A 208,314-nucleotide genomic window follows, 5' to 3' on the forward strand; every position below is an offset into this window, starting at 1 on the left:
TAAAATTTCATTTCGTAAAAACAAATCACATGTGGTGTTTTTAATTTCAAGTTGAAAAATGTTTTTTGTAATTGAAAACAGTGCTAACTCACGATTTGAAATAAAAAAGTTTTATTCTCAGTACACGAATATAGATACAACGATTTATGCAAAAAAATATGGGCTTGAAATTTTTTATTTAATTCAGTCGTTTGAATATCGTGGTCAACAATTATTCAATATTCAATAAAGAAGGAAAACAGTGATTTACCTTTGAATAAATAGAATGGTAAAAAAATGGAATGGAAAAAAAAAATAAAAAAAAATCCCAATTTCTGAAAATAACAAAAAAAATTGAATCATTCTAGAAATATTTTTCAATTTGAATGTGTAGCATTTTTCATTACTTTTTGAAATCGTTCTTGGGGTGCTTGCGAAAGTTCGAAAATAAAATAGTGTCGTACGAGACATTCACCACTATCTTAAAATCAGAGGAAACTTTTCTTTGAAATTTTTCGCTAGTGAAATCATTACACAAAATAGTATAGTTCATTTCTTCATTCCGTCAAATTTGTTGGTAAAAAGTGCTTCGAGAAGAGTGTTGCAGTTCTAGTATGTGGAAGCGGAGCTTCTGCTGGAAACGTTCTATCAATTTCTTTAAAAAATGTTAGTTACATAAATACGAACACTCCGAAAACAAGTTATTAAGGAATACGATATGAGATGAATTAAATTGATTAGATTAACCTCAATAGAAATATTGACGCTATAACTCAACCCTCTAGTTTCTTGCAAACTAGACACCCATGCAATCTGAAAGGGACACCCTTCCCTTCATGAAATAATGACGGAGGGGCCGTTTTGTGTTGCAGCGTTGCCAAGCGTAATTTAATTCTTCAATGTGGTTACTAATGACAAAGTTCAGTGAGACTGCGAGTTTACTGAACATGTTGATTATTTCTGTGATAAAAGCAAAAGTTTGATGCTCAGAATAACAAAAGACAATAGAGAGGCCTTTTCCATCCTTACATTGATGGCAGCATAACTTTGTTTGTTTACGGCAAGTAAATTGACCATAAAACAGTGGCAGTCGGTTCAGTTGATAACCGAAGGGATATTATATATTTATAAAATAAATCATTTCAGGTGAAAATGTATTCTGTTCAAATAGTTCCTACAGGAAATCTGATTTATTATTAATGAATATGGAAATGGGGCCAGATTTTCTACCACCTACTAAATTTTTATTTATGTATGGCTTCATAATAAATAATAATCTAGTAGGTGGTAGAAAAACTGGCTTCTTTTCCATAATCATTAATAAATAATAAATCAAATTTTCTGTAGTAACTATTTGAACAGAATACGTTTTCATCTGAAATGATTTATTTAATAAATATATAATATCCCTCCAATTATCAACTAAACCAACCGCCATTTTTTTATGGGCCAACTTACTTCATTTATTTCACTATTACAAAAAATTTCTTTATTTTGGCGAAGAAAACCTCATGATTGTGCAAACACACAATTTTTGGTACTTATACGAATGACAATATTTTGCTACTAACAGCAAAAAGAAACATTGCGCTGGAATTTGAACCCTTGAAACCCGTGATCATCATGTCGTACTTGTCACTTGACACCACTGAGCTATTTGGTATTATATTTTATTGATTGATTCGGCCGTTACTTGATGAAGATCCATAGTTATTTGACTTGACAATTAGTAGAATGAACAACAAACATGATTTTTCAATTCATCACAAACCGTCCTATACGGATATTACTATATACATTACGATTCTACCTATCTATATCAACACAAAGTAGCAGCTCATAATCACATTTTAGTCGATATTCGTCTTTCAATAGATAATTTCAATAAAAAACCTAATATTATCAAGCAAAGTAGCAGCTTATAATTGCATGATTCACAGATTAGTCAATGTTTCTCTTTCAATAGATAATTTCAAAAAAGAATATGTGTGATTGATCACTTGTTTACCTTATGGTAATTCACTGGAAAATTTTATTTATACGACCGGTTTCCGGTTTCATCCCATTATCAAGTATAAAACTGAAATCTGAATTTTGAAACATCGATTTCATAGAATTTTCAAGTATGCTGCATGGACAGGTATTTGAGAGACACGATGCCAATTTAAAATACCATCCTGAAAATTCTAGGGGTTGTTAAACTCATAAATTCAAGAGAGGAGACCTGCATAAATCAAGTTGCCCTAAACGAGCAATATGAAAAAAGAAATAAAACGAACAATATGCAAAGAACCTATAAATAATTATTAATCAAATAAAAAGATTAAACTTCAATCTTCCTCTTGAAGATGATCACTTGGTGATCGAAACACGGGTCGAAGTGTTAAAATAACGATTGGTTGTTGGGAAAATCTCGAGTGAAATTGAAAAAAATTCAACAATCAATGTATTACTTTCCACATTTGTAGGCGTCCTTCAATATAAATAGTTAGGCATAAAGCTTTGCACTGAAAAAAATCTATTGCGGTGCCTTATGCTCGTACAGTTTTATTTCTATTTTGTTTTTTTATGACTCGCTAGATTTCATTTCAAAATGAATGAAAAATCAATGAACAAATGATAAAAATGTGTTGAATGAATCATTGTTATCTGATGAATAAGTAAATGGTCGTCAAAATTAATTTTGTGAGGTTCAAAAACATTACCAACTCTACTAAAACTCAACGAGATTTTCGAATTTGCTATTGATCAATAATATGTTTCAATGTCAATTTCAATCGAATCCATTATCGAAGAAATCTGGCATGGAACATTTGGCAACATAGCGTCTTCACTCCTCACGTTTTCGAGATTGATTAGAACTTCAAAACATTCAGTTCACCACGTGCGTTCAAAATGAAACTTATTTCGAAGTCAACTCCGACGGCGAAAAGTAAAGTTGAATGAGTGAATTACTTACTTGCATTTCTGTGAAAATATATTATCTTCCTAGTTCGTGAAACTTAAAAGAAACGTCGTTCATCTAAAACATTGTAACATAAAATAATTATCAAGTATGTATTATTTCAGTGACAGATTTGAAAAAAAGTAAATCGCATGTTAGGTACCATTAATGTTGAAGTTGAATTTTTTTTTCAATTTATGAGCATCGCAAAACCATCCCGAGTCACCTTAATTTGAGTGAAAAAAATGTTTTATAAGGTTTATGAATTCTATTTTCAGCATAAATAAGTTTCTATTGTTCATGAAATAATCACAAATTTTTGCGTTTCATGTTTCTAAATTTTTTTAAACTTTGAGCCGAGATAAACTTGAGGTGGTCCTTATCTTTAAACGCGATCATCAATAATAAATAAAAACAATCTAACTATTTTACTGATAAATTTCAGAAATGAGATATTCCAGTCATCAACACGAATGAATTTAATATGTTTTATATTTCCAGGTTCCTAAAATCAAATACGTTGATTGGAACTGTATTTAGCTTCTGAGATTTATTTGATATAAAGTTTTTAAAATTCGAAGTTGTTCCAGTATCATATTCTTCAGTAATTGAACTTTTCGAAAATGAAATATTACTTATCTAGAAATCGCACATTGAAAAGTAAAACTTCATTAATCCACAACCTTGCACAAGTATGAGCGTTTGAGAGTTGTCATTCGAAGGGGATTGACAGTTGGTTATCAGATTTTTCAAAAGCTGGGTTGTGATAATAACTGAAGTAATATAAATAATAATATTGACTGATTTGTGATGGAATTGTCCGATACTTTTTTTTCAAAGACAAAACACAAGCACCACAGGAAAATCCTCAAGGCACCTGTGCGAAAGTAGCGATTCATATTGGATTTGAATCGCTGGAGATTGAATCCATTTGGAAAAATGTTCTCAGGAAGTTTATTTCACATAAACGCAGTTCTCCAGATGAAAAAGTTCTTAAACAGTGAATCAGGCGGATGGCTCTTTTCTGAATAGAATCCAACAGCTTCAGGATCTGCTTAGGGGCGGAGCTCCACACATGAGAACAATACTCCAAAGAAGATCTGATCTGAGCTTCATAAAGCATCAAAAGTTGTTGAGGTGTGTACAATTTTCTGGTTCAGAACAGTGTTCCAAGCTTTTGAGAAGCAGCCCTTGCAATTCCAGCGACATGATTGTGCAAAAACATATTGGTGTCCATTTTAACCCCCAACAAACTTATCTAGGCAGAAAGCGGAATTGTCTGTCCTGACATTTATCGGAGAAAACCGATGACTGGGTATTCATGGCATTGAATTGAACCTGGTTACTTACACTCCAATTCGAAATCACTTCTAGATCCTCATTAAGATATGCAAACTCCTGCTGCCTGTGAAGATGTGCATCCAAAATGGAATGACGAGACAAATGTGTTGTGGTCAGCAAAGTAATATATTGGTATATATTGATAATTGATAATTTTATTGTGAAATTTTGCAGTTTTCAAAACCATTGTTACTGACAGAGTTGTTACATACCTAAAGAAGCTTTCGTAGTATGTTGAGGTTTTATAAACTGTTCAGTCAATATTTCTCTAGGAGTTTTACATGAATACATTCATTAATCCCATAATGAATAACAAATACCACTATATTCAAATACTTTAGTGCTATTCAATATAAACAGAAACAAAAGGAAAGGAATGATATATACTGAAAATAAAAACTAATTCAGTGGAAAAAGTGCACTTGTCTATGTCATCAACTATGATTTTTGTTTCATTTTCGCAAAACAGATGTCATTTTCAAATTAATTACTGAGATTGGTACTGCATTGAAAAATTTCGTTGCCGATGTTCATTTTATTTTGTTATTAGATTAGAATAGATTATCGGGGAGCTATCCCATGATCTGATTCACTGCGACCTTTTCAGATCTATTGTGATGCTCCTTGGTTGTTAGAGCTCATTGCCCAGCTTGATCTCTTTGGTGAGACTCCATAGCCTTGTTACTGACCCCTCATATCTTGCTCATATGTTTCCTGAGCCGGCTATGCCCCGTTTGTAGACCCATCACTACCTTTACAACCTTATGGTTGTGGTTATGAACTATTTTGCCTGCCTCATTCCTGGGAGCTTATTCCACCAATCTATCGTTCCGTTTTTCATCCATGAATTTATGGATGTCTTCATACATGGATGTCATAGCTTTAGATGCGCCTTCACGGATTGGAACATCGGCCTCCTTATTGCCCTTGTGACCCTCATATCCGGGTACCCAAGCTAGAGTGACCCTATTTTGAGTACTTAGCTCCTTGAGTGCGCTTCCCACCAGTCTTGAAAAGACTTGAAATGAGCTGAGCGCTTTAATTGACGCCTGGCAATTTCGTTGCCGATATCCATTTTATTCTTTTAACAAGAACAAAATCTTCTGTATGTCTTATAGAATGAAAGTGAATATTTCACAATAGTGACAGTTCATTTTTCGAAAAAAGTAAATTTCGATGAAATCAAAACGATAATATTAGGTTGCTTCAAAAGTTTTGTCCGTTTTGTCCGTTTTTATGAGTCAACTTTGAATTGTAATCAGGTCCGTCTTTAACTTATTGGAGGTCCTGGGCATAATAGGATAATGGGGCCCTATGACTTTGACAGAACACTATTTTGCTAGAATAGACAAAGAAAGTAGATAAACAAGGTTAAATATTTATTTTTATCAACAATCACATGAAATGAATGCATAAATGTAATAGATATAGTCCACAAAAGTAACTTTTTTAGCATTTACAGGTTAGTGCTTAAACATCTATGTTATTTGAAGAGGAACTCTTTGCTTTTTAGCACATCAGATTCTATCGACATCAGCGACAAACTGGTTAATCTCTCTTGAACCACTGTACTTCTCAATTCATTTTCAATTCTTTTCAATTTAGAGAAGGAGCGTTCCCCGCTGCAGTTTTACCATCATGCTTAGAAAGATCAATGCGATTTATATATTCGGAAATGCGTCTTCAATTTTGTTTTATTTCGAAAGTTGATATATTTTCAATATACAATCTTCATTTTCACTGTCAACAATTTTCAAGTATTCTGTTGAATGCAAACATTTTATTTCTAACCCTTTCTCATTAGCATCTTCATGATAAAATTCAGCAAATTCTTCGTGACTTTGTCTCAACTCTTCAGAATTCAAAGTTTTCAAGCGAAAAAGTAAATCAAAACGTTTACTGATATCCTTATACGAATTTAATCGCTATTTTAAATGAACGCTGAGGGTATCAATTATGGAAGGAAAGGTTTCTATTTTAAATATCTCTCTTCCATTCTTCTGCGAGAACTTCTGCGGTTTGTTCTTTGAGATAGGTCCTTGTAGTCAGATTCCGGGTTTCTTTCTTTGGCAGACGAAGGGCTTCGTCTCTAGTTTCTCGTGCCTGTTCTGTATCTTTGGCGATGCATATCAAAGCTTCTTCAACTTGTTCATTACCTTCATGCAAGGCGGTTATTGCATCTGCTCTGGCTGACCATCTGGTTTGTGAAAGACTTTTAACAACTATTTTTGAACCTAAATGTTCTGTCAATATGTTCCATGGACGAGTAGAGCCTGAAAAAATGTTGTACATTTTCTGAACCATTTCAAAATCCTTTGTTGCCTCCGATACACACCCAGCAGCATGTACACCTACTAATTCAAACTTGGAGCTTTATACTCTCTCTCTTCGTTCGCTGAATTTAAATGGAGCAAGTCACACTGATGAGTATACTACTGATGATTTTTCTTTAAAATGTGTATGTGCTTAGTATACTATTATATATTTGAATTTATCTCAGCATTCTGAAGTCGGAAAGCCTAATTTTTGGGCGAGAGTAGAATAGCTTCGCGCATGTAAAAGCTAGTAAGTTGGTATTGCAGTCAGTGATTTCGGTTCGATTTCTTCGAATTATATAAGTTTTTCGGTATCTAATAAATATTGGTTTTCGTTTGGTGATCTGTCAGGAACTAGGGATTTTGTATTTGATCTAAGGGGGGCCCCTATCGATCGTGGGGTCCTGGGCATTTGCCCAAAGTGCCCACTGGGAAAGTGGGGTCTGATTGTAATATCTCAGTTATTACTTCAATTTAATCGAAATAAGCGTAATTTGAATCGGTGCATATTTGACAACGGAACACACGTTGATTAATTCGGACAGCATAAAAATAGAATACTTGGGACTCGATGTAGTTGACTAAGGCCGTTTTTGCTTGGTCTTGTTTGGCGAAGGGTCTACCGGTGAGAAAGTTATCGAAGTGTTTGAAAAGATGATAGTCGGTTGGCGACAGATCTGGCCAGATCTGGTGAGGCAGATCTTCGACGCTCAATTCATTTAATTTTCGGACGTTGTGAAACGTACGGATGGGGATGTCGTGGAACAGGATCGGACCTCGTCTGTTGACCAGTGTCGGGTGCTGCTGACCCAATTTTCGGTACATTTCTTCGATTTCCTCACAAAATGAGTCTGCTGTGGTGGTTTGGTCCGGTTGCAGATAGTTAAGACAAATCACACAAGTCGCTTACCATCATATAGAAGCCTAATATTTTTTTGGTGGGGTTTTGCCTTTGGAAAGTGCCTGGGCGGCTCATTGGTGTCTTGAACGTCTTCTGTTGTCGTAGAGGATACACTTTTCATGACACGTGATGATCTGATCCAATAAAGGATCGTTTTGGTTGCGCAAAAGCAAAGAAGAACAGACCTCCAAACGTGACACTTTCTGTCGATCGTTCAAATCATAGCGCACCAACTTTTTGAGCTTTCTAACCTTTCGAATACGTTTTGAACCATCAAAAACCGCATGGGAGCTGACGCCCAGTTCTTCCACAATCCCACGCATCGTTTGTGATGGTCACTCGGTCAGTCTTCACTAAGGTCCTCAAATCTTCGTCCTAGATTACTGTAGGTCGATAACTACGGGACTCATCTTCGATGGTGAAATCTCCGGAACGAAATTTCGCAAACCAACGTCGAAAAGTGCATTCATTAGCACTATCATTGTTTGTTTGAAGGTGGTTGACAATGTTTCATGATGAATTTCATTACTTCGGACTTCAATTGTCTAATATGATATAATATGAGTTGAAATATCTGCAAGAACAAATAAAAATGAGAATTCAAACAGAATAGCTTAGAATAAGGATTATATTAAGCAAAAAACCTGAAATGAAAATTACAATGAAATAAAAATAAGCAAGAAATAAGCCAAGTAACTTGGCTTCAAATCTCTTAATTTTAATTGTTGAATTCTCGTTTTTTTTGCTAATTTTTATTTCATTTCAATTTTGATTTCAGGGTTTTTTGCCTTATGTAATTCCCATTTTCAGCTATTCTGTTTGGATTTTTAATTTCATTTGTTTTTGCAAAGAAAGTCATATTATATAATATTAGACAATGGAAGTTCGGAGTAATGAAATTCAGCACTATCATTGTCAAATGCCTGGTAAACTTTCCATTCTGTTTTGACAGCGCTTTGGCTCAATTCGATTTCGTAAAGAAAAACTGGTCGGAAATCGCTTAACGACATCATGTAATGAAAACCTGAAAAATGGCAAAAAATTAAAATTTGACAAAAAAGCATCAATGTATGGACTACAAAATTCTCTATCGATCAGTATATAACAAGATACAGTAGATTAAATAATTATTGTATGAAGCTATAAAAACACAAACCATCAAAACGGACAAAACTTTCGAAACATCTTAATAACACAAGCAAAGTTATTTTAGCAACTTTGATATTGCATACATGTTTGTTTTTTATTCGGTAACCAGCTATTGCACCCCTATGAACACAGCTTAATTTTCATGCACTCGTTGGCACGTGTTACTTCACATACACAGGTATGAGGATGCACCTAATCTGGATTTGCATTCATCTGAATAAATATTTCATATTATTCAAACCATTCTAGTCACTATAGGAACCTAATAAATATTGCTCTTACTGTCATTGTGAAGCAGCGACATGAATCATTACAAAGTTTTTAATTTTTTAGAGAGTAATCAATGAATCACTACTGATCATTTTGATTGTGAGTATTGATTTTATGTTTCTTCACTTTCTAATTCGTAGTGCTCTGAAAAATTTCCGATTCAGGATCCGAAGCCATTTTACGAGAATGTGCATTTATATTTTGTTCAAAAATAGTCTGTAGTATTAAGGAAAATGAAATGTTCGTAATAATGTTCGACAAATTTTCGTAAAACATTAAGTTCTTTCATTGTTCATTTCTTCAGTTTGAAGATTTAGTCTGTCCTTCCATGTCCTACCAATTGATTAACTCAGTCTGAAAGGACATATAGTATTTTCGTAATAGAATTAAATTTCAAAATGTATAAGAATTCGGGTGTAATACGAAGTATATCAACGAGAAAAATATCCATATTCTTTCAAGGAGAATATTCACTTGAATGTGATTATATATGTACCTTTAGAGTAAAAAGATAAAAAGAATATTGAACAATTTCAATACTAACTCATTTGTACACCATTAGATCCTAAGACCTGTAATTACACTTGCTCCATGGACCATTGAATATTCCAGAGTCAGAAAGTACGAGCCGAGTTTTATCAAACAAATCGCTGTCAGTAACGGTTACAATATAGATATTATTGACTCCATTCTTGCCAAGAAACTATGAAAACAAACCATTCAACAGGTCTATTCCACTTCAAGGAATAAAGTCATAGGACTAACTCTGGCGAACCCACCAATATCCTCGCTCGTTTTTTTTTTGGAAAAGAAAGACTTGGACGTGTCAAATAATAATTTAGCAAATTTATCAAAAACAATGGAAACCATACTTTAGTGTTGAAAAGAGGAGCAGTATATAATTTTATTTCTGGTTCTTGCCCAAAACTTCATATTGCCCAAACAGAATGAATTTTTTATAACATAATTAAAAATCATAGGAGTGGTTTCTTGAATGTAAATAGCAATTTCACATCCGTGAACCATATTTTGGCACGATTCCAGAATTCTAAAAATTTACTGAATGACCAAATTGTTGAATATGTTTTCTAATGTGGAAAGTTGACTTGGATATCACACCAATAGGTGGTTCCACTTATGTCACGCTTGCGTTCACGTAGTTATTTTTATCAAGTAGTTCTCTTGGTTATTCACATTCTTCAATGACCCGTTTGTCCTTCTGGCAAATATCAGTTCAAAGGGTAAGAGAGCCAAGGGTAAGAAAGCCAGGCTCCACCCTGTTCGAAATCAAGATGACGTGCAAGATGTCACATTCTTCAAACGAGGACCGCCTGCTGAAACAGCTGTCTACCGGTAGCTCTTAAATTGAAATCAATTTGGGAATGATCAGAATAGTACCAATTTGCAATGCGACGTTTGCTTCATTGGAATTCATCATTAACTTTTTTTTTAAACAAAACACAAGCACTACAGGAAAATCCTTAAAGCGTTCTCAGAGCGGTGCCTGTGCGAAAGTAGCGATTCACATTGGATTTGAATCGCTGGAGATTAAATACATTTGGAATAACGTTCTTAGGAATTTTATTCCATATGAACGCAGTTCTTCAGATGAAAGAGTTCTTAAACAGTGAAGTTCGAGGTGTACTGAACTGATCCAAAACGATGAGCAGCCAGTGCGTCGCGTATTTCTGATATGTACCGCTCTTGGTGGAATCAAATGTGCCAAGTTACTTGAACACCTCCTGTGAAATTATCTATAGAAAAGAGACAAATCTCCAACCTTTCTTCGATGTTCCAGGCTATCAAGGCTACACGTGATGGCTGCAACTTCAGGGTATGTTTGGGGGCGCTCCATACATGAAAACAATACTCCAAAGAAGGTCGGATCTGAACTGTATAAAGCATCAAAAAAGTATACAGGGTGTAACATGAGTACATTAAAATATTTAACGTACTCATGTTACGTATTCCTAAGACAATTTTTAGGAAAAAAGTCTATTTGAACTTGAGTCCAAAAATGCTTTGTTTCGGAGATACGGGGTGTTGAACTTGAATTTTTCTGTTCGCTTTTTGAAAAATATTCTTGCAAAAAATAAGTTATCCGCACGAAATTTGGTACCCGGGGTTTTTTTGATGTGGGAAATCATAATTTTGTAATAATTTTCATGTAACATCTAGAGGGCGCTGCGTACGTTGTCATTATTTATTTCAAATTGCCCTAACTTTTTTGACAGTAAACTTTTGGTACTTTTCATGAAAAAACCTGATTTCAACACCTTTCCCAAGTAAAAAAGGTACACCTCCTTAATAACGCTGGAGGTGACTTTCGAGATATTTACAATTTTCTATATCGATGCATATTACTTAGCTCCTAGGGCGCTAAGTGAAGTTGCTGAGAACATTACAAAAAATAAGTATGTGGTGGATTTCGTCAAAATAAACAATTTTTTTCTATAAAATGTTTAAAACGAAGAATGATTCGTTTTCGAAATACAGATTGTTGAAATTTTTCAAAACATGGTAGGTTTTTATCATACGTTTTTTGCAATTATAGTTATTTTCATCAAACTTTATACGCAGTATACGTATAGACTTCTTCTGAAATGAGCATTAGCAAACTGCTTATTCAATACAAATTAAGAAAATTTGTCAGGTTTAATTATTCAATTAGAAAGTGCTACATTCCGGAGTTTGTAAAAAAAAACAATTCGGAGAAGTACCATGTTATTTATTAGGAAAATAAACATATAAAAATTGAACGAAACAACTATTACAACAACTGTTCAAAGTGACGACCCCCAACAGTAATACAAGCTTCTGATCTCCTCATCAAAGTCCAGTGACCTCGGAGACCAATGCTCAGTGCCTCCTTTTCTTATCCATCGTTGTGAATATACCACGTCTAAAAAATTTCTTGCTATCACACTTAAATGAGCAGGAGCTCCATCGTGCATAAACCAAGAGTGATTTCGAAGACCAATGAGAACAGCTTCCATAAGTTGGGAAAGCTCGTTTACCAAAAAATGTAGGCAAGCATCTCCATTCCAACGTAAGGGGAAAAATAGGGCCCAATTAAATAATCCCCAATTATGCCTACCCATACGTTAAAAGGGAATCTGTCTTGGAAATGAGTTTGCGTTATCGCATGTGGGTTATCTTCCGCCCAGATGTAGTTGTTAGGGAAGTTCATGATACCATTTCTTGAAACATTAGCCTCATCTGTGAAGAGGATTTTCGATAAAATTTGCGGATGTTGTTCGACTTCTCTTTGAACCCATTGAGCAAATTCGATACGTGGTTGGAAAACACGTAGCGTAAGTGCCTGGATACGCTGAATATGGATATAATTGCTGTTCCTTCAAAATTCAGTAAACTGTCATGTGACTCACACTTAAAGTTTGACAAATTTTTCTTATATTTATCTCTGAATGTTCACTTATTTCTTCAAGAACCACCTCCTCCAATTCTACAGTTCTTGTTGTCCGTGGCCGTCCTACTGCAGAATTAGTTTCAAAGCTTCCAGATTAGGAAAGTCGTTGGAAAAGATTCGCAAATGTCGCTGCACAAGGAGTCACGCGTTGGGGATACCTTTCCTGATAGATGCGTCTGGCCTCGCTTGAATTTCCGTCAGCCAAACCGTATGCAAAAACCATATCAGCCATTTCAGCATTCGTAAAGTCGGGGATGGTACCAAAAATAACTTTATAAACTCCGAACTGTGAATTTGTCAATTAATAGTTAAGAATGTGACAGCAAACTTCTATTTCTATAAACAAAGTTAGGGCAATTTGAAATAAATAATGACAGCGTACGCAGCGCCCTCTAGATACCATATAAAAATGAATACGAAATTATGATTTCCCACGTCAAAAAAAACCCGGGTACCGAATTTCGTGCAATCAACTTATTTTTTGCAAGAGTTATTTTCAAAAAGAGAACTTCGAGAACTTCGAAACGACACAAGTCCACCCTGTATAGATGTGTATAGTTTTCTGGTTCTCAAGCTTTTGAGAAGCAGCCTTTGCAATTTCGGTGACATGATTGTGCCAAGACAAATGGGTGTCCATTTCAACCCCCAACAAACTTATCGAAGCACAAAGCGAAATAGTCTGACCTGACATTCATTATATCCGGTTCGGGGACATTTATCTTCTTGGAGTAAACCGATGCCTGGGTTTTTGTAGCATTGAATCGAACCTGGTTAATTTCACCCCAATTCAAAATCACTTCTAGATCCTCATTAAGATATGCAACCTCCTGCTGCCGGTGAATATGTGCCTCCGTAGCCGATGTCGTGAAATCCAAACGGAATGACGAGACAAGTGTGCTGTCGTCAGCAAAGCAATATATTGGATACTCGGTTTTTTCCCCATACGTTGTTGATAAACAATAAATAGGAGGTTGGAGACAATATGGATCACTGGGGAACACCACCTTTGATGGTTAAAGTATTTGAGAGATATCCATCGACGGCAGGGAACTTTCTTTCAGGAAGCTGAAGCGCTATACACAGAAATGATCTGACAAGTCATAGCATCGAAGTTTGGCCGGCAAACCCTCATACACCCAAATAAACCCAAATATAAGGACCTGTATTGTAATGTATAGCTGAAATAAAAAAAAAAGTTGATGATAAAATCCAATGAACAAATCTCCACATTGCAAATTAGTTTATATCAGATTATGATCTTTCTAGTTCATCAAAATAGAAAACTTTTGTCTAATTCAACTAAACTTGTAGGTCTTACCGTTTCCAGGATCGGCTAAAAAACGGCCTTCATAAGCTAACTTGATTAGCGAAGACTCACTTGTCAAGATGGTGTTGTAAATATTTTCCAGGATATTCCCTGCAGTTGTAAAGTAAATGTGTCCTTTGAAGAACTACAGATCAATTTGTTTAATATCAACTTTCATTTCTTGAGGTTATTTCATTTATAATTTGTGTAAATTTTTGAAATTGTTACATTCTATTGGTTTTGATTGTTGAAGTTGTCAACATGTTTCCAGGGAAAGAATATCCGGACATGGCTTAGTTCTGAAAATGTGCTTCGTAAGACCGTAAGCAGTATTCTCTGTTATTTTAGAACACCATGGCAGAAAATTCCAGCGCAGACAACCTGAACAATCAGGAAACAGAGATGGATCTCCTTTCTACGAACATTAAGTACCCGAGGTTCCAGGTCAATAAAGTTGAAAGTGACGACGATCTGGACTTGGATGTTCAGTTACGGATAAGGGTTGATGCAGATGGACAAACAGATGATGAGAATAATATTCACTCTGTCACTGATAGGACAAGGTTGAACAGCGATGTCAAAAGCTTCAGGTGAGTTTCCTTCAAATAATGTCAGTTGTTGATACTTAGTCAGGAGTTTCGATTGGAGTTTTTCAAAAGTACACACACACTAATAATTTCTCTTGTATAAATATAGATAATATACATTCTAGGTATAAATAATGTAAATAGTGTCCATGTGAGCTAATGAGTGGTATTCATCCTATGATAAAAAATATGAGAAAGTAAAAAAGAACGAGTTTGAAGGCATATTTAGAGACTTGCTTTTTAATTTCTACGATTGATATTCAACTTCCTGGAAATTAAATTGGAAAATTCTCGAGGTTAAACCCCTATTTGGAGTAGTAGGTTGAATCATCTTCAGAATATTGAGTAGGAAAAGGGATTAACGTCATTGAGAGGGTTTTCAAGTCTCTTGCCCCAATTCATTAATTTGGCCAACATTTTCGACTACAATTGTAATAGAATCAGGTAGCTTCCAATTTGATGTGATGTATTCTCTCAAAGTGGTAGTTTTCCTATCAACTGATCTACATTACATCGTCCTAACGATCATTCAATTAACTTATTGCAGGCACCTGACAAGAGAAGTCCTACCCAGGCTCGACAACTACAGGAATATAATGTCGTTACAAGCAGCAAACAGACCGACCTTGGATGAATTACGTAACTCAACACTCCCTACAAAGGTAAATTAATCGAACAATTCAATTTTCTCTTGTTTACCTAATGATTGGAAAATTTGCGATGACATGAGATAATTTAACTCATTCGTGACATTATAATAATAATAATAATATGTTTATTTGTCAATTGTTCACATGCTAATTTACATCGATTATATTATATATAATATACAAATAAACACAAATAAACACCAACACAGAACATCGCGAAAACAGAGCTTGTATGCGATGAAACTGCCAAAATTTTGAGACGTAATTTTATAAATACATTGAATGCTGCATTTTGTAATGTTATCCTGATTGGTGCTGAAGAGGCAATAAGACAAGTGTCTTATTCCGAAACATCGGATGTACACCATTGAGGATAACAGTGTTCCATATAAGTGAAATTTCACCTCTTTCATATTAAATAATTTAAAAATGGATTTTGAAAATAATATTCAGAAAACCAGTAACCTACCCATCAGATGACCTTTACAAGCTTGGCAATATCTTAGATGTAAAACAAATTTCATTCGACATTAGCCGTTTACCAGAAAAAACCGGAGCAAAATATTTCTAGATTACTCCTACTCCACTAGGTTGAGAAAATTTACCATTTTGGTTCCACATGTGACTAAAACTATAGTCCAGACGTCTAGCATGTTTCTTGGGCCAAAGATATATAACGATCTGCCAATTGAATTGAAATGGGTTGGCTGTCCTTGTTCATCTTTCATTGCCTGAACCACTGTGCATGCTGTTTTCGGCGAGTGCATTGGCTTGGAATGTGGGGGTTGAGCAAACCGGCCATTGGATGCCTGCTTCCACATAGCCCCGCTGGATACGGGGATGATAGAATCACTTGTGGTTCTCTTATTCCCTAACTGAAGGGCATACCATCGATAGCTCGATCCTAAGGTGTGTGTATCCGCGCCGTGAGGATGACTGACACTGAATCTATCAGCTGTCTCTACAAAACCTTCGAGATACCGGGCGCCCTCTCGTCGTAGCATTGTTTTGTCACGGTAATGTTGGGCTCTGCCGTGATTGACATTCTTTTCCTAGCCGTGGGTCTTTTACGAACAGAGTTAACTTAAAAAATATTTCTGACGCTGAGTCTATAGAAGAGATAGATGTCGAGCTTACGACTCCAACTGACCTCCCTGTAAACTTAGATCAGAAACGAGTCTACAGAGGAGATGGACGTCGAGTTTACGACTCCAACCGATCTCCCTGTAAACTTAATTTAGGAGCGAGGCTACAGAGGAGATGGATGTCGAGTTTATGACTCCAACGGACCTCCCTGTAAATGTAGTTCAGGAGCGGGTCTACAGAGGAGATGGATGTCGAGTTTATGACTCCAACTGACCTCCCTGTAAATTTAATTTAGGAGCGAGGCTACAGAGGAGATGGATGTCGAGTTTACGACTCCAACTGATCTCCCTGTAAATTTCGTTCAGGAGCGAGTCTACAACGGAGATGGATGTTGAGTTTACGACTCCAACTGACCTCCCTGTAAATTTAGTTCAGGAGCGAGTCTACAGAGGAGATGGATGTAGAGTTTACGACTCCAACTGACCTCCCTGTAAACTAAGTTCAGGAGCCAGAGCTACGGCGTACGCAGAATCTGTCTCAGGTGGGGGAACAAACCCCCATGAGCAGGTTAGCAAACGTTTGCGCTCAAGTGATGATTCACCAAAACCAGAGGCGAAAGAGCCCTGCACGGCTGAATCTGGGGCATCATCAGGTGTGGCTGACGTGCAAAAACCCTCTTATGGGAAGGTTGTCGTGGGTATCAAAGTGGGAATCTTGCAACTTGACTATCCAACTACCTCATTAACAGAGCATATACTTTGTGCCTGCCCCGCTGGGGATCGAATCAGGTCTTTAGAGTTCGGCAGAGCTGTAATCTCATCATCTGACCTGAAAGACCACTCACCATACAAACTAATCGTCTTCGTTGAGAAGCTGGGTTTATTTGGCCGAGTGTGAATAGGTGTGAGCCACAATACTGGGGGCAATCAAAGTCACAGAACAGGATCAACTAATTAGTTTCGACGTGGAAAGCCAACGTGCCTGTCGAAGAAGCACTTCAAATCATGCAGAGGAAGCTATCGGAAGATGGGGACCTGAAAGATAGAACAAACTTGCCGATAGAAGTAATCATTGAATTATTAGGATGTTGTCTACGAAACTGCTACTTCCAACTAAAGGACGAATTCTTTACGCAAGATGAGGGACTGATAATGGGATCGTCACTTTCACCGGTTATAGCCAACATATATATGGAGTGGTTTGAAACTCTGATCATTGAAGAAGCCCACAAGAAGCCCCGAGTCTGGTTGAGATACGTTGACGACACCTTCATAATATGGAACAAAGAAAATTCAGAACTAGACATCTTCCTGAAGCACATCAACAACGTAAGTCCTTCCATCACTTTCACAATCGAGAAATCCACAACGAATTGCCATTCTTAGACGTATTGGTGAAGAGGACCGACATTAAATGGGAAACGTCTCTATCGAAAACCCACTCACACGAGACAGTATCTGAACCAGGAATCCAACCACTATCAATCGACTAAGAGTGGAACCATCAAGACTGTAGTAGACCGTGCTTTCGGGCCCTAAAATACAAAGGAAGGTTTCGAAAATAAACTTAATTTCAACGAAATGGTTATTCCAAAGTGATGGTGGAACAGACTTTGGCTAGAAGACTGCAGGATCCTAACAATAAAGATAAGCCGCTACAACCAATACTTGTACTTCCCTACATCAGAGGATTGTCGGAAAGGATAAGAAGAATTGGGTCCAAGTATAAAATCAGAACCTGCTTCAGATCTGGGAACACTATCCGTAGCAGCCTCACGCAAACCAGGCAACCAAACACGGATTGCGATTCCAAGAATTGTATTTGCCGGATACCTTGCGAGTGCGGAGAATCATACATCGGTGAAACTAAGAGGCCATTGAAAGTTCGCATTGCCGAGGACAACAAACACACACAACGAGGAGAAACCAGCAAATCAGGAATAGCAGAGCATGTTTGGACTCATCAACGTAACATCAAGTGGGCTCAAGCTGAAATCATCCACAAGGATAACTTCGGGTGATAACTGAAGACGATTGTGGATACTAACAATCGAAACGTCATGAAATAACTTGGATTGGAATCTTTTTATTTTCATTTCTTGTGATTTATCTATTTTTAATTTTCATCTCGTATTACTAGCTCAATTTTTTAATTTTTTTATTGTTGCTTGTATTTTATTTCATTGTCATTTCAGTTTTTTTGCTGAGTATTATTGTTTTTTTCAGCTAATCTTTTCAATTTCTTATAGATTCTTTCAGGAATTTCAAATCAATTATATCATATTAGACAATGGAAGTCCAAACCAAAGAAATGCACAACGAAACATTATCAACCACCTTCAAACAAATGATAGACCTGACCGATAATTGATGAAAATTCATTGAAACATATTCAAAAACACACTTTAGTGTGACATTTGCACTTGAAAGTTTACAAAAACACGACACGTGTTTCGCTATACAATGGAATCTTCGGGCGTGCTGCGGTATTGCAAACTATCAAGTTTAAATGTCACATTGAAGTGTGTTTTTTGAATACGATAGATCCACTGATCAGTATATTCTCAGATTATATAAATTCGAATTTTCCAACCAAAAAAGTCACAAAGCTGTACAAATGAGCTAATGGCATATTAACCAACGAGAATCAACCAAGAATAAATCAACAGTTGACGAAAATAAGTAAAATACTATATTGATGTTCATAAGCGTTATATAAAAATTATGTTATTGTGGGACTAATTGAAGGGAACGTTCTAATTGGTATTGAGGTAATGAGCAGTAGGTGTATCATGGTTCAAGTGTTAGAAAAACAAAAATTTATTGATGATATACAATCATTAACCTACGACCTATGTGTGAGTGAAGAAGCCCCGTGAAATTGGCATTCCTCGTGTGTTAGTCTTAATAACCTATGAATCATTCATTGGATTACTAGAAATTGAATTGTACAGGGTGTTGTAGCGGAAAAAGCTAATAAATTTCGAGAATGTCTTTCAACTAACTTCTGATTATCCAAAAAAATAATATACCTATTCCTTTGATCATTTCTAAAGGAGATACCCTACTTTTGCCATATTTTTACCTTTATTGCTTTTCATAATTTACGCATCTGATGGGTGGAAATTTCTAAAATTATTATTTGAAGTTCATTTTTGTCATTAACGGTTCATGTTCAAAATACAACTGAACCAGTAACTCATTATTATCTATTTTTCGAAATTCCATTTCACAAATATTGTTTTAATTGTATTTTTTCGTGTATGAAAAAAAATGTTGCGAAAATTTCTACAATTGTAAACATTTTTGTTACAAATTATATCACATATAGGGGCGACTTCAATTTGTAATATTATGTACTACAACATTGTGTACATATTTTTTTAGTAAATTATTCCATCATTCGATATATTTTGTTTTGAAAACTTTCATAACCTCGTGTTACCAGTAACTCTCAATAGTAACAGTTTTTTATTAAAATCTGTAGCGATTTTTCAAATAATATTGTACTAGATCTTGCTTGAATTTTTCACAGAATCACATAAAATTTGTCAAAATATTCAAAGCATTATGGTGTTAAAAAATTCTATAACTTTCATCACGTTTTTTGTCAAATTGTTCCAATCAACACCAAACCATCAGTCAAAAATGTATACGGCACTTAGTAATAATTTACTGCAATTGTGCTAATGATTACCTACAATAAATTGTAGCGAAAACTCAAATAAATTATATGCAATGATTAATGAATGGAAACCTATCTACCACTTTTTGGAACAGGATGTTTTAATTATCACTAAACATTGTTTAAAAAAGTACAACATATTTGTGGAGGAAAATAATACAGGAAGTATCGATTCAACTTCATTTATCAGTAAACCAAAAAATGTTTCTGATATCTACTTCTTGTTCAATTCTCATTTATAAAATATAACAAAAATTGAATTCAAAAAGTTGAATGTAACATCAACATATCTTGATGAAGTGATTTGTCAAAAAAGTTAAGAAATGGTAAAGGATTTCAAAATTCAAAATACAAATCATTGATGTATTTTTTATTTTGGATAAAAAATTTGAAAGATGACAAACGACGTGAAACCAAACAAAAATAATAATATTGAAAATGTCTATCTTGTATAGGTTGGTAGTACAATTTTCTAGGATCAAACTATAGATTTTTCTCATTTCAAGATTTTTCTATTAGGTAAAAACTTCAAGAATAATTATTTCTTGTATTGCCAGTCCGGAAATTTTACCAAAACAAAACATTGACATTCTAATAATAAATTATTTGAATCCTTGAATAAATATAATTAGACCAAAGTGTACCCCAAGCGGCTTTGGGCTTTCCTTTATTATTAACATAATGTGTATAATGAACTTCTGGGTTTTCGTATGGAAAAATATCATAAATTTCTTGTGCCAATGTTTTAAATCTCTCGCAGGATATTCTGAAAATTAATTAAAAATCGGTGAAGAAAGTGATATAAAATGTTATGATTATATACTTATGAAGTTAGCGAGAAAACTTTCAAAATAAAAAATTTCAAAACTAATAATATCATAATTTTTTCATATTTTTGTTACAAATTAGTTGGAATGGAAAAGAACTCCCTTTGCTAAATTATTTTTTTACAATGAAATTGTGGCTTACCTTTTATTTTTGTCATCTGTCAATTCGTTCTTAATTATTAAGGATGCTATCTCATTTCTTAAAAATACACGTCCTAGTTTATGAGTAGTCATTATTAATTTACCCTCCTCAGTGGTATCCAAAAGCCTTTTTATAGTCTAAAATTTGAGAAAGAAATATATTTTCATGTAAACCATAATACGCAACATATTTCAAAAGGTACATAAATCTGATATTCTCCCGAAGAATATGCATAGAATATACCAGAATAAAAATGAAAATCGAGGAAAAACCATTACCAAATTAAGAGTTATCCCTGCTGGAGCAATACCCAATATATGGTAACGCCACGGTAGCTTTTTTGCTGTAAGGTCTCACGTGTACAGGTTCCTCGATATCCTCAGGATTGTATTCTTCCAAAGTGGTAGTAGTAGTGTCACTTCCCTGAAAGATTATTACTCTCAGTTATTTATGAAAATCTCCCTAGAGTTCCAATCTGCCTATGCTTTTCCGTCACTAAAATCCTTCTACTACTATTCGAATATTTACGCCAATAATGACTAAGTGAAAAAAATGTTTTGGCTTTTTACTTCTCCATATTCATACAAAACATTATGAGAAAAGAAGGAAACAATCAATTTCAAAAAATTAATTCTGTACAAAGATGTGTAGATCTTGCAGAAGAGTAACTTTCAGACACAAACTGGAAGGAGAGCCCTCTCAAAACAGTTACATGAAAGAAAAATACTTTCGAAACAAATACTTTCATATGAATACTGAATTATACAAAAAAAACTTTTCTCTGTTCAGTTTGTATTCCAAATATTCTTTATGGAATTGAATCAGATATCATTCACAGGATTGCTACTTGCTACAAAATATAGTAAATGAAAGAAGTAAAATTTCACTTACATGGAATACTGTCATCCTCACTGGTGGACATCCAATGTTTCGGCATAAGACACTTGCCTTGTTGTCTTTTCAGCACCAAATCTGGATAACATTATAAAAAAAGCAGTCAACTCATTCATGGAATTACAACTTTATGTGACGAATAAGTTCAATTCACTCATGTCCTCATGACAGAAAGTAATGACATTCATTCGCTTATTTCATTAAATCCCAGCCATAGGAATCTTGTTGAAATTGAAAGGGGTATATTTTTAGAGGAGATTAATTTTTAGAAAAGAAAGGCTTTGACTTTTTACTTCTTTATCTTTGTACAAAAAAATGTGGAAATATTCCAAAGAAAGGAAGGAAGCAATCAAATCCTGAAAATGGATAATAATAACAATAATCGGCTTTATTCATCGAATGATTACAAATAACACAAAATGAACATTCGATGAAATGCAAAGTTGTTCAGCTTGTGCTGTTTTTCAACTTAACCTCGCAGTAACATAAAAATCATAAACTTATGAAATGATAATATAAAAATATATTGATTTTTTTCGTTATGATGAAATATTCAACTATTTTTTGTTAGGCGAAATGCAATACAAGTTTTTGATGAGTGAGTCAAATCTAATGAGATATATTTTTATGCAAAATGTGTTCTCATATTGTGTATCCGAGGAAATATTTCATTTCATCTTGTTTTTTGTGTGTTCATATTTACGTTTTTCAGGCCAAATTACCTGTCAGTCAATCATCAGATGCCAAATCTGGTGGACAGCTGAAATTCGGGTGGATACAGGGGGTTTTGATAAGATGTCTCCTAAACATTTGGGGTGTAATGCTCTTTTTACGATTATCCTGGGTGGTAGCACAAGCAGGAATAGGTGAGTGAAAATAAAAGTTCCAAAATAAAATTATTTTCAATACCGACAATACCAGATTGAAAAAGTTAAAAAATATGCATTCCTTACAATTTTTTTGAGAAAGTTTCAACAAAAATCGGAATGGAATTTCATCAAAATTTAAAGAAAATCAAAATGGATCTCTATAAAATGTCGACTTCGACAAAAATCATGCAATACTCATAATAAATAATAAAAAAAATTATTAATACGTTTCTCTGCACTTCAGACGTTATTGCTGAAATCTTTGAAGAAACTAGAAAAATAGTTGAAAAAAAAGATTTGAAATCCCTACAAACATTGAATCTTTTTATCTTCCACAAATAAACAAATTGTAGTTTGATATGATGTAGTCGAAAGAAAATCAGTTTTTGATAAATGCCGTATTGTTTTCAATAGAGCATAACAATTTAGTTTTTGCCTTAGTGGATTCACCATTGTGAAAATGTCTGAATTTGATATGACTGTTTTCAAAAAATATTTAGAAACGTATTACGTACATAGAAATAGGGCCTTTGCTAGTATTTGGTTTCAAAATTATCTGTCAGAAGGAAAGCAAATTACTTGTATCGGAAAGAAAACTCATTCCACTTAAGACTGCTCATCAGCGTCTTTTCATGGACCGTTACTTTTTCTTATATATGTAAATTACTTTTTGGTTTAGATTTGAAAGAAGTATTGAAAATGTTTGACGATGACATATCCAATAAATAGAGAAAATAATAGACCAGAAATCAAAAATAGTATACTGAGAGATCTAGAAATTTATCTTTATTGAAATGTCATAGATATTCATTGAATTTCGAAAAATCGTATATGTTCGTTTCTAAAAATAAAGTAGATGAAATATCATCTAGATCTCTGGAAGTTTTTTATTGTTAGTATATTAATAGACGAATAGAAAGTCAAAAATGTTTTTCCTATTTCACTAGTTCGGGATTTGAAATCTCTGAAACAACTAAAAAAGTTTAGTTGTAGTTTATTTCACTATTATATCATTTCAGGTTTATTTTGCTTAATATAATTGTTATTTTCAGCTATTCATTTTTAATTCTTCTTTTTTAGTTGTTTCAGGGATTTCAAATCATTTTATATAGTAGACAATGGAAGTCCGAACTAGTGAAATTCATCATGAAACATTGTCAATGTTTCATGTTTTTCATATACTGAAATAAATTGAATATCTGAGAATACAATAAAGTTTGAGACATAATTTCATTGTACACACGAAATCTTTGCAAATCCATTTGCTCGGTTGAAAATATTTATTTTCAGTTTTCACCTTCCGAATTGATAGTCTTGAATATGATTATTCAATTCGGTATTCAACCAATTTTTAAAAAGCCAATGATCACTGGATCATATAAGAATAATATAATATAATATAATGAGTTACCTAATACATGAGAACTATAGCTGTCGTTGAAAGAAATAACAAATCTCTACATATAGTATAAAATTGTTCACTGAATCTGAAATATATAGCAATTTCGAAATTATTTTCTGATATATTTAAAAAAATTAGTACTTTAACTTTCAACCCTTTCGTTAGGAAGGAGCCAAAGAGTTTTTTATGAACATCACTTCAGCCTGTATTATTAGGACCAGAAAGTAAACTCAAACACTCAAACACACAATTGATAGCGAATATACAATAGAAATGGCTTCAAATTGTATTTCATCCCTTAGATTTGTTTTTAGGAAAATATGATCTTCAGGGAAAAATTGATGGTCTGAATAATAATGTACAGTTGCATCGTATTCTCACAATACATATAAAACCAATTTTTCATATTTGATAGGACAGTCTATTTTATTGATACTGACTACAACTGCTGTGACATCTATAACTGCTTTATCCATGTCCGCCATAAGCACAAATGGGGTGATAAAAGGAGGTGAGTACAGAATAAATATATTATAATGGTACTGTGTATAATGTATTTGAAAAAACTAACCCGAAACTCACCAACGTCCACTTCGGGACATTGACCCTTAAAAGTCGATACTTGTGCAAACTGAAAATTAACTTAACGATCTAATGCATGCGCGATACCCAGCACGAAACAAATGTGTTTAAAATCTGTTTTTCCGTTAACCAGCTGTCGCACCCCTACGAACGATAACCCTCAGAAGTCGAAACTTGTGCGAGCTAAGGACTAACGAGGTCTTACCTTTTAACGTGTGATTCCTAACATGAATCCTAACATGAATCATTTTTACTTTTCATCATGTTCGAGGCGTTGAAAAGCTTAGGTGGGTTTGGTTGTGGTACCTTTTTCAGAGGAATATCCCAACACAGACAGAATTTACTGACTGAGTAGTACGGTACACAAAATGAGACATAAATGCAAGCAAGTGAAAGAATGCAGCCATAGCTCATTCAATGTACTGTAGGTAGGATGTAGGTATGCCATTAACGTTTGCCTAGCTGCTAGCTTCGGCAGAAGGCCAATTTATAGATACCGGATGCAAATGGTAGAACAAATATTGCTCAGTTTTCTTAAAACTTCAACTGCTGATTTTTGTATATTTTATGTTCCATAGAATATTGTCAAAAATCCAAAATGGACCAACACAAACGAAGGATTTGTGATAAAACTTGAGGTTTGCCTAGTGGCCTAGGCTTCACAGAAAACGGCCCATGTGAAGCTCTCTGGCTTACAGAGACAGGTTAGTGGAGCCATCAGTACCAGATCGCCAGCGGCCATGGAGATCCTTCTAGATCTACCTCCTCTCTACATTTTTCTGGAGAGAGAGGCTAGATGGACTGCATATAGACTTGAGCACATTACCAATTGCACAAATCAATTTAATGGTGCAACATACTGTTGGTTGACACTGGAAGTCACAGCATTCTGTAAATAACGTTTGACTTTATGTCTCCAATGGCGATAATTACGGAAACTCATCCGGCAGAGTGCGCTGAGTGTTTGTCACATTGGTCATTAGCTGTCAAAGTTTCCACCGTTATTTATTGATTTATTTGAAAGTTTCTTATTCAAATTGCTTGCAATTCAAGATGTATTCTACATGTCGTATCGCTCAGTTGAAGGAGGAGTTGCAAAGGAGAGGTTCAACCTTAGGAGGAAAGAAAGCTGATCTAGTGGAAAGGTTCATAATTCTGCATATTTGAAGAACTCTCTCATTATAAAGACAGTTTTTTGCATTCAATTTGCTCCCAAGAAATATATTAATGAAAAAAAACCACATATTTTTTTTTCTTTCTCTAATAATCAATGAACATTATTCTAACCTCAAAAACATGCAAGTTTTAAGGTTCAATTTTGTTTTCAGATTAGAGGCTTATGATAGACATTTTAATTTCGAGAATATCCCTCAAGAGAGACCTGTATAATAAAGAACAGATTTTTTGTTCATTACAAATTCATCATTGGAAAATAATCTGAATAAAGTTGGTGTTTGTGTGGACTGGCTGATTAGGTGGCTTTCCTTATCAGGATTATCATGTCGACTCTTGATAAAAATGTAGTTCTACTCGACGACATCAAACCCGCTCGTCCACCATTATTTGAAATGAATAATTATCAAAGCAGAAATAATAATGATAACGTTAATTCAACAACATTTATAACAGGAATAATACAAAGTATGCTAAAATGAAGTCGTAAACAAAAAGTACAGTACCTATATGGAAGTTTAAGTCACAATTGTGATAGCAGATATTTTTTCAAAAGAAATATCAAGTTCTGTAGATTCGTGGTGTTTTTAAACTAACAAGCTACTCTACTATGAAATATCGAATTCATTCCATATTTTGTATGTACATAATACGTGTGGAATAATCACGTTTCGTGTTGATCAGTTATCTGAATCTCATGAAACTCAACATTCGAATGTTTCAAATTCTTCTTCACAGCTAAACTGTTGAGGAGTTTCACTGATAATTATAATTTTATGGGAGAAATTCTTTAACACGAATCTAAATTTAGCTGAAAAAACGCACATCGGAAAAAATATTTACTATACTAATAAAAAGCAAACGAATGAACTACAAAAACGGCTGCACATGATCAGGTGAAAAATATCCAGGGAATAATATTTCTTTCACAGATGTTGACAAAAAAACCTTTTAGAAAGTTTTGATAAAAAATGAGAAACTGGAATGCGATTTTGTTTTGTTGAGTGGTGCGTTGTCATATGACTATCATTGTATTGTCAATATTCTATAGGATATTTTGAATTTTTTTGATATGGCCGAACAGTTTACATTCAATGAATATGCAGATATGCATGTATTTTATGGACGAGCATTTTGTAATGCTGCAGAAGCTCGTCGTCTGTATTCCGAGCATTTTCCCAATCGAACGTGTCGATCGTGTCGATCGCAGCTTGAGGGAGACAGGTATGTAATAATTGATAATTAATTTGAGCACGTTGTTTTATTTCAATATTATTGTAGGTACAGTTTTGCCAAAACGAGGTGGTGAGGGTGCTCCTAGGACTGTACGTACCGTTGTATTGGAGGAAAATATTTTGGAAGCCGTCGCTGATGATCCTTCAATGAGCATCAGAAATCTATCAGAACAGTTCCATACATCCAAGTCCACTATTCATAGAATAATTAGGGAACAACTGCTCCACCCATTTCACATCCAGAAGGTACATGCCATGACACCTCAAGATTTTCCAGCACGACTGGAATATGCCAATTGGTTCTTGGATAGGCAAAGAGAGGATATGACTTTTATTAATCGAGTTTTATTCACTGATGAAGCAGGTTTCAGTAGAGATGGAGTTATCAACTCTCATAATCTCCATATATGGGCTGAAGAAAATCCCCGTGGGATATTGCAAACCAAACACCAACGGAAATTCAACGTGAATGTTTGGGCTGGTATCATAGGAAACCATCTTATAGGACCATTCGTTTTACAGGACCGATTGAATGGAGAACGTTATTTGGAGTTCATTCAGAACGATTTGAATGGACTTTTGGAACATGTTCCATTGCAAACCCGAAGAGATATGTGGTTTATGCATGATGGCGCTCCTCCTCATTTTAGTTTGATTGTGCGTGACCATCTGAACCATATTTTCCACAATAGATGGATTGGTAGAGGTGGGCCATATTCATGGCCATCGCGGTCTCCGGATTTAAATCCATTGGATTTCTTTCTGTGGTGGCATCTAAAAAGCCTTGTTTACGCTACACCTATTCACACAAGAGATGCATTGTTGTATAGAATAACATTAAATTGTGAAGCCATACGAAACGACCCTGGAATGCTATTTCAAGTACAGAGAGGGTGTCTTCGCAGACTAAGAAAATGTATAGAGAGAGAAGGTGGTCATATCGAGCAATTTCTGTAGCGGTTTTTTCATTTCTGTTTGCTCTTGAGTTTCGTTAGTTAAACGAATAATGGTAGACATCTCAGGATAAATGTTGTTGAATTAACGTTATCATTATTATTTCTGCTTTGATAATTATTCATTTCAAATAATGGTGGACGAGCGGGTTTGATGTCGTCGAGTGAAACTACATTTTTATCAAGACTCGTTGCTCCGATCGACTTTCCACACGAGTACTTTTATTCATAAAATTGTCCAAGTAACCTTAATTTGTTGAAAAATATTGAAAAATATCTATCATTTCGAAGTTTTGGGGTGTGGACCATCGGGGGTAGTCCGTTCCTGACTTTGTAGCAAAACAACTGACTCCTGCATGGAAGCTCATCGAAGGAATTCCTTTGTTTAGTCAATTACCAAAATTTGGATGATTTTGAATATTCACTTGAAAAGTTATCAAAGAAAAACATTTTTCATTTTGTAACTTCGAGGGCCCGTTACTTGGTAACGAAGGATTTTAGGAAAAAAAGTTATATGAAGTACTGGTGATATTTTGACCCCATCTATACATTCCCGAGAGAAAAAGAGGAAGTCCAGGGACACCGTGTATAAGCACAGAAGGGCTATCAGGCCGGTTTTTTTAGCCGATCTCATTATTGCTATTTCGGTTAGACCTACAGTCGGTTGAATTGGAAAAAAATGCATTCTTTGGGAAACTACAATAATCTTTTTACAGATCGAGGATATCAGTGGGTGTTTTTGAAATATTCGCCAAAAACTAGAACTGTCGAATATTGTTCTTTGGCTCTACAGCCTCAATTTCGGGTGGTTCTAGGTTCTGGAAGTATTATTGGATTTCAATTTGAGTTATATATGGTGTACGTTATTCTCTTCCTATTAAGTTGAAATCCTTACTTTGCGAGGCCTTGGTTTTTATCTAATTTCAATAATGCGAACTCTGTTTATGGACCAAATTTAATCAACCAATTCAAACAAAAAATTCAGAAGGTAAAAAAATTCTTGCCGTCGGTTAATATATGAAATAAGGAGGCGAGAAAGAATTTCCAACAAGATTTCAACATTCTGGAAACCTCTTTCGTAAAATCTTTCTTACCAGAAGACACCCCTATCTTCACCAGAATAAAACATTCCGCACTGACGTTCATAATGTCAACATTAGACATCGAGGAATATTGTCCCCACCCCCATTCAGAACCGAACTTTAGTTACCAGATTTGCAAAATTTATAATTTCATTTCACCAAATTTCAAAACAGGAAGTATCCAAACTTTCGAAACCCAACTTAAAAACCTTTTGTTCAAGACTTATCAGTAGGTTTTCATTCATGAGGAAATAATAGAAACGTTACTATTATTATTATTATTAAAAAAAAAGAGAAACTTTCGGTACTGTTTCAAATCTGCTATAATCTGATATAAAGAAATGTTCAAGGTGACGTTTTGTTCATTAGATTTCATCATCAACCGGAACTATTTTTCAGGTGGGACATATTACATGATATCTCGGAGCCTTGGCCCAGAATTCGGAGGTTCCATTGGTTTGATATTTTCCTTGGCCAATGCGGTGGCCTGTGCCATGTACATCGTGGGCTTTTGCGAATCCCTGCAGGACTTACTGGAACTTCACAATTTGTCCATTATTGACGGTAAAGTTCATGACGTACGCATCATAGGAACAATTACTCTTATCGTACTCACTGTTATTGTGATAGTAGGATTGGAATGGGAAGCTAAGGTAATCATTTGTTTCAGTTTATGACTGAAAATATTGTGTAGGTACTATTTTTTATTAAAAAAAAATCTTATCTTCCGAAATGAATTGGGTGAGATTTTCCCATTTCATTTTTTGAATTGTTATACAATGTCTTCATGAGTTGGCACCGGGTGGACAACTTTTTTATTAATAATTTTAAAAAAAGTTATTCTCCATGAAACCTGAAATACAACTATCGGTTAAACAATTTTTCCAGTAGTGTACAAGGATTGTCAAAAATGTGAAATTGGTCAAGAGTATATCGAAAATTGTTGAAAAAAGTTGAATTAAAATACAAGTAAAAATATGCAATTACACTAATTAACAATAAATAGCAGATTTGGTTATTTTTATCGATTAGATTAGATTATTAGTGAGCTAGCCCATGGCCTGATTCACTACGACCTTTTCGGATCTATTGTGATGCTCCTTGGTTGTTAGAGCTCATTGTCTAGCTTGATGTCTTGATGAGACTCCATAGCCTTGACATTGACCCCTTCATATAGCTGGCAGCCTCTGGTTTCTCTTCCCCGCATCTTGCGTGTCTCAGCCTTGCTATCGCTTCGCATTCACAGAGCACATGCAGTGCGGTTTCTTCCTCTTCTTGACAGAACCTGCATTGGGTTTCTTCTGTCAGAGCTATGTTGATTGTATGTTTGCTGAACCAGCTATGCCCCGTTAGTAGACCCACCACTACCCTTACAGCATTATGGTTGTGGTTTAGCAGGTCTTCCGTGAATCTGGGCGATGGTTTCTTCATGCACTTTTTTGCCTGCCTCATTCCTGGGAGCTTATTCCACCAATCTATCGATTCGGCTTGCATCCATGAATGTATGGATGTGTTTATACATGCTTTAACTACCCCGCAGAAGGGTACTGGGTCGGTCATAGCCTGGGATGCGCCTTCACGGGCTTCAACTGCCTTCTTTTTGCCCTTGTGACCCTCATGTCCGGGCACCCAAGCTAGAGTGACTCTACTTTGGGTTCCAAGCTCCTTGAGTGCGCTGCGACAGCTTCCCACCAATTTCCCTAGTTCGGACTTCCATTGTCTATTATATAAAATGATTTGAAATCCCTGAAACAAGTAAAAAAGAATAATTAAAAAAGAATAGTTGAAAATAACAATTATATTAAGCAACAATAAACCTGAAATGAAATGATAGTAAAATAACCTACAAGTAAAAATATAATAATTGAATAAATAAAAATTAAAGGAATGCAAAAAGAAAATACAGACCGAAAACAGGACAACTATGAAGCCACCAACGTCATCAACATGAGTTCCCGCCCGCTCACGGGAATAGAGGAATCCTTGTTGAGGAAAGGCCTGAATTTTGCCATTACGCCAACATCTGTGCCCACTTTGGAGATAATTACTGCAGTGGAATCCACCAGTTCCCTTATTGACCAGACCGAGGCAGAAGAGTTCAGATGGAAAATTAGAGAACAGTTGGATCGAGAACCAGTTCCAACATCTAACATCAGCAAGGAAGAACGTAGAGCTCTGAACGGCCTACGTAGAGACAACACCATTAAGATCCTACCTGCAGATAAAGGAAACGCTACTGTGGTAATGGATACCGTTCTCTACGAACAGAAAATCGAAGAGGTTCTGCAGAAGGGACGATACACAAAGATCGTACGGGACCCAACTGCATCAATCGAAAGGAAGTTGTACCAGATTTTGAAAAAACACCAAGTCTATTTTTCGGACAAGGAAAGATCATGTAATAAGTTGGATTTATTATATTTTTAGTTGAATTTTAGATACCAAAACACATGTGTTTTCGTATGAAAAGGGAACCTTATCATCTTTCAGAAATAACCTTAAGGCCAACAGAACCAAGCCATTTAAAGAAAAAAAGTCGTTAAAATTAACTACTAAGAAATTCGATATTTTGTAACATTCAACCCCATAATTCATTTCATTATCTTTCGTTAAGGGTCGAAAATATGTCATCCAGCCTGTATACCCCATTTAGAATAAAAGTCAGAAAACACTCAAACGTATAATAAATATCGCAATTTATTTTATGAGCCCTAAATTTAACGACAAGATAAAATGAAGCCACCCAAGTGGCTAATCTACATATGTTTTATTCGAGACAGCAAAGAAAATATCCAAAAATGACCCTTGCAGTGACATCTATATATCAGTAGTAGACTCACGACATTAGAAATGTCGGGAACTAGACGTGAATTCTTGAGGACTTATTCGCCGGACCATGAGGTGGCGAAAAGAGTACCAGTCTTAGAAACAATTTCAAACTTTCTGATTGGTTAGAATTTTCTGAGATAACATTACTTACATCCCTTAACATAGTTAAGGTGGTGAGGTTTTTTTGAAAAGATTTAAGTCAGTGGTGCGCGGAGATTTGGTGAATCCAGTTGAATTTCCTACGGTAGCTGGAAATTTTGAGTGAATTGAAATATTGAGATATTTCAAGTCACTGTTTAGAGAAGTGACACTAATTGGGTTTTGGTAGTATTCGCGGGTTTATTCAATTTAGTGATTTAGAGATTTTTCCGAGTTTCTGTTAAGAGTTTTTGGGGAAATAGTGGCTTTCGTTGGAGTTTTCAGGGGAGTCCGTCTACGATAATTTTGGTGAGCGTATTTTAAACAATTCTGATATATAGTGTAGATGTTATTGCATGCTTATGTGGACTATATTTTCGACTTGGCACCTAGAGTATTAATGAACATTTACCATAATAATATAGCTACGAATCGGGTTCCCTTTTCATTTTATTAGATTATTATAGGTCATAGTAATTTCCTACGTTATACAGAGAGGAGCGATTAAGTGGGTCTCTTGATAACTTCTCAGAGTTGTATTTTAATTGGTATAAGTGAAGTTACCTCAATTTTCAAAGGAATACTCCTGTCAGTTTGTTCATGGTTATAATTATTTATTTCTTTCTCTTTTATATAGTGTAAATAACGTTCAGTATTAATTTTTGTTCATTTAATTTTATTCTATTGTTAATCCGATTATTCTGCCAACTTTACTCATCAATAAAGTTGGTTTGTGAAAACTTTGCTAATATTATTTCATTTCCTCAAACCCCTAATAGACCACGCATTTAAGCCGTGGCCGAATCCAGCCTCTGAGGATATAATTGGTGGCATAACCAAGCCATTTCTCCACGAAGATTTGAAGGTAGGAAAAAGTCAACTGTTGACCAAGTTGCCTACTAATTCTCAATCCGTGTGATCAGGACGGATTTCAAACTTTTTCTGATCTGGTGGCAGCAACTCTTACGCTACCAAACTAAATTAAGAAAATAAATACCTTCGGCTGAACGATCCCATATACAGGGGGGTGAATATTTCTGGTGCGAGTAAATACTGAGATGATTATTATATATTCATAGTAGTACTTATATAGGGATCGCCAATTCAGACCAGACGGTCATTTACTACAGTGGTGGCAGCGGTGGGATATTATTTTATTTGAAGGGGATTATTTTATTTGAGGGAGTGAAAGAAAAAGATCGGTAGGATTAACTCTATCAGAAAGATATATTATTTTATTTGAATGGTAGATTTTATTTGAGAGGGTGAAAGAAGGAGGTCCAGAAAGAAAAAATAATAATATTTTGCGTTAATTTTTTTTTGGTTGATAAGATACAGTAGAAGTCAGTTAGGTTTATCAACATAGAAAAGGGAACCCTACAAATAACCCGACTTGTGCCTATACATATATATTTTACTCGAAGTTTGGCAAGGAGTCCAAAAAATATATAGTTTCTAGTTCGATACTCATTCCGATTATCGAAATGAATAATAAAGAAGGTGTATCAGGGGTTACACCCACGCCAACACCTGTTAGAGTGGCAACCCACTATTCGCTAGGTATGATCGCGGCAACTTTAGATGATTTTTCAGGAAAAGAGGTTGTAAGGTATTTTGAGAAATTACAGTTGCGTGCAAGACTGGATAATTGGTCGGAGGACGAAACCCTTCAGTTATTTAAATTCAAGCTTGTTGGTGACGCCTATAATTATTTTAAATCGGATGCGCAGTTGGACACGTTAAATTTTACTGATCTTAAGAATAAATTCATAAAAAAATTCACCCCATTCCAATTACCAGGCGAAAATCAGTGGAATTTAAGTAAATGTTTTCAACGACATGACGAAGATGTGTCGTCATTTTGTACTAGGTTAAGAATTTTAGGGTCTGCCTTACTAAAGGAAGATTTAGCAGGAGCTGACGCTGGCGAGGAAGCTGGGATAAAAAGGAAAAATCGAGAACTTATCCTGAATCAATTCAAGGTGGGGCTGCGAAAGGACCTTATGAAAGAAACTGGCGTTTTATTGTTGAGTGAGAAAAATTTGGATTTGGAGAAGGCTGAGGAGTTAGTTAAGTTACAGGAAACAACCCTTATGATGGTCCAAGGAAGATGTGCGAACTTGAAAATTTCGGCAGTAGATAAGCAGGGCGAGTGCCAGGCTTGTGGTGGAAATTCTGAACATTGGTCTAGGGAATTGAGGGTCGATACCACGGATAACAATAGAGATGAATATAGAGGCTCCAGAGATTATAGGAACAAAAATAATCCACTTCTAGGAAAGAATTGTTATTCATGCGGAAAACCAGGTCATTTCTCCAGAGACTGTCGCAGAGTTCAACCCGAAAACAGTAATGGATGTTATGTGTGCCAACAAGCAGATCATTGGGCAAGGGATTGTCCAAGAAACAATCAGAATAGGGGTCGATCAGATTTTCGTAGGTCTTATAGGGGAGCTAGGTTTGCAGAATTTCAACCACGTACATGGAAGCCGGTCAGAAACGTAGTTGGATACAATAGAGATGGAAAACCAAATGCGGAAGCTGAGAACAGCAGAGAGGCAAAGCAGAATACGGGAGCCATACCTAGACAAGCATCACAGTCGACTTCTTTTTCAGGGCCACGACTGGAAGATGGGGACAATGTCAATTTAAACTTCTGAGGCTGAATTCCCCCTGCCAGGATGGAGGCCATCGACAAACAAGAAGGCAGAATCAAATATATAATACAGGGAAATTGGGAAATTCGGGTGTACAAAATCATAATAAAAGGGAAAGTAAACGGGTTATGGTAATACCGGAGGTAAATTCAGGAGATATACCGGATATACCCCATATTATAAGAGTGAGTGTGAATGGAGTATTGAGTTATTGTTTAGTAGATACAGGAGCAGCGGTAACGCTTATTCAAAAAAAGCGAGTGCTGGAGAATGAAGTAGATGTGAGAGGAGCGGATAAATATCAGTTGACCAGTGTCACAGGACATCCTTTGCGGACGTGGGGTACTACGAGTATGACAATAGGACCTGAGGATGGAGATGTTAACACAAGATGTACCGCAATTGTTTGTGAGGATGAAACATTGGGAACGGTTCAAGCCTTATTGGGAAGGGATTTCCTATATGCCAATCGAGCACGTATCTCCTACGAGCAAGTACCATCAGTCGCCATGTGGGGAAAGGTCATCCCATTTCTGCACAAAAAGGACATGGACGGAAATATTGGATGTCAATTACCATCAAGGATAGGACAAATCACCAGGAGAAGAAACGACAAAAATCTAATAGGCAGTGCACAAAACAAAAGTAATGGAAGAAGCATAGACGCAACGCACATGGAAACCGCATCTTTTCAGCACCGGGGATCAGAGAATAACTGGGCTGGTTGGCTTCAAAAAGTGAAAATCTTCTTCGATAGTTACAGAAGACAAGTCCAGCGGACAGATCGATGGGAGACAAATAGACATCAACAAATATCAGAAAATTTTGAAAGAAGAGGAAACAACAAGCAAGGCGATGCAGAGGAGACTGAAGCGATAACCGAGGTACCTTTAGCGGTACAAGTTATCACAACAGAAGAGGCAGCAGCCGAGACAAGGAAGAATACGACGGACACAGAAGATGACGAAAATAAAACTGAAGGCATCATCAGAATCAACGATGCTGGCAGAATTTTTCCTCAGGAATTAGAAAATGAAATCGTCAGAGTACCAGAGTTATCCAAACTTAGAGAAAGTGTCGGTACTTCCAAGACAGATTCAGGAGTGCGTCCATCGCACGCGAAACAGAGTAAGTCTGATATCAGTCCAGACGAAAATCAGACATCAGATGAGCCAGTATCAGAATCGGACCTGGTAGCAATGGAGGATCTGGTAATTTCCCCAAGGACAGAGGCGTATATACGAGGAAGCCTGAAAGTACCTGTAGAAGGTGATATCCTAGTTTGTGAGCCCTTCGAAATAGGAAATCCTCAAGCACACGTAGCCCGTACTGTTGTAAGGAATGAAAAAGAAATCCCAGTGAAAATCATAAACTTATCGTGGAAAGAGGTTATTCTGAAGAGAGGACAGAAACTTAGAGAGCTATTGTGGGTGAGGAATCACCTCAAATTAACACCTCTAATAGCAATGTTTGTAAACTGGATTTTTCAAACGATGATTGGATGAGAAATGGATTTGACCTACATCATTTGGATGAAATGAACAAAGAAGAGCTATTTAAGTTAATTCGAAAATACAAGCATCTGTTTCGTGATGAAGATGAAGAGTTGACTAGTACGACAAAGGTAAAGCATAGCTTGACTTTGGTACCAGGCGCACAGCCCATTTGTAAAGCTCCATACCGCATACCTTATCGTCAACGAGAAGTACTCGAAGGGGAAATAAAAAGATTATTGGACTTGAAAGTTATAAGACCATCATGTAGTCCGTGGTCTGCACCCGTAGTACTGGTAACAAAACGCCTGCCTAATGGAGAAGAGAAAGTGAGAATGTGCATCGACTACCGAGGACTCAATAACGTAACCAAGAAGGAATACTATCCCCTTCCTAACATATCGGATTTGATTCAAGGACACAAAGCAGGTACAAACATGCTCTTCTCGGTTATTGATGTAGCCGAAGCCTATCATCAGATAGACATGGACGAGCAGGCGATACCGTTGACAGGATTCAGTACGTTTCAAGGTCACTACGAGTATATGAAAATGCCATTCGGTCTTGTGAATGCGCCTTCGACCTTCCAGAGGTTTATGAACATGACACTCACAGGGTTGACTCCAGAGACATGTATGGTCTATTTGGATGATATCATCATTTTCAATACTGAGGGTGGAAAAGACCACATTGAAAAAATTGAAAGGGTTTTCGAAAGATTGAGCGAGGCTAATGTGAAGCTGAAACCAAAGAAATGTAATTTCATGTCAGAGAAAGTGAAATATTTGGGCCATGTCCTTTCCCAGGAGGGTATATTACCCGACCCGGAGACCATAGAGACAATTGCCAACTTTCCACTACCAAAGAATATCAGGGGAGTGAGGTCCTTTTTGGGAATAGTAAATTGGTACCGCCGATTCATACCCAATATTACGGAAATATCTGCACCATTGGTCAATTTGACGAAAAAGAACGTCAAATTTGAAATTACAGAAGAAGTGCTAGAAGCCATAAGGAAACTGAAGAATGTGTTGAAGTCAGATTCGATTTTGATTTTTCCTGACTTCGAGCAACCGTTTATTTTGGCGACCGATGCGTCAGGACTAGGTGTGGGAGCAGTGTTGAGCCAACTACGAGATGGGTATGAAAGACCCATTGCCTATGCGAGCCGTAAGTTGAAGAAGGCAGAATTGAACTACACTACGACAGAAAAGGAGTTACTTGGAGTTATGTATGGAATACAAACTTTCCGTTGTTATGTATACGGGAAGAAATTCTCGGTAATCACCGACCACCGACCGTTGAAATGGTTGCTGACTCTGAAAGACCCGAGTTCGAGGTTGACTAGATGGGCACTAACCTTGGCGGAGTACGATTTTGAAATTATCCATCGACCCGGAAAACTTCACGGAAATGCCGATGCTCTTAGTCGAATGTATAATGAAGAGGAAAACTTCATAGACGTGAAGTACGTGGAATTCGAAGAGTATAGGAAGAAACACAAGATACCACGGTTCCAGAACCTGACGTATCGGAAAGAAGATTTGTTCACTTCACCAGAAAATTGGGCGTTAGCTCACTGCGTGTCGAAGGATCTAGCTATGGGAGCGGGGCTCGCCAAGATTTTCAAGGAGAGATATGGAGGCGTGGAGTCCCTGAAAGGACAAGGAAAAGGTGTAGGGGAAGTAGCGACGTTAGCGCTTCCGGAAAGGAACATTTATTACCTGGTCACGGAGAGTGCCTACTATGAGAAACCCACCTACCACACATTATGGGAGTGTCTTAAAGAACTCCGAGAATGTTGCGAAAGAAACCAGGATAAATTTCTGGCCATACCTAAGCTGGGATGTGGTTTGGACGGACTGGAATGGGAAAAAGTGGTGGAAATGATTGAATTCATTTGGTACGGATCTGACATGGAAATCAGAGTGTACGACGACAGGGGCACTATAGACAAACCTATCTGGATTGTAGAAGAAAATATAGTTATAGAACCAGTTTGGGATCGAGAAACTGTGGAGAGGGCACAAAGTCGTGATAAATTTTGCCAATCCGTGATAGCCCAACTGAAAGATGCAGAGGAAGGAAAACAAGAATTCTATACAGATAAAGACGGAATACTGTATAGAATTGAAGAAGATGGAGAAGAAAAGCTAGTAGTCCCCAAGGAAATGATGAAGAAGGTACTTGAAGATTTTCATAATATGCCTATGGCCGGACATCAGGGGCAACAAAAACGTTGTGGAGTATCAAGAGGAGATTTTATTGGCCTAATATGCGGGCGGTAATATCAAATTACGTGGCAGCTTGCGAATCTTGTAATAAGCGAAAAACTTCACCACATCATAGAAAGGCACCTCTTCAAAAGTTCACGACGGCTTATGAACCCTGGGAACTGACGTCTATGGACATAGTGGGACCCTTAGTGACATCTTGGGATGGAAATCGCTACCTATTAACGTTCCAAGATTATTTTACGAAGTACGTGGAAGCTATTCCCCTTCCAGACCAAAAGGCGGACACAATCGCACGAGCCTTCGTGGAACACATCGTGTACCGACATGGAGCGCCTAGGATGCTCTTAACTGACAAAGGAGCAAATTTTACGTCTGGCCTATTTAAGGCTGTATGTCAAATGTTGGATATCAAGAAGATCCAAACTTCGAGCTACGCACCAACATCGAATGGTCAAATTGAACGGATGCACCGAGTGTTGAAAGATATGCTATCACATTATATAGCAGATAATCAACGCGACTGGGACACATGGATTCCGGTGGTACTGATGGCTTACCGCGGGAACGTTCATATTTCCACCGGATACACCCCGTTCTTCCTTCTGCATGGACGTGAGCAAGTGTTGCCTGTGGAAGACTTCATTCGACCGCAGCGAATCAGATACGACTGTGCAGAAAACTACGCTTCGGAGCTAGCTGCCAGACTGAAAGAAGTGTACTCGCGAGTATTGAAAACATCGGAAAAGGCCAAAGAAGAAAGAGCAAAGCATTACAACAAAAAAACGAGGGAGAGGACGTATGAGCTCGGAGATCAAGTGTATCTCTTGCGAATGCACGTTAAGCCCGGTATATCAAAGAAACTCGTGAAGCCCTGGATAGGGCCATACAAGGTTGTAGAGATAATAGGTCCAATGACCTATCGAGTGAAGAAGGTTGGTGGAACAGACGAACAGGTAGTACACGTGAATCGGCTGAAGTCATACTCAACCTATACTGTCGAAGGGGATGATTCCGAGGAAAATAATAATAGCGACTATGAAGAGGAGAGGATGAATAGCTCTGGGAGGACGTCTAAGAATGGACGTAAAGAAGAGGAAAACGAGAAAAAAATCACAATTCTCCCCCAGTGGATAGAATTCGAAGGTCACTCGGAAGAAGCAGTGACTGAGGAGGAAGATGTTGATGTAGAGGAAGGTATAGAGGAACCCCAACCCTTAAGGAGATCCGCTCGGATTCGGAGAGAACCAGATCGACTGAACCTGTAAGAGAATGTAACTGAGTGAATGAGAACTGGATGATGGAGAGTGAAATTAATGAGTGAGATGAATGTATGATACGAGTAGATGAACGATTAGGGGTGGGCAGGAAAGAAACTATAATGATGAGAATGCATTTGAGCAAATCAGAGGAGTGCCGTTACTTGAAGAGCCCGGGGTAAACTCTCTTCAAGCTAAGTTATTGATGTGTTCGTCGAACTAGTGTCTATCTTTGACCCGGATTGACATTAGATGACGTATCAAGTGAATTTTGTTTTCACTTCCTTTTAGTTTATTGTATAGTTTATTGTAGTCTCAACTTTTCTTAATGAATGTAATGATTTTTATTTTACCATATTATAAACAATCGATGGTTTAATCTAAATTGGAGCGTCTATACACCCTTCGTCAATCCCTGGCAATGAGATGGAAAAAGGCAGCACGATCTCGATTTTCCTAATGATTGCTATCTTGCTGGTCAGGCATTATTTTGTATCGGTAATCAGGATGATCGCGTACGGTTGCAGGGATGAGAGAGTGAACATTTCGACTGTATCTCTCAGAGACGTTAGTGTCCAGAACGAGAATCCGCGTACTTGAGCGACTTCAGATTGATGCATCACCGTGAGATGCATAGTCAGACTTATTTGGTGGAAAAAGGACTGTCGAGTTATGTAGACAGTTACGGAACGTTGAAACTATACCTGTTGGTATCCTGTTAGTTATTGAACAAATAACCTTGAATTGTTCAATCAGCGCCACATTAATAATATTGGGATCAGTGGATAGTACCTGCACCTGCGAAGGAACAACCTACCATGAAAATGGACGAACCTGGAAGAATATGGCTTTCTTAGTCGACGTGAGGATCCGAGCGAGAGACTAATTGGCGGTTATTATACATTTCGAGTTGCGAAGTACCTACTCTATAGGCGATACCCTGACCTGGTGTGTAATTCAACTGGAGCGTTCCAGAGAAGCCCAACCAGATAAACCGACGACGTCATTGCCAATCATCGCAGAACCCCAGCAGACTGCCCATCATACCACTGGCGGTTACCCTGTTTTGCCCCAGACACACTGGACTGTGAACAAAGACATTAACGAAGCAGCTTGAGTGACTGACCAAAAGACTTTTCAATCAGTGCGGTACAAAGTTGTAGGACGAACTTAGGATCTGTGTAGATTGAATTCAATCTGAGTTCAATCTATTCGAATCGTATCTAGAATAATGTGCCGTTGACCAATAAAGAGTAGCATATCATATGGAAGTTATTGAGATGGAAATTCACCAAGGCGTAAAAGACTACAGTGAATCGTGAGTGAATATGGCCTCTGTTGTGATGTGATAACGCGAACTGTAGTATACAAGGAGATACGTTCACTCCTATTTCAATGACTTTTTTTTGTAAAATTTGGAATATTTCGTTAGGGAACCCCTAATCATAGCATGCGAGACAACCCCACTGAAAGTCGCGTAACTTGAGGTGATACCTATTCTGTTTTCATATTTGAATTCGACATGAGGTGGCGTTGTTGCATTTGTCAGTAAGCATGAAGCGAGAAAAGTTATGGCAATTAAGCCAAAACTTTTTCAAAAGGGGGAGTATTGTAATAAGTTGGATTTATTATATTTTTAGTTGAATTTTAGATACCAAAACACATGTGTTTTCGTATGAAAAGGGAACCTTATCATCTTTCAGAAATAACCTTAAGGCCAACAGAACCAAGCCATTTAAAGAAAAAAAGTCGTTAAAATTAACTACTAAGAAATTCGATATTTTGTAACATTCAACCCCATAATTCATTTCATTATCTTTCGTTAAGGGTCGAAAATATGTCATCCAGCCTGTATACCCCATTTAGAATAAAAGTCAGAAAACACTCAAACGTATAATAAATATCGCAATTTATTTTATGAGCCCTAAATTTAACGACAAGATAAAATGAAGCCACCCAAGTGGCTAATCTACATATGTTTTATTCGAGACAGCAAAGAAAATATCCAAAAATGACCCTTGCAGTGACATCTATATATCAGTAGTAGACTCACGACATTAGAAATGTCGGGAACTAGACGTGAATTCTTGAGGACTTATTCGCCGGACCATGAGGTGGCGAAAAGAGTACCAGTCTTAGAAACAATTTCAAACTTTCTGATTGGTTAGAATTTTCTGAGATAACATTACTTACATCCCTTAACATAGTTAAGGTGGTGAGGTTTTTTTGAAAAGATTTAAGTCAGTGGTGCGCGGAGATTTGGTGAATCCAGTTGAATTTCCTACGGTAGCTGGAAATTTTGAGTGAATTGAAATATTGAGATATTTCAAGTCACTGTTTAGAGAAGTGACACTAATTGGGTTTTGGTAGTATTCGCGGGTTTATTCAATTTAGTGATTTAGAGATTTTTCCGAGTTTCTGTTAAGAGTTTTTGGGGAAATAGTGGCTTTCGTTGGAGTTTTCAGGGGAGTCCGTCTACGATAATTTTGGTGAGCGTATTTTAAACAATTCTGATATATAGTGTAGATGTTATTGCATGCTTATGTGGACTATATTTTCGACTTGGCACCTAGAGTATTAATGAACATTTACCATAATAATATAGCTACGAATCGGGTTCCCTTTTCATTTTATTAGATTATTATAGGTCATAGTAATTTCCTACGTTATACAGAGAGGAGCGATTAAGTGGGTCTCTTGATAACTTCTCAGAGTTGTATTTTAATTGGTATAAGTGAAGTTACCTCAATTTTCAAAGGAATACTCCTGTCAGTTTGTTCATGGTTATAATTATTTATTTCTTTCTCTTTTATATAGTGTAAATAACGTTCAGTATTAATTTTTGTTCATTTAATTTTATTCTATTGTTAATCCGATTATTCTGCCAACTTTACTCATCAATAAAGTTGGTTTGTGAAAACTTTGCTAATATTATTTCATTTCCTCAAACCCCTAATAGACCACGCATTTAAGCCGTGGCCGAATCCAGCCTCTGAGGATATAATTGGTGGCATAACCAAGCCATTTCTCCACGAAGATTTGAAGGTAGGAAAAAGTCAACTGTTGACCAAGTTGCCTACTAATTCTCAATCCGTGTGATCAGGACGGATTTCAAACTTTTTCTGATCTGGTGGCAGCAACTCTTACGCTACCAAACTAAATTAAGAAAATAAATACCTTCGGCTGAACGATCCCATATACAGGGGGGTGAATATTTCTGGTGCGAGTAAATACTGAGATGATTATTATATATTCATAGTAGTACTTATATAGGGATCGCCAATTCAGACCAGACGGTCATTTACTACAATCATGCCTAACACCGCACCACAGTAAGCCCCCTCACTTGTATGGTCTACCCAAAATCCACAAGAAGGACGTTCCGCTTAGACCGATCATCAGCTCCAGAGATTCGGCTACTCAAAACTTGTCTAGATTTTTACTTCCCTTAATACAACCATTACAAGGGAAAACATCGTCTTTTGTGAAGAATTCAAGACATTTTGTCGAACTACTAGGGTCAATTGAAGTCACACAGGAAAATCAACTAATTAGTTTCGACGTGGAAAGCCTTTACACCAACGTTCCGGTCGAAGAAGCACTCCAAATCATACAGAGGAAGCTATCCGAAGACGGGAACCTGAAAGAGAGAACGAATCTACCTATAGAAGTAATTATGGAATTACTAGGATGCTGTGTACGAAACTGTTATTTCCAACTGAAGGACGAATTCTTTACACAAGATGAGGGACTGCCAATGGGATCGCCACTTTCACCAGTCATAGCCAACATATATATGGAGTGGTTTGAAACTCTGGCCATTGAAGAAGCCCACAAGAAACCTCGAGTCTGGTTGAGATATGTTGACGACACCTTCATAATATGGAACCATGGGAATACTGAACTAGACGCCTTTCTGAAACACATCAACAGCGTGAGACCTTCCATCACTTTCACAATGGAGAAGGAAATCCACAATGAATTGCCATTCTTAGACGTTTTGGTGAAGAGGACCGACACTAAGTGGGAAACATCTGTATACCGAAAACCCACTCATACGGGACAGTATCTGAACCACGAATCCAACCACCATCAATCGACAAAAAGAGGAATCATCAAGACTCTATTAGACCGTGCTTTTGGGCTTTGTAATACAAAGGAAGGTCTCGAGAAGGAACTAGACATCATCAAAAGTGATCTTCAGCGGAATGGATACTCCAAAGAGATGGTAGAAAAGACTTTGGCCAAAAGACAGCAGGAGCCTCGCAAGGAAGAGAAGCCGTCACAACCAGTGCTTTCACTTCCCTACATCAGAGGATTATCGGAGAGGATAAGAAGAATTGGTTCCAAGTACAACATTAGAACCTGTTTTAGATCCGGTAACACTATCCGTAGCAGCCTCACGAAAACCAGGCCCCCAAACGCGGACTGCGATTCCAAGAATTGCATTTACCGGATACCCTGTGAGTGCGGAAAATCCTATATTGGTGAAACTAAGAGGCCATTGGATATTCGCATTGCCGAGCACAAGAAGCACACACAGCGAGGAGAAACCAGCAAATCAGGAATAGCAGACCATGTTTGGACCCATCAACACAACATCGAGTGGTCCCAAACTGAGATCTTGCACAGAGAGGAACATTGGTTCAGGAGAAAATTTAAGGAAGCCGCATACATGTTGTCCAACAACGTATTCAGCCAGGCCAGCGTAGATATACGAAACATATGGAAACCCATCATCAAACGAGAAATGACCAACTCCCGCCAAATCGGTCATCTCTCACGGAATCAGTGAAGCGGAAAATGGAAAGTAGAGAAAGTGAAAGTATTTCAACGACCTATAAAATAGTCATCTCTCGGAGGAATCAGTCCAGTCATCACCCGAAGACGATTGTAGATACCAACAATCGAAACGTCGTGAACTAACGTGACTTGGAATCTCTACACTTTTTTATTTTTATTATTTTCTTTTTGCATTCCTTTAATTTTTATTTATTCAATTATTATATTTTTACTTGTAGGTTATTTTACTATCATTTCATTTCAGGTTTATTGTTGCTTAATATAATTGTTATTTTCAACTATTCTTTTTTTTAATTATTCTTTTTTACTTGTTTCAGGGATTTCAAATCATTTTATATAATAGACAATGGAAGTCCGAACTAGTGAAATTCATCACGAAACATTGTCAATCACCTTCAAACAAAAGCTTCCCACCAGTCTTGAGAAGACTTGAGATGAGCTGAGCGCCTTAATTGCCACCTGGCTGTCAGAGATAATGGCAATGGTTTTATTTGTGACCTTCTGCCTGATTATTTCTCCGATACAGATGGCCGCTACTTCTGCCTGGAACACAGTTGCAGTATGTCCAAGGCTGCGTGTGATTCTCGTCTTTGCTCTGCCTCCGTATATACCAGCTACCACTTCTTGGATCTTCGAGCCATTTGTATACCAAGTTTCTTTCGCTTTTACCAGTGGGCCGTTTTTCGAGTCCTCTCTACTTGGTATGATGATTTCGAAAGTTTTTTGAAAGTTGTACTGCGGAACTGTGTTATCCACGGGGATTCCTAGTATTGGATCTGCCTTCGGTTTATTGTACAGGTATTCTTCACCGTGAGACTGACTGATTGGGGTTCGCCCCTGCATTAGCCTGTGTGTCACCACTCGAGCTTCTCTTTGTATGTAGATGTGCAATGGTGGAAGTCCGAGAAGGACCTCAAGTGCTGCAGTTGGGGTCGTTCTCATGGCTCCTGCGACACTTAGGCACGCCAGCCTTTGTAGGCCTCGCCGTACCCGATTACCTTGTTCTTGTCCACCAAGTCACTACACCGTATGTTACCGAGGGTCTCACTACTCTTGTGTATAACCAGAGTGTTAGTTTTGGGTTCAACCCCCAGTTTTTCCCGCACATTCTTCTGCAGATTCCCAGGGCCATCCTGGCCTTATGTGCTGTTTTTTGGATGTGGAGGTTCCACGTGAGCCTGTGATCGAAAGTCACACCTAAGTATTTGACTTCTGTGGCGAAAGGGATATCCACTTCATTGAGTATTGGTTGTTTTAGTTCTCTACCGCCATTTTCCTAGTGAACACAATAGTGGTTTTTTGGGCATTCACTGAGAGGTTCTCATCCTCGCACTATATGCCGACGATGTTCGAGGATGTTTGCATGCGTTCCGAGATGACGCCTGCAAATTTTCTTTTTGTGACTATCACCAGATCGTCAGCATATCCCAGGCAATATATGCCTTCTTCAGATAGCTTTCTGAGGAGATCGTCTACTAGAGTTACCCATAGCACAGCGATAATACGCCTCCTTGGAAGCATCCCATTCTCTGCTCTTCCCTGTATGCTAGCCTCTCCTAGAGTGGTGTATATTATCCTTCATTCTAGGCTGGTTTTTATCCATCGATACACAACAGCTTATTTTTATCGATACTTCTACTTTATATTTTAATTTTGTTAATTTCAATAATAAAAACTGATCTTTTGAGATTAATTAAGCATGACATTTTTTTCTTTCTCTAATACAATTTGTTTTACAATTAAAGTTGAATTTTTGCTGTTATTATAGAGGGATATTTCAAAAATGAAAAACAAATTAACCTATTTACTGTTGATTTTTTGTGAAATCTCGTGTACGATTGGAAGAATTCGATAACTGATAATACATTTAGGGTTTTAGTTTTGCAGATCATATGAGAACTATATGTTTTTACTGAAATTGATAATACGGAGTTTTCTATCTGATTCAAACTTACTGTGAAATACTGTATATACTTTTTTATGGTTAGCTTCGGTTTTCTAACGTATTTGTGTGGAGAATTCGAAAAATATCAACCAAAGAATTCAACATTGTTTTCCATCCAATGAAAACATTTTTTCCCATTTTCTTTTTTTTTTTCACCGTCACAGAGATTCCACAAGGATCCTACTTATACCCTTTGTTGTTCCTTATCTCCAACAGCAATATTAAGATGTGTTTCAGATTGTCGAATTTATCTTAACTTATATACAGATGATTTAAAAATATTTTTTAGAAACCACTCAAGATTATCAAAACTTTTCTCGGTTCTCTGAATATTTTCAACATAATGGAATATCCTCGAACTTGGAAAAATTCTTATTGATAACTTCTTCAAACAATCAATAATTGTTTGATGTCAACTGTGATTTGTCGAAGAAATCAATTTCAATACCCAGGAGTGATATGTGACAAAGAGCTAATCTTTGATTGTCATTGGGAATACATCATTGAACGTTAGATTTTATCAACAACAGTTGCCCTTCTCGTCATGAAGTGCAGTTTACTTCACCTACATATACGCATGTTGAGATTCGCTAGTGTTACATGGAATCCACGTTTTAACCTTTATAAAATATCACTATAATGTTCAGAAAACATCCTCTGCATTGGGGTAAACGGAGTATATAACTTAGAAAATATCAATTGGGAGAGAGAACCATTCACTCTTGAAAAATATCAACTGAGGTTGTCCAGATTAGGCGATAGTTTCAGAAAATTTAAAATTTTAAAAATGGATCTGTATTTAAACTACTCATACACTCAAAGACCAAAATATTGTATATTTTATTTCAAGCATTGATTTCATGTTTATTTCTATTTGTCTCAATCTTTGCGCACTTTTCATTACTAACTGGTATATGCTGCTGAAGTATTTAACGTAGATTGATGGCCAAATAATCCATATATTGAAACTTTATAAGACACTTGTAGAGGAAGTAATAGAATAGACTAGTTTTGATGATAATATTTAATCAGAACAAGCAACAATGACGACAAAATGAAAGTTCTTTGAGGCAAGATAATAACAGTTCAGTACTCAATGTTTCCTCTCCTAGCTCTAACGATGGCCTGCATTCTCCTGAGCATACTCCGTAAAAGGTCTTTGATGATGTCTTGTGGAATTCGATTCCATTTTTCCTGTGCAGCTATTCTTAATTCTTCAATTGAGTTTGGAGCTGGATTTCGTACTCGTATATGTCTTTTTTAGGATGTCCCGGAGATGTTCTATGGGATTCTCGTCGGGACTGTTTGGTGGCCACTCCGTTGCCTCAAGTTTAACAACTTCAAGATACTGGGCGACTGTTCTTGCAGCATGTGCACGAAATTGTCGTGAAATATGCTCTTCAAGGATGTTACGTATGTCCCAGTCAGCATTCACTCTCAAATTCACCTCTATAAGCTCGATGGGGCTCTCCCAACTAATGCCACCCCACAACATAATGGAACCAACACCAAAGCTAACGTTATGTACAAGATTACATTCTGCCAAACGTTATTCAGATCTTCTGTATACTCGACCAGGTCCATCTGGCTTCCATGTTCATTCCAGTTGACATGGGTTATGGCAGATTGTAACCGTCTAGATTTGTGACGTGTGGAAGCCTAGAAACTCTGGCAGGACGTTTTGGATTTAAACCAACTTCTTTGAGTCTTCTTATTACTGTTTTGACACTTATCTTTTCTTATGCTCAGTAAATCATTTCCGAGATGCGGAGCTGTAAGCGTGCGATTTCGCAAATATTGAGTTTTCTAATATTCATCATATCTTGGCGTTGTACATCTCTTACGTCCTCAGCCAGGCCGCCCCAGTCACAATACGAGAAACATTCCATTGATGGATATGCAATCTCCGCGCAATATCTTCTTGTCTACATCCATCAGTGACTAAAGTAACATTCTGACAACGACAACAACAATAAACATTAATAGTGGCAAAGGCACACCATTCAAGATTTGTACTTTGGCCTTTGAACATTCATCAATAAAAATAAATAATGTGTTGAGGAAAGAGAATTTAACATGAAAAAAATCTTGAAACAAACTATGCGATATTTTTGTCTGGAAGTGTATATCTATATCTTATTTATATCTTCATAATCGTACTTGGAAATCCATTCTCAAATTCTGTAAATGAATTAATAAATGAATTTCAGGCGCAAATAGGTTTACTCGTTATCCTGCTGGTGGCAATTCTCGATTTTTTCATTGGAAGCTTTATAGGACCAAGAAGTGACGAAGCTAAATCCAAAGGGTTTTTGGGATACAATGGTAAGAAATTATAATTTTCAAAAACATAATCGAATTGAAGTATTCTATTTCAGCAACATTAGCGCGAATCAATTTTTTCCCTGACTACAGATTTTCAGAAGGTGTCGAACACGGTTTTTTCAGTGTCTTTGCTATATTTTTTCCTGCGGCTACAGGTATATTGGCAGGTGCTAATATTTCTGGGGATCTGAAGGTAGGTCTAATATTCTAGAATATTCAAATTAGAGTATTAGGTTTCAGTGAATTCATTACACGCCATGCAACTGCTGTTAATCAAGGATACAATGGAATTCTAACTTTATGATATCGCTAGAAAAAAAATCCAATAGTTCCAACCAAACAAAAATATTCAACATATCAAAAGACTTAGGTACTTATGGGAAAACATAACAATATTCTCCCTTTTATCATGCTTTCACACGGAAGGTAAAACAATGGTACAACATACACGCTCAAGTTTTTTTTTGTTCAGGGACTATAGTTGATTTTTCAAATGGGGGATCTAAAACAACTTTGACATAATATTGGTCCGAAAAATATCTTTATAGTAGATGCAAAAATTGTATTAGGTAAAATAAGAAGAGGTATTTGCCACTCACGTTGCTAATAAAAATAAGTTCACTGTTAGTGTCATAAGTCAGTTTCTTAGTAATGATTACAGACTTTAAAGGAGCTAGTAATACTTCAAATTGAAAGGATTATATTTTTGGTGTGACTAATTTTTAGGAAAGAAAGTTTTTGGCCTCCTACTACTCCACCTTGATCCAAAAAAATGTGGGAATCCTCCAAAAAAGGAAGGAAATAATTTATTTTAAAACGAGTAACTTTATGCATAGATGTGTAGATCATGCAAAGATCATGCAAAGAACACAACTTGAAAGAAAAAGCCCTCCTGTAACAGCTACTTTCATGTAAACATTGAATTACACGAAAGAAAAATTCTTTCGAAACAAATACTTTTATATGAACACTGCATTATACAGAAAATACTTTTCTCTACCAAGTTTGTTTTCCAAACATTCATTATGAAATAAAATCAGGTACCATGCACAGGATTTCTACACAATATACTGAATGAAAGGTAAAAACATTCACTTACATGGAACATTGTTATCCTCACTGGTGGACATGGATGTTACGCCGTAAGGCAATGATGCTGCTGACTCCCTTGCAAAGGAGGGTGCTGCAAGCAGCTTCATCGGACCTGAACCTGTCATTGACATCGCTTTAGGATTTGCCAAACAAAGACTGAACACTTGTATGGCAAGAAGATTTATGGACTTCTGGCAGGATCTTCCAGGTTTGGCTCACTCCAAGGCGTTTATTCACCCTTCGAAGCTTGATTCCAAATAGTTGTTGGACTACAGTAGGGATGAACTACGATATCTAATAGGCCTTCTTAGGCCTAATCTAACCTAATGCATGAAAGTGTTGCGATATAAAATTTCACTTACACGGAATACTATCATCATGAAGGACTTCGAAGTTTCGGAAAGAGACAACTGACTTGTTGCCCCATCAGCGCCAATCTAGACAACATCACCAGATGAATCGCCCAATGAGTTCATAACAATTTGTCATAAATGAGTAGAATCTATTCGTCACGATGATAGTTGTTAGTAATAATAACAATTTATTCTCCATTTGACAACTGACAATTATATATGGTTCGTTTAGAAAGGAACACTAAAAGCATAATAAAAATAGCCAAACACTAGGACTTAACAAACAAACAAATAAACTGAGCAAGAGAACCAGTTTCGGAACAATCCATCTATGGTCACCAGAAATTCTTTTGAATGTTTTTTGAAACTGTAAATTTTTTTTGAAACCTTTTATATTTTCCAGTAGTACATGAATTATAATATAATTGTGTAACTCGAAAATAACCAATGACGGTAACGTTAAAATCCTTTGATTCCTAAAGTGATAACTGCAAGATAACCTTTTTAATATGCCAGCTGAAATACGAATACTTTGTTTTTGGGCAATGAAAACACTTGACAATCTAACGCCTATCTTATTCATTCCCAGCCATAGCATTCTTGGAAGGGGGCATATTTCTTTCCCAAAAACTAATTCCTTCTGGAAATACACTTCCTTTCAATTTGATCAATAAATTCCTACTCTTCACGAATGATAATTCAGTGTCCAGTTCTCTCTAATTTTCGAAATACATATAACATGATACAAAATGACTAATAACATTTTTTCTAGGATCCACAATTATCTATACCAAAAGGGACACTTCTGTCGATTCTTATAACTACCCTTTCGTACATACTAATGGCGATAGTTCTAGGATCTACAGTGTCAAGAGACGCTACTGGGGACGTGAGAGACTACATTAACGCCAGCTGGCCATATTGCCCACCTAACGTTTGCCATTTCGGTCTCCATAACAACTTCCAGGTGAGAAAAATTCAATAGATCGGTATGAAGAATGAATATAGGATAAAGAAAAAAACGTTTGTCTAATTTCTACTGGGTTTTTGTTGCGACTGATTCTCAAGTAACTGATTTACTTGTTAGTCACTTGAGATTGGTCTAACAAACTTAAACCAGTCGTAACAAATGATAAACTTCGTAAAAATTAGACAAAAGTTATTTTCTTTTTCCTATTGTTACGTTTTTCCCCGTGGGTTTACCAATAATTGACTACACTGAACAATAATCAAACTAAACTTTATTTCACTTTAAATACAACAAACACTTGAACTAAAACTTCAATTATTATTCAAATGTCTAGATCGCTCCACGTACCGCACTGTAACTTTGACTTGACTGACTCGACGGGCGAGTGGATGGCGCTCATATTTGGCAATCGAAGGCGCTGGAACATTCCTCGGAATACCATCGAATTCGGTGAAACATTCGCCGAGAATTCCATCGATTCGGCGCGAACAGCCCTGAAATGTCGGTCGAACTGAGCGCGCTCTTCGCCACGTCACATTTGGTTAATGGCTACCAGTGGCGGCCGGCGTTATTTTCTTTAGAGCACGATTTACAACACTATATTCAATATGAATTTCTACAAAATAAATAGGCCATCAATCGAACAAAATAAAAAATAAAGAAAGGTTGGAATATGTGCTTGATAAAGAAATTTTCCAATAACAGTATCTCTAGACTTTCATATACTGAAAAGTTCATAGGCTATCACAGATATGGCACTATAAGTATTGAAACAATATGATTTTAAGTGAACCCTAATCTTCAAAGGACATGTGTACAAATTTCACAGCTGTCAGATTATTAGTTTACGGGATAGAACATTATGAGTGAAGCAACTTTTGTTAGTTTGATGAAAATGAATGAAGAGGAATCAAAGTAACCTGTTGGACATATCGTGCATGAATATTTGGGTATGCGGAAGCTCTGTTCAAAGTGGGTACCGCGCGAGCTCACAATGGACCAAAAACAACAAATAATTGAAGACTTGAAGCTGTTTTACTATAAAAATCCCAAATTTAGGTGCATCTTACTAACACCAGTACTAACTATTTTACTACTTTATAGTTTCAGATCTATAATACAGGGTGTTGATTAAGTATGTACCATAAATTAAACAGACGATTCTTCAGGTAATTTTAAGACAAAATGTTCATATAAACATGGGTCCGCAAATCCTTCGTGTGGCAGATTTTCAGAGCCCAGCAGCTATATCCCTATCACAAGCAACGTGTGCAAGCTCTATTACCCAGAGATTTGCCTGTAATTGGTTACGCGGTAAAATAAGAAGAAATCAAGGTTTCCTAAGTCGAATATTGTTTACAGATGAAGCTTGTTTTTCTCGCAATTCAATTATTAACTTCCACAACAATTACATTTGGGCCGAAAACAATCCACAAGCCCTGATAGAAAAATATTTTTAAGAACAGATTTCTTTCAATATTTGGGTTTGAATTGTCGGTGACCATCTCATTGGGCCTCACTTCCTTCCACCTAGACTTAATGGCGAAGAATACCGAAGGTTTTCAGAATTTGTTTTACCTGGACTTTTAGAAGAAATTCCAGTCATGGAAAGATTCCGTATGTGGTACATGCACGATGGTGCTCCACCACACGTTAGTGTAGTGGCACGGCAATTTTTGGATGAAAATTATCATAACCGCTGGATTGGGAGAGCAGGCTCACACCCATGACCACCTCGCTCGCCCGGAATGAATCCCTTAGATTATTTTCTCTAGGGACACCTTAAAGCGTTGATATACAAAACTGCTATTCAAAGTGGAGAAGATTTACGGAATAAATGCATTAATTCATGTGATATAATAAAAAATACGCCAGCTATTTTCAAAAGAGTGCGAAATTCAATGACGCGGTGGCTACATGGTTGTTTCGAAACCGAAGGAGGCCATTTCCAACACTCAATTTAGTACAATTCGTTAGTCTAGATGTTAATGTTATATAATATTTGTTGTTATTGTTATATAATTAGTAATGAGAAATGGTAAAAATAGTAATTTCCAAAATAAACATTTAATTCCACATATTATTCCTTGTGAGGTCCAGGGATATGCAATTAGGTCGACTTTTTTTTCTTAAAAACTAAGCAAGATACGAAAAAAATTCAAGAGACAAAAACGTTGCATTTCTAATTGATCAATCCAAAGAAATAATAAAAATTGCACGAAAGTCAGTGGCGTACATTTTTAAGTCAAAAATATTCGTTCAAATCCCGCTCGAGACGCCACTGGACTTGATAAATTGAATCACGTTCGGGCTAAATTAGCTCCTCAATGTTATAAATACCATTGCCAAATTTCAACAAAATTAGGTGAAGGATATTTAGGATATTTACGAATAACTTTTTTTTATTTTTATTTCAACATCCTGTATCTTGAGAACGAAGGATTTACGGACTGTGTGTTACACTGGTGTTAGTAAGATGCACCTACGGAAAGACATAGTGGTTGAAAGTAGACATGAACGTATTTCTTATTCACATTGGTTGTTAAATATTTGGTAATAGTTTGATAACCAACGATGAAACGAGCGACCGGTATTAACATACTTAGCCAGATGTAAAGACGTACTTGTTCAGTAAAAGCGGGAGCAAGGAGAATCATACCAATAGCTGCATTGGAGACGCTCCAGGTGGAAGTGAATGCAGTCATTCAATGTCGAAGGATTATTAATTTTAAACCGCAACGAATGAGTGCATCAATATTCTTAAAGACACCCAGCCAGGCCACACTCATGGCACCGGTAGATCTAAGAGTGAATTGACTTTATAATACGTGCTACTATACTCGTACTCAGTTATCACCAAATCAAAGGTCGATGAGGAACATACACGAGCAAATTTTTTATAAAGGAACTGGCCAAAATAGAGCGATATAGCGTAGATCCTAACTGACAGCCATGAACATTCTTATTTCGTGTGATTAATAAATGATAAATATCATCAAGTCTAGAAGAATATTATGAACATCCAACAAAACACCTGTGGAACCTCATACAAGCAATGAAATTGTTTAAATGGGTGTCATGAATGAGGAAAAAACCACGCAGGTCTTTGTCATCGACAGTGGTTTCTAACAAGCTACCCGAAAAGAGTATATTTTCATTTAACATTCCTGATTTTTTGTTCAATATACAGGCAGTATTCATGATAAGTGTTACTGACAATTTCAAAAATACCTGATTTGTTCAAACGCAGTAATTAATCAATTAGTGAGTGATATAAATGAATTCAGTAATTTTCTTCCAATGTTTAATTTATTTTAAAACCTTTTTGTTTTAGGGGAGTGAAAATATAAGAATAGCCAATAATGACTCTAGTCATATTGGCATTTAGTATTTTATTCGATTCCATGACAGGGATTTTTTTAATACGAATTGTTCAAGGTCGTTGAACTGGTGTCTTGGATAGGACCAATAATCTACGCAGGTTGCTTTGCTGCAGCATTATCTTCAGCTTTAGCATCATTAGTATCTGCTCCTAAAGTTTTCCAAGCCCTTTGCAAAGACAAGCTCTACCCGAAGATCGAATGGTTTGCGAAGGGATATGGAAACAACAACGAACCTTTGAGAGGATATGTTCTTACCTTCGTTATTGCTACAGTCTTCATTCTGATTGGTGAGTGGATCAGTAATATCGAGACTTCAGACGAATTTCGTAATATCTGCTTCAGAAGAGTTTGTTTTTTCGTAAGGAATTATTGGCCTTGAAAACCTATACTCGTTTATGATATGCATATGGTCAATCTGAATAAAAATTTTATTTATGTTTCTATCGGCCATTTTTAGGTAAGTAACTCAGCCAATCGAAAAAAAAAAATGTAATGTAGAACTTTATATAGGTGTTGAATGGGCAAATTACTGATAATCATAATATTTTTCATTGTGACAGTAACTTATCGACGTGAAGTTAATCTGCCCTCCCTACACTTGTATAAAGTTCTCCACTTTCATTTTTTTAGATTGTGGAAGGTGTGAATACCCAAAAACGGTCGATAAAACTATGTTTTCTTTCATAAAAATAACGAGCAGACAAAATTAAGTCACTCCAATTGTCTTCGGTAATTCATCATATACTTTACCACCTACTAATGTTACTCAAATGTAAATACATATTTCTATAATAGTGTGTACAAAATTCTCAAAAAAATGACTATATTTTTCTTATTGACTCGGACGTTACTTGATGAAATCTATAGTAATTTCCTAAACAACATCTTGATCTTCAAAAAGTTTATTTTCAAAAATATCACATGTTTCGCTGTCACAGTAGCTTTTTCGTAGTAAATACTAAAAACTAATTCTTCTCTCTAATCACCAGTGAAAATTACCTTCTCAGGTACATATACTCAATCATAATCACCTAGAGTAAAGAGAATATGCTGTAGGTAATTATTACCTAGAGCATATACATATGCAAATCGTTTCCGGTGTACTTTGGGAAAAAGTTATTATATATGGAGGCGATAGAAATTCAAAAGCACAGAAATAATTTTCACCAAAAGGAACAGGGAATCAACATTGATCAAATATAGCTACCTACACTCAATTGCTCCCGAATTGGATTATCTAATTCAACCAATAGAAACCAATAGGAAATAGTTAAAAGACCTTCCATTAACAACGCGAAATCAAACATTTTCAACTTTCATTGTAGATGTCAACGACAAAATCATCAGAATAATGAAGAGGCCAAAAAATGAAGTTGCTCTTTAAAATCGGGGTGCTTATAGTGTGACCACTTCAACCAACAATGTATCTTCCTTAGGCCAAGAGCCCAAAAAAGCTCAAAAATGAAAATAATTGTACTATTGAAGTTGTACAAACACCTGGTGGGGTAGTTAAACCTTCACATAGCACATGACATGGATTTTTAGTTAGTGATCACTAATAGTTAATGTTGCTTTCTTCATTCATTTCATCATATTTATTTAGTTTTTATTACACTTTCAAACTTTTGCTTTATTCACAGGTGAACTGAATCTGATCGCGCCGTTAATTTCCAACTTCTTCCTAGCAGCATATACGTTGATCAACTTTTCAACGTTCCATGCTTCTTTAGCAAAACCAGTAGGCTGGAGGCCGACTTTTAAGGTAAATTATTTTGAAACTAAAGACACAAATGTGAGTTCATTAATTTATTTTTCAGTACTACAATATGTGGTTGAGTCTGCTTGGATCCATATTATGCGTTTTGGTGATGTTCTTGATTTCTTGGTTGACCGCTTTATTAACACTCGCAGTAGAATTAGCTCTTTATCTCATAGTTTCATATAGAAAGCCAGGTAAGACAAAAATTGGAATAATCACCTTTATCAAGAGAAAAACAGCACTCTAAAGAGAGCACTCTGAAAAATTTATATGGCTGGTTAACGAGTATTTTATACAGAAATGAGTCCTGTCGCACTAATTTCAAAACTATGGTTCAACGACATCAACTGTATTGAACCTTTAAACTGACAAATTCCGACTTCACATTAATCAGTCAACTCATAAAGAATAGGTTAGATGTATACATAGTTACTGCTTGATTTTTCTAAGTACCTACTTACTTTTTCAGGTCAAGGTAGCACTTACCTTTTCCTAACACCACTCTCCAAGTTAGTTGGTCTCTGATAAATAACTCAGTTTTTTAAGTTATTTTCATTATAACAAACAAATTTTCTGGCATAGAGATCGAATTGGTTCAGGTCCTCTGAGGAAGACTAGGATACCAAGTTGAGTAATGAACTACCATATACAACTTGCCAAATGTAGGAAGAGCTTTCTGAATTCCGTTATGATCCCGCCCATTAAATGTGCATTCATTAGAAGACTATGAGAGCGAGAGAGAGATAATTTTCTCTTCCTAGATTTGACAAGCAGTACTTATTGTTTAGCTTGAAATGAACTATTTCTTCTCCGGAATTTGCCACATCTGACTTTTCTAACATTTATCTTCGCTTCCATTCGAGAAGATAATTGTCATTAGTGGTGTTCATGATCTAGTTTTAGATCAGAGATGTAGTAAGACATCTTGATACATCTGAAAATTGATTTATCAATAGGACACCCTTTTGATTCCAGGGTGTCTTCTGCTTATTCGAATGTAGGTGCTCAAGCATACTCTACACTTGTTCTCTTGGTAGGATCAACTGCCATACGTATGATGACATTTGTCTTTTACATTCGTGATATCCAGAACCCACAGTATTCAGCAGTAATTGTTGAAGAAACCTGCTGATTTCTATAAGGAATCATTCTGTTCACGATTGAAGTTAACGTCTTATAATTATGGAGTAAAATATATACGGTTTTTCAGATGTAAATTGGGGATCTACCACTCAAGCACAAATTTACAAGAATGCCTTACAGGCTGCTCACCAACTGAACGCAATTGAAGAACACGTGAAAAATTATAGACCGCAGATATTAGTGTTATCTGGAATGCCTAGTGCTAGACCAGCATTGGTAGATTTTGCTCATCTGCTAACAAAAAATTTGTCGATGTTGGTTTGTGGACATATAAATATAGTAAGTATATTTTATTTTGGCTTTTTACTGTCTGTTCAAAGTAATCCCCTTCAAAGTAATCCTCGTAAGATATAATATACTAGTGCCAGCGTTTTTTACAATCCTCGAAGCAGTTCTGATATGTACTTTTTGATATGTCCTTGAGCTTCTCAGCGATTCGGTTTTTATCTCCTTAATCGTCGCTAAACGCCATCCTTCCATGGATCTCTTCAATCTTGGGAACAGAAAAAAATCGCAGGGAGCCAAATCTGGTGAATACGGTTGCTGAGGCATGATTGCAGTGTTGTTTCCACCAAAAATTTACGAACAAGCAATGACGAGTGAACAGGAAGAAGTCACAGGAATCTGGTAAATACGGTGATAAAAAAGTCATGATTTGTTTTTCCACAATACCGGACGTTTTCTTCGTATTGCTTCTTGCAAGCAAGTTGATACTCCTTACTGACCCTACGACCATTAGGCAAGAACTCCTGATGCACTACGCAACGGTAATAGGAGAAAACAGTGAGCAAAACCTTGACACTTGATTGAACTTGGCGTGCTTTTTTCGATCTTAGCACTCTTAGCTTCGATAGCAAAAATCGCCAAACACCCAAAACACTTTTAACTTTCTCGGGACCTCAGCTTTTCTTAAGAACGGTTCAAGATGTCGACAATTTCTGGAGACCTTGGGGTTTTTATTAAATCGTTGAAAATTACCGATATTTCGAAAACATAATGATCAATGAACATCATCACTATTTTTGCAGATATTCTATATGGGGCAAAAGTAGCCATGTCTATCAAAATATTTCAAGAGTACATATAACTTGTAGAGGACTTTATTTGAAATGTATATCTTTGTATACAAAGGCTTAACAGCGAAATCCATTCTTATAATAGCCGAGGTGACAACAAATTTCGTGAATATTTCTCTCAGAGTCAATGTTACCCATAAAGCTTCTACTTGGTGCAAAAACATCGTTTTATAACCTATTCCTTGGAAAAGGCATTCATATATTTGTCCGTTGCGTACATACAATAATACAGGTTATTTTATTCGAGCCGTTGTCATATATTTTATTGCGTAGTCACTTCCCACCATTCTTTAATGATTTTTCCTATAAAGGACTAAAATATAGTAACCGAGGAGGCCACTCCACCTTTCATAGTGAACTGAAACGTTTATCTTTTCTACATCTGCATAACAACACACCGCCCATCATCGAGGGAGCTAAACTCCCAAAAAAAAAACGACTAGGACGTCGCAAAAAAAAGTTATCACAGCACCGGCAGTTGAATGGGTTATCAAGTCTTTTCAGCCCTTCAAATTTCCCGGAGAGGATGGTATATTTCCAGCTCTTCTTCAAAACGGACTGGAAATAATTTTACCTATTCTCACAAAATTGCATAGAGCTAGTCTGGCGTGGAACTATATACCACCCAGTTGGTTGGCAGCAAGGGTGGTATATATACCTAAAGTGGGCCGGAGAGACTCACACCCCAAATCGATACGACCAATCAGCCTTACATCCTTCCTGCTGGAAGCACTTGAGAGGATACTGGACGGACATATCAGGAGCGTAGCATTATATGCATCCCCCCTGAATAACCACCAGTATGCTTATCCAACCGGCAAATCGACAGCTTCAGCATTAAACAACCTCGTTGAGAAAATCTCCTAATCCCTTGACAACAAGGAAATTGCGGTGGCTGTATTTCTTGATATTGAAGGAGCATTTGACAATGCACTACCTAAATCTATAGGATTGTCTCTGGCTAGGAAGGGTATAGAATCGACCATAACTGGCTGGATCTATGCCATGCTAGTAAACAGAACTGCAACTACGAAACTTCAAGGCGAGGTTGTCAAGTTCAGAGTCACCAGGGGCTGCCCTCAAGGTGGAGTACCATCTCCCCTTCTGTGGTCGCTCCTGGTGGATAGTCTGCTTGATGCCCTCGACAAAAGAAAAGTTGATCTGCAAGCTTATGCAGATGACCTTGTTATCCTGGATAGGTCCACATCAGGAAGGGTAGCTTGTACTATCCTCCAAAGCACGTTGTTCACAGTTGGTGCCTGAGGGAGCAGATGTCTGTCAACCCTAGCAAAACTGTGTTATTCCCTTTCACCAAGAGAAGAAAATTAGACGATCTAATGCCACTTTCCCTCAATGGTGTGGTCATTCCATTTGGAACGGAGGTAAAATATCTTGGGATTATCCTTGATAAAAGACTCACCTGGAACGCTCACTTGGAGAAAGTTTTACACAAAGCCAGGCTGTCTCTATGGACATGTCGAAGGATTTATGGTAAAAATTGGGGTTTAGGTCCCAAACAAATCCATTGGATTTGTATGATGATTGTCAGACCAATGATCACTTACGGTGCAATTGCTTGGTGGCCGAAGGTGTTACAGAAAACGGCCCAAGCGAAGCTTGGCTAACTATTAGTAATGCCATCAGTACCAAACCGTCAGCGGCCATGGAGATCCTTCTAGATCTACCTCCTCTCCAAATTTTTCTGGCAAGAGAGGCTAGATGAACTGCATACAGACTTGTGCACATTGCTAATTGCAGAAATCAATTCAATGCAGAGTGCAACAGACTGTTGGTTAACATTGGAAGTCACAGCATTCTGGAAATGACCTCTGACTTTATGCCTCCAACTGTCAACTGCCTTATAAAATACTATTTCCGAGTAGAGAGGACTGGATCCTCCGGGAGAAGGAAATATTAGGAGCAGATGGTTCACAGATGGATTAAAAACACCTTCCGGTTCTGGTGCAGGTGTTTTCAGTCGCAGACCCAGGAAAGAGTTATCTACCTGCCTAGGAACTTATGCGACTGTATTTCAAGCGGAAATTTACGCTATTGAATTGTGTGCGGAGAGATTGGATAAATCCAACCTCACTCACAAGTCAATAAAAATATTCTCGGACAGCCAAGCGGTGTTGGAAGCTCTTGGCTCCTACCGAGCATCGTCTAAATTGGTAGCACAAACTGCCAAAAACGACTCTCCGCGATAGAAAGACTTAACAGATTGTCTCTGGTATGGATTCCTGGCTATACTGGCCTGGAAGGCAATGAAGCTGCTTACTCTCTTGCAAAGTAGGGTGCTGCAAGCGGCTTCATTGCAACAGAACCTGTCATTGGCATCGCTTTGGGCGTTGCCAAACAAACACTGAACACCTGGATGGCAAGAAGATTTATGGACTTCTGGCAGAATCTTTCAGGATTGGCTCACTCCAAGGCGTTTATTCATCTTTCGAAGTTTGTTTCCAAACAGTTGTTGGACTACAGTAGGGATGAACTACGATGTCTAACAGGCCTTCTTACAGGACATTATCATTTGAATCATCATATGCAGAGACTTGGACTGTCGGAAGACAGTGTGTGTCGCCTCTGTTTAGAAAATGAGGAAATAGCACATCACATACTTTGTGCCTGCCCCGCTGGAGACCGAATCAGGTTTTTAGAGTTCGGCAGAGCCGTACTCTTACCTGAAAGACCACTCACCATACAAACTAATCGGCTTCGTTGAGAAGCTGGGTTTATTTGGCCGAGTGTGAATAGGTGTGAGCCACAATAAACCCTTGTGGGTTGCGGTTGAGGGTCGAATAGACCCACTCACTTTAGACCTACCTACCTACATCTGTATAACAGTCATCAACTTTTGGCGGTTCTCAAATTTCGATATATTGTGATTCTCATAATACACTATATAATTATGATGTGAATATAATAGTGATTTCATTCGATGTCATTTACAGACGGGAAGAGTTCTTTGGCAGATTTGTTCTTTCACTCTGATTTTATGAATTTTCCTTGGTACCTATATCCTGATAGTTACTCTTTTTTTATTTCGGTCGGTTTATGTGTGGGGTGAGGTTTGAAAAGATTTGCTACTTCTCCAACATGAGCCCAAAATCAACTATATTTCCAGAGTCACCTTCCTCAGAGAGAGAGGAACGTTCTAAACTATAAAGCCAACAGCTGGTTGAAGGCCCATAAACTGAAGGCTTTTTACGCTCAGGTTGATGGATTGAGCTTCGCAGAGGGCTGCAAATCACTTCTGAAAGCTTGCGGAATCGGTAAACTCAAACCTAACATACTTCTCATGGGATACAAAGCAGATTGGCAGACTTGCACGAGGGATAATCTCAATCAGTACTTCGAAGTGTTACAGTGAGTGAACGAAATTAAATTGAACTTCGATTTCATTTTATTACAAATATTTCAGCACAGCATTTGATTTGCACATGGCTGCGGGCATCATCAGAATACAGAAAGGTTTCGACTGCAGTGTAGTTATAGAAGAGGAAACGAGTAATTTCAAGAATAGCCCGAAATACATGACAAGGAATAGGTCATACAGCCAAATGTCACAAGGTTTGTAATGTAGAGGCCGTTTTTTTTAGCTGATACCACTATTGCTATCTCGAAAACGACATATCCTACAAGGACGGTTAAATGGAATAACAGTTGCCTTTTTAGGAATGCAACATAATGGCATTATCCAATGGATAAAATAACCGACCGTTTCTGAGATATTTGCAAAATACTGAAAATGCCACATTTTATTTTTTTTTGCTCTACCTCCTCCATTTTCAATAATACCAAAAAATGACAAAGGAATTTTTTTGCTTCATTTCATGTTTTTCATAATATGATGCAGCCCATTTTTCAAAGAGACATTTTGTTCATTGAAATCCCTCAAATCCCTCAAATACATATGTATTTCTCGACTATTCTTCCAAAAAACAACTTTGTCAAAATACCATCATTCAACTTTTTTTCAATGAGAAATCAAATTTCTAAATGTCTTTGCATCACATTAAAAAAGAAACAGTTGCGAAAGAGAATTTTACGAAATATTTAAGAAATCGTAGAAAATGAACATCATAACGGAATGCCTCACGTTACATTTTTTTCAACTTACCGTCTCATGCAATATCGCATCAAATATTTAAATTGTCTTCCATCATTTCTTTAACGAATACTTGCTCTAGAAATAGTGTGCTTGTGGTAGTTCTCTAACATCACTGGAGTGATAGCCATGCATGCTATCCTGATTTCAATTCCTCAATTTTTAAAATTTCGTTCTGAATACTTTATCTTTCATGAAGCCCCACAAACAAATCTAGAAGAGAAAGGTCCGGTGAACATGGTGGCCAATTAATAAGACCATTATTTCCATTCCATCTTCTTGGCATAGTTGCATTGAAGAAATCTCTGCACATTCTGCAAATACTCATATTTTCTTATTAGGCTGAGTGGCATATCTTTTAGAAACTCAAGTAGAGTCCCTGATAAGAAGTCCAAGTATAATTCTCCCGGTCAAAATTTAAAAAAGTGAGGGCCAATAATTTTATTATCAAGAACACCAAGCCTTACGTTAACACCATATATCTCTTGAAAATTGGTAATTCTATGTAAATATTAATCTTCTTGTCGCCAGTGATAATGTTTATTCTGTTATTGGTAAATCTACTTTCATCACACCAGAATAATTTTTTGGAAATTCAATTATTTTGGCGAAATTTTCTAATGAGCCATCTACAAAAAACTTTTCTCCTGTTGAAGTCCATTACACATAAATGATGGACTTTCCTGAACCGATAAGACTGGAATTTATTTTTCTTTAAAATTTTCCGTACAGGCAAAGTGGATATGGCCGAATTATGAGCAATCTCTATCAGGGATACCTTCTTGTTCTCAATTTTTTTACTTTCCACAAATTCTTAATCAAATGAATGTCCAGTTCATCATTATTGTGAAACTTTTTTGAACTCACCTAAAACGCCGATTTCATTATCGCCACCACATTCAGTGAGCGTACATTTTGTTTTGGAGGGTTTTTCAAAGGATCCATAAATTCTCAAACTATTTTCGATACGTTGAAAATATCTACGATTAGGTTGTCGTCGTTCAGTATACAATTCCTGATACATTGTCAGAGATTTGGTAGCATTTCTCAAACATCTCGAATGAACAAAAAGCAGTTCCACTTTTTCTTCATTGGAAAAATTCATGTTTTTTCCTTAAAATCGCTCAACAAATTGAATGACTGTTTTATTTTGTGTTTGACAATTAACTTGACATTCACATTCAAGTATTTCATCGCTTACTTAAAAAAAAAAAGAATTATCATATTTCTCCTGAATATCATCTATAACTTTTTCATGCAGTATTTTTATTAGTTAATTCATGCTGATGTACTCATTTTCTGAACAGAAATATTTGGGTAGCTACAAATTTTCAAGAGCCATTTGGAAATTAAGAATGACTTGGTACTGATACAAAGATTATTGGTCTCTCTTTTTCAAGACAACCCTGACAGAAAATCTATTTGGATTTGAATGAATATAAATATTTACAATCTCAATCCATCCAGGGGAGAACTCTGAATTTCAGTAACATTCGGAAATTCGAGCTCTTAATAAAAATGTTGTAATATATCAATGAGTATGTAATCACAATGACTACCAAAATGTATAAAAAAATATTCAGGTTCCGTATTAAAAAAATACTCGTTGGCAGCCGTTGGTGATTATTCTTTTATTTTAGGTAGCAGCAATAGTGGACGTTGTGAGATAGACAGAGATGCAGTGAGTGAATTACCGAATCCAGAAGAATCATTGAAAAAATCCAAATCTCTTGCCGAATCTTTGGCAACAGGATGTGATGATCTAGAAACAAAAGAAATCATGCCTTCAGAAGTATTTTACTTTCAAAAGAAGCCAAGACGGAGTGGAACAATCGATGTATGGTGGCTATATGATGATGGAGGTAAGTTTAAAACAAGAATCATTCAACAGTACCTAATAATTACTGTAGAAGATCAAACGCAGATGCAATGTATCGTTTTCTTCAACTGTCTTTTCTGGATGTTTTCTTTATTCTCAGTTGACAATTAGTGCCGGTAGTGATATATTCTTGCGTATATGGTTGTCATTTGTGTGAAGTTTTTTCATCAGTTCTTGTCAGTCATCGCATCATAGTGTTTTTCATAGTATTGATATGTCATAGTTTTCAGTTCTTCCATCACCATGAAATTTCAGATTGAAGGGTAATTCACAGTACCAGCATACGGATGAACGATAGTGTCAAATATGAAAATATTCATAAAATAATTCAAATCCATTCAGGCAAATAGATGAATTGAAAGATGTTTCAACGTCAATATTCTAAAACAAAAACGCTCAGCCTTCTCAATTCCATCTTTAAATATTCCAATTTCATTGACATCAAAATTGAGGCGATTACAGGATATAGAAATGTAAAACAATCTCTGAGTACCTAAACTTGCACAGATGCGCATTAAGCATTTTGCGTTAGTACGGTGACCAGAGCAAAGTTGTAACCTCGGCATATGAATCTTTATAAATATTGAGGGAGGTCAAGAATATCAATGAGTATCAATCTTCAGAAACGTTTCCAAAGCATTTGTAGAATGCAGCACATCTCCTTTTCCTCGATCGTGCTGGGAAGCAGTAACTATATTGTAAGTTTATGGTGATTCTTTGTATTTTTTCTTCTTAACTATTCAATGTTAGTTCATTCCTGAGCGTATTTTCTCATTTTCTTTATTATAAATATTTCATTAAGTTTTCAAATGAGTTCTTTCATTATTTGGATGAATGAGACTCGGGTGAAACAGCAAAAAACCTCTCTAAATATGCAAAAGCGAGTACTGAGTTACGACAATAGGTTGAATAATGGTGTCGAGGTACTGCTGTGCTGTGAGGAAGTGATTTGGAAAAAGGAGGTCGGTTCTGCCTCTCGTCATCATTTCGCCCCACACTGTACCACCTCTGTATGTCTGAACCTCCTGGACAGTTGTAGACCGTCTACACACTCTTATTCGACAAGAATCTGGATGAAATCCAAATCTATTTTCTTCGGTAAATAAAACTGTAACCCTATCATTTGCTTCCCAGTTTTGATATTCTTGACACCACTCTAATTTTGCAGCGTAATTGCCTCTGGAAAAGTTTTATTGATAAAAAATTGAACATGATACATTTGTTCGCACATTTTGTTTCTCAGTTCTCTTTTCTTGAATTGGTCATCAGGAGGTACTCATATCAAAAAATATTCGACCTTGCTCAACAACTGCTGAATCGTTTTTGTAAAACAATCTGTCGGAAGTTTATAGTAAAATTAGGTTAATTTTCAGGTCTAACCTTGCTTCTTCCCTACATAATAAGCACAAGAAGCAACTGGAATAAATGCAAGCTCCGCGTTTTCGCTCTGGCCAATAAAAGAGATGAACTTGAACTGGAACACCGAAACATGGCGAGTCTACTAGCGAAGTTTCGAATAGAATATACAAATTTGAAGGTTGTTCCAGACATCACGACGAAGCCTATGGATAGTACCCAAGCTTTCTTTGATCTACTCATTGCTGATTTTAGGAGTTACTCAGAAACGAGTACCGAAAAAGGTAGTTAATTTCAATCTATTAGTTACTTCTTTAGTGAATCGTCTGATTTTTTAAATTTTTTTTTTTCTTTTACGATAGTCACATTAAACACCTCAGCAGCATACCACTAGGTTTATATAATATCCATTAGTAATCCAGATATTTGATAGTATGACTAATAAATGGTCGTTGTTGTCTCATTGAATAAAAATGCGTAGTGTGATAGTGTTCAGTGAGCAGAATCCGATTCTTGCTAGAAACAACACGTAGAAAGGTGAGACCTTGTTAATCCTTCACGCTAACACAAATCCCTTAAGGTTTCCGTCTTCGGAAACCTATTTCAACCCCTATTTTTTAATGAAGATATAGATCAAAAACTAAAAGCTGAGCTTTCGAATTCAATTTTCTTTTATAACCATGTTGCTTACAATTAAAAATTCCCTCTATTGAAAACGTTTTTTCAACACCAGAACAAAAATACTGTCTCTCGATGCGCGTTTCGCTAACCAAGTTAGCATCATCAGGAGATGACTAAAACTCATTCTTATAGCTATGTTAATGTTTGCATCTAGTTTTCTGTTATCGTTCCTAATGTTATTTACTACCTTATCGATAACTAATAGTTATCAGTTTTTTACCAAAATTTTCGTAGGAGTGTTAATAGAGGGCTGTTAGGAATAGAACCGTTGTCGCCGTTCATAGATCTTATTCCATATTTTTTGATTTCTAATCTTTGGAAGGCATCTAAGAACTTGTCATGTACCGGTCTCAACAATTTCGAGTCTTCCTCACTTATTTTATGACCGTTCTCTATGGCATGTTGAGCAACACTAGACTTCTCTGTTCTATAAAACCGAACATGTGATTTATGTTCTTTGTAGCGAGCTTTAATAGTCCGTTTAGTTTCGCCAACTTGCATTTTTATCACAATCCTCACAACTCACTTCGTTTATCCCAGACTTTTATTAATCTTTCATTGTATTGTCTTCCGGTTGCGCAACACTCGTTGAAGTGTACATTTTGAAAACCACTCATATTCGATTTTAAAAAACTTGAACCAATCTGCCAGTGTTCTTTGATTCGTATGAAAGAACTATAAATTTTGAGTCTTCGTTTTTCTGAAAAGTCGAGGATTTACGAAGACACTCTCTAAATTTTCTCTTCCTAATTAACTTATCTACTATGTTTGAAGGATACCCATCCTTGATATACTTTTTCTTGAGTCTCCTTTTGTTGCTCAAGGGAAATGTGAGCAGTTTATGGACAAGAAATTGTAGTTCCGCCATTTTTTGTAGACAATGGTGGGAGCCTCTGAAATGCCTGTATTCTTCCTATGTACATCAAATTATAAACCAATATCGGTGTTTCTTATAACTAGAACATCTAGAAGTGGTAACTCTTCATTGTTCCCAAATTCATACCTGATATGGTTCAGACAAGACACAGAATAATTCACCTTACTCCTATTCGAGCCAAAAATGGAATGGATACGTATCAAATATAAGTTCGTGGAAAGTTATTTAACTTTTCTTCTGCTTCCATTTCAAATATTCTCGTGAATTATTTATTCATGAAAAGATACATCACGCTACTTGTAAAAGCAGTTAGCAAACTGGAAGCAATTCTGTTCCATGTAAATTTGTGTGAGATGACGGTCCTTTTCGATTACTTCACCATATAGTTCATTTGTGGATCCTTCAGATATTCGATTGTTTCAGATATGAGGAAATACAAAGATACTTGATTCTAAAATCCTGCCATTTTGCAACCTTACATTTTTTCAACTCTTGAATAATGCTTATGAATTACCGACATTCAAATCCCTCAAAAATAATGAATAAACCATAAATGGTATGTGTGCCATTATTAATCAGTAGCATCAGTTGAAAGATGAAAGTCATTTTCTTCTTTAGGTGATTCACCCAAAGCAGATCTGTACCTTTCCGTTCTTCAGCGATGCCAAAGCTAGGAAATTACCAAAAGAATTAAAGATCAGATCTTTCACTTGAATTTCTGATTCACTAAGAGGGGAGGTGTTCCAGACTATCAAGGTTGCAAATGATGATCAAGTCTCTAATCAGGCGGATGGCTCTTTTCTGGGTGGAATCCAGCAGTTTCAATGTATGCTTAGAGGCGGAGCTCCATACATTAGAACAATACTCCAAAGAAGGTCTGATCTGAGCTTTATAAAGCATCAAAAGTTGCTGAGGTGTGTTGAGTTTTCTGGTTCGGAATAGTGTGTTAGTGTCCATTCCAACCCCCAACAAACTTATCGAAGTAGAAAGCGGAATTGTCGGACCTGACATTATTATTATATCCGGTTCGGAAACATTTATCTTTTTGGAGTAAACTGATGCCTGGGTTTTTGTGGCATTGAATAGAACCTAGTTGCTTTCACCCCAATTCGAAATCACCTCTAGGTACTCATTAAGATATGCAACCTCCTGCTGCCGGTGAAGATGTGCATTCGCAGCCGATGTCATGGAATATAAATGAAATGATGAGATAAGTGTGCTATCGTCAGCAGAGTAATATATTGGATTCTTGGTTTTTTCCAATAAGTCGTTGATATTCAATACAAAGAAGGATGGAGACATTATGGATCCCTGGGGCACACCAGCGTTGATGGTAAAAGTATTCGAGAGATATCCATCGACTCTCGTGCCACACACGGTCAAAGGCCTTAGAAATATCAAACAGATCTCGACTCGTTATTCCAAATATGGGTGACATACGATAGAAGGTCGTCTGTTGATTTTTTTTCCGAAAGCCATATTGATAATCGCTCAAGATGAAGCATTCCCAATATTTAATGATATGGTGGTTTACGGCTTTCTCTATGATTTTTGATATCACTGATAGCAAAGAGACTGGTCTATAGGTATTTGATCGGGAAGAGCAATTAGTAAATATTCTATCGTGGATGAGTTAGTGCGACGCCTATGGTTACTAAATACTTCTGGTGCAATGAAGTTCGACTAAATCAGTTGTTCGGCAGAACTGTACATCGAAAGCGTTACGCTGAGAATTCTCTATAATACTTGTCGTTCTGGTGGGGTATGCTTGTGGTGAATATATGGAATGAATCTTCAATGAGCTCGCACATGAAAATATATGTAGAAAACTCCCCTGTGAAAAATTTAAGTCGGCGAAATCACTGTTGATAAAGGGTCATGATCGATATGAATCTTGAAAGTTTATTTAAAAAAGATCATCAACTTTAGTGTCCTAAATAAAATTTCTTCAACTTTTTCAGGACAAATCTCGGACGCCGAACTACTAGCTGTGAAAGATAAAACCAACAGACACCTTCGTTTAAGGGAACTGCTGCTGGAGCACTCCAATGAAGCTAATATGGTGGTCGTGACGTTACCAATTCCAAGAAAAAATATAGTTTCCGCCCCACTATATCTTGCTTGGCTGGAGCTTTTAACCAAAGACATGCCTCCAATTTTGCTGATTAGAGGAAATCAAACATCAGTACTAACATTCTATTCATAGGTTCAATATCATCACTGGCTTTTTTAGAAATAGGTCCGAGGAGTTTTTATTTCTAATCGCCACAAAAAATTCGGATGCAGTCTTCAGTAGAAACTAGAATGTGTATCACATTTCGAAATTACGAACCTTTCAAGAAAAGCTTCATTTATGAAATGTTAACAACAATGTACCTCTTAAAGATTTACCAAATAACCATCGTTATTTATAAAACAACACAGAAAATATTTCAATAAAGAAATTTATATAAAAGTAAGATTTTTTGTTGGATAAGTTATAAAATAAATGATGGTTACTAAGATATGAATTTCTTGAGATGTACTTTTATGAGTCGTGGTCTATCACGCCGATGTGATTGCCTACAATTATAATAATTTTAGAAGCCTCGTTATCTTTGGTATTCGTGGAATTAATCTTTGTGTCGATCCTGTAGATGACGCCATCGTAATGGAAGATGGCATTGCTTTTACTTAGGTTTATCCATCTTGAAGAACAGCCGAGTGCATACAAGGTTCAGCCTAGCACCACTGATGAGACCTATTGAGTCAGTGTGAAGATATTGTTTCAAACAAAATTGTTGAACCATTCCGTTTGTTCGGGATTTGGTCGGGAAGACCACACACAGATCGGTTTCGGAGTACTAGCTCTTGGTCAATGGTAGATGGATCAGTTTGGACAGAATGAACTGTCTGAGTAACCCCCCATGCCCCCTTCCGGGTTGAGTGCCCTGAAGTAGAAGCTACCCCCCCCCCCCCAGCTAGTTAGCGAAGAGAACCTAATACCCCAATCCATCCGGCGGCTATTGTGATTAGCGTCGAGCGTTCCTCAGTGAATCTAAGGAGACTAAGGAGAAGTGAATCGCGGTCGAATTGTTCTGCGTTGAACCTACCTGAAAGAGAGTTTATCTGATTAGTGATATGCTTAACTGAGTCGCCTGGCGGCGACTCGTGGGGTGGTCGTTGGTTTTGCTTGGTCGGCCTCGGGTGTTTATCCCTTTCTCGGAATCTGGGGTCATCCATATTCCATATTTAACGCATCGTGTAGATCGCGTAGCGCTGGGTTGTTGTGCGATCTGATTCTATCGAACACGCCTTCTGCGTGTTCTCTCATATACACGTCCACATATTGCGTGTCCAGGTCTAGGTTTCTGTATATATATATATATATATATATATATATATATATATATATATATATATCTGTTTGGGATATAGTAAGGTGCGTTTATGGCGGCCCTTACGCTCGCGTTCATAAACGACTGTATCTTCTTCCTGTATGTCTGTACGCTCTGGCCCCAGGCAGTGCAGGCATAAAGTATTATGGGCATGAGAACGGTTTTGATCATCAGCAACTTCACCGTCAACCCCATGTTGCTTCTGCGTCCTATGACTAGGTGCCAGGCATTGTCTGGCGTGTCTAGCCATTCCGATTCTCTGCCGTACGTGAGACTGAAATGTTAATTTCCTGTCTAAGGTGACCCCCAGGTATGTCGCTTTGTTGGTCCACGGAATCTCTTGTCCGTTGAAGGTGACGTTGCCTTCCGGTTGTACAAACTTGCGAGTGAACAGTATCGCCTGACTTTTGTCAGGCGTGACATGCGCTTGGCTCGTGGATCTCGTCAGCAGGGCCGTGTCGTCCGCGTAGAGCGCCAACTTGTTGAAGTTGTTTTCTGGCTTGGGCACGTCCGCTGTGTATACGGAGAAGAGGTGTGGCGAAAGAACTGCTCCTTGCGGGACCCCTGCTTCCAGTAGTCGAATTGTTGATAGTTTGTCTCCTACTCTGCAGCGGCATCGCCTGTCAGCTAGAAAAGACTGAATTGGCCAGTAGTCCGTCATGCCAAACTCTGTCGAACGCCTTGGAGACGTCTAAGAAGATAGCTCCGGTGTTGTATCCTTTGCCGAGGTTGAAGCCTTCGGTCGCGAAGTCTACTACGCTCAGGACTTGTAGATCTGTCGAGTGTTCTGATCTAAAACCGAATTGCTCAACCGGGAGTATTCCTAGTTCTCTGGTTTGGTCTTCGAGTCTCTACAAGATGACACGTTCCGCCACATTGCTTATGGAAGGAAGTAAGCTAATTAGCCTGTGATTGTCTGGGAACAGGTGATTCTTCTTGGGCTTCGGGATGTGGATAACCGATACCTCTTTGAACGGGTATGGGAAGTGCTGCAATCTGAGTATAGCGTTTATGATGTTAGTTATGGCTGCTATACCCTTGCGCGGTAGTACTTTCAGTGCCCGGTTTGTTATGTTGTCCAAGCCTGGTGCTTTCCGAGTGGATAGACGTCTTAGTATGCCTTTCACTTCCTCGGGAGATGTCGGGGCCAGGGGTTGCGTGTTGTCCGTTCGTTGTCTTAGCCTTCGTACCGTTCTTTCCACCTGTCTCTCTATTTCGTCTACCTCGTCCGTGAACGGGACGTCGTTCTCTCTACACGGCCTTTCGAAGTTGTCCGCGAATGCATCCGCCTTCTCCTGGTCAGTGTAAACAATTCTTTGCTCGCCGTGCATTTGTGGGCATGACTGTCGAGGTCCGTTCCTGAGTACTTTCTGCATTCTCCATGCAGACTGGTCTTCAGTGTTCATTTCTTCTAGACGGGTAGGTAGTCCATTGTCTCTCTCGGATAGCTTTTAGTTCCTCTTTCAATATCCTGTTGGCTCTTTGCATGCACCTTTTGTCCATAGGCGCGCGAGTCTTTTGGTATCGTCTTTTCAGGCGTATTCTTGTCCCGATCAGTTCCATCGTTTCTGGTGTGAGCTGTTCTTGGAAGTTGAAGCGTGCGAGTAACCCGAACAAACAAAATATTCATAAGCTTCGCCTGCAGTCAATTTGGTAGGCTGGCCACGGCGCCACCTGCAGACAAACATCAGAAGCATCTCCACAAACACACACTCCAGGTTAGGGCCAGAATAATTAACAACTATTCCAGAGAGGTGCATGATATGCCTAAGTGCATGATATGTTGATTCAGGTCGTTTGGTGCGTAATACCTGTACCTGGTGAATTGCATAAAGCCTGTTTATATTGACTCAGGTAGTTTCGTGTGCTACCACCTGAACCTAGATTCGGTAAATTGTCAATAACACTCGTCGACCCTTTTCTACCTGCCGTCATGCTGTTTGCTATTCTTGATCTTCTTAGAATGGGATTCTATATTTGGTTGAGGTTCTCAGCTTCTTCTATTGTTTGTTTGTGAATCTATATTGCCTTCCTTACCAGTCGACTATGGTATTCCTGGTTGGGGGACAATGAGTTTCGTGTTTTCAAACAGAATCCAGTGGTTTCCTACGATGAGTGCATGTTCCGCCACAGCCGACTTGTCCGTTTGGCCTAGTCTGCAGTTTCTTGCATGCTCCTTCAGCCTTGTTCCCATAGATCTTTTGGTGGTTCCGATGTATACCTTCCCACAAGTGCACTGTGTGCGATATAACCATGCTGCTGATAGTGGGTATCTTCTGTCTTTAGCTGACCTGAGACTTTGTTGTATCTTCTTGGTGGGTTTGAAAACCGTTTTAATGTTGTGTTAATAATTTTGTCAAGTGTCAGAGGTTTGCAATTTCTGAGTGCTTTGTCCACGAATTTTGATCTGCAAGAGTCTCAATCTGCCTATTCTAATCGATGCTTGAGAGTAAGCAGATGGATATCCTTGCCAAGACCAGTGACAGGGCCTGGGGAGCAGGCAGATTGAGACCCCAGCAATAAGTTACAAAACCGTTTTAGCATATACCGGAGGAGTAAGCAGATTGAGACCTCAGTGTAGTGATAGCTTCTTAAAAATGACTTCAAAGTTGAAGCTGAAATGTGCTACGCGATGTTTTTGAACGAGATAATTAAATTACAATAGGGTTGCCGAAAATCAAAACACCACTAACATGCTCGACTAGGTCAGTGGTTTGCATTAAATCGTGGGTACAACTAAGTTGAGAAAAAAAATTATTTTTAATAAAAAGGGGAAGCGTCACCAATTTTTGTTGACGAGTTGAAAACCGGAAAACTGCCCAGTTTGCAATGACTAAGGGAGTTTATTACAATAAAAAAAATACAGTGAACCCTCTGTTTCCCAATTCCTCACTTCAAATACTAGATCACCACTACCATAATATAGTTAATAAACTTCGCTAATATGTGACGTCACGTTAAAGCTTACACCACTCATCTCAATGAGGTAACCTGTACATTTTAATATAGAAAATAAATAAACACCAGTAAGTTTCTTCATTTAATTAACTTAGTGCAAACTTAGCTACTTTTCAGGTGCTCCTTCTTCGCAAGCTGACAGGGGATGAATACTGATCTGGCAGTGATACGGACGTAGTAGGAATCTATTAATATTCCCAGTGGTAATATTTAGTAAAGGTTAAGTCCAGGACAAAGTTCATTATGAGTCCCATAGCTGAGTTGAACAAGGTTGTTTGAAAATACTGTACTTACCTACTAATAATCGAGAGTGTTTCCAACACAAAACAGCCGAAGATCGTCTTCTGAAAATTGAGTGAAAATACTGACTATTTGCCCTTTTTATTAAAATCTTACCTTTGCAGCGGTGGTTTTCAGTACTGTCCCAAAATATTCCAAACTTCACAATATCAAAAAGGAACCACAGTTGGCTGAAAATTCGAAAATCCCTTCTAGGTATTTAACGAGCGAAATAATTCAACCAGGCAATCACTTCATTCATAAATTCACTGTCGAAAAATACGTTTCCGCAAAATTTCTGTCCTCATCATGTCCTTGTGTGTGAGAAAAAAAGAACAAAACCTTTTTACAGACCTAGTTGGTGTCATAGGCGGGTTAGAAAGGTTGTAAATATACATAAATGCGCATATGGAAATGAATAAACTATCCGATCATTAAAAGTAAAAATAATATGTTTAATTTATTACAAAACAAAATTGTACCGTAACAAACATCAAACTACTAAAAACACCAGACGTGGTTCAACCCAGACTTTTCACGAGTTTTTAAATATTTGTTTTCTGACAATTTCGACTTTTTGGTGGCCTTCTCTCCGAAAGTCAAACATAATACCAAATTTTGACTACATATTTGTGATAAGGATACAAAAATACACAAGACCAATTAAATTTTTTTTTAAGTAGATTAGCCCAAAAAACGAACATTTTTCCCCAAGTTTCTAATTGAAACCAAATTCTAATATAAAATCTTTCAAATAATAACATAATGAATAAGTCTATAAAATTTATCTATGGAACACATAATAACTGCCACTAAGAACCCAGATATTGGGGTAACTATAATCTCTTGGATTTACTTTTCTTGTTTTTGCTTCCAAGTTTCTGTTGTCTGATCTTGTGCATATGCCTAATCAGGGTGAACATTCCGGGGATCATCACAAAAAGCAAATAAATCCTGAGGAATGTGGAATAATGGAATGTGAAGTTCAGGGAATTCGGTAAAGAGATTGACCACTTTCCACTCTGATCTACAAATATCAAATTTCTAAATAGTATCACTCCTTCACAAATGAATCCAACCGGATATAGTATTATCCAAGCGCTATACCTAATCCATGTCAGCAATTTGTTTTCTTTTTTGTAGAGTTGGGTCATGTAGTACGGATATCTGCAAAACATCAAACAATCTGAGCTAAAAATTTGCAGGTGAGGTAAAATAATTGTGAAAATTATAAACTTTCATTCAGAAAAATATTTTTGAAATATTAATAACATTCATGCTAATACTATTTTTTCAAAGAGCTAAATGAATTCTGAAATATATGACAATTAAAACAAGACTAGCTCATTATAGCTAATATCGATCAGATAAGTAGGGTTAAAATTCCCTGACTTTTCCAGGTTTTCCTTAAGTAACACTTGAATATTCTTCAAATAACTGTCTTTGAAGAACCGCAGGTGGTGTAACGGTATTTGTTCATTAAAGAAAATGAATTATTTACAAAGAAATTTATGGAAAATAATACACATAAATCAGGTTCATATTTAACAATATTATGAATTTCTACATTATTTTTTTTTTCTCAGATGAATATTTCATGATTGGTTATTTATCTTCTTTAGGTCTTAAGGCCCCCTCTAAATTTCAGTATTTTCATTGGTTATGTTTTCTGTCTTATTGGTTATGTTTTTTAACTTATTTTATTTAGCATTTTTATTTCTGTAACAACAAACTATTTTCTCTTTCTTGGATTCTTTGGTAGTTGTTTTTTCTCGGTTGAGTGCATTTTTACAATATGAACATGATAGCAGGGGAGCCCACGATGCAAAATGGGGATTTACTCGAGCATCATTGAGACATATTGGGTTGCAAAGCTTAGATGATAAAAAGAAAAAAATGTTATATAATATATACCTTTTCATCGGTGGGGGAAGCGGCTATAGATTATTAAATATGTAAAAAAATACTGTTGCATGGACATACTCGAGCACGTCAGATATTGATAGCATCAATGTCTTACGTATTTTTAATAATGTTGGTATGTTAATCTGATCGTCTGCATGATGTGGGTGGTTGTACGTAAGGGTTAAAAGTGAAAAGAAAAAAAATTTAATCGAGAGCGTCAGATTTTCTAAGGGGGTGTTAAGTACAACAAAAAAAAGGTCTCGTTCAATGATCTGACGATTTCGATCTGACGCAAACTCGCGGCCATTATTATAATGTGCAAAAAACATTCGCCATTTTGAAATACTCAAGCGCGTCAAATTGAGATATATATGATTTTATGTTTTAAATGTGCTGTCTCATAATCTGATGATTATCTAGAGGGATTTGCTTAATCTGACAAAAACAATATTTAAAAAAAAAATTTGTTTAATTCTTTGAACTTAATCAATTGAAAAGCTCAGGAAATAGCATGCAAATAAATAAGTGTATGTTTTTTAAGTAGACTACTTGTATTTATAAGAAAATAATTTTTTTAAAATGCTCAAAAAAATTTAATTTTTTATAATCAATTGATTAATTAATGAAGAAAAGAAAAATTAAACTTTCTATGTTTTTTACCACTTTTATTTGTAACTAACGTTACTGCAGTTTCGTCCTATAAGGACATTTTCAAACTTATATATTGTATAAGTTATTGTATATATTAAATATTGTATAAGTTTGAAAGTGTCCTTAAAGGACGAAACTGCAGTAACGTTAGTTACAAATAAAAGTGGTAAAAAACATAGAAAGTTTAATTTCTCTTTTCTTCATTATGATTTCTTACCACGTAGTAACGGCTACATCCATCAATTAATTGATTAATTAATCATCATCATCATCATCATCATCATTGGTCAGTCGGTAGCCAAGCGGTTCGGCGTGGGTGCTTTGTTCACTCACTCGAATTGACTGCCGTGTTGGTCGGTGGTTCAAGCCCTAGTCTGAACGATCGATCTTCACTTGCTACCGTCCAACCCGTGTTAGGAATCACACATTAAAAGGTAAGACCTCGTTAATCCTTAGCTCGCACAAGTTTCGACTTCTGAGGGTTGTCGTTCGTAGGGTTGCGACAGCTGGTTAACGGAAAAACAGATTTTAAAACAGATTTTTTTTTCATCTTCATCACGAACGAGTTTCTATGATCAACTGTAATGGCGCCATGGCAACAGAATTCAGAGTGAGGACGGAGTAAGAGAGTAATAGATAGAGAAAAAGTGATACCTATATTTCTCTCGGAGAGGGAAATATAGGTATCACACAGTTGCACGCATTAAACTTTATCGACGAATTTTTGTTATTTCGGCTTGCGAAAATCGTCAGATTATATATTTTTCATTATCCTTGAATTATTTCCTTCAAAATAAAAAAAATTTGCTACCTTCGAGAATGTCGAAATGACGTTATTTTTTTACAACTTTGCTGCCTTCCCCTTTCTTTGCGTCACTTTCAAATTGTCAGATTACTAGAATATACACTTTTTAGCTCACCCTACCTTCATATGACACGCTCGAGAATTTCTGATGATCAATTTTTTTTTTACTAATCTGATCCTTTATGCCTCAAAGGCGGCCTTATATATGGGGCTCATATTTGGTGGAGATACTTAACCGGGTACAAGGTATCCCCCTGTATATTAATCTGCCGCACTTTAGTAAATCTCGAAATCCCCGCTTGGGCTCCCCTATTATTAGTAACAAATTTTTTATAGGTCACACACATCAGGCTGTTTGTATTATTGTTAATACTGCTGTAGCAATGCTGTGTGTCCCAATCTGATTCAATACCATCACGAATGTTTTGAAGTAACTTTTCATGTATTTACATTTCTTATTGTTGCACTTGTCAAATTTAAGTAATGAATAATCTTCAGTTCTATATTTGTAGATATGGATTTGTTTCTGAAAAAATGAGATTGTTTATGAATGTTATAAATAAGGAATAGCTGTGGCACTGCCTTAGACACATCTGAATATCAGATCTGTTTTGGTTGAGTTCCACAAATTGTCTTCCTTCTTCAAAATACACATTTAGCCAATTGTTAACAATTCCTCTTCTTTCTACTCTTTCTATTTTATGATCAATGATGCCGAGAGCTTGACTCAAGTCAAAAGTTATATAATTTTCAGGATGACTTAAAACATCGTTATCTTCAGTAACTCATAATCACTTACCTAATAATTTCAATAGCAGACCACGAGAGGAACAGATAAAACACTACTGGCATTTTCTGTATCCTGGGCTCCTTCTCCACATTTAAAAATAATACGAACAGTCTTCCTACAATCTGAACGAAGGGCAGGAACATACCTCCCTTAACATACCCGAAAAGAGGGTGCAGGATTTCTAGACACTGTAGAAGTTGCATGACGCACACTACTCGACCAACATGTTCATATACTACTGGGAAAAAATCAGGTCCATCACGCGTGTACTTCAAACAAAGAACGCACGTAATGTACATGAAGCCTATGAACATGAAGAGATTATAGAAGGTGAGGTAGACTTTCTTGAAATCCTCTGAAAGAAATATATTATTATTCAAATAGCTGTTTCGATAGACCTATTTTTCCGATAGCCAAGTTGGTTATTGGAAAACATAAAAATTTGATAGGAATGATACTAATGGATTAGCCACTGCTACTTAATTTTTTTTTTTATAAACTAATCGGAAAGTTAATAAATCGACCTGTGCTTTATTGTCTCAGAAATAGAGTTCTTAAGACAAAACTATTAGAATTACGAATCTGCAAAAGATATTTACCGGACGTATTTGCAGTGTATTAAATACAATAAAACATATAATAAATACAATAAAATTAAATACAATAAGATAATAAAAAGTATCATTATTAAAAATATACATAAACTTACATTATGACAGTAATACCAGTACAATAAAAATGGAAATGAATAATATGAATAAAGTTTGCACAAGAATATATATAAATGTTGTAGGTATAATCAATAATTACAAGATAGCAATAGCTTAATGATATAAAATAGAGTTCAAGGCAACATTATGTAATGTAATTGGACGATACAATGGCTTCTTTGGGCGTGTCACTAAAATTATCTTTGTTTGGTGTAGTAACGAATATTACTGGAGTTTTTTCCCAATACCAAACCGTTATTTTAACACGTCCATACGTGTTTCGATCACCAAGTCATCATCTTCAAGAGGAAGATCAAAACTGATCTTCCTCTTGGAGATGATCACACCAAACCGTTATTTTAACACCTCGACACGTGTTTTGATCACCAAGTGATCATCTTCAAGAGGAAAATCAAAACTGATCTTCCTCTTGAAGATGATCACTTGATGATCGAAACACGTGTCGAGGTATTAAAATAACGGTTTGGTGTTGGGAAAACACTTCAGTAATATTTAAAAAAATAAAAAAATAACCTGTCAATTCGAATTTGATTATCTCATCTTAGATGGAGTAAAGATACGCCTGAAAAAGCCATTGTATGGCGAAACACGTGTTGTGTTTTTGTAAAACTGTTTAGTAAAAATCTCCTAATTAAGTGTTTCGCCCGTGCGAAAGTGGAGGTTAACTTTGGAATTGAATCGCTGGCGATTAAATTCGTTTGGAAAACCGTTCTCAGGAAGTTTATTCCACATAAACGCAGTTCTCCAAATGGAAGAGTTTTTAAACAGTGAAGTTCGAGGTGTACTGAGTTGAACCTGAAAACGATGAGCAGTCACAGTCCGTCACGTATTTATGATATGTACCGCGCTTGGTGGAATCAACTGTGCCAAGTCACTTGAACACCTCCCGTGAAAGTATCTATAAAAGAGTGACAAATCTCCAACCTTTCTTCGATGTTCCAGAATATCAAGGTTTCAAGTGAAGTTCGTGTTTCCAATCAGGCGGATGGCTCTTTTCTGGATGGAATCCAGCAGCTTCAGTAGCTGAATTGTTAAAATTCATTATAATATTCTTGGAAGTTATGATACGCTTCAGGCAGGAGAAAATTATTTACTTCCTTCCTGAACTTCATGAAGCTTTTTACGACTCTGATATATAATGACAGATGGTTATATACTTTCTTGCTTTCATAAATGAGCATATTTTTCGTGAGAGTCGTTTTAGGGATAGGCAAATGAAATTAATTACTGTTTCGAGTAATTATTTAATGCCTGGTAGAATCATGTGGAGACAGTTCTATTTTATCCATCAAGCAGAGAGTTTCTAGGATAAACAGATTAGTGACAGTCAAAATTCTCTGACTAACAAACAGAGGTTTATAATGGCCCCTGATCCTGCAATAACCTCTGGCAATAATTTCATTAGGCTCACTCTGTTATCAATTTCAGGAGATAATATAGAAACAGTAGCTGATCAAATGAATACTGAACTAAAAAATGTTTTCAAGTACATGAATCGCAATAAACTAAAACTCAACACCTCCAAAACAAAATATATGATCTTATCAACTGGTTATAAGCTATCACTCATCAACAATCTCAACATAAGATTACAAATTGCAGGTGATATAATAGAGTTCTTAAGTGAATTCAAATATTTAGGTTTCATGGTGGATAATCGTTTATCTCTTCATGCTCATTTTGATTATATATATAGAAAAATTACTAAAAAAATATATTTTTTTTCAAGAATTTCATCTGTTTTCGATGTACTCAAAAATTACATTATATAATTGTATAATCCAACCCCATTTTGATTATTGTGCTAGTCTTTTATACTCATTTGATCAAAATAATGTATCGGCTTTACAAAAGTACAGAATCGTGGAATGAGGATTATCTTACAAGTGAATATGTATTCTAGTGTATCAAACATGATAAGTACATTGCAATGGCTGTCTGTTTCCCAGAGACTGTACGAGTTATCAATGATATTCATTTTCAAACTAACACATGACTTGCTTTCAACTTATTTTGAAGAATTCTGTATATATAAATCTCAAATCCATTACCACTTAACAAGAGCGAGTAGCTCCCTAAAATTCCACCTTCCTCGAACTAATTTGACTAGTACAATGAAGTCTTTATTTTTTAAAGGTTTGAATGAGTATAACAAACTCCCACTTTCGTTGAAAGATTCAATAAATGTTTTCCAATAAAAAAAAAACTCATGAACTATATAAAATATCACCCTTGATTTTCTTTTTTCTGTTTGGTAATATACTTATTACGTATATCCTCATGTTGAAACCATTCTGGAATCATTGAAAAATGGTTCTTATTATTTTTTTTTCTTCTATCATATCATAATTTTTGTTATTTATGTCATTTATTTATATATTTTTAAAATAATGTATGTATATAACGATGTCCTAAAAAAATCAATGAATATTATTATATATTATAAAATCATTAGATACTACCCTCATGACGTACCAACCTGATGCTACCCTTCTACTACAAATTTCAATTAATTATCAATTTGACTTCCCAGAGATTTGGTACAGGATTTATTTCCTGTACCAAACTTGATATTCATCTAAGATGAGATTATCAAATTCGAATTTGAAGGTTATGTTTTTTTACATTGAAACAAAGAGAATTTGAGTGACACTAAGATATATTTCTTGAGCTATGGCCGTTTTCAGTTGATCCTGATCTGGATGTTCATTTGAAATCTTTAGACTCTGTTTTCTGCCAAGTAGGTTTGACTCAAACCATTCGTAAACAAATCCTCTGAAACCATAACAATGCAGCTTATTTAACAGCACCGTTTCAATTGTTTTCGAAAAATCACAGAATACTGATGCAACCACTTTACCCTCATTTAAACTCATGTATGTTTCCTTGAGAAGAAAATAAAATTGCATCCATTGTGCTGCATGAATTTCATCATCCTCTTTTTTACTTCAATACATAATGCACCTTATTTACACCTGATGAAATAAGGTGCATTATGATATATGTAGACATTAGATTTCAAATGGTACCTCACATGATCCTCATCCTCATTAAAATTGTTTCTAAATAGTAAAGTATTCATTAACCATCGACTTTCATCTTTATATAAAAATCGATGATTAAATTATAACCTTTTCATTTAGAATAAAATCAAAAAGATTCTATCATGTGCAATATCTACCTTTTCTATACCCCAGTTCCTCCTTTTGCAACTGGTCATATAAATCAGGATAATCTTTCAAAACGTTGCCAACTTTTTCTTCTAGAAGATCATCTTCAGACTTCCATTTATCAAAATCAATTTTCAACCAGGCAGGTTTTTGTGGTCTTGATGTTAAACGGGGCCAAAAACCCTTCTGTTCTTTAGTTAGAGTTATATCAATCTTATGGTCTGTGATTTTTACATTTTTACTCTGGAAATTGAAGGATTATATAAACAATGGGACAGATTGGAAATAACTATTTCACACTATTGGCATAATAGGATTGACTGACTATCTAGTGGCAAAATATAGAACAGTAGAACTCACACGATCCTAAAGGATACTAGAATAAGACACGGGCTGAAATAGTCAAAACTGATAATTTGAAAAATTGAATATTCAAATACTTATCAATTAGGTGATGTTTCTAGAGTGAAGACGATTCAGTAAACCATAAGCTCTTGAAATAAGAGCATCAACATAGCTAATGAATTCCAGATGGCAATCTATTGCCAACAGCAAGCATTTTCTTTTTTCAGTGTATTCATATCTGGAATTCTTCACAAATATTTACCTATGGTCAATGGCCTTTTCCCGGTCCTTATTATTACCTGAATTTATGGCTAATGTTTATTTGGGTTGATGTATGAACAGAAATTTCTTGATATTTTCAATAGTTCCTCAAAATCATTATTGAAAATATGTGCAGCACATAAACATATTTTAACTTTTTTTTTATATTTCAGTTGTTGTAATACTTTAATTATGTTGATTGAATTGAATTGATTGACCTCTGGCCGTAAAAGAAAAAAACATACATTAATTTTTGCGAAAAATTATAGGTTGGTGTCTATAGGTATGCATTTGAAAGTTTTTTGGTATACTAGAAAAATCAAAACTGTAAGATAATTGAGAGAGCTGCACTTATAGAAACCTAGTAGGCACCATGTAGCATATTTACCTCTGATTGCATGTTATTATCGATACACTGTTGAAAAATGATTGACTGTTGTTTATTTAAACTGTAGTAACAAAGTTTAGCTATGCATATTTTGTGGTAATAAATACTGTGGCAAGTGCGCTTGCAGTATCTTTATTTTGTCTGATATGTTCATACATTTGTTCTTAAACTGCTTTTTCAATGACTTTATCGAGGAAGTCACCTCTCTCCCATCATTAAGTGAAATTTTATCAAAATATTCAAATCTTGTTTGAGAATGGCCAGCAAAATACTTATATTCTGAAATTTTTTTCAGTGGTTAACCTACATTTGTGTTCAATTCCGAGTGAAGATCAATAAGAAATTCATAGTTTGTCAATCCCTGTGCCCCAGTGCCTTTGGATTGGAAATATATCTGTTTTTCTTCTACTGATATGTCCGGATCCTGAAATGTTATGAATAGCAATTATAAAATTCAATGAATCAATTTAAAATTTTTTACTTTAACATCCTTCAAATCAATCTTCAAAAATATACTTTTTTCATCTTGTGCCCAATAGACAAATGGACTGAAAATAGTCATTCTTGTTCCCTTTTCTCAAAACCGACTTTATCCCCTACAATTATGCATATGAATTTAATGAACCTTTTTTCTCGTATCCTGCATACGTAAAACATACAAATTAGGTTTTATTTGACGTTCATTCTTAACCTAACAGTTTTAATAAAAAGTGTAAGTCACCTGTGACAGGGTTGCCACTCGGTATTTTCTTCTTGTTTCCTCCTCTTGGACCTACTCCTTTAGACGGACTATTAACTTTAGTTCTTGATGATCATTCTCAATTAGTGAGTTTACGTCATTTGAAAATGAGGCCCACGAGTGTTATTTTTATCTTTTGTATTTTCCTTTTATTTCAATTCTTCTGCTAGGTTTGCTATGGAATAATAAAACATATAATGAATATACATTCATCAATTTGGGTCAGCGGTGAAGCATTACACTCAATATTTTATTTTCTAACTAAAATTTGGATAAATTAATGATAAATGCAATGATTCCACAACTATTATTCATGTAAATTATTTAAAAGAACAATTCGTTCAGGCCAGCCTTAACTCACTACACTGTAGGTTAATGGACTGATACCTATCAGAAAACAACTATTCTCCTGGCTTATATCCCGAAGGCCGTTAGATTATATCCGACAGGTGTCAGTGCAGGATTCTTCACAAAAGTAATTCCTGCATATGCTGTTGGCATGCAGCATGTTTTATATATCGTCAGATTTTCAAAAGCTTGAATAGACCATAGACTCACCAAATTGGAAGTCAAGGTTCTCTGACTATGAATACACTAACCTGTGACTTGATGACTCGCGTTTCGCTACACAGTAGCTTCATCAGTTGAACATCATTCCATATATGTATAGAGACAGCTCATCATATTTTATACGAATGCAAAACATCGGAACACAGGAGGCAAATAATTTATGAACAACCTAAATTTTGTCTGGAAGAATATGACGTGCATCCAGCAAGGGACTTGTACAAACTAGTACAGGGCACAAAGTGTCACAAAGGATCTCAAATATTCTTGAATGATAAGGACCCTTTGTGATTTTTGTTTCCTTTCGACTCATCAGAACTTGAAATTAACTGAAAATAAAAGCAACAAACTTCAATATTCCTTTTTATTTTTCGATTATTTCATTGGAAACTGTACCTATAGTTTTGGATCTGGATCAAAGAATCAGAAGTCAAGACCAAAAAAGAGACGGAAGAAGAGAATTCGGGTTATGTTTATTTGAACTGACTTTGACATCCATCATCCACCTGTCATCTATTGAAGTATTATTCTTGATTTTTATATTTCATTTTTGAAATATCTTGCAGAAAGTGTAGGAGAGAGGTTGCGTATAAAATTTTCATAAAATGGCATTTACATTGTGGAATTTATTGGAAGCTACAATATTATGTTTGAATTCGGTTTGCATACTAAATGAGGACAGGTTTTTGGTAAAAAGTGAGTTGTCCAACATGAAAATATAATATACTTGAACGTAACTTATTCCTACAACTAAACTTGGAATTTATTGGAAGTTCAAATGATCCAGCATTAGTTTTGGCAGGAAAACATACATGTTTTTACATCAGTTTCCATAGTTCTGCTGAGTTAGAAAGGATATTCCCTAGAGCTGACTGTTTATACAGGAATATGTCTAAAATGTCACCTCCAAAGCTCCTATATATAGAAGTAATTCAAAAATATTTGAATGATTTCCAACAATTTGTATTTGGAGACTGGCTGTTTGTCATTAGCTTCCATCTCCTGAAAAAGAGGCAAATAATAGCACTCAACCACTTACTTCCTGCTTTGGGGCTATAGGTCATCTTGAAAGGAACTGCATTCTGTTCCTAAATACGTTTTAATATTGTATGAAAATTTTTTTGTAAACAAATGACAGATTAAGATTTTTTGTGTGGAGTCATCAAACTTGTCAATATTAGCCTCTATACAAAGGTTGTCATGTATATATTATGTATATTTTCTCCCAACATTCTTTGTTTCTTGTTGACATATTCTGTTCTTAAAAATATTTAGGTGTTGTAGTAATCATTTTATTAATGTCTAGTTAGTTAGTAAATGTGATGGTTAAGATCAATTTCAAGGAATTCATTCTTGAGTTTATAACATTTTCATTCAAAACCGTCCAAATAAGCGCTTTGGGCTTGACTTCTATCTGGTAAATTGTCCTCTAAAAAATTTAAAATTACATGGGCCTAAGGTTACGCTTGAAATGAATTTGTTCAAACTGACATGAATAATAAAGATGGAAATATCAAAGTGAAAGTGCATTTTTCAACATGTCTATGGTGATTTTCAGTTGGATGGAGTTCTAAAAGTCCCAGCGTTCAAGGCTTTGGAGAAAATCCTTCAGCAAAATCGCAAATCTTCAACCTAATACATTCCATAAGAACAGTGGCAAGAAGTAAGTGATGAAGAATTTGTTACATAAAATGTTAAATACAATTTATTTTTCAGTTCCGCTGATTCTTCTCAATATTATAATGATTATAATAAAGTTGATACTCGGATGATATTACTCAAGTTAATTTATTAAATGTTAATATATTTTTTTAGATTTCACTCCTATGTTTTTTAATTGAATGCTTATTGCTTTTCAGGTTTTTCCTTATAATTGCGTTCATAACATGTAGGAATGAGTTTATGCTGTTTTGTTTTGTTATTTGTTACTTTATATAGAGAAAAAATAGTAATATAATTCTGGAACATTATTTAAATGAAAAGGAACTACCACAGAGCCAATTAAATTCAAATATGTATATTCATATTATTAACAGATTTTGTTACTTATATTAATATTTAGAATAAATAAAGATTGACTAGGAGTAGATCAAATGCAATGCCTTCCAGAAGTACTGGAGGTAATCAAGAAACAGATCCCAAGTGGAACACAACATAAAACAGTCATACATTTTTTAAACTGAGGTTCAAGTCTGGGATAATGGGTAGGCTGTACAAAAGTTTTTGCGAAGTAAGGCGTTAGGGTACTTGACAAGTTTTAGAGAAATCTTCTCAAAAGCCCAACAGAAACGTACATGACAATGTAATTAAATCAAAACATATTAACCTAAAGTTTGCACAAGCTGATCCCAGGATTTTGGATGAAAATCTTTGGTTTCAACTTCTCTGAGCCATATTTTGAAAATGACTGGAAGAGTAAAAAAATATTGAAATAAGAATAATGGATTAATAAGAGGGCCTGACGCATCATACTTGCCCAACATATTGAAAATTTAATTTTATGTTTGGGTAACTAGTGAGTATCTTTATTTTGTTACCTTTCTGGGTTCTTTAATAAGTGACACACTTGTACATTTTATAAACACAATTTATTATCATTAGAACTTTGCCCAGAAACATGCAGCCAAATTTAAATTTACATCAAGTTATCATTAAGAAAAATTTCGATACCATTATGAACACAATATAATTAATATTTGGCGTATGCGTATTTGCTTCACACATGATTTTGAGGCACAATTTTTTAACAAAAATTTAAATCACGGAGTACTGAAGTATAGTTTTTTTTTGAGGACAACAACAATACTTGTACAATGATAAACAACAAATTTAAAATTGCGCAAAACATTAACAACTATGTCGTGACAGAGATGAGAGAACACAATATTAAATTGAGAAGTGCGCAGAAGGTCGAAAAATTAACATTAGGAACTTGAAAGTCGAGATTGAAAGTACTACAACTTTAATGACACTTTTCTATTTTTCTGTTGGACCGATTTTCGTGATTTATGACTTTTTGGACTTATCTCCGCCTGGAATAGCACAATAATTATCAAAACATTTGAAAAATTAATGATGAAAATTGAATATTGCACAAACGGACAAGGTTAATTTTGTTCAATATGAAATTTTCTCTCAGAGCTTTGAAGGGAATGAAACTAGTGGATTAATCTGCTCTGAATTTTAGACACATTTCAAATCTTGATTGAAATATGCATGTGTGCACGACGTCAATCAATCAAAATGAATATGAAATTATGACTCCTATACCTATTCGAGTTGACCAAGCGACCACTAATGAAAGTAGATCCAATCCTTGAAGGTAAAAAAAATTGATATGAAGTAAAGCGAGGTTTTGACTTTCGAGTTCTACCGGCAAAAGGAAGCAATCTCTCTCTCTCTCTCTCTGTTTTTGGCTTTCGCTTTCATTCAGGCGCATTAAGCAATTAAGCCTAGATGAAATCTAGGCATATGCGCGTATCAAAAGTTCCGAGTATGAAATCGAAGTTAACGGTAGTGTCTACTTCATATGCAACCAGCCATACAGACAAAAATATTGAGGTCGGCCTGTCTTTCAGAACCACAGATCAGAATTATTTTCTTCAAATCTGTAAATAAACAAGCAACAGTGTTTCTAATCGTCCAATGAATTACAGTAAATGTTTAAAAGTGAACGAATACATGGACGGCATACAATATATAAACTAATACAGACGGTAAAAAATACAAATTAAAATCCAGAGCAACTAATTTAAATGAAAGTACAATGAACTTGAACAAAGGGTTTCAGTTCAATCTCTACAGAAATGGCAACATGTTTTCGTCTTTTGTAAGTGACAGACATTATTACCTACTTATAGAGAACGTAGAAACAATTTGCTGCTGTTGACGCTTCGAAAGTTTTTCGTTTATTGGCTGCTCAGTTGTAGGGTGATCTCCAGCTCTAGCTCTGAGTTCCAGAACAATGATACTCTTTTCCCCTTGGAAATCGATTGGCTTACAGTCTTTATGGAGAACTATTACAGTAATGCTGATAATTTCGCGTTATGGTATCAAAAACAAACAGTAAAATCGAAGTTCTTTCATCATTTGCATAACCTGGATCTGATTTAAAAGCGAATTAATAAATATCGCATACGATTTATGAATTTGCTATTGAATCACAGGTGTGTCTCCATCGAAGGTTCGTCAAAGTGAATGGCTGATACTTTTATAATCTTAACAGGTACCTACACCTGAATAAGGATGAACTTGTCCTGGTTCAAAAGCACCCTTCGAGAAAATCCCGATATGGTACCGATGATGTAAGCTTCTCTGAAGGAAATCTTATATATTGTTACACGATGTCGGACGATCGAATCGCTCGCAAAAGGAAAATCGCCTAACTTGCCAGATATATTTGACAAAAGTGTTCAGCTTTGAAATTGGAAAAATTGGAGCAAGATGAATCCATAAATGAATTATTTCAACCGATTCAAGTACCTCTTCATAAATTGTATTTAGAGGTATTCAATAAATGTAACCCAAATATATAAAAAACTGGAGTAGCCATCTACGGAAAAAAAAGATAAAAAAATAATGCAGCAAACTGAATTTCTACCAATAAATGAAGTTGCCGAAACGGACAGTGCTACTGAAAATCGACAAGTATTTAATGATGAACCTAGTCTTCCAGAAAATGTCTCAGATACAGTTTTGAATGAGTCCTTGGAGCAGTCTATAGTACACAACTACATCAAAAATCATTGGAGAAGTAATGTTAAGATAGATGAACTGTATGGTCCCGTTTACGATAGTCAAGATAAGCAAAAAAAACCTGAAATGAAATGATAGTGAAATAAAATACAAATAAAAATAGAACAATTGAACAAAAATAAAAATAGGAAGTTAAGAGATTTCAAGCCAAAAGTTACTTCACGATGTTTCGATTGTTAGTATCCACAATCGTCTTCGGGTGATGACTGGACTGATACCTCCGAGAAATGACTATTTATGGGTCATTCGAGTACTTTCACTTATCTCCGCTTTTTTTTTCGCTTCACCGGTTTTCGCTTGATTATGGGTTTCCATATGTTGCGTACCTATCTCTACGCTAGCTTGGCTGAATACATTGTTGGACAGCATGTATGTAGTTTCTTTGAATTACCTCCTAAACCAATGTTCCTCCCTGTGTATGATCTCAGCTTAGGACCACCCGATGTTATGTTGATGGGTCCAAACACGCTCTGCTATTTCTGATTTGCTGGTTTCCCTTCGCTGTGTGTGTTTCTTGTCCTCGGCAATGCGAATATTCAATGGCCTCTTAGTTTTACGGATATAGAATTTCCGCACTCACAGGGTATCCGGTAAATGCAATTCTAGGAATCGCAGTCCGCGTTTGGTGGCCTGGTTTTCGTGAGGCTGCTACGGATAGTGTTTCCGGATCTGAAGAAGGTTCTGATGTTGTACTTGGATCCAATTCTTCTTATCCTTTCCGATAATCTTCTGATGTAGGGAAGTCCAAGCACTGGTTGAGACTGACGGCTCCTCTTCCTTGCGAGGCTCCTGCTGTCTTTTAGCCAAAGACTGTTCCACCATCGCTTTGGAGTAGTCATTCCGTTGAAGATCATTTTTGATGATGTCTAGTTCCTTCTCGGGACCTTCCTTGTATTACAGAGCCCAAAAGCACGGTCTGATAGAGTCTTGATGTTTCCTCTTTTAGTCGATTGATGGTGGTTGGATTCGTGGTTCAGATACTGTACCGTGAGAGGGTTTTCGGTATACAGATGTTTACCACTTAGTGTTGATCCTCTTCATCATTACATCTAAGAATGGCAATTCGTTGAGAACTTCCTTCTCCATTGTGAAAGTGAGGGAATATCTTACGCTGTTGTTGTTTCAGGAAGGCGTCTAGTTCAACATTCTCATGGTTCTATAATATGAAGGTGTCGTGAACGTATCTCAACCAGACACGAGGTTTCTTGTGAGCTTCTTCAATGGCCAGAGTTTCAAACCACTCTATAAATATGTTGGCTATGGTTGGCTGGCTATGGTATGATAATATTTTAAGAAGCTCAGCGACTGTTACATGTAAAAACTTGAAAATTCCATATTCAGTACAACGTATCGTTTTGGAGTAGTAACAAACCTTTCAACAAAATAAGAAAGCAGATTGTATATCACAGAACGGAGAGATTTGCGATTATTCCTAACAAAACTGAAGCTAAATACGGATAATCTGCAGTCAATCCATCAAGAAGTACATCCCTCCCATTAAAATTAGGACTAGGTCTATAATGAAAAACAGTTTGGGAACCTCTGAGTTAAAGAAACACTAGGCATATACTAATCGATAATATACCCAAGCCGGATAACTTCAATAGCGACAATTTGAAATCTTATGAAAATACTCAGTTAATTTATCGAAACCACTTGAAAATAGAAAGTCACGAGACGATGAAAATATCTACAAATAGTCAAACCAATATTTTTTCGGCCGCGAAGGAATACTTACCACATGTGGTTGACTTGATCAACGTTCCAACAACTGACTGACATATAATGAGAATCCAATTGAGTATGTTTATTGAGATGACTCCAATGGGAGGAAACATCCCATAATATCGAAATTTGAGCTATCATCAACAAACTCAATGAGGCTGACGTATGCACACCGCATGTATTTCATTCACGTCATTAGTTTCAAGAAATTCGTCCATTGTGCCGTCATTCGGAAATCTACTAATGTTTTTGCTATGTCAATAAATTCAACATTCCTGCTCCTTTCATTTCATCTACTGTATACCACAATCCATCTTTTACTAGCAAATATATGACTTGGTGCGCCCTTTCGACATGTCGCAGTCTTTGTGTTTTTTTCTGTCAATAAATTGAGCATCGCTGTCCTTTCTATTCCATTTCATTTTTCTCACGATTTGTCAATTAATAATGAAAATATGTCTTTTCAATATGCTGTCATATTTGTTTCTTCTTTACCACTCGCTGACATCATCACCTTACCACTCATACATATAACCGTTCGTCTCACTCTTACACAAATTAATTATTAATACAGATGGTGTCCTTCTGACATGTCGCCATGTTGGTTTTTTTGTCAATAAATTCACCATGCTTCCACTTTCATTTGATGTACTGCACGTAAGAATCCGACTATTAATAAGGAACTTATTGCTTAATGCATTTTTGGCATGTCGCTATATTTGTTTTTTCTCTACTTCACGCTGACGTCATCGCTCACTCATACCGATCGTCCCACTCTTACCCACCGTACACCTAACTCGAGTTGGGTGTTCCACAAGTTTGGCACGAAGGTCCTCCATTTGCCAACTAAAGCTTAGATTTTCTTGTCTGAATTCACTTGGAAAAATGGCCATACTGTCATATGAATATTTTTTAACTCTGCCGTATTTTTTATTTCATGCCAGATAACATTTCTCTGGTTTCAACTAGTTGCCTCGCACTGAAATCTGCAGAAAAAGACGTAGTACGAATCTAGCTCATTGAAGCTTGGCTTTGCAACAGCTTGGCTTTGGACAGCTTTGTTAATCTTTGATAGTCGAGGATTGAGTATTCTGTCAATACCACAGAGATCGTTTTCATAATTACAGATGCCACCGCTTCTATTTACTCAGGCTTGCCCTTTAATTGAGTTCAACAACCAGCAATGCATTCGTGGTTAAGCCTAGCACCACAACGCTCTCTGGTGTTGGGTTACGAATATATTGTTATTAGATTCTGGTTTTAATAAGAGCAATATGATCAGCATAGTAGAATTTCATCAAGAAAGTTTTTTATTTTTGTCAAAAACAGAAAAAGTCCTAACACCGTTCCTTGTTGTACTCCAGTTTTCATATTCAAATCGCTGCTCATTTTATTTGCAGCTTTGATTCGTCGAATTATTTTCAATAAACCTGCAGTCCTTCGGATGCTATAAATCAGCGTTTCCCAAACTTTTTTGCCTGGGGACACACCTTCATTGTGGACTTTTTTTCGCGACCCACATATTAAATAATATTAAGTATAATACACCTCTAAAAAATGGCAAAGATGATATAATTGAAGATAAATTACAGTACGAAAAAAGACTTTCAATTCAGAATCTTAAAACTAAACAAAAACAAAAAATTAAAAAATGAGACTTATGGAATTAATGTGACTTGTAGAACTGGTGCTTACGATTTACAAGAGATTCAAAGTTGGGTTGAAAGTTGAAAACTTTAAACGCTGGTCACTTTCCACACAAAGCTAATTTCTATATTTATTTTTTTAAATATACCAAAGTGGAGAATGCCCTCTCAAACAAATATGCGGTTGAAAACCCCATCAGCTCTTTTAAGGCTATGTTCGAAAGAACTGGATACTCTCCCCTAGCCTTTACTCAAAATTGGAAAAACAATTCGAAAGTATTAAGTGTTTTCAATTAGTTTCCGCCACCCACCCAAATTGCTCCCGCGATCCACCAGTGGGCCGTGACCCATAGTTTGGGAACCACTGCTATAAATGTTAAATTTTTGTAATAGTAGTTGATGATTTACTGTGTTGAAGGCCTTTGCCAAATCTTCAAAAACTACTGGCCACTTTGTAAACTACTGTATTCAATAATTCTATTATGGCATTATCAGTATTCGATTTTTTGATGAATCCGATTTTATAATACAATGATTTGTTTTAATTGGCGGTATCAATAAAGGTACGTATCACCCCGTGAGAAACCACAATATTTTTCAACACGATGAAATAATTTAAACTACTGTTTCGAATCCCAGAGTGGTTCACAATTCATATAATTGTAGACTGATACATTTTTTTGAAAAGTATACCCTGTATACATTTATAAACAATGAAAGCAGTACTTGAATTGGAAACACCAAGTTGGTCTCCACAAGATTACGCGTCTTACTCTGTTTCCTTACGATTGAATAACACTCAGGTAAGAGGGGATCATTACCGAAGAAATGTTTATAATCGGTGGAGAGAGAGAGAAAGTCGAGGGGATCGCCAAGAACCAGCGGCATGTCCAAGAATAGCACCATTCTGCATAACAGTGTCACCTCTGAATCTTGAACTTGCGATTATTTCTTTCGCGTTTTATACGATCGATCAAGATGCCAACCCTTAGGTTACTCCTAGCGTTGGCACTCGTAGGGGGTGCGTTTTCAAATTCAACCACCCCTTCAAGTTTCGAAAATAATCACTCGGAGAATAGTGAGGGTGCGAAGGACCCTTTATCAATCGTTAATGATAGTGCTAGTGATTTGAATAACTCTTCCCTTATAGTGAAAGAAAGCTTGGCCAAAGTTTTGGACTTTTATAACACAGAGCTTTTGGCTGCAAGTTGGGGTAACTTTAGTGTGAAATTGACACAGGGATGCCAAAAAAACGTGGGGGCTTATATCGAAGGGCTGAGAAAAGCTGAAGTTTGGGCGCTCAAAAGTAAGTTGATAATCTGAAATGACAAATCATTGCATGGATGAAGAAGGTTTATCCAAGCTTCACTTATTTAGTAACAAATAGTCATAATCAGATTGATCCAATATATACCCACCATGTAATACAGTATATTTGACGCAGTTAAATCAATATGTACAAAAATGAAACTCCGCTTGTTAAGAATCGCACCTTAGAAGGTTGAACCTCGTTAATTCATAGCTCACTCAAGTTTCTAATTTTAACTAAGGACGACCAGTGGTCATTTCATTTCAACCCATTATGTTTTCTCATGATTCTTTTTCATAGGGGTTACTCAATAAAATGTTCATATATATTTTTTAGTTCTATTTGAAAAAATGTCAGTAGACATATACGGTCTTAACTTTTAAACTTCAAGGTAGGTACTCAAGCATCACAAATGATTTTGTTTCATGATGAATGTGGTATGAATAACGATGAGATTGGAGTCTTTGGTGTGAAAGTTGAATAACTTTTTTCGAAATCAATTGTCCTGACACCAAACTGATATTTTTGCACTCGACGCGCGTTTCGCCAACAAAGTTAGCATCCTCAGGAGAAGAAAATTAATACCTAGTCTAGTCTGGTTAATCCTTTTATACTAAAATTTGTTACTTGAGGTTGTATACATGAAGTCCAATATGGAATTTCTCGGTAATTAACTACCTGCAAGTTCTTAGTAATTATTCTCTTCCTAACAGAAGATTGAAAAGCGGGCTAAACGGGATGGATCCCTTATCGCCATTCATGCTGTTCTTACATTTTGCTATTTCTAGTCTCTCGCATGCATCGAATAGCCTGGTGTCATGCACATGCTTAATCAGTTTCAGATTGTTTTCACCAATTCTGTGGTCCTTTTCTAGAGCATGTTGGACGACACTGGATTTTTCTATCCTTCCGTATTTCATGTGTGCACAATGCTCTTCGAAGCGGGTTTTAATCGCTCGTCGGCTCTGGCCGATGTATTTGCTGATGCAATCTTGACAAATGATTTCGTAAATCCCCGACCTTTCTGTGTTTGAGGGATCTTCTGAAATCGAACAACTTGGCAAATGAAGCTGTTGAAAAATACATTCAACTCACCTAGCTTTGCATGGATCAAAATTGTTTTCAATATAATGGCTCATATTATGAACGACTATGGGTAACCCATTGTCTCCATTTATAGCGAACCTATTCATGGGTAGATTTGAGACGGAAGCTGGAAAAAAACTCAGTTACTTCCCTAGGGTCTGGATCAGGTATGTTGATGACATATTCGCTGTAGTGGATACAAGGATAACCAGAATTGAGAATGTCCTTTCAGCACTAAACAACAGGTGTAAGAGAATAAAATTCACATATGAAGTAGAAAAAGAACGAAAGTTGCCGTTTTTAGATGTATTGGTCATAAGGAACGAACAGAATGAAATATAATTTGACATTTACAGAAAAGACACGGGCACTTTCAGATACATTCCCAATGACTCGAATCATTGTCCACAACACAAAATGGCGGCACTGCAATTTCTGGTACACAGGTTGAAAACTTTTCCTTTAAAGACCCAGATATAGTTGACATGATAATTACAAAACGCAAGTTTAGGGAAGCTCTTCGCAAATCTTCGACTTTTGAAAAAGAGGAGAGTAACAACAAGTTTATAGTAATCCCATATGAATCCCAATACACGAGAGGGCTTCAACAGATATTCGATAAAGTAAATATGAAAGTTGCATATAAAACTTCTTATAAATTGCAACAGCTTCTTGGTAATCCAAAAGATAGACTAGAAAACACAGAAAGGTCGGGTTTTTACAAAATCAGTTGTCAAGATTGCATCAGCAAATACATCGGCCAGAGCCGACGAGCGATTAAAACCCGCTTCAAGGAGCATTGTGCACACATGAAATACGGAAGGATAGAAAAATCCAGTGTCGCCCAACATGCTCTAGACAAGGACCACAGAATTGGTGAAAACAATCTGAAACTGATTAAGCGTGTGCATGACACCAGGCTACTCGATGCATGTGAGAGTCTAGAAATAGCAAAATGTAAAAACAGCATGAATGGCGATAAGGGACCCATCCCGTTTAGCCCGCTTTTAAGTCTTCTGTTAGGAAGAGAATAATTACTAAGAACTTGCAGGTAGTTAATTACCGAGAAATTCCATATTGGACTTCAGGTATACAACCTCAGGTAACAAATTGGGCATCGTCAGTAACGGGCAGGCGGTCTTCCATTGAAGACAAAATGAGAAAAATAGGTGGTGCCACTTATGTTTCGCTTGCGTTTTCGCAGCTATTTTTATCAAGTACTTTCTTGGTTTTTCTCATTTTGTCTTCAATGGAGGACCGCCTGCCCGGTACTGACGATGCCCAATAGGCTGAAACAGCTATCTACCGGTGGCTCTTGAATTGAAACCAGTATGAAAATGATCAAAAAGTACTATCTATTTATTTTTTGATTTTCATGGAATTATTTTCCAGCAGCTTGACTGCATTAACCTTTCTAGATAGTGAATTGGATATTCACTATTAAAGAGAAAATAAACAACTCTATTCCTTTCCGCGATATGAAGTTATTGAGATCATAACAAAATATTATCATCACTGAATGGTACAAAAAACCAACATCAAGTAATAGATTTATTAATTATAATTTCTATCATCCAAATAAAATGAAAATCAATTTAATAAAATCATTAAAAAACAGAATCATCAAAATGACCCATCCCGATTTACGAAACCAAAGTTTGTCTAATTTAAGTAAAATTCTGATCCAAAATTCTTATCCTGAATCTTTAGTAAACATAATTTTATTTTGTGAAAGAACAACCTTTCAAAATAATAATTAGGGAGAAGTTGAACATAACAACGTTATACCTTCATTCATATATAAATCGCTCCCATATATTCAAGTCTTGACACCAAAATTAATGAATGTATCCCGAAATAATAACCTCAAAAAATCTAAAACAAATGTCACTACTATATCTAAATTATACCGTAAACTTAAAGCTCCAATTTCAAATAAACAAAAATCCAATTAAGTAAACATCTAGACCTCTAAGTAGTCGCATCACTTTCCATAAGAGCGACTGTAGACGAAATGTTAATTCTTGTGCATTAACAGAACATGTTAATTCGGAGGATCATAAAATGAATTTTGAAAACTCGAATATTTTAGATAGAGAAACCAATACAACTAAAAGAATATTTCTGGAAATGATACATCTTAAACAGATAAGAAACGTTTTAAGTAATTATAACTGCACCAATATCGAATTTCTACACTCAAATCGCGATCAATTCCTGAACTGAATACGACGGCGATAACCAAGGCCGCATTTCCCGATTTCTATTCGTCACCGTAACATGACTTCAAATTTAATTTTATGACTCTTCAGCCAATGATAAAACTCGGTTAGTAAAAATTATCCAATACGAACCGCCAAGTCTACAGTCCACGTGGACTAGTTTGCCGCCTGTTCATTTTTATGTACAGGTTTTTATGGCTTTTGAGAGTGCCGACAACTTTGAGAGTGCACAATATCTTTTACTTCAACTATACTCATATTATTCCTTAATATATTTTTCATATTCCTCTGTTTAAAATACTATTACAATGAAAAATACGTTTGGTTGAATAGAATTTAGAGATTCAACAGTTCTCCAAAATCTCTCCAATACCTCCTTCAAAAAGGAGTTGTCATCAAATGTGTTCATACATTATTTCGCACTTTAAATTGAAAATGCAATATACAGGAGATATTAGTTTTTAGGGAAAACATCCCTGAAATATTTTCTTTTCAATTTTAACGAACTTCCTATGGCTGGGATCGACTAAACACATGAATTTAAGCACGTACTGTCATGGTGACACGAGCAGATTTGTCTCTTTTGGTCGAGAAATGGCATCCAATAAGATGAAAATGGGATAAGACAAGTGTCTTTTCCCGAAACTTCGAAGTACACTACTAGGAATGATAGTGTTTTCACTGTGGCATATTGTAGCAACACTATTTTGTGACATTTTACACTAATACTATTATATGATATTGGAACTGTTTTATTTCAGTAATGAATGTTTGAAATACAATGTTCATGAAAAAGTAGTTTCGGAAGGGTTTTCTCGTTCTTTTATTTCTTCCTTTCTCTGTTAGTTTCCCACATTTTTTATTTAATGATGCAGAAGTAGTAAGCCTTTCTTTTTCAAAAAAATCTCGAATTTTCTTGACAAAAATTGAACATAACCATTATCGCCCCACCCGCAGTGGCGGATTAAGCATTTTGCCGTCCTAGGCCCCGTCTAATACGCCGCCCTTTTTGAACAACAAAATTCTATATATTTTGATTCACAATTGTTATTAAATAAGGGTTTTATTTTATTCAAATATAATTAATGAATAATACAAAACAAATTTCATTAAACTCTAACATAATAAATAGTAATAATACACATTTTTCTCAAATAATAATATATTGCTCAATTTGTAAATCTCTTCTTTCTGGCTTCTGTCCGAGCAAAAGCATCAACTATGTCATCGTAATCAATTTCTTGAACTAGTTGAGCTTCAATAGACAGTAATGCCAAAGCATTGAGTCTATCTTGGCCCATACTTACGCGTAAATAAGATTTAACTCTTTTTAAGGTGGAAAAAGATCTTTCTCCGGAACAATTGGTAGCAGGAATACTCAAAGAAATACGTGGAGCAATGTCGACATTCGGATAGACATCTCGAAGATTTCGAGAATGCAATACCTACATTGTAGGTATATTTCTCGTGCAGAGCGTAAATCTTCTGTATTTTCTAGAGAATCTTTGAGCTGGCATTGTGAATGAATACATTCATTCCCTAATGTCTCTTCCAAATCATTAGGATACTTTGTAACTAATTTCTTCGCAAGGTTTTTCAATTCAGTTGTATCTATGTCAGATAAATTATCAAAAAAACTAAAACTCTCGTAAAGTTTCTGATAAGCACTTTGACGTCCGGCCAATTGTACGCTTGAGGTATCTAATATTAGATAATACACATTGGTGCCACCCGATTGTTGTAGGTTTTTATTACTGTTCAAATAATATTTGAACGAAAATTAGTGTGAAAAATACTTATCTTTCGAATGACTATCACCCAAAAAACCATTTTTCTCTCCTCCAATTATTATTAATTTATTTCCCTCTTGTGAAATATTTCTACCAATCTCAGATTCATTCGGAATACATATTTCACCGTATCGAATTCATCGTATTCTACAATCATCTACTTTCATCATAATTTTGCTCACGTAACTCAAAAGATATTAGCTATTAACTTGTTCAAGTGCGACCGAGCCAATATATTTAATTACCACGTTATAAAACTCGTGAAATTCAAATTTTAAAGCAACCTGAATATGTTGTTGAATTTATCTGAACATCCATTAATTCTTTTCGATGATCGTCAGTTCCCTGGTTATTTAAATAACCCTCAGTCAAATTTTACTTAGGAGGTTAATTAATAAGTCAAACGATGTACCTAAAGCATGATTATCAATATTCAAAGTATTCTCTCTTATTCGTCTAGTTATGAGAAATTTTTCAAAAATGATTCGATTAATGATATTTTCAACAAAAACCGGCTACGGAAATTGGTCTTTTTCAAACCGATTTCATCATTGATCTTTATGCCTCAGGAAATGAGGATCTACATAAGTTCTTGTAGGAGGTTGAAGAACTACAAGTAGGTATGATGTGAGGATGGAATCAAGAAGGATGCGAGGATGTTTTTCGCGAATGAATAATATTATATGAGCTCACAGAGGATGTGCGATTTGTAGGCGAACGACTATTTTTTTATCAGATTCACTAAAATAAAAAACCAATTCGGAAAAATTTACTTCTTTCATTGTGAGTCAGTTATGATATACCTGACGTAAATGAATTCAGCCTCCCTCCCATAACATTTTTGTCTCTCCTAGTAGTATTTTACATAGGAATATCAAGGAATAGGAACCGGTCATAGAAATGACCGGTTATTTGATTCAATTACTGTTCTCCAATTCACGTTTTGGCTAAAGTTAAAACAGCAGTGATCCTTACAAAATGATTTGTTATTTTGATCTTTTCAACATCAATTCCAATCAATGACGCAGCGGATTTGAACCAGGAAGATATTGTATTCTGTTCAATTGGACTATTCTTGTACCAGCCTTTGGAACTGGAATTCTTCCAGTTTGGATTTGGCGTCAAAAATGAACGCTTCGTTGAGTGTATTCGGTACTAGCCACTTACGGTCGACCATTTTCTTTGAACCGCCTGGGGTGGTTTTGGAGAAAACCGGGTTATACTCAATGCGGCTTGTTGGTTTCCCATTATTGTCAATTTCCTCCACAAAATATTCGAGTTGTGCTGCCGCTCGTTCATTTCCTTTCCAGGCCATATCATGACCAGCAACGTGGAAAAACTTTTTCTGCAGTCTTTCCGGAGTGTTTTCGTCCCAAAGCTCAATAATTTTCCTCAGCTCGTCTGCTGATAGTGCAGATGAACTTTCCTTTCTCTTGGTTGGATCCATTTGTAGCTTCCGGCGCTTAGTATTTTTTGCAGCTCTTGCGTTCAAAAATTATATCTCAGAGAATGGATTAAATTTGGGATTATACTTTTCAAAAAATATTTCTGTAACTGTTTGGCTGTGGAATTTCATAAAACTTTGATAGCAGCCTCCTTGTAGTCTGCGGAGTTCTTTTTTCGCATGTTGAATCCATAATCTTCAAGAATAAGCGCCAGTTTTTCCACGGGTATATCCGCTCTATCGAAATTATACGATTTTTCTGCGCAAAAGTATGTAAACTGCCACCATACGCTTGACTTCGATTTCCTGGTATTCGCAGGTGTCAACTGCTCAATTTCCTGGTGAATTACTTTCTTGACCGAAAGGAAACATTTTTTTACGTCGTGCCGCTTAACAGCTTCAGAACTGAAATAATAATTTCGAGGTTAGAGTCTCACTTATGTACCATGGCAACTCAACAATCAAGTCGACCACACATGTTTCGCTGGTGACCTGATGAAGAAAATAATTTGCATTGTTGAGAATGGAAAAATAAATTTTAAAAATATTTGATTTTCTAACACAATTCGGTGTGGAATTTTCTTACCGAATACCACGCGAGGTCAAATTAATATCCGGAATTTTTTTCTCGCTCATGAATATTTTTAGAAAATTTTCAAAATATTCATGAACTCAAAAAAATTTCCGAAAATAATTTGACCTCTAGTGGTATCACTAGTGAGAATATACCTACTTGATACTGTGATTTTTTTTCGAAAATGATTACGTCTAGGAGGCTGCGACCACTGAAAAACATTTGCTCTGCTCCTGTGATCTGATCTAGGAATAAAGTCAGTAGTTCTGCTCTTTCCACTACTCATTCATTAGCAATTTTTTGACAAATATTTTAATTATACGATGTAACTTCTATTTAAAATGTCACCATGATGGCTTGTTATATTATTCAGATAAATTTCTGTTTTACTACAGTTTTGATGAAATGAATAACCAAATAAACTAATGCGAATTCCTGAAAATCGTGATTTCAGGCAGAGTAATAACATGAATACGGATCTTCCTATTTATCGAAATTACTCCAATTTTTTTTTCTCATGTTAGTCTACGAGCCCAATTGTTAGAGTTGGAGATTCCGTAATAGTTTTTAGGTCGAAACTGGACGTGTTTTTGAATTGTCGGAAAAGTTATTTCACACCTTGCAGTAAACTTTAGATGGTCCACTCTGTATTCAAAGATACACTACTCGAGTTCAGGAAGTTAAGAATCAATTATTGCTACATTCACTCGTCGCAGACATTTCAGGTAAATATCGATTAGTACTGAGCCAGCTGTTTCTCAATTGAGCAGTTTTCAACGTATGAACTTTCGTTTCTTCACTAGTACAGACATTTCACAAAATATTGCAATTTTCTGACTCGTTTCAATTGATATATTTCAATAATCATTTGCCAAAATTCTGTTGTAATAATTAATGCATCTGGGTTCCTCGACGAATATAGAAAGCATGTGGTTCAACGTCCATTTCAAAGAAGACCTTGTTTGGACCATTAAATATGGAATTCTCTCCAAATATTACTGAATATTCAACAAGAACTCAAAGTAAAGGAAAAGCTAGTTGCTTCATTTGGATGACGAGACAGGTAGAAACTCTGAATATTCAGAATGATTCACTTGAGAAATTACATATTTAATGTGTCGCCGTTTTGTGACTCAGAAACTTTAGTTGATTCCTAGAACTCAAATTTCATCTGTTCAGATACGTTGAAAATATCTATGATTAGGTTGTCGTCGTTCAGGATACAATTCCTGATACATTGCCAAAGATTTGGTAGCATTCCTCAAACATCTCGAATATACAAAAAGCATATCCACTTTTTCGTCATTGGAAAAATTCATGTTTCTCCCTTAAAATCGCTCAACGATTTGAATAACTTTTATTTTGTGTGTGACAATTAACTTGACATTCACATTCATGTATTTCATGGCTTACTTCAAAAACAGAACATATCGCTATCATGTTTCTCGTGAAAATCTTCTACGACTTTGTAATACAGTATTTTCATTAGTTGATTCTTGTTGATTTCCTCATTTCCTGAACAGAAATTTTTGGGTAGCTACAAATTTTCAAAAGACATTTGGAAATTATGAATGACTTGGTATTGATACAAAGATTATTGGTCTCTCTTTTTCAAGACGACCCTGACAGAAATTTAGTTGGATTTCAGTGAACACAAATATTTATAATCTCATTGAACGACATTATCGACAGGAGAACTCTGGATTTCAATAACATTTGGAAATTCGAGCTCTTAATAAAAAATGATAGTGATGATGTGGTTTCGGGATGAAACGTTGGGAATTCAGTGAACACAAATATTTATAATCTCAATGAACGACATTATCGACAATAACATTCGAAAATTCGAGCTCTTAATGAAAAATGATAGTGATGATGTGGTTTCGGGAAGAAACGTCGGGAAATATAGATGTTGTGATATGTCAACGGATTTGTAATTATAATGACTACGGAAATATAAAACAATATACAGTTCCGTATTTAACAAACATATATTGATGATGGAATTCAATGAACGAAACGTTGAATTGAAACATGAGTTCACCCAGATTATAAAGCACATGAAATAAAGCAAAAAGTTTCATGGTCATTTTTTGATATTATTGAAAATGGTGGTGGTAGAGTAAAAAACTAAAATCTGTCATTTTCAGTTTTTTGCAAATATCTCACAAACTGTTTATGATTTTATGGATCTGAAAATACCATTGTGTTGCATCCCTAAAAAGGTAACTTTTGTTCCAATTAACCGTCCTTGTACGACCTACCGTTTCCGAGATAGCAATAGTGGTATCAGCAAAAAAAAACGGCCTGTATATAGTTCAAGAAATAAAGTGAATGTTGAAATTTCGTGCGTTACGATTAGCGATTTTTCGTTTTTTATGGTGGTATACTCGCTTCGAACATATTTTCACTGTTTCAGCTGTTGAGTATGTTTAGTTGGTTGATGAGAGACATGAAAGTTAGAAGTGTTTGCATCAAATCTTGTGTAAAAAATGGAATCGAATGCTCAAGAACACTTGGAATGTTGACCTCAATTTCATGGCGTTGAAATTCGTGATTTTTTCTTAAATTGGTCCGAAATGCGAGTTTTTCAGGACTTGCCAAAGTTACAGACTTTGTTGAAGTAATGAACGCCATTAGGAATTCTAGAGACATGTTTGCTATATTATATGAACAGATAAATCATTTTCTCATATGGAACAAATGTGTTTTAACACTCACTTGCATTTTCTTCAGCTACAGATGCTATTGTTGCTATTGTTGATACATAAAGTACATAAAGTGGTTTGAAATATTATAATGTTCAAGAAATTCCCTCGGTTCATTGCTACCAGAGAAATACAAATTGCTCAATTTTTTTTATGACTGTCTGGATGGAAATACTCACTTGGGATGGTAATATCTGTATAGCTAGGTTTTCTATAAACATTGAACTCACATTTATTCTGATTGTGTGTACCAAAAATGAATATGTTTTTAATCAGGTTTACGCCTTCAACGCCTTTGATAGATGCCCTAAACCTAACAACAAGAGAACGATTAGTAAATAGCCTTTGTTTTGAAATTTAGCATTATGTTCATAGTAGAAGAAATCAAAGACCACAAAATATCTAAGAACTCTAATCGAACCTACATTTCTTGATGAACCACATTTATGAATGATGTATGTTTTTTGTATTTTGTCAGAGTTAATTATGTTTTCATAAATTATTTGTCTTGAACGATGAGAATCCATTATTCATCAATAAATGATGACTACCTTTAATATTGATGTCAAAACTTATTCAGATGCACATTTTGGTTTTGCCAACCTAATAAATTTAGTTGGAACCTCCTTTTGTTGAACTTGGTTTAACATTCAATTATACAACGGAATACAATATTGAGGCGATGTTCTAAAATAAGTGAAGTTCAACTCAGCCTTGACTTAAACTCAACTTATATAACTGGACCTCATAGTTACGTGTATGTTTAGCAAAAACTATGTAGATACCTTTCACCAGTGTATCAAGTTTTCCATAAAAAATATCAACACCGAATGCAGAGTATTTCCATATGCGTTTTCTGTGTTGTGTGAATTATTTCAGATACTCATTTGTGTGTATACAAATATTACAAATCGATAACTGATTGTAATTTTTCTTTAGGTGCATACGCGCATACCGATATTCATCCTAATCCATTTTGACAAATGTCGCAACTAGGTCAAGTTGAAAACCTTGGCCTTATACGAGCTTGTGAACGAAAATAGAATTTGAATAGTGAAAGTGGTGAGAAAGGATTCCACGATCAATTAGAATGTTCCATAATAAATAATAATAATAGAATAGAATAGAATAGTTTATTAACTACGCTACATTTTCATGTTTGTAGCAAGTCAAGTGTATAGGTTTTCTCAAATAAACATATAAAACAAAGAAGTAAATTGTAAAAATGCAAAACTATTAGGCAACGCTGGGGTTGCCTACGTACATATATAAACAAATAAAAATTCACCCGTGATAATAGGGGTATTTGTACCACAGTACAATCGATACCGGTGAGTATGTTTCATCTCGAGTAGACATGGCTGACGTGAACTGTCCTAAAATGATTGTAGTATTCCGAGTCTGAGTAAAAACATTGGTTGAGTAGCAATTCCTTGATGGCTCTTTTGAATTTCGTGATACTTAGCTCTTTAAAGTTATTTGGCAGAGAGTTGAAGAGATTGTAATCAACAGTATTCATTTTTGATCTGGTCAAACGATAACAGCATGTTCTTACCTTGTCCGCATTTCTTGTGAAGTGTTGGTGTATGTCAGACTGTTTCTCTAGCAACTGAGCATTTTTTCTGATTTCCAGTAGCGTCTGATAAATAAATAATGTTGGCTACGGCATGATACGTAATTTTTTGAATAATGGTCTACAGCGCTCCCGGAAACCAGCTCTTGCTAGTATTCTCAGTTTTTTCTGTAGTTTGAAAATTCTCATCGAACCAGGAGAGTTCCCCCACAGAACACCGTAGCTGATGTGTGAGTGGAATAAAGCAAAGTACGTCATTTTTAGAATCTCACCGCTTGTGATGTTTTGCAGTTGACGAAGGATAAATATTACACTAGATAGTTTATTTGCGAGAAGATCTATGTGTTAGCTGAACCTACAGTGGTTAACTCAAGATTTTGAGTTTTGTCACTATTCAACTTCAATTTATTTGCTAGAAACCAAGTGTTGGCTAGATTTTCAACTTCTTCCATTACTTGTGGGATGTTAGATGATGATTGATCGCTATATTTCAAAGTTGTGTCATCTGCATAGAGAATGGACTTATAGGGAGACATGAAATTACATATGTCATTAACATAAATAACAAAGAGCAGGGGCCCAAGTATTGAACCTTGTGGAACACCGTGCTCAACAGGTTCAAAATTTGATGTAACACCATTACGCGAAACCGACTGATACCTGTTTGAAAGGTATGATTCTATGAGTGACAGAGATACTAACTCCATAATAATACAATTTTTTAAGAAGTATACTGTGTGATACACAATCAAAAGCCATAGACAAGTCAAAAAGCGTTATGGCAGTGTGCACACCCTTCTCGAATCCTTCAACAATAGATCCCACAACATCAAAGACAGCTAGAGAAGTAGAACGATTTTTGCGAAAACCATATTGACCCTGAGAAAAGAAGTTGTTGCTCTCGAAGTAATCATACAGACGCTTTTTCATTATTACTTCAACGACTTTGGAAAAAATAGAGATGATAGATATGGGCCTGTAATTGTCCAGGGAACATGGGTCCCCCTTCTTGAAAATTACTTTCGCATATTTGATAGCGTTAGGAAAAACACCTGTCTCAAATATAAGGTTGACCATTCCTAGAAAAGGCGAAATTATAATATGTAGGATTTCCTTAATGATAGCAGCGTTCAAATTTTGGGCATCTAAACAGTTTGAAGGTTTCAAACAATCAATCGCGCTCATAATATCCTGTTCGGTGACGGGACCGGGAAAAAAGGAGCTACAAGGTATTGGAAATTCTTCGAAATTAATGAAATCGTCCATGTCCATCTGAGGTAAAGATTTAATGATGGTATCCGCAATATCAACAAAAAAATTGTTGAAATCCTCGGGAGATATGGGGGGTGTTTTTGCAACAGCCTTTGTTTTGTTACGTTCATAATTTATTATCCGCCAACATGCGGATGATCTATTTGTAGAAGAGATAATAAATTCATCGTATGCCCGCTTTTTAATCTGTGTTATCCGTTGATGATATTTTTTTTGAGTTTTTTGTACACATTTATATCGGAAGGGTCCTTACTGCTATCTGCGATAACTTTGATACTCTTCAATGACTCTCTGAAAGATTTAAGAGAATCGTCAAACCAACACACGGGGGATGTTTGTTTATGAGCTGCTACTTTTCTCAAAGGAAATGCCTTGCAAACTTGAGTAGCATAGACATCAGTTATGTAAGATGCTAATAGATTAACTTCTTGAAGGCCAGATTTGATCATGTGACTTTTTTCTGACTCCAAGATTGAAAAGACCCATTAAAGGATGGCGTTTTGTGATGATTGAGGAGATCAAAACCTTACTGTTCTGTATGTTCCATTCTGAAAAAATGAAATTTGGTTTGTTGGTGTAATTTGTTCTATTCGTTACACAATCAAAATATGAATATATGTACAGTGTCATCCCCATAGTATGCACCATATGAGAAACTTATTTCTGTTTTTTCGTTGATCAGCTGTCGCCCTCATACGAACGACAACTCTCAGAAGTTGTGAAACTTGTGCGAGCTGAGGACTTACGAGGTCTTACCTTTTAACGTGTGATTCCTAACACGGAATTTATTAAGGGTTTTCCGACAAAATCTTATTCTTGATAAAAGTTTGCGCATCCCCTAAAACTAAACATGCATCAACAAAATATAGTAAAACACATGTAATATACGAGGAGCCTTCAAATATTTGATTTTGAGACAGGAGTAAAGTACTCTTATTTCGAAAAATTTCAAGAAATGTTGTTTAGAAAAGTTGTTTAACATTGAAAAACACATCTAGATTTGAAGTCATGACCATCTGAGTGAAGTGTCATTTTTTACACTATTTTTTAAATAGGCACTACGAAAAAAAAATTGCTAAAACGATAAATAGACAGCATCCTGTATAAGACGGTTTATTTTGAAAGCCTTCAATATTACGAATGACACAACTATGGTGTTGACCATGGTCAATTTTTTTGAAGACTAAAATAATTTTTAAAGTTTTTGTTGCGAAGTTATTTTAATTTTTTGTTAACACCGAAAAGTACTCAAAATTATTCAGTACTGTAACAAGATATTCAATAAAATCGAATCACAAAACATCAAAATAAAATAGGTATTTCGGAAGAAACTCGTTTCTTTTCTGGAGATTTTCTTGTCCAAAATAATTCTCCAAAATAATCTCCAAAAAATCAATGAGTTTGTTCCAAAATACCTATTTTACTGCGATGTTTTATTTGTTTGAAGGTGGTTGACAATGTTTCGTGGTGTATTTCATCAGTTCGGACTTTCATTGTCTGATATAATATAAAATGATTTGAAAACCCTGAAAAAACGATTAAAAAATTAATAAGATTAACCGACAATAACAATTTTATTATACGAAAAACTGAAATTACAAATAAATAATATACAAACAACAACCAAAAGAAAAAAAAATTTAAATATTAATAAAAGCTGAAAAATAAAAATTGAAAAATTATTATTAACAGAAAATGAAGAATAAAAATTAAAAGACATAACTTGGTTTGAAATTTTTTAATTTTTATTTTTCAGCTTTTATCAATATGTTAATTTTTATTTGTTTGGCTGTTGTTTGTATGTTATTTATTTGTAATTTCAGTTTTTCGTTTGATAAAATTGTTATTGTTGGTTAATCTTATTAATTTCTTTATTGTTTTTTCAGGGTTTTCAAATCAATGTATATTATATTAGACAATGGAAGTCCGAACTGATGAAATACTCGATGTTTTGTGATTTGATATTATTAAATATTAAGTTCTTGTTACAATACTGCATAATTTTGAGTAATTTTCGGTGTTACCAGAAAACAAAAATAATTTTGCACCAAAAACGAAAATTATTTTACTCTTCAAAAAAATCGACCGTAGTTTACACCATAGTTGTGAATTTTTTGTAATATTGCAGGCTTTCAAAATAAAACGTCGGATGCTGTATATTCATCGTTTTAGCAAATTTTTCTTTTCGTAGTCCCCATTAAAAAAAATTGGTAAAAAAAACTTCACTTTGATGGCCATGACTTCAAATCTAGATGTATTTTTCAATGCTGAACAACTTTTCTGAATAACATTTCCCGATATTTTTCAAAATAAGAGTACTCTACTCCTATCTCAAAATCAAATATTTGAAGGCTCCTCGTATATTACATGTGTTTTACTATATTTTGTTGATGCATGTTTAGTTTTAGGGGATGCACAAACTTTTTATCAAAAATAACTTTTTGTCGAAAAACCCGTAATAAAGAAGTTTCCCATATGGTGCATACTTTGGGGATGACACTGTACATTTGTGCATGTTCGATCCACGCACTAACAATGACTTCAAACCAAACGGTGAACAGAACAGGCCAATAAACATTATGTACATAATTATGTCGCATGTTCACCTTATAAATGGACGAATTGAGCCACCTTGTATTCCTAAGTGATAAATGGCTATGTATTAAATGTAGGTATTTTTTTTTCTCAACATCGCAAACAATAATAAATTCGAAAATGTCATTGAAAAAAGAAATTCTTTTACAAGAATTTCGTCCCAAATGATTTCGACCCGGTCAGTTCAAGTGGGTTACTTATTAGACGCAGCTGAATTATTGAATGAAAATATCGATTGGTATTACATAATTAATTTCTCGAATATTTAGCACGTAACAGAGTACAGATATTGGGTGAAAGTATTCAATATTAGAATAATGAAAGTTATGTTGTTCCTCCGGATTTTCGTAATTTACTGTACAAATAGAAATAAGTGCCACTTTCAACGCCCATACGACTGAACGAATTTATTTTAATTATGAAGTTATGATAAAGAATGATTTTGCTTGACGGACTTGAAAGTGAAAGATAGTCATATGTCCAGTTATCTCGATTAGAAAAAATCTCTATTTCAAGAGAAAATTCTGAAAGTTTGAACTGAAAATAAAACACCGAGAAGATGTCATTTGTTTAGTCCACCGGATCTCTAGAAGAATGGGAACGGAACTCTAGAACAAACACAGATCAAATTAGGCTACCCCAATTCAATTGACATTCAGTGATCCCACAAAAGAGTCCAGTGGAAATAATTCTGGTAAACGATCAGGACTCTATTGGATCTCTTCGATTTTAATGATTTTCTCCAATCGAGAATTGATTTCAAATGTAAGTCAAAGCAGGAGCCAATGACAGAGTAATCAACAGGATTGGTCACCTTTGTACAAAATAAAAGAAAGGATAGAAGGGACGCCAAATAGAACTCAAGGATTTTTGTATCCCATGTTCCTGTAGCAACGTAAATATCGGCCAAGAGTACTATCAGCACAAGTACTAGGAGTACTAGAGACACATGGAAGAATTAGCTGTGGCAGAGCACGCATTGACCACTGAACAGTACAGATATATTTTGAAGGCTCCTAGATTCTTATCCACTCGCCAGGTTCAAACTATGTGTTACTTCGTGAAGTCCTTTAAATCTATAAACATGACAACAATTCCAACTGGAAGAAAGTACCAATCAAAATCAACAAAATTTCGACAGTAGCTTGAAAAAAACACCACTTTGCCTGGCGAAACGTCGGGAAAAAGTTCCAACATAGGGCAGCCCATAAACCCGAAGTCCTGAAGCCATAAACATTTTCAATAGATGGCCTAAATTTATGACCTGGAAGAAGTAGGCGAGCCAGACGGCTATTAAGAAGAAAAAAAAATTACAAATTTACTTCATTTTTTGAAGAGTTATATCAAAGTTATTCAATTATGCCTACTTTGAAGAATATCGAATCTGAATACTGAAAAATACACACATCGGAAAAGTCTAGGGATATTTTTAAAAATGGCAATAATTTTTTTTTAGATCGCTTTAGGGAAAAAAAGTTGACGGGTGATTACTAAACGAATGTAACTTACAACAAAATTTATTAAATGGTCAAAAATACTGAGTGCGCATATAAGCAAAACTAAAAAAAATATGGCTCTTCTTTGGCACCCCGAAAAAAAATCATAATACAAAAAAAATTGGAATCAGTACAAAGTATAGCCTCCAGGCTGGTTTATTACGGCCCTACATCTATCGTGCATCAACAAAATGAGATTGTCAATGTCTTGTTGAGGTACATTTGCCCATTCAGCGATTAAAAGCTCTCTCAATTGAAACGTTGTGTGAATGTTCCCCATATGCGGAGTATTTCTTCGTTGAAGCATGTCCCACACATGCTCGATGGAATTCAGGTCCGGTGATTGTGCTGGCCATGGCAATACATCAACTCCTTCGTTGGTGAGCCAGTCAGTCACTAGACGCGCGACATGTGGACGAGCATTATCGTGCATTAGGTGGAATTTTTCACCAACAGCACCAGCAAACGAACGGACGATAGGTAGAAGAATGGTGTCGAGGTACTGTCGAGCTGTGAGGGAGCGATTTGGAAAAACGAGATCGGTTCTGCCGCCGATCATGATTTCGCCCCATAGCATTACTGTACCACTTCTGTATGTGTGGACTTCCTGGACGTGTCTCAAACGTTCATTATTTCCAGGTCGTCTCCACAGTCTTACTCGACGAGAATCTGGATGAAATCCAAATCTGGATTCGTCTGTAAACAAAACTGTGGCCCAATCATTTGCATTCCAGTTTTGATGTTCTTGACACCACTCTAATCTTCTACCGCGATTGCCTCTCGACAAAGGTGGACATCTAAGTGGCCTTCTGTTGTGGAGATCTGCTTCATGCAGTCGATTTCTGACAGTATCACGACCAATGGTTACCTGGTGCGTCTGCTGCAACACGTTAACCAACTCAGGTGCTGTGATTGTCGGTTGTCTTCTTGCGGTTAAGACCAAAAATCGGTCTTGAACTGCAGTTGTAGCGCGTCCTCGCCCTGGATGTTGTTCGGCTGGACTGCCAGTTTCACGGAAACGCCGCCATAATCGACTGATAACACTTTGGGAGACCCCCAAACGAAGAGCTATATCATTTTGTCGCATGCCACCTTGAAGAAGCCCTACAGCTCTATTCATCTCAGCCAATGGTAAGTGATGGCGTTCCATGTTAAAGCACAATATTTCCAGTTCAATTGCTGAGCAAGAACTGCATAGAATGTACAAACTCGAACTTTCAGATTATTCATTTTAGCCGAAAACCTACAGTTTGTAAAAAACTTGATAAAAGATTAGTTACCGTTTTTGCAGGCTTTGTTCAACCCATAGAAATCTACAGGGTGGTCGAGTGTACCAATTTAATCGAAATTAAACGACCTCATGCATTTATTTTTATGATATTTAGTATGTTATAAAAATATCCCTAGACTTTTCCGATGTGTGTATATCATACGGGAGTAACTCTAAATTTTTCGGTAAAATTTTGAATAGGATTCCATGACTTCAAATCTGAATATAACTGATTCTGAACCACCTTTTGTAATGAACATTTTTCGTATTTTTCGAAATGAGGGTACTTTGTACTTGCTATGAATTTAATATTTTTTGAATTATCCTACCTGCTTTTCGACTATTCCAAGAACATCTGATATGTTACTGAGAATATCACTTAACTTTTGATGGTAATAAAATTCCAAGGAATAAAACCAATTCTCTTTTGTTGCTCTCCAAAGGGACCATAGTTTATTAGAGTTCAGCATTTTATAGAACTGGAATGAAAATTGTAACTTGTTTTGGCTTCAAATCATCATGAATTCACAATCTTGCGTAGCTAATAGTGTTCGATAAGGACTGTAGTTACCATGTGGGCCGGGTGTTAGATATTTAAAAGAAGAAGACAATCTGGAAAATCAATAATGGAAGACACCAACCTCAATTTGGTTGCTGTCTTCCATTAAAAGTCTTCCATTGAAAGGAGAAGACAATCTGGAAAATTAATAATGGAAGACACCAACCTTAATTTGGTTCCGGAAGATCTCCTTGCCTTCTGATCTCACTTCCTAATTAGTTTGTGGGGTACCCCGGTGGCGATCTTGAAGGATGCTGTTTAGGTGGTAGATAATGATAATTTTCACCATACATTTAGTGGAACACACGTTTTTTGCGGAACACACTTTTTTTTCCGAGCATACCTCTTGCTTGTCTGTCCTTTATATTTTTCTACGCTTCCCGACCTCCGCGCGTGCGTGTAAGGCCGGTGTCATCAATGATCAAATATTAGCAATAATAATAATAATAATAATTATACCTGAACCCACATACAGTAATAGGTGAATACCGAACAAATAGTAACAGCTACAAATCAATCGTAGAGGGCTTTATAGCTTTATATTTTCAACTGGAACACCTTGTACATTTCATGATTTTTAGAATTTTTTCTGAAGATAGCTTGATAAGCTCGATAGCTCCGATGGGTTTGTTGGGGGTTTGAAATAGACACCAATATGTCTTGGCACAACCATGTCGCTGGAATTGCAAAGGCTGTTTCTCAAAAGCTTGAAACACTGTTCTGAACCAGAAAACTGTACTCACATTATCAACGTTTGATGCTGTAAGAAGAACAGATCAAACCTTCTTTGGAGTATTGTTCTCATATATGGAGTTCTGCCCCTAAGCATACGCTGAAGCTGCTGGATTCCATCCAGAAAAGAGCCATCCGCCTGATTAGAGACGCGAGCAACAATTGCAACCTTGATATTCTGGAACATCGAAGAAAGGTTCGAGATTTGTCCCTCTTCTATAGATACTTTCACGGGAAGTGTTCAATTGACTTGGTACATATCAGAAATGCCTGTGGCTGCTCATAGTTTGGAGGTTCAACTCAGTACATCTCGAACTTCACTGTTTAAGAACTCTTTCATCTGGAGAACTGCGTTTATGTGGAATAAACTTCCTCAGAATGTTTTTCTAAGTGGATTTAATCTCCAACGATTTAAATCGTTAGGGCGCTCTTAGAGTGCTTTAAGGATATTCCTGTAGTGCTTGTCTTTTATTCTTAAAAAGATATGACAAGTGAGAGTAATTATTGGACATTTTGATATGAGTTTCAAGTTATGCCGAGTTAGAAATCATGAAACATTTTTTGCGGAAAAACTTTGCATTATACCACTGAATCTCTATCATCTTAATATTGTTACTCGATCGATATTGCTGTATTATTTTGAATTTCAATTCAATTTTATGATTCATTGCTATATTTGAAACTTTACAACTGTACATTTTGCTTAAGTAGGTACTCCATTTACTGAAATTAGAGGGTTGAATTGCAAAATGATCAACATTCAAAGCACTACTTTGAAATCCTTGACCCGCCTGTTATATTCGATAAATAATTCTGCTCGTTCCGACAAGTAATGATCACTAAAAATGCACTCGACATAATCGCAAGAGTTGCAGCAGTGCAACTCGGCTTATGAAATATTTGGATTTTATCGATATTTGCAACATACAATGCAAAAAAAATATGCAAATTCAAGACTCAATCGAAATGGTCTCTAGCCTTAATATTTTCATTTTCTGGTCTCGGTTGCAGTCACTCGTAACTTTACATGTTACTTCTGTCCATTATTAACTTTCCGATAAAAAAATTGGGAAAAGACTTCGTACCTTTCATTGAATCTAACCAAAGTGTAATGATTTTGGTGATCGTTGATTTTCATCATACATTGGTACAGCCTCAAAACTGAATTTATTCAGTTTGAGCAACAAAAACAACAAAAATTTAATTTTACTATTTCTTCGTTCCATTTTTATATCAAAATTTTCTTTTTCTCATGCCTTTCTTCCATTCAACGCAGGTTTGTTCTTTTGGAAACTTTTCCTGCCAAACACTTATCTCACACTGTTGTCATACTTAACTCTTATTTGTGTTGCTATTTTTCATCTCTCTAAATTCCACCCATTTTTTTGTGGTGCCTTGAAAATACTACAATTCTGGAAAATACTACAACCATTGGGCACCTATTTCAACAATATAGTTTCTATGGGTTCTTTGTTGAATGGTCTGCCAATATATTCTTCTGGGCATAATTTGCAATCCACAGAAATTGCCTGTGTCCTGTGTTCCATCCAGTATTTCACATTCTAATAAATCATGACAAGCTGCGTCTGTTCCTTTGTTGTATTTCCACAGCTGGTAACTCTGTATAACAGTTTCAAGCCAATTCCTATTCTGTAAAAGCAGTTCCTCAGTTCCACTCTAAGATGTCCTCTTGTAGAGTATTTCCGTGTGTGATATCACATCATAAACATCGTATTCGTGATTTAACACCATATAGCGCTGTTTCAACTCTTATCAGTGGTGCTAGGCTGAAATATGAATTGCTGGACTCAACTGACAGACCTGAGTAAGAAGAGGCGCTGACATCTCCTCTCACGAACCGCCATCTAAAGGATCCACAGAAGACTCACTCCTCAAATATCAACGATGAACGAGGCTTCCCAAGCCGGTCAGTTGCAAAGCCATTCTTCAAAATCGTAGCCTGTCTTTTACTTCAGTTTTCACTGAAAGGCGTCTAGTTGAAATTAGGGCCCTAAACAGTGCTATGCTGCTGTTGGTGTGCATATACTATCAAAGGTTCAGCCAGAATTGTGTGAGTCAGTACTTCGTTTCTATTTTCAGCTGTATGTCTTTCTGTCTGGCCAGATGACATCTCCCCTCCCAAAGATTAATGAGGCTCCTCAGGGTGGTCCGTTGCAAAGCTGAGCTTGGCTTTGCAAGGAAGCCTTGACTCTCTCAAGCTTGTCCTTTAAGAACATTTGAGCCTAGTAATGCATTTGTGCTTCTGCCTAGCATGGCGAGTCGACATAGTATAATTTTTTTGGGGGGCCTAGTTTCAATTAGTTGCCTTGCAGTGGAAGAAGTTATGAGAGACAGAGGTTGAATCTCGTTTGGTGATCGATGTTATAGCTTGGCATTGCAACGGACCGCCTTGGGAAGCATCGTTTATCGATCTTTGTGAGTTGAATATTTTGTCGATCCAATAGATTTCGGCTTCGTAAGAGATGTCATCACCTGGGATGTATATACACTAGTGGTTGCTGGGATGTGCTTTTATTTCAAAAATTCTCATAGACTAACTCTAGTAGTTCGCCTTGTTCTTGAGCTTATCTGAATATTGGTTATTTTCCAAGAATCATAGTGAATACTACTGTTATTCGATGAGTTCATATTGAATCCTCCTTTTTCCTTTCCACTTGTTTCATTCCATCCATAGTGAATGATGGTTATGGAACCCATATTTTTCAAAGAAAGTTCTTTTTAAGTCAGTAGATGAAGGTTTTATCATTTTACCCCATTCTAACAATCACTGTAAAACTTGAATTATAAAACTCTGCCCTGCTACTCACTTCTACTTCTATTTGTTTTTTTTTTTCCACTGCCACACTCTTTAGGTCATCCTATTCGAGGTCTCATCGGATTTCACATGCCATAATTTCATTTGAAAGAACTGATAATCTGTTCCCCTGCTTTTTTGAACCGCAATGTAATTTTTTCTTCTTTTAGAAACTAGATGTATTCCCTGTTAGCTTTTCCTCCTTGTATGAGCTATATCTATTCAGTCGCTGACCATTCCAACTTTTTTGTTTCTATTAGGTGTATGTCCTTTAACCTATCTCTATGATTTGTCTTCTAAACAGATCGGTATAATTATCAGTATCCGTATCATTTTCTATATTTATGTCTGGAATTCATCAGTTGTTTTTTATTATTTTACCTTACCAAATTAGTGTTCATGTCTTCAATTGGTTTAGTCGTTCTCCCCATTCATTCCATCATTTCCCCTGCCACCACTTTCATTCTCTTCATCTTTCCCATTATTTTCAAGCACCCTTCTCCCTTTCTCACTATATCACATATTTTATTAATTTTATTTTTCGTTATGTCTTTCAAATTTGAGAGTATAATGAATAAAGTTAAAAAATGATCTATACAAATTTTTCTCACTGCATGAGTATTTGAAGAATTCATCTGGTTGCTCTCCTATGACCTTCCCAGGGATGTCATAATTATGCATCTAGCCAACAAAAGCTAGGAAAAAATTACTTGATTTCCAATCAACCTGTATCGAGAATGACGAGGTCAGATCCACTCACTCAATAATTGCGTTTACTCAAGATCTGAACGACCGTTTCGTAGTATTGTGCAAAGTTTTTTATAATTTTTTTTTTCATTATTGGCATTTGCATTTAGATCATGTCTTGCAAAGTTGTTGAAATTTATGACCAGCGATTAATACCATGCAGTTGCATTATTTGTCATTGAGAACAGAACTTTTAATATTGCGCATAATGATTATTTCTTTTGCCAAACGCGACATAGTTTTGTCACCTGTTTCGTGTCTATATGTTTGAAAGACGTTGTAGAAAAAAGAATATTTTTTGTCATTAAGAGAAAGGTGCTTAGATATGTATCACCCTGAGAAAACGAGGATATGAAACATACAATTCAATATCACTTTGTGTAACAATAACCAAGCAATTGAATACAATTTATTGTTGCACCATCACAAACAGCTCTGATTTCAACTAGTTCGGACTTCCATTGTCTAATATATACAGGGTCCTGCAACAGTGGCGCGGTGTTCCATATCTCTATATAGGAAGCAGATAGGAATCTAATTTTCTATAATATTACCTTATTGCTCGAGCTCGACAAAATAAAAATATTGGCGGTCACACAGGGTGTTCGATTTTTTCTGGGCGGATCCCAACTGTGTCTTTTTGAATGGCAACCTATATTTTTTATCGCTTTTTCGGTTTCTTCATAGAAAATAAAATAAACTTTATGTATATCTGCACTTCGAAAATATTGATGGTTTTCGAGATATCTAGCATGACAGGTTTTTTTTTCCAATATTCGTCACTCAGAATATTTGAAATTATAAAGTGGTGCCAAGTCCAGTTGAAATTTTTTTTTGGTCGAATATTCTACATTGGTAACTCTCTCAAACGATATATCTGAAATCGACCTGTGATATACAGGGTATGAAAAACCGCTTGCCAAATATTGTAAATGAAAATTTGCAAAATCTTCCTTATATTAAATGGAACACCCTGTATATTATTGATCCATAAGAAGCGCCAACGAAACCTCTACAAATTTCATTAAGTATTCCCTATGGCTAAGTTCAATAGTTTTTCTTAAATGAGCATTTCTTTCGAAAAATGGTCATTTTTTCAAAGCGAAATCCATTTGACGACTGATAAGAATATACAAAAAATACCCTTTCCTTAAAATATCGCCCATTCCTAAAATTACCTGTTGCTAGATAAACAAGTCGCGAATTACACCACAAAATGGACGTTCTTGAATAGTTACAATAGTTACAAATTTGTGCCATATTCTTTCGGTCTAATACAACCTTTCAGCGAATGAAATATTTATTGGAAATCAAGTAGTCTGGCAAATGACAGAACAAAATATTTCGCTGCAAATGAATATTGAAATTTTTAGTCAATCGTGAAGTTGAACTGTCGGTATAATTTCATCAGAATGTTGTTATCAAAAAGTGATTTGATTGATATTATTTTCATATTAGGTGAATCAGACAGGAATTGTTTATTGGCAAGTAGAATTTATTCTCAACGGTATCCAGATAGAAGGCATCCAGATGAAAGATCTTTCCGAAAGGTCTTGGGACGATTCGTTGAAACTGGATCTATTAATTATTCCAAACATGAGCGCATCAAGCCAGCTACTAATGAAGATAATGAATTGCAAGTTCTTCTTGCTGTTGAAGAAGATCCTAGTAGGAGTCAACGACAAATTGGGGAAATAATGGATATAAGTGAGAGATCAGTGCAACGAGTATTGAAGAAACATCGCTTGCATCCATACCACGTTCAGTTACATCAAGAACTACTGTATGCTGATTTCGAGAAAAGAGTGAGATTTTGCAATTGGGCCATGAACAAAATTCGTCGAAACGAATATTTTTTCAATAATATTTTATGGTCGGATGAATCGACATTCCATAAAAATGGATTTGTAAATCGACATAATTACCATTATTATGCGACAGAAAATCCTCACTTATTGAGACAGGTGGATTATCAACATAGGTGGTCGATAATTGTCTGGGGAGGCATCATTGGAGAATATGTAATTGGTCCATACTTTTTTGAGGGACATATGAATGGTGCAATGTATCTCAATTTCTTACGAAATGATTTACCAGGTTTGTTGGATGATATTCCTCTTGACCTCCGCAATAGAATGTGGTTACAACATGATGGTGCACCTGCTCACTATTCGGCAGAAGTGAGAGATCATCTAAATGAAGTATTTCCCAATAAATGGATAGGACGGAATGGGCCTGTACGGTGGCCCGCTAGATCACCAGATTTAACGAAACTAGATTTTTTCTTATGGGGGATACATAAAAAATATGGTTTACGTTGAGCCACCAACTTCTCCCGAAAATATGCGACTTAGAATAACGAATGCTTTTCGCAGCATTACACCAGCTGTCTTGCGCAGGGTAGAACAGTCTTTCAAACATAGACTTCAGCTCTGCATTCAAGAAAATGGAAGACATGTTGAACATATTTTATAAAAGTTTCATTATCAACCTTAATTAAACTCTCCCTTTTGTAGTTTTGTAATTTGCCAGTTGACAAATTTGAATATCTAGAACTCAAGCTCTGAATGAATATAATAACATGAAAAAAATAGTTATTTATAATGTTTCTTTCTTTTAACTTGTTTGGTTTGATATTGCACGATTTATGAGTGAAATTCTGCATCCAATGAAAAAATAATTTTCCATTTAGCAAAAAGTGATAGGTACATACATTTATTTCGTTGAAAAATATTTGTTTGGACACCTTCTAATGTACAAAATTGAAACAAGATATCTTTCGTATATTTTTATCAGTCGTCAAATGGATTTCGCTTTGAAAAAATGACCATTTTCCGAAAGAAATGCTCATTTAAGAAAAACTATTGAACTTAGCCATAGGGAATACTTAATGAAATTTGTAGAAGTTTCGTTGGCGCTTCTTATGGATCAATAATATACAGGGTGTTCCATTTAATCTAAGGAAGATTTTGCAAATTTTCATTTACAATATTTGGCAAGCGGTTTTTCATACCCTGTATATCACAGGTCGATTTCAGATATATCGTTTGAGAGAGTTACCAATGTAGAATATTCGACCAAAAAAAAATTTCAACTGGACTTGGCACCACTTTATAATTTCAGATATTCTGAGTGACGAATATTGGAAAAAAAAACCTGTCATGCTAGATATCTCGAAAACCGTCAATATTTTCGAAGTGCAGATATACATAAAGTTTATTTTATTTTCTATGAAGAAACCGAAAAAGCGATAAAAAATATAGGTTGCCATTTAAAAAGACACAGTTGGGATCCGCCCAGAAAAAATCGAACACCCTGTGTGACCGCCAATATTTTTATTTTATCGAGCTCGAGCAATAAGGTAATATTATAGAAAATTAGATTCCTATCTGCTTCCTGTATAGAGATATGGAACACCGCGCCACTGTTGCAGGACCCTGTATATAGGGTGTAACTGAATAAGTGTAAAACATTTAAGGAGGTGATTCCTCATCGAAAAAAAGATAGGATCTTTCATATAAAGAAACTTCATTGGAGCATCCCTTGTTAAGATACAGCCTCTTGAAGGGGGTACATAAAATTTGTATAACAATTTTTTTCACAAGCACTGAAAAAGTTACAATATTGAAATTAGCCTGACGTTTTGTACTACCAAAAAGACACTTAGCCAGTAATTTATTTGGTTTACCCATGGTTGTAAGGGGTGGAAAACGCAACCCCTAAAATTTATTTCCAATGTTACTTTTTGTCTTATTTGTTTACCATTTAAAATTTTATTTCCGATAGCCTGTTTCATTATAACCAAAAAATATCTCTTGGGTTTTTTGCCCAAAATAAACCAGTTCCCAGCAAGATATTATTTTACGAACAACTACAGAGATACATCGTCATAAATGCGAACTAGATTTATTGTTATTTTGCAGTTAGTACCTGCATTGAACGATTAAAGGGTAATAAACAAAACTAATTGATTATTAACAAAATACACAACATGTAGAAATAGTAAATGTTCAATATTTCTACCTTCAGACATTACGCATGCGTCTAGACGTCGGCGCATTGAGCCACGTATTCGCTCAAATATTCCTGGTGTCTCTCTGATTACCCTGCACGCATCGATGATGCGGTTTCTTAAGTCCTCTACATCGTGAACAGGAGTACGTTAAACCGAATGCTGTAAATGGCACCAAATAGATAAATTGAGAGGATTGAGATCCGGGGATCGAGCGGGCCAGTTCTGTGGTCCTCCTCGACCTTTCCACTGATTTGCATATGTTTCAGTTGAATGCTGACGTGCTACTTGACTAAAATGGGTGGGAGCCCCATCATGCATAAAAAACATATCCCTTCTGACGCCCAAAGGAACTTCCTCTAGCAGTACTGGATGCACTTCTCTTAAAAATTGAACGTATGCCTCACCATTCAATCGAGGAGGTAGAAAATGAGGCTCAATTAAATCATCCCTAATAACTCCGAGCCACACGTTAAGAGAAAACTGTTCTTGATGGTTAGTTTCGACAATAGCGTGAGGGTTTTTATCAGCCCATATATGGTAATTATGAAAATTAATAATCTGTCCCGAGAAAAACTACATTCGTCTGTGAATTCTGTCGTCTTCAGAAAGTCACAATTTCTTCTAATCATTTTCAGCATCCAATTGCAAAATTCAAGACGGTTCGGAAAGTCTCGCGATAACAGTGCCTGTACTCGTTGCAGATGGTGTGGGTGTAAGAGTTGTTCCTTTAAAATTCGAAATACCGTCATATGATCAACATTTAGCTGGAAAGCAATCTTTCTAGTACTAATAGTAGGAGGTTGTTCTTCAATCAAATCAAGTACTGCTTCCTCAAGCTGTGGTGTTCGTACTTCTCGATGGCGACCACAATCCTGCGTTCTTTTGTCGTATGAACCATATTCCCGTAATCGTTGATGAAGTGGAGCAAATATTCTATGTGAAGGATGCTGCCATTGAGGATACATTTCAGCATATCTTCTAAAAGCTTCTAACCCATTCCCCTGCGACAGACCGTAAACGTAATGCATATCAGCCATTTCCTCATTTGTGTATGCTATTTTAATAACAAATGAATTATTAAAGTAACAAATTAAGAACATAACAACAACACACAATTAGTATTAATTCAATTTCGAAAGTTCACAAACTGACAGCGTCATACCAATTTAATTGTCACTATCGCTGATAGCGACCTACTAGATAGATTAGTTTCGTATTTTCGCATTTATGACGATGTATCTCTGTAGTTGTTCCTAAAATAATTTTTAGCTGCGAACTGGTTGATTTTGGGCAAAAACCCAAGAGACATTTTTTGTTTAGAAAGAAACAGGCTATCGGAAATACACTGGAAATAAATTTTAGGGGTTGTGTTTTCCACCCCTCACAACCAAGGGGTAAACCAAATAAATTTCTGGCTAAGTGTCTTTTTGGTAGTACAAAACGTCAGGCTAATTTCAATATTGTAACTTTTTCAGTGCTTGTGAAAAAAATTGTTATACAAATTTTATGTACCCCCTTTAAGGGGCTGTATCTTCACAAGGGATGTTTTAATGAAGTTTCTTTATATGAAAGATCCTATCTTTTTTTCGATGGGGAATCACCTCCTTAAATGTTTTACACTTAGTCAGTTACACCCTGTATAAGTTAATCTCAAATCAATCATTAATTTAAAGAATACAAGTTCATGCATTCAAATACAGCTGATGACAGATATAAGGAAACACCAATGAAAATGATATTGATTGGAGTCAAGCGGATCATTCAATATGTACAATCAGTTCCTTGTAACAAGGATATCGATGTATTGATGGCTTTAGCACTCTACGATAAAAATCTTCATTGTTTAAAACACTCCAAAATATTGCCTTCTTTCAACAAGTTTATTTCACAAAAATCAAGTTGATGAATATACCACAAAAAATTTGCACAGGCACCGCTCTTAGAGCGCCTTGAAGATTTTCCTGTAGTGCTTGTATGTTGTCCTTAAAAAGGAATTTCTCTTTCATTCATGTATTACTAGATGTGGTACTACATTCGCTTTTTATATTGAAAGTAAAAATTAAATACAATTTTTCATCAGCTGAAAAACCAAGCGGAAAAGTAGTTTTCAATGATTGTATAAATTGTATTCTCACAAGTTATAGGGCTGGTTTTCTTTGATAGAAGATGCAGCAAATTAGCATATTGAAGAAGTTCACTTGCAAGTTCATTAATGTAAAAATACGTCCTGTAGAATGTGGTTGCCGAAAATATAAGTACTCAAAATCAATCAAAACAGCGCAACCTGCGTCTGTTTTCAGAAAATGGATGTTCAGAAACATATATTCTTCAAATAAACAATTATTGAAAGTTTAACTACTTATGTATCTATCTGTTCAATATACAAATTCAGAAAAAGCCTAGCAAAATTGTTTTTTTTTAAATAAACATCATGAATAATATCATTTGAATGTTATAAATAATGATGTTCCCGTTTCTGATTTCAAATAATATGGGGAAACGAAAATTTGAAATTGAATGATCAAAATCGGACCTGTTTCTTAGGACTACCGTTGACGCCACTATTATTAACACACTTTGGAAAACTGTCACGAAACTGTGGTTTAGAAAAAAAAGATTTTTGTTTGAATACACTCTATATCATTATTATTTCCTGTGAGGGTTTCGAATTGTTCTCTCACAAAACATACCTTAAAAATGTAAGTACTTTCAAAAATTATATCATTTTCGTTGTTCCAAATGGAACATAACAAAATGTTATGAAAGTAAAATTATTCGTGTTCATGTAAAACCTGAACTTTGAATTGAACGCCGGAGATACCGACAATAATTACATCATAGCGAACGCACACTTTCTCCAACCAAGATGAAATGCAGGATTTTTACCACCTGTGAATGATATTCAGGCCAGACGGGTCAGTTCTGCGGAACAATGGAATTTACAGTGAACATCAAATTACGAGTTAGTTGAAGGTGATTCATACGCTACGAACAAGGCTGTATTGCGATATACAATTTCACAAAACTAGGAAATAGTCACGATGTTTATATTATTTATCAACCGACTTTTAGAAAGGAGAATATGCTCTTAATTCGACTTAATTTTCTGGTTTGTACTCCAATATCATTTTTATTTCTTCATTTATTCATTTATATCCTTTATAGTCAGTATTGTTAGTAATTGGATCATCTTTTTCTTCCTTTGAACTAATGGAATCCTATTACTTCATAGTAAGTGAGTAACTTCACTTCATTTGACTACGTTATAGAAATTCAGCTTACTCGTGCGTTCTCCAAGGATGTAATCTTGGTTTCTTTTGGTTCCTCATATTCATTAATCGCATAGTTCTGGAACTGTATTCTTGAGGTCATGTGTCTGCAGATGCATGATTTGAAGTTGTTTACCTAAATGTCTGTATTATCTATACTCAAAAATAACTTGAAATAACTTGAGGTTTGGTTTTCTATAGAATGGATCATTATCACAACTATATAATTTATTCCAAAAACTTTCAACTACTCAATGCATGAATATCACTAGAGTTTTTTCCCAACACCAAATCGTTATTTCAACACCTCGATACGTGTTTCGATCAACAAGTGATCATCTTCAAGAGGAAGTTCAAACTTTGATTTTCCTCTTGAAGATGATCACTTATATTTACATTTATTATGGATTTTTATTGATAAATGAATATTTTTGAATAGCTTTTCATTTTTATTGATAATTTTGATTATTATCATTATCGGAATGTTTTCGGAATGTCCAAATATTGTCGGTATTGAAAACAAGAGAGTTAAAATTATTCAAACAATGAAAAATAAATTGAAATGAAAATGAGCACAAATATATGCTCATCCATTAATATAATATAGACAAATTACTCGAAATTTCAGCACGTACTTATAGTAACACCACTTTCATAACGAGAAAGTAAAAACTACGTCCTTTGTTGAATTCATGCTTGTGTAGATACGTTATTATTTCCTTAAACGTGATGAAAAAAAATCTCTCATTGTTGTTGAATGCAATTTCTCACCAACAATCAGGCGGTATCTCCACAAGAAAAATTATTTTGATTTAATTACAATCTTGAATGCACAAACAATATGATCTGATGATCGATATGGCATTTTCCAAATTGCTCAAAATCAACTTAACGCAATGTAAGTAGACGATAGCCAGTCTTTTTCACATAGTCTGCAGTTATATTTTGTTCCTATATGAATGTTTTACACACAATGTTTGGATAAAAATTAATCACGATACAATTATTTCATGATTAGACATTCTGACAGTGAATAACATTGAGTTTTCCAGGGATTCACATTGTCTCCACTTCGATTTTAAACAATTAAAAATTTAAATTAAAAATTTTTTTCTAATCATAATTATTTCTAGACAACAAAATGGCAAGAAAATTTTTTTTCAAAAATATTGAATTTCTCTATTCGTTTAAAACAATTTAATAAACAAATTACATAAAAAATTTATATCCTGTGTTAATAACTGCCATTGTTCAATGTGAAAACAGACATAGCTAAATATCAATTGAAAAAAAATTATCAACAATTTATAGATATTTCATTTTGCAATAGTTATAAAAAATCATAATTAACTAATTAATAGATTTTTATGAACTTTTATCACAGGATCGTATGAAGTATATATATATCAAAAGGGCTCCACGAAGTTTAAAATTTATAGGCCAATTATTTATACCTTTTATCCCATTATTTATGCCAACGGAGATTGGGAAAAATTTGTTAGTTAACAATTGAATAACTTTTTGAAAAATGGTGATATAACTTTTTTTCTACGGGAATCGATTCATTCAAGTGTTAAGAAGATACTAGATTTTTTTTATTTATAAAATGACATTTTATGTTATAAGAAAATTATTTCTTTTGATAAACTCTCTTTAGCGGCAGCGCGCGCATGCCGTAACAGCCACGCGGAACCCTATTTTCAACGTCAAATTAAAGTACTGAAAACTTATGTGAATTTCTGGAACTTCATCTAGCTTTTCCTAATACGACTAATTACCAGTCCGTGCAAAGCTTATTGTTAAATCATCTGAAAATGGAATTTTTTACAGGCGATGATCGACTGTATTGTCAAACATGCGCCAAACTAACTGACTGTTATAAGGAAATAAGTATAGCTGAGGCACCAGTCAATCTAATAATAACACTGATGATTTTCAAACAAGACTCAACCTCTAACGGAAGCAAGAAACTCTTTGGAAGGTTCGAAATAGATGAACATTTCAACCTAGCAGACCACTGTTATAATATTCATGCAGTCATTGTTCACTGTGGTTCTGGCGTTGAATGTGGTCATTATTACGCCTTGGTCAAAGAAGAAACGGACTGGTTTAAGTTTGACGATAGTCGTGTCACGAAGTGTTCTGGTGATGCATTGAATTTATTGGAGCCTTTGGAGACACCCTACATTTTGTTTTATGAGAGAGAGGACATTGTTAGATCAAGATCTTCAGATGATGTGGTGCTGCAGGTTTTTCCAGGTTTTCCTGCAGCTGAAAAAGCAAATGCGCCACTGGAATCAATGAAGTCGCCCCGGAGCGCCAATTAATTTTTATTGTTGTATTTATTTTATTTTTATCGTTGTTTTAACATATTGTAATAATTTTATAAATGTTTAAGTTATAAATAATGGAGATAGAGTTTCGGGAGTCGGGACTTTTTTATCGGAAATTTCCTACTCTTTAACGAGCTTTTTTCAGAATTGCCTAAATATTGATATATTTTGAATTATTAACGAAAAACTAAATACCATTTTTTTAAAATCTTATTTTGTTAATAACAATTGCAATTTTTTACCTGCACCAAAATCCTTCAAAAACATTTTTCTAGAGGTGATTCCGATTCGATTGAGCTGTCGCTCATATTTTTAGGAGCTTTATCTCTATTTTTCATGTTTTTGAACTTGTTGATTAGACTATAAGTTGAGGTAAAAGGTTAAAAGTGCCAAGAACTGTGTGGCATTAGGTGAATAAAAATGATATGTTATTAAGGTTTTCCTCTCAAGGCACATCTTTATTAGAACTCTGGAGGGTTGATCGTTATAAGATTTATTACTCGTAGGAACAACATGGTAATAATAATAATAATATTTATTTCTTTGGTTGGAAAGTACAGTTGAAAGAAATCAATGCACAATAAACAAAGAAAATGTCAAGTTCAAAAAAAAATATAAAAAACATATAAATGTAAATAATTGTAGACTATAAGAAAGTCAATATATTATAAATAACAGAAAATTTCTCAAGTATTCTTTGATTTAAAGCAAAACACTTAGGAGTGAACACTATTACCAAATTTGCTAAAACTTAGCATCTCAAGGTTAGTTGATTAGTGAATTCTTGAATGTTGTAACAAGTCCTTTGAAATAGCATTTTATCAGCTGGCTTTTGAATACATTGAGATTTGGGGAATTCTTAAGAGTTATTGGAAGCATATTATATAATTAACATCCACTGTATTCTATGCTTTTTTCATACAAAAAGTTCTATGAGCGTTTGGTAAGATTAGATTTCTAGAACGAGTATTGTGGTTATGTTTTGGAAGGGAGGACTGAAAATTGGATTCATTTTTGTAAATATATGCACGTCTCTCTCTAGGATATAAGTGGTGGCAACTGTAAGAATTTTTACCTGTTCAAAAGCATTCCTACATGAATCTCGGTACTCTAGTAAATAATTATAGAACTAAAACAAACAAAAATAAAACGGAAACTGCAACTCAACGAAAAAATGGCTTGAATGAGTTATTGAGGAGTTACATTGTAACAAATTGTCGAGAAATAAACCTTGCACTACTGAGGCACTAAATGAACCAAACAGATTAAGAATAATTGAGTAACAAAATTATGATCTGAAAACATGGGCAGGACTTTAGTATTTGGGATAACGCCCACCAGGGGGAGTGGCATATCAATCGAAAGGGGACGATGAGAGAGGGGACACAATGGTATGGGTTTCATCGCGAGGAAATGACAAAAAATATTTTTTATTCATATTATTCTATTACATATATTTTGGTTTGAACTGACTTTTTATACATTTAATGAGTTCTAAGAAGGGATCCAACTTATTGTGACGGACTTCCGGACGCCAGAGATATTCGCACATGTGCATGGCCAGGTCATCACCACTGTAACCACGCTCTTCCAAATCGTGTTTCAACCATTTTCAACTTCCTTCTATTGTCTGAGTGTGTGCACCGGTTTGTTTAGGTTAGGTTAGGTTGGGTTGGGTTGGGTTAGGTTAGGTTAGGTTAGGTTAGGTTAGGTTAGGTTAGATTAGGTTAGGTTAGGTTAGGTTAGGTTGGATTGGGTTGGGTTGGGTTAGGTTAGGTTAGGTTAGGTTAGGTTAGGTTAGTTCATGTCAGAAAATTTTGACATTTTTCAAATTTTGTTCCTCTTATTTCCTCGCGATAAAACCCATACCATTGTGTTCTTCTCATCGTCCCCTTTCGATTGATATGCCACTCCCCCTGGTGGGCGTTATCCCAAATACTAAAGTGCAGCCAAAACATGAAAATAAAATAAGTAAAAAAAAAATAAGTTAAACGGTTTTATTGAAAAAAAAATTATGATGCAGATAATGTATGAAAAACTTAAAAATAATACGGAAGGTCCTAGGTAGCAGTTATCACACCACTCTCTTCAGCAATCTACGGTGTTGATCAGATAAAAAGATAATAAAATCGTTGGGCATATTATTAACATATTTACCCAGGTTACGCTACGCCCAACGATTTTATTATTATTTTTATCTGATCAATACCTTAAATTGTTGAGAAGAGTATTTACCCGTATTTAATTCCATATTTTACAAAAAATTTGATGCAAATTCTTTGATCTATTTTTTTCGAAAGCAGAAAATCGCCGAAAACGCAAAAACCTCAATTTGCATGCCTCTCACCAATGAAGTAAACATGCCAAACAGCTGAAACTGTGAAGAAAATGTTCGTGACGGGTGCAACAACATAAAACATTTAAAAAATCGTATTTTGGAGGCAATATAGCCAACAGCAGAAAATGCCCTTTCGGCTTCCATACTAGTCGCCGATATTTATATGTAAATGTAAGATATTTCCCCATTGACACCCCCAGATTCATAGAGAGTCATTTCATTCTTTAAGATGTAGGTATACGAGTGTATTAGCTCGAAATGGTAAAGGGCAAAGTACATACATTCCGACGATATAGTTAATCAACTCCTGTTGCAAGGTAAAATTAGAACCGAATGGGAAATCTCTTCATTGACGTTCCTAACTCGATCATCTTTTTCGTTATCATCGCTTTCAGATGAATTTGAAACGCTGAAGTTCATTTCCATTACAAAGTCTTTAATTTTTTTTCGAAGTGAATTTTTTGCTGGAAGACGACATGGTTGATCATTACAAGACGCATGGTAACTACGAGGATTTTGAAGATGAATCATAAGTGTAATCAGATTTGTCCGTCCTTGTAATACGTCGGCGCAAAGACAAAGCTGATTCTGAAGCTAACGTTGAATGATTATCTTCTAGATTATGAAATTGTTGAAGATTTGTGTTTCTACTGTAGATACTCTCACGAAAATCGTTTGTCTGAAGTACCCAGCAAACCATAGTTTCAAGGTTCAACTAAATACACCTCGAATCAAATTTTTCAAGAACTGTTTTATTTGGAAAACGAGGTCCTAATGAAATAAACTTATGGAGATCCTCATTCCAAATTAATATATTCAAATTACTGTTTTCGCACAGAGTATCACGATAAATTCTCAAAGCGCCAAAAATTATTGATATCAACTGCTGGGATTCATATATTGGAGAAAAATTGTAAAACAAGAACAAATTGGAAGTATTCAGAATAAATCACAATCAGATATAAAGAAAAAACATTTTATGGCGAAAAAAAACTCTGAGAACATATAGAACTGTGAAAAATATGAGTCATCTGCATCCATTGGATTGTTTCCTTCATGAAGAAGGTTAGATTAGAATAAGTGGTAAATTAGCTTGTCCCAAAGTTCTTGATAAATATGTGAAGAGACGGAAACAAAAAATCACGAAACAGCTTCATCATCAAGACAAACATATTAGATATTACGAATGTGACAACCTCAATTCGTTTAATTTTTTATTTTTCCGTTGTCATGGAGCAGGATCGGACTTCTTCTGTTAACCAGTTCTGGCTTGATGGTTTGGCTGATTTCAGAAAGTTATATCTAGTGAATCATACCAGCTGCTGATCACCATACAGCAACCATGGTCTTTTTTTGATTGGTTGTCGTTTCTGGGAAGTGCCTGGGTGGATCTTGGATGTCCAATCACTGTCCTGAACGTCTCCGTTTGTCTAGAGTTCAAGAGGATCCACTTTTCATCACACGTGACGATTCGATCCAAAATAGGATCGCTTTGGTTGCAGACTATCAAAAACCCCATGGGAGCTGACGTCCTATTCTTCCGCCATCCCACGCACCATTTGTGATGGATCAGTCACCGCCAGGGTCCTCAAATCTTCGTTCTGGATGACTGTAGGTCGACCCCTTCGGCGCTCATCTTCGAGGCTAAGATCTCTGGAAGAAAATTTCCCAAAACAACGTCGAACAGTGCGTTCATCAACACTATCATTGTCAACGGTCTGATTTATTTTACGTGTTTCGGCAGCGCGTTGCTTCAATTTGAATTCGTAGAGAGAAAAATAGGCCAAAAATCGCTCAACGACATCATATAGTAAAAAGCTAAAAAAGAGACAAAAATTAAAATTTGGAAAAAGTGAACAGCATCCGTGTATAGAGTACAAAATTCTCTATCGTTTAGTATATACCTCGACAAAGTAGAATGACTATTTGTTGATATATAGAGCTACAAAAACATGTGACATTGAAACAGACCAAACCTTTGAAAATTTCTTTACTCTTCCTACTGTGAACAAGTAATGAGGAAACGGGTCATAATAATTAAGTAGAAATTTTGCAAATGAATAAATCCACTGCATTACCTGCTGTTATTATTACACATGCGATTCGACTTCCTGGATGGCTACTCGTTCGACTATGAAGTCCGTCTGTTGCATAACACATTAAACTAAATTGATGTGATCGAAGAAAGTGCATTATAGAATGATATAACAGCATGCGAAATTGCAAAATAAGTTGATTCTGAACTAGTTCAATCAAAGATTCATAAAATTGTTTATTGGGTGAAATATACTTCTGAAGTATTCGATAACTGTAACAACATTATTGATCAGAGAGTTTGCGACTCTGGATGAGTCGTTAAAACTGATGAAATATACATACAGGGGAAACCCTCGTGGAGTTCAACCATATTTATTTCATTATATATCGAAATTTTGTATCATTCTTTGTATTAATATTCTGAAATAAATATTATTATTATCATTATTATTATTAAATATCGAGAATTACATTTCAATTTCTGCAGTCAGTGGTGGTTTCAGAAAGCATGTAGCTGAAAAAAAGGATCAATGAAAATGTGTTTTTGGTTTGAGTTATGTTGTCAAATAACGCTAGAAAAAAATAAAACGAAAATTCCGATTTTCAGTTTTTTTCCGGATATTTCCGGAAATACTCGGAATTTTCCAAGTTTCAAAACATTATTGTGTTAAGCACAAAAAACGTAACTTTGCCCTAATTTACGCTTCGACGTATCTCCTGTAGTTTAGGAGATCCCAATGGTTGGGGTCGAATTTGAATTACCCTGTATAGCATTTATATCCGGAAAATCCCCGTGACAACCACCTGCACTTTTATATGCTACTAGTCGCTTATATGGAGAGAACGACTATTTTATCTTGGTGCTGGAAGAAAACAAATAATTAAAGAACATTATTCACATCACCATTGGAGCAGTTCTAAAAATTATTACCAAAACATCTGTAACAGTTGTGTATGTGGAAAGGCGCTTTCAGAAGTTGAAAATCATGAGAAACATGTCCAAAAGTTTTGTTGACAGCTCTTAGCTTTTCATTTGTTCTCAGTTGAGAATAACGTAGCTCATTTGTTAGATCATAATGTTTCATATAGAGATTTTAGTATTACGAAAAGTGGCCAACCTGATTTTTAACTCTTTCAGGTACAGGAAATTCAAAATTAAACACCCCCTAGATGTACAGCTTTATTTTTTCACCTATTTTTTGAGAAATTCATCAACAAACCATATGGAAATCATTCAAAACAGGAAAACAAACAAACAAAAAAATTGAAATTAACCGATTTCTTCAGAAAAAAAGAGGTTCATGTGATCAAAAAATAGGTTATAATATTAATTTTGAATGAAAATGGAGAAGAAGAAATAAATGACATGACAGTTCAGAAAACAATTACATTGTTGGATTCAGTATTGCCAAACTTTCATCCTATACAGGAATGCCAATTTGATTAATTATTTTATGTACTATATTCTAATAATTGCTGCTTACCCAAATATTTACCCGTTTAATTCCTAACTGGTCAGCAAAGACATCTTCTTTCTATATATATATATATATATATATATATATATATATATATATATACCGGGTGTCCCACATTTTATGTGACAGGCAATGTCTGGTTTGTTGAAGGAGATACACAAAAATGTTTCATACAAAAGTTTTAGGAGTTCATGAGAGCTATATTTTGATATAATTTTTAAATATACAGGGTGTTTGGTGTAGGTGCTACAGACCAAAATTCCATTTTTTAAAATAGAACGCCCTGTATATCATTACATATTCAGATGCTATGTTAAATTCTGATATCATTTCATGTTTGGTTTTTGAAATTCGGTTACGGCGTTGTTGAGTTATTGCACTTTTCCTTAAATATAAAGTTTCAAAAAAACTTATTTACTCGTACACGAATCCAGTCTATATCTTTTATTAAATTGAACTAGACTACTACTGAATACAAACCATTATTCTCACCTCTACGATACGATATCGATATCAGTTGAATATAATATTGAAATTCTTGAGAATGTGACTAACTTGAGGGTGAATTGCTTTATATTGCACAATTTCATCAAGTAGCTTATGCTTGTTGATGCCATAGTAACAAATGTTGAATTGTATCTACTTGTCAGTTCGATTCAATGATTCTTTGCAAAACCGTCACTGTGTTCTTTGTGCGAAAACTCCAGTATGCCTTTCGCGTTTAGTCCAAGTGATTGCATTGATATGTTATTAATTTTTGGGGAATGTCAGAAAAACTGCCGTCAAGCACAACGTCTATACCAAGAACGTTTTCCAGACAGACCCATTCCGTCACGAATGACTTTTTCGAGAGTTGTAGAAAAATTGCGAACTGGGTCATTTCCTTCTACTATAAAGCATCGTCATCATACGAGATCTGTTAGAACTGAAGATTTAGAGATCAATGTGTTGGCTTATATTATTATTCATCCACATGTTTCTATCCGTACTCTTGCAGAAGAAGTCGGTGTGAGTAAATCTAATGTACAGAGAATTCTGAAAGAAAATAAATACCACCCATTCAAAATTCAGTTGGTACAAGGTTTGAAACCCACGGACTTTGAACGACGACTTGAATTCATTGCTTGTATTCAGGTAATATTACATGAAAGTCCTAACATATTCAGTCAAATTTTGTGGAGCGATGAATTGCGATTCCACAATAATGGAGTTGTGAATCGACATAACAGTCACTCTTGGTCTCAAGAAAATCCCCACTGGGTCCGCGAAAGTAATTTTCAAACTACTTGGGGTATTAATGTATGGTGTGGATTGTTCAATGGCCGCATCATAGGACCTTACTTTTTCAATGAAAATCTCAATGGATTGCGATATTTATATTTTCTAGAAAATGATTTGATCCAGTTGATGGAAGATATTTCCATAGCAGAACAACAAGGAATTTGGTGGCAACAAGATGGTGCTTCTCCTCACAATTCACAGGTTGTTACTGAATATCTGGATAGAACGTTACCAAATAGATGGATTGGTGATAAGGGTCCAATTCGGTGGCCGGCTCGTTCCCCAGATTTATCACCGCTTGATTTTTTCCTATGGGGTTATTTAAAAGATATTGTTTTCACTACTCCCCCTTTGAATGTGGATGATCTGAAAATGAAAATTCAACTAGCGTGCAGTGATATTACGCCTGATATTATAAGAGCGACTTGTACGAGAGAAGTGATTCGACGTTTCGAAGCCTGTATAATATCTAATGGGCATCACTTTGAACAATTTTTATGACTCATTTCTAGGTACCTACCATTCTTATGAAATGATTCATCAAGTTATATTATTTACATTGTTATTAATTAAAGATTTGTTTTCGAATACACCTCTTTCAATTTCGCAATTTTTTCATATTCAAAATGATTCCTGACTGAATTCCACAACTCAAAGTTGAAACTATTACTTCGAACACCCAAAATTTTGACTAATTTTCATGTGATCTGATGCAGAGAGAATAATTGTATGAGATATTTAAAAAAATAATAGTCGTTCTCAAGACTTTACATTTTAAGCAATAACTGAACAACGCCGTAACCGAATTTCAAAAACCAAACATGAAATGATATCAGAATTTAACGTAGCATCTGAATATGTAATGATATACAGGGCGTTCTATTTTAAAAAATGGAATTTTGGTCTGTAGCACCTACACCAAACACCCTGTATATTTAAAAATTATATCAAAATATAGCTCTCATGAACTCCTAAAACTTTTGTATGAAACATTTTTGTGTATCTTCTTCAACAAACCAGATATTGCCTGTCACATAAAATGTGGGATACCCGGTATATATATAAATATATATATATATATATATATATATATATATATATATATATATATATATATATATATATATATATATATATATATATATGTATATATATATATATATATATAAATTAGCAATTATGAGAACTTTTTCAATATTTGCATTTATACATTTTTGGAACTTTTTTATATCTACTTCCATACTTTTTTACTACTTTTTCTTTATTTACATTGTATATCTTGGACTCTGTCAATAAGATGCAAGTCTTCGGACAATACAGTATATTTCGATTTGTTTTGATTTGATGTAGCGTTCCTATGAATGATAATCTGTTTCAGTTCCATAAGGAATGTTTGGAGTACAAACAGAATAGACAAAAGTATTTTTCGTCTAATTAATGTTCATTTGAAAGTAGTTGTTTCGAAAGTACTTTTTTTCAGGTAATTCAATATTCATGTGAAAGTAGTTGTTTCAGTAGGGCTTTTTCTTCGAGTTTGTGTATGTATAATTTTATATGCTCATATCAATCAGTAAAAACAGTACGTACAAAATTTTGTGCAAAAATATAACGATAAATATTTCACTGTCCTTCAAATCAAAAATTATAATTTTCCGAATCAAGAAACTCATAAAAATATTTGACTAGAATAAACTTAACTAAGCAAGAACCTTCGAATTTTACTGCGAGAAATTATTTACCAAGCCAAAAAATTTCAATTATGAATAAATAATCCACACCTGTGTAATCTTTAGGACACAACAGATGGATATCATAAAGATGAGTTCAAGGTTCTTCAGATAAAAGTTTACCTTCTAATCAGCTCCAGTAGATTTTTAAAGTTGTTTCCGCATGTTTAATTGAACTATTCAATAAAACAGCTCCTTATGATTTTGTGAGTGAAAAAGTTTGCGAAACGAGCGTAGCGAGTTAAGCGATTTCACGAACAAAATGAAACTTACTTTTAACATAAATATGATACAAAGTTTTTTGTACACCTGTCCTGTTTTCATAATAAAATAGATAAATTTAATATTTCAATAAAATAATATATTGTGTAACAAGTGCGTGAAATCGACTTTTTTACACAAGCGTGGAATTTGCGACACGAGCCCTCAGGCGAGTGTCGCAAACAACGCGAGTGTAAAAAAGTCTTCACGCACATGTTGCACACTATACTTTTTCTACGACCATACAGAGAAAATTAAGCACCATTAGTTTAAAGAGATTTATTGAATTTCAGAATAATTAGTAAGTACCTATATTATAAAATTAACAATTTATTCTTATACTGAGATTATTATTTTTGGTTTTCATTCTGATGTGGAATAATAATGATTATTACTAGTAATATTGGAACCCGTGACCATTCCAAAACTTACACCTGCAGCATTTGATTTTTTTATTAGTGTGTTTCTTGACTTGGAAGTTGAGTCTTACTAGCCTCATTGGCTGCATCCATAACATCAGGCGGGGTACTTCGTAGGTATATCTGAATGATCAGAATCCATTATAATATAATGTTAAAATATTAATAATTGACTCTCAACAATGAGCTCACAACAATAATGATCAAGCTATTTTGACAGTTTATTTATGATTTATTGCTGCTCTTAAACAAAAGATGCACTAAGGCCGCCTATCAGCGAAATATTCATGTATTAGGTCTTATGGACAGACTACATTGTATTTCTTATGAGTATATTTCACGCACTGGTAATAAAAACACCTGAATGTACCATGTTATTCTTATGGGTTTATTTCACGCCCTAGGGCGTAAAAATAATTTCACGCACAAGGGCGTGAAATTATATTTTACGATTCGTGAACGGTGTGTGAAAGTACTATTTCACGTACGGGAGTAGAAAAACACATTTTGACATCTCTTGTCAGTTACCTGGTTACCCACAAACAGTATTGTTTACAGCTCACGCGTTTAAATCATTGTTAAAATCATGTTTAAGTCACATAGGTTCTTGTTGGTGTTTAATGTCTTGCATAATGAAGAACAATAGTAAGGAATTGTGTGTTCCCGACGATATGGAAGAGGCTGCAAAAAGAACTTCAACTGTATTGTTGAAAAAAAAAATCGGCTCAGCAGTAGGACATCGCATATTCTAATTTTCTTAGTTGGTGTAGACTCAAAAACGTCGAGGGAAATTTCAGCGAAACCGTCTTCTTAGCTTATCTAGAAGAGAATTAAAAAATATGGAACACGTCAACTTTGTGGAGCAAATTTCAATGATAAAGTCGAGTGCGCTAGTTAAAAATCCCAACAGGTGGCTCCAGCGTTACAGTATCGTTCTCTTCATTTCAAGAATTAAATGTTAATGCCCATGAAATTGTCAATTTGTCAATATTTTAAACGGGCTAATTTGTAAACACAATCTTTTAATATTCCTGACAACCATAAAAAATGTCACTTTCAATTGCAGTTGTACAAAAAATAATAAAAGCTCAATACCTGATTTGAAACTAATGGTTCACTTTGTTTTTGCGCACTATTTTGATAGATATAATAATGATATACTGGAGCATCTCAGAGAAATCGTAGATATGTAAGAAGAATACATGTTTGGAAATACTTCCGAAAAGAAATTTCCAGGCAACAACGAGAATAAAAATGGGTGTATTAGTTTTCTTTGGAAAAAAAATAATGGCAGAAAATTATACTAACTACGAGAAGGAAAAGACCGTTGTAGTTGGTAAATGAAAATTAACATCATCATTTCAAAGTCGTTTGAAAAAGAATTTCTTTGAATCAGTTGTTTTTTCTTTCGGTTGTTATTTTCTTCTGGCCTTTTGTCTAAGTTGTAAAGCCTCTGGAAAATCAAGCTTCATTTGGCGTATGAGTTTTCAACGATATGTATTTTCAGTGAGTGTATTCGACAGTTCAAAATTAATGATAACTGAATTGTTGAACTATTATTATTTAGTGGGATACTGATTTATTACCGTCTCTGATCCAGGAACACGAAGTAAAAATTAAGTTCTTGTTTCATTTCACTAACGATAGTTATATCTTGAACTCTTATATATCCTTTTTACTATCATTAATGCTATAGGTTTAACTTTATATCTATACATTATATCTGTGTTTTAATAAATTCTTGAAATTGTATTGTTCGTGTTATACGAAGTTATTCAACTATTACTATTATTATGTTGTTTGAAACTTTTCAGATGAATGAACAGAATTATTATTATTATTTCACATATGCCTTTATTGTACAGGGGACAGGGCCATTCTAGCTTGATATTTCTAAGGCCTTTGACCGTGTGTGGCATTAGGGTTTGCTGACCAAACTTCGATGCTATGGCTTGTTGTATCATTTTTGTGTATGCCTCCTCAGCTTCCTGAAGGAACGTTCCCTACAAGTGGCCGTCGAATACTTTCACCATCAACGCTGGTGTTCCCCAGGATCCCTCTTTTTATTGTATATCAACGACTTATTGGAAAAAACCAAGAATCCAATATATTGCTTTTAGTCTGGTCAAATTAGACTAAAAAATAAGAGTGAAGGTACATACATTTACAACATGCTGCAAATGCGTGTAATTGTTCAAAACATAGTTAAAAATAAGATTTTAAAATTCCGAATGATTGCGATGCCTGGAAAGAAAATTATTCGAGGTCAAAAGTCAAAAATCTTGAAAAAAGTGGATTTTTCCCGATTTTCAAAAAAACGGTGAGTTTTATCATAAAATAAACTCAGATAAAAATTGTAGATAAAATTCTCTACAAAAAATGTATCAATACTTTTTTTTCTTACAGCCACCGTTTCTGAAATACGACGAGTCAAAAAGTTGTAAAAGTTGTAATCGTCATTATATGCATGAGTATGCCACGTATATACATCTCTGAAATTGTAGTTTAAGTAAAAATATTTTTCTATTGGTATACATAAGTAAAAATATAAGAATATCAGGTAGAATGAAATCCAGTCCCTCAATTTGGACGTACTGATTATTGAAATAGCTATAGAGCAATTTAATTTGACAAATACAACTATTGTTGTTGGTGAAGATGTAGACTCACTCGTACTTCTTACTGCTCGAACTCCACCTGAAAAAACTATTTTCTTTTTAAAGTCAGGAAAAGCTCAAAGTCAAACCGAAATATACTCGTCAAAAAGTGTATCTACTTTTGCAAAGAATCAAAACCATGTACTATTTTTAAACGCAATAAATGGCTGTGATACGACGTCTGCATTTTACAGGAGGGGTAAAGCAATTTACAGGAGGGGTAAAGCAACAGTCTTTAAAATGTTTGAAAAACAAGATTTTGTTCAATGTGCTGAAGTTTTAAAACTGCTTTCGGCAAACAAGTGTTGCCTATCTTTAAACTTGGCTGCACCGCGCTGATAAGGCCAATAGTTCGAAACTAGTATAACAACATAAAAACTTGAAAAAAATCGCTGATTGAATGTACGTAGCCGTCGAAATTTGAACATCCTCTTAATTTTTTCAACAGACCTCGTATATTAACATAAGAATAATTCTGCCTTGTGCTCGAATATTGACAGTCTTGAGAAAGTGAATGTTATTGCCGATTTTCAACTCCATAATTCTCAATTATAATAATTATTAGATAACCTTGAACTAGTTTACGTAATTAACATATTTTTTTCACTACCTACCTACTTATAGAATGATGATTGAACCAAATATTCTATTAAAATGATATTACATTTGAATTTGTCGGACAAAAATATGTCATGCTTCAATGATGAAATGTCTAGCGATTCTGCATATTATCTCAGCAAATCGTTTGTTTGGATTTCGATGACTTTCACTGTTAATAACGCATGTTATATAATTTTTCTCTCTGAATCACTGCTTTGTCATTATTACGGAAAACCGACGCGACGGTCCATATGAGTAGTTAACGTGAAATGAAAGTAAAGCTGAACATGGAAAAACCGTCAACTCATTTGCAGGTGCAAGATTTCAGAGGCATTATTTATTTGATTTTAACTAAACAGGCCAAGACGGCCTTGTTACATGGTTAACAGCTTTACAAAAAATACTTGATTGAGAATATCGAAAAATCCTTTGAGATCTGTAACATTTCATTAGGAGATGTTCAGAATATGATTAATAATTACTGTATAAAAAACTTTAGGAGGTAGAAAAAAATCTACATTTACAAATACATTGTAACTGTTACGAGAGGAGCTCTTAAAGTTAAGAGAGAATTTGGTATATTGAACATAAGTATTGTACGAGTACGCCGCCCAGGTACATTAAAAGGGATAAGTGCATGAATTTCGGAACTGTTTAATTTACTATTGATCACCTTGTACAGAAACATAATAGCAGATAGATTTCTTCTTTGGTCAAAGGACATTATTTTAAATTCATTTCTTAAATGAGTTGATCTAACTGTGTTATAGTCAGGCCACAAACGGTATTTTCTATAATACCATATTCTTAAAAATTTATTCTGTACCCTCTCAATTTTATGTAATGAGGATGCATACTCCGAGAACCACAGTAATGATGCCTTATTAGCGCAAAATAGAGTAATTTTATTGTGGTAGTATTTGTGAAAGTTGCAGATTGCCTCATCACATATCCTAGTGTTCGGTTGGCGGTGGATACTATATTTCCTATATGCTCCGCAAATGAAAAAACTATATTGTAGGTTACACCAAGATCCTTGATTTCTGTACATCTGAGTAGTTTCTCTCCCCCCATCTCATAATTAAAGATAACTGGTTCTTTAGTGCGAGTTATACTTATCACTTTACACTTAGTGAGGTTTAAATGCAGTTTATTAATCAGACTCCATACATAAATACTATTCATGTCCTTCTGCAGCATAACACAATCCCGTACTGACTGTATTTTTTTATATACTTTGAGGTCATCTGCAAACAGGAGGCATTCCGAGTGTTTAATAACTAAAGATTAATCATTTATGAATATAATGAAGAGGAGAGGCCCCAAATTGGAACCCTGTGGCACTCCAGAGTTTGCATGATATTTTCCTGATACATTTCCTTTGTGTCTGACAATATATTTCCTATTTTCTAAGTAACTCTTTAGTAATTCAACAAAATTCTTCGTTGATCCGAACCATGTCAACTTTTTCAGAAGTACGTCATGATTTACACGGTCAAATGCTTTGCGGAAATCGCTAAATACCGTATCCATTTGGGATTTACATCCAAATGTTTCAAATACCCGGTTTCCAAATATAAACAAATTTGTATTGATCGACTTATTTGACATGAATCCATGCTTCTCAGATATTGAATATTGCCGAAAGTTTGATTTTACCGACGGCTTTAGATATGTTTGGCAAACAAGAAGTAGAAATCTCAAAAGTATACCTCTCTCAGACAATACCATTCAACGCAGGATAAGCGATATGGCGACTGATGTTCGAGACCAAGTCATAAAAAAAATAAAAGAAAGTACTTTTGTGTCCTTGCAATTTGATGAATCTACGGATATTGCGGGTTGTGCGCAATTTGTCGCTTTTGTGCGTTTTGAATCCAATGAAAAATTAATGGAAGAGATACTATTTTGCAGAGCACTTCCTTCAAACACTACAGGTCAGTGCTTGCATAACATGTTCTTTGAAGCTACGCAAGATATGAATATCGATTGGGAAGAAAAATGCATTGCTGTTTGTAGTGATGGAGCAAAAGCTATGACTGCTGCAAAAAGTGGATTTATTGCTAGGTTGAAAGAACAAATGCCAAACGCTTCTTGGATGCATTACTTTCTTCATCGCCAAGCTTTTTACGGCCAAAAACTTGCCCCAGAAATACAGTCAAGTTCTAAATATTATTATAAAAAATTGCCAATTCGAGGCAAAGTATTGACCAGAGTTATGGAACTCCGAGCTGAACTTTTAATATATTTACAGCAGACCAAGTCGGAATACTCTGAATTTATTTGTAACTCGGATTTTTTCTTGAAATTAGCTATTCTTTCTGATGTATTTCACCATTTGAATATCTTGAATAAAAGTCTTCAAGGGTGAAATGAAAATGTCATCACTGCAAAAGATAAAATACATGGCTTTACAAATCAAAATAACTTAGATTCATTTTCGTCGACACAGTCTTATATTGAAGAAGTCGGATGTGATATAGACATCAAAAAGTATATACCTTGTATGAAAACGGTGTTAGAAAATTTGAAAGAAGAATTATGGCATTACTTTTCTGGGCAAGAGATATCGGAACAGACTGAGCAAAGCTGGAGATATGAATTCATTTTTAACTGCAGCTATAAATGAAGCGAATTTAACAACTAAGCTGAAAGAAAATCTACTGGAGTTATCTGCCGATGGGATGTTACACTTAGAATTCAAGTCAGCTTTTGGTTAAAAAGAAAAACAGAATACCCAACTGAGGCCTTGAGGTGTTTGATTCCATTTGCCACTTCGTATTTGTGCGAGTTGACATTTAATCAATGGCCCAAATAAAAAGCAAGCAAAGAAATCACTTAAATTTAGAAAATGACTTAATTCTCAATGTAGCAAACACGGATCCACGATGGGAAAAATTGATTAATTGAAAACAAGCGCAACCTTTGCATTGGGAGTGACGAGTAGATGTAGGCTTTAATTAATTTTTTGTTAATTTGTTTGTAATAATATGTACAAATTTTTACCAGTATATGCTTCTATGCTTTTTGCTTTTTGTTAACATTTTCTTAATAAATCTATCTTTATAAACTTTTAACTGAGGTAGTTTTTATCCTTGCGCGACCCCTCTATAGAAGCACCATGACCCCCCAGGGGGTCGCGACCCATACGTTGAAAAACGGTGAACTAGAGCATATTATATCGATATTACAATGCTGGTTTCTAAAAAAACAATTTCAGTAATGATGACCTATTTAAATCCAATTGGTCATTCAGTGAATTGGTTGAATTTTTGAGTTTAATAATTTCCATGGCTTCCAAATAATTAGGTCTTTAACCTTCATTTTCTATGTGTAAAGTTTCAAAATCTCCGTTAAAAATAAGATGTTTTCCTTGAAGATGATTGGAATATGTTGAACTTGTTTTCCCATTCACATCCCACATAGCAATAGATATTCCAGGTATATTTCATGAATATACATTTAAGGATATTGTATCATGCTATGAATATGCCATGGATATATATATCTTCTGGAGAATATTCCCTGGAAGTGCTCCTGGCGAACTTTTGATATATTTTAAGAATATTCCTTGGGAATATTCTTGGAATATCTTATAATATTCTTAGAATATCTAAGGTATATTCTATTAAGAATATTCCAGGAATAGAACCCGAGGAATATTCATAAAATATTCAGGATATTCTTAGTTTATTGTAGGAATATACAATAGAGAAACACCATAGAATATTCTATAAATATATTTTATGAATATTCTAGGAATATTTGGAATATTCCAAGAATGTGACGAGTAACCGCTATTAGGCATGTATATATTGCATTTTGATACAAGATTCACACAAGTAATAAAACACATAATATTCATAAACAAATATATTTTAAAAACAATATACACTGAAATATTTGACGTTTCAACCAATATTAAAAATAAAAAATCTAATTCAAAATATTTATTCACTGAATAAAATATTCCTGAATACTGTCATATTACAAATATTAGAAATGTATTCAAATAAGGATATTCCTACTCTCAAACAAATGTATACTAAAAAATATACTAAAATAACAACTCTGTGAATTCATCAGCACTAATTAAAAAATAATAAATATATCATTTCATTGAAACAAAAAAGTGTATTACATCAAGAAATAGGTTAGGTTTCTCACTAAGAAAAATAAACCCACAAATGAAGTATTTAAAATGAGTGGTATGATGGGTTCTTCAATGAATTTCACTTACTTAAAGTTATTCAAACTTTGCTCACCAGAATAGTTTTCCTTATATTTGTCCAACAATGCATCAGCCAGTGTTTCAATAGTAATACCTGGAACAAAATGTACATTAACGTTCATTATCACTATTTGAAAGTGGCACAATAAAACTGGAATAAAAATCAAATAGATATTTTTCGCATAGGTTACTCATGAACATTTACAACATTTTATGACTTGAAGAGCAACTTGCATTGTCTTGTTGAAAAGTAATCATTACGTTTTCAGTTCCTTGGCGTACCTGCCTGTACCAGGTACCACTCTGTTTCCTTTTGGGCAAATTGATACTATCTTGAAAACGAGTGATAAAAATTATGAAAACAAATGATACAAAAGAATGTGTTATTCACTTACTTTTCTCTATTGAAGATACACAACTGAAATCACTCTAGTTCAAACATGTACTTAGTCAAACCAACAAATCCCACACACCAACTCTCCTCGAACCTAAAATGAGGTATAGTAGGTTAATCACCATAACTTTACTATCGATACTTTTGCATTTTACTTACTTTTTTTGAAGACTGAATAGATGCAACTCTCCTGTTTGAAGATCCAAAATCAAACTATTCGCTGTAGTGCAAATTGGACAACCCCAAATTATAAATGGTACACTGAACGTGACAGAATTATACTTTGATAATAACACCAACACACCATGCATTACACACGCGAACCTGCCACGTCAACCGCCATGTTGAATCAAATGTCGAATTTAACGCAAACGCAAATGTACCATGCATTAAGGGACAGCCGCTTTCACAGAGCTTATTCGACTGTCGCGCGCTACACTTCAATCGACCAATGAGAAACGTTTACTCCAATTATTCACTTCCCCATTACTCTGTTTCCAGAAATTTTCGCTTTGTAATTAAATAATTTCAAATACAAAAAGACAAATAGGATGAGAATTAACCAATTTATTGATGCAATTGGTTCATTTATTGGCCCATTCAAATTTTTTTCTCGTTTCCAACAGTTGCTGTTGGAGCAATTCATCCAGAATCTTTGCGTTGAGTTCAAAAACTGGTTAACACTATCAGGGTTATATACATTAGGTTATGCATTCGATTAAGATCTTCAAATATTTTTGTTTTTAATAATATTGAATTTTTGGATACGTTATTATAAGATAATTCAAAATTCCATTGTATAGAATATTCCAAAATATACCGTGGGGATATATTCTAAGAATATATCATATGGTATATTCGATCGACAATATTCTTAGAATATTCAAGGGAGAATAATCCATTTATAGACATTCTATGCACATTCTTTCGGGAATAATCCTGCCATATTCATTCAAGCATATTCTATGAATATTCCAAAGGCATGTATATATTCCAAGAATATTCTATGAATATTTGGAATATATACGTTCGTTTTATGATATACAGGGAATATTCCATGAATATCTAGTGCTGTGTGGGATAGCTCATATGATGTTCTTGGATTAAATTATTGAATGTTCTACCAGTTTGACCAATATATACCTCAGTACAAGTTCCACAATATAATTTATATACTCGTGATTTCCCGAATTACGGTGTTTTGTCTTCATTATTTTGAACTAACTTTTGCAACGTATTACCTGTTCTATATGCAAGCTCAATATCTTGTTTATTCAAAAATAAAGCCACTTTTTCTGTTATTTGTCCAAAATATATTGAAATTTAATAATTTCGATTATCTGACTCATCAATAGAAAAAACCTTCCGAATTCTGATTTAAAGAAAGAGGAACATTGACTAATCTATGAATCATGCTAGTATAAGATTCTATTTGTGTTGATATGCATGGGTAGAATCGCAATGAATAGTTATATCCGTATGGGAAAGTTTGTGATAAATTGAAAAATCACGTTTGTTGTTCTTCCTACTCATTGTCAAATCCAAGAAATTGGTTGAGATCAAATTGTCAGCTTCTACTTCAATAGTGAATTTGATGTTTTCATAAATTTTGTTAATATCCCAATGAAAAATATCTAATTGTCTCTTAGTACATACCAAAATGTCATCCACATTTCTATACCAAACAAAAAACACTTAAACAAAAAATGCTTAAGAATCTGTGGTTAATATTGACCAACATCACTACGTGATCTGACTTACTCTTGCTAGAGACAAGTGAATGAGTTTTTGAAAAATTGAAACCTACTTTTTGATGAACGAAAAAATTAAAATCACCTTTAACGACCCCCAAACTCCAAAATTGTACTCACTAATAAAACTGCAAAAACAGAGTTATCCGATTAGACCAGTAGTTTCCTTTGTCACTGCACCATCAGTGAAATTACGAGAAAGATTAATCAGTATCATCATGATCTAAAGTAAATTCACTCTACGTAATTCATATGACTTGATAACTATTGACCAGCATACCTTCTGATGATACTAATACTTCAGTTATAGAATTATTGAATAAAAATCGAGTGAACCCAGTTTTAAAAAAAGAAGTCATTGACCTAGAGAAGTTAATTCTTAAGCATCCTTTGTTTGAGTGTTTTTTGTATTGGCATAGATATGTGGATGACGTTTTGGTATACTTGTGATGCACTGTTTGGAACCTTTGGTGTAGTAATGAATATTACTGGAGTTTTTTTCCAACACCAAATCGTTATTTTCAACACCTCGACACGTGTTTAGATCACCACGTGTTTAGATCACCAAATGATCATTTTCAAGAGGAAGATCGAACTAGTTTGATCAAATTAGTTTGATCTTCCTCTTGAAAATGATCACTTGGTGATCAAAACACATGTCGAGGTGTTAAAATAATGGTTTGGTGTTGGGAAAAACTACAGTAATATTCACTTTTTGGTATGTTTCACAGGTACTGAAAAACAATTAGATATTTTACATGGGTATATTAACAAAATTCATGAAAACATTAAATTCACTATTGAAGTAGTAGCAGACAATTCAAACTCATTCAATTTCGTGGACTTCACAATTAGTAGAACGATTATCAAACATAATTGTTCAATTTATCACAAACGTTTCCACATGGGGAATGTTCCTCAATTTGGGTTATTACAGCAAATGCAAGTTTAAACAAAATAAAGTTGAGTTTGATTCGTAAGTTTTTCAAATTCACTTTGAAAACTATTCAAATTGATGTTTTTGGGTTTTAATTTTTAAAGGGATTTGTTTTTAATTCACATATTGGCAACATCGCCTATATCAAGTTGAAATAATTAATACGTACCTAGATATTCTACTTTAAAAAAGGAAAATTATCTTTATAAACCAACAACTAAGGCAAAATATAAATTATAGTTCAATACCACGTCCACAAACCACATAAACAACAGTTGTTTTGTTATTTATTTATATAGAGGACGATAAGTTAGGTGCACAAAATGTCATGTCACAAAATGTCTAGGAACTCGGAACATAAGTAAACAGAACAACACGCCTCTGAAATATGCCATCTTTGTTTGTCTCATACAGGTAACACATTCATTGTCCTTTATTAGCTATAACCGATGTTGCCAAATGGTGAAATAGAAACGAATCCCTTTAAATGTTGAATGCATTATTTCATTCCTCTTTTTTAAGTATTCAAATAATTTTTTAAAGAAAAAGGTTGAAATGATAAGTTTAAAATGCGTTGTTTTAGAGCTCTTTTATGAAAACTACATGATTTTCGTCAGGAGGAACATTCCCCATTCTACCCATCCGTACCAACACAAAATAGTATCTTATAATAGGTTTTATAGATTAGTCAATATTCCTCTTTCAATAGATACTTTAAATGAAGATATCAATATCATTTAGCAAATTGCAGTAAACAACAAATTTAAAGCTGAATTAATAAACAAAATACTTTCCAAATAAGTCTACGCAACAGCATTTCGAGAGGTTTTTCCTACTGATGAGTCAGATAATCAAAATTATAAAACGAACAACAAAAAAAGTGGCTTCATTTTTTAAAAAAACAAAATATTAAAATTGCATAAAGAACAGGAAGTATGTTGAAAACGTTTTTGTGTATGAATGAACTCATGAACTTTTTTTATATATTCTATTTTATTACCTGCCAACGTATTATGAAGATCTTTTATTTATTGTGAGTACAGCGTATTTAAACTAATTTTCTTTTTCAGTGGATGATGCAAGCGGAAGATATTCGACAGGATGGTTTTGGGGAAACACCTATTGGACGGGCTCACAAAACTTATGTGAACACATCGCCCCCAAGAAGCACGTAATCATAAATTCCCAGGTAAATTGCAGAAGTACATACTATAAGTTGGGTAAATCCAGTGAAACTCCATGATTGTTTTTGTCGCTAATGAGTTGATTACTGTTGATTAGTGTCTATATATCAGATTTTTCAAAAACTCTCGAGTTTGGTGAAAGTCATCACTTTGACACTGGTGACTCTCAAATATACACACGAAATTATTATCTCAGATCTTCATTATATTTCCCAAGTATCAAAATAACACTGTCATTGGACTGTATATCCTGGGTGATAGAAATGAAGAGGCCAGACTTAATGGAAATCTGAAAATTAATCGTAATCCACTCGAAACATCTAATTACGTTAAAAATTCAGATTTATATATATATATATATCATAACCTATGTTTGAAATGCATGTTATCTTTTGAAAACACTTATTAGAAGTTGAGAATGCTGTATGTGCCCAAGGATATTCTTCAAGGATATCAAAATCAGGTTCAATTTTGTCTAGTCCTGCATATTGCGATATGATATTCTGGCCTGCACTAAAAGTCAGGGACAGGAATACCCTCTATGAATTACATAATGCATGTATTAGATATAGGCATGGTTTACACAAATATGACCATATTAACACTGCATTCCGATCTTATTTGTTGTCAAACTTTAAACGGAAGATACCTATTACATTATGTGCGGCCTAATGCTCCAGTGTATCATCTGAACCTCTGAAAAGATCTGCATCACAATTATGCACCTGCTCACTCGTCATTGCTTGTAATTTTTCTTCCAAAAACAACACCATTATCATACCTCAGCCACCATATTCGCCAAATTTGGCCCTCTGCGACTTTTTTCTCTTGCCATGATTGAAGAGACATATGGAAGGACGGCGTTTTGCGACGACTGAGGAGATAAAAACCGAATCGTTGAGAGAGCTCAAGGACATACCAAAAAGAGCACATGAGAACTGCTTCGAGGTTTGAAAAAAAAAACGCTGGCACAAGTTAAGAATGAGAAAAATGAAAATTTACTTAATTTTCATTCAGGTGTCCACTGAATGGAGAGTGTCCAGTGACAAGCCTAGTTATTATTCTGAGCCGATCCCTTCCTTGTTCAAGCAGATCTTCGATTTTTTCTCATATAGTCTCTTCACGAACATTTTCTCGTCTATGTATATTTCTTATCAACCCATTTCCTAATCTGATTCCGTGCCAACGATATTGAAATCTCCACAAGTTATTCACGACTCATAAATGGAGCTGATTATTTATTGTACTTATAAACTGTCTTATTGACTGTCAATCTTGAATCTTCTGGCAAGTCATATAGAGTAATATTTTACAGGTAAAAGAAAGTCTAGCAGTTTTTGTATGGGGAATGTTCCTTCTGACGAAAATCAAGTAGTTTTCATAAAAAATCTCTGAAACAACGCATTTTAAACTTATCATTTCAACCTATTTCTTTAAAAAATCATTTAAATACTTAAAAAAGAGGAATGAAATAATGCATTCAACATTTAAAGGGATTCGTTTCTATTTCACCATAGCTGTATGAGACAAACAACGATGACATATTTCAGAGGCGTGCTGTACTGTTTACTTATGTTCCGAGTTCCGAGACATTCTGTGACATATGACATTTTGTACACCTAACCTATCTTCCTCTATATAAATAAATAACAGAACAACTGTTGTTTATGTGGCTTGTGGAGGTAGTATTGAACTATAATTTATATTTTGCCTTAATTGTTGATTTATAAAGATAATTTTCCTTTTTTAAAGTAGAATATCTAGGTACATATAAATCATTTCAAATTGATATAGGCGCTGTTGCCAATATGTGAATTAGAAACAAATCCCTTTAAAAATCAAAACCCAACATTTGGAACATCAATTTGAATACATTTCGAAGTGAATTTGAAAACCTCATGAATTAAACTCAACTTTATTTAGTTCAAACTTGCATTTGCTGTAATAACCCAAATTGAGGAACATTCCCCATTGTTACATCCCTACTACTCGTACCAACATACTTCTTTCTTAAAATCAATGAAATTGGAAGTAAAATTAATAAAACTCTCAATATTTTTTCATTATTGTGTCATGGAAATGAAAATACTTCTTTCATCAGTTACCTTTGGTTATTCAACGACAATGTTGAAATTTCAACATAAAAAGGCTTTGAATGTTTTACAAGTCTTTGTTTGAATATATGTCATTGCATAATCACGTAATGTATTAATCCGACATTTGAATATTTTTTATGCTACATCAATCTAGAACAATCAAGATGGTCAACTCAGTAAATGTGGTAAAAGAATGATAATAACCCTCAGTGGCAATAATTGCATGAATTTATTTGCTCTTTAATAAAACGAAATGTTACAATTTGGAAATTAGTTCGACAACCTCTCGACTATTTCTGAAAATTAATGCGACGAGGCGAATTACAGAAATATTCATGAAAACTACTTGATATCTTTGAAACGTTGAGAATATTTTGAAGAAGATCCGCGCTATTCGGCGTTGGCTCCATAAACCTAAAATCAAATGATTTAGGCTACAAAGTTGCTGTTGACTAGTTTTTATGTATCGATTGAATTGCATTCATCATCTTATTTATGAAAACTTTCAACTTCTCACCACTTCTTGGCAAACATATCAGAAAATGATGTTCTGTCTGAATTTGAAAAATGTCTTAACATTCTACATTTGACGACACATCTCAATAACGACACTTTTTTTCCAACTTTTTTAGATTCCTCGAGTATATATTGTCAAAAATTATGATATCTATTTTGATTGAATATATCTAGCTGGTAGAATGAAATGAATGGTAATATAAAATAATATAAATATAATAAAATAATAATAAAGATAATATCAATAATAATAATAATGCTATCGGTATGAAATTCGAGATAGACAAATGTACAATGATCCATCTCAAAAGAGGACGATGCGGAGACTACGGAGAGGATGTGTAGCTCGTAGATGAAAGCATCTTATACCATTTGGATGCTGGAGAGACGTATATTTACCTCCAGGTGGAACGACACCACTTACAAGATATCACAGCAATGATCTCTTGTAAGTGGCAAGTATCAGCACAAACTTCGACAGATCTGGTCATCGAAACTGTCGGGGATCACAGCAGTGAAGAACTCTCTCCGCGGCAAGTATCAGCACAAACTTCGACAGATCTGGTCTGGTTGCTCTACTTGTTTGGAGTATTGAAGAGGACTCAGTAGGAGCTGTATCAACTCGACGTAAAGACCCGAAAAATGATGCATCTCTATAGGAGTTGCATCCCACATCGTCTGTTCCACAGTTGTACTTCCGCCGACAACAGGGAGGCCGTGGACTTTTGAGTTTGTAGTCCTCTTCTCTGCATAGTCCGCGACCATGAGAGAGCAGGAATTGGGGTACCCCCCAAACGGGTTGGTACCCGTTCAGCAAAAAAGCTCAATTGAAAGCCACAGAGATCACCTCACTTCTGCGGAAACACAAGGATAAGCCAATGCATGGGGTCGTCTTTAAAAACATTGAAGTCCTTAGCTTATCATAGGGCCTGACTTTCACTTACCTCAGGTCTAGTGGGCTGAAGTTGGAAACCGTTTTTGATTTCTTCAGCTTCTTTACAATGTATTTCCATATCTGATATGTGACAGCTTTTCAGTGACATGTTTTCAATCGCAATTCCGAATTTAAAATTTTTTCGTTAACATCGTTCTTTATTTTTCAGAATCACTCCAGAGTCACCAGAGCTGCAGATGCCTCCGTCAAACCTGGAATTATCGTTCTCGTCGGCAGTTCAGCAACGGGACCAATGACGCATTCAAGCGGTCCTCCATTTCCAATATCATTTTTTATGTTGAGGCTTCTAGTGAACTCCAGCTTTACTAGTGAAGTAGGTATATCAAATATGCAGCAATGTATAGATAGTTCATACACGTCCTTCGTTTTCAGCTACAGCCTCAATATCGAACCGTGATAATAGTTTATCTTTTATTTATTGGTTGTATTCTTCCGTTTAAATGTCATGTGTTTTGGTGAGATAGTATATTTATTTCATACACGTCCTTCGTTTTCAGCTACAGCCTCAATATCGAACCGTGATAATAGTTTATCTTTTATTTATTGGTTGTATTCTTTCGTTTAAATGTCATGTGTTTTGGTGAGATAGTTTATTTATTTCCATATAATTATTTCAGGAGAAAGTTCTGCATGTGGGTTTATGTTTACCTCATGCATGCACCGATGATGACGTTCAGAAAATGATGGAAGAAACGTCTTCTTCAGCAAAAAGATTAACGGTCAAAGTTGAAGCTGTGCGATCTGAACATAATAAATTCAATATATGGACGGACAAGACGTTTATTGCTTTGAGGTATGTATATATTGAAATATTTGTCTGATATTACTGATATTGATTAATAAATTGATGGATGTAGCCGTTACTACGTGGTAGGAGATCATAATGAAAAATTAGAAAAAAAATTTCTGTGTTTACCACTCCTATTTGCAACTGATGAAAAAATACTGCAGTTTCGTCCTTTAAGGACATTTTCAAACAATTACAATAAACTGAAAATGAATCAACCTGTACTGTACTGTAAAAATAGCTTCTTAACTCAATTGAGTACCTGAAATTTGTTTACCTGTGACAATGTGGATACGCTAATTTGAAAACTGTTGAGTAAACTAGATCAATTTGGTCGGTAGTCAGGCGGATCGACGTAGGTGCCAGATTTCTCCATCTTGTCCACTGAATGCCAGTTCCACATTGATTTTTCTGAAAACCCCCTTGCTTGCAACACTATGCAAGCAAGGGTTGAAAACTCAATTATTTGGAATTTATTTTCAGTTTATTGTAATTTTGAAAGTGTCCTTGTAGGAAGAAACTGCATTATCATCGGTTACAAATGAAAGTGGTAAAAACATAGAAAGTCATTTTTCATGATATTCTGATTACTTTTAGTCAATTCTATATTATCATTTTTTGAGTACGAATTTAAAATTGAAATCCTTATCTCAGAACTAATTTTAGAAAATTGATCGTCCCTTTTATACCAGAAATGAAGAAATTTGTCTATTGAAATGGTATTGCTTGTAAGGCTATTCTTTGCACATGCGCAACCATTTGGTCCTAAATGGGTTTTCTCCGTTTATTGGCAAATGACACCCAAACCTTTTTTATGCCATTATTGTAAACATTCTGATATGAATAAACTTATTATTATTATTCATAATAGTAAATTTGATTATTTCAAAATGGCTTTCAATGAGATAAAGATTCAAGTTTCCCAAAATTCTATTGTCTGAAAGTCCAAATTATCTTCATGAGAATATAATGTTCAGAAATGATATCCACAATTCCAACATCAGGAAAAAAAACCTGATATCAAGTTCTGCACACAGAACCTCCCTCTTCGAAAGAAGCTTCCAGTTCAATATGTGTAAATTATACAGTGCCATACAATGTAATATGATTGAATTCAGAAAAGAACTCAAAAAATATTTACTGAACATTTCCTTATAATTTTACTCATCTCCTATGTTTCCTCCCCTGTATTTTCTTTATTTTTTTTAGTTTGGTCAAACAGTTGATTATTTACTTAGGTCAAGTAGGCTTCGATTAGGTGGGCACGATAAAAATAATATTAGCCTTACTACAACAAGGGTTACGTCAATTCGTGGACATTTATTTGTTTCATTTTAACGTTCATTTCAGTTTTGTTTTCTCAAAAACAAATTAGGTTGGTGTCGTCAGCAAATACATTTTTGGTTACCATGTAAATTTGGTTCGAATATTGAAATTGAATATATGAGAAAATAGGATAGGCCCTAGAATATATCCTTGTGGTGAGTGATATGAAATATTCCCCAGTTCAGATTTGAATTCTTCAATATATACAAATTATTTTCATCCAGCTGAATAATACCTGAATCAAGAATAAACTCTACCCCTATTACCAATTCGATTCAATTTCCTAAGTAATATATCATGGTCAATCGTGTCAAATGCTTTGCACAGATCCAACGATACAAATACTCAAAGTAAAACCTCTGGACAAGATTCGAAAGTAAAATGTTCAATTCTGATTCGTGAATCAGTTGCATTGAAAACTTTGAGTTACTACTTTTTTATTGAATTAACCGAACCATGAAAACGAATTATTGTTATGCAGTTTCATATCATGCTCCTCCGAGCTGAATTTTACGAATATTCAATTCTATAGCTATTTACTTATTTTAGTATTGCAAGTATTATCATCATTTGCCTGTTGATAGCCGGGACTAGTTTCGATTATTATTTGGAACACATGAAAGTATCCAAAATGAAGGAGAAAAACTGTGTTAGTTTCAATGGAAAACTTGATATTACTGATATGAAAGCAAAAAATGGTGAGTAGCGATTATTATGGATTCAACATTCTATTATACAAGTATTTTTGTTTTTGATTCCACCAAATGAGCCCATATAAACAATCCTTTATTGGTGAGAATAATCAAAGTTTACGTAACATTACCAAGAAAAAAATCGCGACACGCGTTTCGATATTCGACAGAATCTTTAGTCACAATACTGTTTTTACAAATTCTGTATCGTGCTTTTATATTAATTTGAATCATTATGAATATTGCTACCTGACAAATTTCTGCATGATGAATTCATTATCTAAACCATTTACCTATCAAGGAATAACTCATAAGACTGGACAATAATGAATAACATTTTTACCTGAGCTCTCATTTCACCTACTTTTAGGATTTGTCGTATTTATCAATTTCCTCGATACAATCTAAATCCAATGACGGGGAACAAGTCGAAACTATTTGATCATTAAGCAATAATCCGGAATTTCTACATCTATTGATTTCTAAACACTTCAAAAGAAAGAGTATTGGACTCTTCTCTTTCAAATTCAATACGCCACAATCGTGATTGAACACATGCCCCTCTTTCAAAAGATGATTCGTAAATATTGAATTGGTCTCTATGTTCATAAAACTACTGCCATGCTCTTTGATTCTTTTGGAAAAAGTTCTTCCGGTTTGTCCAATATATTTTTTTAACAAGAACCACGAGTGTATGTACATATATTATAGCTACCATTGACCAATTGTTACTTTTGTAAGATTAAATAATGATACTAATGATGTACAAACACAAAATTAGTATCATCATTTTCAGGCCACGTTTCACATAATAAAAGAATAAAATGTGCTTGCTGGTTAGATTTTCATAATACTGTCAACAGTATATGTCTAAAGCACACTAAACATTGATCGTCTGTCCGACGAGAGAAGAGGAGCCTGCCTTCCGCTGACGTATGTGTGAGAGAAAGGAAAGCCAGACAAACTGGCCCCATTACGCGTTAAGTAATGAAGCAGGGATTAGGACAAATCTTAAAAGTGGTTGAAATGATAGGTCAGGTAAAAATTGTCATTCATTATTCTCCAGCCTTATGAGTTGTTTCTTGTTCCTAAAAAGTTAAGGTAATTAATTTGTCAAGTAGAGATTTGGTAGATAGTAATATCCATAATGATTCAAACTATTATGTAAGTATGACATAGAATTTATAGACAGTATTGTGAAGTCAGAAGCTACTATCGTAAGCCCTCTATGCCCTCAAAATATCTCAAAAACGGTTCCTACGAACGATACTCAACAAACCTACATGACATCCAAGCGCTTTACTTTGAACTGAAACGCAAATATTAGATATTAGACTATTGTAGTATTCAGATAGGATGCCAGCAGTGTACACGCTTCAAAAATATTTGAAGCGATCTTGTCGCGTGTCTATGGCTTTGAGTGGTGAGTTCGAAGAGATGGACATTAGGAACGATATTTGATAAAAATACAAAAAAAAACAAAAATTCACTGAGATCTATACTCACACATACAAAACTCAACAACACTGTAGAAAAAACAAAAAATTGTAATTATGAAATACCTTGTTCTTGTGATAAAAGTTACATTGGTGAAACCTCGAGACCATTGAAAGTGCGTGAGAATGAACATCGAGATTACATAAAAAATAGACAATTGACAGGATATAAATTGTCAGAACACATTTTAAAATCAGACGGTGAACATCGAGTGGAATGGAATAGGACAAGAATGATTACCAATGAGCCACACTCTAAGAGACGTAAACTAAAAGAATTAATCTTTTTTTTTCTGATATCTGGAGAGAATTGTATTTCAAATAGCCCCTTAGAAATAGACCGTACTTGGCTACCCATCTTGAAGAAAAATTTGGATAGTGGCGAAATGACAACAGACTGATATCGGAGAGCACCTTGTATTACATCGCATGTTTCAGTTGTCAATCAACAACATTGACATAATTTCAAATTTCAAAACTCCTTTGACATCTGTCGAAGAAGTGAAGAAATATATAATCAAAATGGAATGACTGCCAATATATCAGCATTTTCTGTCCATTTCTGAAGACGAAGGCAGATTTTGGCCTCCGAACCGTTAAGATAAGTATCGTATTATTTCCTAACACTTTTTTCGATAGGCAACATTGTTAAACACGACAAGTTACTGATAAATAGAAGATTTTTCTTTGTGAAAAATACTTTGATTTTTATGCAGTAACTTATCGGGGTGAACTAAAAAGTTTGCCCTTCTACACTTGTATAAAGTTCTCCATTATAATTTTTATATTCTTCAGATTGTGGAAAGTAACAAATACCCAAAAAAAGGTCGATAAAAAACTGATTTTCCTCCACAAAAAAAAAGAGTTTCGTTGGATATTTGATGTTTTAATACTTCCCCATTTTAACTATTGTAGAACTATATTGTATTTACGAAAAAAAAAGATATATAGACGCTCCGTATCTTCGAAAGAAAATACCCTACCAAAAATCATCAAACGACGAAATATCCTTAGAATAGTCCCATAATTTTGTGCCACATGTTCAATAAACACTTTGTATATTCACCACATTCAAATATGTTACAATACTTCTATGGACGTTGTAAATGTTTATTAAATTTTTTGTATTTGTATAACTGTTTTTTTTATCGTAGTGTACGCTGGACAGGCCCTATCCCCCGAAGCCCCGATACATTCGGGAGGGCGCGCCAGCATTATCAACCAATGACCACTCCCCACAACCGTGGGGTCCGTTGAGTCCGAGAATCATGTGCCCTGAGCAAGCGCAGTGAGCCAAGAATGACAGCCTTTTGCATCTGTACGGCTAAGATTTCTGCCTTAGTGCGGCAAGCCGGTATGATTTAATTTTAAGATTCGAGAGTAGAGAGGACATCATTCCACCAAGGACTCCAATAATCAGAACAACCATCTTGCCAGAGTGATCTAGATAGAGTCTGCGGAGTTCGAAGAGAAATCTCGATATTTTATCCGTTTTTTCTCCTCTTTTCGGACGATATTCGTTTCGCCAGGAGCTGAAAACTCCATGACAAATATCGTCTTGCTCTGGTGGTCGAGAAGGACTACATCAGGCTTATTAGCTTGCAGAGCCTGAGGGGTGGGGAACGAACAGTTCCAATAAATTTGGCACTTCTCGTTCCCCACAACGGATTCAATATCCCCCGGAGCGTAGGGCAACACCGTGTCTCGTCATTACCGTAAGAGTGCCGTAGACGTTAATATAGCACTCTTAGGGCGTTATATTATTATTATTATAGCGAAACACGTGTCACGGTTTAATAAACTTTCTAGTGGAAATCTCATCTCATCAAGTAACGGTCAATTCTATCATATATGCATATGTTGCTATATCCTAATTATTTTCCAAAATAGGAACCGAATGTTTTCAAAAATACAATTTGATAAACATATCAAAATATTCAAAATTTTCATTTTTCAGGTAAATGTGGAACGTATGCAGTGAATAATAACAATAATATCAGTAATGGCAACAACAATGTTGAGCACCTCCACGATTTCAACATCAACACTGGTTTTAATGATACCTCAGAATCACGGGAACCCATGATAAGTATGTTTATGCCTTTCTATAGATTGAGTTGAAGGTGAACCAAGGTTTTCCTACATAAATACATTCATATATAACCTATCAAAATAAAAAATCGACTAGTTTTGCGAATTTTTCGTTCAATTGATAATGAATGCAATCGTCACTGTATGGACATACTGTATAAAACTAAGTTGAAAACAATCCTATAAGTTATATAGATAAACACAAACATGTTTTGAATTCTTGTGACACAGGCGTATTTATTGAATATTTCAATTTCGTATCTAAATTATTAGCTGGTTTTTGAAATTTTACTACATATTAACGTCCAGTATTGTGGAAAAACCAGTATTCACCATAAAAAGACCTGAAATTCAATATACTCCACAAAACAATACACATTCCTAGAAACTATTAACCTAGAGAAACACCAACACAAAGGATATTACCTGATGTAACCCAAGTACAGGCAAATTTAAAGATACATTTGGATGAAAGGAAAGGACAAATACCTGCACTAAGGTATTCTAATCGTATAAAAGAACAAACAAGAAGATAAAACGTTCAGTAGCAGAGTAGAGCCATGAAGATGATAGCACATCCTGCTATCGAAAGCGCTCGCATATAATAGGTGTTTTTTTTGCTGGTATATTTTTGGCAACACTTTTTGACACATCACGCGTGAATCGTGTCTAGTGTCATTGTCAAACTTGTTCAGTTTGGTCTATAATTTAACCATGAATCGACTTACAAATGAACAACGCTTGCAAATTATTCAATTTTATTATCAAAATTCATGCTCGGCGAAGAAAGTGCATCGTGCTCTTCTTCCAATTTATGGGCAGTTTCGTCGGCCTACTGAGGGAGCTATTCGAAAGCTGGTAACTGAATTTGGAACCCAGTTTACATAATTGGACATTAAACCAGCAACACGCATACGTAGAGTGAGGACCGAAGAAAATATTGCGGCTGTATCCGCCAATGTTCGTGATGGTCGTGAAATGTCGATTCGCCGCCGTTCGCAGCAATTGGGCCTCTGTTACTCCACTACGTGGAAAATTTTGTAATTTTGCAGGATTTGGGTGTAAAACCTTATAATGTACAGCTGTTGCAAAAATTGAAGCCACATGACCTCCTACAACGTCAAACATTTGGTGAATGGCCGCTGGCAAAGTTGGAGGAAGATCCACATTTTTATCGAAAAATTGTGTTCAGCGACGAAGCTCAATTCTGGTTGAATGGATACGTTAACAAGCAATTGGCCGCATATATCGTGTGATTTAACGCTTTTGGATTATTTCTTGTGGGGTCATGTTAAAGCTCAGGGATAAACCAGCAACGACGCTCTGGAAGCCAATAGTGAAGCATTTATACGTGAAATACCGGGCGATATGTTAGAGAGGGTGTGCCAAAATTGGACCTCGCGCATGGGCCATCTAAAGCGGAGCAGCCGACAACATTTGCATGAAATCATCTTCAAGCATTCAATTATATTGATCGTTTTATTGATTCCAATAGAGATTTCACCAGTTTTTTTCAAATTTTTTGTGTTGTTTCGAAAATCAAATCCTATACCTCTCAAAAAATTTCAAAAAATCACCCTTAATAATTAGAAGTTATTAAAGCTTCAAATCATTTTTGTGAATAAATGTTAATATTAAAACATTGAAAATAAAGGAAATGTAACAAAGACAGTTCAAGTTTCATGCGATTTTGAGGCACTAAATCACAGGAGGTAAGCAATTATAAATATCCCGAATTTTATTCAGATATGTAAGATAAACATCCAGCAAAGGATCTTTAGAAAGAAACTAGTGAAGGGAGCAAGATTGTTGAAATGAGTGTCAGATGGGATAAATGAAATAAGCTTATTAGGCTTCTGGAGACATTGAAGAAATTGAGTGATTTGACTTTCTTTCTTTTGCTTCTCTAGACGGTATTTTCTCAAGGCGAGTTGTCATCGCCATTTCTCATATGTATACATAACATAACAATTGTCGACATTTCATTTTCTAATTGCTTAGTTTTCACTGGAGATAATGAAAATCTGAGACCCTATTTCGATTTTTATTTTGAATGGTTATGGTTATTATGGTCCATTTTAATCTGTTTTTATTTCAGAAATGATTATGAGAGAAATGCTGTTGGCATTTTCAGTGAGAATGAATATAAACTATATTTTTGACCAATCTGTAGGAAGTGATACGTTGTCGGTGATACACGGTTTGAAAGCCATAAGCATGGCTTGGGTTATTTTGGGCCACACTTGCATTCTTGCTTTCAAATATTCAGGTGAGTAATATGCCCAATTTAGAATTTTGAAATCAAAGTCTTATTTTCATCTTACACGGAGAAAAACAAAAACAAAAATAGAATAAAATGCTGTCATTTTTGAACTGGTATCAGTGCACTGACACCTGTTATATATAATCCAACGCCCTTCGTGGTATTAGCCAGGGGAATAGTTGTTTTCTAATAGGTGTCAGTCCATTAACCTACAGTATAGGTGAGTTGCGACTGGATTGAATAAATGAATATCGTGATGCCTCATTTCAGTAAGGCCATCTAATTGTTTTCAAAACAATCAATGCTCTTACGTTTTAATATTATTTAAAACCAAGTAGAGTAATTACAAAGTGCTAATATTCATATTTTCAAAACAATTAACATTGATTTTAGACAATATGGAGTTCAGAAGAGTTGTACAGAAGGAATTCATGTTCCAAACTATCACCAATGGAACATACAGTGTGGACACCTTCTTTTTTTCGAGTGGGCTGTTAGTCTCATTTCTATACTTCAGAACGAATGCCAAAGGAAAACTGGACACACTGAATAAGGGAAACGGGTTTGTGGCAGGATTTCTACACTTCATTGGACTGGTCGCCTATCGATTTGCAAGGTAAATATATTGATAATGATAATAATAAATTGGCTTGAATTTATTGGAACTATTTGTTCCCCACCCTCAGGCTCATACAAGCTAATAAGCCTGATGTAGTCCCTCTCGACCACCAGAGCAACACGATATTTGTCGTGGAATTTTTGGTTCCTGGCGAGATGAGTATCGACTGAAAAGAGGAGAAGAAACGGAAAATATATCGAGTTTTTCTCTCCAAACTCCGCAGACTCTATCTAGACCTCTCTGTCAAGATGGTTGTTCTGATTATTGGAGTCCTTGGTGGAATGATGCCCTCTCAGCAGGACAAATGCTGAAGGCTGTCATTCTTGGTTCACTGCGCTTGCTCAGGGCACATGATTCTCGGACCCAATGATCGCTTACCCTACGGTGCGGGGAGTGGCGTTGATTGATAAGGCTAGCGCCCCCTCCTGAATGTATCGGGGCTTTGGGGGATAGAGCCTGCCCAGCGCAAACCTAGGTGGAATAAAATAAATCGACTTTATTGAAAATACAAAAAAAAATATGTAGAGAAACGAGGAAAAAGTTACAGAAGATTCTGGTACTCATTGGCGAAGTCTAGCTCAGAGCTACTCAAACTGAACCAACAAGCACCACTTTAAAATGAACATGAACATACAGAAAATAATAAAACGAATAATGGTGATGGTAGGTACCAGAAGAGGAAAAAAAAATTGTTAAATACCTCTAAAGAGTTGAATCAAATTGATCTGTCCAATAAACATAAATTGAGATTACTGACTATCATAGATATAATTTTTATATTTGTATTCGAATTTGCTAATATTAAATCTTCTCAATTGGCCAGGCAATGCATTTTAGAATTTCACAACACTGAAAAAAAAGATCTCTGAAACTGTGCAGTGCGAAGTCGTGGCATAGTTTTCATTTCTAATATTCATGGAGTGGATATCTTCACGCAGAATTAGTTTGTGTATTCTTTCATGAAAGAAACAACCCAAATGATGAATCATACGGTTTTTCATGTTGAGCCAGCGAGAGTTTTTCGTTTGGAAACAGTGATTTGTTAGTTTGGACTTTTTATGAAAGAGACACAAAGTTAAATATAATTTTCAAAAACTTCAAAAAGCACTCATTAAAAGTTGTAAGATATTCACAACGAGTGAAATTATGATGTTGAAAAAGATTTTGACTATTTAACTGATCTTTATAACTAATTTCTTGGCCTGTGAAGAAAATAAGGCCGTTTCAGCTCTTTAGCATGTTCAGTTTGTTAGTGAGGAGCATAAAAGTTGTTGCCTGACGTCAACGGCGATCCATATTTGCTTCAAAGGGCCATAATTGGTGATGAATCATGAGTATATGAGTCCAATTGTCCCAATGGAAGAGCCCAGAATAGCCAAGACTAAAAAAGCACGCCAAGATCGACTAAATGTCAAGATTTGCTCACTGTTTTTTTCGATTACCGTGGCGTAGTGCATCAGGAGTTCTCGCCTCATGATCATAGGGTCAATAAGAATTATTATTGAAGTTATGCGTTGCTTGCGAGAAGCAATACAAAGAAAACGTCCAATATTGTGGAAGAACAATTCTTGGCCTTTACATCCTGCACCTGCTCACTCGTTATTGCTTGTTCATAAGTTTTTGGCCAGAAACAACACCGTAATCATGCGTTAGCCACCGTATTTACCAGATTTGGCTTTCTGCGACTTTTTCCTGTTTGGGAACAGAATATATGGTTTACTAAGAAATCGCAAACCCCCAATAAAGTAAAATGAGGGTCTTCCAGTCTTCAGGGAAATTGTTCTGCCCAGCATTTGAAGAATGGCAAATTATATCTCAGATGGACGGATTTTTGGTAATCTGAAGAATTTTTGATACCCATTTGTTGAGTTGAATTGTTTCTGATTGTTGGTTTCAGTAAAGCAGAGTACAGTATCATTCTCAAATCAGGATCTATCATCCCCACTTGAAAGCTTGTGTCTTTCAAAAAGTTTTTCACATGAACAATGAATATCTCCAAGAGTTCCAGAGGTCAATGGAAATACAAAGTCATGGGTAGTAAATACTTTTTCAATCTGGGTCAGCTGCATTTGAAATTTCTGATCAAAATACCGAAAGTAATGTGTAACAATATCGATAGTACTTGCGATGCACTGTTTGGAACCTTTGATGTAGTAATGAATATTACATCAAATTTTTCTCAACACCAAACCATTATTTTAACACCTCGACACGTGTTTCCTACACCAAGTAATCACCTTCACGAGGAAGATTGAACTGATTAATGTTCCTCTTGAAGATAATCACTTGGTGATCGAAACACGCGTCGAGGTGTTAAAAATAACACTTTGAGGTGTTAAAATAACATCAAATCACCAACTGGAAGATCGAACTGTTTGATCTTCCTCTTCAAGATGATCACTTGGTGATCGAAACACGTGTCGAGGTGTTAAAATAACGGTTTGGTGTTGGGAAAAACTCCAGTAATATTTAATATCGACAGTGACAGAGTGTAAATTAGATCAAAATATTGAAAGTGATTCGTAACAATATCGACAGTGACAAGGTGTACATTTTTTGAAGATGTTATTCCAGAAACTGAACTGAATAATTGTTTGAAAGATGGTTAGTATGTTTTACGGAGAACATTTATTTCAACGTCTCTTCAATCTTTTATTTTTCTCATCTCAGTTCTAGGACACCCTGATATGTAACACGTGACATAGACATGGAGACAAATAAAGTCTTATGTACTGTTTGGAACCTTTGGTGCAGTAATGAATATTACTAGAGTTTTTCCCAATGCCAAACCGGTATTTCAACACCTAGACACGTGTTTCGATCAACAAGTGATCATCTTCAACTGAAAAATCAAACTGTTTGATCTTCCTCTTGAAGATGATCACTTGGTGATCGAAACACGTGTCATGGTGTTAAAATAATGATTCGGTGTTGGTGATCATCTTCAAGAGGAAGATCAAACTGTTTGATCGTCCTCTTCAAGATGATCAAGACAAGGTGTACATTTTTTGAAAGTGTTATTCCAGAGACTGAACTGAAAATTTTTTTGAAAGATGGTTGGTATGTTTTTCGGTGAACATTTATTTCGACGTCTCTTCAATTTTTTATTTTTTCTCATCTTAGTTCTAGGACACCCTGACGTGTAACACGTGACATAGACGTAGAGACAAACAAAGTAGAAATTTTCTGGGGTCGATATTTGGAAGAGAAAAGTTGGATGTGGTTCCTTAGAAACTGTCTTGATTAAAATGATTTTGAAAATGATATCAGAAACATTTTGATGTTTTAGAAGACCGTTTCTGTTTCTATTTTCATAAATAACGAAGTAATCACATTGTACCATGTACATTGTACCAAAACATCCTGAGTAAACTCATCAGAATTGTATGACATTTTCAGATTGACCGTTCCTTATCTGTTTGCCGTTGGGGTGGTAGAAGTCAGCATGAAGTGGTTTACCTTCAATTCCATCTTCGAACCACCAACCTTGGACCACGAAAATTGCCCCAAATACTGGTGGAGGAATGTTTTATACATCAACACTTTGTTTCCAGCTGAGGAAATGGTGAGTGAAATCCAATGAAGTTATTTGTAAGATAGGGTATAAAAAAATAAAAGAAAAAAAAATAAAAAACATTCCAAACCAAGTTACTTCAGGTGGTATCCACAATCGTCTTCGTCTTCCAGTAATCACCCGAAGACGATTGTGAATACTAACAGTCGAAACGTCGTGAAGTATTTTGGTTAATAATATTTTAAATTACAATGTGTTAAAACAACGATAAAAATAAAATAAATACAACAATAAAAATTAATTGGCGCTCCGGGGCGACTTCATTGATTCCAGTGGCGCATTTGCTTTTTCAGCTGCAGGAAAACCCGGAAAAACCTGCAGCACCACATCATCTGAAGATCTTGATCTAACAATGTCCTCTCTCTCATAAAACAAAATGTAGGGTGTCTCCAGAGGCTCCAATAAATTCAATGCATCGCCAGAACACTTCGTGACACGACTATCGTCAAACTTAAACCAGTCCAGAGCGATCAGGAGTATTGATTTTGCTATTGTTTTGCCCACGAAGAGTATTCAACAAGAACCCCAAGAATTCGGAACAATCCTCTTGTTGTCCTAACGAGTATCTAGTGGACTTCAAAGACTCCAGGAAATCGGTTGGAGGGAAAGATGATACCTTCTTACGAAACTGCAGCTGCATGAACAGTTGTTTGAGTTTGATGAATAAGCAGGAAACATTCCCGTTCTCGTTCATCATTAAAACTTCGTTCTTGAAATTCTTCGTCATGAACAACACTTGTAAAATGCTATTCATGTAACAAGTGTTTCCTAAATGATCCAGTTCAATTTTCTTCTCTAGATTTTCAGGACAACTCTCTACTGATTCGTAAGGAAGAACACGTTTCACAGAATCTCCATAAGAACCATTTCTCAAGCTGCGATCGATCCTTCCAAGTGAAAAAGGGTTTCGTAGAGGGATCGATTCGGCTCTTGCTTCAAGAAGCGCTTCCACTGAAATGGTACCAATTCTACGAGGAATGCAACTCATTTTTTGGGGCCAAGAATGACCTGAGTCCACTGACCGCACTGAAAAAAAAGAAGGTGGATCAATCACTTGTGAATTAACCTTGATAGGAGACTGATAAATATCCACATATTTTGGCTTGTTTCGAAGAGGTTTCAGTTCCGTACTGAAATTAGGGCAATGCATGATCTCATCAAAATTATGTGAAGGAGGAATAGTTCCAAGTACTGAAGCAGCATTGCCACGTTGAATAGCAATACTAATTCTTTCTATCAAAAAAGAGGTAGAACCGTGATCTTTCGTTGCTTGGCCTATTCTCCTTCCGAGTTCATGAACGAATAACAGAGACTCCGGGCCATAAACACCAAAAGTTTCAACCGCTACTGGATGAAACAGATAGTTTTTTCCAAGATTTTGGTATTTTTTTTTCAATTTCTCGCCAGACAATGCTGCAGTTCCAGCAGACTTGGAACTTTCGGCTATATGGGAAGCCGCGACCGTGTCAACGCAAGTAAAGTCCCATACCACAGGTTTACCGTATTTCCATGGTATGAGAGACATGCCATCTGGTCGTTTACCATCATCTCGACTGGTTCCTAAGGGTTCCAGAATTGCAGGAACATCAGCTGACAACATAGCTCGTTTCAATATGTCGTTCACTTGGTGATGTCGAGATATACGCCCTGCACTTCTCCTGCAACTCAAACCATGTGTACCTTTCTCATCAACTATATTTTGGTTTGAAATCTTTTAATTTTTTGTGTTTTATTTCTTTTATTTTTTTTGCTCGTTTTTATTTTTTATTTTTTTTTTTCGTTTCATTTCACTCTGTGGTCATTTTCATTTTTTATCTGGATTATTTTATTTCCACGTTTTATTGATTATCAAAAATTGATATTTTAGCTAATCATTCTAATTTTGTTCTTTTGATTTTTGCTTATTTTTATTTTCATAATTTTTTTTTACTTTTTGATTATTTTATTCGTTTTATTGTATTTTTAATTAACACGCTTTTATTAGCTTCACCTGTATATATGTATTATATATGTTTGTTTGTTTATTTGTAACTCTCAAGCTCGGGATCTGTATTTGACACAATTGTCGATATTATTGCTTAATCTATTCGCGGGCAGATGGTGCTCTACGTAATGTCCTTGATATATCGACATTATTGCTTGATCTATTCGCTGGCAGATGGCGCTGTACGTAACCTCCTTGATATAATTCGAACTCACTTTACATGTATTTCTTCATTCGAAAAAAGTATTTTTTTATTAACACGCGCACCTGCTACCTTATTTGTATTCCTACTTCGCTCGCCTGCTGCCTTGGGCTTGATAGCTGATTTTCAAGCTCCCTCTCCGGAATCGGAAAATATCAATGGTTATTTTTCTAAACAATATACGGCTGATTGATCCCAAAGTTTAGATAAAATGAATATACTTCAAAAAGCCTAAAAAACACGCTTTTATAGCATATGACACTGAAAAATGAAAAATAAATGTACCTAGTTTAAAAAAACTGAAAAACACGCTTTCAAAGAACATCGAACTAAAAAGTTAAAAATATTTTTTTTTAACTAAGCTTAAAATAGTAACGAACGAAAAATACTAGTCTTATTGTGAAAAAAGCGTGTTGCGCTTTGTGCCATATTTTTTATATATCATAGATATATAGATATAGATTCTGCTGTCAGTGTGTTCAACCAATAAATAATTGAAACCCATAAAAACTTCTACAGTTGCGCATGGGTAACAAATATTTTAGGCATACTTCAAGCATTTGATTTCTTGTTATTTATGACAATTGGTAATGAATTGAGGTGTTACAATAAAATTATGATCATTGAAGTTTGTAGGATACTATGAAAAATCACATTTCTAACGATAGGTAGGGTAAAATTATATTATATTTATATAATTGAGGATATCATAAAAGGTTCATTGTATTTTCAACAAGACAATGTGCGTTCTCTCTTTTCATATTGTGATCACATATTGTGATTTCATATTGTGAACTGTCATCACATATTGTGACGACAGTTCACAATTTCACTGGAAGTTGTCATTGTAAAATTCTTGCAAACTCTAATAGGGTCCGCTCGCGAGAAGTTTTTTTGTGTATTTTCTAAAGCTGTCAATACTATCGTGGCTATTTCTAAAATGAGATGGTAAGTGGTTATACATTTTAACACCGTTATAGAAAATGTAGTCCTTTACTAGATAAAGAAGGCAATGGTAATTTAAAATTATTTTTAGATTTTTGGCGAGTGTTATGAAACGAAGAAATATATTAAAATTTTGACCTATGTTTGTGTATAAGACACACAGTTTCCATTACAAAGAGAGTCACAACTGTCAATATATTTTTCTCTGCACGGTCCTAGTTTGAACACATATTTTATGGCTCTCTTTTGCAGTTTAAGTACTGAGTCTATCAGACTAGAGTTACATAAGTACCCCCCAGAAAGGAATGGCATATCTCAGTTGGAATTCTATCAATGCATAATATGCGTTCATAGCCGTGGCAGTCCAAGTTCCCTTGAAATAATTCTCATTGCATAGCACCCTGAGAAGATTTTATTCTTCAATTGGTTGACGTGTGCTTCAAACTTCAATTTACTGTCAATATGAAGGCCCAAAAATTTTGTGCAATCTTTATTTTCAATTTTCTCTTTTCTAGAGGCATATCTTCTACAGTACATTCTAAAGTTACTATATTTGTTTTTCTCATATTCAAAGAGAGAAGATTCGAGTCGCTGCAAGACTTGATTTCATTTATATCTCTGATTATCTTATTATTCAGATCTTCAACAGTTTTATTATGCCATTAAATAGTGGTGTCGTCTGCAAATGAGGTAATTTTTCCAGAATTGTTTTACACAGTAAATCATTTATACAGACAGGAAAAAGAGTGGGTCTCAAACCGATCCTTGTGGCACTCCATAATCTATATTATTTGCCATATTTTTTATATATCAAGCGCACGACGCTTTTTTCAAAATAATACTTGTAATAATAATATGTTCTTTAAAAGCGTGTTTTTCAGTTTTTTAAACTATATTTATCATTTCAGCTAGTCATTGCTTTATATAATTGATATTTTAGCTAGTCACTTCAATTTTATTACTTAGTTTTTTCATAGATTTCGAATCATACTGGAATCATATTAGACAACGAAAGTCCGAACTAATGAAATTCTTGTATAAACATATTGCGAAATGTGGAACTTCCAAATTATAGATTCGCTTCATCCAATTTTTGTTTCGTGGAAATAAAAGGAGGGCAGTGCATTGACTGCCCGACACCGATTTTGCGAAAACGGATTGCGTTTCATGACGCACAAAAAACAAGTCTGCGGTTCTAGATTTATATCCTGGATTGATACTTTTTTTTTGTTTTCAGTGTATGCTGTGGAGTTGGTACCTCTCCGACGATACCCAGTTTTACGTTATTGGAGCCGTGATGCTTATATTAGCAACAAGGTATTTTCACAAACGCACGTAGGCTTATATTCTTGCAGCGAGGTTGAGTGGAATTCCCCAGCAATAATAATAATGATTAACGGTTTAATAGGTATTCTTTACTTCGATGTTTTTAACATTCTCAATATGTTTTTCAGTGAATAGTGAAGATTCAGAATGAATAGATTGATTGATGGATTTATTTGACAACTTTATAGTTGAATGTTTGTTGCAAATCAATTAAAAGATGAGAATACAACTAGTCGCAAGTTGAAATATGAAATTTCCTGGAAAGTGTCGAAAAAACAAATATTATGTATAAACACAAGCTTGTACCCTCACACATTTTACAACGATATGAAAGTGAAAATCTGAATGGGGGTGAAGTAATTGATGTACTTGAAAATATTGTTTTTGAGTACATCATTAATTAGTTTTATGATTATCACTATATTCCAATGAAAGACTAACTCATGGCATCCCGCCTTCAATTAACAACGCATTAGGACCTAAGTGTAATATTGAAAATATTGTAAAGTTTTCAGAAAATGTCAACTTGTTCAACTTTATATAATACCACTGCAACTGGTGCATTGTTCAGTCGCTAATAACCCTGATGGTTGATGCGACTTTAAATAAAGTAAATAAGAAAAATATTGGTTTTGATAAATTTCAATATGCATTCCATGAATAATATATTAGGATGAATAATAATAATAATAATAATACGGTATTAACGAGACACCGGTGTTGCCCTACGCTCCAGGGGTTATTGAATCCGTTGTGGGGAACGAGAAGTGCCGAATTTATTGCAACTATTCGTTCCCCACTCTCAGGCTCATACAAACTAATAAACCTGATGTAGTCCTTTTCGACCACCTGACCAAAACGATATTCGTCGTGGAGTTTTCAGCTCCTGGCATGACGAATATTGTCAGAAAAGAGGAGGAAAAACGGATAAAATATCGAGATTTTCTCTTCGAACTCCGCAGACTCTATACAGATCACTCTGGCAAGATGGTTGTTCTGATTATTGGAGTCCTTGGTGGAATGATGTCCTCTCTACTCTCGAATCTTAAAATCATACCGGCTTGCCGCACTAAGGCAGAAATCTTAGCCGCACGGATGCAGAAGGCTGCAGTGCACATGATTCTCGGACCCAATGATCACTTGCCCCACGGTGTGGGGAGTGGTCATTGGTTGATAATGCTGGCGCGCCCTCCCAAATGTATCGGGTCTTCGGGGGATAGGGCCTGACCAGCGCACACTACGGTGAAAATAATAATAATAATATTAAACTTTATTTGATCAGTATACAAAATTCACAATGGAATTAATATTAATATAATAACTTAATTGTCAAATAAAGAGGGGGAATCCCCATTGAAGGTAGAACCTTGTACATGGGCGTGAGGGGTTTATTATATTCGTTAATCGAGTTGGTTTATTTCATAAGAAAATACATAGCAATATAAAAATAGTTCTCATACGTAATTGAAAATTTCGCTGATCAAATTATACAGTCAAATAAAAATTATATATAGATTCTGGTGTCAGTATGTTCAACCAATAAATAATTGAAACCCATAAAAACTTCTACAGTTGCGCATGGGTAACAAATATTTTAGGCATACTTCAAGCATTTGATTTCTTGTTATTTATGACAATTGGTAATGAATTGAGGTGTTACAATAAAATTAAGATCATTGAAGTTTGTAGGGTACTATGAAAAATCACATTTCTAATGATAGGTAGGGTAAAATTATATTATATTTATATAATTGAGGATATCATAAAAGGTTCATTGTATTTTCAACAAGACAATGTGCGTTCTCTCTTTTCATATTGTGATCACATATTGTGATTTCATATTGTGAACTGTCATCACATATTGTGACGACAGTTTACAATTTCACTGGAAGTTGTCATTGTAAAATTCTTGCAAGCTATAATAGGATCTGCTCGCGAGAAGTTTTTTTGTGTATTTTCTAAAGCTGTCAATACTATCGTGGCTATTTCTAAAATGAGATGGTAAGTGGTTATACATTTTAACACCGTTATAGAAAATGTAGTCCTTTACTAGATAAAGAAGGCAATGGTAATTTAAAATCATTTTTAGATTTTTGGCGAGTGCTATGAAACGAAGAAATATATTAAAATTTTGACCTATGTTTGTGTATAAGACACACAGTTTCCATTACAAAGAGAGTCACAACTGTCAATATATTTTTCTCTGCACGGTCCTAGTTTGAACACATATCTAATGGCTCTCTTTTGCAGTTTAAGTACTGAGTCTATCAGACTAGAGTTACATAAGTACCCCCAGAAAGGAATGGCATATCTCAGTTGGAATTCTATCAATGCATAATATGCGTTCATAGCCGTGGCAGTCCAAGTTCCCTTGAAATAATTCTCATTGCATAGCACCCTGAGAAGATTTTATTCTTCAATTGGTTGACGTGTGCTTCAAACTTCAATTTACTATCAATATAAAGGCCCAAAAATTTTGTGCAATCTTTTTTTTCAATCTTCTCATTTTCTAGAGGCATATCTTCTACATTACATTCTAAAGTTACTATATTTGTTTTTCTTATATTCAAAGAGAGACTTGATTTCATTTATATCTCTGATTATCTTATTATTCAGATCTTCAACAGTTTTATTATGTCATTAAATAGTGGTGTCGTCTGCAAATAAGGTAATTTTTCCAGAAGTGTTTTACACAGTAAATCATTTATACAGATAGGAAAAAGAGTGGGTCTCAAACCGATCCTTGTGGCACTCCATAATCTATATTAATATATTTTGAAGTTACATCACTTTTTACGACTTGACTGCGCCCAGTTAGGTAGGAGTCGAACCAATCCAAAGTAACTCCCTCACAGCCGTATCAAAGTAGTTTCCGCAAAAGTATTTTGTGGTCTACACAGTCAAAAGCCTTTTTTTAGGTCACAAAATTCTGCTGCAGCTACATCTCCGGCATTTATATCTGAATATACCTCATACAGAAAGGAAAAATTGCATCTTGGGTGTTCTTTTTATCCTGAAATACGAATTGATTTTCTTTGATGATTTTACGAGCAATAAGGAATTCATTGAGCATTCAGCTGAGGATATTTAAGGAAATAATATTTACGAATACCACTCGACCTAAAAATTTTCTCAGATAAATGTCCATTCTCTCAAACTCAAACCTTGTTAGTTTTGAGCAACACCAATCGAGCAATCGGCAATAGATGAACCAGCTCGTCTTACGGTCTCGTGGTTTTATAATGCTGATTTTCAAAGAATGTAAACTTTCACGGCCGTAGATAACTGAGTGACAGCTATTTTCCGGGTTTTTTGGTCGTGGTTCACAGGTTTTTATGCCTGACGTTTCGTCTACTATGCAAAATTTGTCCCCCCAACGCCTTTGATAATATCTACCTCAGTAGTAGACGAAACGTCAGGCATAAAAACCTGCGCACCAAGGTAAAAAAAGTCCGGAAAATATCTTCAACACAACAAAGTTTTCGTTGAAGAATGGAAATTCATTGATGAAATTTCGAGGTCCTGTGGTATTGAAATAAAAATACAAATATAGCATTTCATTAATTTTACAGTCACTTCAAAAGTGCAGCAGGCTTGCTTGTGGCATTCATAATGAGTTCGCTGATGACTACTGGCTATGTAGCCTACGCCAACAGTTACATACCTGGATCCGATGACCCACTGGCACTATTCGACAAAATATATGACAAACCCTGGACGAGGTTGAGTCCTTACCTTATTGGAATGTGCACCGGTTGGTTTCTGTTCAAGAAAAACTGCAGAGTACATATGTCGAAGGTAAGAATGACAAAATTATAGACTAGCAAAATTACGCTAAATTATGATTATGTATTTGAGAAATATTTCTCACGGAATCCAGTAATTTTTTGAATTCATCACCGGAATATAATTCTTCATTCTTATCCTCAATCTCGAATGATTTTGAAAAAATTTTGAACTCATAGTTATACAAAGGATTCGTTTGAAAGTTGTGGATAATTGTTCAAATCAGTCCACAATAACAAACTTATATATATATATATATATATTTATATATATATATATATATATATATATATATATATATATATATACATATATATATATATATATATATATATATATATATATATATATATATATATATATATATATATATATATATATATATATATATATATATTCAATTGACCTCCCTGTAAATTTAGTTCAGGAGCAAGTCTAAAGAGGAGACTGATGTCGATTTTACGACTCCAACTGACCTCCCTGTAGATTCAGTTCAGGAGCGGTATCTTCTCAACTCCCCACCTCGTGATTCAATAACTGATCCTAAAAAAAAGGTTTGGTGGGGCAGCCGGGAAACGACTGAGTCGTCTCCTCAAGAACTGATTACCTTATAAGATTGTGGTTGCTGTATTTCTTGATATTGAAGGAGCATTTGACAATGCACTACCTAAATCTATAGTATTGTCTCTGGCTAGAAAGGGTATAGAATCGACCATAACTGGCTGGATCTATGCCATGCTAGTAAACGGAACTGCAACTACGACTCTTCAAGGCGAGGCTATCAGGTTCAGGGTCACCAGGGGCTGCCCTCAGGGTGGGATACTACCTCCCTTTCTGTGGTCGCTCCTGGTGAATAGTCTGCTTGATGCCCTCGACAGAAGAAAAGTTGATCTGCAAGATTATGCAGATGTCCTTGTCATCCTGGCAAGATCCACGTCGGGAAGGGTAGCTTGTAATATCCTCCAAAGTGCGTTGGATGTTGTTCACAGTTGGTGCCTGAGGGAGCAGATGTCAACCCCAGCAAAACTGTGTTAATCCCGTTCACCAAGATAAGTGAATTGGACGATCTAACGCCACTTTCCCTCAATGGTGTGGTCATTCCATTTGGAACGGAGGTGAAATATCTTGGCATTGTCCTTGATAAAAGACTCACCAGGAACGCTCACTTGAAAAAAGTTTTACACAAAGCCACACTGTCTATCTGTGGACATGTCGAAGGATTTGTGGTAAAACTTGGGGTTTAGGTCCCAAACAAATTCAATGGATTTATGTGATGATTGTCAGACCAATGATCACTTTATGGTGCAATTGCTTGGTGGCCGAAGGCTTTACAGAAAACGGCCCAAGCGAAGCTCTCTGGCTTACAGAGACAGGCTTGTCTGGCTATCAGTGGTGACATCAGTACCACACCGTCAGCGGCCATGGAGATCATTCTAGATCTGCCTCCTCTCCACATTTTTCTGGAGAGAGACGCTAGATGGACTGCTTATAGACGTGTGCACATTGACAACTGCACAAATCATTCAATGCAGAGTGCAACTGACTGTTGGTTGACATTGGAAGTCACAGCATTCTGGAAATGACCTCTGACTTTATGACTCCATCTGTCAACTACGAACTGCCTTATAAAATACTGTTCCCGAGTAGAGAGGACTGGTTCCTGCGGGAGAAGGAAATATCAAGAGCAGATAGTTGTTGGTTCACAGATGGATGAAAAACACCTTCCAGTTCTGGTGCAGGTATTTTCAGTCGTAGACCCAGGACAGAGTTATCTACCTGCCTAGGAACTTATGCGACTGTATTTCAAGCGGAAATTTACGTTGTTGAATTGTGTGCGGAAAGATTGGATAAATCCAACCTCACTCACAAGTCAATAAAAATATTCTCGGACAGTCAAGCGGCGTTGGAAGCTCTTGGCTCCTACCGAGCAACGTCTAAATTGGTAGCAAACTGCCAAAAAAGACTCTCCTCGATAGGAAGACTAAACAGAAAGTCTCTGGTCTGGATTCCTGGCCTGAAAGGCAATGAATCATCTGCCTCTCTTGCAAAGGAGGGTGCTGCAAGCGGCTTCATTGGACCAGAACCTGTCATTGGCATCGCTTTGGGCTCTGCCAAACAAACCCCTAACACCTGGAAGGCAAAAAGAGTTATGGACTTCTGGCAGAATCTTCCAGGACTGGTTCACTCCAAGGCGTTCATTCACCCTTCGAAGCTTGATTCCAAACAGTTGTTGGACTACAGTAGGGATGAACTACGATGTCTAACAGGCCTTCTTACAGGTCACTGTCATTTGAATCATATCACATGCAGAGACTTGGACTGTCGGAAGACAGTGTGTGTCGCCTCTGTCTGGAAAATGATGAAACTGCAGAGCATATACTTTGTGTCTGCCCCGCTGGGGACCGAATCAGGTTCTTTGAGTTCGGTAGATCCGTACTCTCACCATCTGACCTGAAAGACCACTCACCAAACAAACTAGTCGGCTTTGTTAAGAAGCTGGGTTTATTTGGCCGAGTGTTGTTAATATCCCTTGTTGATCGTACGACCTTACGGCAAGAACTCCTAATGCAGTACGGCACGATAATAAAAGAAAACAGTGGGCAAATTCTTTACATTTGATCGAACTTGACGTGTTTTTTTGATCTTGGCTCTTCTAGGCTCTTCCATTGGGATGGTTTCATAACCATATACTCATGATTCTGACTGTTACAAGAAAGGAAGTATAGCTGAGGCACCAGTCAATCTAATAATATCACTGATGATCTTCAAACATGACTCAACCGCTGACGGAAGCACCAAACTCTTACGAAGGTTCGAAATTGATGAAAACTTCAATCTAGCAGACCACTATTATAATCTTCATGCAGTCATTGTTCAGTGTGGTTCTGTCGTTGAATCTGGTCATCATTACGCCTTGGTCAAAGACGAAACGGACTGGTTTAAGTTTGACGATAGTCGTGTCACTAAATGTTCTGGCGATGTACTGAATTTATTGGAGCCTCTGGAGACACCCTACATTTTGTTTTACGAGAGAGAGGACATTGGTAGGTTTTTCCGGTTTTCAAGCAGCTGAAAAGCAAATGCGCCACTGGAATCAATGAAGTCGCCTCGGAGCGCCAATTAATTTTTGTTGTTGTTTTATAATTTCCTGATTTGTATTTTGGAAGTGTTACCTTTATATAATTAGTTCAGACATAAACTAATTGAAATTTTTCAAGAAGTTTCCACGATTAAAATTTGATGATTTTTATTTATTTTTTTCAGTTCATCGTCGCATTTGGTTGGTTAGCATCTTCAGCAATTCTCCTTGCAATGATATATGGCCTGTATGAAGTTAGACTAGCCCCATGGGTTGGAGCAGCTTATAGCGCCCTCAGTCACTCAGCTTGGGCGATTGCTCTATCTTGGATTGTCGTCGCATGTGTGACAGGTTACGGAGGTGAGAAGAACGTATGATATGTCTGTTGTAAGGTCCACACCCGGCGTATATTTTTCAGGCCTTATGGAAGAAATAAATTTAAATGTAGGGTTACACATTCTAGAAAGATTAATAAACTGGATCCAAACATTTCAATTCTAGCAACTCAAATATAATTTTTTACTTCTTCTTATAATATAAACACATTCAGAAAAATTTGAACGTAATTCAATATTTTCATATACATAAAATGAATTATTCGCAAATTTTCTACACGGTAGAACTTATTTTGTTGTGATAGAGAAGTTTCAGTCTATTCATTTGGAGTACTCACTGGGAATGCCACAGGATTCCATTCTGGGACTCTTGCTTTATATAATCTATGTCAATGATTTTGAAGGTACTTCTTTAATGTATGTGGATGCCAGTATCTTACTGCCAAACCGAACAATCGTCGCACTTAAAATTAACTCCAATCAAAGAGAAATTTTAAAAGAACCCCACTGGTTCTTCAGTAATGAATTGGTATGTAATAACAAACACATCTTTTTTTTGTGAGATGATGAAGTTTTACCAAAAAAGCTTATGATCGAAAATCCCTTTTCTAATTTCGAATCCGCAAAGCAACTTCAGTTGAATTTTTTGACCTAACCTCACAGAAGATTGTAAGTGAAATGACGATAAATTACAATGAAATTTGCAAAATATATCTCCAATCAATGCAGTAGTGCATCTTTCGACACAAAGAGTCACACTAGCTGCAAAGATCCCTTCAAAGTATTAAAAGTATTCAGTATGGAAAAGCTACTGTGATAACGAAGCATGTTGTGAAATTTTTCTAAATGAAGTTTGTGAAGATCAAATCATAAAGTGTAGTTTATGAAATTACTATGGATCTTCAAGTAACGGCCGAATCAATCAGAAAAAAAATTATATTTACCAGCTTGTAAAACCAGACAAATATCGATTATCTACATAGAAAAAAAGACAAATATAATATACAGTGCATTCCATTTAAAACGAGGCTCCCTGATTAACTTTTGGTACAAAGATTTGCAGGAAAAATAAAAAAAACGTCAACCATAATATACAGGGGGACACATTTTGATGTATTCACATTTAATGTTACTTGCCTATCGCTACCCCAGAGCATATCACCAATTGCTCCATGATGAGCACATTTCAACAAAGTATAAAACATACAGTCTGAAGCTTATGGTTCGGGAGCTCGGCGAAGACTTTGAGACCAATTAGTCTCATGTCATTTGCATTGAAAACGCTAGAAAAACTACTAGACACGCACATTAGGGACGTAACACTGGCTATCAGACCATTACATTGAGACCAATATGCATACAGGTCAGGTATGTCAACAGAAACGGCTCTACGTCGGGTAACAGAAAAAGTAGAATATACCTACAAAAACAAGGAAGTACTCTTAGCTGCTTTCTTGGACATTGATGGCGCATTTGATAATACGTCGTTAGAAACAATCATCCAGGCGTCGAGGAGAAGAGGGATCGACAAGACAAGCTGTAGGTGGATAGACTGCATGCTTAGGGGAAGATTGGTATATACAACCATTATGGGGGAAACAGTCGTGGCACAGGTAGCAAGGGGCTGTCCTCAGGAGGGGGTTCTATCCCCTCTGTTATGGAACCTTGTAATGGACGAGCTACTATGTCTCTTGGACCATAATGGGTATAAAGCACTGGTCATTGCCCGCTCAGAGAACACCTGAATAAAATGGGGATGTACCATTGAGACCTCAGCTGCAGATTATGCAACGAAGGGATAGAAACAGCTTTACACATCTTATGCGAATGTGAGGCACTGAATCACAGGAGGCAGGCAATATATGGACGTATGAAATTACGTCCAGAAGAATATGACGAACATCCAACACGGAACCTGTACAAACTAGTACAGGGAACGAGACTGATGGAATGGGTGTCATGAGAAGATGGGAGAACAAACGCAATGAGCCCAAGAGGCTGCAGTGTTTCCTGGAGACTTGGATTAAATGGACAAGTCAAACAGCTCCCAAGGAAAATAAAATGGTTCGGGAGCTACAAATTATTTGAGTTAAAAACGAGCCATCCTGAATAACTTTTGGAAAAATGATTTTCAGGAAAAATAAAAAACACATCAACAATAGTATACAGGGGGAAACATTTTAACATATTCACATTTGATCTATCACATCTCCAGAGCATGTCACTATTTTTTTTAATGGATCAATCGTTTTGCATTATCAAATGTTCAATGATGAACAAAAATCAACAAAGTAGAATACATTATGGTCTGAAGCTCATAGTTTGGAAGCTAAAAATTATTTGAGTTGAAAACGAGCCACCCTGAATGAACTTCTGTACAATCTGTTTGTTACCTTGGTTTCATTGGTGTTTTTGTGAAATATACCTACTTCAAAAAAGTCTTATTTTGCCTAGTTAAGTTTGAATTCGATATTCTCTTCATTTTGTGTTTGTCTTATTCTACAATAACGATTACCTACCAGGTGAAGTTACTATTGGTGTTTCTGTTTTTGTGAATTCTTGAGAAGCAATGGTTTATAAGCGTCGAGAACTGATTGAAATAGTGAGTTTGTACTACCAGTATGTTCAATGATAATCATCCAGGAAGAAATGTACGACACAAATACGTTTCGGAATTATTGAACAAATTTATGGAAACTGGAACTATTAACAATAAAAAGCATAACCGTTCAGGAGTTGTCAACGATGAAACTATTTGCACTGCAGTCTTAGGGCACGTTGGACTAATGGAAAATTCGCAATCTCTTACTATAAGTTATCTCGAGAATAAGGAATTCATAAGTACAAATTCAATAAGTACAAATTTCATCCATGTAAGATTAGACTAGTTCATGAATTGAACAAAGATGATTTTGATAGACGTATCGAGTTTTGTGCAAGTCTGACTGAACGGATCAACTTGAATCAGAATTTCTTGTATATAATTTGTTTTTCGGATAAATGTACGTTTAGTTTGCATGGGGAGGTGAATCGGCAAAATTGTCGATATTGGAGTGATACGAATCCTCATTTATACCGCCCAGTTCATACCCAACGACCTCAAAAGCAGAAATTTTAGGACCTTTCTTTATCGATGGTAATTTGACTAGTGGTAAATATTTGGATACGTTGGAGAATCGAATAATACCGTGCATCAATAGGACAATTAAGGAGGATATTAATGCAGCTATAGTGCGATAATTTTTGGATAATCATTTTCATAGTCGCTGGATTGGCAGAAGAGGTTCTACAGAATGGCCACCAAGGTCTCCGGATCTCACTCCTGTAGATTTATTTCTATGGGGTCATTTGAAGTCTAAAGTGTATGAGATAGAATGAACAACATTAGAAGATTTGAGAGAGAATATCATAAGGCATTGCAGAGAAATAACTCCCAAAATTCTCAACCATGTGAGGGCGCGGCAATGGAAGCTCGTTTGTAACATTGTACGGAAGTTCTTCTCATTGTTCAGTCATCAGATTTTGATTCAAGAATTGATAAAAAAACTCTTTTTCTGATTTCTTGCTTCCATATTTGTCTCTAGAACGTATACTTCAAAATGTGGCGTCCTGTAGACCTGTTTTTTAATTTTTCCTGCAAATCATTGTTTCAAATAAAACTAATTTGTAGCATCCAAACAGGGCCGTCGCCATGGGGGGATGGGGGAGCCTCCCCCTGCTTTTTCGACTTGGGAAAAAGTTGGGAAATTTTGGGCCGTGTAGATAGAAAAAATAATAGTAAAAAAATAAATAAAAATGAGAGAAAAGAAAGGGAGAGGTGATAAGAAAAGAGAAACAACCAGAAGAAGGTTGGGATTTCCCAACATGCATAACTTGGAGATTCCATACTCTGAGTTGTTTGAAAACTTCAAAAAAGCTCAATTTCTCCCAAGTAAGAGAACAGTCCACAAATTTTGATATGACAATTTTACAAAATTCGCAAATTTTCGCTGTTTTTGCGACTTGGAAAAGTTGGGAAATTTCGAGCCGTGAAGGTAGAAAAAATAATAGTAGAAAACAATAAGTACAATATTATTTAAGTGTTGTTTCTATTCATTTGTTTCGAATATTCCTATACATGGTAGATTCAAGGACCTTGGTCCAAAGTAGAATAATTCCATTTATTATTTTTATAATTACCAAAACTTATTTTTGTTTGTGCATACCCTAACAGGCATAAGCATTCAGCCAATCTTTGGATAGCTAAGTAAGAAAATAATATATTATAGTAGTAATATAGGAGATTTTGCTGGTGGGATTGGGAAAATTTGGATTTCCTCCCCCCCCCCCCGGTTTTTTTCGCTATGGCCCCTGCATATGTTTTGTACTTTGTTGAAATCTGCTCATCATGGAGCGTCAGATAATGCGAATCAATACAGGTGATCCATTAAAAAAAATTGGTAACATGCTCTGGGGGTGCGATAGGGGGAGTGACATCAAATGTAAATATGCCAAAATGTGTCCCCCTGTATACTAATGTTGACGTGTTTCTTATTTTTCCTGAAAAAGGAATGCACTGTATAAGAAATTCAACTTTGCTGGAAATACCAATATCCAGGCCCAAATCAAGTCCCCTTCAACGGGTTTCAAATTATTACCAACTCACGTTAGAGAAATGTCGCTGAAAAATATTCCATATAATATAATTATTGATGGATGTCTTGATGAGTTCAACACTATTATCAGTGAAGACCCCAAATGTGGGTTAGCCAATTTTAAAAGTAAATTTTTAATGTGAGGTATAATTTTGATCATAATTTTAATTGGCTATTTAAATCAACTGTTTTTTATATAGTATTAGTCCAGTAATTGTCACCTACTATGGATATCCTGTGAAACGGAAAATGGAATATTTCTGGAAACTAATTTTTTGATTGAATTTCTCTGTTTCAGGCTTTGTAGACAAAATACTGTCAGCGACAGTGCTGTACCCCTTCAGCCGAGTAACATACTGCGCTTACCTCGTTCATCCCATAACCATAAGAATCATGGTGATGAGCATGGACAGTCCTCTTCACCTGGGTAGCATCGTCACCGTCATCATTTACTTTGGACAGATGGTGGCATCTTTCCTGCTGGCATTTTTTGTTTCGATTATGTACGAATCGCCAATTGTGTCTCTTTTGAGAATAATATCGAAAGTTTTCACAAATGACAAAGGAACCTCTCACAGAGCAGCTAGAGCGTAGAAAGGGGCGGGTCAGCGCCCTTGTGGTAGAGTCGGGGAAACACTTTTTGTTGATGTATGATTGTGAAGATGCGCTTGAGAGTTGAATCGAGTTGGTATTGTAGCCTAAGTTAAATCGAGTATTTGGATGGATCATTATATTTTGCTTGATTCAAAGTCGAACTCAGTCATCAAAGCAAACTCATCCATTATACTTACATACATACAGGGGAATCTCTGCCTACCAAGAGTTATAAATTGGTTAGTTTCGTATTTCTATTTCGACATCTGATGTTTATTATTTGTTGTAATTAAATTGACAATCATTTTACTGCAAAATCGCCTAGTTTTCTGGAGGCAAATAACGATTTCATGTTCAAGAGATCACCATTATACTATATAAAGTATAACTTCACTGCTGAAAAGGATAATTATGGATTGGAAATTAACTTCTAGGATCTGGAAATATTAAGTCTGGTGTGAATATTAGAAGTGTCACGTTTGCTATCAGACAAATACTAGATATGGTCTCGGCAGATATTATGTACAGCAAACTATTTTCATGGCATTCTTCTTATCGAATATAATGTATCTGCCACTGTTTTTCCCAAATCCCTTATCGTGTCTCTGCTGAACTTGTTAGCCTTTGGTCGCCTGAATTCACAACAAACACTAAAGCTCGCTTCAAAAGAAAACACTTTACTTTATATAACATTGATATTGAACACTCTGCCACGATATACGCTACTTTTTCAATTTTAATAAACAACCTCCTTCTCAATCACCCCGTTTCCAAGCAACAACCTATCTAAAAACTATGATCCTTTCCTCAATCATATTTTCCTGCAATTTATTAATGTTCAGTAATAGTCATTTTAGCATCCCTGCTCTCTAATGTCTAGCCAATTTTGCTTAGGTCCATAACAAGATAATCTTCAATTTGCAATTAATGAATTCATGATATTAATTGAAACATCTGCAGTGACCTTTGTTTTGCCGATTTTCAATCTGTCTGACGCCGATTTCATCCTCCCAGTTTTGGAGTGACATGCCTCATTTCTTTCTCCCTATTTTCTAGTTTACGAAGGATGAGTTCTTAGGGTTGAAGGAATATAAAGCGATGATTGCATAATCTTTTCCTTTGACCTTTCAATTTGCTGCTCTTTATATTCATGCAGTCAGAAACACTGATCATCTCCTGTTGAAACTAAGCTGATCTTCTATAGTGATTCCCAAGTAGATTATCAGCAGCATCAACTATATATTTCAAAGACGTGTGTGTTAATAAAATTATGATGAAATTTCACGTTGCAAACTCTTGAAATAGTTTCATAATTGTTGATTTGTGACACATATGTGACATGTGTTTTTTGATGTCAATTTTTCCATCTGCAGACTTCTTTATCCAATCTTAATGAATCGAATGTTCGGACCAATAACTCTAGCAGTGTTTGCCAGTTAGAATTTTAATGAGTCATAGACTTTGAAGTTCTGACCCAAAAATGTAAATAGTTTATTTTTATATGAGATATACTCGTAGTTAAATTTAGCAAGTGACACATTATTCATTTAGGAACTGAAACTGAATAACATCATACATAGCATTTCCATTTGAATTATATGAACTGATTATATAGGTACCCAGTTATTTCTTCTTTTTTCAAATTGTAGGCCATACCAGTTAAAAATTGTTCAGAGGAGTGAACCTAACTGGTCTTTTTAGTCAAAACTGAAACTTTGTTGAGTCCTTGAATCATTTCTTGGTATTTTTCAACCCAGTAAATTCACTTCAAGTAGTTGAGAACTTCAGTTTATGTTTCAAATCCAATATTGATGATTTTTCACAATAACTACCTCCTTTGAACAAAGTTTGTGGATTACAATTTATTTCTGTTGATTTGAAAGTAACCCAAAATTGTTTTCTTGCCAGGTTTCAAGAGAAAAATCAGAAGTTTAACCATTTAAAGATAGTAAACCTTATAAGCAAAATATCCTTACCTACATTAGAGTTAGTTTCCAAAAGTGAGGAAACTGGAAACGAATATTTCTCTCACTGCTGAATGAAAAATGTTGAACTATAAATATAGCAATATGTATATAGTTAGAATACAAAGCCAAAGGCCTTATGAATTAGAAATAAGTATACCATAATATGTTCATTATACGTTATTTATTAAAGTGATAGAAAAACATTCAGTGTTTTAATGATCAGAAATTGTTATTCAAAACCTTCAGGTCTGTAGAAGAATAAATATTTGAGTCTGTACCATCACGTTGAACAGTTCATTGTAAATAAGATCACGAGGAAGGAAAAATACTTTTTGTACGATAATTTGAAGAAGTGGAAGTGTGGATTTGGTAAAAATTCGAATTAACAGCTTTAGTCACCGACTAGAAAAATGACAATCTTTGGCAACTCATTCTCAATTTTCGAATTGCCGAGATTTCTGTTTGTATCTTCTTAGTCTGTGTGACAAAAAAATATACTACTAATATCTTGTTAAAATGCATTTTCCCTGACAAAGTTTTATTCTATTTACATCCAAGTTGATCAGCCTCCAACACACTTTGAACAACACAGAAAGACCAATCAAGTCACATCTTCTTTATTTTCTATCAAACAATATAAGAAAATATACAAAAACATTCAAAATTTCCTAATCATTTCCCTCGAAAGCAATTTCAGTGATGACATGCACATAAAACGGCCCTTCTTTTACATACTCCCTCAGTCTATTTGTAGTTGGACTGTCAAAGATACTACTATTCGCAAGAAGCTTGATGATTCCGTATTTCATTTCTTTGCACTCCTTGACAGTTTCAGTATTTCGGTCCAGCAAGTACTCCACAAGACCTTGAAATAAAAAAATTTGAAAACAGTTCTAATTTTTCATCATGAAGCAAATAGAAATTTCTCCAAGAAAATACAAGTCTATGGAGATGTAAGAGACGTAAGCTCAAAGAACCAGCGAATACATTCTTATATCTATAGAAAAGACTGATATCAGAGAACACCCTATACTACATTGAATGCTTTAGAAGTTAATCAACAATATTGACATATTTCACATAATAAAACACATTTGACATCTATCAGGATGTTTTTAAACTATGCGAATCAAAGAAAAAGCCTGAACAGAACACCCATTTTGATAAAACAATTTTGAATGCTATATCTGTCTGTGGTGATTTGGCGAAACAGACTGAATAAATGACAACTAATTTGAAAGATGTAGCTTCAACAAGATGGCCGTTATCAATTGTCAAAGTTCGGGGGCCTTTGTCGGAAGACCCGCAACAAGTTACTGACAAATATAACATTTTTATTTGTGAATAATACTTAAAATTCGCGTGTTAACTCATCGGGTTAAACTGAAAAGTTTCCTATTTCTACACCTGCATAAAGTTCTCTTCAATTTTTTTCAGGTTGTAGAAGGTTAAAAACCGTCAATAAAAAACTCTGAAATGGTCACTTGTGTTACATCGATTCAAAGATAATTTTATATTCTTTTGAGTGGTCTGAAAATATACAGGGTTTTATAGAAAATGTTCAACTTGGATTCATTTCCAGTCGAACCGAAATAGGTTTTCAGTTATTTTTCATCAGAAATATCGACTCCAATGAATTATATATTTGTTCCGAAGTACAAACTTCTCAACATAGAAACAACTGAATGTTGTGATATTAAAGTGATACTAAAAAAAATTGGGAGTTATTTACTGTAGATTTACTGAGTCAACTGCCATAACGGCAACAGTGTTAAAGTATCTAACCATCATTATTATTGTAAGAGGACTCACCTGGAGTATTATTTATTTCTTCTTGGCCCCAAGTTTGATTTGCTAGAGCATGCAACAATCCCAAACCAGCCAATTTTATTTCTGAAAATGGGTTTTTAGCATATCTCAAAATCAGTTCCATTGGTTCATCGCCAAACATCAAGTACCATTTTCTTGTAATTTGCGTCAAATCAGTCACTGTTTCAGTAACGCTCAACAAGTTTTCTAAACAGTTCAAAGCCCTTATCCTTACTTCTGTTGGAAGTGATGGTAACAATTTGATGACGGTTTTAATGGCATATGTGATTCTATTTCCTTAAAATGGGAAAATTACTCTATCAGTTTGTAGGTAGATAGGTAGAGAAAGAGAAAGTCAGACAGATACACATTTATTCATACAAAAATCATAGATAAATAGGTCCAAAATAGTGGTAAAATTACACAATAGAAAAACAGACCTTACTGCTGCACTTGGTTACGTTGTCAAAAACTAGTTAAATCAAGATTATAAAATCATCTCAAGATATACTCTGTTGCATAGAAAATACTGTAGCCTCTTACTGAATAGTGATCTGGTGCCACTCGTGTCTATAAGATTTTCTATCTTGTTTAAACATTTCATTCCTCCATAATTCGGGGAGTTTTAACGTAACGATAGTCTAGAGAAGGGTTGCCTTCCCTTTGTCTATGATAGGAATGGAATTCACCAATCCTAAGAAAAGTGCCTTCATTATTTTTCAAAAATATTATCAAGCAATATATGTAGAGGCAAGGAGAAGTTGCTTGAATTATGGTTTACACGATGTAGTAGGATGAGCTTCATTTATTGTTCTAAATCCTTTTTTTTAATTATATATGCTCGTTTGAGACGGTTAGATGATCCCCAGAATATTAATCCATATTGAAGAGCTGATAGAGCCAAGGCAAAAACATAGAAGTGTCTCATTATTCTCATAATATAAGTGATTGTTCTGAATTTTGGAATACACTTTATTGATATGCTCTTTCAACGTGAGTTCAACCTCCAGAAACTTCATATTATCTTTGTTCTCTTCAGTTTTGTTGATTTGTTTGTTGATTGTTAGATATTTATTGTTATTTTTTTAGGGAGAAATCGAATGTAGTACATCTTTGAAGTATAATAACACACTAGTTCTTGTGATGTAATATTACTATTCTTCCCGAATTGTTCTATTTGTCAGACACTGAAATAATAATGATATTAATAATACTGTATCATCTGCGTAAAGAATTATTTGATCTGCAGTACTAAGGTACAGATTCAAGTCTAAGATAATAAAGAAAAGAGGACCCAAAATAGACCCCTGCAGTACACCAATATGATGGTTATATTTAGTATTTGATTTCACAAGAGTCCAGAACTACACCTTACTTTCAGTTGACTAAATAGGTGCTTGCCTAATCAAGAGACATTCCATGAAAACCCACAGTATTCAATTTCATTTTTAGTATGTTGTCATACACAAAAGCTATACTCCATTATAGAGGATACCTGTAATGTTTCACCCATCCACAGATAAGGTTTATACTGTTATTAGATGCTGGATACATTAATTTTTCTAAAACCATTTTGTAAGGGATGAATTAGTTTGAAATGGCCCGAGTAAGCTGTCAGTTGTGTCGAGTTTGAAGCCTTAAAAACTTCTTAAATATAACTTTGTAAGAAGATAGATCTATAATTTGTTATGTCAGCTGTGTAATTTTCATTTCATTTATATCCATGTAATAGATTACTCGACAGATTTGTTTTTGTCCAGTTATTGATAGGGAAGTTACCCCAAAGAACAACATACCTGTTGACTGTAAAGCACATTTTCCTGCGCCAGACAATCCAATCGTTCCCAGTGTGTCTAACGAAATCCCAACAATTGTCAAATTTCCACTTTCTAGATTTGAAAACAATCTGTCAAAGAACTTGGGATACTTCGACAAAAGTTCAATAGGTTTATTTCGTGCCATATTACCGAAAAACTTCAAAATTCCTACAAAAGTTTGAATAAATTATTAGGAACCAACCTTCATTCATTGGAGTTTGTACCTGGTTCACAAAGTTGAACTGTCAATGGCTGTTCTTCGTCTTCAATCATAGCGAAAAGTTCACCCAGCACTCCACTTTTATCGAGAAATATGAAACCGTGATGGCTCAATCCCAATTGGGTCAGCAGTTCAACAACGTTCATCCTGAGTAATACATCATTACTTTTCAATTCTTCTATGATATCAGTAAACACACCTGTGGAGTTTAGCAAATTGAAGTTCGATTCAGACTCCTTGGATAAATTGATCACCATCTAACAAAAATACAAATTCTTGATGGTGGTTCTGCGGAAATTAGATTTATTGTTCAATTAATGTATAGTATGGACGTTAGGGCCATTCCCTGCCAAATTTTGAACTGAACAAAATAATAATGAAATATTTATTTTCAGCAGTGTTGCAGAATAATGGTTTAAGACTCAATAATACAGAAAAAGAGAGAAAGAAACAAGAGATGTTATAGGGTATTTCAGATTTTGTTTGTGTATTTAGGAAATTCTTTACATTATTTATGAAAAAATGTACCTATTCTTACCTATTATATTGTATGTTGACAAAAGTTCAACTGGAAACTGAAAAATTCATTCTTCCAGTACCTACTTAGCGAGAGTTAAGACTCATGATAAATAATTGGGAAACTCACTGTAAAACAATGAAATTTTTTTCTCACAATTACTAAATTTTGGAAAATATAGGTCTGCACCTAATAAAAACTTTAGAAAATGAGGGTACTCTATTGCGCGAGTCCAATGAAATGGACAATGAACAGTGAAGGGACCATTTACATCTGTACTATATTGCCTGTAATAGTATGCTTTATTTTGAAATTGAGATACAATAGAACTTCAATCATCCAGATTAAATGAGATGACACCTACACTGAAAATGGCTTATTTTGAAGCGAAGACACCTGAAAAAGGCTCAAGTGACAACTGTTGTAAATTAGGTATTTAAGATATGAAGTGTTTTATCAATGTTGAAATTGAAAGTAAATCTACAGTATATTGGATGTAGTACATATTCTCAACTTGCATTGTTTGCAAAGAATCTGAACTGGCGTTTCTCTAAAATTGATCCAAATAATTGGGGCTCCGGATACTTGGAGTTTGGATAATTGAAGTTCCACTGTATGTATTTGAGACTCACCTCATAATATCTAAGACGTGCTACTTCATTGACATTCATAACCTGATGCGCTACCTTCATGCCATCACTGGAAATCAGAGTTTTGAGTCCTAAATCTGACAATCCGATAACACACATAATATCGAAAGCTCTCTTAGCTACAGCAATATCATTATCACCAAGACACTTCAATATGCTCGTGAATAACGACATTCTTTTGCAGATGTCTACGAGAGATTCTTCCTTCGAAATATTTCTATATATTTCTCCGAGGGCCATAAGCTTAACAGATGTGTAAGGATGGTTCAAAGCACGTTCTAAAGGGATATCGTATTTGTTTGTGCTTTCGCCCAAGCTCAGATTGTTCATGCAAAGTGACAATACTTCACAAGCTAAGTCAACCTGTTCCCTTCAAATTAAATTTCATTAGTCATGTTCAAACAGTTAAACAGTTAGAGGTTGATACTTACGAATTTGTATCATTTAAACAATCAAAAACTAAAGGCAGAGAGAGTATATTCGCTAGTTTAGACGCTTCAAGTTGGGGAATAGACGAGAAGTGTTCTTTTATTTCGTTTAGGGTTGAAATTCTTAGATCTTCTCGCTGAAGTTTTGACGAAACTTCTGAACACCATTCTTCGTTGGAAGCCATTTTTTGAAAATCATGAATCAGGAAAATATTAACACTTTAAATATTTGACAAATATCTAATGGTACATGAATTTGCGACATCTAGGAGTGAATAGTAAAACTTTGATATCCTCAGTGGCGTAGAGAACTAGAAGGTTCATGTAAAGTTAGTTTTTGTAGTCCAAGCAAAATGAGTGAATAAGTGGAAGATTCATGAAAATATGCATCGAAATAAAAATTGATACGGGGCTTGATTACTCTGTTATAAATAATTCATTGAAAGTCCTCACCAATCCAATGGAGGTTAAAAAGTCAAACAAAGGTCGAATGTTACAAATTTAGTTTTTTGTTTATTTTTCTCCTTAACGGTTAGGTTAGGTTAGGTTAGGTGAGGTGAAAAAGGTCAAATAAGAGTTATACATCATATAATATTATACATAGATTTTTCCTATTAGTTTTTCTTATGAATCACCATTCCAGAGAGGAGGTCGTCAGTTCAATCGTTGAACTTCAGTCGTTCAATATATGTAGAAATATATTATGAATATATTACCTAGTACTAATTTCATTCAAATTTATAATTTGGAACGACATATATCTGCAATTAACGTATTCAAAAAATACTTTATTGTGAAATTTTCACTAAACAGTTTTATTACAAAAACGCAACACGTGTTTCGCCATAATGGCTTCTTTGGGCGTGTAAAAACATGCTATTAGTTATGGATTTTAATCAAGTATCGGCCAATTCCATCATATACGATAAAAATTTCTGATGATAAGTTACCTATAGATCCTGTGAGTATTATTTTTTCGAAACTTGGTAATACTAATATTACTAAGCATTCGATAATGATGGAAAAATATATGAATTATCCCTCCTGACATTGTCTCTCTTTGATATGATTGGAATGCATAAAATGCAGAAATCAGCCATTTAGTTACGATTTCTTCCAATGAACCAATGAAGAATATATATTCCATCATGATGTGTGGAATCGAGAAGAACCATTTAACGTTTTGTTTGATAAAAATGTTCAGTACAGTTGCTGGACTGAATCATAGCCGGTGAGAAGCTCCTCCCTCAGTACAATAAGTAGGTATGTACCAACAACGATTTCTCTCACCGGGCATGACACAGTCAGGTAGCTGTAAGTGCATGAAAATTTTGGTCAAAAGTAGCATTCTCGACATATTTTAACGCACCGAATTCAATCCGAGGCCAGATATTCGGATACATCTGCATGTTGGCAGTACTGTACTATTACGTCAAAATGAAAGAAGGAATTTTGTTGTACCTGATATAAGGAAATTTATGGAAACTATGAGAAACTTTGGGAAAACTGACTCCGGATTCGAATTCAGCGTCAAAAATTATCCTAAGAACATATTTTGCTAGAGTACAACATGTTTCTGTGTTATTTTTAATTGATCAATTTCAGAAAATCATGTGAAAATCGAATAATGGAACATACTTGTGATGCACTGTTTGGTACCTTTGCTGTAGTTATGAATATTACAACACCAAACCATTATTTTAACACATCGACACGTGTTTCGATCACCAAATGATCATTTTCAAGGAAGATCAAACTGTTTGGTTAGGTTAGAGTTAGGTAATACTAAACGGCAATAGATAGGTACTACTAACAGATAGTAGTTAGGCCACTATAGTATATAAAAACACAAACATAGTAGTAAAATCTAATCATAATGACTCCATAATAGCTCCTGAGGAAGCTAACTTGGTTAGCGGAACGCGCGTCGAGAGACCGTCATTTTGTTCTAGTGTTGGGAAAGTGTTTTCAATATACTCTTTATTATGTTGGCAATATGGATCAAAATCAGAATTTTATTTTATTATTGTCATAAGAATCAATTCTTGTTGACAAATCTTCTGCATGAAAATAAAAATCAATATAAAAGCAAGAAGTATAAAATTTATGTATAAAAATATTGATAATAAAATAGATAGTAATTAGATACTAAAGATAGTTAATAAATACTGGTCGATCAAAAGAGAATTGAAATGGATTCAATTCAGATAAAAGTGATCAAATCAAGCATTTTGTATATTGTGACATTAATAATAAATAAGGTTTGTAAATTCTTTCACCTTCAGAGAGTTACATTACCAACGAGTAATATAGGCACTACTTTACTTAAAAATAGAGAACCTTGAGAAAATTGCGATAATGTAGTCCAAGGTATCCAGTATTTGTCAATAAAAGTAAATTATTTATAATTTATTTCATTTCACACATGATAAATTATAGATAGAAGGTTTTTTCATCTTGTGAAATAACGAAATAACTACTTGTCAGTACGCCAGAACTTTTGTTTCTGAGCCATGTGGGTTGGAGCATAATAATTATTGAATTTGCCATTTTGAATAAATAAACTATAATACCAGCATGAATCCGCTACTGATTACTCAATATTTTCAGAAAATATCTTCGTAATTTTGTAAAAGTCGACATTATTGATGTTAACAAAAAATTTTACTCAGAAAAGTAATGTTGATCACTACGACCTTGAAAAGTGAATTCTTTTCTCAAAGATATACAAGGTCTGTTGAAGAAATAAGGCGAACTATGATTTTTCTCAAAAAATATTTATTTATTGATCAATTTCTATTTTGTATATTTTTTTGTCAGGATTTAGCAAGCAACAACATAGCAACAAGCAGCAATATAGCAAGAGTAGCAAATGCTTCGGGCCCCGCGACTCGAGGGGCCCCGCCGTCCAACACCTGTCTGACCGTAAAAAATATCAATTTAGATAGGAGTGTAAAAATATTTTACTAGGCTATGCTTCATTGCCACCTGAAAATCTATGATTAGATTTTGTCACGTTAAATCTTATCTGACATTAATCATTTATATTTATATTGTATAAAAATATATTTATTATACATAAAATTAATTAATTGACACGTTTTTAAATCTATATAAATCAACACGTTCATTCAAAAATAGTTAATTTTACTAACTTTTAACGTTAATGTTTTGATATTTATGGTGTTGGATTACTACAACACCCGATAAATATTTTTTTTATTTTTCGTAATACTCCTGAGCAGATCCCTTTTGAAAGTTGCGTTTCATTACTTTTCGGTTTAATTATAATCGATTACTATATAAGATAATATTTTTTTACGCGCAAATATTTTAAGGGCGTGTTCGGGCCATGAAACTGAACAACTTTTCACAATGAACTTATGTCGAAAAATTGAAACGAATTTGCGGTCTCCCATACAAAATTGCCGAATTTCCTATGAGAAGACCAAAATTTTGCAACCTATGTTTCTTGACGAAAGTTGTTCAGTTTCATGGCTCGAACACACCATTAAAATATTTATATTTGTACTTAAAGAAGTATGACCTTATATAATATTCTAATTTATTTCGAGAAAAAGAGGAACTGTCATGATCTCTGGTTGCTTTATTTATTATAAAATATAGAATAATTTCATGAACGAATAAAGCTGACCTTTTTTTGAATCGATTATCATATTGATCATGTTTCAAGATTATTGAGGGCTAGTGATCGACGGTACTTTGCCTATTAATTTAGAGCAAGATGTTTCGTTGTAGGTATAGTACCTAACACGAGAAACGTTGGTACTATCAAAATATACAACAATAATTTAAAATTTTACCACATTTCCAAAATTGAGCGCTGGCCACACCAAAAATTCTGCGTTTTTCTACTTGCACTGCACTACACGCAAGTTGACAGCACTGCAAAACTAACAGGGGAATTCCCTGATATTGTCATCGAACGAGCTAGTCGTAACAACCCGATCAAATGAAATAGGATTCTATCGACTATCAAACAATAATAAAATACTGTACATTTACGTTTGACACAACATAAAAAACTTTTGAAAGCACTTTAGATGTAAGCCATTCTTGAGAAAATTTGTTTTGACATTGCTTCGAGTACTAGCTACGTCTAAGCAATGCGATCCATATTAACATATATTAAGGCAAAAGCCGTAAATCTGACCGGCTATGAAGAATATCAACAACATACTTCAAAACGATGGAAGCGGAATACAGAATACGACCATTTCACCGGCTCTACTCCAGTCGACGACTTTGTTGAAAATGAAATACCTGGACAACGTTTTGATATTCATGTGTTTATTGTCATTATTGATAACTACTGTCTACTTTATTTGAACGTATGGAAACATATCATAAACTTTCTGGTGGTTTTGAAGTATTTCAACAGCTACAATCCCTTACAAAAGAAGAAATTTTGGAAAACGCCTCAAAGTATGGTCAGTGCTTACGAAAACGATGATTTGGGAAACAACCTAGGCGACGAATTAATGCAGTTAGCTGAACTGCTAAAAACAGATGTGGCTACTGTTATTGACAGCAAGAAACAAGAGCTTCTGTAACTGCAATTTTATAAACTTTTATTAAATAATTCCTTATAATCATGTTTCTCAAACGTAGAAATTGCCTTTCGTATTTACTTGTATCTCATGATCACAAACTGCAGTGGCGAACGTTCTTTTTCAACATTAAGCTGAAATACGATGGGCCAAGAACGTCCTAATCACATCACTTTGATGAATATAGAATATGATTTGCCCAAAGAAGTCGATATATGAAAGTGTCATATCTGAATGTACCTATATTAAATCCAGAAAAGTTAATTTGTAACAGTTTTGTTTTATTTAATACCCATAACATCAGAACCTATAGCAAACCAAGGGCGTGTTGACAGAATTTGCTACAGGCCCCGCGCTGGCTTAACCCGACACTGAGCCTACGGATATGCCGATATCTACAGCAACTTCTCTAATAGTGTTTCGACGATTCTCCATTACAATTTCTTTATTTTCTCAACATTTTCATCGGTTGTTGATGTGTTGGAGCGTCCAGAGCGAGCGTCGTCATTCACATCTTCTCGACGTTCTGTGAAAAGTTTGTACCACTTGTGAGCATTTTTCTATCTCAGAGTACAACCACCGTATGCCACTGTCAACATTTCGAATGTTTTTGAGCACCCATTTCAATTTTTTTCACAAAATTTGATGCAAATTCGCTGATCCATTTTTTTCGACAGCAGAAAATCACCGAATATGCAAAACACTTAAAACTTTTATGACTCTCATCAACAAACTGAATATACTAAACAGCTAAAACTGTGAATATATTTTCAAAACGAGTGTACCAACATAAAAAAATCACGAATCGAATGTATGTAGCCCGCGAAATTTGAACATTCACCTTATTTTTTGAACAGATCTCGTAATATGTCATATCAAAAATAGTTTTTTTGAAAAATCGGGCTGAACGAACCTTTACAACTGCATCAAAAAATATAATTTTTAAAATTATTTCTCTGCATGTACTTTTTATGAGCGGAACACATTTATTATCTTATATCTTCAGCACTTAATGAATATAAGCAGAATCTCTGCGTTTTCATAGACCTATAAAAAGCGTTTGACACCGTCGCCCATACATTGCTTCTACAAACAATGGAAGATAATTTCATCAGTTCGGACTTCCATTGTTTAATATAATATAAATTGATTTGAAATCCCTGAAAAAAATTAGAAAGATTAACCGAAAATAAAAATTTTACTAAACAAGAAACTGAAATTACAAAGAAATAACATACAGGCAACAACAAAAAAAAAATAAAAAATTCAAATATCAATAAAAGCTGAAAATTAAAAAATTGAAAAATATGATTAACAAAAAGAAAAAAATTGAAATTAAAAGATTCCACAGCAAGTTACGTCACGACGTTTCGATTGTTAGTATCCACAATCGTCTTCGGGTAATAACTGGACTTATTCCTTCGAGATCTGACTATTTATAGGTCATTCGAGTGCTTTCACCTATCCCCTCTTCCCTCTCTCCGCTTCATTGGTTTCAGCGGGAGAGAGATGAACATTTGGCGGGAGTTGGTAGTTTTTCCCTTGATTAGAGGTTTCCATATGTTACGTATCTCTATGCTAGCTTGACTAAATGCGTTGTTGGGCAACGTATACGCGGCTCTTCTCTTAAACCAGTGTTCCTCTTTGTGGATGATTTCAGCTTGAACCCACTTGATGTTGTGTTGATGAGTCCAAACATGCTCTGCTATTCCCGATTTGCTGGTTTCTCCTCGTTGTGTGTGTTTCTTGTGCTCAGCAATGCGAACTTTCAATGGCCTCTTAGTTTCACCGATGTATGATTCTCCGAACTCGCAGGGTATCCGGTAAATGCAATTTTTGAAACCGCAGTCCGCATTATTTGGTGGTGCTGGTTTTCGTGAGGCTGCTACGGATAGTGTTCCCAGATCTGAAACAGGTCCTGATGTTATACTTGAACCCAATCCTTTTCATCCTTTTCGATAATCCTTTGATGTAGGAAAGTACAAGTACTGGTTGTAGCGGCTTCTCTTCCTTGTGGAGCTCTTGCTGTCTTCTAGCTAAAGCCCGTTCTACTAGATCAGATCTGGGAACACTATCCGTAGCAGCCTCACGAAAACCAGCACCACCGCGTATATGTTGTCCAACAACGCATTTAGTCAAGCTAGCGTAGAGATACGTAACATATGGAAACCTCTTATCAAGAGATAAACTACCAACCCCCGCCAAACGGTCATCTCCCGCTAAAACCAATGAAGGGAAGAGGGGAGTCATTTACGCTATGGGCATTTCGAACACACCTTCGTTCTCTTGAAGTACTACAAAACAAGTTTCTAAAATTGATACATTCGAAAAGTTCACACTTTCCTACAGACAATTTGCTTCGTGTAGCCGGTATTTTTGACATTCGTCAACTCTTTTATTTCAATATTATTTTAACGTACCACAAGAAGAAAAGTTATCTCTTATCGTCACACAATTATAACACCAAGAAAAAATCATCATGTAATTCCATTAACAAAAAATCACTTTTACAGCATACATATACTTAACTAGCTCCAAAATTATTCAATATTCTTCCCAATACAATAAAAACATTAATATATTTCACGGCTGATTATTATAAAAAAGAAATACAAAATAATGAAAATAGCCCCAAACATATGTGGCAGTTCGTAAAAAAAATTCAAGGAAAAAACAGTTCTGAAAAAATAGTAATTGAATCGGATGGAATGAAAATACATGACAGCTCAATAATATCGGAAAAATTCAATGAATATCTACTTCACAAATGTAGCTACAAAACTAACAAAATAAAATAAAAAAACCGGAAAAAAAATTCGCAACAAAATAATTCCATCTATTTGAACGAGGTAGAAGAAAATGAAGTCAGAGAGTTGAAGTCCAAAAAAGCACCAGGCATTGATAATATCACAACGGATACTTTTAAAAATTGTATTGCATATCTAGTGAAACCTATAACCTGTATTGCAAATAAGATGATACAATTAGGTACTTTTCCTCAAATTGCGAAAGTTGCAGTGGTCAAACCCTTATTCAAGTCAGGGAACAAGATGGAAATGTCAAATTATCGCCCTATATCTTTACTATCAACCATCAGTAAAATTTTAGAAAAGTTGATCAAATCAAGAATCTTAGATTTTCTGAAAAAATTTGATATCATCCCAAAAATCAAAATGGATTTATGGAAGGAAAGTCGACGCAAGATACAATCGTGAACCTAACTTCAAAGATATACAAAGCTATTGATTCTAAAGAACCTGCAATATGCATATTTCTTGACCTTGCGAAGGCTTTTGATACTGTCAGCCACACGGACTTGTTAAAAACCCTAGAAAACATTGGATTTAGAGAAAACGCACATAAACTCATGAAAAGTTATTTGGAAGAGAGAAAACAATGTGTAAAAATTGGAAATATAAGAGTGGGGAGAGAAATGTTCAATATGGTGTTCCTCAGGGAACAGTTCTCGGTCCAATTTTGTTTTTAATTTATATTAATGATATTTTCAACTTGCCTGTAGATGGTGAAATGAGTTCATTTGCGGATGACACAATTATGTCCGATTAAAAAACTTCTTCATATATATATATATATATATATATATATATATATATATATATATATATATATATATATATATATATATATATATATATTTTTATTGATGCAACTAATTTTCTTTTATTTTGAGTATTTCAATATTAAATTCTACAAAAAGGATTTGAAGCTTTATATCTTCTATTAATTATCTGCGAGCGATTTCGACAGTTGGTAGTACAGTCATCTTCTAGGCACCCTCAAACTGAACTGGTCATCCTGTTGTCTGCCTCTTTACACGGTCAGAGCGTCATAACTCAGGTACTTTAGGTAAATTTGCCTGTATTTGTTCTGCATTAGGTACTCTGTTTTGTGTTAGATATTCTCTAGGAATGTGTATGGTTTTGTTTAATATATTGATTTGTACTTGTTCCTCAATAAGTGATTTATGACTGTTAAATTTGTGGATGTTCAAGTTTTCCCAAATGTCCATGCGGTTTCCCTTGTTGACATGTTTTATGAGTTTTATGTTCTCTGGTGGGGGGAAATCATGTTTGTTTTGTATGGCGTGTGTTGCAAGGTTTGATTTATATACTGTTGGATACCTGTTGTATTTTTAGATTCAGACAAGTTTGATACTCATTGGATTTTTTCATATTTCCACAATTGTCAGTCAGTATGTTTATTATTTATAAGTTTTATTGCATTGTATTTTCTCGAAACAAGTGTGAAAAACACTTATCAAGTACTCTTTTATTCACCTTTATCTTCTTACTATATTGTTCTGTATTCTTCTTTCCTACGTGAATAATAATAATTATTATTATTATAATTCAACTTTTGGAACCTCAAAAATATTCTTTGGTAACTTTAATTCGTTTGTGTATATGAATTACCATAAAATGATTATAATAGTGGTACTATTCTTTATTGCGTGAACATCAATCAAAGTCAGATTCAGAAAACAATGATCTCGTTGCGAATTGATCAAAATCTTGCATTTCGTATTTCTTTTGTTCCAAAGCGCCTTCAGTGACATACTTAGAACCCGCCGCAGAATGAGTAATGACGCCAGATCTCTTCAAGCACTGACAATATTTGTGTACTTTAAACTTCAGAAGTTCGTTTGCGGTTTTTAGAAATTCACGTTCTTCATTTACCGCGTATCTCGATGCATCGGCTTGCCCCAGTCTCTGCCAAAAAAACTCCAGCTGCGGGACGTACCCTTTGACGTTATCCATCTGAGGTTTAGCGACATCCTTCATATTTATTACGGGAAAGGGGAGTATCTTTTCCTCTTGAGTTTCTAATTTTCTGCAAACCGCAGCTACGTTTAGTATCTGTTTTCCCTTTTCTTTCAGTTTTTCTAAAAATTGTAGGGTCTCGTTGTAGGTTACAGTGAGGGTCATCATCTTGAGTTCGTCTTTTTTTCGATCTTTGATCAATTTTTTCTTCAAGGTATTGAATGCCACGTTGAAAAACTGATACTCTACTTCCAAGTCTTTTTCTCTTCGTCCCAGTATCTTCTGAGAATCACTCAGCTTCTGTTTGAGCCTTTTTATATCTTCATAAGCGTGTCGTATTTTTTCTAGTTGATCAGTCAGCAGTTTTTGAAGAGCTTCATCGTGAATTTGCAGATCATCGTGCTGCTTTTTCCTTTCTTTCACTTGATTCTTGTAACTCTTCACGAAGTCTTGAATTTCTGTTTGGATTGTAAATTGCCCAGATTCCAGAATATCTTTGACTCTTTGAATTAGCTGTACATTTTTTGTATCTTCTTCCTCTAATTTGGAAAAGTACTCAGCCCGAACGTTTTGCTTTTGCGTTTTCTTGGCGACTTCTAAAATGTAAATGATGGTTTTCAGATAATTTTCGTCTTCCTCAAAATCATGTTTTTCATTCTCGAATTCTTCCTCAAAGTGTTGACGTATTTCTGAAATCTGAAAAAAATATGATACTGAATAGATTATTTCTTAAATTTTCGACGAATAGAAAATTTAAATAAAGTTCTGCCACCATATTTCTGTCGTTGTCGAATAACCTTGAAGTGGCAATGAACCGTATATCCCTTTTTAGATACTAAGGGGCAATAACAAACTATTAGGTTGTCCTAAAAGTTTGGTTCGTTTTGATTTCATGTGATTTTGAAGCTCCATCTGTATCTATACCAATATTATAAATGTGAAAGTTTATGAGGTGTAAGTGAAGTATTCAATTACAATTAAATAATTGAAAAATTGACCTTTAAAGAGAAGTTAACCTTTCACTTCACTTGCTTCTTAGGCGTTTCGACGGTCCTGGTTCCTCACGAACAGGTGCCATGATGGGTGGGTCCTCGTAGACCTCATCCATGGTTGATGAGGTCAATGTATCTTCCTCTTCCTCACCATCTGTGTCCAGGTCGGAGGAGTGCAGTGGGACATTGTCGCAGTCGGTGCCTCTGCATTTCTTGCAGATGCTGGAGCATTTCAACCCAGCTTTGATGCACGAGCAGGCTCGCTGACATCCAGATCTGCAAGTGCACGAGACACTTTCAAGTAGGCTTTTGGGTGCTGGGTCCTTCGTTGCATGCTGTGGAATCAGGCCCAGTAGACTGCTGGTCCACCCATAATGTTCGGGGTTCAAGTATGTGGCACCCAGCCAATTTTGAATTTGGTAAAACGATCTTAGTGAGTGTAGAGCAGCAGCATCAGAAGTGGGTGGTAGTAAATTCATTCGAAAAAAGCGTGATTGTTATGAAAATGACGAATGAATTTACTATCACCTCATTTCAACAAATACCTACTCATTCCTCATGAGTTATTAAATTGGGAGGAGGGGTTGGTGATGGGAAGGGCTGCTGAACCTTATCGGACCAAAATATAATTCAAAAATTCAACCAAAGAATGCATGGGTCGCAATAACATACACAAAAGAAGGCGCTATTTGGCTTTTTTACCATTTTGAGAAAAATGGTCCATCTTTGAGATGCTGTAGCTCGCTCCGTATTAGTCGTAGAAATTTGTAGGAAATTTAATGTTCTACAACTTTGTATAGATACTGGTTTTCGCTAGAATCACTTCTTTTCGAGATATTGCGAAAAAACCAAAAAATGTCCGAAAATTTCGAGGTTTATCGGCTACCAAAACTTGTGCCGAGCCCAGATTTAGTAACATTTTTGATATTTTACTCTTTATACCCATTAACATTGAAATAAAAAAATGAAATCTTCTACCTCCACCTTTTGTAAGGTGAACCCCTTTTTTGGTCTCTGGGAACTGGACTACATAATTCGATTCTCGAAGCTATTCATTACTTAGTGCAGTTAGCATATATGTATTCAGTAACTGTATTCTTAAAGTGAAAACATACTATACTAGCTGTTGTCCGCGGTTTCGCCCACGTATAATTTGCTTTGTTACATTAAATTTCGTGACAGACCATTTTAAACAAATAGTAACAATATTTTTTATTTACCCAAAACTTCAGGTTTCTAACTTCAGAACTGACGAGATTCAATACAGTCTTTGAACCCCTATTTTTCCCCCTTTCTTATTGCTTATTTACGCTATACAAAGAACCTTCCTGCATATTTCAAAAATCTAGGTTCACAGTGTCAGTTATAATGAAAATTACTATGGTTACGTTGCCATTTATATCTTTAAGAAAATGCAAGGCTGTATGGAAACTGTCAAAATGCCACTGCTACAAGAATGAAAGCAATAGTAATGAAATGAAAATCCAATTTTTTATCTATCTATACTCTATCTACACCTAACACTCACTAATTTATCTGTTTCTCTGTACTGGTAAGTCCTAGGGAGCTAAAATTTGGTATAAAGGTGCTTCTTAGGTGTTACATGTGCACGAAGGAACAATTTTTGAATGTTCTAACCGGGGCGTCCCAGTGGGGGTAAAAGGGGAGCGTTTACATATGAAAAATACTTTTTTATCAGTTACCGTTATATTTTTGGGGGCTGAAAGTTTGTATATAGGTTCGTTTTATGTCGTGAATGTGCAATAAGAAATGATTTTTGAATTTTCCAACTGGGGCGCCCCCCCGTGTGGATAAAAGTATCGCGTTTACATATGAAAATTACCTTTTCATCACTGTTTTTCCGTACTGCTCTACTTTCAGTGGCTGAAATTTTGTATGTAGGTTCGTTTTATGCTGTAGATGTGCAATAAGAAAGGAGAGTCCATGAAAAAAAATCATTTTTTCAGTTCTAGGCATTATTGAAGAGAGTTTTGACTGATTTACTCAACTTTTTTCCCTTTCTTCCTATTTAATGATAGAGAAGTAGAAAGTCAAACAGTTTTTACCCTGAAAAACTCAGTTTATTGAATGATCCAATTAAAAAACTACCATAAATTTCCATGATTTTTTCAATAATAAAACATTTCAAAGTCAAAATTATGAAACTAGACACCAATTGACCTGATAGTGGTTTCAATAATTCTTTACCTCACCTGTCGCTCATTCTCAATTTGCAGTTCTCCCATTCTCTCATCGAACAAATCAATCAGCTTATTGATATTCTCGAGGTGATTCCTATAGTTCCTCAGATACTGCTCCTCCGCATTACGTATTTCGTCCAGCAACATTGAGATTGTGAAATCCTTACAGTCTATTACTCTTTCGAAGTTATGCCAAGCGAACTCCAAATCATTCCGCATCGCTGGCAAAGAGATATTTATGAGCATTTGTCTCCAATCTTTCTCATGTCTTCTGAGAGTGAGGTTGCTGTATTCAATTTCCCGCGCGAGCTTGTCTCTTTTCAGTTGCTTCTTGCGTTCGATCGCTTTCAGCTTCTTCTCGGCCTTCTTTTCCGCTTTCAGAGCTTTTTTCTCGTCAGGGGTGAGTTTAGGAGGCATTTTTGTAATTGAACCAACTTTCCAGAAACGTCAAAATATATAATTGCAATGACTGACCCGAAAAACTGTCATATATTGCAACGACAAAGATGACAAATCACAGACAAGTCTATAAAATTAGACGTCTATCAATCAAGTTAGTTTGAAGATCACTCTACATTGGGAGGCGAGTGATAGTGATAATTTCGGAATATCTGGAGAAACTGACATAAAAATACAAGCCCGACACAAAATACTCGAAAAATGAACAGCTACCCCGAGAACATGCTCTGCAGAAACATCAAGTATACAGATGGGTCGAAAACCGTACCTGGGTTGCGAGCTGGAATTTACTGTTACTCGCTCGTTCAGTACATACCAGACTTCTGAAATACGCAAGGAACATTAATTCGAGGCCTCAACAAAATGGGCGTAGGCATAACTGTTTTCACAGACAGCCATGCTGTTCTAGATACGCTGACGAAGCCAAAAGTGACATCAAGACTAGTCTGGAACGCCGCGAGGAACTGAGGAAATTAGCAAACAGGAATAGATTGACTGTATATTGGATACCAAGACACTCATGCATTATGCCAGACACGGATTCTCACCTCCATATATAGATCCTGAACTAGCTGTGGGGGTACCAAAATGTTTGGATTGGAACTAGACTGGGTCATAGGCAAGATAAAGAGTACTGGAAAAAGACACCCAGAAGCACAAACGAGCAAACCTTTTTTAGGGACCGTCTGAGAAGAAAGCTGAATAACTGCTTCAGCAGAGCAGAGATCGGCTCATAACAATTACAGGACTACTCAGTGGATTCTGCTCGTTAAGAGGACTTCTGAACAAAATAGAGACGTACGACGAAGTCTTCAGCTGCAGGCACTGCAACAAAGATGCAACTCATCATATTCCGAAAAATGGTTTAGACTTTCGCGGCTGAGGTTTTCAGTGTCATTATTTTTCGAGTTTGAAAGCCGTGGATTTTTGGAATTTCTTCCTGACGTTTCGCTGGCGCGAGTGGCTAGCTTCTTCAGAGGTTTAACCATCATGACTTGCTGTCCGATGACTAACTTTTAGGCGTCGTACAGCGTATTTATTCCTTGTCAGGTAATCAGTCGTATTTGTACCTGTACTTGTACCTGTACTTGAACCTGGAACATTAACAATATTGCTGCCTGTTGTCATTCTGTTATTTATTCTCGAATTTTTTAAAATGTGGTTCCATATTCGGTTGAGGTTCACCGCTTCTTCTTTTCTGTTGAAATTCTTCGTGTGTTTGTGGATCTCTATTGCCTCCCGTCGGTTATAGTATCCCTGGTTGGGGGCAATTAGTTCTGTATTTTCAAACAAGATTGTGTGGTCTCCTTCACTAAGTGCGTGTTCTGCCACAGCTGACTTGTTCGCCCTGCCTAGTTTGCAGTTGCTTTTATGCTATTTTAGTTTTATTCCCATGGATCTTTTGGTGGTTTCGATATATACCTTCCCACAAGTACACGGTATGCGATAGACTGCTGCTGCTGATAATGGGTCTCTTTTTGTCTTTTGCCGACCTGAGGCTTTATTGTATCTTCCTCGTGGGAAAACCTACATACCACTGAGACCGATAGTCAGTACCCCGGGCTTTCCGACCTACCACTTGGCGAGACATGTGGCCTCGCTCCTACAACCCCATATGGGAAAGACCAACTCCTACGTCAAGGACTCGACAGACTCCGTTGGTAAAATTAGGGGCTTAACGCTGGAGCCGACGGATATTCTGGTCAGCTTCGGTGTGGTGTCCTTGTTTACCAATGTCTCACTGGAAGACTATCTGAGGGGGGTTAGCCCACATGTTCCCGAATGACGTCGTCGAACTCTGTAGAACATGTCTCACAGAAAGTTACTTTCTTAGTCCAGTGATAGCAAATTATTTCATGGAAAGGTTTGAAGGAAAAGCGATAGACACTTTTGAATTGAAGCCGAACTTGTGGCTATGTTACGTGGATAACACCTTCGTCATCTGGAAACATGGAAGAGACGCCCTGAACCGTTTCCTAAATCACTTATACGCCCAACACCCGAGCATTTAATTTACCATGGAGATTGAGCAGGACCAACGGATAGCTTTCCTAGATGTACTAGTAGAACGATGTGGTATCAGACTAACCCACAAAGTGTATCGAAAACCCACACCCACAGACAGATACTTGCACGCACTATCGAACCACCATCCTAGCCAAAAGAGAGGAGTTATCTACACTCTAACGGAACGGGCTCGGAGAATATGTGAACCAGAACATCTGGAGAGGGAACTGAAACACCTTGAAGTGACCTTGGGATCGAATGGATACAGTGCCTCCGAGATCAGGATAGCCATGAAAGCGGTTCAAAAGGCGAAAAAGAATCAGATGGTTGCACGCGCATATCTATCGTTTATCACTAGGGTCACGGACAGAATTGGAAAACTATTGGATAAACACGACATCAAAACAGTTTTCAAACTCACGAGGAAGATACAACAAAGCCTCAGGTCGGCTAAAGACAAAAGATACCCATTATCAGCAGCATACCGTGGGAAGGCTTGTGGGAAGGTATATATCGGAACCACCAAAGAATCCATGGGAACAAGACTAAAAGAGCAAAAAAGGAACTGCAGACTAAGCCAAGCGGACAAGTCAGCTGTGGCAGAGCAGGCACTTAGTGAAGGAGACCACACAATTTTGTTTGAAAACACAGAACTAATTGCCCCCAACCAGGGATACTATAACTGACTGGTACGGAAGGCAATAGAGATCCACAAACACACGGATAATTTCAACAGAAAAGAAGAAGCGGTGAACCTCAACAGAATATGGAACCCCATTTTAAGGAATTCGAGAATAACAAACAGAATGACAACAGGCAGCAAGATTGTTAATGTTCCAGGTTAAAGTACAGGTACAAGTACAGGTACAAATGCAGGGACAAGTACAGGTACAAATACAAATGATTACTTGACAAGGCATAAATACGCTTTACGAAGCCTAAAAATTAGTCATCGGACAGCAAGCCATGATGGTTAAACCTCTGAAGAAGCCAGCCACTCGCGCCAGCGAAATGTCAGGAAGAAATTCTAAAAATCCACGGCTTTCAAACTCGAAAAATCATCATATTCCATGCGAATGTGAAGCTTTTTGGATCACAAGAGGCAAACAATTTACTGACAACCCAAGTTTTGTCCAGAAGAATATGACTTACGCCTAGGAAGACACCTGTACATGTCATGAAACAGGCGGGGAAAATTAATTAGCCCTCAGAAGAAACTTGCACGAATCAAATGGCTCTTAGGATGCGGTAAAAAGGTATCACTCGTGGAGGTAAGAGTCATCCTGAATGACGCTTCATCCTAAGAGGTGTGTATCCATGTCCGAAGGATGGATGACTCTGGACCTAGTCAGTGTCACTAACGGAACCTTTTAGATCTGTATCTGTAGAGTAGGGAGGGTGAGTGTAGATTCATAGCACTTAGGTCACATGTGACCCATTGTACATACTCCCGAGGAGTTGTCCTTCTAGGTCATCGTCTATCCTGTCCTTTCCAGGAAGGTGGACAGGTTACTAGTAGGCATCTCCAATCTTCAGATATCGGGCACCTTCCTTGACGGATCAAAGAATCAAATCCTGAGTCAACAGAGGAGATTAACCTCGAATGAACTACCTCCAATTGTTCTTTCTAAAACATCGGATCGAAAGAAAGAGCTTCTTAGCTCTCGAACATTCCAACAAACCTTTCACTTCGAACAGAAATTTCGCATCATAAGTTGCTTGACCCAAAATGTACTATCTGGCCACCTACCTGTGTGTTAGCCTATGAACTTTTCAATCCATCCAGTAGATGTAAGAAACAAAAAACTTTTATATAATATTTTCGTTTCGTATGATCAAATTCCTGATAATGTGAAAATAGTTTCTGTAGGAGTTGGGAGAGAACAATAAACGTTACAAATTCAAGACCTTGTCGAAACATCCAATTATCCTAAGTCCGAAACATTTCAGTAAATTGTTAATAGGTGACATCCGCATTAAAGTCACTCATTTAAAAAAAAAATTGTTAACAAATCTTACGCACACGCTTCAGTAAGTAGTATAAAAACCCAAAACGACAAGTCATTCATCACTAAATACTCCCATACCAGGAAAAATTGTTTGAAAACTGTTAATAACAAACCATAAGAAATACCTTTATGAAAAACAATGCATATCAAACCACTGGATTTATTATCGGTGGAAGGTTTGAGTTGACATTTTAAAAAAATTGCCAATTGTTAATATGCAACATATTGAACAAGCACAGTGGAGGAGGTCAAGGTTCAACCATGGCTTTGAACCATCATTGATGATGGATTCCTTACATTATAAAGTATAAATATTGTAATTAATGGATAAAGCAAGGTTTCATGAATTAATAAACTTTAGTTTTGGCAAGTTTGTTATTATTGTTGTTTTGATGGAAATTCTCTGAAGTCCGCGAACATGAAAAACATATCAAGTTGCTAATAAATTTGTTTGCTTCTTTGCCAGAGCAGCCTCGGCAGCTCTGTTGAGACATGTAGGTCAGAACATGTTACTACTACATACGGTCTCAGAATTCAATGAAAACTCAATGGTTTTTGAAGAACTGCTAGAACCTGAAGTAGTTTCAACAATGACCGAACTAAAAAATGAAAAATCGAGTGGCCTAGACGATATAACAATAACATTTCTGAAATATGTCTATATCTGAAATTCTATTGATTCTTATCAATCACTTTGTAATGGAAGGCGTGTTTCCGAGTGTCTTCAAAACAGCCAAAGTTATTCCTATTCATGAAAAGGGTCCACATGAAGACTATTGCCAAATATTATTAACGAGTATTCCATCTAAACTTATTGAAAAAATAGTGGAAAATAGAATTATTGTGTTTCTCGAAAAATATAAGGTTCTAACCAATCATCAACATGGTTTTAGGAAAGCTAGATCAGTTGCTAGAAAATTCGAGTTTATTTAGATAGTTTCAATATTATTTGACTTGGCTGAGACGTTTGATTAAGTAAAAAGTGACATAATGGTTAGTAAATTATATAACATTGGCTTTCTTCTTGAATGAATAGAATATTTTATAGAAGATAGGAAAATGGTAGTGACTGTGAAGATATTATCCTTGAGGTACTGCAGGGTTCCATTTAAGGTCCACTGCTTTTCTCTATTCATATAAATGATCTTATTCGCAAATGACACCACTATATCGGTTTCCGGAGATACTGCGGAGGAGCTAGAAAACAACATTGATTCAGTCATGGATGACATGATTTCTTGGTGTGATAGAAATCAAATAAAACTGAATGGAAGTTAAAAGGTCCATTTAGGTTTCTCGTTAAGGAAGACAGTGAAACTCACCAATATCCAACCCCCGGAAACAGCCATGATATCTATGATTATAGATAAAACATTGTCTTGGGAGCATCATATCGATCATGGCTGCAAAAAATTAATCAAGCAATATTTGCAATACGACAGATCAAATAAGCGCTCAGTTTAGAGGTGTCAGGACTGTTTACTATTCACTAGCTTACTCACATATGGCTCAAAATATTAATGTGGGGTTCTTCTGTGGAGGCAAAACAAATCTATTGGATTTATGTAATGATTGTCAGACCAATGATCACTTATGGTGCAATTGCCTGGTGGCCGAGAGCTTTACAAAAAAAAGCCCAGGCGAAGCTCTCTGGCTTACAGCTGGTTAACGGAAAAACATATTTTAAACAATTTTTTTTCACAGAGACAGGCTTGTCTGGCCATCAGTGGTGTCATCAGTATCACACCGTCAGCGGTCATGGATATCCTTCTAGATCTACCTCTGACTTTATGAATCCAACCTCATACACAAGTCAATAAAAATATTCTCGGACAGTCAAGCGACATTGAAAGCTGTTGGCTCCTACCGAGCAACGTCTAAATTGGGTAGCAAATTGCCAAAAATGACTTTCCTCGATAGGAAGACTTAACAGTGGCCATACTGGTCTGGAAGGCAATGAGGCTGCTGCTTTCCTGGCAAAGGAGGATGCTGCAAGCAGCTTCATCGGACCAGAACCTGTCACTGGTATCGCTTCAGGCTTTGCCAAAACAAACATTGAATACCTGGATGGCAAAAAGAATTATGGACTTTTGGCAGAATATTTCAGGATTTGCTCACTCCAAGGTGTTTATTCACCCTTCGAAGCATGATATCAAACAGTTGTTGGACTATAGTAGTAGACTAACAGGCTTTCTCACAGATCACTGTCATTTGAATCATCATATGCAGAAACTCGAACTGTCGGAATACAGTGTGTGTTACCTCTGTGTGGAAAATGATGAAACAGCAGAGCACATACTTTGTGCCTGCCCCGCTGGGGACCGAATCCGGTTTTCAGAGTTTGGCAGAGCCGTACTCTTACCATCTGACCTGAAAGACCACTCATCATACAAACTAATCGGCTTCGTTAAGGAGCTGGGTTTATTTGGTCGAGTGTGAATAGGTGTGAGCCACAATAAACTCTTGCGGGTTGCGGTGGAGGGTAGAATAGACCCACTAACTTTGGACCTAACCTAACTTAAATCAGGGTGAACCCATTTGGACCGGTTTCTTTCATTAATCCCTTTATATCAACCACGCAAAACCTCTAAATATTTCGCCTCATCACACACTGAGAGAGTTGTATTATTGAACAAATAAAAGAACTGTAGCAAGATTGAACTACGACTGAATACATATACTTTGCATTTTGATAAATTCATTTGCAGTTCATTATTTCATTAGAGCACCAAATTTCAATAATGTTTGGTTGATATTAGAGAAATTCTCAGTGACAGATATATAAAGTTTCACGTCTTCTGCAAATAGTAAATGGCCGTATCCTAAGTTCTTATAACCTTCCACAATCTAAAAAATTAACGAAGCTGAATCAGTAGAGAATTTGAAGAAATATAGTAATATAATCACCACATATTACTGCGTAATATATTCATATTACTATTTCGGGGGTGAAGTTTCCATTTTGTCATTTATTACACTTTAGAACAGATTTTATACTGATCTTCTGATCAGTTATTTTCGAGATTGTGGCAGGTTCAAACCCAAAAATACAGTGAGAAACATTGAGCCTTTTTTCTTTCGAATACGAATATCACTTATCTGCATCTGTTCGAAAAACTATATTCAAGGGTCGAGTTGAAAAAAAGTCACAACAATTCACCTATCACGGGAAACACAAAGTGTCCAAAGTAAACAATTTCGCACTCCAGGGAAAATCTTTCCTCACACC

General features: G+C 35.4%; 6 protein-coding genes across 12 annotated transcripts; 3 read left to right on the forward strand and 3 right to left on the reverse strand.

The window, feature by feature from the left end:
• Positions 1-2,847: 2,847 nt before the first annotated feature.
• Ncc69 (sodium chloride cotransporter 69) lies at positions 2,848-69,616 on the forward strand. 4 transcript variants are annotated; one of them, XM_074174375.1, is made up of 18 exons: positions 2,848-3,032; positions 13,907-14,225; positions 14,770-14,884; positions 22,218-22,371; positions 24,192-24,287; positions 29,201-29,454; positions 48,370-48,484; positions 48,538-48,677; positions 50,702-50,896; positions 54,338-54,569; positions 55,923-56,044; positions 56,100-56,235; positions 57,252-57,463; positions 61,385-61,626; positions 61,682-61,830; positions 64,009-64,230; positions 65,621-65,887; positions 69,123-69,616. In XM_074174375.1, exons 2-18 carry the CDS (start codon positions 13,990-13,992, stop codon positions 69,365-69,367), a joined length of 3,132 nt encoding a protein of 1,043 aa, XP_074030476.1. In that variant the 5' UTR covers positions 2,848-3,032; positions 13,907-13,989; the 3' UTR covers positions 69,368-69,616. The 4 variants fall into 4 exon arrangements, with proteins under 4 accessions (XP_074030476.1, XP_074030477.1, XP_074030478.1 ...); XM_074174376.1 differs by having other exon boundaries at positions 13,984-14,225; XM_074174377.1 differs by lacking the exon at positions 2,848-3,032 and adding an exon at positions 8,896-8,998.
• A 4,592-nt stretch (positions 69,617-74,208) lies between these two features.
• Hacd2 (3-hydroxyacyl-CoA dehydratase 2) lies at positions 74,209-83,584 on the reverse strand. 3 transcript variants are annotated; one of them, XM_074174379.1, is made up of 6 exons: positions 83,481-83,584; positions 83,303-83,417; positions 83,129-83,245; positions 81,839-82,070; positions 77,936-78,281; positions 74,209-74,942 (listed from the first exon to the last, which is right to left on the reverse strand). In XM_074174379.1, the coding sequence occupies exons 2-6, from the start codon at positions 83,381-83,383 to the stop codon at positions 74,612-74,614; spliced, it is 1,107 nt and encodes a 368-aa protein (XP_074030480.1). In that variant the 5' UTR covers positions 83,384-83,417; positions 83,481-83,584; the 3' UTR covers positions 74,209-74,611. The 3 variants fall into 3 exon arrangements, with proteins under 3 accessions (XP_074030480.1, XP_074030481.1, XP_023024038.2); XM_074174380.1 differs by having other exon boundaries at positions 83,470-83,488; XM_023168270.2 differs by having other exon boundaries at positions 83,303-83,523.
• A 1,023-nt stretch (positions 83,585-84,607) lies between these two features.
• On the forward strand, positions 84,608-85,948 carry LOC111512171 (immediate early response 3-interacting protein 1). The gene is made up of 3 exons (XM_023168271.2): positions 84,608-84,823; positions 85,686-85,790; positions 85,844-85,948. Exons 1-3 carry the CDS (start codon positions 84,733-84,735, stop codon positions 85,897-85,899), a joined length of 252 nt encoding a protein of 83 aa, XP_023024039.1. The 5' UTR covers positions 84,608-84,732; the 3' UTR covers positions 85,900-85,948.
• Positions 85,949-93,120: 7,172 nt separating this feature from the next.
• On the forward strand, positions 93,121-182,827 carry LOC111505808 (nose resistant to fluoxetine protein 6). Of its 2 annotated transcripts, XR_012465261.1 has the most exons (14): positions 93,121-93,559; positions 147,244-147,362; positions 151,073-151,237; positions 151,542-151,717; positions 153,587-153,735; positions 157,183-157,314; positions 159,415-159,585; positions 159,973-160,195; positions 163,598-163,763; positions 168,141-168,220; positions 171,802-172,027; positions 175,280-175,454; positions 180,362-180,896; positions 182,566-182,827. XR_012465261.1 is itself a non-coding variant. In XM_074174381.1 (13 exons), the coding sequence occupies exons 1-13, from the start codon at positions 93,232-93,234 to the stop codon at positions 180,655-180,657; spliced, it is 2,406 nt and encodes an 801-aa protein (XP_074030482.1). In that variant the 5' UTR covers positions 93,121-93,231; the 3' UTR covers positions 180,658-182,827. The 2 variants fall into 2 exon arrangements, 1 of the variants encoding a protein (XP_074030482.1); XM_074174381.1 differs by having other exon boundaries at positions 180,362-182,827.
• A 398-nt stretch (positions 182,828-183,225) lies between these two features.
• On the reverse strand, positions 183,226-188,325 carry LOC111505810 (26S proteasome non-ATPase regulatory subunit 5). The gene is made up of 6 exons (XM_023160683.2): positions 188,069-188,325; positions 187,620-188,007; positions 186,475-186,727; positions 186,230-186,418; positions 184,437-184,730; positions 183,226-183,489 (listed from the first exon to the last, which is right to left on the reverse strand). Exons 1-6 carry the CDS (start codon positions 188,248-188,250, stop codon positions 183,293-183,295), a joined length of 1,503 nt encoding a protein of 500 aa, XP_023016451.2. The 5' UTR covers positions 188,251-188,325; the 3' UTR covers positions 183,226-183,292.
• An 8,760-nt stretch (positions 188,326-197,085) lies between these two features.
• LOC111505811 (dynein regulatory complex subunit 2) lies at positions 197,086-201,114 on the reverse strand. The gene is made up of 2 exons (XM_023160684.2): positions 200,623-201,114; positions 197,086-198,113 (listed from the first exon to the last, which is right to left on the reverse strand). The coding sequence occupies exons 1-2, from the start codon at positions 201,025-201,027 to the stop codon at positions 197,115-197,117; spliced, it is 1,404 nt and encodes a 467-aa protein (XP_023016452.2). The 5' UTR covers positions 201,028-201,114; the 3' UTR covers positions 197,086-197,114.
• Between the last annotated feature and the right edge of the window lie 7,200 nt (positions 201,115-208,314).

Source organism: Leptinotarsa decemlineata, unplaced genomic scaffold (genome assembly GCF_025532065.1).
Source record: "Leptinotarsa decemlineata unplaced genomic scaffold, Ldec_3_MD MMD2_tig00000576_RagTag_RagTag, whole genome shotgun sequence".
NCBI classification, from domain to species: Eukaryota; Metazoa; Arthropoda; class Insecta; order Coleoptera; family Chrysomelidae; genus Leptinotarsa; species Leptinotarsa decemlineata.

Coding starts and splice junctions, on each gene's coding strand:
- Hacd2 (XM_074174379.1), bottom strand. CDS start 83,383: ATGACTATTTTCAGTCCATTTGTCTATTGGGCACAAGATGAAAAAAGT. Junction 83,246..83,302: donor TTGATTTGAAGGATGTTAAA/GTAAAAAATTTT, acceptor ATAACATTTCAG/GATCCGGACATATCAGTAGA. Junction 82,071..83,128: donor ACTCGGAATTGAACACAAAT/GTAGGTTAACCA, acceptor TTCAATTTCCAG/AGTAAAAATGTAAAAATCAC.
- LOC111505811 (XM_023160684.2), bottom strand. CDS start 201,027: ATGCCTCCTAAACTCACCCCTGACGAGAAAAAAGCTCTGAAAGCGGAA. Junction 198,114..200,622: donor AAATTGAGAATGAGCGACAG/GTGAGGTAAAGA, acceptor TATTTTTTTCAG/ATTTCAGAAATACGTCAACA.
- Ncc69 (XM_074174375.1), top strand. CDS start 13,990: ATGGCAGAAAATTCCAGCGCAGACAACCTGAACAATCAGGAAACAGAG. Junction 22,372..24,191: donor GGTAGCACAAGCAGGAATAG/GTGAGTGAAAAT, acceptor CATATTTGATAG/GACAGTCTATTTTATTGATA. Junction 29,455..48,369: donor GATTGGAATGGGAAGCTAAG/GTAATCATTTGT, acceptor AATGAATTTCAG/GCGCAAATAGGTTTACTCGT.
- LOC111512171 (XM_023168271.2), top strand. CDS start 84,733: ATGGCATTTACATTGTGGAATTTATTGGAAGCTACAATATTATGTTTG. Junction 84,824..85,685: donor GGACAGGTTTTTGGTAAAAA/GTGAGTTGTCCA, acceptor GGTGATTTTCAG/TTGGATGGAGTTCTAAAAGT. Junction 85,791..85,843: donor CATAAGAACAGTGGCAAGAA/GTAAGTGATGAA, acceptor TTTATTTTTCAG/TTCCGCTGATTCTTCTCAAT.
- LOC111505808 (XM_074174381.1), top strand. CDS start 93,232: ATGCCAACCCTTAGGTTACTCCTAGCGTTGGCACTCGTAGGGGGTGCG. Junction 93,560..147,243: donor TGAAGTTTGGGCGCTCAAAA/GTAAGTTGATAA, acceptor TTTCTTTTTCAG/TGGATGATGCAAGCGGAAGA. Junction 159,586..159,972: donor TCTTGCTTTCAAATATTCAG/GTGAGTAATATG, acceptor CATTGATTTTAG/ACAATATGGAGTTCAGAAGA.
- LOC111505810 (XM_023160683.2), bottom strand. CDS start 188,250: ATGGCTTCCAACGAAGAATGGTGTTCAGAAGTTTCGTCAAAACTTCAG. Junction 184,731..186,229: donor ATGTGCTTTACAGTCAACAG/GTATGTTGTTCT, acceptor TCCCATTTTAAG/GAAATAGAATCACATATGCC. Junction 183,490..184,436: donor AGAAATAAATAATACTCCAG/GTGAGTCCTCTT, acceptor TTTTATTTCAAG/GTCTTGTGGAGTACTTGCTG.